The 249,963-nt window shown below is 32.6% G+C and overlaps 4 protein-coding genes and 1 long non-coding RNA gene across 25 annotated transcripts; 3 read left to right on the top strand and 2 right to left on the bottom strand.

The window, feature by feature from the left end:
• Nucleotides 1-22,941: 22,941 nt before the first annotated feature.
• LOC130451284 (host cell factor 2) lies at nucleotides 22,942-44,701 on the bottom strand. Its single transcript, XM_056790215.1, has 14 exons — nucleotides 44,283-44,701; nucleotides 43,485-43,633; nucleotides 41,691-42,395; nucleotides 41,495-41,632; nucleotides 41,020-41,221; nucleotides 40,479-40,634; nucleotides 40,199-40,423; nucleotides 39,447-39,688; nucleotides 39,103-39,307; nucleotides 38,740-39,040; nucleotides 38,017-38,674; nucleotides 37,777-37,935; nucleotides 37,473-37,665; nucleotides 22,942-36,403 (listed from the first exon to the last, which is right to left on the bottom strand). Exons 1-14 carry the CDS (start codon nucleotides 44,440-44,442, stop codon nucleotides 36,312-36,314), a joined length of 3,585 nt encoding a protein of 1,194 aa, XP_056646193.1. The 5' UTR covers nucleotides 44,443-44,701; the 3' UTR covers nucleotides 22,942-36,311.
• Nucleotides 44,702-44,948: 247 nt separating this feature from the next.
• On the top strand, nucleotides 44,949-206,408 carry LOC130451280 (plasma membrane calcium-transporting ATPase 2). 21 transcript variants are annotated; one of them, XM_056790211.1, is made up of 19 exons: nucleotides 44,949-45,388; nucleotides 74,376-74,421; nucleotides 78,749-78,882; nucleotides 145,304-145,475; nucleotides 146,041-146,235; nucleotides 149,593-149,876; nucleotides 151,660-151,870; nucleotides 156,744-157,144; nucleotides 157,207-157,449; nucleotides 157,590-158,276; nucleotides 158,378-158,572; nucleotides 158,633-158,839; nucleotides 158,918-159,116; nucleotides 159,181-159,392; nucleotides 159,476-159,627; nucleotides 159,798-159,933; nucleotides 180,704-180,772; nucleotides 187,622-187,636; nucleotides 201,377-206,408. In XM_056790211.1, the coding sequence occupies exons 4-19, from the start codon at nucleotides 145,319-145,321 to the stop codon at nucleotides 201,596-201,598; spliced, it is 3,585 nt and encodes a 1,194-aa protein (XP_056646189.1). In that variant the 5' UTR covers nucleotides 44,949-45,388; nucleotides 74,376-74,421; nucleotides 78,749-78,882; nucleotides 145,304-145,318; the 3' UTR covers nucleotides 201,599-206,408. The 21 variants fall into 21 exon arrangements, with proteins under 21 accessions (XP_056646189.1, XP_056646171.1, XP_056646182.1 ...); XM_056790193.1 differs by lacking the exons at nucleotides 180,704-180,772; nucleotides 187,622-187,636; nucleotides 201,377-206,408 and adding exons at nucleotides 156,428-156,463; nucleotides 172,465-174,719; XM_056790202.1 differs by lacking the exons at nucleotides 44,949-45,388; nucleotides 74,376-74,421; nucleotides 78,749-78,882; ... (1 more) ...; nucleotides 187,622-187,636; nucleotides 201,377-206,408 and adding exons at nucleotides 86,547-86,724; nucleotides 88,163-88,557; nucleotides 139,772-139,857; nucleotides 156,428-156,463; nucleotides 172,465-174,719.
• LOC130451283 (uncharacterized) lies at nucleotides 73,357-74,429 on the bottom strand. The gene is made up of 3 exons (XR_008910698.1): nucleotides 74,175-74,429; nucleotides 73,791-74,123; nucleotides 73,357-73,524 (listed from the first exon to the last, which is right to left on the bottom strand). It is a non-coding gene; the product is annotated as an uncharacterized LOC130451283 (long non-coding RNA).
• A 3,272-nt stretch (nucleotides 206,409-209,680) lies between the features above and the next one.
• Nucleotides 209,681-212,177, top strand: LOC130451452 (uncharacterized). The gene has a single exon (XM_056790469.1). It carries the CDS (start codon nucleotides 209,789-209,791, stop codon nucleotides 210,878-210,880), a length of 1,092 nt encoding a protein of 363 aa, XP_056646447.1. The 5' UTR covers nucleotides 209,681-209,788; the 3' UTR covers nucleotides 210,881-212,177.
• Nucleotides 212,178-214,726: 2,549 nt separating this feature from the next.
• On the top strand, nucleotides 214,727-249,487 carry LOC130450767 (plastin-2). The gene is made up of 5 exons (XM_056789389.1): nucleotides 214,727-215,037; nucleotides 243,117-243,547; nucleotides 243,707-244,383; nucleotides 244,439-244,974; nucleotides 247,593-249,487. Exons 1-5 carry the CDS (start codon nucleotides 214,978-214,980, stop codon nucleotides 247,761-247,763), a joined length of 1,875 nt encoding a protein of 624 aa, XP_056645367.1. The 5' UTR covers nucleotides 214,727-214,977; the 3' UTR covers nucleotides 247,764-249,487.
• The last annotated feature ends 476 nt before the right edge of the window (nucleotides 249,488-249,963 follow it).

Genomic DNA, 249,963 nt, shown 5'->3' with positions numbered 1-249,963 from the left:
CTTTATATGTTTATAATTTGTCGGTAAATGCGACAAATTAAAACTTGAAAGATTCTTTAACTGGGAATTATTTCTCCGGTATTTATGATTGTAGTTTAGTCCCAATTGGCCCTGTGAAACAAAACTTCCTGTCATTTATACTTTTTGGACCAAGACATCTTTTTATGAAATTTATATAAATGTTTCCGTTCTCGTAAATTCAGACTTGAATGTTTGGAAATAGAAAAAAACAATCAACTAACGGTTAAAATTCGTGTAGGCAAAAGGAACCGTACCGTGGATCACCACGTGAAAAAATATGCATCCACCAGGAGCTATGGTAATAGGAAACGTTCAGGGCGATCTCAAAAACCACAATCATGAAGATAAAGGAATTGCATTGATTGGTGTACGTTATGGACGACTCACGGGCCCAGAGATAGCTGCTTAGATCAACGAATTCACACATCTGACTTTGAGTACTTTTACAGTGAAAAGGAGGTGGGGAGAAACTGGTCTTTTTGGAAGGATTGCAAGAATAATCCTCTTTCAAGACGTCAAAATATGTTTAAGAGGTTGCATTGGGCTAAAGAACATAACAATTGCATGCATTATGGAGTGATGAGTTAAAGTTTGAGGTTGATGGGGAGGGAAAATTATCTAACGGATATTAGATCCATGTGTAATCCCAATTGTGAGAAACGGCGGAGGCTCGCTGATAATTTGGGGATGTTTTGGAGGAAGGCCGACTGGAAATTAGTGAAAATTTAAGTAATTTTTATAAAAAAAGAGGCTATAGAAAAATATTAAAGGAAAATGTAGTAGAAAATCAGTAGAGATCAGAAGATCAGTAGAAAATGTATCTTCCAAAGAGTATATGAAAGAATTGGAAAGGAAAAATGTACTGAAAGTAATTATTTGACCGAACTCAACCCACTAGAGTTGTGGGGCAAATTGGACAGGGAAGTCATGAAGCAGGCACCTACTATCACCTGAAAAACGAATAGAACCAAATAGACTACGATTATTCCTCGAAATTATCACAAAGAATGACAAAATTGTACACCGGAATAATAAAAGCAAAAAAGGGGGGTTACATGAATTAATCAAGAATTTAAATATGTAATGATTACAGACTGGAGTCTGGCTATTAAATAACGAAACTCGTTACGAAAAACCACCAACTTCGCACAGACTTTTGTCGTGTCGTGTAATTTCTCGTGTAAAATTTTTCTAACAGTTTTTTTATAGGCGTTTACAGCCTCGGCAATCATCCACATGCTCATTCCACGATCTGCACGCACAATTTGGTTGATTTTGGTCAATGTTTCCGGAGTTGAAACAGTCACAGAGCGAACCGGACGCTGGTCGTCTTCAGTGCTCTTTCGGCCCTCATCAGAGAAGTCTCGTTATTTAATAGCCAGATCTCGAATAGAGTGAGCAAAAGCCTTTGACCGGGAGTGTAGATATTAACCAGTAACAGTAACCCACTGTATGAGGACACTACATCAGTGTTTCAACAGAAAGTTGTTGGATAAATAATTGTGATTTAGAAAGGGGTCTGAGGCGGAGTAAAGAAATCAGTCTAGGTATCGTAATGAATTTAATTATAAAAAATTGAAACATCGTATCTTGCAAAGTTTTTAAATTAATTAACATAAATAAAATATGTAACAAAAATATATTAATTCTCAGAACTTATTAAAAAAATGAATTATTTGAAATAAATTATAGCTGTTCCCTTAGTAGCTGCTGTATGGTCTTATTGTTAACACATGTTTGAACTGAAAAAAAATCAAAAATGTCAAATATAACTTGAAACATAAATTAAACTCCCTAGATACATCTATAGGCGCTAATCTTAGTGTTGAGGGTAGTGGAGAAGTAGCCCAATAACTTAAACTTACTATAAAATATCAACTTCGTCGCATGAGTTAAGTCTCCGGAAACGGCGCAACTTCGCCGAGATTTCGGAGCTCGAGATCTGATCGCTCGCGGTCTCGAGACAAATTGGAATTCTCCACGATTCCAAAAGCCTCGCCTGGGTATGGAATAAAGAGCAAGTAGAAGGTTTTTGGTTTTTTCCAAAGTCAGGTATATTGGGGAGGATTAATGTAACTGTATGCTATTTGGATATTAAGATAGTTACTTGGAATTTCCTGGGTCAGTTATCGGTTTATTGTGGGAATTTTTTCGGAGATATGTTTACCTGTATGAAGTATTTTTAAATAACACATCTATTGATTTCTTTAACATGATATTCAACGGAAGCGAAGTTGCCAAATGTAAATTTCAGTTAATAATATATCAGGTAACATTAGTGCTTTTTGGAAACTACGATCTGTGGTCAGATAAATCCCCTACCAGCTGATTGGGCATCTTAAGCCATAACGATATTCACACCACATTTTCCGAACGTTTCGCTCAATTTTCAGTGGAAATTTCGAATTTAATAATTATCTACAATAGCTTTAGTCTTTTATCACATTTTTCGTTAGTTAATTCTTCCGTGATATTTATTTAGTTGTATAGTATATTCTAGATGTTTAATAATTGTTATTGAGCAGTTATCAGTTACCCCTCACAGGAATTTTGCACTAAAGTTTAATACTAATAAGCTAAAAGTATAAAAACTGCAATCCTTAGTAACCTCATGTATATTATAAGTAGACGATCATTAAAAGGAAATGAATAATTTCGAGAAGCCATAGACATATGAAAAAATCCGTCAGCTGTTCGCATTTACTCACCAGAGTAGAAAGGATCATAAAACATAGTCGTGTGACTAAGAAAATCGCATTATTCGTCAAAAATCAATTTCATTCATCAATGTAATCTCCTTCAAAAGCTATACAATCATTTCAACGCCGCTTTAACGTCTCGATGCCTTGTTTGTAGACGGATTTGCCTTTTCCTTCAAAATGGCTTCAGTTTTAGTAATCGCTTCCTTATTTGAGCTGAAATTCTTACCGGCAAGATCCTCAAATAGCCAGTAGTCACTGGAGGGCCAGATCTAGACTAAACAGTGGATGAGGAAGCAATTTGAAGTGTAATGCGTGGAACGGTGTTTTTTCCTTGATTTTTACCTTCAAACTCTATCGCCATTGATTACCTATACCTTTTGAAGATGGTCGATGAACAATATTCCGTGCAAATCTCAAAATACTGAAGCCATAACCTTCCCAATTGACTATTGTGCTTTTGGATGCTTTGAACATGATTCACTGAATGCAGTCCACTCAGATGATGATCGTTTTGATTCCGAAATGAAATGATGGATCCGAGTTTCATTCTTTGTCATATATAGACGATTTATTACGTGTAAACATGACCATACACTGCTCTGAATCATCAACGCGTTGTTGTTTTTGATCGACAAGTAAACCCACATTGAAAAAAGCTTTCTCAAGGTCAAATGTCCATGCATAATCGTAAACACACTGCCTTCTGATATCTTTACAGCCTCAGCTATCTTACGCAATTTCAATTTACGATTAGATATAACTAATTTGAGGACTTTTTTGATATTTTCTGGAGTAACCATCTCAATTGGACGATCAAAACGTTCACCATCATCGGTGTCTGTACGACCACGTTTTAATTCAGCAAATCAATAACAAATTGTTCTTTTCGATGGAGCGCCATCTGTGTGTCAGTCACATGACATAGTGAATGATATATTCCTACGACTAAATTACCTAACATGAAACCATAGACAAATGAAGTGTAATTTACCCACCATATACCAGAGCAGAAAGGACCTTATCATAAGGCTATGACCCAATCAGTTTCCGAACAACAATGACAGTGATCTGATTAGTTTCCGAACATTCAGATCATCATCTGGTTAACCTGATCAGTCTCCGAAAAGTCCTATTATTATTATTAACCATTAAAATGTTTCACGATACAGAGGAATGGATCTTAATTTATTAATAAACTTAATAATTACCTTCTGGAACTTTGAAACAAGGAATAAAATATTTGTATGATATTATTTTTTTGTATTCGTGCAAAAGTAACTCAATAACAAAATAGACACTCTCAATATGAAGCTAAAACTAATTGTTTTGATATGCTAAAATCAGAAAAAGAATGGAAGAAGCTACAGATTTCTTGCTAGAGTCTTTTGAAAGCGAGCGTTACACTTGAGCCAATAGATTTATAATATTGAATGTTTCATAATGTTTATGTTCATTTTGAAAGATTATACACAGAAAAATGAAAAGTTAGAATAAAGCTAAAACTATAAAGTAAAATTAGAGATGAGAAAACTATATCTAGGAAGTACAAAATCTATTGAAAACTAGTAATGTGATGAGTTTGTGTTATTGATGGTATTGGATGAGAATTATCTTGAACTTTTTAAAATAATAAGAGTAGAGAAAATTTACCATTAGAGCATCTAATCTGGTTGACTGATCCGATTCCGTTATCCCCTTTAACAAGGAGCCGGAAAATGAGCGCGGGCGAATGGGTGGTATCTATACGGGCACCAGACAGTAGAGCGTTTCTTATAAAACATCGATTTTCATGTCCACAATACACAATTTTGAATTTCATTTTATGGGGTTTTTCTCTTTTCTGCAAAAATAAAATTAGATATGATTAAAATAAAATTAATAATTATTCTCGATAGAGAAATTGTGAACTTCAGTTATTCTTACTTACTTTTCTTTTAACTCCCAGATACAAAGAATATTCAACATTATCACGATCGTCGGCTGAAGATGTTTCCCAAGATAGACAAGCTCCAAATTTAGTTAAAACAAAATCGTATACAACTGGTGCCGCGGGTAAACCAACTTTGCGTGATTTAACCAAAAGTTCCTAAAATTAAAATAAACAATATAATATATTCGCTATTCAATAGAACTGGAAAACTCACCTCACTCCATTCGCCCTGTCCGTTCAAGTTGGTTGCAGCTAATCTAAATTTGTATGAAGCGCCTTCTTCCAGCTCCATGGATGGGCAATTGATTAAATTGGATAACGTCAGATCCATATAGTAGTTCCTAGAAATATTTTTCGATACCTCATACTCATTATCAATAACGGTATCACTAGTACCTTCAACAAGACTTTGAGAGTCATTCAAAGGATTAGTTTCAGTCAAAGCATCTTTTTCACGTTGTTTCTTTGAACTAACAGAGAACTTTATGATTTCTTTGTGATTCTCTTTACCTTCAGAAGAATCGAATTCACATCCTACATATTCGCATTCCTTCATTTTGTCACCATCATTGTAAGAGTCTTGACTAGAATGTTGGTGGACGCTTGAATGATTATCAGTCAAAGTTATTCTTTCAGACATACTCAAACCAGGTGATGATTCAAGGATGCCCACTTCTCCATCAGATATTGATATATGTGAACCAATAGAACACTCCATGGCTTCTTCAATATTTTCTTTAGCTTCAGATGAATCAAATTTACACTCGGTTTTCTCACATCTTTCTATTTTTTTTCTACTATCATGAGAGTGTTCAATAGGATGTTGGGTATTATTAACAATGGTGTTATCATATTCATTAATTTTTTTAGTAAGCTCCTGAAATGGTGGTTTTAAAAGTATGTTTTGATGAATTATGATCCTTTTTGAGCTAAGAACCGGTGGACTAAAGTTAGTATTTCTGTCAAAGCTACTAATAGCTTCTTCAGCTTCACCCAAGGCAGATGATGATTCTATGTACTCCACTTCTTCATCAGAAATTGATATATGTGAATCAATAGAGACGTTGACTTCTCCAGAATTTTCTTTAGCATCAAATTTACACTCCGTTTTCTCAAATCTTTCTATTTTTTTGCTTCTATCATGAGAGTGTTCCATAGGATGTTGAGTATTATTAACAATGGTGTTATCATATTCATTAATTTCTTTAGTAAGCTCCTCAAATGGTGCTTTTAAAAGTATGTTTTGATTAATTATGATCTTCTTTGAGCTAAGAACCGGTGGGATAAAGTTAGTATTTCTGTCAAAGCTACTAATAGCTTCTTCACCCAAAGCAGATGATGATTCAATGAACTTCCCTTCTTTATCAGAAACTGATATATGTGAATCAATAGAACACTTGTCGTCTCCAGAATTTTCTTTAGCATCAGATAAATCAAATTTGCACTCGGTTTTCTCACAACTTTCCATTTTTTTGCCACTATCATGAGAGTGTTCAATAGGATGTTGGATATTATTAACAATGGTGTTATCATATTTATTAATTTCTTTAGTACGTTTCTCAATTGGTGCTTTTAAAAGAATGTTTTGATGAATTATGATCTTTTTTGAGCTAAGAGTCGGTGGGATAAGGTTAGTGTTTCTGTCCAAGCTACTAATAGCTTCTTCAGCTTCATCCAAAGCAGATGATGATTCTGTGAACTCCACTTCTTCATTAGAAATTGATATTTGTGAATCAATAGAGCACTTGTCTTGTCCAGAATTTTCTTTAGCATCAAATTTACACTCCGTTTTCTCAAATCTTTCTATTTTTTTGCTACTATCATGGGAGTGTTCAATAGCATGTTTTGTATTATCAACAATGGTCTTATCACATTCGTCAACTTCTTTAGTATGCTTCTCAAATGGTAATTTTATAATAATGTTTGGAAAAATTATGATTTTCTTTGAGTTGTGAGCCGGTAAGATGAGGTTAGTATTTCTGTCAAAGCTACTAATGGCTTCTTTAGAATTTTCTTTGACTTCAGGTAAATAAAATGTACTTTCTACATTTCCAGATTTCTTCATTTCATTACCATCATTGAAAGAGTCTTGAATAGAGTGTTGGTAGCTATTTGAATGTTTTTCAGTCAAAGTCATTTGTACAGGCATACACGAAGCAGGTGATGATTCAAGGATGTCCACTTCTTCATCAGATATTGATATATGTGAACCAATAGAACACTCCATGGCTTCTTCAATATTTTCTTTAACTTCAGATGAATCAAATTTACACTCCGTTTTCTCACATCTTTCTATTTTTTTTCTACTATCATGAGAATGTTCAATAGGTTGATGGTTATTATTTACAAGGTTGTCCACTTCATCATCAGATATTGATATATGTGAATCAATACAACACTCCATAGCTTCTTCAGTACTCTCTTTAGCTTCAGATGAATCAAATTTACATTCCAGATCATCACATATTTCTTTTTTCTTGCTATCATAGGAGTGTTCAATAGGATGTTGGGTATTATTAACAACGGTGTTATCATATTCATTAATTTCTTTAGTAAGCTCCTCAAATGGTGCTTTTAAAAGAATGTTTTGATGAATTATGATCTTCCCTGAGCTGTGAGCCGGTGGGATAAAGTTAGTATTTCTGTCAAAGCTATTAATAGCTTCTTCAGAATTAACATCTATGTTTCCCGTGTCCCAGTCCATTTTATCAGATTCTTCACAAGGATAATTACTGTCTTGGATAGTTTGTTGCTGCCAGTCATTATTATTATAATCATTTTCAGTGTCAACTATTTCTTCGTGGACATCCAAAGAGGGCATGTCATTACTTTCGTCAGAGTATTCGCATAACTCAGAGGGGGTGTGTACTGATGAGGCTGAATCTTCATCAAAGTTCTTCACACTTCCTCCAACATTTTGTTTCGCTCCAAATAAATCAAATGATGATTTAGATCGCAGGTGAAAGTCTACTTTTTTAAATTCTTGCATAGTTTGTTGTAGATTGGTTTTAGACTCAAACATTTCTTCAGAGTCACTCAAAACAGGAATACTATCGACAGAGCTTTCGCATAAATCTGATGGAGTATAAACTGAAGATTCTGAATCTACATTACAGCTCTCCATGATGTCTTCAGTATTTAGATCAACATCCATATGCTGTGTGTCCGATAAATCGGAGATAGATTCAACAGAGTCCATTTTTTAGGATGAATATAACCAATATCTAAAAGGACAGTAAGTGAAATCTTATAATTACTGTATCGATCTACTGACTTAGATCTTTCTTACGAAAAATCTTTAAGACTAAGTCTGTTGATGTTTACAATGTAATATTCAATATTCCCAAATGTACAGAATGTTCAATAGTCCAAACACATACTTTTCCCTGAAATCTGGTTACCTGGAAAAAGTGTTTCATGTGTAGAATAGATGCAATAAAATAAAACATTGGCAATAAATAATGGCAATAGTGATAAATAAATATAACAAACTTGACTTTCATTATTCAATAAATGATATCAACCATTTAATTTTTATTTTGACATGATGGATTTGGTTGATTACTTATTAGTGATGAGGATATTGATCTTATGAAATTACTTCAACACGAAATTATAATTCAAAAAATTTTTACCCCTAAACTTATATTTTGTTTTATAAATTAGTATATGTTTCTTCATAAAATAGCTAAGAAATAAATGTTTTGTTTTATAGTAACCACTACATCACAGATCCTCTATGAGTTACTAGGCTGGAGTGTAAAGGGTTAATACTCCTATATTACTAGTCCTCGTAAGTGGAAGTGTTGCCCACTAAGAGAGACACTTATTCAGACTTGGTCCTTTATACGCAAGCGTTGCAACTGTAGTAGGGAAGTAAGAAAGTGTAGTGGGAGAAGCTTATAACGCAATTATTGCAACTAAATTTTGATACGTACGCTCCATATCTTACCAGTAAAGCTCTACACCTCGAAAGATACGATTCGTTAGTTCGAATCACGAATTTTTTTTTTGTTTTTATAAATTATTTACATGTATGTATATAAATATTATTTTAAATCTTTAAAAATCATATTTTCAATTTTTATATTCAATAGATATTAAACATCTAAGAGAGATAGATATAATAGAATAATGTAATTAAATATTGTTTGGAAATAATAATTTATTATTTACATATATACATACTTAAAAATCACATAATTTTCATTATTAATACAAATTGGATTCGATACACCAATTGATGGAACTGCACCAGATCTTAAGATGCATCCGTTTTGAAATTCAAGCCGTCTGTCTATGTCTTTAAGATTAAAATGTAAATATAACTGATTATATCGCTGAATGATGAATTATACGCTTCAATTCACATCTTTCTTCTTCTTCTGTTGGATCTTTTGGGAAACCAATTTAAGTAATATTCAACATTGTATTATACATAATTTAAATTATACATAATATACAATTATAATCAAAATTACGAATTATTAAACTTACTTGTGTTATGAAATTCGTTTTGAAATTTTGTTTTGTTATGAAATTGATTTGTTTGTTGTACTTATGTTTTGTTCTGAAATTCGACATAATGCACAACACTACACTAATGGACACTTTTTGTTCAAATAGTAGATAAAAACAACGATTTAATCTAAATTTGCAAATCGGTTTCAATACACTCTCAATATAACAAATTTCACGTACAATAAAACACGACGATAGTTGTACAAACATATACTAAAAATTAACAGTTGTATAAACTGATGCTGTATACAATTGCACTTGTGAGCATGCTCCATACTCGGGCATGCGCATACAATTTCAAATCTAAATGAAGAGAGATGTATGAACATCGACACCGTTGGGTCGGCATCTTTTTCGAGACCACTGCTAGCAATATAGGAGTATTTAAAATATAAGAGTAGATTATGGAACGTTTTAAGAATCGACGTAATTACCTAGTACAAATGACGAACTTTAACATAAATCAGAAACTTGAAATTATGTAACAGTAAATTATAATCTTCGATAACTAACTTTTGAAAACTTTCAACCAAAGCTACGACTTAATGTATTTAGCATATTTTTCCCTGGTTTCAATATTAACTAACTAATCTAAAGAATTAAAGTCTCTACATTACCTTGAGTTCAGCTGGTGGTTTTAGAGAGACATTCACAACAATAAAAAACAATTTGGGAGCTAATCACTTGATTATGCACACTATGCCGAAATATGGCGATATAACATAGTTGGCGGTTACAAACTATAACGGACGCTCTTTATGACATATGACATTTGAATTCTAGAATCTAAGGTGCGTTCCACTATGAACTTCTAAGATTCTCTTACATCCGCGGTTTTGCAACTCCATTATCTTTCTAATCTAATCATAAATTCAATAGTTATGCAACGTTGCAAACATCGATAAAAACATTACATTCAGTGAATTTTAAAAGAAATCAGAATCTTGGCATTATGTGAGTAAATAATAAACTTCAATAACTATTCAACAACTTTCAACAATTTTACTTGTTGTAACGTCAACCAAACAACAATTTGTTGTATTTGATATGGTATTTTTACCTGGTTTCAATATTAATGAACTAATCTAACGAATTAAAGTCTTTACATTACCTTGAGTTCAACTGGAAGTACTAGAAAGAAAATTTGCGAGATATATCACTTCATTTAGTTCACTATTTCGGAAAAATAACGATAAATTGTCAATAGAACATTTCTACCATCTAAGTAGATATTACAAATAGCAAATTTGGATAGAAATCAGAACCCTAAGGTTATATTTCGATATAAATAGTAAACTTTAATAAATATGTAGAAAATTTTAATAATTTCACTCGTAATGTAGACCCAAGCTACTTCTTGTTGCTTTTGATATGATATTTTCACCTTGTGTGAAAATTAACTAACTAATATAATGAATTATGGTATTTAACTCACCTGGAGTTCAATTGAAGGCCTTAGAAAACACTTAGTGATGATGATGAACAATCTGACTCAGTACACTATTCCAAAGTAATTCGTTGGCGTCTTTCAAAGTATATGATCTTTGGAATATATGCGTTCCACCATGCACTTCCAAGACTCGCTCACGGCCTCAGTTTTTTGACATTTCATTGGCTTAACAACCTTACAATCATGATTAAACATTTCAAACATCGTTGCAAATAACGAGATTCAAGAGAAAGAATAAATTGGATTATCAAATAAAAAATAATTTTCACCGTCGCGGACGAAAGTTTTGTAGGCGTCAATAGAAATGTATCCAGAAGAGGTAGTTGTGAGATCTATGATATCCAGTATGACGTCAATTCCTGACACTATTACCACTAGTCATGATCACGTTTTTACATACAGGTCTTGAAATAAGGGGTAGCCACCAGGTAGGCGTTGTGATCGAGGGATGGAAGAAGCTTAACGGTGCCAAATTGTGTTAATCTAATAATGATAGTTATTTTTAATATTATTTCTATAAGTGATAAATTGATATGAATAAAATGTAAATATCCATCCCTTGACAGCAACGCCGCTCCATAGCTATTTCAAACACTCAAAACATGGACAAAAAGAGAACTACAATCTTGAAAAATAAATCTGATAATACGCAATTTAAAAAATATGAGATAGAAATAGTAAAAATCCTGGAATAAACCTGTATAGTTCCAAATATTTTTATGGACTATTAATGTATTTGTAAAACAATTTCTTTTTACAACACTATGGAGCGCCAATCATCGCTCCGCTTATAGAAAAAAAATAACACGGTATTATAAATCAGTTGACAAAGCTACTAAAGATGTTATACGTAGGACAATTTATAGTTTATATAAGGAGAACAGGGTTGCGACTTTAGAAGTAATACAGCAAAAGATAGCAGATTATCCAGAATACAATTATACCAGTTTAGAAACATTGCGTCAAGTTTTGTCAGCATGTAAACACAAAAAACTGAGACAGATAAAAGGCTACTGAAGTTTTAATAGACGAATGAGGTACAAAAAGGGCCCAGTTCACGTCTGGTACCCTGTGTAAACCAAACTCCATTACAGGCAGATACATTTTACTCGTCTATTTACATTTTATAATTTAATATTCAGTTGTAGCAAGTTAACGAGGTATAATAATGAATTTTTTCAAGTTCCATGTAGGACTGCAATTAAGTGCATCCAATTTATAATGATTCGATTGCATTTTTACCGAATACTTTCTCGCCTAAGATATACATATTTTTAAAAGTATTTATAAAAATAATAAATTCATAAAATGAGGTATCCACGCCTATGGTAGATCAAATAAAATTGTCGAAATAGTTTTTTTAATCTGCAATTGATATTGGAATAACTACATAACATGTACATGTATGGTAACATCAAAGCGCCGACCATTGCTCTGCGCATAAGCGTGATATTCAGGCCTGAATTACGTGCTAGGGTAAAAACCGAGCTTAATATTTTTTTTAGACCCTCGTTTCAGTTAACTAGTATCAAAGATATTATGGTCGAAGGTCCTGTTAGTGTCCGTACCCTTACGCTCGTTGCAGACACTACGGATTTGGACGTACGGAAAATATTCGAACGTCTTTTGTCCGTAACATGTTTACTTGCATACGTTACTTTTTCTTATCAAACGTCCAGTTACTTTTCCTTTGATCGTCGTGAAGTGAAGTGGAACGGATCGCAAACGCAAAATTACTGCAATGTGGCTATTACACCGCCGTCGAAAGGAACGTAAACATACTCCTGTTTACTAGGTTCATCCAATAAATGAAATGAGGTGCGCGAGGTTGGTGCATTCCATGATGTAAAGATTACAAGGTGTGCTCTTCCCGAGGGCTCATTTTCGACCCGTTCTGCGCATCTCTCAAGAGCCAATGATAATTCGCTCCCAAATTGGCGCGTCGTTTTGGGAGCGAATTCTCATTGGCCGCTTCCCAGCTGGTGCGCAATAGCACACCTTGTAGACTTTACATCATGGTGCATTGTACCTACAGAGCCGACGGATCGTGATAATTAAAAATTGTTTTGATAATATGAGTGAGATAGACAGTGAATTCCTTATTTCCTTAGTGGAAGTAAGACTATGATTACTCATAAGCTAACATTTCAACTGGTTGTATACAGTTTCTCATTTTTGTATTCTGTCTTTGAATAGAGTCCTTCAAGCGTTCATGTAGTTTGTCAAAAGATGATATAGACATGCGGAAATAATTGAAGAATTTATTATCATCTTTCCGTAACTCTTCAAACAGGGTATAGAATGCACCAACCTCTCATCTTATTTCATTTATTGGATGAACCCAGTAAACAGGAGTATGTTTACGTTCCTTTCGACGGCGGTGTAATAGCCACATTGCAATAATTTTGCGTTTGCGATCCGTTCCACTTCACTTCACGACGATCAAAGGAAAACTAACTGGACGTTCGATAAGAAAACGTAACGTGTGCAAGTAAACATGTCACGGACAAAAGTCGTTCCACAACGTGTCTACAACGAGCGTTAATTTTGGTTTTCTTTACGAAAAATTCGTTTTTAAAAAATATATTTATTCTAGCAATTACAAGTTTATTGTTAGAGATCTGAACAGAGAATGAATAATATTAAATGATATTACAAGAAAGAAAGATTTATCTGCATATGTTGTTAAATAACAATTTCTCAGAAAGTATAGTGTTTCTGCTGCGCTTTTAAGTTTCCTTGATAAGCGGCGTATGTAACTCCTCCCTCCTTAAGTCTCGAAAAGTATGGATTGACTTTTCGATTTTTGGGCCCTTTCCAGGTTTTCTTGACTTTTTTCTTTTGTGTGTTTTCGGCATACTAAAATTTTTGATTTGAATTTGAACAAAACACCTGCTATTAAAATAATGAATATTATCGCTAAAAGGCTTTCGATTATTGTTACATGACTCTGTGTATTGGAAGTTTCTTGGATCGGCTTCAATTTTCTTGACAATTCGTTGATTTGGAAAAGATCATCGAGATTGAGATTTGTTATGTTATATTTTTCGTAGTGTTTTGAAGTTGATAATTTGTTTGTTTCTAATTTTGGCAGGACAAATGGTTTACCGTAACTGATTTCGTCGTCATTGATGTATCGTTGATTATTGATCCATAGTTCACAGTTTTCTGGGATTTTGACAAGTGATGGTTCTTCTATTTCGAGGTATCGATCGGATTGACATTTTGAAAGTATTTTTTCTTGTTGAATCGGCATTATCAGGACTGCTTTTGTTGTAACTTGTTGAATGATTGTTTCTTCGATATTGACTTCTAGAATTTGGCAATCATCGAGAGTGTTCCCTTCAAGTAGACTAAGGGTGCAATTATCCCTTTGGACAAAATTTTGACGGCAATAGTAGATACCTTCGAGTGGTGGACATTCTTCTTTTTCTGATTGGGTTTCATTTTGCGTTCGTGCCAGGTAAGGGAATTTAGGAGTGTACATTTTATTATTTTGGATTATGGGAAAAAGGTGGTAAAATTCAAATGTTTCGGAGATGAGTATAGGTACGTGGATAGCAAAGACTAATTTCGAATCAATGATTGATACTTGAGTTCCAAGAAATTGGTAGTATGTTAAAATGTTAGAAAATTTAGGAATCTGTTTTTCCGAATATAGTTTTTCTAAATGTTGAATTATGTCCAGTATCTCGTAACTAGAAATTATAGACGTATGTACAGAATTAAGTTTCGAAAATACAACTGCGTTCTCAATATTATCTATAAACGTTATTGTTGACTGACAGTCTAAATTAATCTGATACAACATACCTTGAAACGTTAGATAACTTTCTAGTGTTTCAATTTTGTTATATACAGAGGCTGATAATAGTTGTAACCCATTATTAAAGTTTGCTTGATTTTTATTTAAAGTAGTAATTGACTTATTGTAATGATCAATGAGTTTCTTATAGAGAGAAATTTGAAGGTTAGTTTCATGGATAATGTTCTTTTGATTTTGTTGTAATAAAGTAATTGCGTTATCGTATTTTATCTCGTCATCTGAATCGAGGTTTCCAAATAGCCATTTGTTTATTTTACCAACGCCATTTAGCAAACCTCTTCGATTTCTGATATGAGGATTCAAATTTTCGAATTTTTTCTGTACAGTGTTGATCAAATACTCGGTTCTTATTAACATGTTCTGTGCTAAAGCGTGATAGGACATAGTGTTTGTAGTGGTTACAGTTGTAATACTATTTTTTATGTAATTGAAATGCGTAACTAGACTATCTATTTGCTTAATAAGTTGGCTTAAATCTAAATAATGTAAAAACGTATGTTTACTATATACTAATCTAGCGTTTCCTAATTGGATGGGAAGAAGGAAGTTTTGAATTTTCGTAACCTGTATGTCTTCTACACTACAGGTCGCTTGAAATACGCGAAGAATCAGGTAAAGCATCAGGATTCGCGTGCTCGTCGACATCCTGTAACAATTTCCGAACATTACTTCTTGGTTTTCGGACAATACTTTTATGATACGTACCTTTATCGGTTTTAAGCAGAATACCTTTATCTCTGATTATTTTAGTTTGTTTAAATTTAGGGAGTTTCTTATTTCTTAATTTAGTTTTTACGTAGGCGGTTTTTTGATTTGAATAGTCTAAAGGTTCGGACCTTTTTCTATTTAATTTCTCTATAACCTTTTGTTTAGTTTGTTCGTTTTGTTGTTTAATTTTTTCATATAAGCGTTTACTGGTTTCTTTGTGATTTTGAACGTATTGAGATATAACTAAATGATCATTCAGGTCAAACGGGTCAGGATTGTTTATATGTCCTTTTATAATTTCGAAAGGCGTGAATTTTGTTACTGTATGAACTGAATTGTTATAACTAAGAATCGCGTGTTTCATTATTTGATCCGGTGTCAAATTTTTATTATCTTCCTGTATACATCGATAATGTTCTAAAATACTTGAATGAAATCGTTCAACTGGCGAGTTGGAATTGCTATTTTTCGCTGTGGTATGATGCAATTCTATATGGTGAAGTTTGCAAAAGTCTTCTAAATCGAAATTCTTAAATTCAGAACCACTATCTGTTGTTATCTTTTGAGGTAGTCCATGGTGAGTTATGAAATTTAGTAAAGAGTCTACTGTGGAAAATCCTGTAACACTTACTATGGGGTAAGCTTGTCCGTAACGCGAAAAGGAATCAATTACTGTTAAATAAATTTTATTTGCAATTTTAAAAACATCCATATGTACATGCTCAAAAGGCTTAGACGCTGTGGGTGTTAGGCTAAATTTGACGACAGGGGGATTCCTATCATATTTATTTTTCAAGCATGTATCGCAATTATTGATAAAGTTTTCTACATCTTCGATCATTTTCGGCCAGTAGTATCTACAACTAAGAGATGTTTTAACTTCGTTTATGCCCCTATGACCTGATTTATATATATGATGATATTTAATTTTTTCTAATTGCTCTTCTTTTGTTTCAATATCTGTTACTGATTTGGTACACAGTGTAAATTTAAATGCAGAATTCTTAAACATATTCTGTGCAGTTACAATAAATATTCTCGATAAGGGTTCGTTCTGGAAATAAAGTGCATAATTTTTCCTGGGGTCAATATATTCTTTAATGAAGTTTATTATATTATTTTCGATGTCAATTACCGGTAATGTAACGTATAGACGAATATTTTCGAATACTTTCTCTCTTCTAACCTTAAAGGTATTTATTTGACCATTAGTAAAATATATTTGATTTTTATACATATTTAATGGTTTTTCGGTAATTGGAATTGATAGAATAGGATTTTCAACAGATGTATGTACTGTTTCAATGTCTTCGTTATTATTAGGATTTGGTTCTTCCGTTATAGGTAATATTGGTAAATTATTGTTTGCGAGATTTTCTATGTTTGAATCGTTTTGGTTAAATTTATTTAAATCTAATATATTTGTAAGATCTAAATTATCTAAATTCGGGAGAGTACTGGAATTAATTCTTTCAAATTCTTCATTCATTATTTCATCGATGTCACTTAAATTGACATCCATTGATGCAGTTTCTAATGCATTTATATCGGGATATCGAGATAATGCATCAGCTGCTTTGTTACTTTTACCTTTCAAATATTTTATATCGTACTCAAATTCCTCAAGTTTAAGGCGCCAGCGTACAAGACGTGAATTGGGCTCTTTTAATGACATGAGCCATTGCAATGGTTTATGATCTGAAAAAATTGTGAATTTTTGACCAAATAAATACGGTCGAAAATATTTACACGACCAGACTATCGAAAGTAACTCTTTCTCGATTGTAGAATAATTTATTTCTGCGGAATTAAGTGTTCTACTAGCATAACAAATAGGATGATTATTTTGAGATAGAATAGCACCTATGGCATATTTAGAAGCGTCAGTAGTTAATTCGAAAGGTTTACTGAAATCGGGATACGCAAGGACTGGTTCTGAAATTAAAATGTTTTTACAAGTATTGAAGCAATTAATAAATTCTTCGGTATGTTTAATTATGTGATCCTTCTTTAGACATATCGTCATCGGTTTCGTAATTTGAGCAAAGTTTTTTATAAACTTTCTATAGTAACCTACTAGTCCTAAAAAGGATTTAATATCTTTAGCGGTTTTTGGGATAGGGAAATTTTGAATTGCTTTGATTTTATTCGGATTAGGTTTTATCCCATGAGGAGTTACAACGTGACCTAGATACTCTACTTCCTTGCGAAGAAACTCGCACTTGTCTAGTTGTATCTTAAGCTCTGCGTGGCGTAGTTTTGAAAATACTAATTTCAGATTTTGTATGTGCTCCTGAAGGCTAGTACTGAATATGATAATGTCATCCATGTATACCATGCATATTTTGTTTTGGATGTCTTTAAGGACTTCATTTACAGCTCTTTGAAATGTAGAAGGGGCATTTTTAAGACCGAAAGGCATTCTAAGGTATTCGTAATGTCCTCCATCTACGTTGAAAGCCGTTTTTTCTATAGAACATTCGCTCATTTGTATTTGATGGAAGCCGCTTGCCAAGTCGAGGGTAGTAAAATACTGAGCTCGACCTAATTTATCCAATATATCGGATATATTGGGAAGCGGGTACCTGTCATCAATTGTCTTTTCATTAATTTTCCGGTAATCAACTACCAGTCTCCATTTTTGGGTATTTGATGCGTCCATTTTCTTTTTAACAATCCATATCGGGGAGCTCCAAGGGGAACAGGACGGTCTAATTATGTTTTTATCTAACATCTCTTGAATTTGTCTCCTAATTTCCTCTCTGTGGACGTAGGGATATCTGTAAGATTTAGTGTGAACCGGTACCTCGTCTTTGGTTCTTATAATATGTTTAACATTTGAAGTGAAAGTCAATTTGTCCCCTGGTTTTAAAAATAAATCAGAATATTCTTTACACAATGAAATAATTTTTTGTTTTTCTTCTTTATTCATGTGATTTGTACGAATTAATTCGGTAATATTGTCATTAGGTTTTATGAAATTATTTTCATCAAAATCATTAGCAAAGCTTTCAAATTTAAAGAGTTCATATTGTGAATTTTTAAATGGAGTAACTTGAATTGGTTCTCGTAATGTTATCGTTATCGAATTATTTGTGTGATTTTGAATTTCTATTGGTGCGAAACCGTTTCTCGCTGTAGATAAAATTTGTGGAATTATTATATTTTCTATTTTTCGAGCGTCTACAATAATATCCCCATTATCTATATTTACGGGTAATTTCTTTATCGTTTTTTCTCCGGGGTCTATTGAAAAAGAAAACTCAATATCGTTTACTTTTCTATACTTAAAAGGCAATCTTAGGTGAGGTCCTAATAGTTCTCGATTAGTTAGATCAATATTTATATTCATACCTATTAAATCTTTAATACCGAGAATTCCATCAAAATAATTGTGAAAATCATATAGTATAAAATCGATTTGATAGTTTTTATTTTTTAGTTCAGGAAATGCAGGAATAAGCGCTCGATACCTAACGTTTTTACTTCCAAGACTAGTAGATATAGTAGTATCAGAATGATAAATTGTATCTGGAAAGTATTTTTCGGCAATAGAAGGTCTTATTATTGATTTAGAGCTACCAGTATCGATTAGCAATTTAATTTTTGGATTTGCAATTTCTATATACGGTAGCGGATTAACTGGCAGTATATTTATTTCTATGTTTTCCCGTCTGATGGACGAGCTGCTTGAAAATTTTCATCGCGATTGGCTTCGTCGTTTTCGTCAAATTCTATTTCGTCATATTCATCATATTGATTATCGTGATTATAGTCTGAATTAGCATATTGATTTAAGTATAACTCTTCGGAAACGAAGTTTGGTTTAGCGTTTGGATTTGATCGGAAAAATCTATTATTATTATTATTATTAATAGGTTTTCGAGTACGTTCAGTAAAATTACGTGATGTCGTGGACATCGGTTCAGGTGTTGGTAATTGATTTTGTGGAATTTGGTTAGGTTTGAATACATTTTTGGGAGGGCCGAATACTTGTCGATTAGTAAAATATCTTTTATTTTGTGGTATGGATTGAATAGGTATCGGCTGATTTGGCCAACTTTCTCTATTTTGTACGAAATTTGGTTGGTAGTTTTGTCGATTGCTATAATAATTCGGGTAATTGTTAACAGGTCTGTTATTTGGTACAAAATTTTGATACGTATTAGGATTTTTATAAAAATTTGATTTGGATCTTTGAGAATTTTGGCTATTCGCATGCTGTATATTAATATTATTAGGTGTATTTTGTCGATTATTTTTATCGTTTAAAGAACCGTACAGTCTTTCAAAATTTTCGAATTCGGCCACATAGGCCATCGCGTCTTCTAAAGAATGTGGTTTTCGTAAATGCATATTATTTTTCAGAGTACCGTCGCACCCTGCAATAAACGTATTTAAAGCGGTTTTATCGTATTGATTTATTTGACAATTTCTTTCTTCGGCAGTTATATTAGGGTCATTGCTAATTCTTTGAATTACACTACTACGAATTAATTGAAGTCTACTTCCAAAATCAATAAGATGCTCGTTTTTTAATGGTTTGGCTCTAATCAACTCTTGCACAAGACAATTTAAATCCCTTCTATCAGCAAAACACTGTAATAAGGCCGTTTTTAATTTTGGCCAAGTATTTAATTCAACTCTGTTACCGACCATGAAGGCTGCTCTACCTTCTAATTTCTCTTGAATACATTCTATAATGTGTAAATTTAATTCTGCATCATTATAAATTCTATATGACTCTATTAAATGCTCACACCTTGTAATGAATTTATTCAAATATTCACTGTCACCGTTAAAAGGTTTAATATTTGATAATTTGGATTTGAAAAGATCCCAATTCATTGCAGGAGGAGCCATTTTGTTAGTACCAGTTTGTTCTACGTTATTTTCGACTAAAGAAATATTATTGAACAATTGAACTATGTTATCGAGATTACTAGAGTTTAATTCACTCATAAATTGATAATTTCTTTTTTATTAATTGTATACGTTTTTGAAAGTTTAAAACTCAATAATCAATACTATCTTTCCAAAATCCCAAAAAAAGGTAGGAAAGGCAAGAAGAGGACAATAAGGCACTTACGTTTCTGAAGAACAGGCTTTTAAAATCTTCTCCCTCGATGATTCCCTGTTGCCTCCAATGTTCACCACTAAAGGGCTATTGCACGATAATTGCTAGTCTAATATTGTTCGTTGGATTCGCACTTAAAACGTTGAAACGTTAAAGCCGTGAAGTCACTAAATTATTTCGCACGATCCGAAATTTTGTTACGCACTGTATGCCCGTAAACGTTTTAGTGATTTTTGATTTCGACGACTTGCGCGATCCTACTGACTGCGCCAATTTTGGTTTTCTTTACGAAAAATTCGTTTTTAAAAAATATATTTATTCTAGCAATTACAAGTTTATTGTTAGAGATCTGAACAGAGAATGAATAATATTAAATGATATTACAAGAAAGAAAGATTTATCTGCATATGTTGTTAAATAACAATTTCTCAGAAAGTATAGTGTTTCTGCTGCGCTTTTAAGTTTCCTTGATAAGCGGCGTATGTAACTCGTTAGCTTTTTTTAATATACCACGAATGTGTATCTGTAATAAATTTTATAACTTTTAACAATACTTTCTAGAGGATAACAGATCTGATAATAATTTAGATTTCCTTGTAATACCCATAATAGTGATATGAATACAATCATAAGTCTAAATAGAAATTATAGTCTTTAATCACCACTACCTGAATGTTGGATATTGTTGGAGATAATTTTGTTGATTCTAAGAATGGTTGATATACATTGCTTTTTACAAAGACCTATCGATGAAGGTTTCTCAAAAAATATAAAGGATAAAATTGAAATTTTGTATTTAGGAGTTACTTCGATATGTTAAGTTCAATCAAAGGATTGTCATTTTGACACCCTCAAGTTATTTACCTACAATAGATTCTGTGACACACCGGAGCGAATGGAAATGAAACAGCTGATAAGCGGGGGCAGACAAGCCCTTCATGGGACCCGAACCCTTCTGTGGTATCAGCTACAGAACAATGGTAAAAACAATGCAAAAGAAGGTCGATAGGAGCAAACCAATTGTTGGGAGAACATACGGTGGCTGGAACAGGCAAAGACTCTTCTAGGAAACTATAACCAGAGTAGATCTGCTGGAAGTATCAACCTATGTAAGAACAATCTACAGGAGTTCTATCGGGGCACTGTCGCCTCAACAAACACCTGAAGACGTTAGACCTATCAGACAACATATTTTTTTGCACAGAACACGAAACATTCCAGACTTTTTGAAAGGAGTGGGATTAATGGATCAGCAGTGAACACTGGGTTCTCCATTATCGCAGCAGGAAAGGGGGACACAATAGATCCTTTAGGTCGCAGTGTATACTAGACCTCAAATCTATATATATATATATATATATATATATATATATATATATATATATATATATAATTTCAATTCATTGATCTAACTCTATTTTGCTTTTATTTTGCAATTTCAGCAGTCTTTCTAACAATTTTGAAAAAATAATTGGTTCCATTCATTTTTCAAGATATCCCGAAGATGTGAAGGGAAGTTGGACACTGTTTCATGTCCAATTTGTCCTACAACAACTTTATCGGGTTGAGGACGGCCAAAAAATTATTTTCAGTATATGCTTCCCTTCCAATTCTTTAAAATACTCTGCGCTGCTTCCAGGAATGCTTGTTGTCACGATAGAAGATAAATTTTCTGCCGTTCAGAGGCTACATTTTCTTTTATTTTTTATAATTTTCAATTTTTACCAGGTTTCCAGTCGTGTTTGCTCCAAAACATCCCCAAACCAATACCAAGTCTCCACCGTGTTTTATAGTCGGGATTAAACATAGTTTTAACAACCCTTCTTCCTTTGACCTATGTATAAATACTCTGCTCTTAGACCTAAAAACCTCATTTTCACTCATCACTCCATAACTCTTTTCCACTTTTCATACGTCTAATTTCTATGTTCTTTCTCTTAATTTTATTTTGGCATCTTAAAAGAGGTTTGTTCCAATCTCCTTTTCACTGTAGAAGTACTCAAAGGCACATCCCTAGATTTATTGATCTACGCTGCTATTTCTGGGCCCCAGAGTCGTCGATCACGTACACTGATCAATACAATACGTTTATCTTTAGCGGTTGTGGTTTTTCGAGGTTGCCCTCAACGTTTTCTATCGCCAAAGCTTCTGGTGGATGAAAATTTTTTCACGTAGTACCCCATCGTATTTCGAGGATTTCCAATTCGGTTATTCTCACCTGAACTATGAAGACTTGTTATTAATTATAAAACTTTCAAGTCTGAATTTGCGAGAACGAAACCAATTTGTATACGAACTTCACAAAAAATGTCTTCGTCTGAAAAGTATAAGCCACACGTTCTTAGGTCTCACAGGGCTAATTGGGACTAAACTACAATCATAAACACCGAAGAAATTATTAACAATTAATGAATAATAAATCAGCCGATCGACCTTCGCCTGACAATATGAAAGAGAAATTTGTTAAAGTACATTATTTTGAAATTTAATGAATTGATTTTGGGGTGGACAAAATCTTTTGAACGGTAGTGTACGAGCGTTGCAGGTAGACAGGATTATCTCCATATTTATTTTGTTAGTATTTGTAACTAAAATGGTACAATATAAGAGTAATGTTGGCATCAGTCTCTTCTGAATTCGGTGGTTAAAACAGGTAGAAGGATGTTTGTAAAGGTGTGGAAAATTTTTAGGATTAATAAAAAACTATTTATACTTATGAGTTTATTGATAACATTACATAATGAATCAGGGCATAAATAAAAAAGATGAAAATATATCCAGCTGTAAAATTTTTATACTGCTTTCTTAGTGACAAAAGAAAAATTTATTCCAATAGAAATAAAAATTCATCATTTCATCATTATAGAAATAATTTAACGATATCAATTAAAATTACACATTTATATATACATTGTACAAGTTTTTTTAGTAATGTCTAAGTAAACTGTAACACGACCTAGATTTTCTCTTGATTTTTTTTTCAACTTGTAGGTCAATAAAATATTAAACAATCTCAACTAAAAACTAAACTGTAGAAAAATAGTACATTTAAAAAGAAACCTTGGTCACTCAAACACAAAAACAAAAAAGTTTCGCTATAATTGCAAATTTTTCACCAAAATAAGTGGGGCTAATGACCTGCCATACTTTTCCTGGTGGAAAAAATTAGTAGAAAAAACACAATAATTAGAGAGTAAACCAAAGTTACGTTTATAATACGAAGAATAAAGAAGCTAAAATGAAAATGATTTAACAACCTTGCCAGAATAGTAACAGACTAACCACCAAAAATTTTATTTTGGATACTGAGATATAATAAGATGGAGCAAGAGGCCACAATGTCACTGGAAATATGGGACTTTCAAATTCATAATTGTGGAATGGTGAATAGAATAGGGCAGAGTGGAATAATCTATAAAAGGCTTTCATCCTGCACCGAATGCATAATATAAATTTTGATTTTGATATATCCAGAAATTAGATCCAAGCATCGAAAATTAGTTGGTTATTTCCTTCAGATGTGTCAGGTTCTGACGATATTATTGTCTTATTACGGATTTTGTTGCCCTCTTTTATTTAGAGACACTCATCGGATTCCTTTAAATTGCTGAATTGGGGTTTGATATGTCTAGGTCTGTTATCGAGAGTGCGAATATTCGAGCAGTATACGCTGGTATGGCCCATATATTTTCCCCATCCCATCTCATACTCGCATTAGATTTGAGGATATAATCAGGATACACATGTAGTTTAGCTTGTCCAATGTTTGGAAAACGATGTTTATTGAGAAGAATTTGTGAATGCTTTTCAATCTGGTAGCTATGGATTTGGTACAACTACATAGTTCAAACCCAGTTTGGGGGCATTCCACTAAGCACTCATGATAATAACGTTCATGACCACCATCTTTCCCGTTCCACTTCCACACGAATGGCAAAATAGAAAAATGAAGCGAAAGCTTTAAGAGGTTATATTGTAATTTGTAAGTTATTGAATTTCTTAGTGAACTGCTTAACCGATTTATATTAAATAATGGCGACAGTAAAATATTTGGCGGTGCGTTACTAGAATGCCTCAAAAGTTCTTATAATATCCAATACCGCATCAAATAATTATACAGATTCTCATGGTTGCAATCTGCGTTGCTTAAATTTTGAAAATTTCGCTTATTCTTTCAACCCCCACTTCGACCCATCTCTTGACAAGGGTCGTCGTGAACGTTAGTCATGACCACAACGATCGTAGTCAGTCGCTTCGTGGAACGCCCAAAATAGTATTTCAGGCGCCGTGAATGCTCAATGGAATGCACGTGATCTATCTGGATAATATAAGTATCGGTAACGAGGGAGAATGACGTTCACTGGGTAATGGTGCTCACCTCTGTAACTCTTGACAAAATTCAACGTAGGAACACGAAACTGCGAGTGACGCGCGCGGGGGCCTCTAATAGACAGCGATTGCAAGCGGTCCGTGAAGTGCGTTTCTTTGTTTGCGGCCGAGCTGTTATAATTTTTGGTTACGTGGTGTTTGTAAGTTAAGAACTATGATTGTTATTTAGTTATTAGTTTTACTTTCTGACAGTAAATCTATCCAATTTTGTCATAATGAAATCAATTTTCAATAAGCGTGTATGGATTTTTTATTTTCAAATTATTTACGAAACGACGGCTCAGCTGAACGCCATTACCCCGTTATGACTCATTTTTGTATTGTTATAGATATGCCAAGAAATCGTCAAAGGACCACCGCTAAAGCAGCTTGGACCGAAGAAAACCTTCTGTCTGCTAAAACTGCGATTGAAGGACGTACGTCCAAAAAAAAAGCCTTAATACAATATAACATTTCATTTAATACCTTGAGACATCGACTAAAAAAATGAAAGCGAACAACCCAATACTAGGTCGTAAGCCAGTTTTCACCCAACAGCAAAAAATGAAATAGCTATAAGTTGAGTTGCTGGGTTTGCTTTACCACGGACTTAATGTCGCAGATCGGCGTTTAGCAGTATGCTCAGCTCAACAATATCAAAAACAATTTTGATCGAAGGAATTTACCCATTGAACCCGAATTTTTTACTGATCAACATTTTCTGGCAGCGTCACTAATAATAGAAAATCAAGACCGAAATGTCCAGAAATTTGAAGTTGCGCCGTCTGATGGTATGGACATAATTTCAGGACATACATCTCCTCTGGCAGGTCCATAAAATAAGGATAACGAAGAACTTGTTGATGATAAGCAAAAAACTACGGTATCCTTGGCTTCTATAGCAAAGACACCAACTTCTAAGCCAGGTCAAAGCTGCGACTTGTATGAAAGTTCTTTTAGAGGACAAAGATTATAAAAAACGGCGAAACTCAAGAAGACCGGTAAAGATGATAAATCAAAACCAAAGAAAGTTGACATAGAAAAGAAGAAACAAAAATCATACAAGAGAAAAATTTGACGAGAAAGTTCTTCAAAGAGTGGAGATGAAGAGCACCTTTGCGATGATAAAATGCATGTAGACGATGAAAATTATAAAAAATGTATTATTTGCGAGGAATTCGGAAAAAATAATGAGTTGTGGTATCGCTGCACCATCTGCGGACTGTAGGCTCAAACTATTTGTTCTGGGTGGGATTCGCCAAACGCATACAACTGTGATTCATGTGTTCAATAATAATTACATTCCATAGAAAACATGTTAGACCGTGATTACTCCTAACCCAAAGCGGCATTACACAAAGTTAGGGACGCTCAAACCTGTTTTTTTTAATGTTCCTCCACTACTAGTAGGTCAAAGATATAGGTTTTTGTTATTTTTGTTGATTACTCGATAGTTTAAGACTGTTACATTTCTTAATTTTGATTTTTAATATTTTTAAGTGAACATCATTTCTCCTCGTTAATCTACTTCACTTTTTTATCAAATGGATACAAAGTTTGGTATCAGGTTATTACATTGTGATAATCTTCGAGAAAACCATAAAATACCTGTCGAGTTTTAGCAATCATATTTCAATCCTAATAAATAATTATTAGAACGAAAACTGTACAACGAAATATTCTTGGAAGACAATTTTGGAAATGTCAAAATTTGAAATAGTGAATATTTTGGAAAAATAAAAAAATAGCTACCTGTTTTGAAAATAATAAGATTCATCAATTTTATTAACTATTTGTTTAACTTGCAATTGAGTGATAAATTAATAGAATTAGAAGATAATATAAATTTCGGCAGCTAATTTAGTAATACGAATTAATAAATTCACATAAATGATTGAATAGAAGTCAATTTTCAATAATCCTGCAAGTTTTTATTCGTCCAAGGTCTAATTTTTCTACATCTTTCATTTATTTGTTTCACCCTTAAAAAATTTAAAGTAACTACAACCATTTTATGGATTTTCGAGTTATTCTTTATAAATGATTCGCTAGATTTATGTAATAATTAACCAAAAATTTAATAAACAAATGAAATTTTTAAAATAATTAAAAATGAATTGTTTATTAATACATCTAGTGATGAATTTGTAAATATATCCAAAACATGATAATATACAACCAACAAGAAACCATCTTAACATAAATGGCAACAAAATTGGTAACAACTTTACAATTACACAAAGGTAAGTACAAAACTTTCATATAATTATTTGAAAATTCTAATGGTCATTTTCAAAATAGTAATAGGAATTGGAAATGTCAAGAAATGCTCTGTAGACATTAGGGTGGGTTAAAAAATTCAATTATTTTGTACTGATATAAAAAATTGGTTAGAAAAATTATCACCAAAATATGCCCTTAATTGTAAATTTCATAAAATGATCCTCCGCATCAGAAACAATTAATACATCATCATTAATCGATTATACAGAAAAATATTCTTGAAGAATTTTGTAGGAAATTTAATGTTCTACAAAAAAAATATCTTATATTTTTCCTTGTGTCTTAAAAACATAAAACAACATATTTTTCGTGATTTTTCTAATTTTTTCTTCCCAAACTGTTTGAGAAAAACTTATTTCAACTAATTTTAATATAGTCGGAAACGCTGTAAAGATTTTAATTTGTTATTTGAAATCAGTTTTCGACGCTTTCATTCGAAACGTGGTATATAACATAAGTTTGTATAAATAAATTTGTAAAAAGTAAAAATGAGAAAAATCTCGAAAAATATGTTTTTAATACATTTTTTGTAGGGCATTACAAAAGATTGTGAAAGTCATATATTATTTTAGGTTGAACTTCAACTGCAATTTAACCGAGTTGACTTAGCGAAAAACTATTTCAGACCTTTTTTGTAGGTCATTTAATTTCCTACAAAAATATCTATTTCTTTTTACTACACAATAATTCGTTGAAATACATTAATATTTAGAACAAAAATTGTGTAATTTAAATGGGAAACCAAAAATCACAATAAGACACTAATTATTGATATTAAATACTCAAACTATACCAGAATTTTTTTTTCGTCATCTCGAAAGATATTTTCGTAGTAGCTTAGAAAGTTTTTTTTAGCCCACCCTAATGTAGCCGAGAAAATCAAAGGATCAATTCGCCTGTACTCAATAAAATTTTTCTATGAACTCTAAATTTAAACATATATTTATTTATTGTCGAATTATTAAGAATTCTACAAGAATATTTTTCTGTACAATCAATTAATGACTAGTATAAACTTTTTTTACTTTAGTAAGACAAAAATAAAAAACTGCGATATGGAAAATATTCCTATTAAAATGAAGATCTCATACTTGGTGAATTTTTTGTAGTCTAGCAATTTTTTTCGTGTGACTTGTAAAAAAATATTTTTTAACTCAACCTAGTAAACATAAAATTCGTTTTAAACCGTTTTTAGATACATTATAAAATTTAGCGTATTCAAAGTTACAAGGTGGTCCAGAATTATGTACATAGGTAATATGAAAAAAATATTTTAATTACAAATTTAAATTTTGGGCACATGAAAAACTATGATAATTGATTTCATGTCACCACCTACCTATCTCATACTAATTCAGGGTAGATTTGGAGGATTTTGTCACATTTTCTATTATAGTAAAATACAAATACTTTCCAATTTAAATAAAGCAAAATCTGGGAATATAACAGAATGCTTTATTGCAAAATCTAAAGAAACAATTTTTAAGATAATTTCTAGAAATGTGATTAACAACCCTTTACAATACTCCAAATTTATACTAAAATGATCAAAATCGTTTGATTTGGAGAAAAAGTTTCAATTCACTTTTTTAGAACAACGTATACGTAAAGCATTATTTCTGATCTTACTATCAGTACATAATTCTGGAGTAGGATGGTTCGAAAAAAATATTTTGGGGTTTTAAAATCCCATTACTATTCAAAAGTTGCATTTTTTACGTAGAATTCGGTAAAAATAATCTAAATTATCATCTTTAGTTCGCGCATGTAGCTTAAAGTTTGAACAAAAAATTAAATTAAAAATTTAAATTGCTTCAAATTTATTTCTAAATTTTTGTTTGTCCAATGGTAATAAGAAAACATTCTGTAACATATGTTCTTCAAAATATTAATGCCAACAATTCCTAAATATGTTTTAAATGGTGTTATACGTAATATCGAGATTAAACTTGGCCCCCCAGTACAATGGTTCATTGGCTTTCTTCACTTCAATGAACTTCCTTCAAGACATGTGTTTGAAAGTGTAGATGGGCCAACAAGCTTCTCAGGAAAAATTGGCAAACTTTTGGTGGACTGTGAAAAACGTTCAGTTGCTGATTTTGAAATGATCACAGGTGAAGATATTACCGTATCCAAAATTAACTTAAGTAAGGACCAACAATACTTCTCGACCTTTATCAAGCAGTGAAAACAGGAGTGTCCTTCAGATGTCGCTGTTAAAGATTCTGGTCCCTTAGTTATTCTAGGTGATTGACTTGTGCAAATAGGACACTAAGGTTATAAATATCCGAATTGACACCTTCCGAGGTACTTAAGATACTTGTCACATAAATTTTGCTGCTTCAGATTATATTGAACTTTATTGACTAGTCTCAATGCAAACTTTCACTTCCTCTAGCATTGAACAATGTGTCAAATGAGAGTTTAGAACAACTAATTTGTAACAAAGTTTAGCCTGAGTTAGAGTTGATGAAATTTCCTTTGCCATACCCAAAGTGCGGTAAGAGCTGCACACAAATTTACTATCTTTTAATTAGAAGAAAAACATGTACAACAATCCGGTCACGATAAAAAAGGAATGAAGAACAACATTTTGACCATGCCAAGGTATTTCAAATGAAATTTTAGTTTATTTATAAAATTTAGTTGAAATATCAAATTATGGCTGATTTTGCACTATTTCAGGCCTAAGGATAATATAAAAAACATAAAACGCTTATTTTTCATCGAACACCCATTACATATCGTAGTTCTATTCCAATTGGACAGAAAAAAAGGTGTAGAAATATATTTTAAACAAATTTAATTTTTTTTTCAATTTCAATGTTCTTTTCTACTTAAAGCTACATGCGCGTACTAAAGATGATAATTACGTAACAAGCTGCAACTTTTGAATGGTAATGGAATTTATTCTGTATAACTAAATGAGCACATAAATAACTATTCTAAATCTAAAGTCTTCAAAACATTAAGATAAAAACAAATGAAAACTCTGGTAATTGGAGTTGGTAAACAAAACGGTATATTTTGAGCATTTAGGATAAAAATTCAATTATTTGATCTTTTTTTCCATTGGATTAATGAATTTAAAATTTTGGTAACAAATACAATCAATATTTTCAAAAAATTTGTTTCTTGGTCTAGTTTTATCCTTACTTAGACGTCGTAAGCACCTTAAATGTATTTATTACTGATTTCTACAAATATTACAAAATCTTTCATCAAACAATACGTCCATTTTTTTTTTCAATACACACAAACGACCACCACATATCATTTGTTCAAATTTAGTTAATTTTCTAACACAAAATATATTAAAATTGTATATTTTAGAATAACCGTGATAAAAATGATAAAAGGGCCAAAATATTTGAAACTTGTAGCCCGGTTTTGCAATACTAATTTACATTTAATAATTTTGTGTTTTACAAGAGTGTTGTACAGCTACTGCCAATCATTTTAATAAAAATTTGTGCACGTAAAAAAATTTTATTTTATTTTAATTGAAATATAAGTTAACTTTTAAAAATATATAAAACTTTTATATACAAAGCTTTTATTTGAACTCTACAACGTTGAGCCTAAAATGTTCAATTTGATATGGAGCTAAGAATTTTTCAACTGATAAATAAATTTTGACTGAGAGGAAAACGTACAAATATTGCCATGAATTTATATATTCATTACCATTATTCCACTAAATACCAAATGTGAAAATCAATTTCCACTTTCAATGAGGAAACGTTTATTTTTCAATTGTATCCATGAGTTTTGTTCACTATTTTCTCAATGGTGAAAACTAGTTACAGACACTATACAATATTATTTCATCATTATTGAATAGTTTCCGCTCTAAAAAATTAAATATTAAATATTTATTGTACAAACAACACAATAAAACAACTAATTCAATATAAGAACCAATTTTATTAAAATTTCCATTAGCTTTTTCATTAGTGGGAATTGACAGATACCATCTTTTTGAGCCTTTAAATGATATATAAGACGAAATGGCTATTAGACCAATACACAGTGTGGATACATACTGAACACATTACATTAACACTCACAATTACACGGTCTGACGCGCGTTTCGATAACCAAGTTATCGTCTTCAGAAACTGAAGGTAAACTAAAAACTAATTACTTGACTTACCTGATTTAAATTGAATTTTCCCACCAGCAAACCTCCCACGAAAATTAATTCCAGCGGGAAAACCTCTGGCGGAAATCTGCACATTTATACTACTAAACTATAGAGTGGGCTGTACAGAATTGACCCTTTATCCCTATCAGTAAAGTTATTATGTTTAAATTTACCTTCACTCTCAGAAGACGATTATCGAAACGCAATTGTAGTTGTAGTGTAAGCAGTGTGTTCAGTATGAATATCACCAACGATTCCAGAAATTCCAACTTGACAGTGTGGATACCACAGTGACATTATTTATAATTTAAACTTATAAACATTTCAAAAATTATTATAGCAAAATTATTCACCAATAAAAATATGTAAATGTTACACTTTAATAATTCATATTCAAATAGTTATTGAATTTCATCTTGAATATAAAGAAATTTCAGCTTATAATCAGTGAATAACATCCGTTTTATTTAGTGGAAAGCGTATTTTATTATCAGTTCATAACACGGAATCCATATTTTCGCCATAGTACTTTGAAATCAAGTAGAAATTCCAGTTATTTACACATATGTATGATTAAACGTAGTAAATTGGAATTTCTGGAACCGTCGGCGATATTGATACTAAGCACACTATAACTAAAATTACGCAATTACTCACAATTACACTGTCTGGTCCGTCCGCTGGGTATGAAAAGCTCGAAAGACCAGACAGTGTAATTGAGTGAATAGTGCCTTTAATATAAACATATAGATTCATCTGATGGCTAAAGACATTCAAAAAAACTAAACAATATTACCATGTGATAACCACACTATGTACCATCTATTATTCTTATTTTATCAAACATTTTTCTTAACAGATTAACTAGAATAGAAATAGCCGCAGATATGAACGAAATCAGTAAACTATCAAATTACATGAATCATAAAACGCCAACGATTCACTACTGACGCTTGCACTATATTGTAAAATATGAAAAAAATCTTCAATGGAATAAAATAACAGAAAGCTCCAGTATAATAAAAATATAGCGGGTACAAGATTATATTTAAGGGGTAACACCACTGTAAAATGTCAATATCTTTTTTTTAACTAAAATAGTAAATTATGTTAAAAATGACGCCCTCGAATAATTTTTCGAAAAAAAGATTTTTCTCTTAGTTATGAGAATCGGGCGCTAGGTATACTGCGCGATCGGGTGAACGCGGCGCGTCTATCGATTACCCGCCTCGGCTATCCCTTAGCGACTATTTCTACTAGTAAATAGTAGACACGGCTAACTATGAGTGGTACTAGTGAGATTATGAAGCGTCAGTTTGATGCTTGTCGTCCCGTTTTCAAACTTTAAGCGCGTTTTTCTCGAAATAAATTTTTTAACACTACCACCACAATCAGCCAATTTTGATCCAAAACTTCTAGTTCTACCAAACTATGTAGGATTTTAATAATAAATTGAAAACTTTCTGTTATATGACCGATTTTTCATTATTTTTTTTTTACGAAAAATTTTTTTTGAACTTCCGCCATTTTCTTAAATTTTGATAGTTTTTGAAACCACTACGTACTTCTCTTGCTTTGAATTCAAACATTAAGAAAAAACTACGACGAAAAGTTGGTTGTAGTGGAGCTTCTCTGAAAATTCCTCTTATGCTTATAGCTCTGTATTGACGCCATTTTGTTTTTGAACACTCTGTAAAAATTAATTTAATTACTTCAAAACATATATAATAAAGTCATCTAATTAGATTTTGTATCTGATATAAAGTTTTTTTGAAAAAAAATTCCAAAAATGATCATCAAAAATCAGGCTTACAGTCTTGTTGCCCCTTAAAAGTTTTACAAAAAAATGATTCACTCGCATTTCTTCAGATTGACTCCTACTTAACCAATTGTTAATGTCAATACCTAACGATCAGTAAAAAAATGGGGTACTATTGAATATTAAGTTCTAAATTTTCTTAACCCATTAGTGACCAACAGAAACTAAAGTTGCATGACAATTCAGAATTTTCTAAAAATAGAAAATTTTCAGTTTTAAGAAAAACGTTAAAAGGATGAAGGAAAAAATCAATAGATGGTTTAGTTGACAGTATCATGTGACTCATAGCGAAAGAATTTATTTTGGGTAACTTTTTTTTGTCAGTTACCTGCTTGATTTCATTATAGAAAAAGCAAAGTTTATTTCATCTAACAGAGCTATTATTCACATACTTACGATTCCTTTCTTTTACTATGGTCAAAAAATTATGTTCAAATTTTGAAGCAACTAAATTTGCTGCTTTTTTTCAGGAAAAACTGAAAAACTTTTTCGTATTTTGCTATATCTTTATTATATACAATCTGAATTGAATTTTACAACGAAAATGTGTGAAAAAAAATATATTTTCGAAATTGAGAATATAACTTTTATCAACTTAACAAAAAAGTCATGTGGGAATAGGGACATTACGTGAAAATAAAGTAAATTATAAAAAACTACCTCTACATGATATAAACATCAATTTTCTTTAGAAGAATGGGGTATATGTCAAATGATTTCCAACGGGAAATTGAATGTTCCAATGAAATAACAATAATGTCGTTTCAGTTTTGATAATTGTGTGTAGGGCCCCAAAATCCGCGAATGGGTATTCTAAAAGAATCTATATTCAAATGACTCTAGTTCATATAGGAGGAATCGTTTTGATCGACCAATTCATACCCACATATAGGTCATGAGCCACACCTAGCTTATACAGGGAGATTTCAGCTTGGTTTGGATTGGTTAGATCAATTAATAGTGAAAAATGAAATTAAATATAATGAAATGTTTCACTCCACCGGAAACGTTTTATTGGTACCAACAACTAAAAAAAATATAGATTTTTGACTTTAGGAGAAACACTTTCAGAAATATATTAAAAAAAATTTTAATTCAGACTGTAGATTTTTAAAAATAAATTTCAAGACTATTTGATATCATTATCTGATTTAAATCCTGAATTGTTTGGTAGTAATTACTCCTTAAATGATCATAAGCAACTTTGGATGCTTGGACGTAACTCCATTGATGATGATTTATTTATTCAATACCATTTTGAAACAATATCAATTAAAAAAGATTTTGAAAAAAGAGTGTTGGGCATTAATGGGTTAATATAAGCACAGTTGTCTAACGAAAAAATTACTGGAATTTCTGAAACATTGATGATTTTTTCTATTATTATACCAAGGATCACAATGACTGATCTTTCGAGCCTGGCATAGGTCGCTGTTTCGCGTCCAGCTCGAAGGATCAGATAATATAATTGTGAACGTTGATGTAGAATACGAAATTTCAGAGTAAGATTCAACTATATTGATACCAAATAAGTGATACATACTAACAGAAATCCATATATTGGAGAATACGTATTAAAGTTTAATAATAACTTTATTTTACAGGTTTCACTGCTGCATTAGAGCGCTCTGCATGTAAGTAAGAGTGAGCGGCTACTTGTTACTCTTTTTCACCTGCCGTCAGCAGAGAGCTCTCCTTAATTGAGGGACAGCACATCAATATCACGTTTCATACAAAGCTGTGCAAAAATTGTCGTGAATGTTTGAAAAAAATTTACGCAGACAATTCTCTGAAGGAACCAACCGTGAAAAAGTGGTTAAAAAGGTTGCGGGAAGGCCGAAAATAGATGAAAGGAGGCTCGCCTAGGACGCCCTTCGACATAGAGTTCTGGTAAAAATATTCTAATGCAAACTTGTATTCTTAAAGACCGTAAATTGACAGTTGGGATGATAGTTGACGAGCTGTTAATCCCCGAAACAATCGTTCACGAAATTCTGACAAAAAATTTGGAATGAAAAACTTGTGTGCGGAAATCGTACTCCAGAGCAGAAAGCAAAGATTGTTGAGAGACGTGTGACGACTGGTTTGAAGCAGAGAATGAGGGGATTTCCTCAACCGAGTCATCACTGGATACGAATCTTGGTTTTACGAGTTCGATGTGAAGCTCAAATCTCCAGAGAGCCAGAGAGTAAACGGAAATTTTTACGTTGAATTTGTGAGATGTTTTAGAGCGCGTGCGGATCAAGTTCGACTGAACTTGGCACAAGGGGACAGGTGAATCACGAAAATACGCCCGCTCACACGTCGCTCATTCAGTTTTTGAATCGTGACAGACCTCCCGCCTTATTCACCCGATTTAGCCCTTTGTGACTTTATATTTCCGAAATGCAAAATGGTGCTTAGGTTACGGCATTTGAAAGATCTGGAAGTCCTCAAGGCAGAAACGAAACCACAACTGAACAGCATCAAAACTGAAAAGACTTTCAACAATATAATAAACGGCGTTGGCAGAAGTACATCTTGTCTCAGAGAGAGTATTTTGAAGGATACCATATTGTAATATCTGTTTTATTAATATAAAGTTATTATTCAACTTCAATTTTCGAGCAAACATCGTATATACGATTTTCTACATATATCCGTTTATATGCTTACTATTCAAATTCTGTTGTACTGTTACTTCAATAAAATACATCCTAACCGGGGAGAGAGGCATGTAATATAAATGAAAAGTTAAAAAGTTTGAGACTGACAGTGAACATATAAAAATACCCTCAGAAGGTACAATAATACAACGTAATAGACTATACCGATTTGTAAGAATCGATTGCACTGTGATTAATAAAATAAATGAAGCACTCAATGTTATTTATAAATATATCAAAATTTCCACAAACAAAATATCGAAATTATCGATGATGCTTTGCAAGTTTTCCCCAAAACCTTTTCTGATATTTACCATTGTTATGACCATATCAAAATGATTTAGTGGATAAATATTTTTCAATGGAGTTGTAAAAATTATTTATTCATCATAAAGTGTCTGTATAAAGTTTGTATATTAAAAAAAATGAAATATTAAAACGATTCTATAGGTACGGATGAGGATTGAACAAGCAGATTAAATACATTTAAAAAAAATAACACAAGCTTGTAAAGTTGCCATAAATGGATTTGTAGAAATAGAAAATACTATACAAAATCATCTTAAAATAATAAACAATTTCTCGGAAATTACATTCAATAAAATTAAAAGCTTTGAATGAAATTAAACTTTTTTCTGGTGGAATGAATCGCTCAAAGTTGTAAAACACTCTTAAATGTTAATAGTAAATTTTACACCCAACTAGAGACTTTTTCGATTCCAACCTTAAACTTTCGTCAAGTTAATCAACAAATAAATTTTCCATTTGACTCAACACTAAGCATCATTTACGTATCACACTTGTCCCTATATTTTTACATTTCATCTTTATCATATTTAATTTTTTTAACACTTTGTTGCTGTGATTCGGGTAGACGTTTTGTGGCCTTGTTGGTTGATTGAGGATCTGAAACAATAGGATTATAAATATTTCACAAAAAAAATATTCAATAACTTTAAGTCCAATATTCATAAATATACAGTCACACATCCACTCTCATGGATCTAATATGCAGAAGCCAATCGCGACTGAAGAAAAACATGCAATTTTCCTCTATTAACTTTTCTTATGTCATTTTTCATAAAAAATTAAGGAAAGAGTTGCTAGTTACCCACACGTGTGGCGCAGAAAACTGGAAAGTACAACAGGGCAAGTCTGTGAGCTCACGCGTGTCGTGTCTTGAAGATTACAAACCTACGTGCTGTGCTGCATCACTTCACATATGCTATACGTGTCCCAATTTGCGCCTTGCCTTTAATTGGTTAACGATTCTATATTGATATTCATAGATTTCACATATTTTTAATGTTCGAGGTTTGGTGATATAAAACATTTTGTCCCATATTATGTATATTTATTTATTATCACCTTTAATATAAAACCCTTCTCTATTCTTACATCACTTCAAGCATATCTTCTATCGTTCTTGTTTCAATAAATTATACATTTTAGTTGCAGTGTCATGCGAAATTACACAATAATTAATTGCAAAACAAAAAACAGCCTCTATATAAGCGAAGGCCACGGCTACACTGGTTTGTCTACAGACACGTTAAGACATCTCACTCGAAAGAGTTAGCTTCAGGCTAAACAGCTGACGACCCTTAACCTTTGGCTTATGCGTACTTTTCTGTAGCAGCACTAGTCTAGTTACTTAATAGCTACACGTCGTATGATAGGGTATTTGGCTTTTCTTCAAATGCAGTACATTCATAGTTAACGATTTTAATTCAATTCAAACTCTGTTTTTAACCAAATACTAAATTTCGACAGTTATACAAAAGGAGTTTACTCGCTGGTGGCACAAAAACTGTATCTTTCATTCTCAACACAGGTTAAGAAATCTTAAAGTTAATTGTAGGTATGAATCGTTTTGCTTTTTTCTATGACGTATATGCTGTATATGTATATGATGTAAATACATTATGAATATCAGTATTTACAGGAAACAGTACAAACAATGAAATAAACTTACCTTGTAACCACCTAACCTGAGTGGCAGGTCCATATCCTTTGTCATTTTTAGCAGCAATACGAAAAATGATTGCAGCCTTGGTCGTTGTGTCCAAGTGGGCGGCAGATAGGGAAGTGTTACTCACAACACACTGATTGCTTGGCCCACAATACACCCTTACAAATGCTAATTGACCAGGAGGATTTCCCTTATCCTGTAAAATTATTTTAAAGCTTATTGAAATAAAATCAATTAACGTCACAGATGCCATGTTTTGAAAATAAATTTATTCAAAATGCAAATCATTCAGTTCACTAACTCTTACCTTTCCTCGCACAGCCAAATAGACAGAATATTCAAGAATTTCTCCTTGATTGGCACTTGGTGGTTCCCAAGAAAGATGAGCGCCATCTCCGGACTTGGCGATTTTGATTGCAGAGGGTGCCCCTGGGAAACCAGGTAGACATGTCTTAAACGCGGATACCTAAAATTAAATTAGACAATATATCTTCACGGCAACAGTATTGTGGATCATCTTGATGAAATTAAAAAAAAAAAAACTTGCCTCACTCCATTCGCCTCGACCAACGGAGTTGATTCCAGCCACTCTGAATTTGTAAGCAGTCCCTGGTTCCAAATTGATCGATGGATAGTTAAGAGTTTCAGGTAAATTGTCTAATGACAGATCAGCAGTATCATCGTTTAATAAAAAGTAACTTTGTACATCACAACTACTTCCTTTAATAAAACCAACAGTATACCAAGTGTCTTTAGCGGGATGCTCAGGGTCATTCACATTATTATTTTCAGTCTTTTTAATTTCTTTAGAATGATCCAAAGCAGCCGAAGCTAATGCAGCTAAAGGATCTTCACTTGGAGTATCTTCTTTTTTTAGCTCTTCAGGCGTTTCTTCGGGTTTTAAAATGTTTGATTCAGAAGTGGACTCTAATCCACTATCAGCTTCCATTTTTGATGATTCTGAATTTGTATCGTTGTTCTCCATGTTTTCTTCAGAACTGATATCAGGGTCTTCATTTTTTTCATCTGTTAAATCTGGTTTACCTTCCACATCACAGTCCATTTTTTCACGCTCCTCTGTTTCGGCTTGTTTCAGTGCTCCATTGACAGCAGCTTCTGTAGAATCAGCTTCTGCTGTAGTTGTGGAAGGTTTCATTTCATTATCTAATTCATCTTTACTACCACCATATAATCCTAACCGATACCTAAAACAACAATAAGTCAATTCTCTGTAATCCAAGCGTGTTTTCACTAAAAAGAAGCTACTCACCTAAATCCTTTAGGAGGTCTCTGTACTTTTGAACCACCTTTTAGACCAAGTTTTGGCATAATGAAACCACCTCCCAAAAGTCCTGCTGTGGTTTCCATTGGTGTTACAGAAATGGCATCTTGTGAATTACCTGTCTCATCCGATAAATCAATTGATGACTTATCAGTGCTTTCAGTTTCATTTCCATCTGTTGTTTTTATGGACCCAAGTTTTTCTGGCTCTGGATCTATAAGACCCGCCTCTGCTGCTAAAGCCGCTAAGGCAGCATCTGTTGTAGCTGGACCGTCAAATGACGTTGAGGCTATCACAGCAAGACATATTTAAAATGTTTATTCCTTCTAATAACCTGGTTAATATACTTACCAATGGTAGCAGTGGGTTGTTTGGGTCTTGATACAACCATCAATTTAGGTTGTTCTACACTATTTGATTGATTAATTGTTGAACTGATAGGTAATCGCACTATCTTGCTCACACCAGCTTGATTAGGTTGCACCAATGTCAAGGTTTTGTTACCACCAGTAGCCATTTGAACTGTGACTTGCTTGCCTCCAATCATTACCTGTTTCTATAAAAGGTACTGAATGTCAGAAAGAAAGGAAACTAATTAAAGTAGCAAGTATAATGTTTTTCATACAGAGTGTATATATCATGTGCAATTATACACTTGCGTGTCTTCATAAACATTATTTTATTTTTAAACTTACTGTATTTTTAGAAAGTGTAACTGTTTTTGGAGATCCTACAACTTGCATGGGCATAGAAATAGTTATAGGTTTTCCACCAATTTTAACACCCTGTAGGCTGGTTAGAGATGAAGCAGTAACAACTGGTTGAGCGTTAATAGAAGTAGTTTTTACATTACCTAAATTAACTGCTTGGGCGTTGGTAAACGTTTGTATATTTTTTAAACCAGCATTAGAGCTAACTACCAATACTTGCTGGTTACCTAGAAATATTTATTATAAGAAACACCAAATATATCATTTGCATATTTATATAACATATTAGCTGCTTTTATTTACATCGAAACTCAGATTATTCTCACTTGTGACGTAACTAAGTTCAATTGCATGTTCCTTTTTAGTGAGACTTAAGTAGTTTTTACAAGCAACCTGCACGAGCTTGAGACCGCGTGCTTTAGTGAGTTTTGTGAACTCAGATTAAAAGTGAGGTTAAAGACATTCCATTGTCAAATCTTGACATCAAAATAAGCAAATAAGTACAGAATACTAAATTATTGAAAACAATCATTGATGTAAATAATCTTATAATAGTATTATATTAGTAATGTCACTACTTTTGCTGCGAGTAGCATACGGTTGGATCCCCTATGTTAATGGTGAATTTTATGTGATTATTAACTCATATTTCGTGTCTCAGTTCACGTGAATGTAAATTGAAAGCAGCTATTATCAGATTCGATAAGAAAATGGCCGCCGCCAAAGTCAAACTTTACCTATTGTTGGAATTTGTCCTGCAGCTCCTTTTGAAAGAACCAATTTTCCAGTTGCTTTATTCATTTGCAGCATATTTGAAGGAATAGTTTTTAGAGTTGTGAGCACTTTGTTGGCTGGATTACTGGGAACAATTTTCACAATAGTGTTTTTAGGTTGCTGAGGTAAGACACTAGTTTTACCTTGTACAATATTACCCCCTTTTGGCAAAGTTGCCAATGTCATACCTATTAAAAAGTAGTTAACAAAACTGTACTTTTACAAATTTTTAAGAAATTTTACCTGTGCTAGTTTTAACCAAAGTGACAACTTGTTGCTGAACACCAGCTTTTTGTATAATATTTCCACCCTGTTTTACGATTAACTGTTTTCCAGCTACCTGCGGGCTTGTTTGACGAATTATAGTGCCAGCAGTACTTTGAATCTTGACTGGAGGTCCTATAAACAAATAACAAATCAGTTTCGGCGTTGATATTCCATAATTTTTAATTAAATCAAAAGCCTATTAGTGTAGCAGAAAATACTATTTCAATATTGTGAACTTCTTGATTAGATTTGATTTAAACTCACCCATCAATTGCTAACATACTATTCAATATCACTACATAAACAACCACATTTATACTGTCTTCAGATATCAAAGGTAACCAAGTAGGTTTGTTTCTCTAAAAATGATAACTTGGTTATCAGAAAGTTCATTAGACAGTATCATTGCCAGTGTTGGTGTAGTGGTAATAAACAGTAGGTTTACTATGAATTAGTCATATGTTATTACTCTACACTCATGTAGAAGGACCGTTTACAATAATTTTTGTATGCTCACCTTTTGCAAGTGGTGAAACATTTTTTGGTGAAAGTATTTGGTTGACTACTGGAGCTGTTTTCGCAATTGTGGGTGTAGGTGAATTGCTTGAAGACGTGTTCACTAGAGGCGAAATTGTTTGATTGGTACTTGCTAGAGAAGATGCTGGTGGAAGCTTTGGAGTAGAAGAGGCCTGAGGTGGAGGTAAATCATATTTTTGAATCTAGAAAAAAAAATATTTCACTTAACTAATCAAATATTACTTGTTACAGCATCTTTTATTCTATGATCTACAAACAAAACAAGTCTTATTTTAGCATATTGAATCATAGAAAAATCGTCAAATTGAAATTCTGAAAATGTAGAGATTACACAGCATTCTATATTGAATAGAAAAAAAAATGCATAATTAATAATATTTAGAATCTACAGTCTTGGTTTGAGGGGAAATATGAGTAAGCTATTAATCACAATAAAAAATATGAAATCAAATTACCTGTAAAATGTAATGCTGAACTGAGGGAGAGCCTGTCCAGTTAACTTCAAGACTATGGGTTCCTGCTTTAACCAATGCTACTCGAGTAGGTGCTGGAGGGACATCTACTTCGAGGTACCACAAATCTTTGCAGCATACCTAAATAAAAAACAATAATTGTAAAACAATGACTTCCTTCATTATGAGATCTTGTTACTTGATTTTTCCATGCTTTTCGGTATCCATCTCGGCCTGACCATATGTAGAGTCTAGTGCTAATCCCTACTGCACAATGACCTGCTCTGGCACATGGTAAGTTAGCTTCCGATTCGACTTGAATATCCAGTTCATCCCAATTCATTGTTTCTAAATTTAAACAAGCCATTGTGCTTGTACACTGCCATTCTTTTTCATTAGTAGCAGTTTTTACTTCATCTGCTACAAGTGGAACCCAGCCTCCAAAAACAAACATCCTGTGACCAATTAGAGTAGATGTGTGCAAAGATCTTGGAAGTGGAGTTATTCCAGATACTTGTGGCTTTACCCAAGTCATCGTTTCTGTATCTAGAATCCACAAGTCTCCTAATCTACATCCACTCATACCGCCATAAATAACTAAAAATGAACGTCCTTTCTTTTTATCAATATAAGCCACTCCAGTGTGAGATTCTCTAGGAGGAGGAGCTGGCCCATTTGTCTGAGGGATATCCCATTGCACAGGATTACTGCGAATATCTAATGTATAAAGATCATTCAAGTATCTGGGAACATTGTTTTTGGGGTCAGCACTGTCATTAGCCAAACCACCAAACAGGTACACTTTTGAATTTACTAAAGTAAAACTGTGCCCCAATCTTGGACAAGGAGGAGGTCCAAGTTTTGGTTGCTTTGGCTTCAATTTTTTCCATTCCCATTTGGAAGCCTATAATATAACATGGACTAATCAATAAATATTTATTATACACACATATTTGTAAAGTACTTCAACAAAAATTTAAAAGAATACTGCTAATATAATCATTTTTAGTCTTTAGCATCTATTTCAACCAATTATACCCAAACAAATTAATTTTTATGCATTTCTTAGTTAATTATGAGCTTCTTTAAGTATATTCGTACTTCACCTCAAAGATGTAAAATCTCCTATTTACCCTATTGGTCATAAATTATAAAATCGGTGCAAAATATGTTTGACAATATTTGGCCAATAAAAAAAGCATTTCAAAAAATTTTTCTCAGATGAAAGCTGTTATCACCTAGCCAGTAATTTTTTCAAAGTTGCCTTGGTTATTCCACCATTTGAAGATTCAACTGTTCAAGCTGATTGCATAACCATTCTATTGGGTTAAAATTAAGAAATGATGTGAATTAGCTGAAAAATAAATGCCAAACAGAACCTAAACAGCCTTGCAGTTTCTCTGACAAATTCATATGTCACCAAGGCTACCCCAAGTAGTCCCTTTTCCTGTTTATATGATGTCACAGTACATGCTTCACCCACCCCAAAAGTGGAAATTTAGACCTGCCGAATAGGCCTATCTATCTCATTGATTATCTGGCTCCTGTCGATAGCTACCCCTAGTATATTATCTTTTCAGCAATACACTGATGGTATACTCATGTGTTGAACAAGCATGAATTTTCTTCAGAATATGTTAAATCTCTGCTTCAAAACCAACTGGATCAAAAGATTTTACTTCCCACCCAATCGGATTGGTTTGATTGTTGGTTATTTTAGTATTATCACTAGTGAATATTTTTCATAATATTCCACATATTGTAGGTATCGATTACTTTACAGAATACATAAATTAGGTTGCTGATGAAAAATATGAGTTCCACTTGTTTTAGCTGTTAATGTTGGCAGTGGAGAGATAAAGTACATATGGCCAAATACTTTGATGTATTTTCAAATTCAATTCTTACAACATGAATTAATATATCATAATGAAGAAATTTCAGTCAAGTTCCTAAACTAAATCAACAAAAATTAATGATATATAAAAGTTACCTGCAATTCATACAGTTCATTACTATATTTTCCATATTCTACCATTCCTCCGAAAACCAAGAGCCTAGTTCCATCAACTACAAAACCATACGCAGCACATCCTGGGGGTACATCCCCTTTTGTCACAGGAACAAACCATTGATTTGTTGCTATAAATAAAAAAATCACTCAATGATTTTGTTGTTTTCAACCTTATTAAGGAAGTAAAATCGTGTACCTAATACATTCTTATGCTATTCATGGAGTAATAAAAACATGCTTGAAATGTAAGCATGTTATCAAAATTGATAGTACTAGACATTCTTTTTGTAGATAAGAAATATTTAATAAATAGCAAACAAATATTTGATTTCCAAAATATAAAAATAGAATTATTAACATTAAATAATGAGAAAATAATAAAAAGGTAAGGTTGGAATTTCAAACATATAAAATTTTACACAAGGAGATATTTATTATGACAAGAGAAGTAACATATAACATTGTTTTAATATTATATCAACTGATTATACATATCAGTGAAAAAATACGGGAAAATATTCCTGTTTTTTTTAACAACATATTCCTATGTGTACGCTTTCCGCCATATTGAATGCTGGGCTAAACAAACCAACAATGCCAGTGACATTTGTGTAGTTTACACTACTTTTTTTAATAAAATGTTATACTAGATATTTATTTTTGCCAATATAATTGATTAAATTCAATGCAATATTTTGGATTAGTTAGTTACACAAAAATAATAAAACAACCCGCGCCATATTTACTCCAGAGAAGCTTCAAACTTCATTCTATTACCTGTGTTATAAACATGAAGTTCATCAACTATTCCTTCATTACCGCCCCCGAAGACTACCATTAAGTCTTTAATTGCAACTGCACGATGTCCATGTCTTGGACGGGGCTGAGGTCCAGTAGGATTCGCCACCAATTTCCACTGTAACGCCTTACCCGCCATTACGTGATCACATTGCACTATACTTCAACATCTATAAAGGTAAGCCAATGGAATTTGATACAGTCAAATTCAGACTTTTTTCCAAATTTTTGGTAGAAAACTTAATATTAATGCACTGTTATCACTACCCATCAAATAAACTAAGTTTGTAAATGTTTTTAGACGAAAGTTTTGAAATCTCATAAAATAACTTCATCCGTCAAGCGGCAAAACGTTTCACAAATGATTTTATTCACAGTCGGCAAAAGCAATTTCAACTATCCATTTTACAGACTTCCCATCTGTTTATACTTGTGCAAAGCTTAGTCGAAATGAAAAAAACTAATACAGTTTCCATAGATTTATTGTACAAGATTCAAGTATTACGTAATAGATGGCAGCATACATACTAATTTGAATTTAGTATACAATTTTAAAATAGATTGTATTTTAGGAATGTGATTACAATTATTAGTACTTACATTACTTACATTAATATATGCGAAATATATTTATATATACAATAATAAAAAGTTTATCAAACGGGATATAATAATTTTGAAATTGCTATTGAGCTCATTTTGAATGCGTAATATCTCAGTTTCTGCAACATTCAGTGCACAATCACTGTAATTTAATGTTTTAGTAAACATTAAAAACCAATTGGAAAATTTTATGATAAGGGCACATTTTTCAGCTGTCATTAGGAAAACTTGTAAGGTGGTGCCTCTAGTGACGGAAAGCTTAAGTATTTGCTAGTGTTGAGCAACCAGAGAGGGTCGGTGTGTTGCGAGTTGCGAAGTGAGTTGAGTTTGTGTGCGTGTAGTGATTGGGTGCGTTATAGGGCGCCTAGCTACATTTATTTCGTTCGTGCGACCAATGTTAACCTGACCTCCACGACTATTCGACGGGATTGCGACGGGTTCTGGGGCGACCGCTATCGCAAACATATTGGACCAGCCACAAAGTGAGTATTGTTTCCATGTAGTGTAGAGTAGCAAATCCTATTTTGGCTCTTTTATGTTGATGTTCACTCTTGTCATGACGTCTTTGGAATTGGGTCAGGCTAAGCCATAGGTTGAAAAATCACTAATCTTGATCCTATCTATCTGTTCCTTCCATTTTATGAATATGCACTGTAATTAGGATTATAATAGAAAAATCCAGCCGTTTTAGTTAAATAGTTTCGATATTTTTTGCTTATAGATGGCCATGATGACGTCATGTTGTTTGTTAAGAGTAACTATAGTAAATAATAGTTAACAAATTTCTCCGACTTTATTGTCGTATATAGCACGTGTTTTTATTAGCCTTAATGTTGTCATTACTATCATCTATCTAACTATCTTGCCTCTTATTTGATAGTAAAATTGATAATCGATGTTGTCAGATTTCCTCAATTACCGTCTCAAATATCCTAGAAATAAAAAATGCTAATGCTCACAAATTGTTCGATATTGAATTTTGAATCATTTGCAACATCCTCCGCATAAATTATGATATTCAGTTTTTTGATAATTAAAAAAAAATTATAATATATTAAAGCCATTAAATTCGATAAAAACTATATTAGTATTCAGTTATCTAATTGAGATGGAAATAGTTTAATGATCATATATTTTTAATATAATGTTAGCTAAATTTTTAAATTGAGCAGCGTATTGGAAAATCGATCGCAAAAACAAACACTTAACGTAAGAAATAGTGGTTATTCGCGATTTTGGGGAATTTTATGAGTGTATGGCAACATAGGCCCCGCGATCGATAGTGGTATAACGTCAAAATGTCTCAGGTATAGCCCATGGCCCAGTTGATTTCACATTTGCACGAAGCTAGAGTGGAAGTAAAAATTCTGTCCGTAACTGTGACGTCATAAGCTTCCACGAGGTTCTTTATAAATAACATCTCATCGTACTTCAACTACGTTGGAATTTGTCTAGGCTATGTATGACATCACTGCAGTTGTTTCCACTAACATCATTGCTCATCACATCAATGTTACTAGCTACATAATTAAATGAAACAGTTTGATGGTTTTATTAGAGGTTCGCGTAAACTATTTGCATATTCGGCCACACAGATAGAAAACAGAAATGCTTTTTTATTTAATATTTTGACATTCCTAAACTCTATGTTATAACATAATATTTTGTTTATCTTTAATAAATCCTCCTTTATAAAAGCGATTAATTTTCTCACAATAAATGACCTTTTAATATTGAAAGAAATTGGATACTCACATACGATATTTTTGTTACGTAATAAGCAAAACTCTAATTAATCCTATTACGATAAACTTTTATTACCAGATATTCATTCAATTATCATAATTTATAAAATGGAATATTAGTGTGTCCTTACTGCGGACCTGCCAAATAAATTTATAAGGTTCAGAGGAAAGCAGTTGATCGAATTAGAGGCTTAATAAATGTTCATACATTGTAACAACAATGACAGGTTAATGTCAGGATTAGTGCGGTTACTTTGGAAGAACGGCGTAACATGTCAGACAACTCACCATATTATGAAAGGAGCTTTATTTGGAAAATCAATTAAGCAAAATCCGAGTTTTTTAACTCAGGATTAAGATTGTAAATCAGTTTATTAGATATGGGAATCGAGTCGTTTCAAAAAATCAACTTAATCATTTTTCTTGACACATATCAAAAACTTGACATTGACAACTTGGATATGTTAGTTGCGTTCGGTAATGTTAGTTGCGTTCGGTAATGTTGTTCACGGAACAGAACGAGCAGACAGCGATTTATATCACGTGATCATACGTTGTACAGATCGATCGTGGTAATAACCGAACAGTAAACGATTAACGAAAAAAACTTAACCTAAAATAAGTCAGTTGTTCAGAAAAGTAACTAGTAAAGTATGGAATTTGATGAAAGTACATAATTGAACATTTTAAATACTTATTACTGCTGTATAGAGAACCAATTCGTACCGAAGCTGGTTAACAATTCGTGACATCTAGAAGTGGTATTATACACAGTCAGTCCTTACTCAACAACCCCAAAATCCCAAACGCATTACCTAAAACACCCCTAAACCCCAAACACCACCTCAAACCCAGCTTCCTAGAACCCATCAACAACAACCCCGTACTTCCTCCTAACAACCCTCACTCCAAACTGTCAATTTGAGGAATCTTTCTCAAAAATACACTTCCCAGAGGGAGCTTTACAATCTCCTCAAGACGCAAGAGCTTTTGAGGTGACAAATGAGCTTCCTCAAGCAAATCCCAACGGTACCTCCCTCCTAAACATTCTTCCACGTTTCATCCCGAAATGTTGGCGAGGAAAATCTGTTACGCTGTTGGCGACGAGAAAATCGTCGTCATCCCCATAAATTCTTCTCAACGTGCAAACGATCCCCATCTAAACCCAGAAAAACCACATTTTCACTGGTCTGAAAGAATGTAAACCATTCCTACTCCGACCAGAAATATTTAGAAACCCTTCCGCCCTAAAATTCCCCGTTCTCAAATCCTGGAGGATCATTGCCAGGTCAACCAACAAACCAACATCAATGTTTCGGATAATAACAGATTCCGAAACAGCCTACAACCACACCCTTACACATAAAAGTCTGTGCGAAGTTGGTGCCAAAAAATTTGACTCCTGACCAAAAGTATTTGGCCAGTAAGAGCACGCCGTACTTACCAGATTTGGCACCGTGCGACTTTTTTGTTTTCGAAGATAAAATCTGCTTTAAAAGGGACCCAATTTGAGTCGATGGAAACGGTAAAACAGAGCTCCTAAAGGCCCTCACCAAAGAAGACTTCCAGCACTGCTTCAATTGATGAAAAAAACGTATGGAAAGGTGTGTGGCGAGGAAAGGGGAGTATATTGAAGGAGAGCGTTCGAATGTAGAATAATTTTTATAATAAAACCTTTTTTCGTAACCAATCTCGTTATTTAATACCCATATCTTGTATATGAGACCAAGACCTCATGGACCGCACTACGTACCACTTGACAAAACCCCTTTCAGATCAAAATTTAAAACTGAAAGTCAAATTAACGTGTCAGTTTTATGAAGTTTTATCTACTTCGGTTGTTTTTATTTTTATTCTATTATTAAAAATACTTGTATTGTTGATAACTTAGTTCCTTCCTATTTTGATCGATTAATGAATGTTTTCTAAGTTGAATTTCGATACGGCACTGTACAAAGTCATTTACAATTGTAGGGTCAATTACAAAACAAATAAATAATGTTATACAAAATGAATGATTGATAATATCACACTTATACATACATCAATGTGGCAATTCACCTGTTAAGTTGTTTTAGTTTTTTTTTCTATTTGTCTTTGAAGAAACAGGTCTAGCTGCCGTGGCCGGTACATTAACATATTGCATCGGGTTAAAAACACATTTTAAGAAACAATTATTCCATTGTATGATAATCAAATAATTGAAAACATTTTTAAAATTTTATCATCGGCAACTTCGTACCTCTTAAAACAATGACGTCAAAATTTGATAGTATTGTTTAGGTATAAGATGTTTTCACCAATCGGATCGTGTAGCTCTTGTTTGATAATCAGAAACAAATTATTTTATTCTCTGAAATTTAAACTATTATAAGGGTTATGACGCAAACAAGCATATTTCTAATTTTGATTATTAATTTTTATTAATCTTTTTTTATATTATTACAACAAAGCAAATTCTTTCAAATACGAGTATAGTTCTTCCAATATCAATTGCAGAAGACAGTTATGCGAGGATTAATCAATATTTCATAAATACGCACGGCATTCATACCAAATTAAGGAATGGAAAATAATGTTTACTCCCCATATAAAACTCGGTAAATATCTAACAAACCGTCAGTCCACGTGGACTCTGTTTACCAATGGAAACATCGAATCGTAAATATAAATGCATTCCTATGGGCCGATGCTATATGTACACAATTTTTTCGAAATATTCCTGCTAGACTTTAGCGTCGATTAATATTGGATGTCGTTTGACAAATCTCTTACCACTGCGTGATGGCTGCCCCTAACAAAACTTCCATAAGTAAATTAAACAAATTCGTAATGTTGAATTTCATTTAATATTTTGTCACCAGCTTAAACCAATTTAAAAATAACAAAGCTAAAGGCCGCTTGCAATACAACATGCAATGCAAGACGCAATATTTCTTGACAAAAAGCTAAAGTTCATAAAAAGCATAAAAAGTTCATCTGATTGTTTCATGCAAGATCTTCATATTATCGGTTTTGTGCCATTTTTATTGCGTGCAAGTTGCAATCTAGTTACTTTTGTCATAACAGATCAGCTGACTTTCGTAAAACTTGTACAAAATATTAGTAAAAATTTGTGGTTAGGAATGGGGTTGATAATAGTAAAAATTGCTGTTTGAATGGGCCATGTTCTAAAGGGAAACGAATTATAATTATTAATACCTGCTAAAAAAATTAAAAACTGTGCAGCTGATTTTCAAGAAGCTTTTACCTAACATTCCACCACAGTCAAAAATCGTAATGGACAACGCATCCTATCACTTGTGGCAATTCCTAAGATACCAAGTAGTAATTGATATGCTTTTTTATTTTGTTTTATTTGCAAAGAATTCATTTTCCTTTATGGTTTTTGCTTTAAAATTTAGTTTTGCTGAAAAAAAAACGAATGGGGTACAAAAAGGGGTCAATTCACGTCTCGTATCCTGTTTAAACCAAACTCCCTTACAGGGAGGTACATTTTACTCGTCTATTTACGTTTTATAATTTAATATTCAGTTATAGCAAGTTAACGAGGTTTATTAATGATTCGATTGCCTTTTAACAAATACTTTCTCGCATAAGAAATATATATTTTTTAAAGTATTTATAAAAATAATAAATTTATAAAATGAGGTTTCTACGCCTATGGTAGATCAAACAAAATTGTCAGCAAGGGTTTTTATATAAGTTTTTATAATCTGCAACTGATATTGGAAGAATTATACACAAATCTTACTCAATTGACTTAGTTTATTAGTATTTTTTTGAAAGTCTGTTGAACACATGAACAGCAGCAAGCAGCGCAGCTCAAGGACATTTCGGAAACTATGATTAGGTTAATCGGGTCGTAGTTTGACAGATCGAATGGTAAATGCGATCAGCTAAAGGGTTCTTTTATTTGTTTATGTTTTTTTGAACCATATTCAATCAATTATACAACTGAATAAATATCATGGGAAAATTAACGCACAAATAAATATTAAAAATCATGTTTAAAATTTCAAATTTCCACTGAAAATTGAACGTGACGTGATACCTTAATCCGGATTATCATTTTCGAAAAGTCTTACAAGCAATGTACTTAAAATCACGTTACCCACATCTGACAGCAAAAGAAACAACAAGCGTTTCGTGTTCAATAAAGAAAGTGAACATTAGAAACGACATTATTTATGAGACACCTTATAACATCTATAAGAGCAATGAGCTAATAAGCAGCACATGCTTTGTGACGCGTGCTATGTTCCTTTAGTTAAATGGAAACAGTCATTGGAATGGAAAATGCAGAAACAGGAAAAAATTGAGAAAACTGACAAACGAAGCAAGGACCAACAAACTGTAACAAAAAGAGGGAGTAATCCATCCCAATAAAGTACAAAGTGCTAACCATAATCCAAGAAATTGAACGGCATAAAGATGATGATGGTGCGCCCATTTTTAATTTTGGAAACATAGCTGTTGATCATCCAGAAAGAAAACTACAGTTTTGACAGAATTCTAAATTACCAAAACCAGAAAAGCCACATCAAATTCATCTAAGTCGAATAAATAATAAGATAATAAGGAAAGAAAGAGTTATAGCTTTTTATTGGCTGGGACACTAAATCAGCACTATCATTAAACCTTTTAAAACAGTCATGTCAAAGATACGGCCCGCGGGACGCTTCTGGTCCATGGGCCGTATCAATAAAGCCCATGATCGCAATGTGTCACAGAAAGAAGAATTATGTTTTTTAGAGCTTTTAGACTTCATTCGATTAAATAGTCGTACTCTCAAGCGTGCGGATGTTTATAATTTCAAGAGCAGGGCGTGCCTAGACAAGCGAAAGAAAAAGACAGTATCGCCATCTCTTAGCATCAAGCGGAATTATCCTACTATTTTTGTCGAGAACAATAAAATCTTCCACGCGCTTTGAGTCTAGACTAGACAACAAAGTTCAGGCTGTGGGAAATCTGGTAAAAAATCAAAATTTTGACCATTTCCCTCATTTAAAATTATTTGGCACCGTGAATTCAACGATCGTTTTGAAGACTTTCACAAAATGAATAAAATGGAATACCCAATTTTCAACAATCCATTCAATTTTGTAGCTTCACAGGCACCCGTTCATTTGCAAATGGAGTCGATAGATCTTAAATCGGCCAGTATTTTGAAAGAAAAATTTAATGAGAATAACGCTCTTACATTTTATACACAATATTCCAAGAGTTTGGATAATTACCCGGAATTTAAAAAGCAGGCAGTATGTATTCTCTGCATATTGGTAGCACCTATTTATGTGAGATGTTTTTCGTTAATAAGAACAAACATCGCACAAGACTTACAAATAACCATCTCCAAACAATTATTAAAATATGATACTAGACATCAATGAGCTTGTCAAAAACAAGAGAAATCATGTATCTGGATCCTCGAGCTCAACATAATTACCTATACCATCTATTATAACTTTGATATGATTTTTAACAACCGTATATTATATACTATATAATTTAATAAACAATAATTCAATTCATTTTGTTTTATTTTCAATGTGGCCCACCCACGAATTCAAAATTTAATATATGAGTTTGACAACTCTGGTCTACAAGAATACTTAACAATAACAAAGCGGTAAAGCTTCGTAAGCCTTTCCACAGTCTTTCTTAGATTTAAAATAAGCTTTGAGGAGACTGATTCGATGAAGAATGACTTTAAGGACACCGATTCGATGAAGAATGAAAGTGAAGCGACGAATAAACGAAAAATGACTTCTAGGACTGTTTCAGAGGGGATTACTTTGAAGAATGTCACTCACCGGATGATAAAGAATATCATTGATGCGAAAATATGGAAGTAGGATTAATACTTTCGTGACAAACCTCGTATAATACATAATCATTTTGAGAAATCTGTAGTTAATTTTTACACCCAAGGGGGTGTCAAGTTATAGTGAAAAATGAGGTAACTGTTTAATTTTCTGGTAGTAAAAGTTTGAATAAAATCGTGACGCAATATCTCATGTACTTCAAACAATTATTCAGATAGTCTTGCCTCAATTACATTAATTATTTAATTGTTTATCACTCGCAAATAACATATTTAAATTATGAACGACTGTTTCAATCACAATGAAATTTGTTTATTTTGTTATTAAAACAATTATAAATTATACTATAAATTTAGTCTAAAAATATTGTACGATCCAGTCAAGGTAATTTAATCACAAAAAATGAGATAAATTAATCCCATATTTTACTACCAATAAAATGTGTATATATTATACTACGTGAATTTATGAAATTGTTTAAAATTAGTTCAAGTTAATTCATAATTCTGTTTAAATATTGTTACTAGATACGTTTTTATCTACCATATTTGTATTAACATGATTCCAGATATTTGAGTGAGAAGTTTTTAAAAAGTAAACATTCATTTTCCTAATAACGACAGCTCATAGTTCGTAGGTGTGGGTGGCCATGAAGCCGTTGAGCAGATAGGCCCGTCGTGCCCCACTTGACGTTACCAAAGCCTTTTGATAAGCCGATCAGGCGCTTTGCTTTGAACCCTTTGATGTCGTTAGGCAGGTTGTAGGGATTACCCAGGTGATTAAACCGCGCCGTGTGAGTGCAGGGCAATCACATATAACGTGGTCTGCAGTTTCGTTCTCCTCCATGCACCAGCGACACTCCGGATCATCCGTGATGCCCATGGTGTGAAGGTGACGTCTGAGAAGGTAGTGTCCGGTTAGAAGTCCGATCACTAGTCTGATTTCGCGTCTATTTAGCTGGAGCAGTAGTGGGCCTTCGCTTGTCTTATGCCTGGCGTCTCCATCCATCTCTGCCGAGCCCGCCTTGTGAGAAGGCTGTTGAGAGACGTGATGACAGCGCATTTGGCCATAACAAGGATGGGTTCTGGGCCCATTTGTGGGTTCGCCGATTGCAGTCTATCGAGTGAGTCAGCTTCGTCGTTGCCTTTGTTGCCCGAGTGACCGGGCACCCAAACGAGCTGGATTTTGCGGCTATCACTCACCAGACTCTCTTACACTCCAGCACTAGGCTAGAGCATACCTGTTATAGCTTGTATGGCAGCTCTGCTGTCTGAGCAGATCGAGATTACTGTGTTCTTGTGGCGTCGATTGTGTATTGCGCGTCCGCAATCAATCACAGCGAATACCTCGACTTGGAAGACGGTAGCGTGTTCCCCAAGCAAAAAAGATTCGCTTATGTTGGGGTGTCCCCCACAGAAACCTGCACCGGCCAAGCCATTTCCTCCTGGAACCGTCTGTGTACCAGGTGGCTCAATTGTTCTATACAGCGGTCTTGGAGTCACCATTCCACTGCTTGCGATAAGTGTTCTGATAACGATAAAATAATTTTTTCCATATTACTTATGGAGAATTTTGCCCGTTAGTTCATATTATACAAGGGTCTTGCCATTCCATCATAACCAAAACTAACAATTTATTGTTACTCACCAACATAAAAAGAGAAAAACTTACGAGCACGGTTTTTCGAAACTTTGGAACTTAAAACTCAAAAAAATCTCGATACCATGGGGAAGTCGAAAAAAACTGCCGTAACAAAAAATATACAGCAAAAAATTCTCTATAGATTAGTCTTCAAGCAATTTTTCCTAACCTCAAAATTTTCACCGTAAAATGGGTTTATGTACTAAAAAAATTTTTTGAATTATGGATAATTCGAAAGATATGAGGATTTCGAACAAACTTCATTGTTTTCATAAATATTTTGTATTATCATCATAATTTTTACGTTAACTCCTATTTCGATTACTATCTTCTATATTTTCTCTTTTGGTACTCTATCGAAGCCATGTACAATTTCTTCTTTTCTTGTTTTGCTTTTTCATCATCGCCATCATTTTCATCGCCGTACTAATTAATGTTATTCCTTCTCTTATTCACTCCATATTTTTGATCATTTCTGGAGTTACTTTGTCATATTCTGGTGCTTTTACATTCTTTGGTTCTGGTACATCTTCTATTTCTTCTCAACTAATTTTATTACTGATTCTTCCGTTATATCAATTTGTACAGTTCTTTCTTTGTGTTCTGACTCATCATCAGTTTCTGGTAAAATTCTTTCCACCTTTGTATGTAATTCTTTTTTAATTTTTCTCTAATTTCTCTATTTTTAACAAAATCTGTGTCATATTGTTTTTATGTTTCATGTTTTTTATTGTTTTGTAGAAGAGTTTTTGATTTGCCATTCTTTATTCTTTGATGTTTTTATTAGTTCTTTTTTCTTTGTGTATATTATATTGTTTCTCTGTTCTATTTGATATGTAATTTTCTTATGCTATTTGATATTAAATCATCTTTTATTTTGGTCTTATTTATCTGGTAACTTTATATGGTTTGTTAACATTAAACAGAATAAATCGAAATGTTTGGATTGTTTTTCTAATTAAATTTTATTATACAGGTTTATTTACAAACATTTTGAAATCAGATTACTAGATTAACCTATTCCTGTTCCACGTTCATTTTATATTTCGATCTCTTTATCAATTGTAGAAATGCTTTTAAAATGAAAATAAATCTCATTCGATTTCATTTAAGAAAGCTGCTTCAAATAAACTTCCAACTTATGTTTGAATACGATAGCTAAGCTTTTGATTGCGGATGTACTTATAACTACTTGAAATAATCAAATACAAATTCACGAATATTCTAGCCAATACATTTCGAAATTATGACCTAACTCACTACCACAAATATTTGAATTAAATACCTTCACTCGCAATACTTTATACTCTGATATTTTTGAATGAAATAGGTATTTACATCGATGTCATTATATTTTAATTATTATTTTTCATTAATAATATAATGTAACTCTCCTTTGGATTAACAGTAAGAAGGTTATTATTGTTAGTATATCCCACCACTTAATTCCATTCGTTAGCCGAGCGGGCTGAAGCGTCAACCTCCTGATTCACCAGTCGTGGGCTCAAATCCCGTTCACGTTGTAAAAAAAATTTGTCGGCAATTTTTTTTAGAAATTATCACTGCAAATTTACATCGAAACAAAATTTACAACTGTAATTTGCTGGAGATTTACTATACCACCTGCATCAGTATTACATCAGAATTTAACACCTCAATTATTTTCCACAGAATTTTACATCGGCACACCCTTCGATGGGGATTGACAATACTAATGACTAGAATTTGATTTTTGATAATAAATTAAACTAAAAAATGGGAAATAGATATAGTTGGAACAAAATAAAAAAACGCTTTTAAAACACATCAAATTGAAAACTTGAAAATAATTTTTAAAATAAGTTTATAACAATGATGAATAACTTGAAAAAAATTTTTCAACTGTCTACTAATATTAATATTTCATTTATAAATTAGACTATACACAATTCCTAGAAAAGGCCAAAAACAAAAATGTTCACCTGGTATTTATCGACTAGGATTTTTAGCTACCTACTACATGACTCAATAAGTCGTGTGACTAACTAAGAAAAACACATTTTTTTTTGACAAAAATCGATTTTATTCAACTAGGAGATTACTTTCAATCGTTGAAACGCTTCTCTAACTTCTCGATGCCGTGCTTGTTTAAGGATTGCTTCTTCATTTGAGATGACTTTCTTACCGACGAGATCACAAATAGCCAGTAGTCACTGGGAACCAAATCTAGACTATACGGTGGATGAGGAAGCAATTCAACCACCCACGGTTGCCATGAATCGCTGCATTGTCTTGGTGAAATAGTGGTTTTTTCTTCGATATATGAGGCCGTTTTTCATTGATTTTTGCGTTGAAACGATCCAACAACTCTATGTAGTATTGAGTGTATTTCCGTTTTGGAGATATTCGATGAAAAATATTCCACGCGCATCTCAAAATGCCATAACCTTCCCAACCGACTGTTGTGCCTTTGGACGCTTCGAACATAGTTCACCGGCAGCAGTCCACTCAGATGATGATCGTTTTGATTCCGGAGTGAAGTGATGGATCCATGTTCCATCCATTGTCACATATCGACGAAAAAAAACCGGATTTATTACGTGTTAATATGGCCAAACACTGATCTGAATCATCAACACATTGTTGATTTTGTGAATAAACGCGGCACCCACTTTGAAAAAAGCTTTCTTGTGGTGAAATGTTCATGCATAATTGTAAACACACTGCTTTCTGATATCTTTACGACCTCAAGAATCTCACACAATTTCAATTTACGATTAAATATAACCAAGTTGTGGACTTTTTGATGTTTTCTGGAGTAACCAGAACGTTCACCATCATCGGTGTTTAAATTCAACAAACCAATAACAAATGGTTATTTTCGATGGGGCAAAGTCCGGATTACACTTTTCATCATCACGAAGCAATTATAAATTAAAACACGAAATTGTTTTGAAAATAACAAAAGTGGCTTTACTTAAAAGGCTGTCATGTTTTTCTGACTAATCGAAATGTCATCAAATTTGAGATATAGTCTTTTGAAAGTTGGTACTTCATAAACGTCAAATGGATTTGACAATGACACCATCTGTGTGTCAGTCACACGACTCGCTCTCAGTGCTATAATTATATAGATTATACTTGGGTGCTTATACAATTCTGACAGTTCTCTGTACATTCGTTCTTCTTTAATTCCACCCTAAATGTTTTTAAACATTTTACGTTCTCTTATTTCTAGTTTATTTTGATCTTTTTTGTTCATTGTCCACATGCGTAGGTAATTACGAGCTCATTATTATTTGTAGACTTATTTTTGTAAATATTTCAGTCGTTTCAGTCAATGTTATGTCTGCTAATCAAATCAAAAATTTTATTCGACAAAATGGAATTTTTTTACGTAATAAGTGAAATGATATAATACTTAATAAAATGAAAGCCAACTTTTGACGTCATTCTTTGGTTCAACATGGATTCTGCCAAGTTTCCCTCACAATGACTGATTTATTTTTAGAAAAATTCGGATACCATTTTCATCAAGTAGGTTAAATGAAGTGGAATAACTGACAGTTGTTATGGCGTCTTTTTATACCATCCAGGAACGGACTGAAAATTTTTTCAAACTTCTCTATTTATAATACGGAATAATAGTTAGACCCTGTTGGTTTTAATCGCGTTTTGTAAATTAATCTCCCGTAAAGATTTTGTTTGGAATGCACCGCCGCTAATAAAGATTTGCGAAGCTTGGTTTAAGATAATCCGTATTAATGGAAAATAAAAAAACTGCAATCGTTTCTTAAACTTATTTATGTCTTTTAATATAATCTAAAATATGAATTTGAATATTGAAGTGACAAGACAAAAAATAACAAGGAAATTTTAGACAAAATAAAAATAAGCAACATTTTTTCAAAGAAATAAAGTTTAATAAAATTTGTACATCTATATTTCTGTCCAAATACAAAACCAGTAATGTGGAACAATATCTCCAATGACAGTAGATGTAACATTATCCATTAAAATTTTTTCCCAGGATAAATGCATGTCGATCACAAAAAAATCTACATCTTTTGTAAACTCTTGTGCTGTATCTATTTTTTTATCCATGCCTCGAGACAGCTCATCATCAATTTTGATTTTGTTGTTTTTGATGCTATTTTTTTAAATTAAGGCTTAATTTAGTGTCACTATTCCAGGAGAGTACTTCGCGACAGCTCAAAAACACTTCTGATTTTGTTATTTTTACCTGGTAAACTTACTTGATACACCCCTTTGATTTAAGGCCCGATCTTGTCGCTGTGGATCTTGTCGGTTTTTCGGGTGCGAGTCAAAGGAGGCGAGTGGACGAGGCGAGGCAATCAACCACACTCTCGAGCTCCCTAACTTTTCTATTGACTGCTGCATGGTAGAAGCGCATAGTGTTCTATCATTGTAAAGTGGAGTAACGATTAGTGCATCACTATTTTGGAATAGAACCAGAATCATTTGCGATACAATTATATCCACCACGTTATCCGTTTTGATAATTTTTTTAGATATGTGATATAAAAGCAAGACATTATGATATCGGTAGACAAATAAAGCAAATAACGCAGTCACTCTAGTCATGTCCATTTTGTAGTAGACGTAGCACCGAACTGCACTAAAGCTGTAATCCTTTCCGGTAAATTATACAGGCCAGAAAGTTGCGAATTTAAAAAAATAATGATAATAAAACTAAATATAATCCACATACAATTTTTTATTTTATTTGAAATATACATATGGGAAATTCATTTCTTAAAATGAACATCATTCAGGTGTGCACCATCGCGCTGCAAACATTCCTTGAACCTAGATCTCAAATTGGTGAAAACTCGCTGGCACATTACGTGGGAAATAGCTGCTATTTCTTCTCGGATGATGGTCTTCAACTGATTAAGCGTGGCTGGGTTATTGGAATAGACTCTACTTTTCAGGTATCCCCACGTGATGTTAGGTCCGAACTTCTAAGTGGCCATGCAATGTCTCCTCGGCGAGATATCAGTTTCCCAGCAAACATCTGGTTTTCGACCGCCAAAGAGGCAATAGAAGTATGACATGTCGGGCCATCTTGTTGAAATCAAGTCGTACGATTATAGGCTTCAAATTGTTGCAGTTGCGGAAAGAAACAATTCCTTAACATGGCTATGTATCGTTCAGAATTTACAGTGATAGATTGCCTCTATTGATTTTGAAAGAAATAAGGTTCAATAATTTCGTGCGCTGATATGGCCGCCCAAAAAGTTACTTTCGGCGAATGTAGAGACTTTTGATGTTTTGCACGTGGGTTCTCTGCAGCCCAGTAACGGCAATTCTGTCTATTGACATGACAAGTGAAAATAGGCTTCGTCGGAGAACAGAATATTGTTGATTATTCCAACAAAAGCACGTCTTAAAAATAAATCATTTGGCTGTAATTTTTGCACAAGTTGAATTTTATACGGGTGTAATTTCAGATCTTTCGACAAAATGCGATGCCAAGATGTTCTGAATACCACAAGTTCGGCTGATCGCTTGCGGGTCGATAGACCAGGATTACGTTGAAATGAAATTCTAACTAGTTGAATTATGTCTTCTGTTCTTGTTGATCATGGGCGTCCCATAGACTTCTGATTGAAAATAGAACCATTAGCTTCGAACTTTCTGACCCACGATCGATTCACATTGTCCCTCGGAACACTGTTTATGTCATGTAATCCAAACTCACGTCGAAACAAACGCCGAACAATAGCGCACGAATCGCCATTTTTGTAATAATGTTTAATGCAGAATGAACGTTGCGCCCCGGTGAAGTGACTAAATTTCCGAGAACCGAGCTACTCATTTCCACCACCCGCGTAGCTCCCTCTCATAACGTTCAAACACAAGAGAGTTTGTAAAATCGTACGCCTTTCTGGCCCACCCTGTATATGTTTTGATAACTTACACAATTTCAAAGATATTTCCTATATATGTCATAACAAGCTAACAAGATTGGAGGGTCAATACCATGCATTCAACTATAACCTAGGGATATAAAATTTTCTATAGACGTTTACCAACCCACCCAAAAGAAAATCAATAATCCCGTTTTAGGGTTAGCTCAACCGCTTATCATGCGGAAGGGCACATCAGGGACGGTCCTAACATAAATACATTGTATTCTTAGTTTATTTATTCCTCCCGTGTTCAACGTTGGGTTATTTCAATAAAAAAAATGTTATTCAACGTATTCTCATTAATATTTTTTACTTGTTACACTAAGCAAAGTTGAAGAATGTTTCGTCTTGTTTTTGTAAACTTTTTGATTCTTTCATAAACCAATATTTCATGGTTTAATATTCATAAGAAATGTACGACATCCGAAGGAAAAACTTGAACGGCAAACGCAAGAAAAACAAAATTCATGCATAGATTATGAGATCAAAATAGAAATAGATATCTCAAGTAGCCAAAAATTAATCTCAAAAGTTTTAAAATTACTGATAATTGAGAAGATCATAAATAAAGAAAATATAAAAACTAAAAAATATGAGTTATCTTACAACGCGGCAATACAGCTCCATGTGGATCCTGGTTTCCTGACAATGGACCTCCATAGCATTTTTTCCCTCTACTCCTCCTATTTTTCTCATAACTTGTCTTTCGAATCTTCCTAATCGTTCTTTGTCGTACTCTGTCAACGTGTAGATTTGTATTTTGACAGTATGGTTTAGAAGCTCTGGCACCACACACTCCGCCATTGTTGACATTTAGGCGTCAGTCGGCGTTATGCTGCAGCCACGTAAATATATCCTCTATTATTGATGGTCCCGCCAAGTGTGATTCTTTTTCTACAGACTGAATGCCATAGTGCTGCAGGAATAAATCGGAGAATGAGTCGTGTGTATGGGGAAAACTTCATGAGTGATGGTGTTGTTCGTGAATGGTGAGAAAATTTAAAGATGGCCGTAATGATGATGAAAGGAGCCAAGGACGCAAATATGTCGTTTCATATGATCTGGTGCAACAAGTTGATAGAATGGATTCACCATTACTGCTTTGTCTACAGAATTTCCAGAAGTTTCAATGTCTGTCTTGTACTCTACTTGAATTCATTGGTGGTAACTTTCTTTGACGACGGTATTGTAAAGCTTCTCCACAGATATGACAAATGTCTCAATCTCTTCGGTGATTTGTCGAAAAGTAAGCGTAAGTGTACCAATCTTTGGTAATAAAATTATTGTTTTATATGAACTTGTTTTTTATTTATTGCCTATCGGAGATTGAAGAAAAACGGCCCTCGTATAAGGATTTTTAGAAATACAATTTTAGTGAAACTAGTTCTAAGATGGTGTCAAATAAATAATAGTCGCATAGCAATAAATCGGGTCTATAAGAAGTATGTGATTCCCAACCCAATTCGTTTAACGTAAGCCGAGCTGTACGTGGTCTGGCGTTGTCTTGCAGCAATATCGCAATCCGGGCATCGTTTTTATCTGTAGACAGGTTTTACCTTGTTTTTTAGGAGGTTATTATAATACTGCGCGTTTACAGTGCGAAAATCAACTGCAATCACCCCCTCCTTCGTCTACTCCATAGACACGCGTTCAATCTCCGGAATATAGAGCTGGTTCAAGAGACAACGCCCAGCGTATGAATTTTTGCTCAAAATTCAGAAGCTCATGAATTGTTCGGTCAATAGTACCTACACTGATGTCCAATTCTTCAGTCACATCGCGTACAGTATTGTGTGACTTTTGCGGAAAGCAGCACACAATTTATACACTTAAGTCTTGAAGAGGTCCTCATCCACGAATTGCTCTTAGTAATTTTCGGTATCCACATTTAGTGATATGTACGTGGACGTACTAACTGCCGTGAAGGAAATTTACTATTTGCGTCGAATAAGATTTCCAAGAAAAACCAAACTTATTTTTGTGTTTTCAGTACTATCTAATGTTTGGATAGACGTGTTACTTCTGAATTTATATTTTCATAGCTTTATTTGGCAAATAAAAAGGAATGGGAAGTATTGTGAATCGATGAAAAACATTTTTCTTCCTGTAGTTTTCCAAGTTTATTCGTCCCTGACATTATACTATATTGCCTGCTTTTATTGTCCATTATAATACATTTTCTTATACTGAACATTATAACTTTTATTTTTATCTTATACTGAAGTCATAAGTCATAATATAATGATTAATGGTGATTAATTTATCATTTATTCTGTCGATTGTTGTTCTCAATCAAATGCTGAAAATTACGAGGATGGCCCCAGAAGAATCTGACCTGACCTAGAGATGGCGGTAGTTGCTTAGACATATTACGATACCAATCAACATATGTTCAAAGTTTGAACTACTCTGGGTGAAACTGCTCCTTCGTTATCAACAATAAAATATTGGGTAGCAGAGTTCAAACGAGGCCGTACGACCTGCGAAAACCAGCATTGTAGGTCGTAGAAATGTTGAATAAAATCCAAAGAACCGTACTGAATGATCATCAACTGATAGTGCGTGAGCTAGCAGACATAGTAGGCATTTCAAAAAGTGCGGTACATCGCATATTAACTGAAAATTTGGATATGAGAAAGCTGTGCGCAAGATGGGTGCCGCGTTTGTTCATAATGTAACAACAACGTCGTGAAGATGTTTCCATCGAGTGTTTGACAATGTTTCACAAAAAGCCGAATTTTTGCGACGTGTCATAACCATTGTTCAAACGTGTGTCTATCACTTTACACCCGAAACAAAATAACAATCAAAACAATGGACTGAAAAGAAAGAACCGGCTACAAAGAAGACAAAGATCGTACCATCCACAGGCAGGGTCATGGCGTCTGTTTTTTTGGGATGGACGTGGGATAATTTTCATTGGCTATCTTGAAAAATGGGAAACTATCAATGGCGAGCATTAAAAGAACTTATTGCAACGTTTGAGCGAAGAAATCAAGAAGAACGGCCGCATTTAGCTGTGAAGAAAGTGTTTTTTCATCAAGACCATGCAACAGCTCACATATCCGTTATTGCAATGACCAAAATTATTTAATTAAAGTTTGAATTGCTAACCTATTCGCCAGATTTACCCCCCTCGGATTATTTTCTGCTCTCAGACTTGAAAAAACGACTCGGTATCGTAAGATTTTCCAACAATGGAAAGGTGATGTCAGCAATTAATGGCTATTGTGAGGAGTTTGATGATTCTTATTATAAAAAGGGTATGGAACTTATTGAACAACCGTGGGAAAAGTGTATGGGGCTAAAAGGAGGTAACGTTGAAATTTTTTCCAAAATGTTTGTGTTTTTATTTGTTGGACCAGATACTTCTGGGATAATCCTCGAATAATGTAATTGAAACCTTATTTTCATCCAGCTTCTTATAATTGAGAATTTTTTCAAAAATGAAGAGTCTTGGAAACCATGGAATAGTCCTGGAAGCTTTTGTACAAAAACCTCTAAGAACCCAGCTCAAAATCTAATTGTACTTGATACTAGTAAATATTCATTTTCCTTTGCAAATAGCTAGATGCATCATTTTGTTTTTGTCGCCTGACCTGTCTCCACAAAACGTCATTAAGTATATACCATTAATCAGGATTAAAGAAAACAGTCATATCTCCAGAATATTAATATATTAATGCCCTTCCCTGCGATTAGGTAATGAAAATTGAAGGAGTGGCTAATAAGAAAAAAGTTCAAGAATTGCACCTTTGACGGTTTTAATCTTGTAACAACTCTGCTATCTGTCATTTCATTAATATAATTGACCTATGTGTTCGTGAAAATACTTTTATCGTGTCTTCTATAGATTAATTACTACTGATTCGGAACTTTCTTAGCAATATTAGTTATTGCGTTTTAAAGTGATTTAGTATTAAATTCTCGTTTTTTTTTTTTTCATTTACATAAGTTTAAAATTATTTTGGCTTCTCAGCCACTCTGCACCTATACCCAAAAGATATTTTGTACAAGACTCTTCATTTAATTGATCTGCTTTCAAAATATGTATACTCTTCTCAAAAGAGGCTATTTTTCTGTGGTTTTTATGACCTACTAGGTATTTAAGCGTTTTAATTAACTGGACAAGACGTTCGCAGAATAGATGCTCTGTTGTTTCCATGGCTTACTGGCAGAATCTACAATTGTCATCCTCTGTCATGCTTATCGTCTAAAGCTGGTATTTGACTGGGCAGTGTCCTGTCAGAAGACCAACAACCAGTTTCTTGTCATCACGAGAATTTTTCTGCTGAAATGGTTATGAATCTTTTAGATTGTCTTAGGCCTGAAGTGTTTCTCCAGTAGGACTTTATCTGATTATTCAGCTATCTCTTCAGTTATTTATGTGGTATCTCATGAGGCCACAGTATGGTTCTGATCCTAATTATGGAGTTATGGCCCTTTTTTGACAACCCTGTATGCTTCCTCATTGCCTAGTATACCCTGGTAGCCTGGAGCCACATTAGGGTTACTTTATTTCTACTAGCAAGCTCCCACGATAGTTTAGACATGTACTTAAAGCCGCTTGGCTATTTAAGAGAATGTGAATGTGCTTTCTAGAGAGGTTTCTATCAAAACACTCCACAGCACATTTATTGATTCCTAGCAATTCTGCCTCAAAAATGGTGAGGGATTTCCTTAATGGTATGGAGAGCTTGCATTTGGTGCATGAATTGCCAATCCAGCTCCTTCCACTGGCTTCATATCATCTGGGTACCAGAAAGAGCTAGCTTACGGAATATCTTTATTGACCCATGACTGGCGGTCATCAATTACCACTTAGAATGGGATATCTTTGTCCATAATGCTGTACATTTGATCCATCGGTTTGTCACCGCTTTCTAGCTTTATCAGTTCAACTTTACTGTCTGGATTAACCTTTTGGCGTCGCTAAATGCCTCTTTCTTCACTATAAGGTGAAAGGGAGGCAGGTTTAGCAGCGCCTCTAATGTTGTAGTGAGTCAAGTTATCATTGCTCCTGTTATACCCAGATTAGCCTTTGAATCTTATTCAGTCAGTTTTTTGTGAGCTGTTGTTTGTTCAGTTTTCGACCACCAAACAAGCGCTGTGTATGTGATCATAGATTTAATGACTGTTTCGTATTGCTAATATACCATTTTAGGCTTAAGTCTCTACGTCTTGCCAAAAAGCTTGTGACAAGTCCATATAGCCGCAGTTGCTTTTAAGATTACCTTGTCTAAATGATTGTACTAAACTGTTTTATTCTGGATGACTCCTAGATATTTTACATTAGGGTTAGGCTTATCTTTTCTTTCCTTGAGTGTTGCTCTTCATCATCTAAGGTTTTAAATTTGGTTAGGTTCGTTTGCATCCTTGCAGAGATTATGCCTTCATGCTTGTCCCTTACTATTACTACGAGATCATTCGCGTAGCCCAGAACTGTGAATCCAACGCTGCTAATTCTAGTGAGAGTTTTACCAACTACCAATGACCACAGTAAGGGTGATAGGACTCTGCCTTGCGGCAGCCCTTCACTGTAGATATGTTTTAATTATATCGCCATTTTTCGATAACTGCTTATCTAAAAAAAATATGTCATGGCACTATTGTAAAGAGAATTAAACAATAATCTAACAAAAAATAAATTGAGATTATATAATGATATTATTAAAAAAGGCAATTTATTGGATTTGGAAAAAAGTTGACTCCGATACTGAGCACCTCCTCACTCCCCCTTGTTTTTATTAAAATATTTGCATTAAAGCTTGCTAGGCGTTTGATTAATTTCAGAGATTCCAACATTAGTCCAATAAAATGATGATTCAAATTACCATCCGAAAGGCAGGCATATATTTTCCAATATAAGTTGACTTCAGCATATATTTGAAGGATGAAAAAAGAGAAAAGAGAAAAATAATTAAAAAATACCTTAACAGTTGATTTCATCTGTAAATATCTCAAAAAACAAGAAATGTAGGGTTTCAAATATTCATAGTTTATAGTTGGGTGAGTTGGCGGTCAGGGACTGTGAAAACTAATCAGGTACCTTGACTTAAATTAACTTCACTAGGCACCTTGACTCGAATTCACGTCACTAGGCACTTGGACTTGAATTAACGTCACCAGGTAATCTAGCCCCAGTGATTACTTGGTCTTTGCAGACATCAAAAGAATGCTTCAAGAAAAGAGATTTAACTCCAATGACGTGGTGGTTGCTGAATTGCTACGTACTTTCAAAGGCGAATATGTTAACCTGCAACCGTCCAGCGAAACCACAATTTGGAAAAACTAGTATGTTACATCACTGAAATGCTTGGAATATTAGTAGAAGTAGTCATATTTTACAAATACTCTAATTTAGATATGTCCAGATTTTTGCTTTATAACTTCCTCCCGGGATCAGCATCCTGCGTTTTAAAATTTAAAACAAAAAGTTTTATCACTCCCTTGAATATGGTGGAATTACGGTCCTGTAACTATCGTCAAATCTTTTATCCCAAAGGATATTGATTACATTCAACACGCTTAAATTGTTTTCGAGTCACAATGTTTCTAATTAATATAGTTACCTTTATTGAGCACTAAAAATAGAGTGTAGTCACAGCAACGAGAATGGGAATCGAGTAAAAACTATGTTATTAGTTGGAAAAATCTGGCCACATATCGTTTTGAAGTTAATTTTGTTTAACTTCTACATTTAAACAAGCCATTTTTCAAAAATAAATTTTAGCGAGAGAATTTGACCCAGACTTATGAGCCAAAACAAGCAAATTACTTTTTAAGGCTTGAATGGACCTATGGTGTTCACAGAAACGAATTTTTTAGTTTCGAGAAGTATTTGAACGATGTCTTTCGTTTCTTGTTTAGCACAATCATCTTGGGATGTGACGGCGCATTATCATGTTGATAAATTCCTGGATTATCTGTCCACAAAGACGCTTCAAAACGGCCAAGTAGTACTCCTTACTGGCCATTTGACCTCTGGAACGAATTCATGCGACACCCGATTTGGGGGTGGTTTTTATGGCTTAGGATCATTTTTAGAGCGCAATTTGCTGGAGTTTTGGACAGTTTGGGATTCATGAAACGACGTGTCGTAACCATTAATGATGCATTTGATAACCCTACGGCTCTCAGCTACGTTGTTAAGATCCATCGCAAATTGAACCCAGCCCACTAGCAGCATACACGAGGCCTCAACCCAGCCCAAGTATACCTAACTCAACCAAATGCCCATTAGTGTAGAAGATGAGTTGATAGTTTATTTCAAAGTGTCTACCCACAACTCACGAAACTATGTTGAAAAAACAATGAAATGGGTTCATTATGCATCACTTTACTAGAGTAAACTTTCCAAAACACATTTTCAGCGATTCCTCAAACTTTACACGAACATTAAAAAAGGTTGTACCAATTTATGAAAAAAATGACCGATTCAATTTACGCGCGCAATTTAAATGCATTATAATCTCAACAAAGTTAGTCGAGAATGTGGTCTACCATTGAAGCGCCCAATGACTGTATGTGGAAAGTGAAAGACTAGAAAGAGTCGAGAGGTATGACTAACTGGGTATAAGTGTTGACTGCTCCGTGGATTATTGTTTAGAAATAAGAAGCCGCAACCTTAACTTGCAGCTAAGAACTCTGATGCTCAGGTGCTATGTATTCCCAGTCCTACTGTATGGTGTAGAAGCTTCGACCCGCATAGTGCGAAAACTAAAAGCTCTCGAGATGTGGGACGTAGGATGCTGAGAATATGGACATATGGAGACGGCTACATCATGAAAGGTCCAAAATAAAAGATCCTGCAGCTCATAATAGTAGGAGAAATATCTTTTGGAAGGAAAAGAACATATTGGCTTAGGTTTAACGTCAGATCATGTGACCTATTTAGGGCTGCAGCTTTCAAAGTCGAAATAGATATGATGATCACAAAAGGAGAAAGGCCGCGAATGAATTAAGAGGGGTTAAGAAATTTCAATCTGATATATGGATAGTAAATAGAAAACTGCCTGCTTGATAACTTCCAAGAAATTGGTAATTTGGAAAACAATTTAAATGCAAAATCCCTAAACTAACACAGGTGTAGAAAGTGATTTATTACCTATATAACCTAACAATGCAGTTGATGCAAACACTAGTTATGAAATTATAGTATATTCTATAACAAGGTTAGATAGAAAAAAAATTAATACCAGTGGAAACTTTGCATTATTAACCAATACCTGTTGGATTCAACGGTAGGCAAGGTTTTGTATTATACGAAAATTTCTGTGAACGTTATTCTGAAATATTGTTTTTTATTATTAGAGGTTTTCGAAACGCATTCCTGTACAAATAACAGTAAGTTAAACGTTCGACCAATTAGGATCGTAAGCAAATTAATAAACGAATCAATTGGTATATTTCGCAATCAGTACTGGATTTAACGCGGCGTTCGCATGTTTACCCTTAAATTGCAATTCGTTTTGGATGTTTTTTTTTCAACTGCTAATTTAGAGCTGGTAATGGACTTATCCGACGTGGATTAAGCGCAGGAAACAAACTCTGGATCAATACCATCGTTCTATTTAGAGAGCGCTTATTTTTTCACATCCATACTTTGAAAAAGATTACATGAGGTTTGTTCTACTTATAACGGGAATGAAACTTGTTAACTCAAACTTGTTGAAACTCAAAAATGTTTATTCATTTCTCTCTTACTTAATATTACCTTTATTATAGCTTGTTTCCTAAGGTTTCTTTGGAACCTATTTGAATACTAGTTTTCACAAATCCCAATTATCCGCATTCAACAGAACTACATTTAAAACTCATTTCCCGCCCAAACCTTGCACAGGAAATTGTCCTATATCAAGGTCTTCTTCATCTAGTGATAGATGGATTAGTCCATGAGACAAAATCATCCTGGTCTTCCTTAAGAAAGTATATTGATTTCCAGTGACGAAATGATTAAACCTTTACCATAATGCTATGTAATAAAGAAAATTGCGTAAAAAATACATCACAAAAGTTCAAAAGAAATGTCGATAAGTACTGTACAGAGAGCTGTCAAACCACCACAGAAGCTGACGCTTAGGGCTTGTACTAAATACTGTAATACTTCATTTTTATAGACAATTGAAGAAGGTCAATGAGTTCTGGGATAACCTTATGGTCTCCAACAAGACATTGATATGAATAAAATGCAATGGAACGTTACTAGCAGACTGATACGAACTCTTGGTTTCGTTTTGATCACATGAGGATATAAGAAAAATCAATTCTTGTTTTTTGAAAGGAAACTCAAGAGCATTTGGATGCTTTGTATGGTGACCTACATCGAAAGCGACTGTCAAAAATTATTTAACGAGTTTCAACGTGATCGCAGGTTAGTTTTTATGAGCCTCCGAAAACTGCACATTGTCGTATTGGCAGATTGCCGAAAGCTGAGACAGAAGGCAACCGTGAAATCACTCCAGAAAAGGGGGGTGTGCGAAGAAGTTTCTTCGTTAGGTCGACAGAACATGGATCCACTGGTACACATTAAAGCCAAGAAATAGTAAAAAATAGTCGACTTCATTCGGCGAATGTGGGAGAAAGAAGGCGAATATTGTGCGATCGGTCGGAATGGTAATGGTTGCATAGAAAAAGTCAAAACGGGTCATAGGAAAACAACATTATCGCCGTCACCATGGCTAAATTGGGCTACGAACTACTGTCCCATTCACCGTAGTCTCAAAATTTGGACTCGTGCAGTTTGTTTTTGTTTCTAAACTTTGGAAAGATGCACGCCGTGAAGAAATTTGAGTCCAATGATTTCCTCCTAAAATGCAGGGCCTTGAGAAAAAGTATTTTTAAGGCATGTCAAAGAATTTGAAGCTTCGTTGGACTAAGAGGAGACTATATTAAAAACAAATCAACACTTCCAAAATTTCGATTTTTTCTTTGTAAGCTAAGAACCGGGTGAGCAACTAAGAATGGCCATCAGCTAAATAATTTCCAAGTGTTTCTCTGGGCATCTTTTGACATAAGTTTTATTCCATGAAGCTGTAGTATTTTTTGTTTGATAACGAATACATAATTGATGACGGGCATCAATTTTTCTGTACTTTCTATCAAGCAATAATTGCATAAAAACATCAAATATTTTTTTAAATTGTTTTTCAATGTACGCCTATGAAAAAATCGATTTTGTTTTATTCAGAATTATTTATAGCCACATATTTTTCGACAAAATTTGAATTTCATAACGCTAAAGTTTCGTGAAAAATCGAAATAAGATGTCAGATAACCCACCCACTCTCAATCTGTTATTTGATAGTATGTAAGATGTAAATTTCTTATCCGGTACAAAATTCATACAGAAAACATATATTATTAATAATAAAAGAACAAAAATACGGGGTGTATGTTTCCCATCCTTAATATATTGATAACTTTTGCGGTTCAAACCCCTAAAGGCGTAACACTTTGGTTGACGATGGGTTTCCCTGATTTTTTCGAACAATTCTGGCAAACAAATGCTAGTATACTATCCAGATTTTACGGTTCTACGTTGCTTTAATGGAATGGTGATGACATGTCCAGTTATTCCAAAAAAACAGGGAACTATTTGCTTCGAAGTTCTTCGTGTGCAAACAAATTTTGTTGACAGTCGATTGTTGTTTTCGAGTTCATATGCATCGATTCATGATTCGACGCCCCATATAAGCATTGACTCCAAAAGAAGTACACAATGAAATAAAATTAATAAACCCGAAAACATCACCGGGCTCCGACTGCCACAAAAAGGGGTAGTCATTCTAACATACATTTACAATGCAATTCCGAGACTCGGATACTGGCCAAAATCATATAAAGCTGTACAAATCATATTGATTAGTAAACCAGGCAAAGACCCAAGCAACGTGTCATCTTACCGTCCAATAAGCTTTCTATCTACAATGTCCAAACTCCTTGAAAAATTACTCCTACATACAATAACGTACCTTCACAGGAATGGATTCCCTGTCATCAATTTGGATTCCGACATGGTCCTGGGACTCGAATGACAACACGTTCTGTGTATGTTCACCATTAAAAATGTCAAACTTCATGATGGCAATGTCAGATTTGACATTCTCACATCAGTAATACCATATCTCAAAACTTAGTAGCAACCCTCGTATAAACGTTTAAAATGTTGGAGGAAAATGCAAAAGAGAGTGGAATGAGCATTAATGAAGAGAGAGCCAAATTTATTGCAAAAAAATTTGTCTAAAAACATTTAGAATGAGTCATGAAATGAATATCAAGTACAGAATTCAGACACCAGAATAAAACGACAATAAAACTTTTTCATAACAAACGGAGCGGAAACAGCGAATTTAGTTGAAAAAAAAAAGAAAAATAATTCCAAGTATTCGAAAGAACAATTATACACATGATATATGGCTGAAAGAAAATAAATGGACCGTAATTGACATCACAAAATTGACCATTTATTATATAGAGAAAACAGCAAGTTCTTACAAGGAAGATGTAGAATTTTCATCAGCTTCAGGTTCAGCTATGTAGGTGTAAAACAGAAAAAACATGGATTTACTAAGTAAAAATCTGAATAATTAATTATTGAGTTCTACAATACTTCGTTTTAATACTTTTTCCTGATGTCTACACTTTGTATAATGACATGAGAGACCAAAAATAATCAGACTTCATATTTGTATCGCAGAACGTATATAGCTCTCTTGCATGAGTGTAAGTCCTGATGTTTTATCCTCAAAGTGCACAAATATTTGAAGAAAACAATTTTTTATTCAGTTTTGTTGCTAACAATTCTTAGGCTTGTTTTTGAACAATATCTTACAAGATCATCTGAGTCAAATTCGTATAAAGCATTTTGGCTCATATGACATCCATTCAAAATCAGCATCATTTTGTGATGAGCATCGATTAAAACGAACAGGTCCGATTTCACAGTCTATATCAATGGGCGAGTTCGTTACATTCTTTCATCCTTGAGCTCTTGAAGAAGCTGCGTTCCATGCTGACGAAATTAATGCCTTTTGAGTACTATTTTATAGTCTCAGTGAAATTCCTGATTATTCTCCTATGAATGGTGCAGAACTATTTTCTATTTTTATGCGATAACTCTTATATTGCAAGTTATCGCATAAAAATTATAACAAATACAATATATCTCTTCTTTGGTACTTTTCCATACTACAATATCGTTCTTTCTATCAAAATACACTTTCTGAAATGCTTTTTCAGGCGAAAACCCGTTTCTTTCAAATTTTTCCATAGTGTGCTTCGACTCAATTCAGGGTTAGGTTAGGTTCGAAAGTAGAACGCATGTTTTTTCCTTTGAAGTATTTTTTACAAATGATTTTCAATTTGAAGTTTTGGTTGCCCTGGAGCTTTACTAGCTGTTTGAAACCTAAACAATACAATATTCTGTAACTGCAAAAGTGGCTGTGGCTCAAGATGTGATGCAGGAAAGCGGGTTACAGTGCTTGCGGCCAGTGTAATGGACAATCTCGTCTCAATGCTATACCATGTCAGATCGATATTAATAATGATAGAATCTTTGACACAATAATCATGAATGACTTGGAAACACATGTTGAAAAAGAAGAAGAGACGATGATGAAGAAGAAGTGAATTGAAATTAGAAATTGTTTTCGAAATTTTTATTAATTTTGACAATAATAAATCTATAAAGCTTAATATTACGAGTTTTTGATCGAGACTATCGGTTGATCTCAGATAATTCTCTGACGGCGGGCTCTACGTCCTCTAACTCGAAAACAGGTCAAAGTATAAGAAAATGTTGAATACAGAAGTTATAGAGAATTGAGTTCTCTACAATATTGATAAGGAATACAAATAGCGTAAAACTCATAAAAGACGAGATATTTGCAAAAAATGTAAAAAGAATCGATTCTTCTGACATTTGAATCTCGACTTTCCAACTTGCGATCATCCAATTACTCAGTGAATTTTGAGAATAGTTTTAGAATGCCAAAATAAAAGTTTCTACGTGATAATATACTGGGTATGTCGATTTTCCTAGATATTCACCTAAATTGGCCTAAGATGACTGGACTAGTGTTTCTCGCGGCCTCTTTTGATATAATTCTTGCCCCCTGAAGCTGTAGTGCTTATTGTTTGATAACGAATACATAATTGATGACGGGCATCAATTGTTATGTACACTTCTATCAAGTAATAATTGCATAAATCATCAAAATTTTTTCAGAATTATTTATAGCCACATATTTTTCGAAAGTGATTCTTGGAATTAAAATTAAATAAAATTTCTTAGTTTTATTGGCATACGTACTTACTGGAAAAAATCTTGTGATACGGCAATGTAATCTTCAATACATAGGTCTTTTGACCATTCCAAACCTTCTTCTATTGTTCTATACAGCTTATAGTTAGATGAGACCCTAAATCGCACCTGGTTCAATTTTTTGCTGATAAGGACCAGATATTTTATGAGCGCCGAATCATGAAGCTGAAAGAAAGATGGAAAAAGGCCATTGAGCAAAATGGAAAATATGTAATTGATTGAAAACTATTTTTTATTAAAAAAAACTATTTTATTTTATACTAAAAAAATTTAGCATTTAAATTGATAGTTGGTATTAACAACAACAATGGGAGCATTATAATTAATGAATTAAAATTGTCTTAAATCAATCAAGTTTGTCACTGCTGTACATTTTTTCACTATTTAGTACAACTTATCTTTTGTTATGAAATAAAAAAAGTAGTACGTACATGTATAGAAGAGTATATGTACCAAGATGTAGAGAGATTTCACTTAACTGTTAAATTCAAATTAAAAGGATAATATGTTCTTGTAGAAAGAATAATGTTGATCTAGTATAACTCTTGAACACTTTCAACTCTATGAAACCGATTTTCAAATCATCTATAACATCTTCGACATCCAAAGTTTAAAATTTCTTTTCTTTTCTAATGTTGTAATACCCATATCAAGCAGCAAACTGTTTTTGTTGCCTTATCATAAACTTCCTTCATGTTTTCTTTGGCTGCTTCAGCAGCTCTAAGTGAAGCTAAAAGAGCTTGTGCAAATTGATTTAGGAAATTCTAAAAAATATTGATTACACATCTTTTTTATTAGAGGAATGATAAACTTACAAACATTTGAAACTAGCCATGAATTAGTAAATAGGTTCCATTACTATGCCTTACATAAAAATAGATTATAGATAATTGCGGAACAGTCTTCCTATTTTTGTGTGTAAGTCTTATATTGGGTTGATTAGATTGAAAAAATGTAAAAAATCGAGTTTTCTATGTTAAAATGTTCGTTTTTAATAATTATCTTTTTTGTTTCAGTTTTAAAATGCTATATCCCTAACTTCTATGGAGCATCAGTTTATCGGTAAGTTGCTAAAAATAAGTAAATGTTAAATTTAAATGCAAACTAATGGTAGATTTGTTTACATTCAAGCATACACTACTGATGTGTTTAAAACTTTCTCAATGTTTTAATTACAATACTTACTGAACCACTTTAATGATTATACAGAACTTTTATTAAATGGCAACACTGTCATTTCGAAGGCGTTTTTTATAGGATTGTGAAGTACATAACTGCATACTATATAAAATTAATCCTTATCGATCACAAGTAAAACAAATTGGAAAATGTCACGTTTTGATACTTGTATACATATATCATCACTTCATGAAATATTAGCAATATTGATAAAAAAGTTTGTTATTAGCAAAATTAGTTTAGAGAAATGTTTCAGTTTGATTTATTTAACTGTGATATCCTGTATCGCAAAGTACTCTAAGTGAAATAGAAAAATTTATTGAAAAGAAACATGATATCTATTTCAAATACTAATCGAAACACTGACGTTAGTTAAGGTATCAAAATTAATGTCATACTATCTGTTCAAGTACTCGAACAATAACCTTCAACTAATATCGTACGAGTAGTTTGTATTATATCGTTTTGAGTAGAGCAAATTTTGTTGATTTGAAAAAGTTGATTGAAAGGAATTTCGTGTGTTCATAAAGCTTTGCTTTTTGGCAAAAAATACTATTGAAGCTTTGACTTTGCTTCAGAAAAATCATCCGTGTGGAAGTTTAAACGAGACGAAATAAGTACCGAGATACACGTAGTGGATGTCCCTAAAGAGGCCGTCACCGACGAAAACATCAAATAGGCACTTAAAATAATTTGTGATAACAGTATAGTGAAGCTGATTGATATAGTTTAGGTACTAAATATAGCAAAGGAACAGCTGGGACATAGATTTTACGAAAAGTCTATTTAAAGTGGATACCGCGCGAACTCAAAATCGAAATAACAAAGAATTGATGGTTCTGAGCTGTTCAATTAAATGTTTACGTTGATAAATGACAATAGATGCCAGATGGTCCTTAAAATAATATATGATAACAGTAAAGTGAAGCTGAATAATATAGTTGAGGTACTAAATATAGCAAATGAACGGTTTCGACATATCGTGAATGAATAATTGGGTTCACGAAAGGTCTGTTTAAAGTAAAACAACGAATTGATGGTTCTGGACAATGTTTTGAACTGTTCAACTATAATTTTTGCTTCAAGCAGCTCAAAGTTCAGAGTTCAAAGCATGGAACCACATAAAAGTCTGTATCAGTATATTGAGATGCGCATGGTATAACATCTTAAATCCTTATGTGAGTGATAAGGAACCTCGGTACCTTTTCAAATTTAAAGAAAAGTATGTTTTGCGCTCTGTACGTAGCTGTGATGTGCAAAAAACTCTTAACAGTAAACGATTTTCAATGTGTTGTGAAAACAAAAACATATTTTCACCCAATAGAATGACAAGGCAGTTGTGTTTTGTATGACAATGAAAAAAATATTTATAATTTCGTACAAAAATTAAATAAAATGTTTTATTTTTAAAAAAATTACAAGTTCGTTGCTTATACAGAATTATCACAACTACCAAAGCAGATGTTGCATGCTGGACGAGCTCATTACAAACTGGATTTCTACAGTGTGCTCAAGCTTTTCTTTGCTTGCGATTGGGTTCCCCATATATAGTAACTTCCAACGACTGCGACACCTTTAGAAACCCGTCTAGTCTTACTCATAGATATTGTATAACCAGAAGAAATCGAAAGTCTTTTTTTATCTTTACCGCACAGTTGTAGATTTCAAAAACTTGATGATGGGACAGCTGCAATGTCAATGATTTGTAAAAAAATACGAAAATGCCACCGATCATTTTGCTCGTACAATACAAACAAACGTATACAATCAAGTGTCAATATCAAGCATGATGCATTGAATGGATTCAATGTTTCTTGCACGCGGATAACCATGTCTTCCAACACCCGCAGAACTGTTCATCTTCGCAGAGCTGATTCCGAATCAGTTTAGGGACCGATCGCATGCGCACTTTCAAAATTTTCGTTCGCGGAAGGGAGAAGTCATCGTCGGAGACAGAATCTGGATTGTTTACATTACATATAAACTTTATGAAGGTACCTGGGCACCTCGTCATACCGATAAAGGTGTTCTGTTTGTCACTTACATAAGGGTTAAAAAGGAAAAATGAATAATCAGTGACTATTACGTAGAGTTACTGGAGCGTTTGAAGGTCAAAATCGCGGTTGAACAAAGTAAAAAGAAAGTTTCATAAATCAATAAAAACATGGCAAAATTTCATGAATTGGGCATCGAATTGCTTTGGCATCCACCGTATTCTTCATATCCGATTCCCAGCGACTTTTCTGAGACTTCGAGAGGAAGCTCGCTGTACGGAAATTTTGCACCGATTGAGGAATTATCGACATTAGCCTATTTTGAGGCTACAGGCAAATCGAACTATAAAAATGTTATGACTGCTATAGTCGTTGTATCGCCGTTGAAAACAACTCTATTGAAAAATAAATTCACTTTCTATTTATATAAAAAAAGATTTTTTTATACTAGTCCACGAACTTTTCAGCCAAGGTTATATACAAGAAATAACTGCCGACTTTAGGACTTTTCGGAAAGTATGATCGGGTTAACCCATTGATAGGTTACTGAGGTTTGAGGATTTTATAACTTTCGGTATATCAGCTCATTAGTATCAAAGTTTAGTGCAAAATCCGTGTGATGGGGTAGATCTTAGATAGGTGCTCAATAACAATTATCAAACATGTAGAATACATTATACAATTACATAAATATCACGGAAGAATTAACGCACAAAAAATAACAAAAAGTTTTTGTAGGTCACGTATTAAATTTGAAATTTCCTCCTAAAATTGAAGGCGACGTTCGGAAACTGATCTGAATATCATTTTGGGTTAGGATCCGCAATAAGATGATAGGTGGATCTACCTGAACCCGGGTTATAGTTTCCAAAAAGTCCTTTTGATTATTTTTATTTCATAAATACGTTACGTTACATCTAGAAAAATCCAGACGACTTTAAAAATTATATTCCATAAATATTGTAACTTATTAATTTGTGAATAAAGTTTTTTAAAAATAAAATTTCGAGAATAAAATTTATAATTCGGTTAGCAGGCCGGTAACTCGGGCGATAGTATATCAAATTTTATTTGCATGAGCTGTATTTGATATTGTTGTATGAAATTCTTTTTTTCCGCTATTTCTTACGTACATCTTATTAAATACACTGAATGGCAAAAAATGTACCGTTCCGTAAAATTTCGATTGTGAACAAAGACCCAAGCCTAAGAACAATTGAGTAAAGGAAGGTTTTTCAAAACGCGAAATTTATCTAGAATGCTTTGAACAAATAAAATTTTTTGACATAAATCTTTGTCTTCAAAAATGATTCAAATAATTGGTGTTGATGATCACAAAGTTAAGAAACTATTTTGTGAAGATACGTAATCCGGTTCGTGAGTTCTTGGCCTCGTGCGCGCGTCAGAGACAAGTCTCAATAAGCTTCACACAGAGTGCCAATTTCCTGCTTTCATCCATTAAATTATAGTAGAATTCGAACGACCACTCAGTTAAGTTGTTTTGAAAAATGCCTCAAATTGAATTGCTTTATTATAAAATTTTATTACTAAAGAACGATTATTACCAACACAAATCAAAAACAGAATGGAAGCTGTTTGCCTTGTACCTATCATTTTCAATCATTAAAAATTGGTCTAAATTATTTCGCTGACGACAAGAATCATGAGAAAATGACCGGCGCCTAAAAACAGCAGCACAGACCGGCAGTTGTTATGAGCGATTTTTAGAGGTTTCATGGAGTGGTATTAGAAAGGATAGCACCCAGCCAAAAAAGCAAAGGTCACGAAGAGTACCGAAAAAAAATGATTTTAGTACTGCGATGGTACCCTTTTGATTGATTTTGACCATATTACTCTGACTTACTAAAGGCAGTTGCGTCAAAAAATTATCGAAAAAATGCGCGGCACGCCACCCATTTAGGAAACAATTTTGTTCAGAAAATCAGGTAAATTATGATGAAAATATGATGATTTCACGATGATGCCTTTTTAGTCATTCAGTTTATTATTATGGACAGATAATTTTGGCATGATTCAATCGTCATCAGCTTAACTATATTAGTGTGTAGTTTCTATATTACTAGCCTTTAGTAAGGATAAATTTTCATTACCACCAATTTGTGGCCCCGAAATTGATTCTAGCCCCTCTCACTTCCAGTATAATTTATTAGTATTCTTTTTTATTTAGTATATTAGTCGCTTATTTCTACTTTCAGCATGTTCCGCCTTTATAGAAGCTTTCATCTTAGGTGGCTTAAACAAAAGTGGGTTCGGTGAGGATCCTTGTTGTCCACAAGTTTTATATGGAAATTTGTCTTTATTCCTTTGTTAAGAAACTGCTCGCGAACAGGTAAGTGAATCCTTGATAAGGTTGTGGTTTGTTACTAAAATATCTATCAGGATAAACGTTCAAGTCAATACATTTAAACGTGTTTTATGCCTGATCCAAGCTATTCTAAAAAACAGTGCTATTTCATCAGTAACAACAAAAAAAATTTTTTTTGCGAAAGATTAATATACATTCGTAAGCAAAAATATCGACTCAAGCGATCGCAAGTAACTGGCAAAAACACTGAACTGAAATTTAATTTTTTATAGTAAAATCTTCAAGCTAATGGCATTAGCTTGAAGATTGCTATGTTATGATCACTGGTGTTCAACAAGAGTTCAGAGAAACGCGAGGAGTAGCTGAACAGTTAGAAGAAGACTAAAGGCAACTAACCATGAGCCAAAAAGGCCAGCTACTGGCACCAAATTAACCCCAGCCCACCTAATATTTGCCAGAGAACACGTTAATTGAACTGACATACAATATTCTCTTCTCAGACGAAAGCAAAGTGTGTCTGCATGGTAGCGATAGAAGAGAACGAGTCTACAGAAGATCAGGATAAAGATCCTCGCAGTGTTGCATAAAAGAAAACGTGACTTTTGAAGGAGGTTCTTGAATGATTTTGGCGGGCATTTCAATTGAAGCTAAACCGAGTTGGTTGGAGGGATTATCCAAACTTTATCCTAATGCAGGGTTGGGTCCGTTCACATAACAGTTCCGTACAGCTGTATTTTCAGAATGGCGAAATTGCCGGATGGATGGATGGATTGGCCACCGCATTGCCTGGATTCAAATCCTATCGAGCATTTGTGGGATGAACGGAAGAGAAAAGCTCGGACTAGAAATCTTGCATGAAATCGGATCTCAAAACAGCGATCGCTGAAAAATCGAGTAAAGAAACATTCCATTCATGAACAAGAGATTGGAAACTGTTATTAGAGCCAAATAATGAAATAATGTTTAATTTCATATAAATTATTTTGATGCGTTTATATATTAATAACATAGATAACTATCATTAAGACTAATCGCTTGGGGATGCTAAAATCGGAAAAAGACTTTTGGCCACGAACGAGCGATTCATGTCGATTTTTTTGCTCACGATTGTATATTATTCAACAATTGAAATTCCTTCAAAACAGGACTAACTGATTGAAATAATAGTCAATAAATTGAAAAAAACACAAGTGGCATAAAAAATTATTCGAAAGGCATCCATTTCAGCTACATATTAAGACAAACAATGACAAGTTTCAACTCGTTTCGGATTCTGCATCTGCTTATACTGAAATCGTGTTTTACACATAGATTTTCATTTCAAGCCAAAAAAGCTCATAAAATGTTAGTTGCGTTAGGTTAGGTGTATAGCAAAAAAGTGGTAAAACTTCTTAAAGTGGTATAACAGTTTTAAAACTGTCATTTGAAGGCAAAGAAGGTTCGGGACATCCTGGACCTGGAAAATAGAAGGAAAGTGGACAAAACTGACGATGAAAAACTTGTACGGATCAGTGCTAAGCATTCAAACAAAACTAGTGAGTGCCAAATCTGTTTGTAGACTTTTGACTGACGAACAAAGTCTCCGGAACAAAAAATTTTATTATGGTTATTTTCTTCATGCTGACAGTACCTGCGAGGTACTGGTCACTTTTGATTAGATAGTTTTTGCCGCTAAGAGACTTCCTGTCTGTCCATGTTCACCCCATTCACCAGATTAAGCACCAAGCGACTTCTAGATCTTCCCGAATATAAATAATGTACCTAAGGAGAAGGTTTTACATTGAGAGGATCACGATAGAGTAACCATTCTGAAAGAAGGTTTTCAGAAATGTTTCCAGTAATTCGAAGGAACGTTGGCAGAAAAAAAATTTCAAAAGCAAATTATAGATACCGTTACCCAACTAAAAACTACAATAATATTTTTAAACCGATTTTTTCGCGTCCGTAAAGTAATAAATGATGAAGCGTTGCATGATTAATGTAATTATTTAATTGTTGTCCATTGCTTTTAATTAATCTACACATAATTACTCTGAAATGTTATTATCACTATGTTTCCAATTTATTATGAAATATAATAACAAAATGTTTTTCATTCAAAAGACATCTAGCGAATGGAAACATTTAATACAGGGTGAGTCATACTTCTACTATAGTAAAAGATATCAATTTCACAAATCACCTTAAAAATTAATAAGGTAGAGGAGTTGACACTTCGCCTCATATATACTACTACTACATATGGTGAGAGTATGTAAAGTTTCTCATGACTCACCCTGCATAGTGTGAATGTAATTTTATTTGGGAGACTGTTCGCAAATTATCGATGGTTATTCCCGCGAGGGACTGTTAACAAAAAAACTATTAACAAAATATAAATGACTAAGTCAAGTGGAGTATTTTTTTCGAGGTAGTGAAATGCACTTTAACCCTTTTGCCTTTTGTGCTGCTTCTGGAAAAGCCAAATTCCTATTGATGGAAAAATTCCGTTCTTACACTAAAAACAAAGACATTTCTCAAGATTGGATATTTTTCTTAAACAAAGTTTTAACAAGTAGATAGATTTTCTTGATAGAGTTGCTCTGCATGTTGTCGTCGTAAAAGTGTAACAAATAACATCAAAAGCATAGCAGAAAATTTACGAGGGTTGCACTTAATTTTTCATATAGACAAATAAAAACAAATATTTATAATTGAATATGACTTTATTACTTTTCAAAATATTCTCCATTAAGATCAATACACAATACACCATTTTTTATGGTGTAGAAAAACGTTCACTTCATAATTTATTTCTGATCTGCGGGAATAAGAAGAAATCATTGGGTATCAAACCGCGGATGACCCATCAATTCGATGTTTTGACTGTTAAAAAACGTTTTTGTTTGATCTGATGTGTGAGAGATTCCATAGTCGTGGTGGAGAATGATTCGTCTTTTGCTATCGGTTTTCCTGATGTTTTTGAACACTACTGGCAAACAAATGCTGGAATGCCATTCAGAATTGACTGTTTTACATGACGACATGTCCAGTTATTCTTAAAAAGCAGACGATAATTTGCCTCAAAGTGCTTCCTGCACGAACAACTTTGGTTTACAGGTCCATACAGTCGATTGTTGTTTAGTTTTATGTTGATATACTAATATCCATGATAACCTGTCACGATCTTATATGCGTCTTTTGAACATTTCTTTCCACCAATCTACACGAGCTTATTTTTGAACTATTGTCGAATTATACGGTATCCAACGCGAACATATTTCAACTTTCAATGTCAACTTCATGATCGCAATATTAAGATTTGACATATTCAGTGATGCAATATCTCAAAACCTCGTATATAAATTAAAATTTCCACTTGGTATTTTCTTTGTGATCTACTGCTCAATTTCGTTCGGATGAGATGAATATGAATAACCGATTACGAATCCCGATTTGTTTTTGTGAAAAAGCAGTTTACAATTTTTTGATTTCATATTTTATTTTTCTTTTAAAATCAAATTAGATTAAAGAATAATCGTAATCTGCTGTAACTGAAGGGAAGTGCTTGAAATTACAAACTATTCCGATGACGACATATTCTAAAAAAGGTTGTCACATCATGTCACAACATTATACCATGAAACATAATTATAGCAATTTATGTAGAGCTATAATTAGAACTAAATTTCATGAATTATAATTTTAAAAAGTAGCAAAATTTTTCAATTAACAATATGATCCCGCTGAAAACACTATAATTTTGTAGTTTAAAAATTGAACCTTATTTTTTAACAAGTTAATCTATTTCTAAAGTAACTTTCAACTCATTCGGACGTACCAATTAGTTATAATTTGACAAATGTCGTATTTGAAAAGTCACTTTCCAGAAGATCAAACTAACCCCTCAAAACAGAACGTGCGTTCAAAAAATCTTTATGCTCGCGTTGGAGGCAAGTCTTTCAAAAAGTTTTAAGCTGCTGTTTCGATCCATGTCCATGTTTTTGCCTAAACAAGGATTAACACCTGCACAAATCAAGAACAGTTTGTTCATGGTAACTAATGTCATCATTTTCAATAATTAAAAATTGGTTGTTTAACTTGAGACGAGGTCCTGTGACGGTGACTACTTCAGAAAACATTAAATCCGTGACCGTCGTCTAAAAACAAAAGAAATTACAGCAAAATTGGCATTTTCAGTGTTCTAAGGATCCAATAGTAGCATCACTATAACCGATTCCTTTGAATTCGATTCGAGTATTTTTTTCGGGAAAGTCTTTTGTTGAACTCTGCTCGTTGTTGCTAGGAGCAGAGTTATGAGAGGGGTCGAAAGACTATCGTCTAAATCATTGTAATCCGTCTTAACAAGCGATCCTATTTTTCCGAGAAGCATCAAAAAAGTTATGACTAAAATATTTTGGGACTACTACGAGGTATCCTTTTGATTCCCTTTAAGGAATCCAATACATCTGTGAACGCGGCATATTACTCTGACTTACTGACAGTTACGTCAAAAAATTATCTAAAAATAACGAGGCAAAGTCAGCCAAGGTGTACGCTTGCTTCATGACAATGCTCCAATCCACACTGCCCTTTTCTAGACCCGCCTGTTTATTTTTTGTTCGCAAAGCTGGCAAAGTTAAAGGAGAAGATATTTAACAGCAACAATGAAATTAAATAGCCGTGTGGAAGTGTGTGGAAATAAATGATCTTTCTTTCCATGTTAGGCTAAGAACTCATGGACCGTACCATTTACATGGGTGTTTAGAGTTCACCTATCAAGGAAAAATGGTTCCGCTGATTTCCATTAAAGGGTTTGCGGTAAAATTTAGATATTGCAGTTATACCATCACATGCAGAGTGCAGGGGTTGTGGGAGTTTTCGCACAATGCTAAGTGGATAATCTTCAACTTACAAGGTCTCTATCTTTTGAATTTTTTAAGAGTGTGATTCCAAATCATTAGACAGTATTTTTTTAAGCCGTCCTATATTTTTAGGATATCTCACAGTCTTCCTATGATATGTAGCCTTCACATTTATTAACCCGATATCTGATTAACTTTGCCGAAAGTTATGACGAGGAGGTGATAATAGATATAGATGACGAAACCGATTGATTTCAAAAAGTGGCTACTTTGATTTTCAATGTATGGGAAAGCTCTTAATCCTACTACTTCACGTTTAATATCTGACAACTAAATGAGAAAAACATTTCAGGACATCTCTTATATACAAATTATTTTGGTTTCTTTCATTAATAACTGTGTTTAAAATTGTTTACTCATATGTTGATCATATGATAAACGTATTGTCGTTTGATAAAACATTTCCGCACAGACGCGTGTTATATTTTTATTTTAAATCAGCCAAAAGCAAACTTTTAATGTAAAAACTCCTACTCGTCAGATTTATAATTTTCTGGTCAATCACAAAATGAACTCTCTACTTAAATTCTAAAGAATAAAGTGAATATATGGAAATATTTATCATAGTGAAAACTGATTCATGTAACAGCCATTAAACTCAAAACCGCTAGTTTTTTACTTAATTAAGCTCTAAAATGTTTACGAAATATTCCAAAAATGAATATGAAGTCCCCCAAGCTTCCCTTGTATATTAGCGCTAGCTACGGAGGAACGAATCCTTCAGGAGTATAGGGAAATAAATGAAAAATCAGATAATTTCTCCAAATAAAAATAGACTCGAATCTCGTGAAGGAAAATCCGGACTTTTCGAGCTCCAGGAAGAAAACCTAGACGCCTAGCGACGAGCTCCATCACAATATATAAGGAAAATGAGCTATGATATTTTGAGAAGGTATAATAAAGTGAAGTAAAAACGATCAAACTTATATATGCCATAGAGAAAAGAAATTAAACTTATCTGAGGTAAGTCAAGATGTTTTACAGCAATCAATAGTGATCCAATTTGGTGGAGAGGTTGCCTTTGATGGTAGCGCAGCTAAGGAAAAAACGAGCCATGTACCTAATTCCGAAAATGATGAAATGTTTGGATAGGTTTTGGTGCAGCTGTTGATGGTTGGATTTGACTTTTGTATTCCAACCTGGCAACCACAGTGCAGAGGAAACAATAAAATGAGAAAACGAAAATATGGATGAAAATAATTGAAAAAAAACGTGTCATGTACATAGTTCCAAAACTGCTAAAATTTTCGCCCATGAGTGTGTTCTTGATTAAAGGAGATAATCACTAAAAGAATTTCCACGGACAAAGTTTTCTTTGTCTCCTAGCCCCTTCAAAGTTAGAACAATTTTACTAAATATCTCCGGAAATATTGATTTTATAGAAAAAAGTTTAGAGTAAAAACTGAAACCCATAAAAAACTCTACAAAAAGGTTAATTACATTTTGTGCGTAAACCTTATCATTTAGCTATTATGACCTAAAATATCTAAGTAGGAGTCAAATTGACTTTTTTTCGAGAAAGCAACTAGCTAACGCTCGCACATACTTGGAGAAGATTAATTAGGTTAGGTTAGTCAATTTAACTAAAAATTTTACACCGAGATAGTTTGGAGTATAACAGTATATATAAAAAAGTATATAACTACTTTGTACAACTTTTTATGGGCTTCATTTTTTGTTTCAAACTTTTTCTCTGAAATCAATTTTCGGAGATAATTAGTGAAATTGGTACAACTTTGAAGGAGGCTGGGAGGGCAAACGATGCTTTATCGCTAATAATCCTCTTAGTTATTATCTTCTCTAATCAAGCACAAGCTTTGCCAAATATTGAGCCAGATCGGTAGGTGGAACAGAGCTGAATAAAAAGGAACTTATGCTCTAACACCTATAGGAACTAACCGGCCGATTGGCATGTTACTTGTTGATTGAAGATGAATTTAACTTGATAAAGGGTTGTCCAACCAAAATGCACCATGTTAATTGTAAATGAAACATAAAGTTTTCAGAGAATTATCTTGATATTGTTTATAATGATCTATGATAATTATGTGTGAAACAAAATATCGGCCAATTGCTTGCCACGGCTTCGGTGGCATACCTCTATCCGATGGTCCATATTTTCAATGACTCTGAGACATAATTGAGGTTCAATGTCGTTAATGTGTCGAATTATCTCATCCTTTGGCTCTTGAATTGTTTTTGGCTTATTGACGTACACCTTTTCATTCAAATATCGGTGCGACCATCCAAAAGAAAAATAGTTGAGGCAATCCACTACATGTGGCACAAGCAAGAACAGAATGAGAAAACATTTTTAACGCACAATCGCTCGTGGCACTCGTAAACAAAACTGCATTAACACAAATTATAGATTTCAACCTGATGACAAAACTTATACTAAAGCTTTTTTAGTAGCAGACTCACAAACCGAAATTAGTTCACACTGAAAAGGTGAAGTTATGAGACATAAATTTATTGACTGTATCTTTTTATCACACCTCGTAAATTACTTGTTTTTCGTCTTTTGGCTATACCCATTATATCTAATTTTTCTTAAGATTGTTCAGTTGAAAATATTGTCTATGGTTATTGAATATTTCAACATATCGAAAAATTGAATTGGTCAATTTTTTTATTTGTTTTCAACCTTGTATCGATTTGGAAACCGTTATAAAATATGCGGTATCCTTTGCGACGAATTCGAGTGGGAGTGTCCAGTCTAGACTGCAGAGGAGTCCGATAGACCGACAAGTTTTCAACTTTTGACTTGGCACTGGCATTGCTAGTAGTGGATGTCGTCTAGGCGATATCGACGTTACTTCCAAGTAATATTTGGCAAATCATTTGGTTTGAATTCGTCGGTAATTAAACAACGGGCATTATTCCTCTTCTATCGTGCAAAAGAGATCTGAATATTTTGCCGCTGGAACGGTCTTCGGTAGTTAAGTGATTATACTGATCGGTGCGAGGATTTACTTTACTGTTATAGTACGGTCAAATTCCTGTAATTTGCACAGATTATCATTATTTGCGTGTGTAATACATCTATCAATACTTTTATCACCTTTGATTCAATTGTCAGGTTTTTAAAACTAGTATATCAAATTTATTATTGAAGCTTGTTTGATATGAACGTCAATAATAGAGTCTAAATATATAATTTAATTAATGGATCATAGGAAATAATAGGCGTATAAATATAAGCAATCAGTATAATGTAAGAATAGGTATGTCAATTACTTTTGTTTCATAGGTAGGCGATTTAATAAAAGCTACAAAAACTGTTCTTAAACATAAATATACAAAGACAAAGTTGCCAAAAATTCTCTTTGTACTAGATGTGATGTGTTTGTTATTATATTATTACAATTTAAGTGACTAAAACTCTAAATCTGGATCGGCATGCTCCTGGGAAATCTAATGAGCTTCTTTTATATTAACCAACTTCTAGCTTCTTATTTTCATTGCAGATTTTTTGAGTTTTAGATGCGAAACGTTTTTTTGGGATTTTTCCAACTCCTAGAAATTATTTTTTCTGGTAAATATAAAAAAAAATAGAGGGAAATATTCAGTATAGAAAAAAATTGCTTGTAGGAGGGTTACCTTTCAGGTGTTTACAATCAAAAAATAAGTGGCGTTAATATGTTGTGGCACCACTGTATTTGTGAACGTTGATTTTTGTTATTGCAATTTAGAAATTGACTGATTAAGGTGTCGACAGTGAAGTTTGTGCATTCGCTGGATGATTTTTCATGATTTTACTCAACAACAATGCAACATTTGGTAATGAAGCATCATCAAAAAAGACTGTTTACCATTGGTTTGCAGAATTTCTTCTTCTTGATCTTGCGTCCGTCAGTGGTGAATGTCGATAAGGTCGGCCAAAATCGGTCATAATTTTTAAGATATCGCAGACTGTAATACAATCGATTTTGCATTAACGTAAACAAAAAACGTCCATTATTCTTTACAACAAGAATTCTAGCTCTCAAACTTAAATCTAAAACTAAATATTTAAGAAATTAATGTCTCATTGCCCATATTTACCCGTTTATCCCATAAGGATTTTTTCTTGTCGAACAAAAGATGCGCGGACAGCTTTAGAATGGAAAATGTTTCCAAAATTGGTTTGAGGGTATAGCCACAAAGGGCGAATATTTCGAAAAGCAATAAAACAATTTATGTTGAATTTCTTCATATTCTTTTTCACTTTTTGTAAAAATTTAGAAGGCAAATCTAGTATAAAATCATTCAAGATATCATAAGACACAGCAAAATCTTTGATGATAATTGATTTTTTTCATATCATTCAAAGTAACATATGATCGCAGCATTTTTTGTTTGAAATACCTTCTTAAACGTTATTACGTTAAAGTAAAATTTCTTATCATTAATTTTAGATCTATATTTTGATCAAGGTTGTCATTTTGAGCTATCATCATCACCGAATCAATATTTCACAAAAAAATTGGCAACAACTGAGATCTTCATCAAAATATTTAATTAAAATTTTTGTGCAAAGTATTGGAATAAATCGACCGTACTATTGATTGTGTAGACGGTGCCTTTGCAACGTTTTTTCCGATTCGAGTCCCAGATATATACAAAATTAACTGAAGCTCGGTCACGTTGCCAGTGTTAGTCGTCCAGTTGGTGTATAGGTTACGTCATTTTACTTTCCGTCTTTATCTCATCTAGTATGTGTAATATGTTGATGTGATGTGTGACAAGTGGAATGCCCACAGATCGACAACTCGCCGACGGAATTATATGTTTGTGACATTGACACTTAGAGGTATGATTCTTACCAGACCTATACAAAAATACTAGGCGAGCCGCGAATTTTTTTATCTATTTTAAACTACTCAGAAAATTATATTTATAAAAATTCTCCTGGCTGAAGTTGAAAATGCGAAATAATTTGAATATTTAATATTGAATGTTTCAAAATACTTTCAACATATATCATAGTTCTTATAGAAACGAATACGTTGGTTATTCAATATAGTTTGTTGTTCTTTTAGAGAAAAAAAAAGTAAGTGACGAATAATCTTTTAAATCAACTTATAATGAAGGATTTCTGAGAAAAGCTATAAGCTTTACGTAATATTTTATTTATTATAAAATTGCAAACTAAAATACTCAACAACTGAGCACGTTTGTAAGTTTTGTTATAACTATTTATACGTCTCTCGGTAAATATTTCTACTGTTATCTAGTGTATTGGAATTATACAAGCCTAAAATAATTTATCTACTTTCATATGATTAAGGATATCTCATAGCGGAAAGGATAACACGCTCATGAAAAATTATTTTTATGGAAAAACCTCATTCAAATTAAATGATGAACTGATATAGTTCTTCCAATATCGATTGCAGAAGACAGTTATGCGAGGAACAATCAATATTTCATAAATACGCACGGCACTCATACCAAATTAAAAAATAGAAAATAATGTTTATAAAATTCGGTAAACTTCTAACAAATCGTCAGTCCACGTGGACTACTCATCTCCACTGTTCACTAATGAAAAAATCGAATCGTAAACATAAATGCATTTCTATTGGCCGAAGCTGTCGGAAAGCCTATGTACACAATTTCTTTGAAGAGGGCTGCTGTTGATCAATCAACATTTAAAGAAAAACTGAAATCAGTTGACAAAGCTACTTAAGATTTTATACGTAGGACAGTTTATATAAGAAGAGCAGGGTTGCGACTTTAGAAGTAATACAGCAAAAGATAGCAGATTATCCAGAATACAATTATACCAGTTTAGAAACATTGCGTCAAGTTTTGTCAGCATGTAAACACAAAAAACTGAGACAAGATTATTTGTGTCAGATAAAAGGCTACTGAAGTTTTAATAGACGAATGAGGTACAAAAAGGGCTCAGTTCACGTCTGGTATCCTATGTAAACCAAACTCCATTACAGGCAGATACATTTTACTCGTCTATTTACGTTTTATAATTTAATATTCAGTTGTAGCAAGTTAACGAGGTATAATAATGATATTTTTCCAAGTTCCAAGTAGGACTACAATTAAGGGCATCTGTCCAAATAAGATTTACATATTTTTAAAAGTATTTATCAAAATAATAAATTTATATCATATGGTAGATCAAACAAAATTGTCGGCAAGGGTTTTTAAACTCTGCAATTGATATTGAAAGAGCTATAACTCCGTACTTTACTAAAGAATTTGGCTGTGTCCATCATCATGGAAAATGCGCTCAATTAAAGTCTGTACACCCCCAAAATAAAAATAAATTCAACGAAATGGAGCGGGCTGATCGGTGGATGAAAGTTTCAGATATTATGTTAACCATTAGCATATAAATTTTGAAGGTTTACTTGTGAATGAGTAGTATTTCCGTACAATGAGTGTTCTGTATGCTTGACGATCTACTTAACAGTGTTCACTCTCTGTATGGATGAAATATGTATCCACCATAAGGTTTTAAAGACCTATTAGCCGTTAAAAAGGTGAGTTGGTGTGAATCGGCGCAACAGAAGTCCAAGATGAGTGTGTAGAATCATTGAGGTCATGGGAATCATTAGTCCGGGCAAAATCTGAATCAACCTTGCACAATGATTATTAGTTGCCACTTGGTACATGAGTTCCTGGGACCTTAAGACACATTCTTAGAGTTACTGCCACCGGATCCATCAATCCGTTCTCGAGTTTTTCGCGGTTGCCTACATCCCTGGCGATACGATGATTCGGGTGGATTCAAACATGGAAATCATGTGCAGCACCTCCTATTTTTCACGCTAACTACACATCGTTTACCAGGAAAGTCAAAAAGAGGCGTGGTTGGCATGTCTAGAAGCAATAGACGGTTTTTTGGCCATAGGTTAGGGAGATTTGGAACGTGGAATGCTTGCTTTTTAAAATCTTTATGACCGAACCTCCGACATCAACTCCGCCAGTGAGTCCTCTTTACAAGGAAAGGAAGACCGCTGGAGGCTCTCTCACCATCTAGACAAGCATTAGAGCAGGCTAGAGGACAAGTTTGGGAACACTGCCTCATCGCGATGCGAGTAATCCCGAACACATCCGCCTGGGGCTGGAAGCAAGCCGATTCATGCGGTAGTTCTGTGTTTTGGGAACCAGTTTGGACAACGAGCTCAACTATTTAATAATCATTTGCGATCCTAGTAAAATATGGATGTAAACAGAAGTGAAGTGGTCAGTGCATCTGCTACAAAACAAAGTTGCCTTGTGGAAAACTAAACTAAGACTAAATATTGAACCGAAGACTACCCATTGCAATTTTTTTCTGACTGATGTTATATTGCTAGATTTTGTTCAGTGAAATAGTTTGCTAAATACAAGGTTGCTATTCAAGATGCTAGTCTTTCTTGTTTCTGTAGGCCTCTTTTAACAAACAAACACTGTTTCTCTTTAAACCTACGAGTAAAAAAAAGTCGATTCTGTGGACTAGGTAGTCCACACACAAGTGTACTAGGTAGTGCGTTAGCAAGGTAGGCAATCACGCACAACTAGAGAACGGATCAGCATCATCGGCAAACCTCAGATTGTGTTTCAAGGTCCTCATGTACCAAGTGACATCTAATGATCATTAAGTGCAAGATTAAATCCCGTAACCTTTGGACAACATCATTTTTTGGCATATACCACATCGACTACATTATAAAAGGGGAATATTAAGCCTGATGTGATCGATTTAAAGGGCATTAATACAAGAAAAAACATTTTTTACCAGGACAGTGTAAGGTTGTAGTTTATAAATAAATAAATCCATAAATTATGTTCTGGATTTAGCCCCTATCGACTTTTTCTTGCTTCCAAATCTGATGATATGGCTCGGAGGAAAGTTAGTTGACTCTAACGATGCAATCATCTCAAAAACAAATATTTGTTTGGATTTTTTCGAGAAATCTTATTTTCTGGAAGTGCTTAAAAAATTGGAGAAGTCTTGGATACCTTTTATCTAAAAATTTGATTCATTCAAATCCATCACGACGTTTATATCATAATTTTTCCCGTTTCATTCATTTTCCATTCTAATCGTGATGGTATGTTGAATTTTAATGAATGATTTTATCTGCTACATTTTTGGATCAGATAAGGCTGCTTCCCTTCTAACATATTAACATTTTATGAATTTTTTTGGTTGCGTGGATACTTTGTGGTTTCTCCCAACTCAATATTTATCGTTAGTAATTTTGCCTGCTGCGGTCACGTCAGACCTTCTGTCTTCAGTAAAATTTATCTCTTAGTACCATAACTTTAAAAAAATTAGTCTCTACTTCATATATACGTATTTCGGTCCATGAATTCTTAGACGAACATAAAAAGAAAAGTCATAAATTGAAAAAAAAAACTGATTATTTTTCATCACATGTTGACCATGGTTTATATGACACTATAAAAATATGATTCATCTGAAGAGTCAAAATTGTTTAATTTCATCGTCGCAGCTAAATATTTTGCGTCTTAAGTCGACCTTCACCTTTGCGAAAAAGAAAATAGTTCAGCAGAGCCAAATCAGGACTAGAAGGTTGGTTTTCAATTTCTGTGAAGCCACATTCGTGTACAGTATTCTAGGAAAGCGAATCAGTCTGGATCATTGTCATGTAACAAGTTTTAGGCTGAGTTTGCCACGCCTTAAAAAGTCAAAGTAATATGCCGCGTTCACGGTTGTATTTATTCCTTAATGTCAATCAAAAGGATACTCTCGTAATCCTAAACATTGCAGCCATCACTTTGTTTGTGCTTTTCGTGACTTTCTTTTTTTTTGGGCACAGGCTCTCCATTCTGATACCACTCCATAGAATCTGTTTTTGAATGTTGGATCATTGCAAAAGACCATGGTTTCATCACCATTTACAATTGATCGAATTACACTCTCTTGGTCCTCGCGGCAAATCTCTTCAAATCGCTCTCAACATTCTACTTGAAGCTGCTTTTTGCACTAATTGTTGCCATATTTAAAGGCTCATGTGGGATCCGGACAATTTCTTCCATTAATTTAATATTTCTGGAGTATCATCATCAGAGGACCTCTCGCACTTGGGTCATCTTCTTATGAATCTCATTTATAGCAAAACAACTTAGATCAATTTTAGTTTGTTGAAAATGATGGAGACAAGTCACCGTAAACCACCTCCATTATGTTCATGATTTGTGTTGATAATCCTTCGTTAACTTGACTGAGTGATCGTTCGAGCTCTACTATAACAAAATGGATCGGAGCAGCAAGTTGCAACTTTGAAGCTTATTGAGATTTGTCACTGATGCGTGCATAAAGATGTTTGGAAACGCAGTCTTTATACAATATAAGGCCAAGAACTCATCGACCGCACTACGTATATAGAAATTGTTCAGAATTATCAAATGAAGAATGCTACCGATACTAGCAGACAGGCAAGATTGATAAAATAAATGCTGGACTATTCAGCGTCCTTATTTTAGTTTCCAAGTTGATTTTTGACATTCAAACTTCTCTGGTGAGGAAACAAATTGTGGGGTTCATCTATGTCTTGTTATACTTGTTGGTTCACAATCAATTGCAGATTGATGTTCTATTTAAGCACATATCAGTTTTTTTCTTACTAAATTGTAGTGTAATAAATTGGGATCTGGTATCAAGTAATAATTTAATTTATAAATATGTAATAAACTACTTGAAGCTTTATTGAAAAAATGCCAAAGGATTAAACATAGTCAAAACAAGACGTAAATAAATGAGGTTATGTTATCAATCAAAACAATATTAGTTAAAAAAACTAGATAAACTGATCGAGTATTTATATATCGAAAATATAAATAAATTCACATAAATCATTTCGAAGACTTCTCAAATTTAAATCTTTTATAATTATATTGCAAATATTTATCACGATTTTTTTTAATAAATACAGTGAACAATTTATTCACGATCCTTGAATTGTGGGAAAATGTATGTACCTCCATAAAATTATTTGAAAATCAAGGTCTATTCACTCTTGAATAACGACAGTGCGTCAAACAAGAGTCTCTAATTTTGTTTCCTAGTAATCGAAGAAAATGTATTGAGATTCTTCCACAAGGTATTGCAGGATGGGATTACAAGTTTATCTCAAATAAAACGTGAATAAGGGTGGATTTAGTATATGTCAACTACATATTCAAGTAGCCCCTGGTTTATATTCACAATTCAAGTTTCCTTCAATCAAGAAGGTTGGTTGTTGCATTATATCAATCCTTTTAATTCCCGTAATTCCTTTCCATTTTAATATCGAAGATTTCTATATCCATTTTTCATTTTATGATGTTAAACAATCATGTGAAATCGTCTCACCCGATAAGTGTGCGTCGTTGCATTTACCTTTCCTTGATCAATATAATTTCCGTTCTAAAAACTTCGCTTGAAGTTATTCTTTGTTATTGTGGCTACCGGAGATATCACAGCAACAAGATGACCTAATTTATTGGAACAAAAATTCTTTTAATAGACTCGACCAAAGGTAACGCTTTATTAATTGCAAAATTTCGCATCAAAAACTACTGACCTTGTATAAATTTTCTCATTCAACCCCATACTTTTTGCTTACTGTGTCGATTTATAGTTTTCCTTCATTTTTTTTTTTGGTTTTTGTATTGATTTTTTTTGTTCTTCATCCTCATCCAGTATACACGACACAAAATGGAAGTTGTATGGATATTATCGAACAACTTCCTTTAACTAACTGAAACGAAGGTCATAAAATTTTACGTCCTACTCTTTTGAGTGCTCTATTTCGTGCAACTACTTGAAATAAGGACGTTGCGCTGCCCCATCACGTAGTTGGTATTGGCATGTACTTTTTACTTATACATAAATTCCTATTGACACTTTTTTTATTGATTTGGTGAACGTTTTATTTGATTCTATTAAATTTTAATCTAGCTATAGTGTTCAAGAGCTTGCGAATCTATTTATGAACCAGACAATTGTCTTTCAACTACAGAAACGATCCTTGAAATATGGGACAGCTGGCAACCCTGACTATGACACACTGCTCCGTTTACTAATAAAGTGCACAGTTGCCAAATTAATTGTCTCGAAATATTTCGTTAATAAGTAGACAGATTTATTACAATACGAATTATATAAGTTTATGCGGGGTGATCATAGATGAATTTTTTTCATGTTCTGATGATGATATCTACTTCAAAAAACTTTGATAGGTATAATGAAATAAACAGTGTCACGCCAAATTATCTATGTAAATAAGTACATATAAATGGAAATTGATTACACTGAAAAAACTTAATAATCACTCTTTACCTCAGCCAAAATATGTGGCAAAAAATTATGATTTGTATATGGAAAAATACTTATAGTAAAATCATGAAAATTTCGACGTTTGGGTTTTCGCATACGATCTTTTTAACTAAAATATTTCCAAAGATGGCTGATTCAAGTTCTACCGGATGTCGACTGAACTTTGTTATTTAAATGGAACACCCTGTATATTAATACATTTTTGAACTCTACGTAAAATTTTACTATATTTTTGTCTAAAAACTTTTTTCGAAAAATGCTTACTTTTTGATTAATTTTTTTGTAAAAAATTTGACCCTTGCAGACCCTTATTAATTTTTTTTACCAGAATACCCTTGAAGATATGAATATGGTTTCTGTTCGGTTGCTTTTATCAAGGTCAGACATATTTGAATCTATGCTGAAAAATTTTCATTTCATACAGGGTATGTATAAAAAGTGTTCAAAGTATAACTTCATAAATATCAAATTTCTTTATTTTTTTAAATAGAACCATCCGGTTTTTTCTATTTTAATGCATTCAGGGGTGAAAAATAAAGCAAATTCATGTATACTTTCAAGTGTAATTTATTACAAAGTTTACTAAAAGTATACACAAAAAATTAAAACAAACAAAAAAATACAATATTAATTTAAAACCTCAAATATCTCGGTAACTACTTAAAGTTGGAATAGGATCAATAAGTACAATTTCATTTGATTTTTTTTACAGACCTTGACAAGATAGAAAAAATATTTTTTTTATTTCTTAGTGCTTGTATCAACGAGTCAAAATAAAATTTAGACCACATCTACATCTCTAAAAATTTACAGAAAACGTTTAATATTTGCATAATGGTAAGGTTTAGTTATAGAGTATACATGAATTTGCCTAATTTTTTACCCCTGATTGCATTAAAATAGGAAAAAACCGGGTGATTCTATTTAAAAAAATAAAGAAATTTGATATTTATGAACTTGAAATTTGAACACTTTTCATACACACCCTGTATAAAATGAAAAATTTGTGAACATAGATTCAAATACGTCTGTCCTTATTAAAAATTACTGAACAAAAAGCATTTTCATATTTTCAAGGGTATCCTCGTAAAAAAAATAATTTATAAGGGTTTGCAACGGTCAAATTTTTTACAAAAAAATTAATAACTCAAAAAGTATGCATTTTTCGAAAAAAGTTTTTAGACAAAAGTATGTTTAAATTTTACGTAATTTTCAAAAATGTGTTAATATACAGGGTGTTTCATTTAAAATAACAAATTTTCATGATTCTACTATAAGTATTTTGCTATATACAGATAGTTTTAACTCGTCGTGGGACACCCTATATAAATATTTCAAAAATCATAAAATGTAAACATTTATACTACATATATTGAAAAAGTTCACTATAAATCTCAAAAAAATCAAAATCAATGAAAATAGCAGTACTGTTAAGAAAATGATTAATACCACTGGATAAAACTAAACTCCTTAGTAACGCAGGTTTTATGTGGTTTTCCTGTAACCTGGTAAACTCATTTATCAGCCAAATAGCCACCGACATAGAATAATGCAGCCGCAGCTGTGCCCGCCTCTCTATTTACTTGTTCTAATTATTTCAACGGGCTATTTTCCCTTCTTACCTCAATCAACAAATGTAAATATTCCACACAGAAAATCCTGATGATAAATAAGATGATTTAAACCAAAACATTTGAATGAAATAAATAGGCAAAATAAAAAAAAATCAAAATTTGTTATACATAATTATTTAAAAAAAGAAACAAAATATTCGTAATACAAATGTGACCCCCATTCGATTCCATTAGTTGTTTATTCTTTATATCGCGTCTTACGAGGGTTGTACCAAATGTAATGTTCCCATATTTTTCACAAATAGAAACCATTGTTTATAGTTGTAAATTTTTATATCGCTGTCTATTTTTCAACATAGCCTTCAATTTTTTCAATACACTTTGAAGGCGGTGCTCCAGCTTTTGTATTACGAAGTCGAAGATTTCTGCTCGGACATTAATGCTTTCGAAGCTTTTACCACGTAAGTGTTCATTTAGCTTAAGGAAGAGATGATTATCGCTATCCGGATGTACGGGGGATAAGATATAACAGTCCACCCAAATTTCCTCAAAAGCTTCTTTGTGGAATTAGGACACTGCGTACTGACTTTCCTTTCTAATTTGTCCCACAACAACTTAATCGGGTATGAAGTCGAACAAATAATTACTTTCAGTACATCCTTCCTTTCCAATTTTTCCAAATACTCTTGCACAGCTTCGAATTATACTTGGGATCGTTGTCATCCTAGAACATATTTTTTTTGCCGATCAGGTGCTGGCCAGAACGTGTCACATTTACCTTTAACCTTCTTTCTTCAAAATCCCTTCAATTGTATCAGTCGCACTTAGTCCAAATATATTTAATATAAGTTCTTCCTTTGCCCTGTGCACAAACACTCTCCTCTTAGACCTAAAAACCTAAACATATATACAACACGTAAAATTAAACTTAGTCGCTCGTGTCTAACATGTAGGAGCAGCGTAGCTCCGTTAGAAACTTCGATCCAAACCGTTCTTGTAAGTAAGGAATAGAAAGGGGTGTCATGAAACAATGTAGAAGGCAGAGGGATGTAGTTATGTTGGTATATTCTAAAACGTGCTACCAGGTATATCGGAAATAATTAAGTTAATTGCATGCTGCTAGGACACGAAGAAAGTTTTAAAAAAAGGTGACTTGGAATTTCTAAAAGAAGGTAACTTGGAATTCCCAGGGTTAAGGATCGAAGGATTATTGTTTTATCGAGGAAGTGGTTCGGGGAACCAGATTTTGTGGCTCTTTGTAAGGCTTGAGAGAGATATTTCCAAAATTAGACATCAGACATTAGAGGGCCCAAAAATAACCGGAATTTTTTCAAAGAATATGTAGTTCTAAATTTTTATAATATATAATAACATTCCTTTCACAATAATCTCCAGCGCATTCACTGCTTGAAGAAAACAGTGGACTAAATCTAATTTACGAAATAGGCAGTACATCGTCTATTTTTAGACATATGCCTTTTCCGAAATTGCAAATTCCATCGTAACTGCTGCTAAATTCACTTTAAATTCTGTCAAAACTGAGACAGGAGTTTTTAATCGGTATTTTGTATATTCAGATTGTACACTCTATAACATCATTAACATAAGTTATTTTGGGTTTACGGCTCCTCTAGACCGGTTTATATAATCGAGTTCCAATGTTCGAATCGGTCGCAGTTTGTTGCTTCAACTTTACATGTTATTTTTATGAAGTTCTGTTTTATGTAATAATTATGAATTTTTTTAAACGGTGACTAGATTTAGAAGTTGAACAAGGCAAAACATTGAAGGATATTACTTTTCAGTATAATTACAAAAAATTATTTAGTATAAAAATACGTCGAGCTTTTTGGCCTGATCTTTATGCTTAGTGAATTGTATTAATTCTTCACAGAGCTAAAGCCAAAGTGCGGAAACTAGAAATGTTAGTGCATTATTACTACACTGGAAAAATCAAATCTTCAAATCTTGTAAATGACTTTTCCGGATGACTGAAATAGTAGTAATTACGAGGATAGTCCCAGAAGTACCTGGCCCAACAAAGAAAACACGAAAATTTTGGAAAAAAATATATTTATTTTTCAACGTAACCTCCTTTTAGCTCCATACACGTTTCCCAACTATGTTCAATAAGGTTTGATACCTTTTTATAATGCTCAAGCTTCTCAAAATAGCCATTAAATGCCATCACCTCTTTATTTTTGGGAAATCTTAGACCACCGAGCTATTTTTTCAAGTCTGAAACAGAAAATAATCCGAAGGGGTTAAATCTGGCGAATAGGGTGCATAAGATAGTAGTTCAAAATTTAATTAATTGATTTTGTCCATTGCAATAACGGACGTGTGAGCTGCTGCATTGTCTTGATGAAACAACACTTTCTTTTTAGCTAAATGCGACCGTTTGTGCTTGACATCTTCGCTTAAACGTTGCAATAAATTGGAATAATACTCACCGTTGATAGTTTCTCCTTTTTCAAGATAGTAAATGAAAATTATCCCAAAAAACCGACTCCATAACCTTGCCTGCAGATGGAACGGTCTTTGCTCTCTTTGGAGCCGGTTCACTTTTCATCCATGGTTATGAAACGGCGGAAGAAATGCTTTTATTTCTGTGAAACATTGCCAAACACTTAATGGAAACTTCTTCACGACACTGTTTTTATTCCATTGTGAGCAAACGCGGCACCCATTTTGGATACAGCTTTCTATTGTCAAACTTTTCAGTTAATATGCGATGTACCACATTGCTTACTAAGTCTGCGTTGCTGGTCTTCTCAGATCCTACGGCCTTGTTTAAACTCTGCTACCCAATATTTTACTGTTGATAACGAAGAAACAGTCTCTTCCAGAGTAGAATCTAGTTCAGCTTTTATACTGGTTGCGCTAAATAAAAGTATTGCATCACATAACGATGACCAATTTTTTCCATGTTTATAATTTCACTGAAAACTTTCACTATGTCTGCCAAACAAATATTAAACAACGTGGCGTCTTCAAACTTTAAACATGTAATGTATAGATTGTATACTTTTTAATACTGTGGTACTTTTCAAACAACTACCGCCATCTCTAGGTCAGGCAGGTACTTCTGGGTCTTACCGTTCGAGTATGCATTTTCAACAGATTTTCATTTAACAAACAGTTGTGGTATTGAAACGGTTCTGTTAGAACCAACGTTAGAATTAGTAAATTAATAATATAAAAATGAAACTAATATGAGCACGGTTTGAGGGAAGATGTATCTTCCAACGTTGTCAATTGAAAGATTTGTTTCAGTACTCATATAAAAAAAATGTTTTCGTTGCTCTGGAAATAGTGTACATACAGAAAATGTAAAATTTTAATCTTAATTGAAAAATATATTTTAACTGAAAAACAATGAAAGAAACAAAGAAAAAGTTACGTCAACATTATTCTGAGAGTGTTCCGTCTTATTGGAAATATTTGTAAGTGGCTCTCCACTTTTAAAAGGGACCATATGATGATTCCGAATGTTCTGGACTTTCATTTACTGTAAATGTTCCAGAAATGGTTAATGAAATCCGAGTCCTTGTACTTAGCGAAAAAGTACACGAGCTGGCTAATAAAGTAAATGCTAGGGTTGTCTGAAATAATGTTTCCTTTAAATCTGTACACTCAATCCCTCGATGCGTATATATTAAAACAATTGTTGTATAATTCCAAACGATAAAGTATTAGATTTAGAAATTACCTGTAATGATTGTGACATGAAGTGAGTTGGACAAACTATGTTAGGTTTAAAGAGCACTTTAATGCATTTGAAATGTGAACGGACAGAAAAATCAGGTATTGCCGGTCGCGCTGTCAGGTCATAATCATGAAATAAAAAATATAAATAATATAGAATTGTTGAAGAATGTGCATATTGTTTACCGTCCACTCTCTAATTTATTAGTTAGTAAATTAATGTGAAATGGATTGATTGAAAATTAGTAGGGAAATTTGGTAGATCATATTAATAAGTTTTAGTTTACCTTCAGTCCCTGAAGACGATAACTTGGTTATGTAAACGCGCGTCAGACAATGTAATTGTGAGTGTTGGTGTAACGGTAGTTTAAACAGTGTCCTTCAGTATGAATGTCACCAGAATTTCATAAATTTCAGTTTTTTCAATTATATTATCTATTATACAAATGTTACTAATTTTTTTCCCTGCTGAAATCCATCTTTTTCAAGACAATAAGAGTTTGGTATAGCTTATGCCAAATGACATAGAAAAGAGGTATCCGCAGAGCATGATAACATATTGTCTACAGCTGTGCATTTTGCATTGACATGAACACAAGTACCAACACAACACTAACTTCTGTGGAGTAAGTTCAGGAACTCTCGGTTCTGGCAACTTTCCGCTAATTTGGTACATTCTGCAATAATTGTTGGAACCTTAAGATTCCTGTGAAGTACATAGCTGGGAATTTACCTTGGATTATTAGCCAGCGGTCGCAGTACTTTGGATTGAAAATGCTGTATATTTAAGAAGTTAGTGCTTGATGAACCCCATAGTTGTATTCCATACCTTGTTAGTTGAAAATAATTGGGATGAACGGCCTATCAGCCAAGTTGTTACCTCTTTTGCCTTATGTGTTTACTCCAGGTTATGCGCTGATATTTCACATCTTTTTGGGTTATGGACATTTGTTCATCGTAACGAAGTATCTCTCTAAAGGGCGAATGACAAATGACAGACTTGCTCTGATGCGCCAGGTCTTCATCCATTTATCGATTTCATCGAAGTGGCTAGATTAATAAGGTCTGTTTTAAAGTAGATATAGAATTGGTCCCAGCACGCTGCCTTGTGTACCCCAGATTTTATAGGAACCAAATGTGTATGATTCCCTATATTTCACTTAAAAGTGTCTTTCTATGGGGTAAGAATTTAACAAAGGGGTGAGGTAAGTTTAATTCGTGTGTACAACAGTCCTTATTGTCAAACCTTGTCACAGACATTGGTAACATCAACGAAAGCAGCAAAGCAATATCTTTTATGTTTGAAATCACACCGTATTTTTCTAATAAGTCTATGTACATGTTCTATGGTAGCGTGTTGGTTTCGAAAGCCAAACTGATGGCTAGGGATAAGGTTTCTTGCATCTTGTATTGGCTTTAGTCTTGGAAGGACTTTAGATAGAATAGGCAGGAGTTGATAGGTCTGTATGGTTTGGTTACCTCCTATTCAGAACCCTACCTGTAATCAGGTCAGAACCAGGTGCTTTATAAGATTAATTGCTGATGTTTGATGGCATCTTTTACTTCACTGGCTTAAATTTTCTTATGTTCGAATGAAAAATATATATATCTAACTAATAATTATACAAATCTAAGTATAAATCTTTGCCAAACAATTTTCAAAAAGGAATTTAGCAAGGTTTCAACGAACTGAAATTAATAACAATTCCTAGAACATTTACAAAACATTTTTTATAGAACAAGAATGTTTTGTAAACATATTATAAATGTCCACGGGACATTTATAGAGGTGAAGTGGGCACAATTTATAACACTAGTTCGTTAATGACACTGTATTGACTGCAGCAGCTATTGCTAGATTAATTCATTTATACAATGCCCTAAAAACTATTTATAGAACTGATTTGACTTTAAATATAGTCTGACCGATTTAATAATAATTATTCACTAAAAAATAAGTTCAAAACGTAACGAAATTATCGAAGTGCTATGAATCATAGTTGAGGTGAATCAAATCACATCACACCACGTGCAACTTTATGTGTTAACCACCGAAGACTAGGAATGCGTGATTCGATCGCACAGATAATATAGGAGGGTGCATCGAGCGCAATCTCTACTTAGATTAAAATGTTTATTATCGTAAATAAAAGGAGAAAAATTATAAAAGAGTTAACAACAAAGTAACAAAGAGTTACCTAACCTAACTTTAAATTAAAAAGTTTTATTGTGGACAAATCAAAATACGTATTTTTTCAATTATTTTGAACCTTATACCAAAAGTGCACTAATTCTTAGAACAAATAATTTTTTCTATCAATTTTTGTTCAATATTTTATATAATATTGAACATTTGCTCATTTCGGAAAATCTTAGTTGTTGCTGATGGTTTTTCGTTTTGTCTTAAGGATAATAATTATTAAAAAGTTCGTACGTTTGCCCATCTCTGGGACTCACAGACAGCAGATCAAATTTTCTTGTGCCCTCGTCGAACGATCCTTCGGATTCGACACAAATAGTGCGCGCTAGATGCACGAAATGTTTTCTAAATGTGCCTGTGCGCTCGATTCACGCACTCCACCAAAACTAGAAGAGACTGCAATGTCGCGAGATATGAGATTGTCAAATTTATATAAGCGGAATAGATAGAAACATCTACGTTTTTCGTTAAAAGTTATCATATATTTTTCTACTTCATGGACAGAACCCTGTCATCAATGAGTTTCTTGGTTTTCTCTAGTTTTAGAACATGTGTAATGAGAAAAAAAGTAACATCATTTATTTGATCTCAACTTTAAACTGATTTCAAAAACAGTTGATCTTCTTTGTGGTAGAAATCTCCTTGCGTTGTATCAAACGTGCTCTATTGGATTCAGGTCAAGCTAAACCAAGCCATTGTAACCTAAAGATATTGCTGCGTAATGGTTGCAATATGTGGCTTAGTATTATCATGTATAAGCATAAATTTCTCCAAATATTACATCACGCAATAAGTCGAGTGACTGACAGTCATTGTCATATCCACATGACGTTTATGAAGTACGATTAGTCAGAAAAAAGTGACAGCCATTTAAGTGAGGCTACTTTTGTTATTTTCAAAACAATGGATTCAAAACAATTTCGTGTTCTGATTTATCATTGCTTCTTGATAAAAAAAAACACTGTACAAGCTCAATAATGGCTTCAGAAGTGTTATTCGGACTCTGTTCCATGGAATAGAATAATTTGTTAATATCTTGATGAATTGGTCGTACAGACACCGATTATGGTGAACGTTCTGGTCGTCCAATTGAGGTAGTTACTCCAGAAAACATCAACAAACTCCACAAATTATATCTAATCGTAAATTGAAGTTGCGTGACATATTTGACCATGATAAAACTTGTTTGGTGGGGGTGGTGCACCGTTTAGTCACAGTCGATCAAAAACAACAACGTGTTGCTGATTCAAAGCTGTGTTTGGCCATATTTACACGTAATGAATCAGATTTTTTGCATCCATATGGATGAAACATAGATCACTTCACTCTAGAATCACAACCATCATATTATGAGTGGACTGCAGCCGGTGAACCACGTCTGAAGCGTTCAAAGACACAATAGTCAGCTGAGAAGGTTACGGCTTCAGTATTTTGGGATTTCCATGGAATATTGTTCATCGACTATCTTCAAAAAGGAAAAACAAGCAATAGCGAATACTACATAGGGTTGTTGGCAAGCGCGGATCTAGGGGGGGTCATGACCCCTCCCCCTAAACCCTGATTAATTAACTTGGTTTTTTGTTTCTTATAAAAGGGCGTAAGTATGACTATGTAAAAGTACGAATTATTTTACACCGTTGATAAAAGGACCCCAAATATTTCGAATATCAAAACAATACCTAATAAAACAAAAATAAAATGGTTATGAAATTCAAAACTAAGAAGTAGAAGAATCTGACATAAAATAATTAATATGAATGTCAAAAACAACGTAATTAATTTATATTTCGTGGGTAAAAGGCTTAAAACGTCATGTTTTTGGAGGAGGACTCGTCCTAATACTAATGACCTCCCCTTTGTCAAGACGCTGGATCAGCCCTTGGTTGTTGGATCGTGATGAAAAAAAAACCACTGTTTCACAAAGACAATTCATCGCAAGGCGATGGTAACGATAGTTAAATTGAACGACTTACACTTGAAATTGTTTCTCCTTCTGCCGTATAGTCCAGATCTGGTCCCCAGTGACTACTGGCTATTCGCTGATCTCAAAAACAAACTCGCCGGTAAGAAATTCAGCTTTAACGAAGAAGCAATTGTTGAAACTGAAGTTTATTTTGATGCAAAAGACAAATCCTTGTACAAGCACGGCATAGAGAAGTTAGAGAAGCGTTAGAATGATTGTATTGATGAATAAAAGCGATTTTTGGCAATTATTTCAACATGTTCAAGATCATTCTTCACTTTATAGGTTATCTGGTTAATAATGATCCTCCAGGGGGCAATTAACTTGCTTCAAGTCTTCTCTTTATCTTTTTTTGATCTATACCAAAATTACAAAAAACTTTTGACTCTCTGATATTCAACCATTCAGATAGCTCAACTTGAGTGCACTATTCTTGCTGTTGATGGTTCATTTTAAAGGAAAACCCGTAATAAACTTGAAAAATTCCTTTGAAGATATAGCAAAACGTATTTAAACCAACCTAGTATGAAAGTTTCAATTTAGTTTTTGCGTTTTTGCAGTTTTATAAACGATTCTCAAAATTATGTGTTAATTTTGGTGCGCCGTATATTTTGAACGATTTCATTTCACATCAAAGGATACTATGAAAACATGGTATTTAGTAGTAGAAAACCTACAAATACCTTTAATACTTTCTTAATTGATGGTATTGATATACGAGATATTTTTTTCATTTTCTCGTTTCGAGACGGTATTTTCGATTTGGTAACATTTATGTCGTGCGTTTGATGTGAGTTGATTATTAAAATCAAATTCAATAAGTGCCAATTGGCGACTGGAGGTCGTGCTATAATACGAAGGGAGAGAAGCAACAGAATAACACAATGAATATGGGAAAGGGAAAATCGATTTTTATTATCCACTTACTTATGTTGTAGGGATAGAAATAAAATTCCTTCACATCACCATAATTCTCCGAGCTTTCTGACGCCATCAAACTAAACGTCACATTTTTCATATACGCACTAAACATCGACTTGAAGCTTTTAATTTAAAATAAATATTCCATAAACTATGGAGTGAATTATAAATCCAATATTCACTATAAATGCATTGAAACAAGTATATATTGATTTTTAAAAAGTTGAGCTCATTTCACATTATGTCAAAGAGCAAAAACAACAAATATCATTGAATAACCATCGTATTTTCCTGATTTATCTTAGTTTCTTCCTAAATCACCATTTCTGGGTGTCTGTTTTAAGAAAACAAAAGATAATTTGAGCGACTCGTGTAATAGTTCAAAATTAGCTGCCGTGGTAGCTTTTTTTCAAAAATTGAAATGTTTTTGTGAAAGTTAAGGTCTCACTGAAAGAATTTTAGAAGGCTTAAGGTCATTACTACAATTTTTTCTTATTTATTTAAACTATTTCTAACGGTGGAGTGAATTTATACATATTATCTCTTACTCACTTATTTTATTCACACTCTTAACTTGTCAGAATAATTAACTATTCACTATATATTATATTATTGACCGGTTACTTTTCACGGTCACTATAATATTGATACTGACTCCTCGCTGCTAAATAAGCACGTAATTTTTTTGAATAATTCTAGAAAGTAAGCAAAGGCCTTCCTACAAATTGGTTCTAAAAAACACAATATAAACAAATCACCGCTGAGATAAAAAAATCGTCGCACTCGCCAAATTTTAGACTCTTCCATCATAACCGAACAGGACCTGCTTCACGCCTCTTGTCGTGGACGAGTTCGTAACATTGCAATAAATGCTGCTCTTGGAAAGTAATAGGAGTTGATTTTTATCAGAATTACACGCTAATAAAATTAGATTTGTGTTTGCTGGCTAGTTCTTTCCCAACATTGCTCTATTGATAAGACGTGGAATTGTCACGGGGAGATATAAAGGAGGACTTGAACAATTTTTTTCTTATCACTTACGAATTTCGTTTAATTTACGTTATTTATGGCACTTTATACTGATCAAGTTATAAAATTTCCCGTATATTTTAACATTTATTTATTTCCATAGTTTGATAAACTTTTTACTCAACGTTACTAATTAAGCCATAACTCGAATAAAGTTTCACAAGAATATTGTGCGAACAAAGACACCCTTCTAACAATGAAACTCTTCCACGTATTTCATTATAATATTTCGGTGGTTACGAACTTAATCGAACTTTGGTGTCGGTCCAGCTTTGAGCATTAATTAAAAACTGGAATGTAGGTGGCAGCCAATAAAGCAACGTAATCCGATTCAATAAAAACACCTGAAAAGAGGTGAAGGTGCCCCCATACATCATCGAAGGGCTCTGAAATGACATTTTTGTGACTGTTTCTCTCTATATTTTCCCATATAGGAGGACTTCTACCTAAATTTTCAAATTAAAAAATGAAAAATTAGGTATGGCTTTGTTGTTTTGCACGCGTTTGAACCTAATATTTATAATTCTTCCCATTCTGATCGAGGTACCCCCAAAACATGTGATTTGAAGGCATCAACCGCTTTTTCAGGTGTGGAAAAACACTGAATACGAACCTTAAAGACTGAAGTAATCAGAAATAAAATGATTCACTAGTCCCTCGTAGATAAAATGTAACCCCAGTTGTCTCGAAATATGGATTCTCCTTGTGAAGATAGATGTGTTCTATCTTGTTGAAAAATGGACAGAAAACTTCAAATCTGAGCTATTCCAACACTGCTGGAAATTATGTTCACTACAGACTTCTTCATCTCATGCATTGACCACTTGACTCAACAGGCCTTATAGGCACAAGTTTCTACTACTTCCTCCCATTTATTTTTATTCATGGTTACTTCACGCCAGTTTTCTATTCCTATTCTTTCTAGATTTTCTTTTCCGTGGCCGCTCTCTTTTCCTTTCCTTTACTTCACCCCTTCCCCACAACTATCTTTGTCCATTCTGGCTGTATGTCCCATCCAACGGAGTATTTTTGCTCTGACCACATATCACATCTCAGCTTGACCATCATACAGTGCTTTAATATCTGGGTTCGTCCTTCTCCTCCACTCATTTTGCTTTTGGTCTAATCCGAAAATCCTTCATAGTACTTTCCTCTACCATATGTTTATTTTGTTGTCTTCTTTTGTGTTTATGATCCATTACTCTGTCATACAGAACCGTTGTTTGTAAATCCGTAATTTGAGGCTCTTGAAATATGTTTTGATCTTCTCGCTAGTTTTTTGTCGATTTCCCTGGTTTCAACTCCTTCGTTTCTCACTGTCACTTCCAGGTATTCGAACTTCTGGATTTTATCAAATCTATACTTGCTCTGTCGTCACTTTTAATTGGTCGAAGTTAATCATATCTCTTTACATCTTCATATATTTGGTCTTTTGTTCATTTATGTGCAGTCTATATTCTTTTGCTTTCTTTTTATAGAAACATTTTTTTAGATCCTTTTTCGTCCTACTTATAGAATATGGTAAAAAGTAAAAGCATTAAAACAAATAATGAATTTACTAATAAAAGTGTGAACTGTAAATTATGAAAGAATTTTGATGGAACAACAACATAACTAATCAATAATTGACAATTAGGGCTGAAAATTCATTCTAAGTCCTTCAATACGAAATTCACGAAATTCAAGTATTTCAAATAATTTTTTATTGTTTCTGGTAAACTGTAATATTTCAGATTTAGCAGTTGTGTCATTATTCACTTAAAACAGCGATATAATATTAAGTCCAAGTCTACCTTAGACCCATTTCGCACCAAGCCAGTCTAGTCCCGCTTAGTATGAAACCAGATTTACACATTCTCTTTGTTTTAATGGAAAGTTAATATTTCCAAGTTAAAAGCGTCCGACTTGACTGGACGCGAATGGACTAGAATGGCTTGGTGCGAAATGGGCCTAGCGATTATGGTAGCACGTCAAAACTGTAAGGATGTGGAAAATAATTACAAAATTTTTAAGTTTTTGGGTACTTTAAAGGTTATGTTGTAGCACTACACTTCTTTCTTCTGTTTTACAAATGTCAAATTAATTTGTAGGCTAGTGTAATTTGGAATTGTATTACTCGAGTTCGTTTTACCTACGCGAAACTATTAATAACCAACTTTAAGTTTATAACCTGCAAATATAACGATAAATTAGTGACCTACAGAATAACAACTAGTTATTTTTTTATATGTATATTTTGAGTCATTGTGAACAACTGCATGCAATGCATACCTGCTTGCTAACGTGTTGATCATTCAAGCTGCTAATTTCAGAAAGTGTTGCTATTTAAGTGTGTGCATTACGTAATGTCATTATAAACAGAACCGTATTTGAAAAGCTATTTAGGATTGCTACAAAAATAAAATCTTGAAATTTTATTATTCTCTTTTGAAGGATGTTTCGGCGCTTCACTTTCGAGTTAATCCTTTTTCGTTTAATAGTAAAAAGTTTGACTGAGTAGAATGTTCGACAACCAATTCAAACTTGATAATTCGTGTGATGATTTAGATCCAGATCGTCCGGGACATAATTCCTTGGACCAGGATCAAAAAATCATTTCGTTAAATTTCACAAATGTTTGAATGTAATTATATATGTATTTACACAGAAAATATAATTTACCTGAGCATTTTCTGTTGTTTTGAATGCTAACTAATTAAATAAATGTTTTTTTCAAAAGAAGGTGTTATAAAAGATATACTAAAACCCTCGATTTTCACCTCGCGCATTTGAAAATTATTAGTGAAATAATTTTGTCTGTAATTAAGCTTACAACCAGTCATTTAGGCATTCTGCCAACTAAATTATAAATTTTCTTTCGTAGTGGTGAATTCTGACGTATTACTTGAACGAATTTTGGCATATGGTGTAAATAAACTAGGTAACCACCACGGTAATGATTGGCATAATTTAATGTTTGAAGTTGTTATTCAAACACCTGCTTTTGTTCTGAAACTTTCGCCCACTTGTTACAGGGTAGTAGCAAAACTAAATACCGAACATGTTTTGTAAGGTTTTGTCGATTTAAATTCATCTCATAATGGGAATTCTGCTATCAACCTTTCCATATCCCAATTTATTTCTTTTATAGTTACTCTTAGGAAACTATGATCCTGAGTCAGATAAATCATCTAACAGCTTATTGAAGATCCAAGAGAGATATTTTATATGAAAATTGAAAACCTAAAAAAACTTGTTACTATTAATTTTTCTGTTAGAAAACCAAGTTCTTTTTTTCCAGAACTCTTTATAGCTTTGCGTGCTTCAGAGTATTGGGATTTTAGTTTTCACTCTCCTTTCATTCATTTTTACCAATCATGTCGATTCTTTACTACTTCATTCATCTGCTATATTGTTTTCCCTTCCTATGCTACTTGTTGTAGCCAAGTTTCATTTCCGTCTTTTCTTATATCTTTGTTCTTATGTCACTTTTGTTATCAAGCTTTTTGGTGTTTCTTTCTTTCTGTGATCTAAATTCTGAACATTTGATCATCGTAATTTCCAAAAAACCTGAAAATTTAGTATTTGGTTATTTTTCCCTATCTTAACTTCTTGATTCTATCTTATAAGGGGTTAATTATCCAGATAGTAATCGGATAAGAAGGGCATTATCCAAATACGGACAGTGTGTTGTATTGGTCCATCCATTCGCCCTTTTGACTTTTCCTTTTTCGATATTGAAGAATTGAATAGGCAATCTGTGTATTTTTGAAAGCAATGTTTGTTTTGACATTTGAATATTTTAGATCGTATTAAGCGGGCATAGTAATTAACAATTTGGCACACCTGTCCTCTATCGTCCCACCACATCATCAGTTATTTATTCTTTATGTTGTGTTTAATTATGAATGAAAGTTCATCTCAACTTTCTTTACTTATAGTCCTTCTAAAAGTTTTATTTTACCTTAGAACAACCATTAAGGTCGAGTAGGATTAAAGAAAGGTTATTTCTGATTCGAAAGGTATAAAGACCCGGTAAATTGAGTGTCGCTGTAAGATCTTTCAAATGCATAATGTGCGAATAATAAACAATGGAGATAACGCGTATTCGCGAACTCCATACCCCGGAGGAAAGGTGGTGAAAGAGCTGATGTGATGGTTGTGGTATTATTTATGAATTTGAGTAGATTCGCGCATTTAAAAGTGATTTTGTGACGAATGTTACTGCTTGTGGGGAGGATTAACGATGAATAAATGTTTGAATTACTAATGAAAAGAGCCTCACTTGTCACTAATGGCCAGAATTGCAAAACTCGGTTAAAAAAATAAAAGGGCCGGATAAATGAATAAATCCTACTCTCCAAATCCATTAGTAAATTCCATGAACACATTTTATTCAATTACAGTTGTTATTTCATCACAGTTTTCCCATAATTCCAATTCGTATACAAATTTGTCGGAACAGACCTTTCTTTTTAATCAAAATGTTGTAACGTTCATTTTATTAGAATGGGAAATTTTTTATTTTATTGAGATGAAGAATTTGTCGCTAATTATATGCCGGCGACGACCTTTATAGTTGAGAATTTTGGCTACCTTCTATAGTCTATTTTTATGAATAAGAGAGTAATAAAATTATGAAGCATTCGTAGCTTATATCTAGAATATTTTGTCAAGTTGTACCACGAGTATTTTCATATGAAACAACATTCGTATAAATATAATGAATATATCGGATGTACACTTATATAAAAAATGTTGTTCAATTTTTCCACAAGGTGTGAAGTTGTGTCATAGTGGTTATAGAGGTATAAGGGTTCAAACTTTGATTTTAAAACAACCTCACGTCCATAAAGAATAAGTTTAATATAAAAACTAAGCAGTATAAGTTTAGCTTTTTCTTACAAATACAAATCAGAATCGGAATCAGAAGATAAACTATTATTTCCAATGAGTGGATTTATCATTAAATCAGTAATATTGTCAAACTTCCACATTTTCTCTTCATATAATCGTATTAACTGCCTTTTTCTTTTCCATTTTCAAAGGTTTTTTCTTCTTGAAACTTCTCTAAACCCGTCAGTCCACGATTTTCTGCAATTTCCAGACTGTGCATGTGGTTATTGATCTTGAACTTCTGTATGATATAGACTCACACTTCTCCAAAGAAATGAGTCCCGATAAATTGAAGTTCTGCGCGTCTGCAGGCAAACTCGATGTACATGACTCACGCCGCCTGTTGGGTAGTTTTTGCAAAAACTGCACTAGGCGGGATTATGTTATACAGTTCGGCAACCTTTCTTCCATGCTCTAAGAGCTGTTGAACTGCTCTCTTCTGTATTGAGTCGAGAATCCTCAGTGTATGGGAGCCGAGCTCCAAATGTACGAGCAATACTCTAAACATGGAGGAATCTGGGACTTGTAGAGGATTAGAATTTGGTGCGGAGTTTATAGCTTTTCGTCTTAAAGAGGGGGGTTCGAGTTTTTGTGAAGCTGCCTAAGCTAATTCGGCTACTTGACTATGTCAGGACATATTGCTTCCAACCTCATCACCCAACCGAAGAATTTGTGATGATGGTGATATTTTATGTCCAGACCGAACCAAATCCTGAACTGTAGTGCCAGCCTCTTTTGAAAAAATAACAGCCTGGGTCTTTGCTGCATTAAATTCAATAGATAAATTGCCGTTCTGGGCATCTGCAGGTGAACTTCAACTCCAACTGTCAAGTTGGAATTTTTGGAACCGTTGGTGATATTCATACTGAACACACTGTTTAAACTACCACTACACCAACACTCACAATTACATAATAGTTAAATAACACCACATACAGAAGAACTCATGGATCGTACGTTTTTTTGCAATGTAGCAACTAATTATAGAAAAATAATTTTTTGCCATGAAAACAGATTTTTAATCTGATTTTCATGTTATAGGTGATCTATTGATAAACATAGTTAGTCTTAGACTTTAGAAAAAAAAGTAGAATTATTGTTGAGGTGCACAACATTATTACATAGAGTTACCATTAACTACGTCTTAAAAAAATATATTTTTCACGGATAATCTATTTTAGATAAGATAACAAATTTTTAAAAAGTTACTATCTAAATTTGAACGAGCTGCTAAATTTCTATTTTTTACAAATTGAGTCACTCCATAACAGTGGAAAATCTTCATAATAATCCACCGACTATGGCCTTGTCGTCGTCATACAGTTTTATTGCTTACTATTTCTTTATACGTTAAAATCATCAGGTGCTAGATCAAAATCTAATGCAACTTCCCTTGATGATTATTTTTAACTGCTGTCCCAAGTTTGACAGTACTGCTTGGGGTTTATTCTCACATTTCCTTTCGAAAAAATCAATCCAACGCATTCTTTGCCTGCCCCAAAAAGACAGCTGTCATATCGGATCTAACATCCGTTCTTCCTTTCACCTGCGCACAAACCCAAAAACCCCTCATCATTCCATGAAACTTTCTCCCACTCTTCATGCGACCAATTTTTATGTTCTTTAGCTTACTACAACCTCTTAATTTTATTTTGACGTCTTAAAAAAGCCAAAAGGGTAGCTGTCTCAATCTGCTTTCATCCCTAGATTAATTGATCTGAGCTGCTATCTCTGGACCCATGAGTCGTCGATCACGTTTACTGATCGATACAATAAATACATCAGCGGTCGTGGTTTTTCGAGATCGCCCTGAACGTTTTCTATCGTCAAAGCACCTGGTGGATGGATATTTTTTCACGTTGTAGTCCAAATATACGTCTAGGTATTTTTAATTCGGTGGAAATGCTTCAGTTACTGTTGACTAGACTATGAAGATTTGCGATTAATACACCGAAAGTTACTTGGTTTTATCCATTTTAAAACTTGTAAGTTTAAATTTGCGAGAACAAAAACAATTCGTTTACGAACTTCACAAAAAGATGTCTGGGTCCAAAAAGTATAAATGACACCGCGTTCTTGCGTCTCACAGGGCTAACTGGGACTAAACTACAATCATAAACATCAAAGAAATAATTCATAGTTTTGAATAATAAACATATCAGCAGTTTGTAAGACACCGTTTCGACCTTCGCTTGACAATATCAAAGAGAAATTTAATGAATGGAATATGGGATGGGCAAAAACTTTTGAACGGTTCACAGGAATATTCTTGAATAATCTTCATGTTTTTATTTTAAATGGAAACGCCCTTGTAAAAGTAGTATTAAAAAGAAGATCCAATTTAAAGACAACAGACTATTAGGCTGGCTAAATGTATAAGAAATTTTTTATCAGTGTGAAGCCCATCAAAAGGTGCGAGAACTATGGTAAGGTTTTCATCATTTTGATATTTATGCACTATTTTTCCCACTACTGCCTAAAAATTTTTTTCTAACCTAATCCAGCCTCAAAACGAGTATGATTTATGACGCTTATTAGCAGGTGTCAAAAATCATATTAAGCGCGACTTTCAAATTTACCTTAATTTTAAACAAAAATTTTGGTGTTGTGCACAAAAATGAAATTTGTTCATTATTGACTAGTGGTTAATAATGAAAAAATTATTAACGTGTGGCTATAACACACTGAGAACATGGCTTCCATGACTAGTAGTGGAGAAACAAAGATTATAAATATGATAAATTTTGCGATAGGAATAAAAATGTTGAAATACGAATAATTCAGAACCAAACAAATTATCTCAGTGTATACAAACAAAAATTATGAGAATTATACTAGAACCTTGAAATACCTACCTTTTATATAAAGAAAAAATAAGAATGTGGTGAAAAAATTGAGGTTAACGTGTCGATGGACTTGGAGGAGCTCTTGAATAAATGATAATCAAACAACTGTTAGTAATTGATGAATGTACCTACATACCAGTTTGCCATTTGAATAATGAATAATAATAGATTTATAGAAATGAATCGTTCTATAATTATTAGTTTTTTGTACAACAATTTTATATGCAATTAAAAAAATTTCATTAATGGAACTTCTTTAAAATGAAGAATTATTTTACGAAATGGTTAACAAAGTTCGATTATAACACTAGAAGATAAAATCAGGGATCAAAGTATTGAGAAATATTCCTTTACAAACTCGGAAAATGCATAGAATATCGGATTTTTCAAGGTGTCAGCCACAAATCAGATAAAAGCAAATCTACTGAGTACCGTAGATGTTGCAACAGTTCGCACTGATAACTGATTTTTACGATGATTTTCAACCCCAGTTTGTCAATACTGACCTAACCTAATTTTTACACTATTGAATCAACTAATACTCTTGTCAAAAACTTTCTTTCAAACGGCCCATTTCTTCAAAACATTCCCTCGACTAGATATAGCCTCGGTCTTCGGAAAACTCCCGAAAAATTACTTAGTATTCCTTGATAATTTTCCTATCGCCATAAATGAAACTCGTTCTTGAACCCCATTCCATTTCCTCGTTGCTGCAGGTTTCTTACGGTTTTCCTGTAATGGTTGACGACAGGATATAATACAGCAGCAGCAGTACCCTCACATACAGCGATTTTTGAATTTTTTTTATCCTATTTCATATAAAAACGTCCCTATATCACCTAAAAAATTATCTCAACGGATCTCTATTTCGTTTATTGTTGTACTAGTATTGAAGTATTCCATTAGCGAAAAAACTGATACAATTACATCCTTGTCCAATTTCTGACGCCGAAGTATCATCGAATTCTCACCACTCATTATATTATTGTTTTGATTCGTACTTATGGTGGTAGCCACAGATCATTTTGTAACCCAAAACTACAGCTGAAAGATTTCTCATAGTACCTATGACATGCTGAGGGAATGTATCAATTCTCTTCCAGTTAATTTAAGACCTTGGTTAATCATATCCCATACTTCAATCGTTTGCGTCTAAAATATTGTCAAATAGTCAATGGATAACCAAATAGGCATTTGCTTTATTGAAATAGTGAATTCAACTTTTTGATTACTTATTTTTAATAGCTTCCTACCATATCGTAATTATTGAGAAAAAAATTGATATGGACAACTTAATACGCCCTATAAAACTAGCTATCAAAATGACTTTCGGTTGCCATTTTACAAAACGATGTAACCATATTGCTAAATTGGGACACCTTGTATTCATTATTATTGTACAGGGGTGTATATGTACATGTGATACTGGAAAACCCAGTGATTACAACTGATCCATTGATCCACTCCTTTTAAAAAGTCTAGAATGTTGGATGACTTTGATTTCCAGAAATCTTCGTCTTCTATTTCAAGCGCTCTCAGATGTAGAGCTCGGGAGTTCACACTTCGAGAGAATGTGGATAGAGATATCGTCCTCTGTGCAACGAAATCTGCACGCCACATTATCTTCTAGGTCTAGAGTCTTCCGGTGTTTGTTGAGGCGACAGTGCCCCGATAGAACTCCTGTTAGTATTCGTAGATTGTTCTCTCTTAGGTTTCTATATTCAGCAGATCTATTCAGGTTATAGTTTCTCAGAAAAGTCTTTGCCTTTCTCAACCCCTGTAGGTTGTCCCAATAATTGGTTTTACATCTATCTACCTTCTTTTCCAGTGTTCTGTAGCTGATACCACAGAAGGGTCCGTTATTCTCTTATTCTCTTGAAGAGTACGATTGCATTACTTTCTTTTCTTTCTATAAACAAACAAAAGTTCAAAGCAACAGGAAAAATATGAAATTCAAGTTTAATCGTTTTAATTGTGAAGCTTTGACGCTTGGAGATCGTTGGAGCTCCGGTGTAGGGTATTGCGGGAAGTAGTAGAAGACAAATATACGAGGTGTCCTAAAAGGGTATCGGGTATTTGTTTTCGCGCCACATTCGAAACGGAGCGAAGAAAGGGAGCGGGGAGGGGTTCGTGGCTTCGGCCATTTTGTGGAGTTTTAGTCACGATGGAACAGTACTCGGGGACGCATCGCGCATTTTGCGTACGAGCGTATTATAGTAATTCTTCAACGCCTATATCGTGCGGAATATCGTACACACCACGCGCCAAGTGACGATAGCATTAGGAAATGGATCAGGATGTTCGAGATACAGGTACGACAGTTAAAATTCAAAACTCTGATCGCCCTCGTTCAGTTCGCGATGAAGAAATAATTGAAGAAGTTGAGGCGTCAGTTCGTCGAAATCCATCTTTATCCATCCGAAAGCGATTTGATTTTAAAGGAAGATTTGCATTTAAAAGCCTATAAAATTCAATTGGTTCAAGAATTGGAGGATACGGACCATGCTAATCGACTGAATTTTGCGAACGAAATGATACAGCGATTAAAAAACTTTGAAAACATACTGTTCAGCGAAGAAGCAAATTTTCACCTGAATGGTCATGTTAATAAGCAGAATTTTCGGTACTGGGCAGTCGAGAATCCGAGATGAAAGCATGAACGACCCCTGCACAGCCAAAGGTCGTTGTTTGGGCCGCTATGTCTGCTAAAGGTATTATTGGTCCTTATTTTAATGAAGATCAACGAGGCCGAACACTCAATGTGAATAGTGACCGTTACTGCGATATGTTGCGAAATTTTTTGGTCCTAGATTGCAGGAGTTTGCAGGTTTCAACTCAAGAACGTGGTTCCAGCAAGATGGACTTGCCATACCTCGAATAACACGATAGAAGCTGTGAATGAATTATTCCCTAATAAAGTCATTTCGCAAAAGGGTAACATCAACTGACCTGAAGCCCCGACCTTAGCCCGCTTGACTATTTTGTATGGGGATACCTTAAAAGTAAAGCTTATCAAAATAATCCAACGAACCTAACCCAATTGAAGGAAAACATCAGGTCAGAAATGGCAGCAATATCAAGAGCTTTGTGTCGACGTGTTATCGCCAATCTTCGATCCCGTTTAGAAGAGTGCCAGCAACGTAATGGTTATCATTTGGATAACATCATCTTTTCCAAATAATTTTCTAATTCATATGGTAACAAAAAACAATAAAAGTTTTTATTGCTTATAAATATTTTTGGTTACTTGAACTTACAAATACCCGATACCCTTTCTAGACACCTTGTAGTAACAGCGCTGTTTATGAAACTTCCACGACGCATCCATGGTCCAACTTTCGCATCCGTACAAAAGAACAGGGAAGATGTAACAGCGAAGCATTCTGGTCCGGAGTTCCAGGCTGAGGTTGCGGTTTGCCAGAAGTGTCCTCATGTTGTTCAAAGTTTTCCGCGCTTGCTCAATTCTTGATCTTATTTTGAGTTTTGGGTCGCATTGCAGGTTGAAGAGCGTGCCCAGGTATTTTAGAGATGACACTAGTTCAATGATCTCTCTCCAGAGTCTTAGGGTTTCGTTTCTTTGTATTTTTGAGAATACGTCATGGATGTATTCATGGTTAGATAAAGGACAATTACCAGAACAAAAAGAGGTCGGTTCGAGTGAAAAGTCTTGATGTGTTTCTGGCGGAATTATGAAGGTCAATGTCGACGTATATAGTGGACAGCTGATGTGGATGTATGAGATTTTATTGGAAATATATCCAGGTTTAGTTAATTGGAAATGGGCTCTCTTGCAACAAGACTGTGTTCTTCAACATAGTGCAAAAGTTAGGCGGAATAAGAACGAAGAACTTGAACTCCTACGACATCCATCTGGACTTTGCACCGTTAGATAACTATTTATTCAAATCCATGGCGAAAGGAGATGTTGAAAATGCACTATGAATATTTTTGGCATCTTAGGCCAAAAAAATGGATTCACCAAGGTCTCAAACTTTGGGTCAAAAACCATAGAATACTTCGAATATCAAAGGCTCTATTTTTGTATGATTACTTACTAAGAAAAGTAAACATTAGAAATCAAAATTTATGGGACACCTTCTATTTTTTTTATCAACATATCTGGATCTTTTTAAAAAAATAAATATTGAATTTATCCGAAATTACAAACTTTTTTATACGAGGTAGTCCCAGCTCACACATCCGTTACTGCAATGACCAAAATGAAAGAATTGAAGTTTGAATTGTAACCTCATGCACTCTGTTCGCCAGATTTAGCCCCCTCGGATTATTTACTGTTGTAAAAATGACTCGGTAGTCGAAGATTTTCCAACAATGAAGAAGTGCTGTCGGCAGTTAATGGCTATTTTGAGAAGCTTGACGATTCTTATTATAAAAAGGGTATCAGACTGAATATCTCTGGGTGTATGGTGCCAAAAACGACATTACTTTGAAAAATATATATATTTTATTCCAAAGTTTTTGTTCTTTTCTATGGTGCCAGGTACTTTTGGGACCATCCTCGTATCATAGGTAGAAATAACAAGGACTGGTAGATTTTTCAAGGTAGAAAATTATATCAGGGTGTGTACATAGATATTCTGTTAGGAAATATAATACTGAAGTGTGATCTGTTTAGTTATGTTTACATTGTAAATTACAGTTATAGATACAGCTTCTGATAAAATATTGTAAAACATTATCTTATTATCTCGTACAATTCTCCTTGAATAAAATAATCTAAAATTGGATATGAGATTTTCAAGAAATGAACAACAATTATGTAATCATCGATTGGAAGGAATATCTAAATTTAGTTATTCTCCATTGAATATCCATTCATCGATTCGTTTCACAAATTTATTCATTCCACCAAATATCATTATAATAAGAAATGTAGATAATTGAAACTGTCACATTTCCGGAGGCTTTTTGCTGATAGAGAACCTTGATTTATTTTTTTAATAACTTATGTTAATACTGTACTTAGCCATTTGTCACGTGATACTGGTCAAATTAACGTAACTTTAGAAGAAAGTATTTGGGGGTTGTTTAAATGGAGTGCAAAATCGAACATTTTCGGCATATTTTACTTCTTTATTTTCGTAAAGGAAAGAAAGCTGTTTCGGCTCACAAAGAAATATGTGAAGTTTATGTGCTGATTACTTAACAGAGCGCACGTGTCAAAATTGGTATAAAAAATTCCATTCTGGAAAATTTTCCCTCAAAGATGAGTAGCGTTCTGGAGTTGATAATGACCAAATCAAAGTTATAATTGAAGAGGATCGTGATATAACTGTTGCGAAGATGCTACATGTATCGCACACAACAATTGAAAAACAAATAAAATGTCTTTGAGTAGCTAGGAAGCTTGATATTTGGGTACCTCACGAATTGAAAGAAATTCATTTAACACAAAGAATCTATATTTGCGATATGCACCGTAAACGAAATGAAAACGACCCTTTCTTGAAAATAATTATCACTAATGATAAAAAATAGGTCCTGTACAGTAACATAATTCGAAAACGATCATGGAGCAAGCACGATGAACCAGCACAAACCACGTCGAAAGTTGAAAAATAACAAAAAAAGCTCGTGGTGTCAGTTTGCTAGTTTTTGAGCTGCTTCCAAGGATCCAAACGATCAATTCTGATGTTACTGTCAACAATTAATGTAACTGGATGAAGCTATCAAAAAAAATGGTCAGAATTTTCAAACCGGAAAGGTTTAGTGTTCCACCATGATAATGACAACTCACCACTGAGGAGAAGTATGGGAAAAAGATGGAGTGATAATCTTACCATCAATTGAGGCAATAGGCATGCTGCGAAGAATAAACTGGCAATCTGCCTAATATGGAGTAGGAAGAAGAAGAAGAAGACCATGATAATGCAAGGCCTCATATATTTGGGAATCTATTGAAGCTTGAATTTTGTAGAATGAGGAAATTTCACAAATGACGATGACCTTCAACCGCACCAGGTTCAGTTTTTTGCAGAAAAGGACCAGAAATTTTATGAGCCCGTGAATCATGAAAGAAAGATGGAAAAAGGTCATTGAGGAAAATGGGAAATATATAATTGATTAAAAACTATTCTTTGTTAAAAAAAGTGTTTTATCTTATACTACAAAACCGAAATTACGTTATCGACAACCCATAATAATACAATCCTTGAAATAAGGTTGTTTCTACATACATTTTTTTTAAATTGTATATGAAACGCCCTATTACCTATGCATACTCTGGAGTAAAACAAAGAATGTATAGAAAAAATTTAATGAAAAGTCAAGCAATAAAAGACCTTTTATTAGTGAAATCAATAGATAACTTGATTGATTCAAATACTTGTTCGCTATTATACACGATCTTAGTGCTAATTTGAAAAAGGATAATTATACTACCCTTCACGCCATGGAATAACCAATTAATCATAACTTTCTATGGGCCATTTTCATTTTAAAAGATTTTGCTTTTCTTCAATTTTGAATTTGGTACAATCTTTTGGTGGAATAATTTTGTAGCATTCAATATGACGAATTCTTGTAGTACAACTAAAGATTGCATGACATCAGCAACCGTTGATTAATGCTAATTTTTCTACGAACTGTGTATTAAGCAGTACCATAAAATAGTTGATTCATAATGATGCTTGTTTTCTATTTCATTGAAATATCTCGATGTAAATGATTCAGGTTAAATTTCTTCATATTCTAATAAAGTACAAAATATTTCTTAGCCACACAACTTTCAATTAACGGATAAATATTTTTCATCCTAATTGGTTTGGATCCTAATTAATCATTATATATTAATAATTGGATATGGCTTTACTGTTTTCAAAAGATTCTTGATTGAGATCAATACATTTGCATGCGTTTGAACCAATTCCCGAAGCATATTTTCAAATTCGATTGAAGTACCTCCAAAACATGTGATTTGAACGCATTAACCGCTTCTTCATGTGGAGAAAAACGTTGACCTCGCAATTTATTTTTAATTGCGGAAATAGGAAGTAATCATTAGGTGCCAAACAAGGATTGTGTGGTGGATGACTCATCAATTTGATGTTTTGATTGTTCGAAAACGTTTTTGATTGAACTGATGTGTGAGAGATCGAATTGTCGTATTCGTCATCTGCGTTTGTTTTCCATCATTGTTTGGATAACTTTTGGAGAATAAATGCTAGTGTACTATTCAGAATTGACAGTTCTACGTTGCTGTATTGGAACCGTGGTGACATTCCGAAAAAACCGACGACCATTTGCTTCGAAGTGATTCGTGTGTGAACAACTTTTGTTGGATCTGGCTCGTCTTCAAAGACTAATACAGTCGTTTGTTAATTAGTTTGGGGTTCTTATGTCTAGATCCATGATTCGTCGCCTGTCATGATCTTATAGACGTCTTTTGAAGCACCGCTATTGACAAATTACCACTACCACTACACCAACACTCACAATTGCACTCTCTGGTTTTACCTCCACTTTCTGGTGATAACTTGGTTATATAAACGCGCGTCAGACAGTGTAATTGTGAGTGTAGGTGTAGGGGTGGGTAGTATAAAAAGTATGTTCAGTCTGAATTTCACCAATGGTTCCAGCAATTCTAGCTTACATCCATTCTATAGAGTATTTCTGATCAATTATTGCTCCAAATCGTCAATTTTTTCTTCACCACCTTGTAATACAGATTGTGTAGAGAGGGTATGGCTAATATACGTTCTCCGTAACTGCTGCCCTTGTATCCCCTATCCGATCCAAGTGCATTATTTCAATTAAACTTCGCGGTCCAAACATAAACCCCTTTATGTTAAATTCTGGCTCTTCTTCACATAAACGTGAGCCCGCATATTGCTTCACAGTGACACCACACGTATGTGGCTGTTCAGCTTACCGTGTGTCCATCAAATTTGATACTTTATGCCCTTTATTCAGTTTTTAAGGAAAGGCTCTGTGTCTATCATAAGTAATAATTTATAAAGTTTTTAAATATTTTAGGAAATTACACAGAAAATCTAATTTACATAAATATCTATTATAAAAATATCTTTATGTCATTCATTATGTCATAAATAGATAATATAAATATAAATAAATATAATCCCAAATGCAAACAATAATGATTTTGGTAATTGATCGATATACTATCATGGTTTCCAATTCCTCTCGTCCCACAGAACACAGAGCCATGCATAGTAAGATAATAATAATAAGAGGAAAAAATCGACTCGGCGACATGTATGTTTCTTAAGTAAAATCGTAAATTTGATAGTATTAGCTTCAAAATGATATAACACATTGTAATGTTTCTTGCTATTACAGTCCTACAATGATCGGTAACTACCCTTTTTATGTTTTTTTTTACAATAGTGGTAATTAGAGGTTACTGACCCTTATAAAATGTTATCTACACCACTATCAATTAGCAATCAAACGTCAACCGAACACATCTCTGTTAACAACAAATAAAAATTTTACTTGAAAATGGACTCAGCAAGTGATAACGCTGCGAGAAGGGCAGAATCAGCAAAGAAGTGGCCAGTGCGCTGAACATGAGTCAGTCTGTTGTTTCCAGAGTCTTATAACTTTCATCGAAGACGCGATTCCGGAAGAAAAAATCCAACAAGAGCTCATGGAAAAGCAAGAAGTGGGTTTAAGTGGCTGGTCAAAAGAAGACTAAAGGCAGCTAATATTGGGCGCAAAAGATCCCAAATCAACCCCAATCCATTGAGCAGCACGTCTACGATTTGCCAGAGAACAGAAAAATCAAAATATCAAGAACCAGGTATGGGGAATGTTTGATAAAAAAGTGTGTTGGTAATACTTTTCGATACTCACATAAAATACAGGGTGATTCATTTGAAAAAACCGAAAAAAAATATCAACGAAATGAATAATTTTCTAGAATTTTTTACTACTATTCGAATGCTTTGGCAGATGTTCATTATTGAATAATTTCTCGTACATTGTACAGGGTATTGAACTTTTTATTGATTTTTATGAGGAATTGGTTATAACTTTTCAAATACCCCGTAGAACACATCACAATCTTATATTATTGTAATAGAACAGTCAAGCTGATTCCAAATACCTATGCAATGAAATATAGGATGTTCTATTTAATAAAATATAATTTTGATATGGCGCAATACTTTGGAACACCCTTGGAAATAATTTTAAAATGTGAAGATGGCTATAATCCCTCAAATTTTCAAATTGATATCTCAAAGGACAAAGGAGGTACTGACCAATCACCCTGTATTATTTTTGGATGTAGTAATTTTGTTTTAAGGGTAGTAAAATTATCAAAATCTGAAAAATATAAAAATGTTGGTTTTTATGTCTTAAAATAGTTTATTGTGTACGTGTAAGTTGATAGTCTGGGAGCCAGGTGAAAATTCGCTTATTATATCCTTTCGAAAGGTGAAATGCATCAGAGAGTTATGTAATAAAGCCTAATGAACGTCATCTGCGGCTCGGTGGGTGGGATAAGAGGCAGTAGACACCTACGACAAAAAAAGAAATTCAGTCATTTCCTTCCAGCCGAAAATTTGTTTGCTAACTGTTAATATACTGCTGTGATAAATAAAAAAATCAGTTAGCAGTAAGTCGAGGTAAACTTGGTCAGCTGATTCAGCAGATGTTTCCGTTTAACTCCTACGTAATAATTTCCAAAGTATCAACTGACGGTTTTTCCACCGAGATGATATAGCCAGCTGACCGTTTTTCTGATACATTCTACTAATTATCTCTTGAGAGGAACTTTCTGTTGCTGGCTCCCGGACTATAACTAGGATGAGTAATTAAATAAAAAAAATCTAAAGGAAAACGGTTCCTGTAGAATAGAGTGTTTATTACATAATTCATTCAGAATGAGTTGTATAAGCAAACTGTGGTTATTTTTATCAAGGAGAACATTTTATTTGTGAAAAAATAAATGAGTTGTACCTACTCAAATATCTAGGTAAGTATATGAATGTAAGATAATTAAACAAGGTCAGCGTTATTATCTTAATAGCTTGAGCATATATATCTGGAAATTAAAACTCCATAAACGATTTAAATTATTTTTATTAAATTCGAAATAACTACTATCAAGAAAAGATAAAATAAAGTTGAATATTTTAATTTGAATTATGCGACTGATATGATTAACTGTCTTCCAAAAGGGTTCCACGGAAGTTGTATTTCTAGATCTAAAAATGAAATTCTAATTTATTGATACCTAAATAGAATGAGTATTTCAAAAATTACATTCTCTGGATCATTGAGTAACTACTAAAATGTTATTTATTAAAAAAATTCTCCGTCTTTTTCCCATAATATATTCCTTCCTCGACAACTTTCCATATCCTGGCTTTATATTATCACTCCACCTCTTTCGTGGTCGTCTTCTAGTCCGTGTTATAATTGAAGATTTATCTTTCGCTATTTTTACCAGTCTATCAATTGTCATTCGACTTCTACGAGGATGGTCCCAGAAGTACCTGTCCCAACAAAGAAAAATTCTGGAAAAAACTTTTTTTTAACGTAATCTCCTTTTAGCTTCATAAACTTTTCGTAGCGATGTTCAATAATCGATTCTCTTTTTATAAGAAGAATAGTCAAAATCATCAAAATAGTCATCAACCACCGACATCGTCTCTTCATTGTTGGAAAATCTTTGTCCACAAAGCTATTTTTTCTAGTCTAGGAACAGAAAATAACCCGAGGGGGCTAAATCTGGCGAATAGGGAGCATGAGGTAACAATTAAAACCTTAATTTTGGCCATTGCCATAACGGATGTGTGAATTAGTGCATTGTCTTTAGCCAAATGCGGCCGTTCTACTACTACTACTAGTCGTTCATACTTTCTCATTTTTCAAGATAGTTAATGAAAATTTTTCCCCACGTATCCCAAAGAATCGACCCCATGACCTTGCCAGCAGATGGAACGGTCTTTGCCTTCTTTGGAGCCGGTTCACCTTTCATCCATGGTTATGAAACGACGCAAAAATTTTAATATTAATAACGTACAAGCAGTCTCACCCACAGTAGAATCTAGTTCAGCTTTTATATTGGTTGAGCTAAGGCTTTCCAAATAAAAGTATCATATCACATAATGACGAACAATTTTTTCCATTTTCACAAATTCACTGAAGATGTTCACTATTGATGGCTGCCAAACAAATACTAAACAACGTAGAGTCTTCAAACTTGAAGCATATGCGTATTTTTCAAGCAACTACTGTCATCTCTAGGCAAGGCCAGTTACTTGACCAAGTCAATGAAAATTATCCCAAAAAACCGACACAATGTATTGTCTGCGGGTTAGGTTAGGTTACTATGAGCAGAGATCCCAAACAGATTCCATTTGAAAGGAGAGCCCGTGCTAAAGCACGAATAGCACAAAAGTAGTGATAGCTACAATATTTTGGGACTGTAAGGAATCAAATACAACCGTGAAAGTGGCCTTTTACTCTTATTTACTTAGTCAGTTGAGTCAAAAAGTAGCCGCTTAGATAAATGGATTTTTGCATTTGGTGTACCGTCTTCTTCATACATGAGTCCTAGAAGTTTGCCGCCGCACCGCGTTGATAGCTTAGAACCTCTTCTTGCAACTCTTCGCCGGTTGTGATATGAGTTTCTCTAACTCTCTAATCACTATGGGAGACGTTATTCCATCCAAATCTGTACGTCCGTCTTTGAATTTTCTGCACACACTCAAACACTTTTCCCAATACACCTCATACAGTTGGGGATTAATGTCCACCAGAGGAACACACAAAAAGCGAATCATGGAGTGTAATTTGCACCTGGTGTGATCAAATTGTAGCTCCATCTACCAAGATAAGAATTAACGTTGTAGGCAGGAACTAGAAGAAGGATACACGCCAGTTTCGCTAAATACCTCTTAATAACGTTCCCAGCGTCCTCAGCTCCTTGGGAATTTCATTTTATGGACAACACTCATAATTTCCTATTTTTTCTTCTCATTTTTTAGTATAATCAAATTCTGTTGCAATTAATCGATTTTATTTGCTATGATTATTAAATCTAACCATTAGCTACACTTGGGATTAACTTATCATTAAAATTAACACATTTTAAAGTGAAAAAATATCCTCTTCCATTACATTGTATAATCTGTTTCTTAATTGTATAGTACCTTAAAATCGGTAATATTGAAAGTAGAATATAGAAAAACATGAGAAAGATAATGAGTTGATCTTAATTAACACAATTAGAGAAAAATAATGTAAACAGTTTGATTTCCATGAAAAGTTTTGTCGTTCGCGGTCTGAGTTGGAAAACTTCTCCAAATTTTGATAGTTATTTATTAACTCTGGTTAATTTTAATAGATCGTATATTCGATAAAGTAGAATCAGTTTAATCAGTTTAAATAGAATCAGATATTAACAATAGAAATTAATTTTCTTATACTTGATAATTATTTTTTAGTATTCAGCATGAAAAATATTTAATGCTTTTACCAGAAGTTAGATGAATCATAGGGAATTCGGACGTCGAGCTGTAAATATCATTTTCATTGTAACTGTGCAAGGGATATGTCGATATACAACGATAAATATCACGTCTATTGATTTGTTCAAAGGATTCATTAATTATTCATGGATAAATATAATAATGTCATTAAGTAGTTCTACATTTCATACAGCCTATTAATTAATAGAAACTAGAAAAGTTATAAACTTAATTACCCTTTCTAATCTATACGGTTATTTGGAACTTTTCTGGCAAACAAAAACTGGTGTACCATTTAGAAATAACCGTTCTACGTTGCTCTAATGGAACCGTGGCGATATGTCTAATTATTTCGAAAAAACAGGCGACCATTTGCTTCGAAGTGCTTCATGCGTGAGCAGCTTTTTTGGGTTTTGCTCGTCTTGAAAGACCCATAGATTGTTCTTTATTTTCGGTTTCATATGCATAGATCCATGATTCATCGACTGAATTTTTTCATCCACCAATTTCTTTCCACCAATCGACGCGAGCTCTTTTTTCAGCGATTGTCAAATTATGCGGTATCCAATGCGAACAAATCAATTTGACAGCAATATTGAATGTATGCGAGTGGAACTACTGCCCAAGTACGCCTCAATTTCATGGTTTGTCACATGACGATCTTGCAATATCAATTTACGCACATCTTCGATGTTTTCTGGTACAACAGCAAATTTTTAACGACCTTTACGAAATTCATGCATTTGAGCTTCTAAAAGGCCTTCAAATAAGATATCCTCTATCATAGATGGATAAGATATTTTCTAACAATGTAATACAATAAATAACTACGCAACGGAAACAATAAGAACAAAACAACAATACAAACCAAGAAAAATCTAGAAACAATTAAGAAAAATAATATAATATATATAACATACAAACAAGGAAAGACAAGGGGATTTGCTAAGCTAGCACATAACAGAATATGGATAGAAATTTCGTCCTCTACGTCTGAACGTTGCATCTTCTTCTAAACCTAGTGTCTTGTGTTCACAACGATAAATATCACGTCTATTGATTATTATATAAGTAGAAAATCCAAATTTATATATCTAGAAACTTGATGACCTTTCTTAATCTACGAGGATTACGATTTTTTGCATTTTTTTATTATGAGACTGCTTAGAAAATGCTTAAAACTTTTATTTTATTTGGTACTATAGTACATTTCTTGTATTCTGGACACTATGAAAATCTACTAATTAAATAAATGCGAGTGCTAGACTAGCTAGACTTCAATATTGTGCCCAAACTCCTGTTTTTGAAATCGATTTAAGGGAGGTAGATTTGTTTTTATGGAGCGAAGACCAATTACAAAAAAATTCTAAGCTTTTCCTATAATGGAAAAATTGAATAACACCCACCGTCAATCGATTCAAAAGGTAATTTTATTCTAGGAAACAAGTTTTCTGCAAATATTTCCACAAAAATGAACAGATTTGTTTCTATACACAAAAATCAATACATACTCTAAATAAAATTTAAGGGAAACATTTTCTGGAACAAAATATTGGAAGTATGATAAATTGGGTGTTTTTCCTTAAAGTGATTTGTTTGATTTTCAAATAATCCAGTCAAAAAATCATTCATAACTAGATTTTATCAAATTGAACTGAAAAATTGAGAATCTTCCAGGTGGAAGAATTTGTTAAGGGTTAACATGAAAGGAGACGACGATTGCATACAATTTCTTGCAAGGTAAATTGTTATAACAAATCTCGGACATTATGAGTCATTATGCAAACCTCTAGCAATAGCATCATACCTACCACCAACCAAAACTCACCCTTTTGTCTTTTGTGTTAATTCCAAAGTAACAGCACATTAAAAATCAAGAATTCCTGTGCATGCTTGTGATTGAGATATACTGCATCTTGCATTGGATAAGGAATAATACATACGATGTCTGGCTATTAAATAACGAGACTCGTTTCGAAAACGTGTTTTATTATAAAAATTATTCTACATTATAATGCTCCCCTTCAATATCGAAGTAGTGCTAGAAGTCTTCTTTGGTGAGTGCCTTTAGGAGCTTTGCCGTTTTATGCTTTACCGCTTCCATCGACTCAAATCGGGTCTCTTTCAAAGCAGATTTTTTTCTAACCTATCTAGGAAATCTGAGCAGATCCGTTGATGCAAGAGCTTTTGGTCAGGACAAAAATTAATATTAAGGGTGAACCCCTTATCGGAAGGAAAAGACGAACTAGCAGCAGAGTTCTAGTTACAGCATCTCAACGCAGACGTTCAGATCCGTTCTTAAATTGTAGTTCCCTTCTATGTGTGGTAACTGAAGAATACATCATTGGTAGAAGTGACAGGTCACCCACGTCTGATCACAGATGTAACACAAGAATAGGACCACTTGAAAATTCTAAAACTTTATGCAGATTTGAGCGATGAGAAGAACCAGAAGCTACTTTTATTTGTGTGTTCACCTGTGTCCATGGTTTCCCTCTTTTAAAAGAGAGGTTCTATTCAATGAAGACCCCTATTTATAACTTTTCAACTTTCAGTGCTTATAACTGATCTATTAATTACACTCCTTTCAAAAATTTAACGATATGGAATGACTTTAACTGTCAAAAATCTTTATCTTGTATATTATAGACTCCCAGGTGTAATGCTCTGAAGTTTCGAGAGAATATGGAAAGAGATTTTGTCCCCTACATCTTTATTTTGCATTCTCTACTAAACCTCTTCTGGTGTCGAGGTCCAAATGTGCGAGCAATACTCCAAAGATAGACAAATCTGGTGCAGAGTATATATCTTTTCGGTCTTAAAGAGGGCTCCAAAGTTTGGTGAAGCTGCCTTAGCTAATTGGGCCACGTGACTATGGCAAAACATATTGCTCCCTGTCTTAACACCCAACAAGCGATGGTGATATTTTATGTCCAGACAGGGTCAAATCCTGAGCCGCAGTGGCAGACTCCTTCCAGTGCCTGTTTCATTATAATGAAGGTTGGCAATCATCTTCAGTAACCAATCTCGAAGGTTTTTCAACCACGAAAATCTTTTTCTACCCAGACTCCCTTTGCAAAAACAGCAGCCTGGATCTTTGCTGGATCAAATTCAATCGAATTGCTTTTATCTCACTTCAGAATGTTTTAAAAATTGGTGATGTGTGATTATTATTTTCTATACTAGAACTGTGGTTCTTCTTGAGAATGTATGTACTATTAATATTTGTGTCTGTGGTTTTTCTCTTCTTTACACTTTTGAGCACACTCCAAGGCAATTTTCTAAAGTTGTAGACTTGTACGCTACTACCCCCACTTGCAACTGCGAGCCTTTGGGGATGCTAATATCGACGCTCTTCAGAGGGGATATAATTCAATATTCGTCGAGGCATTAGACAGGAATGTTGTTGTTTTCTCCTTAAAAGAACAGCAGAATATATTTTCGAAATTATTTCAGAGGTAAATAGTAGGGATCTAGGGACTAACTTTAATATATTTTCCGAACTCTCGAATACTTATGTATTATTCATCGTCTGGGACTGAAATAATGGTCAAATAAAATATTAAAAAATATAATTAACAAATTATTGTAAGTAAAAATTTCGTAAATCATTTTAATACATTTATACATCTTTCTTATATTATATTTAACCATTATTTCAGTCTCAGACGATGAATACATAAGTATTCGAAAGCTCGGAAAATATATTAAAGTTAGTTCATTTTGGCGTTTCATTACCACGTTCCCAATAGTAAAATAAGAAACTATAAGAAATATAGGAAATAAGAATATATATATATATATATATATATATATATATATATATATATATATATATATATTTGGTTGAGTTTTAGTAATTACGAATTGAAGATGGCTAAAACTCGTGACATCAAGGTTGGAAAACAGATATAAATTTGATATGCTCGAGGGAGCCAAGTGTAAATAATTTAGGTAATTTTGTTTGAAATAAGTATTTAAAAGTAAGACTGTTATTGCAGTACTTATCGCGTTAAGTATTATTTAATTACCTATATGTATATAAAATCTCGTAATCTCGTTCGTGATAAGTACTTAACATGTTTTAGAAAAATATGTAATTACAATTGACGTAAGATAGATTTGTATCTGCAGAGAGCAACTAACGTCTTGTGATAAGAAATAACGTCAACACCATCAATGATAAAACCCAAATCATAGCTGCAGCAAGTTCAGTTGTTCACACTGTAAGTGAACTCGCTCGCTCACTGACTGTTTACTGTTATCGACCGGACGCCGGTAACTAGCAAGACGTGCGGCCAGCAGGCGCGACTGCAGCAGGCTCTCAATTCTCGGTTCTCGCTCTCCTCTCCTGTGTTGATTTCGTTCGGTTCGGAGTAGTTCCCGTTTATCGTAGACTGTGCTTTTTATTCTGCTTACACATTTTTTTTTTTATTTCACTGAACCGAAAAGGTAGGTACCTATATTAACTTGTTTATATTCAATAGTTGCGTACATTATTATATTTCAAATATTACATAAACATACAAATAAACCATAGATTATTAAAAAAATAATATAAATAATTTAATGAGTTATCAAAAGATAAAATTTAATACATTACACCATTTATATCCATTTAATATGTTTTATCGGAATTAAATTCGACTTAATCAATATTTTTATATATAGTTTACTTGTTAATATTTTTTCCAAACAAATTCTCTGCATTACATTGTTACAAATATCTATTTTTGGAATTGCTATTGCTCTCATAAGGGTATAGACATAATTATATACAACAATTTAAAATTCAGAAGGCAGTTCACCTCAACCTCAAATTCATTACTCAAGTTTCTTAACGATATTATAAAGAACTAGTTGGAAATTTACAAAAACACATTTTATATTTGAAATTGTTAAACATGTGTAGAATGAAGTTAATTAAAAACTAATTTGTATTTCTTTTGTTTGTTTTTTCTTTTAACTCGATTTAGTTTGATTGAATTTACTTATCAAAGAATTGGTAGACGAAACCAAAAATGAAAGTTTGTTCAAAGATAAAAGATCATCGATGTGATAAATTAATTAATTTTTAATTGAAATAAGTTCCGAAGTACAAAAAATCAAAAGGTTATTTTGAATGGTAAGCTTTTTTAAAACACGTAAAGTGTGCCACGAGATAATCCATATTTTAGAATCAGTTTAACCATTCGATTGCAATGATCACTAATCTAAAAACCTTAACAAATAATCAAGATTTTTAGAAAGTACTTACTCTAACCTAGTAATATTGCTTTAAATTTAAATTAATTGAAACTTCCATTTTTAATATTGAAAAATTTCATTTTTGATGTTGTAATTTCTTAAAATTAGTTTAGTTTTACAAAACAGCGTCCAGTTGTTTACAAAAAAAGAACTATGTGAGTGATAATTAACAAATTTTGGGAAAAAACCTACAAAAATTATGAATTTTCATTTATTTCTTTTCTAACAAACAATAGTAACTACCAGTTTTTTAACAGTGACTGTTCAAGTACAGGTAAAAGTAAAAAAGAAACTTTCGTTTATCTTTTTTATATAAATTTTTTTATGAAGAACACAGTATTTGATTATAAAAGCTAAATCGACTGATGGTGCTTTTGTGGACTTGAAATGTAGTAATTTAAATTTTAGCAATTTGTTTATACTACTACAGTATATTTCTGGATATTTTTCTCTTTAAGGAAGTCTTCCACTATTTCCCTCCGCCGTTTTTTTGGTTTACCTCTTTTCTCTTACCCTCTGGTATCTTCCAAACAACTCGTTTGTCTGCCATTGTCTTTATAAACGCGCTGATCTTTGACCAATTGAAAAGTGTTTTCTTCTTAGTATTTTTCTCTCCTAGATTTCCTGTTACTGTTGTATTCGTCATTACCAGGGCGTATGTCAGGGTGTGTCACAAAATGGATTATAAATTTGAACTTTCATAGATCTGGATATCGATGTTTTAAGACTGCCTGTACAGCTGTCACTTTTGGCTGTTCTTTTGATATATTTTGGAAAAATAGTGGACACAATAAGTTGAAGTCCAATAGCCTCTATTTGAGTCTTCTTGTCGGTGTCGTAGAACTGGATGACATCATCCAAGAAATAGAATTTGATATATACAATTTCCGATGTAAAAATAACAATTTTTATAGATGTGTCCACTACGGATTTATATAGAGTGAATAGTATTCATTGAAATTATCTGTATATGACATTTATGATTTATTATATTTGTCATTTTCCATATTATGATGAAATTCGCTATAAATACACATAAAATAAATAAATGACTAATCATGAGTAGGTTTACGCGAAGCATTCTAATCTTTCCTGGAGCCATTGATAATCACTATAATTTTCATTTACATGGTTTTTATTAAAATTCGTTTTACATAAAGTGTCTCAAATTATATTTAAAAGAAAAACAAAAACAGTAACCTTGTCAAATTCATAAAGTTACGTCATAATTTCAACTATTCATAGCTAGTTTATCTGAGAAACAGATTCTCATTATTTTTTATAGAGAAAACGGTTTGCAAGATTTTTATGATTTTTGATGTGTTGGAGGGTTTAAACGTCCGGGTTCAAAACAAACGTCTCTTATTTTTGAAATACAATAGGTGAATGTAATATTATATCGTTTTAAAGTTTTGTTCGAAATAGATCCTCTCGAAGACTGATGGTTATTAAATGTAAATCGAATCAATATAAATATTATGAAGTCAAAATGTTTTAAAATATCAATCTTTTATACTTTTAATTAGAATTAATTTGTTTGAAATATAGAAACTGACTCACATTAACTTTCTTCAACACATAAATTCAGTGTATTATGATGATATTTACATTGTTGTCAGAACGTACGTTTTTCCGGAAAAAATATCATTGTTATCATTCAAATTATACATCGTATGTTTTTTCGAAATCAACAATAAATATCTATATATTGAATATATTTAGTTATTTGGATTATCTAACATCATAATTAAATAATTTAGTTCAATTTAATAAGCGCTGCAGTAGAAGATATTTTCAAATCATTTAACTGTAACCTACAATAACTGAAAAAAAATAATTACATTCCAATAAGAAGAAAATCAAGAAATTTATAAATTATAAAATAAACCGTATGCTCATAACGTAGCTTGTTTATTTGAGTACAAGCCATGTTTTTAAAACATTCCAATACATTTTGTACCATCCCTGAATGGTTTGGAACACTAATTTATCATATTCCCATAAAAACGAAAGATCTAGCAACGATGTAAACATCAATATAATATCTTGCTATATATACCCCAGGAACCAAGCTTGTTATCCCAATGAACTCGGAACCTTCCATTTTCCAGGTGGAAACATAAGCTTTCAAAGCATTCAAAGATATTCATCCTATCAGATAACAGAGCAGTCTTGCTCACTCTTGTAACATTGAGCCAAAGTTGGGCGAAAAAAGGTGGGGCAATTCCTTCTATAGAGCCACAACTTTTTATAGGTTTTCCTAAAAGCCATCAAGTGGGAAAACGAGAAGAAATCAGAATCATCGAAAATATTTCTTTTCTATTCCACCAATTGGTCTGAAAAGGTCTTTTCATTGAAAAAAGGTGAGTTAAGGAGAGTTACTGGTATGCTTTCTGGACACTATCAGGTAAACTACCATTCTGACAGCTCTTGTCGCTCTTGTAAGGGACCAAAAGACACACCTCATTTGTGAGTTCGAAACAATACATGAACAAAGACCTCGGTACTTACATTTAATCTTTTTAAAGCCAAAAGTAATCCACATAGCCCCAAGATAGGTAGTTCACTTTGCAAAGACGTTGCTACCTGACTGGTGAACAGTCCGGGGTATACAATAGACGAATAGGTCAAAGTGTCTATCACTATCTAACATAATATCTTTTATGTTTCTTGGTAATGAATAAAAAAGATTTTCATTCAAATCTATTATAGAAGAAAATAACATTTATTTATAAGTTCAGTAGAAATATTAAATATTTCTTTGTAATATATTTAAAGAGCACAGAGAAGTATTTATCGATATTATTCACATTTAAATCAATCAAATAATACAATATTGTGTCAAAAAAATGTTTCTTCATATTATTTCTTTTTTCACGATATTATTTTCAAATATACTTTCAATATCATAAATGTATAATCATAAACCCGTATATCTCGTTGTGGATATCGGGTTTGTGGGTCTTGCACAAATTTCTACCAATCTTGCTTATTCCTATCCTTTTTCATATCCTCTATACATGTTATTCTTACTTCTCTTAAGTTTTCAGTTATCGTCTTTGTGTATCCTCGTTACCTTTTCTCCATTTTTCTAACTTTCCAAATCCTGTTTCCGTTCCATTGCTCTCCATTCTCTAAAAGTATCCAAACCATCTAAGCTGTTGTTTTTCAATTATAAGTTCAAATCTTCTCGCATTGTTTCGTTTCTTATTCGCTCTTTTCTTATGAGACCTCTGATTCTTAGTGAGTACTCCATTTTTGCCGCTTAAATTTTGGTTTTGGGTGAGTTTGTAAGTACATGTGTAAGAACTGGTCGAAGTATTGATTCATATACGTTTGTTTCGATGTTTTTCATTATTTCTTCACTTCCCAGCAATTTTCTGTTTAGCGCTGATTCATTTGCCTTGCCTTGTACGATCACGTCTAAATATTGTCACTTGTTCTAACTATATTTGATATATTTCAATATTTACAATTAATGATTGAATCAAAATTAATCCTACTTTTTAATAAAATATGAAATTTTCATTAGTATTATTTTCTGATAAACACTATTTTATTTTCTATTCTCTTCATAATTCAACATCCCCAAATTCTGACACTCTCAAAGAATATTAACTAAATATTAGCTTTGTTTTGATCTGCGTGATATACAAGTAAATCATTTCATTTGTATCAATATTGAGAAATTGAGTTTTCCTTCAAAAAAGAAATAATTCACTTTTACGAACTTTTGACAACAACTATAGCAATGTTTAGCTATTGTTCAACATAGTTACTACTAGAATTAAGATACTTTTTTATCCCTCTGCCACTTGTGAACGGAACCAGCGTTTGATAGACCTCTTCGTTGTTGCCAAAACTCTCAACGGAGATCAGGAATTTCTTGAGGAGCAAGAAAATCTCTACGGGCAAGATCAGGGCTGTAGGGTGGATTATCAAACAACTCGCAGCGAAATTCCCTCAAAACAACCAGTCGTATCTGGACGAGCTTTGTCATGGTGGAGTGCACACTTGCAGTAAGCATTCCACACTTCTTGTTTTGGAAGACACGTCGTTTCACGCGATGCTTTGGGCACAAAAAAACTCTATCGCCGATCGAATCTTGAACCAGGAAGGAAAAGTTTTCCTTTAATACCACTTCTACCATGTTTTGATTATGTAATTGATATGTTAGAGATCTGTTACGTAATTACAAAGAAGAAAACTTACTTTTTGAATGTACCTCGTACCTTAATAATTCAACATTCACCTCGAGAAAACGAAATTTCCATTCAATTTTCATGAAAAGTGAAAAAAACAGCATATTATTTTCATAATTTTACCATTTTTCAAAGAGATATTTTCACAGAACTAGATAAAAATGTCCTTCTGAATCGATTGGTGACCTTTTTAATGGCACAACTCGTTTAATTTCGGAGTTTCGATTGATTTTCAGTTACTCCAATTTTTATATACAAAAAATAGAGGTTTCTTGGAAACAGATTTGAAAATTGTAATATTGGAAAAATATTTGAAAGGTTATTTTCTATAACTGTAATTTACCTATTTGAAAAGAAGACTCCTAATACCAAAAGAAACGTAAATATCGATTGCCTTTTCTGTTATAAGTATAGAAGTATTTAGAGTACAAACATATTGCTTCTGGGAATCAAAACTGAGATATATACTGGTTGTAAATTATAGATATGTATATAATTAATAAAGGCGATCAACAAATTAGAAGAAGCAAGCAATTACGGACTGGAAATAAATGCAGAAAAAACAAAATCTATGAAAATAATGATATAGAATGATATAATGATGATAATAGAATGAACAAAAATAAAAATGTATAAAACCCTAATAAGACCAGTAATCACGTATGCGATGGAAACAACAGTAATCAACAAAAGGGAAGAAGAAGAACTCATAAGAACCGAAAGAAAGATAATGAGAACCATAACAGGTTCAAATACAATACAGGAGGGAGAAAGGAGAGCAAAGAAAAACGAAGAAATAAAAAAAGAGCTGGAGAAGGAAAAAATATTGTGAGATACATAAAAGCACAAAGACTCAACTGGGATGAGCATATAATGAGAAAAAAACCAAACTGAAATGATCAAAAGAATAACTCAATGGATCCCATTGTGGCCAAGGAGAAGGGGCAGGCCGATTAACGAAATAGGAGAAGACATAAGAGCACTTGATATAAAGAACTGGAGGACAATAAAGCCAGAACCGAAAGGCATGAAAAATAATAACAAAAGCAGCCAAAACAAACGATAAACTATAAAGAAAACAAAAATTAGAAAACGAGGAATAATCCACCTCAAAAAAAGATTTTAAAGCGCCATAATCCAAAGGATTGAAAGGCTTAACGGTGATAATATACATGATTTTGTAATTTTTATCTTTATGTATCTTCTCAAAACACTAAAATGGCTAAAGAATTTCTAGAAGTAATAGGTGTTTAATAGCCTGTACTGGACCTTAATTTCATTGAAAACCTATGAGGGCCAGCTCCAAAGTAGGATAAGGGATCGTCCAGATAATCCAGGAATATGAAATAAGTATCGGCAAAAAGGGAAAACAATCTAAAGGAAAATGTTTACTCACAAGAGCCTGAAGAACAGACTTCAATAAAATGAATTAGCTATAATTAAGTTAAAATATATGAATATGTTGCAAAAATATATATTATTTAAATAACAATCTTGAAATATAGTTATCACTGAGAGACATTTGCAAACCGATGTTCATGGTATATTTTTACATGTGATTATGCGAGGGCAACGTAAAAATTTTCCTAAACGCACTATGATAACATAAGAACTTGGTTTAAGCTGATTGGTGTCCATAGTTTCTAAGATGTAGTCTTCGAATTCGAATCACATGTATTAGAATCTACCCGAAAATTCGGTAATTTTTGTCAGGCGCTTAAAAACTTCATTTTTTACGAAATTTCAAACTGCAGCTTAATTATCCATTCAAGCGAAAAAAGTGATTAATACAATTTTAACTACAAAAGGTCGTTAAAGTATAAGCTGGGTAAAAATTAATTAACATCAGTAATGACGCCACAACCCCAATCGCCGTAAAGATATTTTGTCAAACAATCATAAATTTAGAAAAAAAATATGATTATTTGTTTTATGAGTTCGTGATGTTGTAGGTTGAATTCGGTTATACACGGTAGATATATCAAGCGGACCATCTTATTACTTTATGACCATCAAATAGGAATGTAAAGCACCGTATACCGAAAATTAATTTTCGAAATGATCTAATCACATCGTAATTAGCTATGAGGTGAATTAATTGTTATAGCTGCAATTACTTACGCTGCATCTGTTTCAACTAGTATGTCTCATACACTCTGCTACTATAGCTATAGTGAGAACACGTGGTGTCTCTCATAAAACATATATTTCTAAAAAAATGTCAAAGACGCTCACAAAATGTTAAAATCTGTTTGTGGCTATAACAAGACAAAAATTCAATATTCTCTCATTACGTCAATTATGTAATAAAAGTTTTCGGAAAAAACTTGTAGTGCAATTTCGAAACCTAATTCTCTATACGGATACCTCCAAAGCTGAATCCGGTGTGGGTTGCGCAGTCACTTCAAATCACGAACTCATAAGTTCTTTCCGTTTACCTTCGACGTGTAGTGTTTTCACTGGTGAATTATACAGTATCTTTCAAGCTTTCAAATTTATCTCTCCTCCCAATAAACATATCGCCATATGTACTTTCATCCATACAGTTTATTACAACCATATTCACCGACCATCCAATAGTCCAAAACATTCACGACATCTACCAAACTCTTATTGCTCTTGATATAACACATCTGGCTTCCATCGCACACTGGCATCGCTGGAAACGAATCTACAGATCGTCATGCAAAAAAGCCACAAAGAATCATCCTGAAATCCCAGTTCAGCTGGCCAATGATCTGAAGACTAACTTCAAACACTACATTGATAATGATAATTTAGACAAAGCTTCGGATAAAACAAATAATTTCAGAAAATTAAAAATTTAAGGTTATGCAAAATCATCGAAGTGAAACTGTCAACTGTCAATATTGAAGTTGCTAGAATCACTCCAGAGCGCCCCGAAAGTGTTTGGCAGTCACTTTGGAACACTCAAAACGTAACTTTCGGTATGTAAATGAATACAGAACGAACAACTTTAAGAAGGGTCGTCGTCAAAAAAAATAATTTTCGTCATTATGGCAACTAAAAATTATAAATCCTGCTTCGAAACACAATTCTGTTGACGGTTTGGATAGAAATATGATTAATAATTTAATAAATGATCATATTTTGAATCATATCCTGAATACATTGAAATTCGATTAAAACAAAAAATTAACAGTTTCTAATTGAAAAACTGGATTACATATTTTTATAATCCACTCACAATTTCCATCTTTGAGTCAGTTGCTTAGCTTTATAAAGTGAGAGTTGGTACGTGTAGAACATACATTAAAGTCAGTGGCGTAACTAGAAATGGCTTCGTCCATGACCTATTTGAACGAGATACCCTCAGACTTCACCAAATTATTTTGATCACTTTCACACACACACACACTTTGATTACAAATTTAAAAATATACACTGGTGAGCAAAAGAATCGACTCAAGTTGCACGCTAACATACAGTCACATTCTCCTTTCGTCTGAGAAGAGAACGCAACCCCATTGCTCCAGAGTCCAATTAACATGTTCTTTGGCAAATCATAGATGAGCTCCTCGGTGAGCTGGGAGCCAGTAGCTGGCTTTTTTAGCTGCATTAAGTCTTCTTCTCACTGTCAAACTACTCAAAGCCATTCCTCGTGTTTTTCCGAGCTCTGGAAACAACGTACTGATAGGGTAACCGCTTGAACAAATTTATCACTTGTTATGTCTATTTCAGGTGAAGTTCTCGTTTGTTGTTAACGTAGATGTGGCGTTTGATGGCTAGTCGATAGGGGTGGGCCAGATAGATAACATTATATAAAGGTCAGTTACCCCTAATTAGCACTATTGTAAACAAGCATAAAAAGGGTGGTTACCGATCATAAATAACATATTGTTTGACTGTGAAATCAAGAAACATACTTAATATTTAATATCATTTCACTAAATACAATTTCGTGTTAAATTTTTTGTTGTTTTTGTTTTGCTCGCGAGTGTATATATTTGTCTGAAGTGAACCCTCTTTAGTTCGATTGCGAAGCCGTTTCAATAAAGTTCAAAGCCCGCTACCGTTAGATTAACGGAATAACAAAAATTAATAGCTATGAGTAAGCGTTTTCCCTTCATACAATACGTGTAAAAGCATGTTTGGTTGGATAGATCTATTGGAACGAAAGAAAAGGGCCGTTACTCCACGCTACGCTTCTAGTTACAAATTAAAGGCTAGAAATTCGTGTGCATTTGCACTCTAGTAGCCAAGAAAGCTCTAGGTTTACAAATCTTAATTAACGTGACTTGAACAAGTATCAGGTAATAAAGAAGTATATTGAAAACCACTAGATATCTCGGGTTAAAAGGAGATTCAATGATAAAAATTCACTAAATTCATGTTGCATTTTTTCAAACATGAGACTAGGACGATTAAGTCCATGCATTCGTAATAAATATAACTGAATATTTCCACTACATTGTACATAAATTCTACTATTTGTTTCGTGTACGTGGAATTTATGTTTCGTTTAAATTATCGATTTCGTTAACGTATATTTTCGTTTCAGAAGCGTAGCAACGAAAACCCAAAAAGCTTTTTTAAATCCCTTCACGTTTATCATCGTCTGACAATTCTTGAATCTTACTTTGTATAGATGGAATTTATTATATAAAATTATCAATATGAAATGTTCCCTGGATCTATTACCCAAGTGTAAACATGACACAAACATCTAAATATTTGTTTTCACTTAATCCAGCTCCTCTACACCCCGACTTGAATAAATCTTTTATGGTATCAGTTTGGTTAAACTTTTATACCAACATCTTGTTATTAGATTTCCTGTTAGGACAGCACAAGGGGAAACTTATTTGGTTTCATTTAAATTAATCTGTTTGACGTTCCAGGTGTGAAGTTAATAACGGAAACCTTCGGATAAACTGTGGGTTTAACCTGAAGAAGTCTTGGATGCTTGCTATAACTTCTTTGAGACTACAGTCTTGAATAATCAATCCATCCTCTAACTCAAATCTAGTTGTCAGATTGTCATAGACAAACCTTAACATAAATAACTTTTAATGTAGGTTAGTTACTGTGTCATAAGTATTTGTAGCTTTAAAAGATATTATGAAGGATATTAAACATTTCCTGTTTACTTCCACGCGTGTCACGATATCCTAATATAATTTAAATCTCAATTTGTTCTTGCTCGGATAAACGAAAAATTTTAACTTTCGATAAATACCAACTTAAACCATTTATTGAAATGCTACTTGGAAATCATGGCAATTAGTTTTAACAAATAATACAATAAATTCAATCCTTGGTATTCGTATTAACAAATATTGATATTTACAGAATTTTCAGTGGAAATTATACTTTTTTAATTTTTGTATGACGTGACCTTTCTCCATGCAATCGAGCAAGAATTACTGCTTTACATGATGGAGAGCACACTGCTGTTAGATGTAGGAAATCTGGGCCATTCCTAGATCATCTGTTGTGCGAATAATTGACAACTATCAAGAAAGGATCGTTATTTGGTGTGATAAGTCTATAAACACTAAACACACCAGCTTCATCTCCAAGTGATCACTTTCAGGGTACATTTCACCGTGTTGTATAAAAATCTACAGTTCGAAGACGACTCCATGATCTAGATTTACGAGCTGTGAGGAATATTTCCCCGAGAAGGGTAACGTAATGTTCGAAAATTTAAATTGAACGATTATCGATACTATATGTTGAGTTGATTGACGACAGAATATCTATAATTTGTTCGAACCATTCTTTATTATTTATGTCTTCATGGTAGTCGTCGGAAAAAGTAGATTTGAAAGTCAATAAACCACCTTTAACAAAACCGTTTAAACTACCGATGTTTACTATTATCTGCGCTCCTTTTTTGATAACAAATTTAAATGATTGCTAAATTATTTATAAAAACCCATCTTCGACTTTTACTGTTTCATTTTGCCGAACTTCCATGTTTCATTCATATTACAATATCATTTTTTTTTATTAAAGTAGACTTTCTGGAATGCTTTTTCCAGCAAAAACCTATTTTTGCTTAAAGGTTACCATGATGTGCTTCGATTCAGTTCAGGGTAATCCTTATCATCTCGAATCGTGGCAAGATTTTTGCCTGCTGTCAGAAATTCTTTTCTAAAGAAGACCTCATGTACTTTCAAATGAATTTCTATTTGAAATTTTGGTTTTTTCTCTTCTTTAATAACGATGTAAATCGTAGATTTCTTAACACCAAGTATACTACTAACTAATTCCACTGTGTCTTCAGTACTTTCGCATAAATTTGTCTGTAAAAACAATTAAATATTGATTTTTTTCTCATTAGCTGTTAAAAGACTGATTTTGTGGCATTTACGTGACTTTTCCAAATTTTCCATTATCACGCTAGAATTCACAATAGACTGCACACTGCATGTTGCAGATAAATTTAACTAATAAGAACACACAATTTGGAGTCTCTTACTAAATGGAAAAACCTACAATCGTATTTAGGTGAAATTTGGAAGAGATTCTTGCAATGGAAATACAACAAAATTTCTAATTTTCATTGACGACGCTTATTGAAAAAAATCTTATGATACAGCTATGTGATCTTCAATACACGGGGTTTTTGGCCTATCCAACCCTTCATCTATTGTTCTGTATAGCTTATGGACCAATAAAAGATCGAAAACTTGTATTAGCTCAGGTACATTTAAGAAACAATTACATTAGAAATTATTACTCTTTCCTGCTTAAGAATAATTTATAGGAAACACGTTTAAACTTATACGACTCTGTGTATTTTTCATAAAACTGATTCTTAACGCGTTCCGGACTGATAAACAGATGTAATTAAAGATTTCATGTTGAATTGCAATCAGTTTATAATTAACAATATGAAACAATACCTTGTTAGACTGTATATCCTTTTCCGTATAGGCGTAACATGTTTCCATCACCACCGTTGCAAAACTATTTTGTAAGACACATAGAGTCCTATTCTGGTCAATTAGAATGATAAACAATACATGGTTCTGATCTGTTTCTAATTAAATCATTATATTGTTGATACTTTTCGTAATTTTCAGCTCGGCTTCTTAAATTATGTGATGTTTGAATAGTTTGATATAGATTGTTAATAACTATTAAATATGCATAGATTAGACGTCCCATAGGGGAAAGTTCCAAGGGCACAAGCTTGTAAGCCAGGCTTGGCCCAGTCTTGGTAAAACTTTGGAGTGATAACGATGGGCCAAGCTTGGTCGCCAAGACTGGGCCATACTTAAATGACAGAGCTGGGCCAAACTTAAATGCAAGGGCTGGGCCAACCTTAACTGCCAGGACTGGGCCAAGCTTAACTGCCAGGACCGGGCGCCAAGGTTAAATACCAAGACTTATTTATTACATAACTTTTTCTTCTTTATCTTTATTTCATTTCTTTATTTATTTTTTATTCAATATGATTTTTGTTATTTTAAAAATAAGCAAACATTAATTTCTATACTTAATCTTACTCTTACTGTAATTAATAACATAATAATATCAGTTAATTAGTTACAAAAAAATATTCACTAACTCTACCACTTGAATTATGATTATTAAACGCTTGTAGATTGCACAAGTATGTACCACTATCGTTAATCTCACTCACAGAGCTGATGTTCACACTTAAATTATTTAAGCTTTGCCCTTTTACAATTGAGTTAGTTTTTTTCTCTATTCAATGCACGTTCAAAGACTTTGAACTCGCATCAGATACGCATCAGACATGGTTACTTTTTGTAGTAATAAATAATAAAAAATGTGATAAGAAACACACACACTGAATAAACTGGAGATCGGGTTGATCAGACCCATAATAAAAAAAGTATGGCTGCCAAGGCTGGGTCAACCAACCTTGGCCCGAGCCTGGGTTGACAATAAATGGCCAAGGCTGGGATACCCGGCCTTGGCCCGAGCTTAGGTAATCATTGGTATGGCCGAAGCGGAGTTGAGTAGCTTGGCCCACGCGTGGGCCAATACAGGTACGCCGAAGCTAACCTTCCCAGGATTTGTCCAGGCTTGGCCCCTTTGTCAACTCCGGGGCTTCCTGTATGTGGTTATGTATCTAAAAAAATCGGTATAGTACCACGACACTTTGAAATTTGAAATGGGGTTGAGGAAAAAATACTTTCCATAAAGTTAATTCGTTTTGGTGCGCATTGAGTGTATGTGCTCTTTCATAAATCAATTTTCTACAAACTTTATAAAAGTATTTCTCCAACCATTTTGTGGTTAATTTTCTTATCGCCGTTAAAAATTGTAAAACATGGAATAACGATTCGAACCAGTTTCAGTTAAATTAAGAAAAATGGGAGACTAATTTTATGACCTTTCCCCTTTAATCACCACAAATGTTTTTAAATGTCGACCTTGAAAAGGATTTGATATGATAACTAAATTTGAAATATCCACAATTTTCTTTCATTCCAACGTCCTTTCCTTCATAATCTACTAATTTTCTTAATAAAATGGAAAATGGTTATCGGGGATATTGAAAGAACGGCATATTTAAATTCTATTATTACACAGTAATTTTAAAAGTATTTGAGTCGCAGTAATTTTCTCATTTTCTCGTTTATTGGTGCCATCCAGTTCTGCCCTCTTCTTTGTTAGGCAGTGTCAGAATACACTGTAAATTGACTGCAATTTGGTCTCATTGAATTGTATCCATACTCTTAATTAAGAGTTTATAAACACCTTAAACGCTATTTAATTGAATTACGTTATTTATATAAGGAAGGTTACTGTCAATTTATATAATTTAAATTTATTTCACGTTTCAAAACAGTTTAAATTTTATAAATTATTGAAAGTTATATGCTATATCGAAAATGTTATCGAATAAATATTGTATATTTACTTTATACAGATAAGGGAACTTCAAATCTTAATGATACGATAGTATGTAAATAATTACAAATAAAAACATTTTATTGTTTAAATTTCACGAATATTTCTTATTCGATTCGGTTTCTGGTTATCAATATACTTAATTTACATTCATTTTAATTCTTCTCCTACCAAGTTATTTATTTTAACACCTTAACAGTACTATTAACGTATAAATTATATGGTTACGTAATCGCTGATTCATGCCGTTGCCGTAAGTTTAGACACAACTCCACATTTCTATGTTACTTGAATTCTAACCTACAAATAAACTTCAGCTTGTCGTTTTTGTGTCTAACTGTTTACATATTTTCAATGGTTTTTAATTTGTTATAGATCTTGAAGTGGAATATGGCTACGATAGACGGCCGTCCCGCACAATATGGAATTACCTTGAAACAACTACGTGACCTTATGGAACATAGGGGCCCAGACGGAATAGCAAAAATACAAGAATTAGGTGGGACTCAAGAAGTATGTAAAAAATTGTACACATCGCCCAGTGAAGGTAAGTGTATAAGACAAAAAGTGAGTGTTGGGTTTTTAATATTTACATTCCAGCTTTTTATTTGAGAAATTCAACCTATTAAAATGAATTCGCATTTTCTTCAAAAAAAATTATATTATTAGGTTATCATTGTTAAATAATTGAAATATGTATGCTTTCAAGTAGTATAAGCTCCACGGACAATAAAATATTTCTATTATAACTATATATAGAATAATAATCAACATTGTTAGTCATTTTGCATTTAAATAATTAGAAAAGTTTTTTTATTACCAAACAATACAACAGGCAATGTGTCATGTAAACGATTTTAAACATATTCTTATGAAATTGTGGAACCTGCTGAAAAATTAAGATTATTACTATTATTATTTAAACAAATTGGTATAACAATCAAATATATTTGTTGGAAATAATAGGAACATTTACAAAAACAGTATATATTACATACAATATAAACATTATGACAAATAAGATACATTTTTCTAATTTTGCTCCAAAGTCAATTATGTAAAAATAAAAATATATAATGACAATTATGTTTTTTAATATCATTGTGTTTTAGGACTTAGTGGATCACAAGTAGACCTTGAACATAGAAGAGAAACATTTGGATCAAATTCAATTCCTCCAAAGCCCCCAAAAACATTTTTACAATTAGTATGGGAAGCTTTACAGGATATTACACTTATTATTCTAGAAGTAGCAGCCATAGTGTCTTTATTGCTTTCATTTTATCAACCCCCTCTAGAAGATTCACGTAAGTCGAAACTAATTTGTTTCAACTGTTGAAAAGTAACAAAATACAGTAGGATCTTGCTGATCTGGTCGTGTGACAATTCAGCATTGTCAATAACTCAGTTACTAGACAGTGCAGTCTAACCATGTCATCTGTGGGTGCCCTGCACTCATATGAGCGAGGTTTAAACACTTGGACAAGCCTCACAACTTGCCTAACAACATCAAAGGGTTCAAGCCAAAGCACCTGATAGGATTCTCAAAGAATATCAGCTGTTAGTAACGTCAAGTGGGGCACGACTGGTGTAACTGAAGGCCTGTGTGCTTAACGGCCCATTGGCTTTCCACAATTAACTATGAAGTATCAATTATTTAACATATAAAAGATTGTTACAACACAGTACTATGATGTGTCAAGATATGAAGAGAAAAATTTTTTCACCAGATTATAACAAGATCATAAATTGGAAAATTGCTATAATGACACTGTTAAGAAGTTATCTAGTGCTACAATTACTTTAGAAAATTTATCAAAACATTTAAATATCCAGTGAAGGCATTAAAGTTCACAATAGATCAAATATGTAAAGCTGATGAAAGTACAGTATTCACAAATTGAAATTGCTAGATGTTGAAAAAACCAAAAGAATTTAAACACAGACAATTTCATGTGTTTTGTAAGAATCAAAACTGGGGTATACTAAGGGCCATTTCATAAAGATTTTAGCCTGTTGAAAGACAATTGTGAAAACAAACAATTTACCTTATACATGGCACCTGGATACACTAGTAAGATAGTTGTTGTCAAAAGCTGTTAAAATAAGGGCTAAATTTCTGCTTCCAAATGTTACAAATTTTTTTATTAAAGCATTTACCAGAGATTGAGAAGATATGGAAACAATGAAGAAGTTAAATCTTAACTGCATTACTTTTATGCTTGGAATTCTATATATTTCATTGTAAGAATGAAGCTGTGGAGAGAATTGTGTGCCCGAAAACATAAAATACATAGTATCCTGAAAATGACATACCATTAATGTGAATTATGCAAATATTTATAGAAAGTAACATAAATCTAAATAATGAGTATGTAAATGATTACAAGGATACATATATAATCAAATTCCCTTCTACCTTTTAGGGTGTAAGGCCAGAAAAATTTACATTTACAATATTTAATAATTTTGTTTAATTTTCGTCCATTTCTTCATATTTATAGCAACCTTCTTTGCTTCATTCTATGCCAGCTTTTTGTCTTCAAAACTTTTCTTATCACTTCGTCCCATGTTTCTTTTAGTCTTTCTCTGACTTTTTTTTGTTGTCGTTTGGCTTGCCAATTTTTATTACTTGTCTTGAATTGCCCATTCTCTGTAAATGTCCCAACAGCTCAACTACTACTTTCAATGAATTCCATCACTGGTATTACTTGAAACTCTTCTCTAATACTATTTCCTAATTCTTTTCATTCCTTTAATTCTTCGTGAATATTTCATCTCTGTTGATGGTATTTTACTTTTTTGTTGCTGATTTAGCACCCATGATTCGCAAACATAAATTAGTATGGGCTTAAAGATAGTTAAAAATACTTCCAGTTCGGTTTTTCTTGACACTTCTTTCTTATAACCTCCGTTGTATATTGTCAATACTTTTGTTTCCATTCTTTCCAATTCAAAATTTAAATAAAGATGATCAGCTCTTATTTTCTGCACCATCAGTAAAGTTTGATAAAGCCATGGCCAGTTTAAATAGATTAATTCATAAATTAATAACAAAACTTTTTTATGAAAATATTTAATTATATCAAATATAAAATAAATTTCATGAATTTATGTACTGTTAAAATAAGACAGAAATTTTCCTTGGTTATTAATTGTATCCACATGACTTGGTATATGTCATACAAATAATTTAGTTGCCAAATACACTTTTGAAACTATTAAAAAGATATAATTTCAAAAATTCATTGGGATTTTCCATCGGGCCCTTAGTTGCAATTGTTGATACCAGATTAGTGAGATTCTATTGTATTTTTAATAAATATAAAGCCAAACTTGTTTAACTGGATTGTTTCATTTTCACCTAAATAATTAGTTTTTGTGTTGTAAAAAATAGAATGTAATTTGGCAGATGATAATTTTCACAAGACACATCATAATTCAAGGTCATTGTCATGTCTCATAATGTTTTATAGGTCTGACTGTATGGAATATTCTAGTCGAATAGCTCATTGAGAAAAACATTGTTATGTGATAATTTCCTTTTAAATTTTTAATGTACTCCTTATTTTCCTTAAATTGATGGTTTGTAGTTGATAAATATACAAAGATGTTTATCCTCCAATAAAAATTGGTACAAAAATATACATACTAAATGAAAATTATTCCAATTACTGAGTTTCAAAGTTAAATTGATATAATATATCAGGGCAGGGCAAAAGCTGGCCGTTTTCTTACTTCATTCAGCCCGTTGAGAAATCTCACATGTTTTTTTTTAATCTCTAATGTTTGTTTTTCGCAAATATAATAATAAATAGCAAAAGTTAATTTTATGGAAGTATTCTAAGTCTATTGATTTTATTTAAAAATTACGTACATATTATACAGGGCACATATTATTCGCATGTAAGTAAGCAAGATAATTTATTATTACTGTCAAATTTCTTAGCCCTGCTTAGAAGTATTTGCCCACTTCTGTAATACATTAACATAGACTCTCTGATTTTTATGAAAGTAATGATTGTATAATTTGTATCAAGATTATTTAGCCTCGTGTATAGACTCTGTGTGGTTAACTGATCAATGGAGCAGATACTCGTACACAGCACTTTTGAAAATCATTTGAAATTAAAAAATTTGAGAATTGAAACTTAGTTATGATTATCGGTTCTATTTGTTGAACCACAAACACAGTGAATGTTGTGGAAAAGCTTATGAACTAATTGAACTAAAATAATTTCCAAACAATTAGTTTTTATTATTAATTAACAAAGGAATATAAATTAAATTAGATAATATAGTACATTTATACACTAAGAAAGTATGTGAAAAATATTTGTTTATCTATTTCTGCTATTTACCATTGAATTAATTGCTTAATTATCACATACAGATCACCTATTGAACTATAATAGCTATGTAATTAAATTTAGCAGCATTAATGAAAAAAGAATTTCAATTAAACGATAAGAACTTGTCACTTGTCTTTCATTTTAAACCGTATTTTCAGAGAGCTAGATCCATGAAGAAAATAATACTCATTAATGTTATGTACTAAGTCGTTTCTCAATTTTATGATCTTCCAAATACAAAAATTTTTCATCGCATGAATTATCTCAATCAATTGTTGCAGATTTTATTTTAAAATTTGATTTACTTTTCAGCATTTAACGATGATGAAACAAGTCATGGGTGGATAGAAGGTTTAGCAATTTTAATTTCAGTTATAGTAGTAGTATTTGTAACAGCCTTTAATGATTACACTAAAGAAAGACAATTCCGAGGGTTACAAAATCGAATAGAAGGAGAACACAAATTTGCAGTAATTAGACAAGGAGAAGTTAAACAAATCTCTGTCAGTGATATAGTTGTAGGTGATATTTGCCAAATTAAATATGGAGATCTTTTACCCGCTGATGGAGTTCTTATACAATCAAATGATTTGAAAGTAAGTAGTTTTAGAGTGTTAGTCCAGGTTACCAAGGTTTTCAACTCCGGTTTCCATGAACCTACAGCGATTTTAATGAAATTTTGACAGCATGTAGTGAATATATCAAAAAGCGAAATCTATGCCGATGTGTGCTTTTGCCCTAGGAGTGAGTTCCAGCCCAACTAGGGGGTGAACATTTTTATGTTGAAAATAACCGCGGAAATTGATAGAAGACATTTTTCCTTCAAAGATGAGTAACGTTCTGGTCGGCCAATAGAAGTTGATGATGACCAAATCAAAGTCATAATTGAAGAGGATCATCATATAATTGGTCGAGAGGTTGTGAAGAGGCTACGTCTATCGCAGACAACAATTGAAAAACACTTAAAATGTCTTGGGTTAGTTGAGAAGCTTCATATTTGGGTACCTCACGGATTGAAAGAAATTTATTTAATACAAAGAATCAACATTTGCGATAAACGAAATGAAACTGACCCTGACAGAATTCTATGAATGGTCAAACTTTCACAAATGACAATGACCTTCAGACGCACCTGGTTCAGTTTTTTGCAGAAAAGGACCAGAGATTTTTATGAGCGCGGAATCATGAAGCTGAAAGAAAGATGGAAAAAAGTCATTGAGCAAAATATATGATTGATTAAAACTATTCTTTGTAAAAAAAAGTGTTTTATCTTATACTACAAAATCGAAATTACTTTGTCGCCAACCCAATATATTGAAGCATAAGAGTAATAATAGATTTTGAAGATAAGGGTAAGTCAAGCTCAGTTCCAAATTTTCATGCAAATCGATGCAGCTTTATGGAAATCGGAGGTATTACCTCATTTTTACCGTGGTAGCTTGGATTATATTGAAATTTCACTTCTTTATTATAAAGACCAAAGTATGTCGAAACGTCAAACTTTTACGTCTTATTTTTAACTGATTTTCCTAAAAAATATATATAAATTCAAGACAAATTATCAGTAAAAACATATAAAAAGGTCTAAGAAATAAAAAGTTAAAGAAAATTTCATTATGTAGACAAACAAATACGTTTCGGTATAGTTGTAGTAACTTATTTCTCAATAGATTTATTTTGAAAATTTTGAAAATAAATGCTATTGATCTATGTCAATTTTTTCTGTACATTTTTCCATTTTTTGGCACTGAAAGTGTGGTAACCAAATTTTATTAAAAATATTAAATATTGATATTGATTTACCTAACAAATTCTTAATATCCTTATCGATTCAAATTTTTTTTCGAACCATTTTGAATAAATTATTTATCGTTTGTGTTTTATATTTCACTATTATTGATACTTTAATATTTTTCTAAAGTTGTTTAATATAAAATTATGATTAAAATAATCCACAATAAAGACAATTCCCAAAATAATATTTTGTTCAGTTACTTACAATAAATACAAATATTAACTTAGTGATAGTGTATTAATTCATTACTTATAAATTTCATTGGATTAGGCGTTATCGTACTATACACTGAATGAGAAATATCTAGAAAATAAACGCGATATATTTGATTTTTGTGACAAAAATAGGATATCTTTTCACATTTTCACATATTCCTTGTATACATTTTATGTTGATTGAATCATTCAAAAATGGTTGATACACATATATTTGTTGTAATACTAGATGTAATAATAATAAAAATTATGATTTATTATTTTATTAGGAATATAAAATTCAGCTTCAAAATAGATACCATTTTGAGTTTTCATTATAAATATTTTTTTAAGCCATGAAAATTATTTTTGGCCGTTTGTAACTTCTAGGTAGACGAATCCTCCTTAACAGGAGAATCTGATCATGTCAAGAAAGGGGAATCGTTCGACCCGATGGTATTGTCCGGTACCCATGTCATGGAAGGATCTGGTAAGATGTTGGTTACTGCAGTTGGTGTTAATTCGCAGGCTGGTATCATCTTCACGTTACTGGGAGCTGCTGTTGATCAACAAGAAGCTGAAATAAAGAAAATGAAAAAGGGTAAGAAATATTTCATCCAGTTAGCATGTATATTTGGGTTCATAATTCCCCTCCTTTTTATTTGAGAACTTGGGATTTTCTTGAGAACCCGTAAGTCACATTTCACAATTATTTTTTTTATTTACAAAAAAAAGTGAGATTGACCGAAACTATTGACTGTAAATGTGAATAGGATATAATAGGATCTCTTTCATAAGAGACAATTGAGCTCGCAAGAAGCAACAGCAGTTTTCATTGATACTGTTGGAGAGATTGTTGGAAAACATACGAAGAAAACAAAATTCAAACGTGAGCAGATAAAAAGAAAATGCTGGATGACGGATGGGTTAGTAAAACCAATTAAAACAGAAAAGAACCGGATGAATGCCTTGGCCGGAGCAGGACACTTCAAAACCAATTTATCTTGCTTGGGCGCATTCCAGCTGAAGTATTTGTGGTGATGGAATCTGGATGGGCGATACTTAATCAACGACATAAAAACACAGCAAAATCGCCAATGGTCTCAGAACCCATTCTTGGTGTAAACTATTACATCTCTGAGTATGCTAGATTGACAAACTCTGAAAAGATGGATGGGAATACCTGACATGGGATAAACTAAGGCAGATATACATGGACCTCTGTTCCTAATCAACTGCTCCACCTAAACAGGTGCGATTCGATTTGTCACTGGTTTCCTAACTGGACACGATCATTTTAGACGCCATCTATGCAGTTGTTTTGTGACCTAGCTGGTTCCACCGTCGAGTGATTTTTACTCTAATGTCTTACTAATACATTCTTGTATTTTCAATGTGACTGTTGTGAAGTTTTTTATAAATCATTATCATTATCTTTTGGTTTTGTAACTGTTTTACTTAAGGGAGGAACCTGCTTTAGATACTTCAAAAAATCGATTTTTTGAGGATTTTTTTAGGAAAGAAAGACATATCCGATTGGAACGAAACGAAAAGTGAGCTAATCTTAATTTTATTAATATTTTTTGGTTCGGCTAGAAGAGAATTTAATCTAGAATATAATCCATTTTGTCTAGTTTCGATAGTACGTTTAGTTTTTTGCCTATTAAGAAAAATCATAAAAATAAAATCGAAAATCGCGCATCAAAGTATTCGTATAGAAAAAATCGTTTTTTTCTTGAACTAACTCCATTAATATGCTAATTAATCAGGCCCATAGATTTGCCCTTCAGACGCTTCAAAAACCTGGTTTTCGCCTAGAGTCTGTCTGTTTTCACTACGGCTAGTATTAGCTTCTCAATCGTTCGATGACGAAACATTATGAAATTGTTTACTTTCTTATAGCTCTGCATGATTTAAGATGTTCAGAAACAAGTGAAAACTGAAATAAATGCTAAATGTAGCTTTGTTCAAGCTGACGCATATATACCGTTATAATACATACTTTTATCCCTACCATAGACCTTCTACGAACAGTTAATAGTCTCGAAGGATTGTTAGTCCCTTTGGATTATGATAAGTACAATAGATCGAGGGTCGGAGCGCTTTAGGAAGACATTATGCAAAAAATCGATTTTTTGTAGCGTTTAAAGCAGGTTCCCCCCGTTGAATTCAATATGGAAACAGTCAAAAATAAGTTTCGGTCCATCTAAAAAATTTTAATGCCAGTCCCTGTTGATATTTAGTTTTTGTCTACACAATTAATTACTGAAGAATATCCTCAAGTAGTAAAAGAGATAGACTATGCTTATATACTTGCATAAAAATTTTAGGTGTATTATCATTGTTAGTTGCACATCCCTTTTTGAGTGTACCTATATAACGATACAAAAATACACTTACATCTTAGACTTAATACTTACACTATTAGAGGCATTTTCACTAGCATTTGATATGTGAAATTAAATAATTTCTTAACAAGATGGAAGTTGGGATTGTGCATATAATAAAAATGTCTCACTGTGTGATATCAAATCTTAACATAATAAACGCTAGTCAAGATTTTATCAGGTATTTTCAACTCTTATTTTACATAATCGGTTTGAGTAGTTAAAAATTCACTTTAACGTAGAAATTTTAGATACTCAAAAGTACACATAAATAATATAAAATAAGAAAAATTAACGCTTAATTTGTTACTTGGTTAAAACTCGTTTAATGAAAGAAATTTACTGGCCTAATTTTGTTGTAATACTTTAAATATAACCCCCGTAGAGTGTACTGCAATTATTATATTCTGGAACCTAAAAGGCGGGATGATATCATAGAAGACCAGGTCAAGGTCGTGTGCATCTAAATGATGCAAATCAGGATCGATTTTTGTAACTCAAGCGCTACTACGAAGAATTCTATCTATTTCACAACTGTACAAGAAGAAGACGACTTTGAGAGTTAGTTTGAAGCCTAGTGTCTCTGCAATTAGTCCTCCATTAACCCCATCATGACTACAATTTTCTAGAGATCATTAGGACTGGGAAAACCCCGAAAGGTCAAATGTTATGTTATGTTTGGTCTATTTGGCATTTATCGAATTGTCTCATTATACAGTTGATGTACTGGAACCACATTTAGTACCTTTTGATCTATATTCAATTACATATCACAATAATGATCCAAAATTACCACAAGCTGTTGTCTACAAATGCTGAACAATTTTTTGATAATAAACTATTTCTTTTTCTCTCTTGAGGTCGAAGCAATGGTATGGCCAGCTAACAACCCTAACCTCAATCCCCCTAGAGTGATGTAATGAATAGTCAATTATGCTCTTTCTTGAATCTGCCTCACAGTTTAATTGAAATATGAAATTGTCCCCCCCCCTTCTAGGTTCTTTTATGAATTTTATTTGTGAAGTTTTAATTCCACCTCCATATACTAATTACTTTAATTCTTTGGAATATTTTCAAAGATTAAAAAATTGGAATTATACCGTAATTTAGCTAGGAGAGTGTATTATCCTTTCACCTGATAAAACTTTGACCACAACTAAAATTCCCCGTCTATTTTTGTTATTTTTTGAACCGTTTTTGTGACCACGTTATATTTTTGACCCCTCGTTATGTTTTGTCTTTTATGGGGTTTAAATCAAATACACCTTGAAATATAAAAGATCAAAATTTAAATAACTAAAATAAATTGGTGTCCTTTAAAACTGTAATGATTGTAAATGAAAACACTGAAATATTTTAAAATTCTACAGAGTATTTGATTTGCCAAAATAATGTAAAATTACCAAAAATGATTTTAGATAAGATAGGAAGACCACGAATTAGGTGGAAGGGACAAGAATAGAGCTATTAGAAAAGAAGATATATCTAAATAACTGTCATTTTATACTGTAAAATATATGATGAAATGTTCCTACATATTTTTTTTTCATGAAATATTTTTTTTAATCTGAAAAAATCACTAATGGGATTGACAATGTTCAAGTGAATCTTGTTATTATCTTTTATTTTCTAAAAGACTAACAGAACCTCTTTGATTTTTGGTAATTTTGGCCATTTCGTTATTATCAAAACTTAAATGTTCATTATTTAGAACATGAATTTTTAGTAGACTAAATTTCAGTTCCATTATTTCAGTCTTTAATGTATTTCTTATTACGGTTTTTATAGAAATCACTTGTTTTAAATTACTTTTCTCAACTTATTTACTAGATACTGAAAATATTTTTGTTTTTAGGATATTTTTATATACATTTTTCAGTGTTTTCCTATACATAATATATAACCAGGATTATAAAACATCTAGATCTTATGTTTAACACAAAAAAATTGTTTTTTTCTCAAATTTTGCATAAATGCTTTTTTCTTCAGTTTCTTTAGGTCCTTTAAACAATTATAATTCTGTTTATATAATATCAATTTTACACATATAATTGAAACAATTTTGGCTGACTGCCATCTTAACAATTTATGGCGTTGATATAATTTTTTTTAATTACTGAAATTTTCAGGGGGCGTATGTTTTAGTTACATTTTCCATTACTTTGTTTGCCCAGATCAAGATCAATTTTTTTTTATATTTTTCTTGCTTTGTTCAATGTGGTGCTTGCACTCATATTAAAAATATTGATATTTTTTTAATTAAGAATATTTTGTTAATACACAAACAACTTTGAGAAGGAAATTTTGTCAATTAGGAAAATTACATCAAAAATACTATTACTGAAGGCACTGTTTACCAAGCAATTGTCTTCAGAGACTGAAGGTAAACCTGTGTAATTGTGAGTGTTGATGTAGTGGTAGTGTAAACAGTAAGATTCCATCTTAAAAATACTAGTAAAACTTAACCATCCACGTAGGCTGGAGATTTTGATTAATAAATTTGTCTATTTCTTTGGAAAGTTTTACTAAATCTTGTAGAAAACACATGTTGATTGAAATTTAAATGAAACCTAAAGCAATTATAGAAATTCTATTACTTTTTTATGTATTTGGAATAGATTCGTTAAAATGAATGATTTTTAAGGGCAAACAGGGTATATTATTTATTTTTCCGTCATAAATTGCACTCTTGTCTATATGTACCCATGTCAGGACTTTGGGAGTGTTTTTGAGATTGCTAATGTTCTCCTTTTGCATGTGTTTTTGTACAGAAGCTAAAAAGCAGCGGAAGAAGAAAAGCTTGACAGGTGAATAGTTTTTTATTTTTATACCATTTTTAAGTAAACCTTAAATCTAAAATAAAAGCTTAAAAATATGATTATAAAAATATTATTGAAGCATGTATGATTAATTGTTTTGAGATGACATGTTGATTGTTGCACAGAGATTCGTAGTTACTCCATGTCATGTTTTTTGTTTTAATAAAATTTTATAATGAAATACGTGATAATTTTAACAAACAATTAAAAAGAATCTCTGCAATCATAGTCTTTTAGATAATATTTTTTACGACTACTTTTTGTGAAGGTGATGAAGAAAATGTAACTGGAAATAGCCACATGAACTCCCCAGCTCCAGTCGCTACAGAAAATAAACATGATACTGCTCAAGACGGTAAAGAAAATCATGTTCAACCCGAAAAATCAGCTGGAGAGAGAAACAAAAAGGAGAAATCTGTGCTACAAGCTAAACTGACTAAGCTCGCCATACAAATTGGTTATGCTGGTTCCACTATAGCGGTCCTTACCGTTGTCATACTGATCATCCAATTCTGTATCAAGACTTTCGTTATTGATAACCAAACTTGGAAAAACTCCTATGCCAATTATCTTGTACGCCATCTGATTATTGGTGTCACCGTACTTGTTGTAGCTGTTCCTGAGGGATTACCACTTGCAGTTACCCTGTCTCTTGCTTATAGTGTAAAGGTGAGACACTTTGCAACTAGTTTAATATTCAACTGTATCTGATTTACAATATTTCTTCACAGAAAATGATGAAGGACAACAATTTGGTGAGACATTTGGATGCTTGTGAGACGATGGGTAATGCTACAGCCATATGTTCTGATAAAACTGGTACTTTGACAACTAACAGGATGACAGTTGTTCAATCCTACATATGTGAACAGCTTTGTAAGACAATGCCCAAATTTTCTGATATACCTGCACATGTCGGAAATGTAATCATTCAGGCTATTGCCATCAACTGTGGCTATACATCAAGAATTATGGTAAGTCATTAAAAAATGTATATCAGATCAGTGTTTTCAAATATTCATCCCTTCTCATTCATTGCAATATCAAATTTTTTTTTCACGTAGATATTACCAATTCTGGACTTCTATATTAATATTTTAATTGTTTCTCCTAGCCTCCAGAAGAGGGCAGCGATCTACCGAGACAAGTGGGCAACAAAACGGAATGTGCATTGTTAGGATTTGTTGTAGGACTTCAGAAGAATTACCAAACGATCAGAGATGACTATCCAGAGGAAACGTTTACTCGAGTGTACACCTTTAATTCAGACAGAAAATCCATGAGTACAGTGATACCTCGTCAAGGTGGAGGTTATCGATTATTTACCAAAGGTGCTTCAGAAATTATATTACAAAAGTGTGCCTTTATTTACGGCCACGACGGCCGTCTTGAGAAATTTACCAGAGACATGCAAGACAGGTTGTTGAAACAAGTGATAGAGCCTATGGCTTGTGACGGACTTAGGACTATATGTCTCGCTTTCAGAGATTTTGTTCCTGGTAAAGCAGAAATAAATCAGGTACATATTGAGAACGAACCCAATTGGGATGATGAATCAAATATTGTCAATAACTTGACTTGCTTGTGTGTCGTTGGTATTGAAGATCCTGTTAGAACTGAAGTACCAGATGCCATCAAGAAATGTCAGAAAGCTGGTATCACTGTCAGAATGGTTACTGGTGACAATGTTAACACCGCTAGATCAATAGCTACTAAATGTGGTATTGTTAAACCTAATGAGGACTTTCTCATTTTGGAAGGCAAAGAATTTAACAGGAGAATTAGGGACAGCGCGGGAGAAGTAAGTACAAATTATATTACCTCCCTCTGCTAATTAATGAATATCATTGTTCTATTTTTCATAGGGTTTTGTCATTTTAATATACGTATTTTTTATTTTAGGTTCAGCAGCACCTTATCGACAAAGTTTGGCCTAAATTACGTGTTCTTGCTAGATCATCACCCACTGATAAGTTTATCCTGGTCAAGGGTATTATAGACAGTAAATTGAATGATAATAGAGAAGTAGTAGCAGTAACTGGGGATGGTACAAATGATGGACCTGCTTTGAAAAAAGCAGATGTTGGATTTGCTATGGTGAGCGATGTTCTTTATAAAACTAGAATATTTGATTCAATTAATCACTTTTTGTTTTAGGGTATCGCTGGTACGGATGTAGCAAAAGAGGCTTCAGATATTATATTGACAGATGACAACTTCAGTAGTATTGTGAAGGCTGTTATGTGGGGTAGAAATGTTTATGACAGTATAGCTAAATTTTTACAATTCCAACTTACTGTTAACGTCGTTGCTGTTATTGTTGCATTTATCGGTGCTTGTGCTGTCCAAGACAGTCCTCTAAAGGTAATATACAATATAAAATATCAATACTTCAGAGTTTTAAAACAATTTATTGTTATATAACATTATTTGATATTTCAGGCAGTGCAAATGTTATGGGTAAACTTGATTATGGACACCTTGGCTTCCTTGGCATTGGCTACTGAAATGCCTACTGGAGATTTATTACTTAGGAAACCCTATGGTAGAACCAAACCATTGATTTCAAGAACGATGATGAAGAATATCCTAGGACAAGCTGTATATCAATTAGTTGTTATTTTTTCTTTACTTTTTGTAGGTAAGGACAAATATAATTTCTATTAGCTCAGTATAGTTGATTGATATCTGATCTTCTATTTCAGGTGATAAATTTTTGGATATAGAATCAGGAAGAGGTGTGGAAATTGGACATCCGCCAACTCAACATTTTACTGTCATCTTTAATTCTTTCGTCATGATGACCTTGTTCAACGAGTTCAATGCTAGGAAAATCCACGGACAAAGAAATGTTTTTGAAGGAATCTTCACTAATCCTATCTTCTACAGTATCTGGATAGGAACATGTCTAGCACAGGTAATAACTTTCGATTAGATAAATTTCTTCTATTGTTTACGTGTTTTTATTGAACTTTGTTGTATAATATATATGTTTTTCAGGTTGGAATTATCCAATTGGGTGGTGTAGCATTTTCAACTACTAGTCTAGATAGAGATCAATGGCTTTGGTGTCTCTTCTTTGGTGTAGGAACTCTAATATGGGGTCAGCTAGTGACTACTGTACCAACCAGTAAAATTCCAAAGATTTTATCGTAAGAGTTTTGATATTTTATTTGTAAATAGATTTAAGTTTTTGTATTGCTTGCAAAAACTATGATAAAAAGAGGTAGGCAAGGCATTATGGTATAAAAAGGTTGCCTAGCTAGATTTATATTTTGATTAGAGATTAATGGAACCCTATCAAATATTTTATTGTTTTTAGTTGGGGTCGAGGACACCCTGAAGAATATACTGAAACAATCCAAATTGGCGAAGAGAAATACGACCTTGATTCTGACAAGAAACCTCGAGCGGGTCAAATATTGTGGATAAGAGGTCTGACAAGATTGCAAACGCAGGTAAGTAAAAACAGGCACAACTTGTGGAAATTTGTGACATGATATTACACAAACACATATTCTTTTGCACTAGTAGGTAGAGGATGCACAGAGGCAGAGCTATTTTTATATAGACAACATGCCAAAATGCTAGACAACCTCTATCCTACAAGAGTGCATAATCTGATACAAAGGTTTTAGTTATATAATGTGTGATTGATAGTTTTATAAACAGAGCTCAGTTAATTTATCAAATTTGTTCGGCGTTATCAATTACAAGCCGTTTATTGTCCTAATTCCTTGATAATAGTCAATATTGATTAGTGTATTTCTATGATGGATATAATATACACAATGTTTAGTACTACATTAATAACACTTACAATTATACTGTCTGGTCCTTCGAGCCGGATATGAAACCATTGAAGGCAAGAAGTGTAATTGTCTAATTGGGAGTGTTGTAACAGTCGTAGTAGTAAACTGTATGCTCCATATGAATATCAATAAAATTTCCAACTCATTATGTTGGAGGTATAGCATTGATATTTCATAAATTTACATGTGTCATGGCAATTGACTATTTCATAAAGGAATTATAATGCTAAATTGGCTTTGATTGAATTTGATTGAAAGACTACGTCAGTTAAGGACCTCCCATCTCTCGTCCTTTTCCTTTTTACCAAATGTTATAGTCATAATTTGACTAGCATGGTGCTGCTTTTGACAATTGACAATGTGTGTGCAAAATTAATCACTGAGCATGGGTGAATAATCGAAAATGTGTACTTAGTTATTCTTATATTAATAATGAGTGATTCAGTTTTTAATCTTAAGTCATATTATTCCATTTTATTTTATGAATGTTTGTTATTGAATATTGGAAAATATAACAAAGACTTTCAGGACTAAATAATTGTATATCCGTTTACGCTCTTGATACGGTTAAAGTCTAATTTTTGGCGAATTTTCATTTGGATTCCTGTCATATGGTCTTTTATTTGTATCCATTCTCATTATTAGTTTCAGTATAGATTAAAGACTCTTTATGTACACACCGATCATATATTTTTGTGGAACCTGGAATTTTTTTGTATAAACAACAATTCTTTTATAATTAATTTGATATTTTACATATACTAAATTTGAATTTTGCCTAATAATTACGCAGAACTAAACGGCAAAGATGCACCGAATTATTAAAGTGAGACCTGAAAAAGGCCATTTGATGGTAATATAAAATGGGTTTGAATCTTATAGCAGAAAAGAAGTGGGTTAAAATTACGTTATAACTTTATTTAAAAATAGAATTTAAAACATTGATGTACTTATTACTCATTATAAAAGCTTATAAACTAATATTACACTATTTAAAATAAATATCAGTAAAAAAATCTTCAGTTCATAATTAGAATTGGTAATCAAAAAGTTAAAATTAAATTTTTTTACCAAAATGAATATTTTCCTATGAACCGAAACCCTAATGGGACAATCACATTATTTGGAATGGGTTCTAACAGTGCATTGTGATAAGAGGTATTATCTAATACTAATACGCATTTTTTGAAGTATTGGGAATAATTTTTTCTCCCAATCATAGACAAAATTTGTCTCTCGTTTTATTTTTACCATCGCCCAATGCTTTTGGTACCATATTTGAACTACGAATTTAGATTCTTTCACTATATTTAATTGGCCGTACCTCTTTTTTGTATTTTCTCAACTCTTTCAAATACTGAATTGTTTTTGCCTTTATGTCGTATTTCTTCAGGTTTTTCCCTCTGAATCCAATTCTTTTTACCAATCTTCTAAACGAATCTATTTGGCCAGTAACATTTATCACAGTTTCTTGATTTATTTATTTTAAAATTCTTTTCATTTCTGTTATTTATCGCTGTTATGTATCTTCATATTATTTCTTTCGCAAATTCATCAACGGATCCTTTTGAGGTTTGTTGAGGGTTTTTCGGGTCGATTTAAAGCGTTCACCGGGGGATTTTCTATTACCTTCACCGAGGGGACAGAAAAGACACACAAGATTTAAAGAATTAATGAACAAACATTTGAAAGTGAATATGGAAATAAAAAACAATACTTTTTCATTATATTTCTTATTCAAATTTACAAATTCGTATATGTAATTATTAAACCATTCAATAAAGTAACAAGTGAAATGTTGGTTAAAATTAGATTTTCTGCACTTATCGAAAACTAATTCATACATACCTTACTGTCAAGTAAATTAATCCACAACATATACAAATTATTTTCTACAAAATTCTAAATTAAAGTGACAATCGTAACAATTACTAAATAAATTGAATATCTACTATAATTAGAAAAAATTAAATGAAAAGAAATGAAAATCAGAGCACTATTAAAATAATCTGAGTCAGAATCCGAATCAATGAGAGCGCGTTTGAAATTAAAGTGCCTAAAATTGTTAAGATGGCAGTAGGATCTTATTTCAAACGTAAAATTATGTTCTACGTTAGTATGACTCATAGCTCTCCAATCAATTTCCACTATTTCTAATAAAAAAATCTATTGTGCAGTCTCATTATTCTGCAGCTTTTTTTATAATTTTGTTAAAGTTGTAACCAATAGATTCATGATTATACAGTAATCCCTCTATAACCCCGTATAACGCGTTGCATATAAATTATCCATGATCAATTGCTTTTTGGAAGAAACTGTTTCCAATTGCTTTAAATAATTGAAAATTTTTTTGGCTTTTGGTTTTTATTAAACAACTATTTATAGGAATATTATTTTGATTGCAATCTTGTATCCAAATCATCGAACATCTTTTACACGTGAATATTTATTTACAGCACTTCTAATTTTACTATCATTTTGTAAAATTGTTCGTATTGTAATGTATCTTCAGACTAACCGATGATGATTGACCATATTCTTTGTATTAAAGCATTAAAACTACTTTGGAATAAACTATTCATTGAACAATAAAATAATTAGTTGAACTTGGTTTCAACCGTACTCGACAAATGCCAGAGTATTGAAAGGCCCCGTATTAGTTTACAGACCGCTATAAATAATTATATGTATGGTCGTTAGAGTCACATCTTATAAAATAAAGTACGTAATTTGATACGTTAATGGAACACTAGAGTCAATTAACTATGATGTGGGTCCCCATTAGGATCGTGTACCATAACTCCTAATGAATATAATATCCTTATTAGGTAGCTAAATTTGTGATTCTTCACAGTCACATTAATATAAGAAAAAAATTTGGTAATCCGAGACGATACGTTAATGGAGGGTAAAATAAGGGACACTTAACTAGATGATTAGCAGATCCTAATGGATCCCATCAGGAAGTGTCAATTTACACACAAGAGATTGTATCTCTGTCTGGGTTACTCACTTGGCTTCAGATCCTTTGCTTTGTAGAGAAATAAATTTTCTTTTCAACTTGTCATGGCTTAAAACTAAATATTTTATTTAAAATAAATTTTTTACACCTTGTAATACAGAATCTTTGTAAAATAATTTTATAACAACACAATTTACACACGTGCAAAACTAATTATGAACTGTACAAATTATTTCATCATAAAGTACAGTACAAGAATATAATGTTGCACATCCCCGCGTTATATGGGGGAATTCCCGGGAATTATCTCACCACTCCTGATGGGAACCATTAGGATCTGTTAATCATCTAGTTAAGTGATACAAAGTGTCCCTTATTTACCATCCATTAACGTATCGTCTCGGATTACCTAAATTTTGTTTTATATCAATGTGACTGTGAAGAATCATAAATTTACATATTTAACTATTTTTAACTGTATTATTTAAGATTTATTGTAAACTGACGGGGAAAACCAATGTTTTACTTAAGCGATTTCCTATGTCCCTTAGACACTCGATTTTCGATTAACTTATCAAATTACTTAGTTTTGTATTGATGTGGCTCGTAAGTTATTACTTAAGGGGGATTACTGTGTTTTGAAAAAAATATGATACTTTTCAATAGAAAGTTAAGGTTGTAATATTAAACAGGATGTGAGTTACAAAATATTATGACCATATAAACAAAAAAATTAGAATTGGAGATATCAGTGTGGAGTTCCCTACTTGGTATGTAATGTGGTGACCCAATCCCCTTTGATCGAGTGTGTATAGGGAGTTTTTAATATATTGTTTCAATGAAGAATACTGAATCTGATACCCGAGTTCAGTTTAGTATTTTTTTTAAATTGCTTTGCGTAATTTGTATCAATTTTTAATTTTATGTATAGAAATTTTTATCATAGTTATTATCGCTTTTACAACTTCGTGGAAATACTTTGAATATCTATAATTTTTGTTATATTTATGTTATACAGTATGGATTGTACCAGTAATAATGGGCTTGTGTGTGGCAGTACATGTGATATAAATGTTGCTTCATTTATTCTTTTAACTCGTTTATAAAAAAGTATATACATCTTGAGTGGATGTAGAAAAGTGGCCCCATTGTACAAATATTTTTTAATAATTTTTATGTTATTACTTGGGAATACAAAGCTTCTGTCAGGAACAGAGGTTAATGATAAAAAATTTAGAAATAAAAATAGCTACTGTGAGTGATAAAATCATGATGAGGTCAAATCATAATCTTAAAAACACATAAATGTTTTTTATTAAGTGGGTATTCTGGTCTAGAAGCCTAAATTTTAGGCATTTTTGAAACTGACGTAAAAAAAATCGAATACACCATTAAATTGGTATAACAAGCATAATTTTCTGGTTTAATTGTGATTGAGTGAGTTGTACATTTGGAATAATAGAAAAATACATGTTTGCTTGTAATGGGGCTCACTTGAAATCAACCTTTTTTGTGATTTGTTTTTGTTTTGATTGGTGTGTGCAAAGAAATTTAAGTGTCTTTTTTTCTTCTTTTTCTTCTCTACAAATAGCTAAGTACATAATTTCAAGGATTATTTTTACATGTCCAAAATACTACAAAATATGAAAATTAGAGGTTGTGAGATATTGACTAATAGAATATTGAAATAATTGTACCCTGTAGTTTTCGTGGTACAATTCTTTGAAAAGACTATTTTTTTTTAATTATTAAAAACTGAGAAAGTGACTCTTCTCAGTTTTCATTAGTGCATAATTTTGATTTGAGAATCAATGTTTTGATTCTGTATAAAGTTTAAGATTAGTAATTCAAAATATGAAGAATACAAATCATTATTTATGCACATGAAGTGGTTTACTTTATAATCATGGTTAATTTGTAATTATTTTTATTAAACCCAATTTTCATATATTTTATTAGCACTATCAAACAACTATCAGATTTATTCACAACCAATTCAAATCACAGGGATTATGGTGTACACAATTTTTGAAAAATGTATATACTTAAGTAGTATACTAAATACTTTCCACATTTATCTCTAGAATTGAATATGTTATTTTTCTTACCACATGTTGATTGGTACCAGGAGGAATCGGCGCATGAGTAGCGAAAACTATTCCACCGCAATCATTTTATGCGACCCTCTTGAAATTCCTCTTTGGATAATATAAATACATGTTACCATGGGGCAACCCCGTGCCATATCGTTTAAACCGAAATAGGGTACTTGCATGGTTTGAGAAAAAAATAGTTTTGTATAGTTTGTATACAACTTTATTTATATATTTTTTTAATTTATTGATCAACACTTATAGAGAAAAGAATTATTGAAAATTCAAAAATTTTGTAGGTAGTTTAAACATTTTAAGTAAGATAGCTATATTGAGTGACGTCATAGGTATAAAATAAACACTGAACATATTATACAAAGTAAATACTTCTTTAAAAATGCATGTACACTATTGTTTGAACAATTGCAAGGAATTCTTATTCTCCAATCAGAAAATTTTCAATATTCTTGCTACAAATTAAAAAAGTCCAATGGCTTTTTAAGCTTCGAATTTCAGTTGTTTTGATCCATGACAAATGTATTCAAAACAATGGAATACAAATAATGTTTATATGTTCAGTGTTTATTCTATACCTATGACGTCACGCGATATGGTGGCCTAACTGAAATGTTCAAACTACCTACAAAATTTTTGAATTTTCAATAATTCCTTTAACTATAAGTGTTGATCAATAAATTAATATATTATTATAATATATTATTATATATATACCATGCAAGTACCCTAATTCGGTTAACATTATGGCACAGGGTTACCCATGCACCCATGCAACATGCGTTTATATTATCAGTAGGGCGATTTGAAGAGGATATAAAAAAATTGAGGTGGAATAGTTTTTGGTACTTAGCAACGATTTCTCCTGGACTATAAGAATAATTCTCAAAACTCTATATTAACTTTTGATTATCGATCTATAACTTTTAAGTTATAGTTTTGGTTATAGCATCAGAGATATGGAATTACATAACCAAGAAACTATTATCAAACAAATTGTTCAGTATACTATTTATATGACGTATATCCCCTTTTCGTTTAAAGGGTATATTCTTATTTCTTTTACGTTATTAATACATTTTTTAAATATCTGTGTACTGAAAATTTTAATTCACAATTATTCAAATTAATTGGGACGTTTGTGTGAATATCCTTCCTATTCTGACTTTTGTTATTGAAAAAATCAAAAGTATGCCAACATTAGATTTTGAATTTACAGTAGTAATTTGATGTAAGAAATGATAGATAGCACCATTTATTTTAGAAAATCACTATACGAACAAACAGTTATTACTTAGTAGTAGATCACTGCTTTCATAAAGTCACTTAGCGTTTCAATTTGAAAAGTCAGAGTTATTCACCCTGAAAACTGTTGAGCTTTTTTAGTGTCAGTGTTTTTTGTAGCATACTTATACAAGACTGATCAAAGTGAGATACTGTAAATTGGAATATATGTAGAAGTTGACAAGAAATATAAATTTTTCTTTAAACTTCTTTTTTTTTCTAACTATAACAGTTCATGTTATAGAAACTATTTGACTCTGTATATTCTAATATATACAAGTTTTTGACTAAGTTTAATTTCACAACCTAACCTTGAATAAATGACGATGATAAATTTCCAAATATTAAACAATAAAAAAAGGAAGTTTAAATATTTTTTATTCTTCTTAACAATTGCTCTATATATCACCCAATATGCAGTATTCTATTTTGACACACCTTGTATTGTCGACTAGACTACATATTTGCCTTTTCTTTTAAAAAAACTAATATCAATTTTGTGTGTTTTTAATTGGTAGTTTTTTTACAAAAGCCGCATTTTTTATTACTAATTGGTCAGCAGTGGATAAACACCTATCCTGTTGCCAGTTTATTTTGTTTTTATGGAGAAAGTCACTTTTATATTTCTGTGATGGCTAAATGAACATTTGATGTAAATTATTGGATATTTTCGTTAGTAGTTGTTATAAATATAGTGGTGACTTGAATCCATATAAAAAGAGTTGGTGATATTTTAAATAGTGCTTGTGTTCTTTTTTAATTAGTGTAACCTAACCTTTACTAACCTTTTCTAACTCCCAGCATGCTGATAACTTATTAAAATTGATAATATTTTGTAATAATTTTATCACAGAAGTGTTTAGAAGCAGCGTCGTTGCGTTTGCTTGTATTTTTCGACTACACGTAACCAACACGTAGGTAGTAGATATAGTGAATCCTTAAAATAGGTTTTATCGTAATTGCATGTTTCGCAGAGCAGTTGCCACTGGAAGATCTGTAAGAAAGGCGTCCGTCTTTAGTCGGCTGTGTTGTAAAAGGTTGCACTCACCCCGCGATTCCAATCGATACATTTTCACTACTAGTAAACCACCCGGAAAGAATTTTTATGTCTTCTGTTTGATGTGCTAGTATATATCACTCCACCTCTTTTATTTTTTTCCAGTTATTCACATCACACAGTATTTTGCGCTGGTTTACATTTATATTTAATCAGTATTTTATATGTAGCCAGCGGAACCGATGAAAGAAACTGAGGTATAGGGCTCCAGAGGGCGCGTCTAGCTACAATAAACAAGTATGTAGTTTCCTTAGGCGAATTAGATGCGATGATATCTTGTATGTTATTTGCACTTGGTGTAGATGTCTTGGAGCAATCCCCTGGATGTCTTGTTGCCCCCTGTACCTCGTGTTTAGACGGTAGTGATTTTAGGTCATTAGATTTTAACCATTTCAATACTTATTTTACTCTACAACACAGCCACTATAGATGGGATCCATCTGACTTACAGTAGTAACTTAACAAAAAGTATTCAAAACAATGCCAGTCGTCAGAGTAAAAACACTGTAGATCATCCCTTTAAACTTCTAAAAGGGTATAGATATTTATCGTTGGGCACGACAAATAAAACTTTTTCACTATATAACAAATTTGCATATTTTCATTTTACTGTTTTTTTGGATCAATAGATTTGATTGTGATGGATGAAGGAAATAATTACAACTACAATCACTGAAGCATATTATATATATATATATATATATATATATATATATATATATATATATATATATATACAAAGTGTCTCAAAAGAAAGTTCACCTTAATATTGCCTGTTGCGTGAAAACATCTATTTTCTTGAGAGCGGACCGTACGTTGTGCGTGCGTCAGTTTTATAAAATCGGCGACTATTCATAATGTCCATCACTTAAATGATGCGCCGCACGCTCTATTTATTGGAAATGGGTCGAGGAGTTTGAAGAGACCGGATAAACATTAGATAAACCAAAATCCGGGTGTCCAAGGTCTTCTAGAACGGACAGTGTTACTCAGTTTGTTCGTGACGAGTCTGTTGCTTTAAAATTGGAGGCTGTGCCCTTACAAGACTCAGTTGGTGCAAGAATTGAAGCCTCAGTATGCTGTGCAGAAGCTCGACTTAGTAAACAGGATGATTGAGCGCTTCACAACGTCTACCAACATCTTATTTTTGAATAAAGCTCATTTTCATCTTAATATACGCGTCAACAAGCGAAATGAATGCTACTGGAGTGCAACCAATTTAAAACACCAACATCAGAAACCCCGTGATCGTATCGATCGAGTACGTCAAATTTTTCGTGGAAAATTGATGTCCGAGAGAAGTGACTTAAGTTGGCCTCCTCACCTATGAACTATTTTCTGTAGGGTTATGTAAAATCTAAGGTTTACGCCAAAGAATCGACTTCACTGGTATAATTAAAAGAAAATATCCGTCAGCAAATGGCAGCAATCACTGGGAATACCTGCCGAGCAGTCATAGGCAATTTTAGTGCTCGATTGAATAAATGCTTCGAGCACAATTGTTTACATATGGTGGATGTTATCGAAGAAACAAATTCTTAAGCAATTTATTTTAATATGGAACAAACATTTTTTTCACTTTAAATAATTTTTTTAATGTGAGTTTTCTTTTGAAACACCTTCTATGTACTTGCCAGAAACATTTCGATGGTACCTGAGGCAATTTTTTTGTGTAATTGACAATTGTGTTAAAACAAAATTTTGTAAATTTTCAATCTTGTATGATTGTAAACTATTCCATACTATATATTTAGTATACTTTTTCAAGTCATAGTATACTTTATAGCAGTCATGTATTTGAAATGTTAATTTTTATTTGCTTTGTCATTCTGCGTCATCATTTTTTTGTATCCGAATTGACTATCCATTATTTCCATTGAAAAGTTTATGGTTCGGTTACCAATATGTAAATATCTTAGTATTTTAGGGGTGTTAGTCTACTATGTTTTTACTTACTTTTAAATAATTAATTACATTAATATTTTGATCAATCTTATACTTATGTTTAGAATGCTTTAAAGCTCTATTTGTATACTTTTTGTAATACTTGTAGAAGTGTGAAAGATCTGGAGAAAGTAAGCCGCTTGGTTAAGGTTTAAAAAAAGAGAAAATTATCCGCTTTATATGCTTGGTTTGCTAGGAGACTGTGTGTTTGAAACGAGTTTAATGAGGCACGGTTTTCCACTATCACATATAGTTTATACTGTTATTTTTAAATGTCTGCAATATATTTTTCAGAATCTCACTTTTTCTAAATTCTCCTTCCATTTATATTAAAAAAAAAACGTTTTCTAACACAAATTGTCAACAATGAGTTTAAATTTATATAATTCCGTAATTAAAATCGCAGTCTTAAGTTATGTTTGAGTAAAGTAGCCCCAAATGAATAAATAATAGTTGAAGTAGTTTCCTGGTTTAGTAAAACTTTAGTTTTTGTGAAAATATATTGCATGATTTAAATATGACAGCATGAACCTTACACTAAAATACTATGCCTGTCTTTTTCTCTTCTCTTTCTCTATCTACATCTTTATCTAAATTTGCTTTCACGAAATCTTTCCTGATGACGTATCTATTCGGTTCGCGAACATTTTCTTCATCTACTAATAACCTTATTAAATTATCACCAGCGTTTATAAAAATGAAATTAATCTGAGATAACATGCAGATATACTATACAATAATTTATATAATACAAAATTAATGGATGACATTAGGGATTGGTGTGCGTCTGCTGTTGTAGTAGGCCATTTTAGGACGAGATTTAGTGGAAAAGCTCTAATAAAAATGAAAGTGCGTGAGAAAGTATTGTGGTTATGACTGTAATAGGTTAAGTTCAGTGACACCTACACACATGATACCCTATCGACCATCCCTATTGTTTAAAAAAATTTAGTGTTGAAATAAATTTCTAAAAAGGAAAAATTTTCTGCCTGTTATACTAATATTATTATTGATTTTTTAGTGTTTTATGAGTTAAATGTGTTGGCAGATTTATCATAATCTATCACATCAATTCTTAGACGTCAAACGTGGGTTATTAATGTATTGGGTGTCACACTATTTGTGGACTTTCGTATCCAACACAATGATACACTTAAGCACACATTACACTACATTACGATTGGGAGCTGTGACGAATTATCTACGAGTACTTTCTAGGATATACATGTATCAATTATTTTCAATTAGAATGAAAGTTCTTGTAGATAATGTATGTCTTTTGTGGGTTGTGACGTACATGAATGGGTGTTTGAGAGTTAACGATTAAGCCAAAGTTTGCGGAGCTTTGCTAAAATAATTTGCGAAGTTAGCTAACAGCTTAAAAAGCATATTAAATAGTGATAAAAACTTTTAAATTTTATAATTTTCTCCTTTTTATATAACTCAAAACGTTCTTCTTTTGAATGTATACAGAGTTATAAAAATGATATGAAGTTATATGTTCAATTATTTTATAACCATTTCTATAAAATAGTTATTAGAGGTTCATCATATTCCAAAACGTCTCTTGATTTTTTTGGATTAAGAAAATATAAAATCAAGTTGATGATTTTTCAACTAAAAGGAATAAAGAAAAAAAGAAAACTATGGAAATTGAGGAAAAAATCAAATATTATTGATAAAGAATACTAGGTAATCTACCTTGTTATTATTTCTCTAGTACTACTACTTTCATCAGCTGGATTAAATATACCAAATAACTCCATGCCTAAAGAATCCAGTTTTACTGCTAAAATTGTTGGTACTATCCATTTTTTCACTTGTTGTAGCTTCATAGTATTCGGTGGACAGTCATGAACCATTAGACCATTCAGACACCTTGGTTTAAACCTTTCAACACCACTGAACAAACTGTGAAATGTAGTTTAAACTCGCACGTGTGCCTGCTGGACACTCATTGATGGCGTTGTCTGTAGTTTCTTTCTCCCCAAGTATCATCAGCATCCCGGATGCCTATAGTAATGAAATGACACCTTGGAGGTTATTGTTTGGTAAAAAGACCATTCACCAGTCATATTTCACGCTTATAAATGTGGAGACAGACAAAAGGCCCTTTTATGTGTTCGTTTTATACCAGGTACTTCCATCGATCTCCGTAGAATACTTAATGGGTTCTGGATCAATTGGTGGTTTTGCTGATCCCAGTTTGGCGAGCGAATCGGCCTCGGTATTGTTGCCCGAGTGACTGGAAACAAAAATGACCTGGCGGACCTTGCAGGCATCACTCACCAGTTCATGTACGATTTTTTTACTCAAGTTTAGTGTTGTTGCACTACAGAAAGACATACATTGGATTGGAAGAGCAACTTGATTGACTGCAAAGGAATACAGCTTGTTTCACATGCTTCACATTATTTCTGCCAGGTGGTCTTTAAAAGATTTTTTTACACGTGCCTCTACTCTTAGTTGCTTACTGTATATAAAAAATAGGAAGTTGTTGCAACAATTAGAGCACAAACATTATTGAACACTTGTACATGTAATTTTTAGAATGTTTGTGTTTGTAGAATGTGAGTAATTCACCGTCGTCGTATCTTTAAAATGAAATTTCAACGATAATTAAGGTGAAAATTTTAAAGTTTGATATAATATAGGTCAAATGAAAATCGTCTATTCGTGAGGCTCTGTTTGGTTTGGGTTGTTCGTTTAGTGTATTCGAAATTGAGTTGCGAAGGTGGGAATTGGTGTGTTGTGTTAGCATGACGCGTGTGTACGCATGCATTACCCAGGCTGACGAGTACCCTGCTTCCCTGTGTTTGCAGCTGAGAGTAATAAGAGCTTTCAAGTCCACACTGGAAGATCTGGAGGAACGACGTTCCATACATAGTTTACACAGCTTACACAGTTTACGCAGTTCGCGGAGCCACACCGGCGGCCCTTGGCCACCGCGCCCTCTATCAGACATCACATACATTGATGAGGATCCCGCTACCAAACTGTCACCGCAACAAGCCAGCAAGACAAGCGAACGCGATGATCAACGGCTACATTCTCCCAATACCTTAAGAATACCTTCCCACCATCAGCATTATACTCACCATTCTCCTAGTTCCCCTGTTGCTGCTGCAGCCGCATTAAACAATTCGGACTTGCCTAAGCCCGTGCATGAAACTCGTATATAGTGTTGTCAGTCCTGGCCGCAGAGGTCACGGTCACATTTCCAACGCCGCAAAATGGTCACTATTTCGCATAATCGATTGCAATACACTTTGCAATCAAATCTTACTTTATAATTAACTTTTTAAATATTATTTACTAGTTTAAGTCTTTACCTATTATTTCGGGTATACATACACATACTTTCCCCGTTTATTTGTATTTGTTATTTAAATTCTAAGTAATTACTTTACTGCTCTAGATGTTATACATAGTTTATATTTTCCGATATTTAATGCAATAAATTTTATGTTTAAATAATTTTATTTAATTGAATTTATTTATATAAGAAGCAGCAGAACGATAACTTTCTCTGTTTAATTGATTAATACTTTTAAATAAAAGCGTTTTCTTGTATCTTTTTGTCTTTTAACTGATTAACAGTTTTTTTTTTGTTCTATTTTTATTAACATCTGTGCAAGCATTTTTTAAAATACGACCAAAGCGGTACTGCGCTTTTTTTTTCTCTGCCGCCTGGACGACGCTGCTACCAGTAGACGTGAAGTGCCAGATGTAGCAAAAAAAATCCTCAACAACATCCTATCACCAATCCCTTATCCCTAACAATAGCTTAGCACTAAGTAGTCTAAACTTTACTCGATCCCAAATTTGTATTTATGTACATACTATTTGGTTGCTTACTGTAGTCTGCCGTATGTATAGCATTTTACTCTTAGAACTAGGGATAAAAGTTAGTGATATTGAAAGAAATTTTTGTTATTATTTTTTACCGCATGCGCACTAACTAAGAGTCAATTGTATTCTGTGTCGATTGCCAACGACATGTAGCCGCATTTAAGGTTCCATACATTTTATGTAACATACAAATAAATCCTCATATAGAGGATGTTCTAAATTTTTTTGGCTCTTTCAAATCTAAAATCATGCCAAATATACAGTGAATCTGAATCTTCCATTTCATAATATTTTCATGTGATGGTATAGGCATGAATTTGCCTTAAAAATCTATAATCGATTTAAAAAAATAGTAGTAATAGTATAATTTTTTTGATACAATAGTCAATTTTGAATGAAATTATTTGAATTGAAGTACTGAGAAAGCGAACTGTAATTTTTTTTTGCGTGGAAAAATATTAGATGTGGAAGATTTTTGATGATGTATATTTGAGATTATACGAAAATAAAATGCAATACATACAAATATAATTGTTGAATTGTTTGTAATATGAATATTGTGCTGTGCTCTCGCGCTGCGTTTACGTCTGTGGATTAGCAGGCCACATTTACTTAATTTTTGCTCGATATTATTATCCTTAGTTTGGTTATTTATGCATATACATTTTATATTTACATATAATTATTCACTTTATATCAATGCATTTATATTTTTTGAGAAAATAAAAATTAATGAAATGATGACGATTCAAATAAAGCCGAAGCAATTGATTTTTATTTTTATATGCTCACATTGAACGCTACGGCTTTTGTTAAAAAATCGTCAATAATTTCATGCTCTGTTTTTACAATTCGGCATTGAGACCTAGTTAAATACACGTTTCGAGCAATCGTGTCTGTTTTATACACTGAAACAGGATATTATAGTTCATCCAATTCAACTCTATTCATTCTATCGCCAAACAACTAACTTTACCATAATTTTTATAATTAATAAATGAGATTAAATATAAATGATGGAATGAACTTTGGGTAGATTGATGAAATTTAATAGCAAAACATTCTTACGTGTCAGCAACATTCTGTAGCTTTCACGTATGGAATAAACAACACAACAACAACAAAGGCATATTATTCTAATAAAGCCGGTTTTTAGTTATGACGTAGTTTATTTTCAATTTGACATTTATTACAAATAATGGTAATTCAGAAATATCCGATGAAGGTACAGAATACAAATAAAGTGGCAGCTTTGTAAAAATATCTTTACTTGGGACACAACTTGTATAAACATTTGGTAGCTTTGAATCTATGTTTTGTAGTATTTGTTGAATATGAATATATATATATATATATATATATATATATATATATATATATATATCCGATCTTCGCAATTCATGTAACAATTTCGAAAAATTAAATTAAAATATTTATGTAGTCAAACACCAAAGTGGACTAACTTTAATATATTTTCCGAGCTTTCGAATACTTATGTATTCATCGTCTAGGACTGAAAGTATGGTCAAATACAATATAAGAAATATACAAATGTATAACAATAATAAAATTTAAAATCGTAGGATTCAAAATTGAATATTCAAAGTGACGTTGATAGAAATATTGATTCTGGTTACTATAGTAATTTTTATTAAGTAATTGGTAAAATTATGAATAACATGGAATTTTTATATTCTAACCGATAAATATTCAGTTACATTCATGACGACCTAGCCTATTGAAATTTAATGTTATCCATAAATTAACCAATCAGTATTGAACATCATTCACTACAACTTATCCTTATCTAACCTATAAAAATTCAACATCTTTCATAATCTAACCAATTAAAAATTAAAAAAAAGTCCTATAGTAACCAGAATCAATATTCCTATCAACGTCACTTTGAATATTCAATTTTGAATCCTATGATTTTAAAAATTTTTACAAGAATTAATACAATTCAAAACCACCGAAAATCTTAATTAATTATTGTAAGTAAAATTTTATTATTGTTATACATTTATACATATTTCTTATGTTATATTAGACCATAATTTCAGTTCCTGACGATGAATAAATAAGTATTCGAAAGCTCGCAAAATATATTAGAGTTAGTTCAGTTTGGCGTTTCATTGCCACGTTCCCAATAAAAAACCGCTAATATATAAATATGTTCGGATTATGGAGAAAAGACGTAGGTTCACGGGTTGAATCGCGTTGGAATTTCGAAAATTCTCGACTCCCACTTTGGAGCCATTATCAAGAGAAGGGTGTAGATAGGGTTCAGTAGTAAGAAGTGATCCGATTCCGTGATCTCAATCTGCCTACTCCACGCAACGAATAACGTCAGCTAAAGACCAGCAGTGAGTCTGATACTGTCAACAGTGATGTTTCCTCGGTGAAATTCAAAGGAGTAGGTAGATTGAGGCCTTGGAATCAACCGATAAAAAGGGGTGATTCGTAGCTTGGAGTAGGCAGATTGAGACCACGGAATCGGATCACTTCTTCCCTATCCCTACCCCCACTCTTCTCTTGATAATGGCTCCAAAGTGGGAGTCGAAACGTCGAGAATTTTCTAAATTCCAACGCGGTTCAACCCGTGAACCTAGTTCTTTTCTTCATATATAAATATGTATTTACAATTTGTTACATCAATTATGAAGTTACGATACAGTTATGTGCTACATATTCACCGTTTTATACACCTGAGTATTAATATACCAGTGTTTGATCATTATTATGAGAGACTGCAGACAAAAGTCCATATATATATACACACACACACAAGATTATACAACAGTTTCAAACTACATCACTGGAAATACCATCAACAGGATACCGGGAACTTTTATCTGGAAACACTGCTTAAAGGTATTCGCACTGTCTGTAGCCTCTCCAACTGGAGTGTGCAATCAGTACGTTGCTTTCATTCAAAATGAAATGAAATAATTGCAATTTATGTCACTATTGCCAATTTATATAATTTTATCGTTAGTACTAAGGTGACCATACTTCCCGGATTGTCCGAGACAGTCCCGGATTTCCACCTTGCGTTCCGGATTTTTCTAGAAACAATATTTGTCCCGGATTGTCCCTAATTTTTCGAAAGGTTCTTATTTTCAATATTTATTTTAAATATATTTCAACTAGAATTATTTTTACAAAAAAAACTGATTCTCATTATATCCTAAAAGAGTATTTTTTATGTATAATTTTTATAAAGAAATCGTATTCAACCCCCCCCTTGCTATGGATTTGAAATAAAAACATATGGTCACCTTACTAATAATAAAAGCCAATTAGGTATTTCAAGATCATTTGAGTAGTTATAAATTCAAAATAATACATAACCTATTTTCAATTACTAATTACTTATTATAACATAATAAGACATTTTTCTACCAAAGATAAACCTGGCAACAACGCGTCAAGTTTACTTTATTAAGGGTGCATTCCACTAATCTTTTGGGCGTTCCACATAGCGAGTACGATCGTTGTGGTCATGACCAACGTTGACGACGACCCTTGTCAAGGGTCATGTATGTAACGCATAACCAAATATTTTACTATCGCGCAGAAGATATTTTGAATTTACTTTGTTGTAAATCAGTTGAGCATTCCACTAAAAAATTCAATAACTTACAAATTATAACATAACCTCTTAAAGCTTTTGCTTTGGCATTCGTTAACATTTATCTTAACGCTCAAAACGCCTCGTAATCCATTCCACTTGGGTTTACGATTATAAAGTAGGCCCTAGACTATCAAGCGGCTTGAACAAATTGATTGTATCAAGCGTGATTGATAGTTTAGAAACCCGTTTGAAGCTTGAAGCAAGCATTGACGGTGATTGCTAAAAAGTTTGAATTACTCAAGCGTATGGTCAACACCACCGTCTCTTTTTCTTTTTGTGCAGCAACCAATTTTAACAATTCCATATTCCTCCATTTCTCAGCTTCGACTGACCGAGTTTTGATCAAAAGATTGAAGTGTTGATTGGAGTAAGCTTGAAGTGCCCATCAATCGGAGCCTCAAGCATTTGATCAATCCGCTTGATAGTGTAGGGCCTCCTTAACGCTTCGACGCACGTGCTTAGTGGAATCCACCCTAAGTTTTGTTCGCGAGTCCGATTGAAGGAATCTTCCACAAGAAATGGGATGGCCCATTTTCATTAACCTCTCACAATCCAATTTTGTGACGTAACAAATTACAGGAAGCGTGTAACCATTCTATGAAAACTTGGTGACATTGACAATCTTTTGAGATGATATATTGGCCCACTTTAAGTTTTTGAGTCCGTTTCTCTTCTCTTGTACTTATAATTTTGGTATTCAAATTTTCTTCACCTTATAAAGTGAGGTTCATACGAAAGAAACCACATTACGAGGATGGTACCAGAAGTACGTGAACCAACAAACAAAAAACACAATGCTCAATAAGTTCGATACCCTTTTTATAATAAGAATCGTCAAGGTCCTCAAAATAGCCGTTAACTGCTGTCATCACGTCTTCATTATTGGGAAATCTTTCACCGCCAAGCCATTTTTCAAGTCTGGGAACACAAAATAATCCGAGGGAGTTAAATTTGGCATTAAGAAGCAATTCAAACATTAATTCATAAACACATAACTATGACTAATTTTTTCCATATTTACAAATTTACAACAAACAAATACTAAATAACATGACGTCTTCAAACCTGAGACTTATGCTGTATAGATTGTATACTTTCCAATACTGTGGTTTTTTCAAACAACTACCAACTACCATCTCTAGGTCAGGCCAAATATTTCTGGGACCATCCTCGTATTTATTATTATATTATTTATTTACATTTAATTATAAAGTGAAGTAATGTCGTGTAATAGATTTGGTTAAGTAAACCGTCCTATTCATTTAGAAAGAGTTCTTTGATAGGAAGTTGTTCCTCTGTTAGAATTTTTCCTTAGCGATTGACAATCTAAGAAAACAGCTGATCTACGTCAAAATGACGACCGTGGGGTAAACAATAGTTCCGATAGTACTTTTTTTGTTTCTTCATGGTGTTAAGAAGGCTCCTTAGAGATACTTTTTAGATCTATTTCAATGAAACTAATGCAGTTGAAACTGCGTATTTTTAAATTTCTTTTTGTCGGTATTCCAGTAACCTTTCAACTAATTTTTGAAATTTGGAGCACTTATATTTATTTCGTGCTTAAATTACGGGAGTTTTTCAGACATTAATTTCCACTGTTGCGTTCAAATCTATCAAAAATTAGTATTTTTAAGATTGCAAGGTGATAACCCAGTGCCAGCTGAAATGTACAAGGACAAACTTGAACCCTTAGGTGAAGTTAACCCCTTTTCATTAAATAAAAAGAGATTTAGTGAGAATCCTGCTCATTTCCCACATACTTGCATTTCGGACTATATTTACTGTACATCTACACTATACACAATACTGCATAGACGAAACAAAAGCCACCACCTTACCGGGAGGAAATTTTGCACTTCTTTAAATAGCAATCTTTAAGAAGCCATTTTCCAATAATACCGGAAATATAAAGATCTAAATAACTTCAGGAACTTATAGCAAAAACATTTGTTTACCCCACGGTGGCCATTTCCAAATGGATATCAGCTGATTTTGACAATTCGTTAGATTGCTCAATTAAATTTTGTTGATTTCATACAGAAACGTCACCTAATTCTAGTTTCCTTTTGGCAATGAAAATATTTAAGGTGCAACTTCATATTGACGCTCGACGCTGGCTTAGAGCATCACGTGGTACGGATTTTGACTGAAGCATCATTTAAAATTGGTGTAACGTCAAAACTAAACATTGTTGAGCTTTTTAAATCGGGTATTGTAACAAATAGCCTTAACCCATGTCATCAGTGTTCTGAAAAGTGTAAAGAACTTCGAGGTAAATATATTAATAGAATTTTATCAATAACTTTAACGATACAATATATAATCATTCTACAAATTAAGCAATTATTAAATAAAATATCTATTAAGATGGTGCATTAAGATGGCGCTCCAGTCGAAATTATACCATTTGTCCATCTAAGCCAGCGTCGAAAGTCAATATGAAATTGCACCTTAACTTTTTTATCAATCATCTATGTAAAATTATTAAAGATACGGATCGTAACGTAAGACATGAGTAGAGTAGCTACACACTTCTGGAATTATAGGCTGGTAGAGCTTTCCCGTCAATTTCGGAAAAAAATAGATATAAGATCATAAGCTGTTTCTAAAGTTTGCACAACTGTTCACTGTAAGAAAGTATATAAACAATGCAGTCTAGTAAACAACCTATATGGTTATGAAAAGATAAATTCTAGTAAAAAAATGTACAAGATTCAAAACACATTCAAAAATTCCAAAATGTAATAAGACGAAAAGTTTGAAATCATTTAACCTCAAACTATTCAAGTTTTTTTTACTTAATTGTGCATTTACAACGATATGATCATGAGATATCGATTAGTTTGTTTTGTTTTCAACCCAGACGTTTAAAAATTCCGATGTGACGTCACTACTCATGCATTACATACAGTTACTCCTCACAAACACCTGTAAACGCGCTGTTGTCACTTCTTGGAGAAAGCCGTGTGGTTAGGAAACTTTTCCAAAAAATCGCTAACGAAACATTTCTTTGTATAGAAATTTGTAAAATGTACACAGTAAAAAATAGTGGGTTTTAAATATTTGAATTCAATTAATCACATAGTACATTTTTCTTCTAAATATTATTGCCTAAATACAAATAATTTTTTTACTCTGATTTATGAAAATAGATTATTTTTATGTAATGACATCCACTGATTTTGAATTGCACAAATATATTTCTATCATTAATTCATATTGGCGTTGGTTAAAAATATTAAATCCAAATTAAATATTTTGATACCAATCTCATGATCAATGGATCATATTTATTATTATGTAAATTATTCAAAAAATGAGCAATTCAGTGGAACTATTATTTTTTATCAAAATTGGCAATATTGACAGGTACGTACGTACCGTGAGCGACGTTAAATGATTCGCACTATATGTAAGTATACAACCGGATGTACAAAAAAATCCTTTGTTGTTGCTTTGTCACTCTTCTCAGGTTATTTAGTAGAATCTATCTCTGTGCACTATTTCTATTGTATGTGTCTGTCCACTGTCTTTCGAACCACTCTTTAACGTGCAGTTTATTACTCTTGAAGGTGATAGGTGGTGAATTACAAGAACGTTTGATTCCAGTTCCATACAGCAAGAGCTCGACTGACCAAGCTGTAAGCCGCTTTTCTACCTTTCTGTCCGCTATGTACTCATATTTGCTGTTGATCGCTCTTTGTTCGTTTGTGTTTGGCAGCGCTTTTCTGCTTCCAGTAAGGCATAAAGGATCCACCAAGATCTGGGATCTTGGTTTTTCCTGCCGGTTTTGAAGCAGACTTTTACTTTTTTTGTTTTGATTTTCTTTTTTTTTTTTTGTTTTTTTCCGTTTCAACTTGGCTGACTACGATTATGATACTATTAAGAGTTAAGTCTAATAGAGGCTTGTTTTAATGTAGTTTGTCTTTGCGTTTTTTTTTGTTTTGGATTTTTTGATTATTTTTTTAAATGGGTGTTTTAACGAATTGACCAAGGAGATTATTAGTAGTAAGCTGTGAGTTTAATGATTTTGATTTGGCATGTTGCATGTTTTTGTTTCTTTTTAAATGATTTTCACAGATGCATAAGATCGCTCCAAACGACTGCTCGGCCGAATAATGTCGATTCGATTTTTATAATATTAAAAATGTTCAAGAGCAGGTGTTGATATTTTGAACCATACTCACAAATTTCATGTTATTATTTCTCATTTATGTATTTAAAATTTTATATTTTCACTTTTTTATTGAATCAAAGGGTGATAAATTTGTGGTAACCTGAGTGTATATAAATTTTCAAATATTTTAAATAAACAAATACTTAACGACTACATTGACATTTTTTGTCCAAAATGCTTTTCTAAACTCCAGGGTCTTTTTGCATATAGCGATGGCATTGTTGGTGAAATTAATCGTAGTGGCTTTTTTTCAACTAAAAATCCATACCGAATTATCAACAAGCGTGTGTATATTTATATGTCGATCACACAGCTTTATATGTGTAGATGACTACCAATTGCTAGTCATTTTGTATTCAGCTATATGTATGAATATGTGTGAAAAATATAGTGTGCAAGAGATTCGAAAGAAAATATCAGTACATTTACACTTTCATATATATTAAAAACAAAAAAATAATACCCACATGTTGGAATATTTTATATATTCTTATCTCTATTCGAACCTTAACATCAGATGGATTCCTCATCTAGTATCATTCTGCATTTTCTCTAACCACAACGTCTCTTTTTATTGTTTTTAAAATCTAAAAAATACATAACATCTACATGCAATCTCACAAGCAATACATTCTGCTCCATAACTCCATGGTGGCAGACTACTTAGTTTGAATTTAGCTTGAGTTTTCATAGTATGGCAAGGAACACACCGTCTGTGTGAACGTCCGCTCCTTGTTGGGAAGAGTAGAAATACATTGAGAGGAAAGGGTGAGGCCACACAATTTCCTGCCGGATAAAAAAGTGTTGTATTGTATTAAATGGAAGTGAACACACGACTCGGACGATCATCCAGCACTTGCCAACACCTTATTTTTTTGCATTTGAATAACGATTTCAAATGATCATATAAGTGAAGTGGTCGAGGTAACCATCTCCTACGATAGAACGCAGTTTCTCATGTTGTTATCTCCTTGAATGTGTGCGTTATCTTCTCTGGAAGTTTGTCACATAACGCCACATCCATTCGAAAAAGGCAACGTCGAAGCGCACTCTCTATCTCCAAACTGGGATCGGCGAACCCACCAATGGGCCCAGAATTGACCAAATTGACCAAAAACGCTGCCATCGCGCATCTCAACGGTCTACTAGCTAGGCGGGCTCGGCAGAAATGGATGGAGACGCCTGGCATGAAACAATCAAAGGCACACATAGATGGACCTTGTGCGTCTTACACCAAACAAATGCTCCAACTAAAAAGGCACGGAATCCGGCTAGCGACCGGACTTCTAACTGGACACTGTAATCTAAGACGCCATCTCCATACGATAGAAAAATAAAGAAAGAATAGATATTTTCTTAAATATTGACAATTCTATATTTGCAAAAAGACTCACTCAAAATTAGCACAATCCAGACGTGTCCACAGATGTGTTCAATACTCCAAATTTCTACCGGATCCGGATAAAAACCGGACCGTATATCCTCGGCCTAATAAATTTTCACAGATTGCCGCTGGATTTTTACAAAATAATAACAAAAATACTTCGATTTTTTTTTCAATCCACAGTTCGGCAGTATTTTATTTTGCCAAAAATTTTTAACTTAACCTTTGTTTTATACAGAAAGCAGACATTTTCTTTCATCGTAGTGTAAGAGTCGGATGAAAAAATATTAAAGAAAACGTCCGAAATAGTACGGTTAATATTAACAATAAATATTTAATCATCGGGTTTATCTACCAATGCTGCTAAGTGTTAACAAAACCCTATTAGAATTAAAAAGAGGTTAATGGACATAAAAGTTTGGTTAGATTTTTAAAAAGTTGGATAAAATCCTAGTATTTGGCGACTGAAAATATTATATTTTAACTTCTATCTCTATTAGAAGAAGAGGAATATAGTATAAGTCGTCGACAAGAAATGCAGCTGTGGATGAGGCTAAATAATTCATTTTAAAATCAGTTAGTTAGCATCAATACAATTATTAGTAACTTTCGTTTGCATATTATGGCGAAAATTTAATCTATGAACTTGCAATGTAAAATCATTAACGATTAGAGTCATTCTACTCTCATCTGATTCTGTGGAAAGCACAAACATTTTATATTTGACACCTTTTTTTAGATATTTACGAAATATTTCTTTTTTGATAGATTTTAATTATCATTGACCCCCTAAATGAACAATTTTACATTTTTTATGCTAAAATTAACTTTCATTATCTCCTTTTTTGTATAATCCTTCATTATTAGCACTCATTGTTGTTTCTGTTTTAAAACTCATCTGGTTGATTATACACTAACCTTTTGTACTAATTTTCCTCATAGACACTCTTGTTACGTATAATATTTATTAACAAATTACTTTTATGTTACAATATTTTCCTTATCAACCAAAATATATGAACTTAAACTTTCATGGAAGTAATTTTGATAGGTTTCTAAAATAATTAGATATTCGTTCTAATCAGGGTTTTAATTTTTCATTTTAATAAATATTGAGAAAATGCAGTAGGATACTCAAAAAATCCTTACCGGATGTTGAGGTCAATGCACACTAAATGACCCAAAAATACAATATTCATTTGATTGAAAAGTGCGTTCGTAAAAGTATAAAAAAATTTAAAAATTAATCATTTTAATATTGAGCACATAAAACACTATCCCCGTTGCTTCGTTGCCCTTTTAACCTAAAATAAAGCCCTGTCGAGACGTCTTAAAAGTGAAGTATTTTTGGGTCACTGTATATACATATAATTATATATTGATAAAGTGTACTTGAAATTATATTTACCTAAATTTTTTTTCTAAATATCTTTACAATGTGTCAATTTGAAAAAAATCCAATATGTTACTCAAGAGAGATGGATAGATGTCAACAAATTCTCAAAACAATTGTAACAGTAATACGGGTTATAATAATTCTACAGTATGATTAAAAATATTTTATAGTACAGCATATAAATTTGAATATTCATTCCGTTACAAAAGTCTGCCATTCAAAATCAAAACTATAATATTACTACCTTCGCTCCAGTGTATCAACTACCATGCATATTTAACCTTGAAAGAATACGATGGGGGGTGTGTTAGTTCCAAAATCGCATCTAGTTAATGAGAAATATCGATTACTGAAGTTCCTCCGAGTGACACTAGATTGAAGGTTGCTAGTTGGCAGATTCATCAAAAAGTTATAAAAAGTATTGGGATATTCCAAATTCTCATTCTTCAAAGCTTTATCCACGTTTTGAAAATGACATTCTCTCTATCATCAATCTAAATATTATCATCAATGTAAACATAAATGAGATATTAGTTTCTTTTTCCGATTTATTTCTCAAGAAGCATTCAGATCAAGTTTATGCATATTGAGAGAATACAAACTACTCTGATGTGACTTGCCAACACGTGATAATGCACGTGATGTATAAAACAACACAGTATAGATAAAGTTTGTAGATTTTAATAGTTTTTTATTCACATCTAAATTTCATGTTTTATTATTTTTAATTTTAATATCACAAAACTTTTGAGTCCCCCCTCTGTTTCTTGTCACGCATTGTCACTTTTCAGTGATACCCTCCCCTCACATTAACATATGTCGTAATATATGGATGACCCCTAAGAACATTTTTTTGTGAACATTTTACAACAGTGTAATGATACTGGGGAATAACTTTTGAACTTCAAGGCTATGACAATTTTCTGGAAAATTTAAAACTGGTACATGTTGTTACATTGGTTAGGTTACGTTTTTATGTTTTATGGTATCTCTCCAATTCTCGGTGCTTATATAGTACAGGCATATTAGGCGATTTTGAGCCAAGACCTCAAATTAAATTGAGCGGTTTTGATTTTCTACATTCTGGGAGGTTTTTGGGTTATTGAATAAGTCTAGCAATTCTTAACAAAATTGCGGGCACGTTGAAACGCGAATAACTCGAAATCTATGAGGAACTAGAAACAAAGTGCTGGAGCAAAAAATGTACAGCATGAAATTCTCTACAGATTGGTTCGTAAGCATTTTTCCTAATCTCAAAATTTTCACCTTAAAATGGGTTTGTGTACTCATAAACATTTTTAATTACGAATAACTCGAAAACTATGAGGATTTCGAAAAAAACTGCCGTAACAAAAAATATAGACTACAAAATTCTCTACAAAAAAGTGTTTCAGGTATTTGTTCCTAACCTCAAAATTTTCACCTTAAAATGGGTTTATACACTCAAAAATATTTTGATTTGCGAATAACTCGAAAAAAGTGCTGGAACAAAAAATGTACTGCACGAAATTCTCCACAGATTGGATGTTATGCATTTTTTGCTAACCTCAAAATTTTCACTTTAAAAAGGGTTCGTGTACTCAAAAACATTTTGAATTGCGGATAACTCGAAAACTATGAGGATTTCGACACAAAATCCGTGACAAAAAATCTGAAGCACAACATTTTATACAAAAAAGGTTTCAACTTTTTCCTAACCTAAAAATGTCCATTATTAAATGGGTTTGAACGCTAAAAAATATTTTGAATCGCAAATAACTCGAAAACTACGTAGAGTTCGAAAAAAGTGCCGGAACCAAATCTTTAGAGCACAAAATGAGTACCCACATCATGATGCATTTCTGTTTTTAGAAAACAAAGTAGTTTTCCCAGATGTAGAGCCGTTTCCATGTGCGCCTGGAATGTAAAATGGCATCAATTCGCACTTTATTCAGAAATAGTAGCTTCAACGAAAAAAAAACTAGAGACCATTTTTGTAGAAAATTTTGTGTTCTAAATTTTTTCTTCGGGTAGTTTTTTTCGAATATCTCTTAGTTTTTGAGTTATTCGCATTTCAAAATATTTTTTTGAGTTATAAGTTCCAAAATTTCGAAAACCCGTACCCGTAATTTTGTTAGAGTTACTAGGCTTATTCAGTAACCGGGAAATTTCTGGGAAATCAGAAGCGCCCAATTCAATTTTTCGCGTTTAATCCTATTTGAAAATACTTATCAGCTCCAAAAAGGAGGAAGAATTTTTGGGCGGAGTGCTATCAGTTCTTATCTGTCATTTTAAGGGATCATATTAATTCGAATGGATTAAAAACACAGTAATACATAGGTAATCTTAAAACATGACCATTCTTCTTGATCATTTCCTCTACAGGCAATTATTTTTGTTTCTACATCCTTCACGAATCACTTCTTTGTATAAAGCTCTTTAAAATTTAGATCTTGTTCAATTAGAAACTCCTGTATGTCTGTTGGAAGAATATTTAGTTGAGATTTTACGAATTTGTCTTGAATGATACGAGGCGTTATCTAATCCAATTACATTGTTTGCATGTAGTTCTTTGAACTAAGACTCGAGAAAAGTCACTCCAATATTCTGGTGGATATTAACATATTAACATGCTTCGAACCGAATGCGTTTACGTCTGAAATGAGGAGCTTTCGTTTAATATTTCCAATTATCATTTGTCCAGGCTTTACACTATCGTGGCTGTCAATATTCGTCTTCCTTCATTACGATACTCCTGATTTTTGTTATATATTCGTTTCTTCACTTCATCAAACAACTTCTTTTCATTACTGTTTGTCTTTTATTTACTAAAAACCATGTTTTTTTGAAACAAATTTCCTAGTGTTCATAGCGATATGTTTCCTTTTTGAATTTTGCAAGAATACCTTTAAGATTTGGCATTATGTTTGATGCGAACATACTCTAGATTGTTTCGCATATTGGAGTTTGATTTTTAAAAAATCTTCTTCGTCTCTTTGTCACATCTTGCTTTGCAATTTTGTAGAGTGTAGTCTGAGAAGTATTTGTTTTCTGGATACTATTTCTTTTGGAGTATAAAGTGGGTTAAAAACAGTTAATATCACTTTTTGAGCATTTGGTGATAGATGTTGCCGGCTCTTTTCAATTGTTTGGCCTCTCTCTGTGTTAGTTTGTAGTAGGTACTGACGTTAGAAGTCGACATACACATTTATTAGATTCGCATGTAAATGTTTTCATTATATACGATATTTCGTATTTGGAATGTAGTTTACCCAAAAGTTTGGATGACGCAAAAGTAAAAAAATATGTTATTCATACAAAATATATTCCTGGTTGAAGCTGTTCATTAATTTTGAGAATTTCTTGCTATGTCTGAACACTATTGATTTTTTTTAAGTTGTAACACTGTTTTTCTTCCTAATGATTTATTAACGAAAAGTTATTTTATTCTAGTTGCTAGGTTGTGTTAAAATTGATCTATATTTTTTATGTGTATTTTATAATATTTACAAAGTTTGTTGTGTTTACTAATACCCACATATACATACACACAGGTGGGGCAAAATCACGTAAGCAAAATAACGAATTCTGGTAAACTGTATGTATTTAAATATTGTTATTCGTGTGTGTTTTAAGTGGTGCTCAGATAATTTTGAATTGTGTTGATTTGTGAAAATTTTGCAAGTTCAATGTTTTAATCCTGATCACTCGGTATGACAAAATATGACTGCTTGCTAAAACTAGATCATGATTCCTGCTTTAACATCATTCGAAAGCTTAATTTTTCTGAGGGTGGGTTCTTTTCTTGAATTAATTAGCAACATCTTAATGGAGATAATTATCAAAATTCCTGAATCAGCTTGACAACGACATTTCATCCCCAGATGGCACACAAGTGGGGAAACTAAGGAGTAATGTTATGGATTTTCAAGTTGATCACTTTGATATTTTCTTTATTCTGATGTTTCGAAGATTAATCATGAAAAAAATTAACCTACTTCGAGAAGAATTGAAGTTTTATAGGAATTCTGGTCTAAACCAGACAGGCACCGATATCCAAGCAGAAAATAAACACATATTTCCTCTACAATAATGTTGGTATTGTCTGTCTGGACATTCATGCCAAGTCTTTTGGGTGTATACAACTATAAGAGCAACTTTAACAATAAAATTAAATTATGGACATCCTTCATTACAACAAATCTTTTCAATTGCGCAGTATTTCAGTGAACTATGATTACTGTAAGAAGATGGCATATATTTAAAAATACGTTCTTTAGCTTGTATACGCCTTATATTTTTCAAATTATTGAGAACAGTGGTGGCATACTGGGAAAATTAAAAAGTCAAAACATTTAACACCTTTCAGATAAATATCACTCTATGCAACAATACGGTACATTTCGTCTAAAACGAGGAGGACTTTATTAGGATTCTTTTTGAATTTCAAATTTGTTCATTAAGCCACAAACATTCTCGAAAATTTGTATAATTGTTTCGGACAAATTTATTACTATTTGTTGAGAACAACTTGAAGCAACCAGCTTCATAGACTGCAAAAAACTATAGATACTTATTAGATTGGCCAAAAAAAAACGGTTTTGAAAGGTACTCAGGAATTTTTATTCATGATAACAAAAAATAATTATTGTGAAAGAGTCCTTTATACTCATATTGTTACCTGTCGCTATGACAGGTTTTTCAAAACAATGCAATACTTACAAATAATTATACTAATACATAATTTTCAAAAAGCTCTTTGTAATTTGTTTTAATTAAATAATTTCTAAGCAATCGTATCTTGAACTGTTATTTTTTCTTTAACTTTATGCGACTATCATTAAAAACAATATTTAAGTAAATGAAATACATACTTTTGAAGAAAATTCTATTTATAACAAGAAAGGGTTCTTATTATTTTCTATTAAATTCACTGATTTGGAAGTTATTCGACATCATTGAATTCAGAAATAATCAATGGCTTTTTTAGGATTAGCCTCAATTTTTCCACTTGATCGGAAAATTTAACAAAGATTGGGAACACATTTATGGTTTAGGGTCACTATTCTTTTATACAAAATCAATAATTTATTGATCATGAAATTCATTTTAGTTGTATCCAACTAATAATAAAGAAAATGTTAGAAACAGAAAAAAATAAAGGTAGGATGAAATTTATTGGGAAAGGAAGAGAATATAACAAAAAAGAAATATTAGTTTACGGGCGATTTTAGGTCGGTAGAGTGGTAGAGGGGCAATTTTGTAATACTACAAGTACTATGGGAAAAGTTATACAGCAAATTGTTGGCAATAAAAAATTCTACAACTTGCAACTTTGCATTCATACTTTTTCTGCATGACCTCAAAATTTATGTTTTATCTTTAAAAAAATTTTTTTTATGAAATTTCCCGAAAATTTACACTTTTGTTTGAAATTGAGATTATGAATAATCATTATTTGTTTTGACTACTTACGCTTAATCATTATTCGAAATTAAATGAATAATTAATTAATTTGTAAATTACTTACGTTCATTTTAGCTCCATAAAAGGTAAGTAGTTTTTTAACTAAAAATAATCAGGCAATTTGAAACAAAATTAAAAAAAGAATTTGCTGCAGTGGCGTAAAGAATAAGGGGATAAAAGTGGCAACTAACCCTGACATCGCGTTAAATTTTTCCAAAGTTTGTTTATGTCAAAATATTACTTCATTAAGGAGCATATTGGTCACCTAATTTAAAAAAAATTTAAAGGCGTTCTTGATTTATAGCACATTTTTTATTTAAAATTTTGAACACCCTATATCTCAGCAACTAGGCCCCGTAAGGGTTCGTACTGCTATATCGAAATTAATCATTTATTGAGATCTCTCTGTGGTAGATCGTTGTCGGTCGAATATAGAAACACCCTGTATATGGTGATTTGTGTTAGCGACCTTCTGAATATAGTCTTAAGTTTCATTTTTCTTTTAAATGAATGCATTTAATGAAAAATCTCCTTCAAAAGTATGTATTTTATTTATTCAAATATTATGAAGGATAGGTATATCCAAAAACAAATTTCCCTTAAAAAAACGGCTTATTTGAAAATTTCCAAAAACTTTTTTGTGGGGATTCTAATTTCTTTTTATAATATGTACTGGCGAAATTATTTGTAATTGTGATATTGTGAATTTTTTTTGTTAACATGAACAAAATTTTCAACGTACCAATCAAAAAATAAAATAACTTTTTTTAGCCCATTCTAATACATATATATGTAAAGCTTTGATACGCCTCAATCAATTCGATTTCATGGCATGATGGCTCTACACAAATACATTTTGCTCTGGCAGCAAAACTGCCAAACTCAAATGTCTCCTTTCACGTGTACGTATGCGCCCACAGCTAGTTGTGTGGCATGTATATATGGATATAAAAATTAATGCATGTTTGTTACAAATCTCTAGCCCGACTACCGGTTCTCTTCTACTATCGTGCCAGTTTTCTTTATCTTAAAATAACTTCTGATCTATATATATATATATATATATATATATATATATATATATATATATATATATATATATATATATATAGTTGAAAGTAATAAGAGCCACCCGCGGCTTGAGCTTAAACTAATTACTATTCTTATATAACTCATATACGAGTGTTGTGTGTTATTTTCTAGAAATTTTGTAGGACGCATGTGACATTCTCGCGAAATTCGAGTCAGAATTCGCTTGTGCTTATTGTAGACAATTGGCATTTTAAGAAAACGATACTAAAATATTTTATGTTAGTTTAGACAAAATTGCATAAAATCCGGCAAAATGTTTGATATTTCTACGAGGATTTTCTAAATAACATGCGAAAAAATCATCATCTACGTATCAAGTACAAAATTATACAGTATGATTTAAAATTCTATATGAGGAAAATAATAATCTATTATTGTGGCCACACAATTTCTTTTAAACGTACATGCATAGTAGTATTGTGGGCCGTTAAGCACATAGGCATTCTGATAGGCCTGTCTTGCCATCAAATGTACATTAATAGGGATTTATAGGGAAAAAATCGGAAAATTTATGTCATTTGGAATAAAAGATTACAAACGACAGGATTTTTTTCATGGAATTTAGAAACATCCTGTGTTTATTCTAAAATCAAGAACAATACAAAATAATTGATGAATATTGTACTTAGTATTAGTTTCAAGTTTAATCGTTTTTGTAGCACATACAGTATAAAAAACATGCTGATAAAAACTAGCAGGTGATAATTAGCGGGTAAATAAATGCCAGAAAAACAACGTTTAGTACAAGATTTTTCTTCAACAAATGTTTTTCTAAGTTGATTGATTGATTGGTAGGCTGTTGGAACTGTTTACTACAACTATACTTACACTCACTTATACCTGGTCCTTCGAGCCGGATTCGAGGCTCGCAAGACCAGACATTGTTATTGTGCTTATATTGGTATCAAGAATATCACCAATGGTTCTTGAAATTTCAACTTGTTTGACATTTATTTAAAAAAAAATTAACTTCGAAGCTCTAGTAGAATATCTAACAAATTTGTTACAATTTAAAATTGTTCTTGATTTTTTTCTCAAATATCTAAAATTTTCGTTTAATCTCTCTAAACCACGGTTGTATGGAAAAACATCAGTCAAATATGAAGTTATTTTAAGATCTCTAATCTAATCGTTCTATGTTAAAATAAAATAACAAAATACAGGGTGATTTTCAACAATAGATAAGATTATAACACGTGGAGAAAATTTAGTAGACTTTTTAAATATTTTAGAAAGTATAATCATTCAATAAGTGCGATTTAGATAAATTATCATTTGTATAAATAGTGATTTTAATAAAATCGACGTTATTTGTGACATATCTGACAGGTACGCACACGCACAAGGCGCTATTACCAAAGTGCTTCGCTTTTATTAAAGTAACTGTCGTCTTTTGATAAAGAAAGTCATTTGCCTTATTAAAATCAGCTTTATGGTTATTCTTTTCTATAATCGATATTATTTTTTTAAAAAAATCGTGTCCAATAACCCTATATTTAACTAGCATAACTAAAGACAAAATTTCAGGTTAGAAATCGCCATTGATCCGATATATCTCTACTAGTTTATTAATTATAGTTGAATTTATAGACTCAAAGCAGTCCCTTACTAAAAATCAATTCTTTGCGGTTTTTTGATTATTTCATCATTAAAAAAGTTGTAAAAGTATTTCATTCTCTTAATAATAGTAATTTTGAGTCCCTATTCCAGATGAGCTTCCTTGAAAGATCAATATACACAAAAAAAAATAGAAAAAAGCTAGATATTCAGAACGTCAAATGGAATTTCATAAATTTTACTCACGTTTATAAGTTGGAGTATTAATCATGGCGATTATTTATTTTTTGTATGCAGAACAATAGGTGGCTCTGTGGTAGCTGGTAGTAGTCCTGTCGCTCACAACATTTCACACTGTTATATTGATCTCTCCGACAAGATTAAAGAAACACTATGTGGTAGATACTAAACAATACGAGGAGGCATATTAGAGCATGCGACGACAGTAGCAGGGGCCTACTTTGAGGTTCTTGAGTCCCAAGTTTGTTATGTGTACTGTATTATTCTTTTGCATAGTAAAAGCCTCATTATCCTGTATACTAGTGATTCCCAATGTGGTCTAAGTGAACCGCCGGTGGACTCGACAGGGATCTACGTAACTTCGTTATGGTTTGACGAGTTGTGAAAATATGGCAGAAGTGTATCAGCAGGGGGTCTATTGAAACCAGTAGTATTTTGAAAATTTTTGGAAACTTTTGCTGCATACTACAGTAATAAATAAGTGTATTAAAATATTTATTCTCCACACATGTAGTTGAAACTTCGTCTTTTCGTCTGTATATCTCACATTTTTTAATCCGACTGGTGTCTTCAAGAGAAATATAGATTGAAAGGATATTTCTCAACCATCGTATATATTTTTTTATATTTGAACGTGAAAATATAATCAATTATGTCAAGTGTTACGAAACGACCAGAAGACATTTAACAAAAACTTTAGTAGTGAACACTCTGTTCGTACCACCACTCACAATTACACTGTCTGCCGCGCGTTTCGATAACCAAGTTATCGTCTTCAGAGAGTGTTTACTGTTTACCTTCAGTTTCTGAAGACGATAACTTTGTTATCGAAACGTGCGGCAGACAGTTTAATTGTGAGTGGTGGTGTAAACAGTGTGTTCAGTATGAATATTACCAACGGTTCCAGAAATTCCAACTTAATAAAAACTTGAGTACATTTCATTATACAATGAATGGCTAAAGTATGTAATAAAATGATTATTACGGAAATTATGGAATTTTCGATTTCTACTTGGAAATAACCATATTCTAATTCAGATACATATCAATTTATATTATAAAAAAGCAGCCATGCTTACCACCGGTAACGTAATGGATATTCTGAAAATCGTCCTGTAATTTTCGCAAAATCTTTTCCAAAATCAATTTATTCTATAATTTATAACTTTTCACTTTAGCCCAGATTAAAATTTTATCTCCATTCTGATTATACTTTCAAAAATATTCTTACGGTCTAATGTATATGTAATTCCAGAGGTTTTGGGAATGAAGAAATGCATACTAATCTCCTTGTTTGAAAAAATGTTTCTTTATTCCAAAAATAGTGAATTAAAATAAATATTTCCAACAGATATTCATTACACCATAAGCACCTAGCACCAACAACATCTTCCACATAGTAGCGAAACTATTGTATTCTATTTTCTACACTCTTCTAGGTTATAACCAAATGAATTTTTATTTTAAACCATACAGGTGGCTTCTATTTTATCATAGATCGTGTTATATAGCATGTAATAAGAAAAAGAATGCCAAGCATGCATGAGTTTACCCCAAATTTTAGATTATATTGAATTTCTTCAAAGATTTCGTACTAATCTTCAGTGTATTGTATATATACCACCTGTTCAAGTATCCTAAGAATTTATTACTAAATGTTATACTGCATTCTTTTCGAAGATCAAAGCAGTTATGTAATAACAGACAAAAATGAAATTTTGATTCAATATATTCTTTTCTTCACTTTGCTTCCTTGTTTGATTGAGAGTAAGATACTAAAATACAAACTCTTACTCTGATTAAAAAGTTTATTTCAGACAAAATAATTAATTACGAGGTATGTTCAAAAAGTAAGATCCGTTTGATTATAGAAAAAAACGTGACGGCACCCTGGCTATTAAAAATAAAAATGATTGCACATTCGAATGATTCCCTTCAATATACTCCCCTCCCCTCGCCACACACCTTTCCATACGTTTTTTCCATTGATCGAAGCACTGCTGGAAGTCTTATTTGGTGAGGGCCTTTAGGAGCTCTGCCGTTTTTTGCTTTACCGCTTCCATCGATTCAAATCGGGTCCCTTTGAAAGCAGATCTTTTTCTAACCTTTCAAGGAAATCTGAGCAGACGCAAGTGCTTTTGGACAGGAGTCAGATTTTTTGGCACAAACTTCGCACAGAATTTTATCATGCGTAAAATTTTTCTAACCGTTTCTTTATCGGCGTTTACAGCCTCGGCAATCATCCGGATGCTCATTCGATGATCTGCATGCACAATTTGGTTGATTTTGGTCACTGTTTACGAAATTGAAACAGTCACAGGGCGACACGGGCACTGGTCATCTTCAGTGCTCTCTCGGCCCTCACTAAAGCGCTTACACCACTCGCGCACGAGGTAAAGAATTGTTCCCATAGACCTCTTGCAACAATTTATAGCACCCAGTCGGAGTTTTTTCCAATTTAACGAGATTGATAGGTTGATCCTGAGAAAAAAACACGTTCGTTTCAAACCGCTACTGCACAAATGGCGACGGAAACGTGTTTTGGGACGTGCATAGACAAGATATCAAGATACCCAACGCACCACTCGTTTTTTACCCCACCTGTCTAGGGCGCCTTCTAGGCGTGCAGTCTCGTTATTTAATAGCCAGACCTCGTATGACAGCACACTGATCAAATTTCTGTTAGTATAGTTATTTCAACATCTTAAATAAAACAATCTGGATCTAAATGTCCTTGAAAAAAGGTATTTCTAGTTTAAAATAAGTACAATTAAGAAAATGAAAAAGTTAATGTAAAATTAAGTGACAGAATACTTATAGTTGTTGAAGACTATTATTAATTGGTATTTAACATCCCTATATATTCTTCATTTCATATTTGTTATTTTTATGTTCAATCAATATTGGGGTTGTGTCGTTTTTTCCTTTCAACGCGTCGTTTCTTCCTTTCAACCAATGACAAAATTATTGTCATAATATGATAATGAGGGCATACCCAATAGTTTCGTATGATGGCTGTTGTTGCTTGATGGCCATAGCAGTCACAATTCACTTGAATATGCAAAAGAAAATGGTATTATTTTATCTTGCTTTTCCGCGAGTTCCGCGTATAAGGTGTGATGTGGAAGATTTGTGACCTATTACCAGGTAACTGGTAAATTTTCAAAGGCATATCTCAAATCGGCAATTCCGTCAAATGCTATTAATGCTTCTCGAATAATTGGCGTTTGCTCGTTGAGCACAAATATTTTTGAGGAGTTGATGTTTGCTTCTTCACTCAAAATTGAGAGTGAGATTGAGAGAAAATACGGTTTTATGGAGAACAAATATTGAAGAAGACAATACAAGATGTAAATTTATTGAAAGTTGTTCAAAATTGTCTCCATTTCCTAAAAATAAGGCACTATCCACATAACTGGAAGCAAATAAAAAAAATTTGACAAGGTGAAAGGGAAGGAATCTAAAAAAATTGAGGAAAGAAAACGTTTATTAAGAAAAGCTAAGGGGAAACTATAAATCCTAAAAGAAAAAGAAGGTAATTCGTCAAAAGAAGACCGTACACTTTTGGGATGATGATATTCTAACGCAGATTTCTTTACTGACTGACTGACGTTATCCAATGAATCGTCCAAAATAATTTTCACTCTAATATCAAAGCTGTTCCAATTGAGGTCTCGCAGAATGTGGTGGAGTGAGACCCAGAAGTAAAAACTATTGTGAACTTTATCTATGAATTTCGTTAATTGATACGTTCTTAAAGAATATATTGTTTTATGGAGCAATATGAAACCCATTCAATACTTTTTATATGGAAATATAATTGATGCCTTAAGAATCTAAGTTATATGCTACCGAATTATTAATATTGCTGAGATGTGCCCTCTTGTGACTATATGTTCCTATGATTTAGATGAAATGGATTTATGACTTCGATTTTCCTCATTGGTCTAAAATATCTCTCGTTTCTTAAAAAATCAAGCTGACTGAATGAGCTAAAGAAAACGAATTTTGAAAATATCCACCAAGAATTGGAATATTTGGAGGTTGTCGTCTATGTGTTCAACCATGTGGTAATATGTTCTGCGAGCTCATCATCATCATGTTAACCATGGCAAGGCAAGATTTTAGCTGCAGAAAGAGATGGAAGTCACTAATAGTGAAGTACGGGTACGGAGGATGATCAAACACGTTCTTGCCAAATTCCTGTAGTGCTACGTTCTCATTGTGAAGTCGGGTATGGGAAAAACAACACCTTTTGACAGTAATACTTGATAATACTTGTTTTTACTGCAACGCAATTTCTTATTGGTCTCGCAGTTAACACGTCCATAGTTTGTCTGATCTCATTGTAAAAAATCAATGAGCAAAATGCTCTCTAACGTTTTTCATTAACAACTTCATGAATTAGTGATAAAAAAATTTGCGGCAATTTCATAGCAACAGCACTAGTTGTAAACATGCGGTTTTGCTCAAAATTCTCTGTATTGGGTGAACCTGTTCATCAGTAACTAAAGATGGGCGTTTGTATCGACCTTCATCTTGCAGCCTTTTTTCATTGGACTCATTGGACTACGAAAAAAAATTTTTATAATAAACAACAATATCGTGTAATGAAGTTTCTCCATCTCTGGCGGTCGAAACTGCTGTTAGTTCAAATATTCCTTACTCGTTAAGTCGTGATTTCGTTGCGACACGCCACGATGTCCGGCAGTGACGTGACATCTATATCTGAATATTGAAATTAATTTGGTAAAAAAGATCCGAGAATGGATTGATTCTCTTAGAACATGAGGATAATATAAGGTTATTACTGTCCATACTAGAGAAAACCAATGAATTGTATAAATCCGGGAGCCAAGAAGGATATTATAAAATACTAATCAAAACCTTGTCCTTGTTTTCAAGGTCAAATTAACATGGGAATTCGCGTACTTGTATATATAAGTATGTATAATAGATTTGAAGTCTGGTATACACTGCGACCCAAAGAATTTATTGTGTGTATTGTTCTTGTTGCGATACTGGAGAACCCAGTGTTTATAGTTGATCCATTGATCCTCTCGTTTTAAAAGGTCTAGAATGTTGGATGACTTTGATTTCCAGAAATCTTCGCCTTCAATTTCAAGCGCTCTCAGATGTAGGGCTCTGGAGTTCACACTTCGAGAGAATGTGGATAGAGGTTTCGTCCTCTGTGCAACGAAATCTGCACGTCGCATCATCTGCTAGGTCTAGCGTCTTCCGGTATTTGTTGAGGCTACAGTGCCCCGATAGAACTCCTGTTAATATTTTTAATTGTTTTAATAAGTTTCCCAGAAGAATCTTTGCCTGTCTCAGCTCCTGTAGGTTGATCTATTAATAATTCGTCATAATAATATGCGGAAATTTTGTGGACATTTTCTACACTACTCTCAGTATATCAATGCGCGCTCATCAGTGAGAAATGAATCACGCGCCTCGACTCGTATTTGGGCAGTCGAAACGCGTCCGTCGACGACTGGACGTAGCGTCTCCGAGACGAGCCGCGTCAACTTCCATTAAAAAGCATTGTACAAATACTCGACGGCGGGCCGCGACCGCTGGACGTCGGAACAATAGAACAAAGTTAGTTTTCAGTAAAAAACAATCAAAACATTAGGTTTGTTCCAACGTGGTAGTCGGAACCGTAACAAGGATGGTTTTTTGATGTGTTGGAACGAACCTGTTATAAAATTTAATATCTTTATATAAAATTCATAATTAAATTATATTTTGGTTTAAATAGAATTTTAATTCCTTGATTATTTTTTGTTTTAATTTTTTGATTATTCCGTTTAATAATAGGGCGTATTTGAAGAAAAGAATGTTTGAACAAATCATTTTATATGCTGTTATTTTTTATCATTTTTAATTAAAACAGGATAAATTACGATACAGATAAGATGTAAATTCAAAGTTAAAAGAATACAGTGATGCAATTTGTAAAAAATCTTAGGTATGAAATATAAAATAGATATTTTGTACATATTCTTCTGTAAATAAGCTGCAACTATCTGTTGTTATCAGTTTTAGAGTAAAAAGTTATATAGTTGAAAAAACGTAGATTGAAATATAAAATTTTGAATGTGCATATTGTTATGAAAACAGTAGACATTGTAATTTGTAGATAACTAATGGGTGTCGCAATCAATTTCTCCAAAATTTGTTAACGAAATTGAAAACACTGCACATCTTATCAGGCGTCTTCTTTTGAAATATGTATTAATCTATTAAATAATCCATCTATTTTGGTGCCTTTAGTTTGAAATGCAATTTTATTGCCCTCTGGTTCTGAAAAAAATTTTCGGAGATATTATTTCATATTAAGCAAGATTTAAACTTTCAGAGCAGCATTTAAGTATAAGCTTGCTTTGTGTTTACAAAATTTCATCATTGGCACTGATAAGTGATATTTATTTATCTGAAAAATATCTTGCTCATAATCCGGAAGCGGACAATATTAGAAGCCCTGTAATCGCGGAATTACTTTACTCGGTATGCATGTGTTCATTAATAGTTTAGGTTTTGTTTGTGGAAAAACTCCTAGTGAGCTGAATTTTTTATACCTCTTTATTATAGCGTGTTAGATTTGAAAAATCGACATTAATATCGTGCCGAAAGGCTACGAAAATCAGTTTTTCACAAATATCTCACGATCTATTGCTTGTAGGTCAATAGAGGTCATTATAAAAATTGTTTGACCGGAATTATCTACAAAAATGTTACAATTTTGCTGTAAAATTACCCGTTTTCGGAATAGAGCGTTGAGAAAGACTATATGACAATGCATTCCTTTCCTTGCCTCTTTCGAGGTAGGCAGGTTTTTTTGAAAGGGTTCCCCCGTAGGCATAATCCACGACATTTTTATTTAAGAGTACATAATTTGTTATTTGAATAATACAACATATAAATAAATCGATATCTATTTTATTGATAATTAATGTAGACAAAACGTCCTATATTTAAATCTCGATATCTTCATCATTTTCGTCATTGGTTGACTTTGCGTTTAAGCGTGACTGGCCACGACAATATCCACAAACTGTTGAACATCTTAATCTTGCATCCACATTTGCCGCAACAATCTTATGTACAATTACAAAAGATTTTCCTCGGTATATCATCGGGTGCTGGTGGTAAGAAAGTTGTTATTGTTTGCAGTATATCCCAACCCCATTATTCTGGATCAATTTCTCTTCCTAACTAGGTGTATATTTGATAATAAACCCCATTAATATGCTGTTGATCTGTTCAGGGAAAATGCTTTTTGTCGTATACGCGAATCGGGTGCACGCATTTAGCGATGGACTTGATAATTAGAAAAGATTACGCACAAAACGACAGACACCAAACGTGTTCTATTCGAGTTGCTATGGAGGGAGATGGCTTTATATGCACCAATTACAAGGAAGTATCCTTGTAGGCTACGCAGTGGGCATCCATATAAAACAAACCCATTTGATATTCGAAACTTCCTAGATAGCATCGCTCTAAACTCATTTATTCTGTTTTCTTCCATTTACTTCAACGGGTTTGATTTTCATGGATGTGGACATCGATATACCTCCATCGCGATCCACTTGTTCTATTGGTACCTTGAAGTTTATCTGGAAAACGCTCCTGTAGAGACGCAATTTCCTATCATTTAAACTTCTATTGAACCCAGTTAGTCTGCTTTGAGAAAAACACGTAATCGAAGGCGACCTAAACTCCATCTACCTTCAGGAAAACCTTATATGAATCAATCAGTCAATATCGGCTCAGTTAAGGGAAGTTTTATTTTAGGGATGACTATTTTCCTCTGCAGAGCGGGTTTTGAGATTATAATCGAATCGTCTATCTGGTGTGAAATTAGGATTTAAATGTAAAAAAGAAGTAGCTTGCTGAAATTAAGCGTAGGCAGAAGCATTGGCTGTATTATCCCCTATTGGGAGTCGTCGAGGAAGGCTAGGAAAGTTTCGAGAAGTTGTTGGTATACCGTTACCAACAGCTTAAGAGGGGGATAGGAAAGTTTCCTTATGGTTCAAGAGGAAAGCGGATGTCTATTAGTCGAGGAAGTGAATAGGTTGTTCTATATAAAAGAAATATTGGAATTGCAGGTCGTTTAGAAGGATCGTAATGGGATTTATGTCTATATTATTCATATTTCTATGTTGTTCATATTTCATAATGAAAGGATTACATGCAGAACGGCAGAGAAAAACCTTTGCAGTCTATTAGGAACTAAAAAAAGGATTGTAGCTCTTGGAACTATGATTTCATGATTATTTTATGCAAAGGAGAAAATATCGTTAGAGGATTGATTCAGTATTAGAAATATGGTACGAGATAAAAAAAAACATTTATTTAGAAATAGAATAATTAGATTTACTGTTAATTTTGATTGCTGTGAATCTCTTTTATCTGTACGCTTACGTAAAATAAATAAATAAAAAATAATAAAATAAATAAAATAAATAAATTTTTTAACAAGATTCGTGATGGTTGTAAAATATTTCCACTTTTTTTAAATTGACACTCGCGTAAAAATATTCCAGTTGCGTGATTATAGGGCTGCCAATAATGTCGGTTCCACATGTTATTAACAATGAAAATATTTCTTTCGAAATAGACAAACGTTTCAAAAGAGGCCATAATTAATTTCGTTAAAAATTTAAAATGAGAAAATATGTAATAAAACACCCAGTATATGAAGTATAATAATAATAATAATGATAATAATAATGTTTATATTGAATAATTGGATTCATTTGGTTAAATTTAATATGAATGTATGGAGTAGCATGTTATATGGTTCGATTGAGTGCACACAGAGAACCGGTGTTGGAGCTAGAAGAAAGTATAGCACTGTTTAGTATTGAATGTGCTATCAGCTCGTCACATCCTGGGAATGTCCTATTTTTAATTCTCTTTGTTTTGGTGTTTCTTGTTAATTTCAGATCCGAGTAGTTAATGCTTTCCGACAGGGCCTAGATGCTCGATATGGAGAACACAGCAATACTTCCTTAGCTGAGGTACTTCGCAAACAGACGACTCTATCTAAGAGGTTGTCTCAAACTTCTTCCATTGAATACGCCGATAACATCCCCGACGAATTGACGATACCAGAAATAGACGTGGAGCGATTATCGTCCCACAGCCACACGGAAACAGCCGTTTAGCTCCCCATCCCCGTCCTATTGCTCCTTCATTTACTATTAATACTGTTAATATTACAGCAGTGCGTTCTATGCGATGGCAGCAGCGGTCCTGCTCTACTGCTGGTTTTCCTCTCGCCTTCCCCAAACCTAATCCTCGAAATTCCTATTGATTTTATCCATATATCCGCCACAGTCGCAATTCGATTTATTAGAAGATACAGAAACTTTAATCTGTGTGGTTATTATAATAAGACCGTGGTAAAGTACCTACTTATAAACGTTACGTAGAGCAGCCTCGGGTAGAGATTAAATATGTAGGTAATGTAGTCAATGCGATATTAGTACTACTTACTGTTGTTAACGCTCGGGATCGCAGCTGTCACTAAATCTCCGATATTTGTTGATATACTTGTTGATCGGTGGTTTATACTTCGTTTATTATATTTATCGTTTTTTGTTATACGCTTGGAACTATTGGATATAAAAATATATATATAAATATTATATTGATAACCAGGATAAGCAGGATACGACGCGCTGTCGATATGGACTACAAGATTAGCAATAAATGAGTGTTCCACAGTTCACTCATAGATTAAATTTAGGTGCCTATATTTGTGAGACCTTTCATTCCAGAAAAGTCTCACTACTGACGAGAATACGCGAACGTTCAATGCAATTGGGCAGTAGCGAGCATTCCCTTTCGCCTTCTTTATCTCTGGTAACCATTGGGTATATTCGCTTGTTCTCGTCTCGACCTATACATATAAACATATTATATGAAATTATTATATGTGACCTGCCGTCCCCCCAGCCGCTTCCTTCCATCGGGGACGACGGCTCGCCTAATTTTTAACACTAGATCCAAAATCAGATGTTATTTGCCAAATATTTGAGGAGGAACGGTATGCGAGAAGTTTATTTTCATTTATAATTTATTATTAAATTAAATTTATATATCAGGACAAATACTGCTTCTCCTCATCTACATCATGTTATTACCTAGGTCTAATATAAAATAAAACCGTAGATAGATGAAAGTTAGGGCAACACAAAAAAATTGTACATCATGTGTTTTCATTTAAAACATTTCATCCTCTTTTTTTTAACACGAAATATGTTTATAGCTAGCTTAAGTGATAACAATTTGACCATTTTGACGTTATCTCTCGACGATTGGATTGAAATTTGTTATTTATATATTAAAAAATATATTTATATGCATGTCGAGGGCCAGAGTGAGGATGAATCGTTTTAAACTTATACATAGCATGTTGTACCAATACATAGAATGATGTATTATAATAATATTGTAGAAATAATGTGGTAATACATTACCAAATCACAAACATTGTAACGAACTTGTATTTGTATTATCACATTAGGTGCTAAGTGCTAGTGCTGCACTGTGCATTTGTTTTGTACTTACCTACGTATTTCATCTTAAAAGCTGTAAAATACTATTAATATTATTAAATAGTATATAATAAGCTGTGATAATGGCGTGCCAGACCAACAGGTTGCGTCCAAATCTTCATGGTTGCGGCGATGGTACTTAGGAACCCCAAACACATCATTTATTTTCGGGGTCATTCCATATTCAGTCAACTTTCAATTCCTAATCCAATATATAATTCAATAAATACTATGGTGGTGCCACAAGTATCCGACTCAACAAAGATATCATAATCTCCTATACAATTTGTTGAATAAGCTCTACTGCCTTTTTTGTCATAAGAACTGTATTGCTTCTCAAAATAGCCGACATCACTTGGAAAGTCTTTTACCACTGAGCCATTTTAACCGTTGCCAATTTATGAACTGGTGTAGTGTCTAGATGAAACAGCACTTTCTCCTGATACAAATGTGGTCATTTTGCTTGATTTCTTTGCTAATCTGTTACCGTTGATAATTTTTCCTCTTCAATAAAATCATGGAAAATAATTCTACACACAATTAGATAGCATGTAGATGAAACGATATTCGCCCTATCTGGAACTAGTTCTGACTGATTGTTCTATTTTTGGTTAGGTGTGAATTAATGGGCCCCTGTCGGTAGTTATGGAACACCACAAAAAATATGCTTTATTTATTTAGCTAAACACTAGATTGAAATAACTGTTTCTCGTGTCATTTTTTTATAATATGCGATGTCCTTGTTTGAAATTACATCCTATATCAGGCACGTTCACTCAACAATCTTCCAATGCCGATTTTCTACACCATTTCTGGTTCGGTCACATTTGATCGTACCAGCTCGTATAGTTTTATTTGTACTCAGCTACCCAATATTTCACTGTTGTAAACGAAGGAGCAGAGTCCCCTCTAATAGAAATCAGTTAAATTGTTATAAGCTTGGGTCAATACCTTTCAAATAAAAATTTGTTCCACATAACGATGACCAATAATCAATAACTGAAAAAATATAACAAACGAAGTTGTGTCTTGAAATATATAGATTGTATATTTTCTAATCCAGTGTTGTACCGGTTCTCAAGGTCACTCCGGGTACTTACGGAACCACAAATGATAAATCTGTAAAATGTAAAAGTTGAATACCATTTTTTCATTAAGTTATTTGCTGACAAAGAGGGGGTCAATATATGCGTCTAGAGTTTGTTTGTACAGTTTTATTAAAATGTTATTTATCACTTATATCGTTTGAAATTTTGTCAGAGTATTGGTTAAGGTAATGGATCTCTATTTTGAAATCATTCCTATTTGTGTCGTCTGTAATTCTAGTAATTTTTCCATTTAACATTTTTTTTTTCATTCACTATAAGACGCAGTATTGACAGGATGCTTATTTCCTTTTCTTTCGATATTTAATGTAACCTCTGTATTTTTATTGATCGATTATTGGTGGCATCGTTAGTAACTCCATCTATTTATACATATGTTTAAAGGTGAATGTTCTGGTGGTATTGCTAGCGCGTCCAAATCTGTCTTCTGATTTTTACGCGAGGTAATGTTAAGCAGTATTTTTGTATGTGTCTTGGAAGTGGCCTGTTTTTCTGGCCCATTCACGCACACATTTTTACCCACTACTCCGTATCGGATTTTCGAATTGACGGAACTTGTCATCAAAGAAAAATACTTGGAAATAAGTAACTGAATTGTTCTAAATTCAAACGAAAATGCGTTAAATGATAGTGAGGTTCTGGTGTATTCTTCTTAAAATAAGGATAGTCTTCATAAAAACTAGTTGACACAAAAACAAAAGCAAGAGACTGTTTTTGCGCAACTATATATCTTTTAGATCGATAGAAATCGTTTCTTGCGGTCCTTAAATTAATATAGCTTCGATTGCACTTTCTTTGGTACATGTGATAAACATAGTGTTGATTTCATCAGTGTTCAGTTCTCATTAATAAATTAGAATTTCTGTGTGTCTAATTCTAGAAGTAAATAATCTAGAAGTCAACAAAAATTTCCTTAATTTTAGAAAAATTTGTCTGTAAAAACGCTAGAGATAGTTGTCTTTTAAATCTTACATTGTTACAATCTACCTCATTTCGACTTGAACTATTTGTCGAAAATGAAAAATGTATATAGCAGTTATAAGCATTTTGAAATGTTTCAAACTATATTGAAAATATCTATATTTCACGCATCACAGTTTGTTGCACTCATTTAGAACAATTCTAGTAGTAAAATATAAAATAATCTACGTTGCGAAAAGCACACATTCGCATTAGATTGAATATAACATAGATTCTTATGATGACAACCCGTTCCCGCAAAACATTCGGTCTGCTATAGTGACCACTCAATATCGACTGTGGTCGCCGAAGTATATGTGTTAACACCACTGCACCCAAGTCCAAATAATTTTCAATTTACTCCGTAAATGATTTATTTTTATTTATTATTCACTTCCTCAACTTGATATCTTTCTATATACATGATATTTATTTCAACGAATTCGTTCAATATAATTTATTCACTATTACAATATTAGTTATTGTTTATAATTTTTTCGAAATCCAGAAAATTCGTTTGGACAGTTTGTTGTGAAACACATCTGCTTCAAAAAATTCTACTAATTGTACAATTCATCTATTTATCTGTGGTTCATCTTACCCTACATATTTTCATTTCAAGTGTAGTTAATGAACGTTCTATTTTATTTTCCAACTTGGTGGACTTACCATTTTTTCATAATGGGGTGTTATTAAACAAATATATATAAAACTGTATATATATAGTATATACATATATATATATATATATATATATATATATATATATATATATATATAATGTATAAAGAGAACTTTAGTGTCGATTTGAAGTGGCATTTGGTCGGTACTACGTCACAATTTAAAATTAAGTAAAAACAGAAAAACTCCTATTTACTTATGCCAAACTTATGACATGGCATTTCAGTTTAATGTTGTTATTTGTAATGGTACAATATTATATCGTTAATTTGTTATAGTTGTTATTTTATATAATAAAGAGAGTCGCCTTTCACGCTCTAGTGTTATTGGCCCACCAGCGGGAGGGTGGAATGGAATATGGTTGATCCGTGACCATTCTAATCTAACTTTTATTGTATGTCTGATGTGCTTTTATTTATATAATAAAGGTATTTTGAGCTTTAAATTTTAAGAGAGGTGAATAACATACCATTGTTAAGGTGTTTTTGTTCCATTCTGTCATTTATTTTTGTGAAAGGCTTTTTTTATCACATTTTTAGTTACCAAATATTTTTCGATTTCATGTAAATGTTACCTACTTCTTTAACTTTGTAATATAATTTAAGAAAATTATAAATGCTACGAATATTTTCATATTAAACATGAATTTTAAAATATAATCACGCATATATAATTAATTTGTGTTTTATTTACCATTCCTTTATCTTAAAAATACAAAAATAAACTATAGTCTATTTTTATGAATGATAGAGTATTAAAATAATAGAGCGTTCTTAATATATAGGTGTATCACTCCGTTTAGTAGACAGTTAAAATATTTTTCCACCTATTATTCTACTATGAAATAATATTTTTATATAAATATAATGAATACATCGTGTGTACACTTATATATTAAACTAATTAAAATTTTCATAACTTCCAATAAGCTGAAGGTAAAAAAGTGCAATTTTTTCTAAAATGTTCTATTTTTCCACAAGGTATGTTACTACTGGTTATGCAGGGTGTCCCATGACGAGTTAAAATTATCTGTATTTGGCAAAATACTTTTAGTAAAATAATAAAAATTTCTACGTTTCAATTTTCGGATGCGATCTTTTAACAAAAATATTTTCAAAAATGGCCGTAACTTTGTTATTTTAAATGCAACACCCAGTATATTAATAGATTTTTAAAATCTACGTAAAATTTTAGTATACTTTTATGTAAAAACTCTTTTCGAAAAATGCATACTTTTTGAGTTATTCATTTTTTTGTAAAAAATTTGACCGTTGCAGATCCTTATAAATTATTTTTTTACATGGATACCCTTAAAGATATGAAAATGGTTTCTATTCGGTTGCTTTTAGCAAGGTCAGACGTGTTTGAATCTATGTTGAAAAATTTTTCATTTCATACAGTGTGTATATAAAAAGTGTTCAAACTTTAACTTCATAAATATCAAATTTCTTTATTTTTTTTTAATAGAACCACCTGGTTTTTTGTATTTTAATGCATTCAGGGGTGAAAAATAAGGCAAATATATACTTTCCAGCCTCCAACAACATTACTTCTTTTAAAAGACTTATTTTTTCCTGAAACTTCTTTTATCTGTGCCCACACCAGTTCAATCATATTTATTTCGCAATGATATGGTGAATCTAACCACCGTCATTCCACAATTTTCTGCAATGTCACCAATTTCCTATTTTTTTATTTTCTCTTTATGAAGGAAGGTTTTTTAGAAGTCTCTAGAAATAACTCTCATTATCCATTACTATTAAACATTTCTCAGGAAGACGATCTATCATTCGTTCGAATCATTCACTCGTACGAGTAGATTCAAAAGTCACTAAACCACCTTAAACAAAACCTTTTTAGTTGGCGATGTGTACTATTATCAATCAGCGCTCCTTTTCTGTTGGCGGACTCAATCCAATAGATAAATTATTCAAAAAAGCATGTATTCGACATATAAAAGTTTCATTTTGCCCAAAATTTATTTGGTGTATGATAATAATTGATCCATGGTTCATGTCTCATCTAAATAAAATATATTTCTTCTTTCTCATTTCTTCTATAGTCTACATACTACAATATTCTTTCCCTCTATTAAAATAGGAGCCAAAATCGTTTTTCTTTAACTGTTTCCATAGTGTGCGTCGACTCAGTACAGAGTAACCCATATCATCTCGAACAGTGACCTACTATTGAAAATTCTTTTCTAAAGAAGAACGCCTTGCTCAGTTTTGTATTAAAAATTATTTTATTACTCTTTCATTAATAAAAATATGCATTAAACCCAAATTTGAAAAGTTGAATACATCACAAAACAAACCTTCAGCATACTTTAAGTAAACAATAAAACTCATGTCTCGTACCTTAACAACTCTTTTTCTTTATGACCTCCGCTGAAATGTGTGTAGTAAAAAACTCTAAGCATATTATATATAATTTTTCCTATTCCATATTCAATTTCAACGTAACTTGTATCAATATCATACAGGTTGAAAGCTGATGAAATTTCATTTTATTGGACTGCAACATATATACACACACAAAACATATTATTTCTTTATCCTACTCTCTTATCGCCTTTTATTGCTTCCCATTCGCAGTTGTTAACAAGGAGGAAAACATTTTCTTCATATGGGGAGTATAGACAACTCCTTAAACTTTAAAAGCCAAAAAAACACTATACTATACTCCATATTCATCTAATGTCTACGTTTTCTGGTATATTTAAAAGAATTATTAACTATTAACAAAAAGTAAACCTATCCTGAGAAATAATGATAATAGAATAATATTAAATTAAGTAGAGTGAAGTTAACGAAAACTAAGATTGGAATTGAAATAAAAATAAGATCAACTTTTCTGTAAGGGTACTTCTCGAACTAAGTTAAAAAATTATACATAATTTTAGTCAATAAATAAAAGATGTAAACGAGAATTTAGTTTCACTTGATGCTTAAAGATATTAAAAGTAAAAGATTGTCAAACAATAAATATAAAAATTGATATTATCCTACATCGTTAGTTAACATCAGTATATTCTATGAAAAATGCAACTAAGCTATCCACTACTAGATGGCGCAGCAGATACGTAACGCTCTATTTCATGTGATAAATATGTATACATTCAATCAAAGATCTGAAAATGTGCTGGGGATTATATATAAAAAATATAAATATTATGATGCATAGCGTTATTGGTTTTTATTTGGGAAAAAGCCGGCAGAAATCACAAAGTTTCCAATTGGTTATATTGCACCACATTACCGATGCCGTTAAATATAGGAATATGCTCATACAATGTTGCCGAATTTAAAAATTATGGAATTATCTATTATTATATTCAAATAAGCATACACAAAAATAATTTCGATGAAACGTTCGAGTTCCGAGATTTCTACACACAATCGTTTTAATTTGGTTCATGAGAATAACTGTGAAAATTTGTTTTCAATTTAATCTCTAGTACACAATAATACAATAATTTATTCAAATACGCACAAATAAAACAATTTTGCTAAAACGTAGGACTTCCAGATTTCTACACACAATTAATTCAATTTAAATAATAAAAATAACTGTTAAGAGGTTAGTTAATTTTATAATTTGATTGATTCGAATTGAAAAATTTATTCACAGATTCTTAGTAGTTATAATATAATTATGTTATATTTTGGTAGCTAACAAATATTCCCAGTAAAAATTTTATCCAATGATTGAGTTCCTAGAGTAATTAATTCAAGAATCGATTTAGATAAAATTGATGATATGGCAACGATAATAATCTATTCCTGTTTTTAGTTGGTAAGATATTATTTGAAAGTGTACAGTCTAAGTACCAATTATATGTTTTATCTATAGTTGCTTTTAGCTAGAATGTTAGTATATTTATTCCATGGAACTCAAATGAAAGCCAATAACATTGCAAGGGCAGTAGCACGTGACAATAAATGACCAATGAAAAAGATAGTGAGAAGCTTTACATTTGATATTTGTTATGGTTTATTCGGTTTAAGGTTATTGTGTTTGTTAAAAATAAATAAAATTAATTGTAATGGGAGGTTGTCGGTGCTCTTACAAAAATTGTCAAAATACTACGAAAACAACAGAAAATGTTCACTTTTTCCATTATCCAGTTAAACACATTGAGCGTTGTAAGTTATGGATAGAAAAAGCAAACAAACCACATTTTCTTGATTTAGAAGAAGACCAACTTCGAAACAAAGTTATATGTGAATATCATTTTGAAGATAAATGGTTTCCGAATAGTCAAAAGAAACGCTTATTATTGGGAGCAGTACCAACGTTAGATGTAGGATGTGAAAAAGAACAGCAACAACCTGACATGTATGTATCCACGGGTATGCAAGATATTCAATTATTACCCGCTAGTTCAGATGGGTCACTTTTTATATTAGATACAGATTCCATTTTTAGCAGATCTAATAAAATTGATTCTTTTGTGTACAAAAATGGAATGATAATTCCTTCTCAGTCACATCAAAGTATTAAAAGAGAAGAAAAACCAAAAAGTCCCGTATCCAAAGCATCAACCAGTAAAAGTGCAAGCTCTAAACAACAACAATTCTTAAACAATAATTTTGAAAGGAGTGAATCTCCAGAGTCAAATGTACAAATCAAAAATGAATCCACTGAAAATGAACCGCAACTTAGAAGAATGCCTCATAAAAATGTTTTAGAGGATATTGAAATTACTAGCGATGAAGATAACTTATCAAATTCTTCACTAAAAAAGAACACTTCATTACAAAAACTCACTAGTGTAAAAACGTCTGGCATCAACAAAGCTGCATCAGAGAAAGCCAATTTGGCTAAAAATTATTTAAGAAAAATCAAACAGCACAGTAGAGATATTGCATGTATAAAGAAAATGTTACGACAAAAATCTTTGGCAGATACTAAACCAGATACAAATACTATATTGAACTGTCTTAAAGAACAGTTACCACCAACATTTTTCACAGTTTTAAGCTTAACTTTAAGTAACAAATTTGACTTAACTGAGGCAGATATTGATTTCTTCACCACAATTCATAAAATGTCACCAGCCGTTTATCAGCTCTTAGTAGATAAATATAAGTGGAGTTTACCAAGTGTAGATGTAGTTGAAACACCAATGGAGTAGGTATTACTAACAACAAAAGTTCCATTTCTAGAGATCATTTGATATTCTTGTAAACTTTCAAAGAAAATTAAAACTAGTTTTGAAAATATATTTGACCTCAAAATCATTAACCAACTAGAAAATAGACAAAAAGAATCTATTATTAGTCATTTACTTTTATTTTCAATGAAATATTTGATGTGTTATATAAATCATAATTTATTTAAATGTTAATACAGTGAAAAGTTGTTTAAATAGGTAGGTTAAAGGAATTAGGTACAAGAGGAATCGGAATCCTTGTCTGAAAGCTGAAAATCTACAGAGAAGAATTATAAAAGTTCCCACTTGTATCAAAATTTCATGTTATTTGTGATCTAAAAAATTAGTTCAAAAATGATAAATTAAGATATAAAGTCACGATTATATAAAAAATCTGTATCAAATCTCTTCTATAGATGTTTATTACGTATCAACTGCCTATTTTCACTGTATTATTATTAACATGGGCTTAAAAAATGTATAAATATTTCTATTTTTATACTCCTGTTTTTTTTGTTACATATTCTGTTTTGGAAAGACATATCTTTTAATTTTTTATAAGATCTAAAAAGATAATAAGTCACACAAGAAGGGAATAAAACTAAAAGAATATTTTGTGACTCTAGAAGGCGTATCAGTCTAGTTTAAATACTTTTTGGCAAAAATAGTTCAATATTTTAGAACTATGGAATGAATATGTTCATTTCACTTCAGAATAATATTATATTTATTTTATTATTATTGAGTATATATAAGTGAACAAATCGCACCTCCTCGTAAATAGTGTCATAAGTAAAAAAAATAATCGAGTAATAAGCTTTAAAAATTAACTTTATTTTTCATCTGTCAGATGATAACTCAAAAACTGATAGTTACCTTGATAATAACTCTTTAAATAACATTATTTGAGATAAAATTTTTTAGCACCAATGGTACAATAAAAGAGATTTTCTAATTTTTTGACTTATGACGACAATATTTGAGCAGAGGTGCAAAATATAAATTTAATTAATTTTCCAAATTATAACTTGTGTTCTAATACCACAAAAGTCAACAATAATATATTTTCAGGAAATACTGTATATACTTAATAAAGATTGTTTCTGATTAGAACTATGGTTCTGATTCTCCGGTAAATACCATCAAAATGTTACTTATGTGGTGAAATAACTTGAATGACAATGTGTGGTCATTTGATTTCAAGATTTATTGTTTCAATTGAATAACTATTTTATTGAATATTGTATAATGTATCTTTTATTAAAATAAACAAAGATAAATCGTATTTTATTTATAAGATACTAAAGGGCAAGAGAAAAAGAGATAGACCAAAAAAACGATGGAGGGAAGTACTGGAAGAAAACCTTAGAGAGAAAAACATCCATAACTAGAGAGAAAAAGCAAGGAAACGAAAAAAGTGGAGAGATTTGAAATAAAAGGCTACCATAATCTTTTTAAGAAAGCAAAACTAATTATCAACAACAGAATGTTGTAATGTACGTCTTAATAAATTCGTGAATCCGCGAAAAATTTAGTTGAAATATCTTGCGGTAGTGATTTTTCTGTAAGACACTACTAAGAGTCAATTATCATCACTAAATATCAAATTGAAGTTTTAATTGTCTTTATTTTAGGTCTCTTTTCATTAATATTCGGATATGGACTGAATTAGGTCGAAACTTCAATTTTTACATGTTATTTTAAACTGATTTTTATTGAGAAGTGACCTAAAATCAAGACATATCATCACGGAAAACATAAAATATCTAAGAAGTAAAAAATTACATTAAAATTTTTGGCATGGATAAAATTATGCCTACCTACCAGAAGTCATATTTTGATAAATACCAAAGTAAATGGAAACCTCAATTTTACATGTTATTTCAAACGAATTTTCATATAAAAGACACAAATTATCAGAAAAAAACATATTAAAAGATCTAAGACGTAAAAAGTTGAAGAAAACTATATTGGCATGGATAAAATGATGCCTACCTACTAGAAGTCATATTTTGACAAAGACCGAAGTAGATCCACACTTCAATTTTTACATGTTACCTATTTTAAACTAATTTTTATAGAAATAAGACAAATCATCATCAAAAACATATAACAAGGTCTAAGAAATGAAACGTTAAAGAAAATGAAAGTTTTATTGGAATACTTATTGCATATTTCAGAATATTCCCAGAAGAATTTAGACTTTTAGGTATAATTTAATTATACTTCACGGTTCATGTAGCACAAATTAATAAATATTCAATTATTAATGACAAATAGTATAAGCAAATTTTCTGGTTTAACTTATCATCATAATTGCGCGACGTTTTGTCAGTTTATTTCAAGTACTTTCTGGAAATCTCTCTTTAAATGGAGTTTCGTGCTAAAAATATCAGACGATGTTTACGAATCAAATATTAGCAAAATAGTGCATTCAGAAGTGGTAGAGATATAGCAGATTTATTTCGTTCTAGTTGGCCAACTTTTCTCCAATATAATAACACTAAGTACCTATGTGTGGACTGAAAATCATTAGTCCGAGATAAGTAACCTCTGAAACATGATCATACATTCATAAAACACGTAAAAAGCTGATGTGATAAAAAAGAAACCTGGACATTCACAAACATTAAGAAAACCGACTTTGCTAGGAAGCCTATTTGCGATCCGTTACGTTGGTTCTGTGTAGTAGATAATATAAATTTTATCCAAACAAATTAGTTGTGGTACTACAATCCACGTGACTTATTGCTCCAAATAATCCATGTGATGCCTGAAGACATTTTTACTTTCTCGAGTGATAAAATAAAGAACAATCGTCAAACTATATCTAACATACCGGTCCATATATTTGCAGAAAATCAACGGAACAAGAAGTGATTCACGCAGTGTATTAACAATAATAGAGGCCATATTATGTCCGAAGTCGTAGTTAAAACTATGTAGATATTGAATTTAAATGTTAAGCTCGATGTTACTCGCAAAATAAAATGTACAACTGCATTACTGTTTTGTTTATTGACTTTTCCGACCCTGTATAAATCTATTCCTATTTAATATAATCGTATCTCAAAATTATGCGTTTCTATGCTAGACGCTAACAGTTAGGTACAAATAATATAAATCTAAAAAACAGCACAAGTTTGTTCTCTATTTTTGGTCGTTCTTATTTTAGCCTTCCAGTTTCTAAATATGGCGAAAATTATATGCAATAAACTATTCTTAATAGACAGATTTAGACTAGGTAAATATACTTTTTAATCGTAATAATACGAGGAGGTGTTAATATGTTGAGAACCTGGAAACTATTATAGATAAAAAGCGGCAACAACTCGTGCTTTTTTTACAAGAATGAAGAAAAAGAATAGGTGTATAATTTAATTTTATTTATTTAGAAAAGAGAAAAATGTCTAATAAATAAACGGTTCAAAAGAGAAGAATTGATTCATTTATTACGAAATTTTATTTCTGTACAAAACTTGCATTTAAACGAGAGTGCTACTATAACCGTAAGGGACCCTGTAAATTGGTCACGGTGGTTACCTCATTACATATTTGCAATTTTTTATACTTTACGAATCGCCCAAGCAATTAAGTTTTACTTTCTTTGAATGTAAAATGTATCGATTTATTTGTGGGTGAATCATATGCTGAAGAATCATTTATTCCTCGAGAATAGTCACGAAATTGTATTGGTACGTAGGTATTTTCGAACCACTAAAAATAGTTGATCAATTCGGTAATCTACATGATAATTGCATTTGACCCTTCAACGCTGTTGATTATTGCATTGATTCGGTGTATTATTGGGTAATTCCAAACAACTTGTTTTATCTTTGCTATGGGACGATAAGCAAGTAGGGGGACTGCCGGGAGTAGTCATTTATATTTAGATTGTTCCGCCTAAAGTGTAGTAGTGGCAACATTGCGCTGTCAGAGTGTCACGTCTGTAACTGTCCTTCATACACCACTCGAAGCGGCCGCTTATGTTGATGGTGCCTTTTGCACCAAGTGTAAGAGAGTAATATTAAGTTTTTGTGATTTTTCGCATTTTTTGTTTTAAGAAGTCTTAGTGTGCTATGGCTACTAACGGAATAACACTAGAAGAAAGGGAAGAAATCAAAGAAAGGTTTAATGAGGCGAGTTTTTAATATTGTTTTGTTTTATTTTTCTTGTTCAATATAACCTAACCTTTAAGTATAAAGGGCCAGCTTTCGATTTTTTGACATATTCACTAAAACAACGCCCATATATTTAAATATTCAAGAACATACTGTATAGATTCAAGTACTTGAAGTACATTTTAGTCTTTGTACTCCTACTTATATACGTTAATGTTATTTTCATAACAAAAAGTTTTACTAATAATAAATTTTTGTTTCTGTAAATACTTAATTAGAATTTTGAATTAAACATGTGTTTTTATTTAAATTATTGATATTCAAAACGCTCTCAATATCTGGTAAAGAAATATAAATATTTCACGCGGCGTGAGTCATTCAAAAAAGTTGCTCATATACTTATGTTTAACCTCGTTGCTATCATTGTGTACTTCAGAATAATATACATATACATCATTTACGTATGTAAGGAATAAAATTGCAAGGTTTCATTTTAATTGAAGGAATTTTAATGCTCAGCATTTGAAAACTGTTGTAAGAATATTGTAACACGATAAATAGGTAGGTAGAATATGCTGGCGAAACAGATCGTCCATACCAGAACGTAGGACGCTAAGATGTTTATTATTTGTATTGAAACACCTACACAAAACAGTTTTTGCAAGTATAATTCTATTCATATTAGGAATTATAATTAAATAATACTACGTCTTATAACAAATATTTGGGAAATTACAAAAAATGTGAGCACAGTTATGCGAATATATTTTAAATATTTAATTTTTAAATGTAACAGTAGTGTTACCCTGGGAAGATAATAGTACATTTTCGTATCGAATTTTATAAATAATATATTTGCTTTTAAACGTCTACAATAATCATATTACGTATAACAATAGTGATCTGATGGAGTAGAAATGATTGATTGATAAGATTTTATTCATTTGGGTATAAAACATGTCAGAATACTTATTATGTACAACATGTAAGTGTTATTCATACAAAACTGCAGATATGCCAGTTATCAGTCTGATATTACTTTTTATCGAACTTTTTCACATATTATCTAATGATTATTGATGACTTCATACGAGGAGAAAATCGGGAGATATGTAATTGAACACAATTTATCTTTATTAAAAAAATTATTGAAGTGTTCAATATTCTGTCACATCCTCTGATAAATTTTTATACATTTTTCCCAATAGACACTAATAATTTTTAAAATTATTCATAAAATTCCCAGTCATTAGATACAACGAAAATATGTTATTGTTGATTCGACCTTGAATACTGGATGGGAAAAGGTGAATCCGTATATGGCCTTTTAGATTACTAGATTTAAATCGTTTAGAATTTTTCTTTTGTGAGTTATTGTGAGAAAAGGTTTCACTTCGGACTTGTTGAGATACCGGGAGATGTAGTATCAAACTTCTGTGTAAATGTTTAAAAAACACCTAATATAAATTAATGTTTCCCTTCATAATACTTAATAATACAGTGGTATTAAATAGATGAAGATATATTTATTTACAGTATCCTTTTGTATATAAATATATTTGATTACGTTAAGAATGGAAATTATTATCTTTATTTTATTCGAGAGAATTTTTGTATACATATAAACGCCATATTTTCAAGTTCGTTGTGATCTAATCCAAACAAGACATGTCAGACTTCCTTTAATTCAGAATAACGAGATTACACGGAAATTGATAATACGAAATGATAAAACATCCTCAGTACAAAATGAAAACCGTGGAACTAGTTTTATTTATATACACACAAACGGCGTGAAAAATTTTTTTTGTAGATTAAATATGTTACCACATATTTTGGATGAAATATCATATTATGTATACTAATGACTCTTTGTAACAAAAATTTGAATATTTTATTCAAAACTTATTCTAATATTGTCATATTCATTGCACTTTCGTTGAAGTCACTCATAGAAACGGTGTTGAATCCCGTTGCTATTTTTCACTTGGCTAACTTCAAGTCAGTCATTAGTCATTTTATATAAACAATATCCTGTGTTTAGTATTTGAAACATAAAGGTAAAAAAACAAGTTTAAAAGAAACGCAGTCTATGGTAAAATTGAATGCAAAAAAATTTCGCTGACATACGGATTAACGTAATCAGGGACGTAGTTGATGAGAGATTTGGGAAGGCTAAACATATTTCTATAGGCCAATTAAAAATTGCGTAATCCACAACATATAAACAACATATAAAAATAATATGATCGATTTTGATATTTATATTGTAAAGTCGCATTGAACAAGCCCGACAGGCAATCTTGAGGTTTCGAAGAGTGCTACGTTTGGTCGGTGCTTCTGGAAGGCTGGACATTGAAGACGACTGCGATTAACAAGTTGGAGGCTTTCGAGATGTGGCTGAACCGCAGAATCCTTAAGGTGCCTTGGACGGATAGATTGAAAAACTAAGAAATTGTGAGACGCATCGGCAAACAACGTGAATTATTTGAATTAATTAAGAAGAGGAAAACGGCGACTTAGGGCACATTATGCGAAACAACAAATATCAATTTTAGCACCTACTGATCGAAGGTAAAATTGAAAGAAAGAGAGGGATCGGAAGAAAGAAAATACACCCCGCAAGAAATAGAGAAGCGATGGAAAATGTTACCGCTAACATCCATTAGTGGATATGCATTGAAAGAAGAAGAAGATTGTAAAGAACAAATGTAGTAATAATGAAACTAAAGTCTGTGATTGTTTTATATTTAAATTTCTGATTCACAGATGTAACCCACTTTGGTTTTATTATGTCGACGCTGCTTTCTGACTTCCCTGTTCAATTTGTTCCGCAACAACTCAATCGGGTTGAGGTCGAGTCACTGTAACGGCCAAATCATTACTTTCAGTACGTTCTTTCTTTCCAATTATTTCGTTATGCTTGAAGGTAAAGAGCCCACTGCAACCTCTCAATTTTATTTTGACGTTTGAAAAGAGATTCCTGGATTAATTGATTTTATTGTTTTACTGATCAATACAATACGTTTATCTTCTGTGGTTGTTTGAGACCGCCCTGAAAGTTTTCTATCGTCAAAGCTCCTGGTGAATGCATATTTTTTCACTTTGTAGTCCACGGTACGTCGATGTATTTTTAATGGTACGCTTCCTTTGGCTAGACTTGCGATTAATGTTTCAACCGATAGTTTTTTGGTTTTATCCATTTTAAAACTCACAAGTCTGAATTTGCGATAACGAAAACAATTCGTAAACGAACTTTACAAAAAAAGATGTCTCGGTCCAAAAAGTATGAATCACATCACGTTCTCACGTCTCACAGGGCCTCACCGAAAAATAGTGAACAAATCGGCAGTTACTTGCATGTTATAACTTGTCACATTAACCTACAAAATGTAAACAAATAACGGACACATTTAGTCTTGGACACCATTTCGATTTTCGCTTGATAATATGGAGAAAGAGAAATTTGTTAAGGTGTATTATTTTAAAATTTAAATAGTAGATAACTGACCTATTTCTGGCCAAACCTATGGCAACCAAATGGCTCTATAAGATTAGGTTAGGTCACTCTATGTTGTGACGTTTGTCATCACGCTCATTCCCAAGAAGGGGTAAATGTTGAAGTGCGTCTACTTACATGAATCTACTGTTAACATGGGGTATAGTGACAGTAACAGTGAATAAAAGCTATGGGCAATCTTTGAGTACTCTAAAACTCTGTGTTAAAAGATTGTCAGCTTGAAGGCATACTTGAACAGTAGTTTATGACTGGCTATCACTTTTTTCATTGATACATCGCAGTCATTGAAAATACTCTTTGCACATAAACATCCTATATTTTTTGATTAACAGAATTTGTGTGTTATTTTTGTACATTCTTTATATATCTACGAGGATATATTGAAAAATTCTTAGCGTACTATAGAACCAAACAAAATTTTAATGTCAAAATAATTTATTACTCAACATATTCACCTCTTAATTGGATATATTTATTACAGCGAACCTGCAACGTCTCTAGACCTTTCAAAATAAGTTTTTTCTTGCTCTGCAAACCAGACCCCCACAGCTTTTATTACCTCCTCGTTAGAAGAAAATTTACGACCTTTTAAACTTTTTTTCAGTTGAGGAAAGAAATGATAGTCGGACGGAGCCAAATCTGGTGAATAAGGGGGGTGTTCTAGTAACTCAAACCCTAAATCACGAATTTTTTGCATAATAACATGAGATTTGTATGCAAGGGCGTTGTCCTGCAAAAACAAAACACCTTTGGATAGTTTTCCGCGTCTTTTCTCTTCAATTTTTTCCCGTAGAGTGGTCAGTAATGTCGAATAGTAATCTCCAGTTATTGTTCTACCATTATCCAAAAAATCAATCATTATTACTCCATGACAATCCCAAAAAACTGAAGCAAAAACTTTTCCAGCAGATTTTTGGACACGAAACTTCTTAGGTCTTGGAGAACCATCGATTGTTCTGGATCTTAGAAATGTACCCAAGTCTCATCCATAGTAACAATTCGGTTTAAGAAATCAACATCGTTCTCAAATCGAGCATAGATCGAACGCGATGCTTCTACCCTTGCACGCTTTTGGTCAACATTCAAACATTTGGGGATCCATTTTGCAGCAATTTTTCTCATGTCCAAATTAACGTGAACTATATGATGAACGCGTTCGTATGAAATATTCAGGGCTTCAGATCAGATCCGTTTTAGCCCAATTCGACGGTTTGATAAAATAATGTCATGAACTGCATCGATATTTTCGGGGACTGACACAGAAACTGGCCTTCCCGATCGGTCATCATCTTCAATGGAAAATTTACCTCTTTTGAAGTTTGCAGTCCAATTTTTCACGGTCTCACACGAAGGACATTGATCACCAAGGATATTAAGCATATCTTCGTAAATCTGCTTATCTCTTAACCCTTTTAAATACAGGTATTTGATGATGGCTCAATACTCCAATTTTTCGATTTTCACAATTTAGGAGGACATCTTTTCTGTTTTAATTTATTGCGTAACTCTGGTTTACTTATTTGAAGTCAAACTTTACACTGACACTTCTAATAAGTAATTGTTCGTTGCTATGGTAACGCAATATTTTGTTTATGCATGGAACTGGTCTAGGCTAACTAGATATCAATACATCCTCGTAAGGGAGCTGCACTGAACTTTTGTTTCTGTATATTATTCTCGATGATATTAAGTGGAAACAACGGAAAATACAGGCTTCAAGCAGGATGTCGACTAGACCGAAATTTCTAATAGTTCCACAAAGATTGATTCAACCAAATTTCGTGGAAACAACGTTCTCACGCATTTTTTGATTAATTTTTATTGATCAACTTTTATGGTTGTCATAAATTTCCGAACGTCTTTGCTACCACTATCAGTGATTTCTTTGTGGTTTTTCAAAAAAATATTAAGTAACAATTTAGATTTTTGGATTAAACTAACTATGATTGTTGGTCTAATTTTATCGATAATTTCAAGTATATTTATCGATAAAACGTATACTACAGTACATTCTAATGTGTCAGTAAAAAAGTAATTTTGTTTTACAATGTTTATCTCAATATAATTACAAGGCTTTGAAGAAACCATAAATACATTACGTTTATCTTTTTTTTATTATTTATTATCAGTGACGTATTTGTAATTGTTATTGCTGGCCCTATGGAAGCCAATTTTTTTCAAATCGATATCCGATAGATATATAACAAACAGAATAAAGGATAAAAACACTAGAATCTAAGAAGAAGATCTACCAAGTCTCCAGTCGCCCTTTTACCAAAACATCTTATACGTCAAATTTTTATGTTCTTTAACTCAACTTCTCAATTTTATTTTGACATCTTGAAAGAGGTTTTTTTACTGCCACCCTTCTAAAAAGTCCAGCTTCTCTCAATCTCCTTTTCCCTGCAGAAGTACTCAAAGGCAAATCCTAGATTCATTGATCTGAGCTGCTATCTCTGTGTCCGTCAGTAATCGATAACGTTTATTGATTAATACAATACGTTTATCTTCAGATTTTGTGTTTTTTCGAGGCCGCCCTGAACATTTTCTATCGCCAAAGCTCCTGGTGGATGCATAATTTTTGCATATTTGCAAAAATAATATTTAGCTTCAACAAAGAATAATTATAAAAAAAGTAGGTTGCTATTGCCACATTTTGTTCAATGTCTAGCGGTAACTACTGTCTGAAAATAATTATGTGAAAAGCACAAACATTCTGTTTGTTGTTCGGTTCATCTAAATCAAATTTTTTGCCGTTCGATTTGTTGTTAAAAATACAAATTAATCTTATCACAAAATATTCTTTCTGGCATGCTAAAAAACCACGCATTTAGTACGTGGATGGACGATGAACGATAATCCTGCCGAAACAAACATGATAAGTCTTCAAACTTCAATTTTCATGCTTGTAGTAACCAATTTTTCATTTTATTTAAAAAAATTTGCACTTTTGAACAGCAGTGTGCTGTTTGTTTTCAATTATGAAATTTTTAAACATAAAAAAATGTTGATAAAGTTATTTTTAAGATATTGTTTTTTAAAATTCTATCTTCTATATTTTAAACTGTGGATAACGATAATGACGAAATAGCTGTTATCGCTTATACAAAAAAGGTGAATGTATTCGGTATCAATCGACAAGTTTATATTAGCATTTTGTTTATTTTTAAATGGAATAAGTTAATAATTACCTGCAGGTGTATACTCGGAAAGTTTTACAATAATTTCCTACGCTACCTTGTAGTAGCTTCAAAAATTTCATAATCAAAACCGGTTGAAGTTTTATTAATTAACAAAAAACTTTGTAAAATCAATCAATAAATTACCATTAACAATTATAAACTATACTAGAGCCACCAAAAAATATGTAGATGAAAAAAATATTTTCCTAAAAAGTACAAACATCAGCTACATTTAAAGATTAGAGATATTTTTGCTTACTACTTATGATTTTCGTAAATATCTGCTAGTATTCCTATCCTCAATTTAGAATTTTCCTTCAAGAAATCCAGATGAGAGTCCAGTATATTTATTTTTTAGGACATATTACATCCCAAAGTTTTACATGACATTATAAGTTCATTTTTTAATTTTCCGATTTGTGATTTCCTAGAAAATGTTGGGCAACGTTTACAAAACATTTCCAGGTGGGTTTTTCCTGATCATTAGAGTTGTGGGTTTTCCGGAAAATTTTCCAAGCAACTAAATTAATATGGTATTGTAAAACTAAACTCTAGTTCATTAGAGACTGCAAGTAAATGAAATTGGAGCTTTTTATCAACTATGGAATGGATATGATACCCTTTCACAAACAAAAACAAACAAACAAAAACACACACAAAAAAAATGAAAATTAAATACTTATCAAAGCATAGAAATCGTGGTTTATAAATTTTTAATCATGTATAAAGCTGAAAAGATAAAATGTAATAATTCTATAATAATTGTTATGCATACATAATATCTCAGTGATTAATTAAATACAATATTGGAGCATATTTTATTTATTAAATTGATCAATGAATTTTTAAAATGAAAACAAAAGTATGTTCTAAAATAACGCATATTTCTCTTGAAAAAAAAATGAATCTTTTTTTATTAATGATTTTATTAAAAAGCTGAATTACTACAAAAGTGTATTTAAAATCGAAACAAATGACCAAAATTTATACGTAAGAATTTGTGGGGGAAAAAAATCAAACATATTATAATTATGATCATATTTTTTCTGCAAACATTTTTCTAACTGTGAAAGCACCAATATTCTATGATGTTGATGTCCTAACTTTCTAGGTCACTCTCAGAATTGGAAAGCACAAAGTGACTTAAATCATAATCGCTGCTACAACTAGGTGAAAAATCTGAATCCATGTTTTCGTTTAACAGATCATGATCATAATTAGAATTTAAAAACATGACATTGTCATTGCTTAACAAATGAAGATTTTGTGAAACCGATACTAGTTTCGCAGTGCGTTCATCTATCAATCTATTTCTCTTTTTTGTTTTAATGTTGCTAAATGCCTTCCAATTGCGTTCACATGAAGCGGCAGTTGGGGGAATATTCAAAATTCTGACTGCAACCCTAGATAGTTCTCTTGTGCTGCAATAACCTTTCCACCAAGTTGTTGGAGATATTTTACAGGCAGCTTTCCAAATAATGTCTTTACTCCAGAGCTTTTGTTTTGCTGTAACTTCATTGATACCAAGAGTGTTTTTAGCAACTTCAATTATGTTTCAATAGCTGTCATTAAATCATCTTCTGACAAATTTTGTCCACAATATAGTGGATCCAAAAGATTTGCAGCTAAGTGCACTGGGTGAAAACAGAAATTGTATCTGTCAGTCAAAAATGATTTCCAAGTGCTTTTTTGTTATGATACGAAATGTGGTGACTTAAATTAAACAATAGGACAAATTTTAAGTAAAACAGAATCAAATATTTAATTCATGTGGATTACAAAGTTAGAATTATAACCTAGTTTTTGTTTAAATGGTACAGAAATTGACAAATAAAAGAATGAAAAGTTCATACAGGTCCTATAAAAAAATTTCTAAAAAATTGCTTTTTTGAAATTTTCCGGAAAACATAATCGAAAATCCCCGCATCACTAGTAGTGCGACTCAATTTGAGCGAATCTTCAAACTACAAAAGAGAGCTCACACTAAACAGCAGGGCTCACTGCCGGGACTTCTTCAAAAGATTAAAAATATTGACTCCTCCTTCCTTATTTATCTTTAAATCTGTTTGCCTAATTCGTATGTACGCTTCTTCAATTTCAGAAAAATCGTTGCACGGCTATCCACTTAGGAACGCACGACCTTTACCTACCTACTCCACGTTTAGAATTAGCTAAGGGCTCAATACTTTACAATGCAAAAAACTATTCAATCATTTGCCGATTGAAATCAAATCTATGACATATGTCTTCTACTGCATAAACGACTTTTATTATAATACTAATATTTAATTAGGGGTTAATGTTGTTATTGATTTTTAATACAAATTATATAATTTATATTACAAATAAAAATTTTCACATGTCCTTTTTCTAAGGTAATTTCGTTATTCATTGTAGTTTTCTAGTGTATACTTCTTATTCAGATTTTGTTTCATTTGTGTCTTTATTTAGTTATTTATATGTTTATTTCTCAGTTTTTTACAAGCTGTTTACAAATTGTAAAATATTTTTACAATAAAGCATTTCTCTATCTAAAAAGTATAAGGAGACAGGAGAACGTGAATTCCAGTGGTTGAATCTAGATTCCAAAAGTTCAGTCTGTTTTTTAGACATATTCAAATCACGTACTAAATCGTTAGAATCACTTTAGGTTAATACGTACAGTTATTTTGGAGCTGGCGGTTCATAATTTGGGTCTCTATCTTCAGATACTGTATCACGCTGACTTGAGCAAGTTTCGTAGTTGAATCCTGACTTTCTGATCGATTTGGAGGCTTTTACACATGCAGTTCGGCACTATGTAGGATATATGTTGGCAAAAGACAAGTTTGGGTAGAGGATACTGTGTTTCGACTTAGTTGTAATGCCTTTCGTTTGAGTCAAACAAAAATAACTTTGAGTACAAAAATTATATACTATTAATAATGGTACTGCTTTGTGTGTTTTCCGGCAAATATTGCCATTGACATTTGACGTCTTTTGAAAATATTATCGGTACATTCTAAAATTTAATATCGAAGAACATAACCTATATTTTCTTATTAACTACGTAGTTTTCATTTTGTTGTGTATGCAATTAACTATAATTTTTACTAATTATCTAATTGCAACATGTATTTTTGAAATAAATACTTTTAATTGGATTATATAAGTTGGGCACACATTCACAACTCAGGGCTGTCCAACTTCAAGGGCGGTTTTGAGAACTGCTTTGTAAAATACTTTATTAGTGAGTTTTAACTGACATGGTACACAAAGTATATATTTTTGTGTATTTTTATTTAAATAAATAATCAAAAATTAGTGGGAATTTTGAGGTTCTTTGTTTCCACTAAATGAAATAACTCGATAATAATTTCACATCAACATTTTGACTTAATATATTTCATTTTGGAAAAGTTTTGTAAAGATATACGCTTTTCAGAATTAAGCTTAGTGTAAACTTAAATATTTATTGAAAGTAAACTTCTTCTGCAATTTATTTTATGTAATATACGAGATTTGTTAAAAAAATATTGAACCTAAATTCCTGTGTCCGTGTTATTATCATTCGGTGAATAACATCCTGTAATAAAATTTTGTGGTTAACTAACCATATTTAGAATCAGCTAGGAAGTTGAAAAGGTGAAAATACTGTACCTAATTTTGTTGTGATGGTACTAACGACCAAATATTATCGTTTTTCGCTTTAAATATTCTCTGATTGCAGAAGAAATTTCGTGCTCTAGACGTGATTTGATTATATGGTATTTGTTGATAAAGAATTCCAAGATTTCGTCTCTCTTTAGACAACCGAGTTCTTATCTGAGACAGATCTATGATTCATTAAATGTAATTCATGTAACTTTTGTGTTTCAAAATCCTATTTGCAGCTTGTTCCTATGATACAAATGACTAACTATCTCTAGTTATATGGAAGTAAACCCCATAATACAATCGATTAAACGTTATCACAGTTTCTGAGATAATAATAAAAAAGACAATAATTGATTTATATGACTTCATCAAGAAATAATAATTGGAAAAGTGAATAATGAGAAGTTTTCTCTGTAATAATGATTCGAAAACTATATGGAGAATGATCCTTGAAACATGTGATGAAATACGAAATCCTGTTCCAAAACTAAAACTGGAAAGAACAAATAAAATCGTTTCAGGCGATACCCCAACAATCGTAAGTCATTGGCAAAAAAACTAATCCTGAAATTTTATTTTTATTAGTAATATCTTGAAGCTAATTGACACTTTTAGGTTATGTACCCACCACTATCAGTTAGCCACCGACACACATCTTCGTTAACAACAAGAATTATACCTGCAAATGGACACAACAAGTGATGAAGTTGTTTAAGCAATCACCTTATTTCGTCAAGGGACGATTCATAGTCAGCACATCTTTGAGAAATCGGACCCAACAAGAGCTCAGGGAAACGCGTGGCTGGGCAATTGGAAAAAGGCTAACGACAGCTGAACTTGAGTCACAAAGTTACTGGCCCCAAATTAGCACCAGCCCACCGAGCAGCCTATCTACGATTTGTCTGAGAATACTTTTATTTGGACTGATTGGCTAGCGCGTAGGACTGGCATGGGATGAAGTTCGGGCTAGAAATCCTGCACTAGCCCCCAAAACCGCCCTCAATAACTCAATAACATAGATCACTCATGAAGCTAAGACCGATGGCTTTAACATGCTAAAATCAGAAAAATAATGGAAGCTACAGATTTTTTACTAGACTTTTGACCACGAGCGTGCGAGTTTAGTCGATTTTTTTGCTCACGAGTGTATAAGATGTGATAAAATTTTATTTACTGTAAAATCCGTACCACATGACGTGATGTAAGATTTATGTATGGATTTAGCGTTAAATTTTAAAATCTAGAGCTAGAACTCGGTTCTGATTAATTGTACGGATTTCTGGCAAATATCTACTCTTTAATAATACTCAATATTACTTACTATAAAACGGTAAGCTGATGATGATAAAAAAAGGTAAATCATACTACTTACCAATATAATGCTTTAATGACATCATTTTTGATAAAAGTAATGAAATAAAATCCATGACTTTGGATAATTTCTAACCATTATTACATTCACATTTTGTAAATGAAATTCCAGTAGCACATTTTCGACTTTGAAATTTTTCAAAATATTTCGTACTTGCTTAGGCCGGCTCTGATAGTTTAGTAAAGAATGAGGCGTGTCCTTAGCTCGAGGCGATTAATGATTTTACCAAAATATTGAATGTTGACCATGTTCCACTATTACTACAGCTACGGTCAAAATAATAACCTACTTTATATGGAGGTATTAAAACGTGAGGACAGAAGATCGTTGGAATGTGAATACATCAGATTTGTCATTTTCTAAAAACGTTTTAGGCATAATCACGGATATATGAATTTATAGTTAGAAAACTAATATCCAACGTATTTTTATATATTTATACGAGAGCGATTTGATAAAATGTGAAAAAAATTCTTCAACGTATCCTACTTTTAACATAAGGACGTAGGGACAAAACCGATCGAATTGTTTTTATTTGTTGTGTACCATGTGTGTGCTGATTCAGAGATGTAGAGACATGAATGCTGATGTATTTGCATGCTTTATTGCCTATAAAAAAGCTTTCGACTGTCTCTCGCATAAAAAAAAATTATCAACATCCTAAAATCACCCGGGATCGACGCACAAGATCTGAATATCATAACCGGAGTTTCATAACCAGATGGCTCGGCCAGACTTTTAAAGAAATTTTCAGAGCTACTATTTCTCGTGCGACAATAGCCATTTGGATCGCCAACCTCCGTAGGGAGACGGCGTCGTAAGAAGAAGAAGTACCATGTAAATTATAGGGTGATCAAAAACTTTTGACTGGTAGTGTGAATTTTTCTTCACCTTCTAGTCTAGGCTTGAATTTTAATTATAACTTACAAATTTTCATTGTCACATTTTTTATCAATTAATACCAAAAATGTTGAAATCCTGATGGATATATGATAAGGAAGGTGGATTAACTTAATCTGCAAATTATTACTAAGTAATAACATTTACGTCACAAATCATTAGGTATTAAATCGGGGAATTATGATGGGCAGACGATAAGTATTGATATGCTAAGTAATCAATTTTATTATATGTATTATTTTCAACTACACAGGATACTACAAAAGTATTTAAACAAATCATTAATTGGATTTTTTTACTGGAACGCTCTATATTTGAGCATATGCTCGAACTTTGCATGGGAAATTAGTTTTCATGTGCCTGAGTTATGTCGTTCTTTAGAGAATCCATTTTTTGCGGTAAAATTAGCTTAGAAGGGAACTCAACAAAAGTGATTTAGAATACCCTTAACTAGAAATTGTAATATTTGTTTTTCTCTCAAATTCAAATGGAATGAGCTGTTTATTTTCTATGCATTTAATAGTACTTTTAGCTCTATCATAGTACCTGTACCTATCTCTTGACGCTCTGGAGTTGTCAATACCAAAAATAATATATTTTTCTCCTTAATAATGTTGTGTAAAGTGCCTGGTGTCTTTTAAATTGTAGGATTCAAGACGATGGAGTATTATACATAGTATTTTTCACGTGCCTCCATTAAAATAAATCCATAAAAGTCAGATCTGGTGATCTAGGTGGCCAACTGCATGGATCTCCTTTGGAAAATTTTCTACCTACATAATTTATTACCGCTAATTTGAAATTGCGATAACATTTTTGCTCTGATATTTGAGGGAATCTTAAAAATTATCATCCATTGAAAAAATATGAACTTATTTCGTGGTTATTTATAATCCCCCCAAACATATTCACTTCACGTTCCATTGAATCGGCTGTCTAAATTATGGAAAAAATGCCTGTTTTCAGTGTCATAATAAAAATTAAAAATAAAAATTATGACTATTCTCGACACCATTTCTGTGGAAAGTGGATTTATCTTCTTTCTCTACGACTTGATCAAGACTATAAACAAAAGCTTATTCTATGGTAAAAATCATCGCCGTAAAAATATTGATACAGCTAAATTTGATACGGTTGGTATTTGTGCTTCTTATCCTTCTGAAGTTAACAGAGACAGACAGTTTACAATTTTTCCAAAAATTTACGATTCCGCCACGCTGTAGCCGGACGGCTTCCAGTACCTAGCTACCACAAACATATCTCTTCAGTACAAAATTGTGGGTTGCAGGTGTCAAATGTGTCCGTGGTTTTGAGTGAATTCGGTCTCAATAACGGATTTTACCTTTAACACGTGCTCGGTCCTACAGACTGACGTTAGCTTTGTATAAAGACAGTCAAAAATTGAGGAATATGCCAGCAGGAAGTAATGAAGACGAACAGGAAGGACTCCAGTATCTTTGGGATGAAGCTAAATCAGATGAAATTGAAAAAGCTTATGACAGTGACAGCAGTCTTGAAGAAGATAATGTCGAAATTCAAGATGAGAATTCTGATACAGAACAAGACATATCTGACAGGGAGATAATGCATTTGTATTGAGAAGATATCGTGAGCCTTGCTTCATATTAAAACATGGTACCAAATGAAGAAACATTTAGGAAAATGTTCAAACATCAGAACTCGTGCATTATAACTCAGCTGCTAGGAGTAAAAGGAGAAGTTAAATAGAAGACAATAGCAGCTGAAATATGGTCTTTAGTTATTACAGATGGCGTGATAGAAAATATGGTAGCACATACAAATATGGAGATTGAAAGGAAGTACTACTCATAAACGAACAGAACGGCAAGACCAACGGACAAAGATGAAATAAGAGCTCTGCTTGGTTGGCTAGTAAAATGAAAAGCAATCATCACAACATTCTCGATCTCTTTCGAACAGAAGGCATGAGATGCAAGGAAAGGGTGTGGAGGATAACACAATGGATACCTTTATGGTAAAGGGGTTGATTAAGAAATACCTGGAAAAATCTCAGAAATAGTAGACTGGAAAGCAAAATACAGGTAAAGAAAAGAATAGAGAAAGCTAACAAACGTAGTCAAGACCAACAAAAAGAACAAGAGATTTGTATGCACTTGAAGATATTGGCATAATGTTGATGATGATAAAGAAACGTGAATTAGAATACTTCGGCATGTGATGCACAACTGTAAAGTACGATCTTCTTCACTTGGTAATGCAAGGCAAAATAATGAGTAGGAGTTTCACAATATCGTGGTTAAAAAGTTTGGAAAATCAACAACTCAGATATTCAACGTTGCAGTAAATAAAGTAATGATAGTCAACTAACAAAAACGAAAAAGAAGTCTGTGGTAATTTTCCTTCGCGGATGGTCCTATTGAGGATATTTTTGAGCATATATCCTCGACGCCAGAAGGATGGGTTTCATGACATTTGCCTATGGTTGAAATCATGTCATGTCTTTTAAAATATTACTACTCCAAAATAAAGAAAATTGGAATTATCTAACTAAACTAAACAATACTTTAACTAAAATGAAGCGCTCACGTAGAATTAAAAAGTGATCATATACAGGGGATATTCCATTTAGAAAATTGATTTGGACATTCTGTATAATTGGAAATACCAGTAGTCGTAATTGTTGTTCATACGGCTATAAAAATTTTTTAATACAACTAAATGTTCTTGATTTTAGGTCTCTTCTGTTTTAAAATTAGTTTTTTTTTATAGTTTTTAAAAGAAAGAGAAAATTTGACGTTTCGACTTTTCCTAAAGTCTTCATCAAAGTATAATATTGACACTGACAATTTGCTTATTTATATTGATATATAGATCACCTTCATTATGAATATCAAAATAAGAATAAAATCAAAATAGAAAATGTTCTAATAAGAAAAATTAATTTTTCCTTAGTCCTTACATCTCAAATATACAGCAGTACTTAATCAATCAAATTATTTGTAGTTTTATTAGAATTTACAAAATAGAGATACAAATTTTACTTAAATTATGAAGATGATCTATAAATACGCAAATTGTCATGTCAATATCATATTTTGATAAAGACTTAAAGAAAAGTCGAAACGTCAAATTTTATCTTTCTTCCAAAAATTATTCAAAAAACTAATTTTAAAACAGAATAGACCTAAAATCAAGAACATTTAATTGTATTAATATATCAAAAGGTCTGAGAAATAAGAAATTTAAAAATTTTTTTCGAAAATTGTTATCATTTCTGCACTAGAAACCATATAAATATGAAAATTCTATATGCACTTTTTCAAAACATTACGAAATAATGGGAAATGTTTCAATACTTGTTTATTTTATGATTAATCCGTTGTTTATATTTGAATATTCAACCGTTAGGTGAGTCAAAGCTCCGATCTGGTAATGTTTATAGATTTAGTTCTTTGATTATTTTCAAATAATAACCAGTGAATGCACCTCGCGAGAATTTCTCACCCTATGGGTTAATAACCCATTGAATATTATTCTTCTTACTGTATGGTAATCAGTTCGAAACTTTCCCGCACACAGAATTTCACTTATAAAAATACCGTGAGTCAGTTATTAGTCATGGGAGTAATATACATAAATAAGAAAAATTCGTGCAAATGCTTTTGATTTATTACACTAGTTTACAAAATTTTAATTTTCGCTAAAAGGATTCTACCGTTTTTAACGACTTCCTATTGTTAAATAACAAGTTGTTTAAATTGTATGGATAAATCAGTATAATTATATTTTTCCCCAGATTATATGAAAAATTCCATTCCGAAACAACGCAATGTCAAAATTATTTTGAAATTTCTTCAGCTCCTATATTATTTTGCAATATACTCGAATATTATGAAAAAGCACGTATGGCAACTTCGCGATCGTGAAAAGTATTAAGAAAATTGCACGTACAATTTTCCTCAGATTATACGTAAAATTCTGTTTATCAACATCCCAATGTCAATATTATTTTGAAATTTGAAATTTTAGGAAGAAGTACCTTCGGAAAATTCGTGATCTGTGTAAAAAAATCTATGAATTTTCCAATGAATGGAAAATAAGAAAAATGCAAATGGAATTTTCATGTAGATTATTGAAGCTTTTCAAAAATTGCTTTGCAAATTGAAAATTGAAAATTTTTACTCACAACTCGTTATAGTCATAAGAGATGAAATGGTTTGGAGTTTTTGTGGGATCGAACGTTGATTTAAATTTTTTTCCCCAACTTTGTTATAGAGAATATATAGAATTCAAAGGATATGTATCCAGATTTTTATTTGTCACATTACATCTAATAAATAAAGCGACTGTAAATTATAACTTGATTGCTTTAAATCCATCTCGCACGCGTTTATCAAACAATGCTTCAGACTCGTATGTATAATTTATTTTCTAGAATATAATTTATTATACGTGCTTTTCAGATAAAAGTATCCACCTTTAATAACTTTTGTAATACTGGTATTTAGAAAAAATCCAAAAACACGTCAATTTATGTTGGAAGGGGCAAGCATTATGGCTTATTTAAACTTACTGGAAAAGCCACCCCCTCACCCCTAGCAGCATCCCCTTTATTTTTTAAATTACTTTTCATATTTTTTATGTAAAATTTGGATACTCCTCTTTGAGCTGATTTCAAAAATGTATAATACTTGTAGGTTAAAGTGGTTAGTTTATGAGATAAACAATTTTTCTTTTAAGAGCACAAATTTTACTTATTATTTACTTTCACCTTATTTGCCTGTACTAAAATGGGTTGTACAACAGTTTAAACTCTTTAATCTTTTTAACTGTGCTATTTATTCTACTTAAAAAATCCAAACAACAAAAAACTCTACTTTTTATTAAAGTTTGACATTGTCAACTAGAATTTGTAGTCACTATTGATAGTGTAATTTGATACATTATTTATTTTGTTTCTCTGAAATGGTTTACTCTTTGCAAGAAAGTATTGAAATTGTAGGTTTATACTACCAAAATAATAATTGTGCAAGAGCTGCTGCTAGAATATTTAACGAATTACATGACGGAAGATATGCAACTCATAAGTATGTAATTCAACTGATGGAGAAATTTACCACAACAGGGTCTGTTTGCAATAAAGTGCATAAGCGAGAGGGACTCGTAAATAACGAAGCAATCCAAGTGGCAATTTTAGGGCAAGTCAGCTTAGAGGCTCAACAACCTCAATCGTTGTCAACAATAAGTAGAGCGATCGGTGTTTCATCTTCTACAGTTTTCCGAGTTCTACATAAATTCAAGTACCACCCATACAAAGTTAAGTTGGTGCACGAGTTGAATGAAGATGATTTTGATCGTCGTCTAGAGTTTTGCGAATCAATGACGCAAATTATCAATAACAATCCACAATTGTTAAACAATATTTGCTTTTCTGATGAATGCTCATGGTCATTAAATGGCTTAGTAAGTAGGCATAATTGTAGATATTGGGCTGAAAGTGATCCACATATTATGCGTGAATTCCATACACAACATCCCCAAAAGTTAAACGTTTGGTGTGGTATCCTAGGTGACCACATTGTCGGACCTTTCTTCATCAACGGAAATTTAAATGGTGAATCATATCTTGAGTTACTCAGGGAAGGAGTTGACCCACGTATTACAACAATAATAGAAAATGATGATAACCTTTCCGAAGATTTACTGGTATTTCAACAAGACGGAGCTCCCCCACACTATGCTATGCCTGTCCGACAATTTTTAAACGAAACATTCCCCGCTCGTTGGATAGGTAGAAGGGGGCAGATGATGGAGTGGCCACCTAGGTCACCGGATTTAACACCCCTAGACTTCTTTTTATGGGGGTATTTAAAAACAAAAGTTTATGCTACCCAACCAGAATCTCTGGATGATTTACGAGAGAGGATAGAAAATGAATGTCGACAATTAAATCCAGCCGTATTAAGCAATGTCAGAGAGGCATTTCAAAATAGATTATACCATTGTATGGAAGTGAATGGTACTCATTTTGAACACTTATTGTAACTTCATAATAAATAGCACAGTTAAAAAGATTAAAGAGTTTGAACTGTTGTACAACCCATTTTAGTACAGGCAAATAAGGTGAAAGTAAATAATAAGTAAAATTTGTGTTCTTAAAAGAAAAATTGTTTATCTCATAAACTAACCACTTTAACCTACAAGTATTATACATTTTTGAAATCAGCTCAAAGAGGAGTATCCAAATTTTACCTAAAAAATATGAAAAGTAATTTAAAAAAATAAAGGGCATGCTGCTAGGGGTGAGGGGGTGGCTTTTCCAGTAAGTTTAAATAAGCCATAATGCTTGCCCCTTCCAACATAAATTGACGTGTTTTTGGATTTTTTCTAAATACCAGTATTACAAAAGTTATTAAAGGTGGATACTTTTATCTGAAAAGCACTGTATATATCTCAACAAATTAAAAAAAAACAAAAGGGACAGGTGACATCCATTTTTCTAGTTTAACTATAAAAAAATGAATGACCTCAGTGTCGAACCAAACAATCCAGCCCAAACTTCTCTTGTAAAAGTACAAACTATCCTTTTCGTCCATCTTCGGAATATTGCTCGCACATTTGGAGCTCGACCCCCAAGCATACCATGAGGATACTCGACTCAATACGGACGGAAGCAATTCGACTTATGGACGATCCAGAGTTGACCAGAAACATTTGGAGCTCGACCCCCTGAGGATGCTCGACTCAATACCAAAGAGAGCAATTCGACACACAGTTTAAAATTTTTCACCCTCTTGCTTTTTACATAAAAAAATATAGTTCCAAGGAACAAGATAAATAAATAAAATGTAGACAGTAATTTTATTAGAACGAATTACCGACCTGTTGAAGTGAATAACTCGTGATCAGATTAAAAACAAAATAACCTTCGATGGTTGAAACCTTTGAGAGACGGGTGATTCAAGTTACCAGCGAATCAATAGGTTGAGTTTCTTTAAACCGGTTGCCAACGCGTTGCCGACTGGTCGGCAACCAGTTGTCCCGTTTGTAGTTCCCAATTCAAATACAAAGGTTGTTACTCATTGCAAACTGGTTAGTGATTTGCGTCAGATATGAGTTTCTTTTCTACAAAAATTTTCTCAAAACCCTTAATAAGGCGGCCCCTAGACCCTACAATAACATTGTACAATAAGATTGAAAGGCGCTTAGAATCGAAACCATCAATTAAATTGCACAATATTGTTTTTGTGTTTAGTCGAAGAGTAATGTTGACCCCGTGTGCACTGTGCGTGAAGCAACATGTCCGAACAAGATTTAGCTGCTGCTTTAGTTGTGTTGCTTGTGGCTAAACGAAAACGTAAACGAACACGTCGGTGGTCGAAAGATTGGTACAAGAAAAGGTAGAAATACACTAGAAATATTTTAATAGATTTAATGATATCTGAGGGAGCAGACTTCAAAAATTTTGTACGACTGAACTTGAAACAGCTTCAAAATCTACTAGAATTGGTCATACCATTAATTGAGAGAAAAATACAATGATGAGGGAGGCAATACCCCTTTTTAACAGTTTTTGAATAACATTACGGTATCTAGCGACTGGAAATACTCTGGAACATTTTATAGTGCTAAGACGAAACAGACTAAAAAATATTGGGCAATACTGACCCTACACAATGCAATGGAAAGATATGGTGCAATGAAAATTAAACTCATTCAAACTATTATTCAATCATTGTGCAATCTTCAATATTATCCCTAAACTGTGAAAAATATTGCACAATTCATAGTATTGTGCAATAAAATTGATTGTCTAGGGGCCGCTTAATATTGTACAAATTTTAAAAAGTTGGATTCGGATCCTCCGTTTCTTGTTAAATTACCCCCAGTTTAAACTGACGTTTGAGTAAACTAGAAGAGTTCGACTTACAAAATTATGATAAATTAAATAAATAAGTAAATAAATAAATAAGAATAAGGTGGATTATTGTTTCTAAGCGATATACATATACGCTATCATTTAATTCACTATACACGTTTGAATTAAATATCTTGCCTTGGATTTATAAATTGATATAAAATATACCGAAATTGATTAACAGAGTTACTATTTTAGGACATGAGTGTACATAATAAATCAAAAAAAACCTGCTGTATTGCGTGGACATGCACCACACCAATTTAGACAAGTACTTGAACTTGTCAAATTTGAATTGCTATCAGAACCAAGTATCCTGTAATCTGAAGTTTTGAAATGCGATGAAGACTAGATTACATTCAACATTATCCATTCACCTTGAACTGATATATTAATATGAATGATTAAACAAGGCGGGTTTGATTTATTTATATGGAATACATACATCAGAAAGTTTCCCAAAAAGTGTTTTTCGAAATATTCGACCTTTACAGCTATACATCTTTACATACGCTCAAATCAGGCCTGGAAAATGTTTTCCCCCTTTAAAGCTGAAAACATGGTTTTGAAATTCTTCAATAACTTCTGAGGTGTCCGAGCATCTTTTGTTTGACACTCGAGAACAAGAAAAAGTTATTACTTGTACTACTACTATACAGAATAATGCAATTCGACTTATAGGCGAACCAAAGTTGACCAGGAACATTTGGAGCTCGAACTTCAAGCATACCCTGAGAATACTCGACTGAATACAAAAGAGAGCAATTCGACACAAGCATCTCCACACACTTGAAATTGAAATTCTTCAATAACTTCTTGAGGTGTCCGAGCATCTTTTGTTTGACACTAGGGAACAAGTTAGATGATAAATCGGGTGTATTTGGACAATGAGACATGAATTCGAAGTTTTCTCTCTCAAATATTTAGTTGTTTGACGTGCTTTAAGTTAGCTGGAATGCGGAATTCATCTGCAACTTTCTCACACCAAAATGTATTGTATTGCATTCTAGAGTGCGTCTACTTCAACAGTCATGTTTTCTTCGATTTCTACTTCCTCTTCCTTTTGCTGGATGTTCATAAATTGTTCAAATGTGACTGAGTCATTGATCTCTTCATTAAAATCACAGGAATCTTCTTCCATTGTACTCAACTGGACATTTGAACAAGATTGATCTTGGCAATTGGTACACGGTGAAGAACACACGCCTTTTTACAGCCACATTTGGCAATACAACCTTTTTTGCAATTGCAAAAAATAGTGTTGAGGAGTTTTTCTGGAGCATTTCCAACTGCAGTCTTCTGGGTTCAGTTGATTGCCTAGCCATGTTTGAACTTGATAGTATATTCGATATAAATGTTGAATAGCAGATGCAAATGTTGGAGAAAGACATGATAGTTGTACTTGTTTCGCGTATTTTTTACAAAAGTTCAGCTCCATAAACCTCAAGAAGAAAGGGAATTCCTTCCGTAATCATTGTTTGAGGTGTAGAATCAATTTCTGTAAATACTTTAGCGCAGTCAGTCAAATCTTTTTTTTTTTTTCGAATAATGCTAATACTGACGTTTTGCCTCTTCTGTACATTGATGACAAAGTGTGGCAGCCGATTATCGCATGTAAAAATAGAATATAGTTTTGGAATTTGGGATAAGCAGATAAACTTTTTTAAGAATATATTTCTGTTCTCTATTGAGCCCTTTCAGAAAATAACAAATTTTGACCTTTGCCCCAAATAAATTTTGTAGGATCGATGTGGATTTTTATGGAACTTTATTTGTAATGATAAACCCCAACTCTCTACTAATATTTGGCTTTCCGGGAATTTTTGTTAATTGTCCACTATTTTTATGTCTAAATTGACCGGACTATAATTTCCCTTGCCATAGTATTTCTACTTCGAATGTCTCCTATTACATTTTCTTAACTGTTGCGTCGTTTATGTTGTTTTCTTTTATACCTCGACATAGTACTATACTTTATTTTTATTAGAATAAAGTCTAATCCTTTTTCTATGTCTCTAAAAATATTTTTCTCGTTTCAATAGACTTTTTGAGTTATTTTTTGGAATATATGTGATTTGTAAGAATCTGAATCCATTTTTATAATTGCGGTTTCATTTATTTTTCATATATTAATGCAAATAACAATTTTTTTCCAATCCAATATAATCTTAACTTTCACTTCAACATACCTAATTTCTAAAAAATGCAAAAGTAATAATAATAACCCGTTATTTTAAAAAATATTTGTAACTATTAGAATTGACTCACAACAAAAAACTTTCTACGCAGATAAGTGATGATTGACAAATGGAATATGGTAAATATTCACGTAGTATTGCAGGTGTTGGCTATCGTGAATATACGCATAATTATGTTATAGTATTTTTATGTGAAATATCGAACATGAGTCAATATTCATTTTTTGTGTCCTTGAATATCACAAGTGTACCATTGTTTCCAGAATTGTTGTTAATACTATAAAAATGTCAAAAATTTAAGGATTATTCAGACAATGACATCTTATGTCATGGCATCTAATACCATGACGTGAAAACCACAACAATGCACTGTATGAATAGTTGAATGTCATGGTGTTGTGACGCATATCAAAAATTTTTCATATACGACGTCGTGACACCGGCGATATCGCAGCAGAGATATTAAAAAAATGTTTAGATATATGAATAAAACATGCTAAATTTCTCCAAAATGAGTCCATTTGAATTTGCAGAAGATTGCAAAAAGATCCTGGATCAGTTGCATCAAAAAATTATAGAAAAAAGCGCAGCAAAATAAGCAGAGTGCTTTACTTTCTAAGACTGCTGTACACGAATTTACCCTCACAGAGGTTGAACGCCTAACATATAACCTTGATCTGACCCCGTCCGACTATTTTTTGTCGGCAAAGTTGAAGGTTGAATTGAGGGGTAAAAATTATTTTATCGCATTTTTCCGGTACAAATTAAAACTAAGCTAACCATATACGATTTTTCTATAGAAAAAATCATATCAAATAACTGCGACCCGATTAATTCAATCCCTTTCCGAAAAACAGTAATCGTGATCCTGATTACTTTCCGAACGTTCAGATCATATTCGGGTTAACTCGATCATAGTTTCCGAAAAGTCCTCTAGTGTCATATGTCAAATGTCAAAGCTGTTACTGCATTTGATGCAATGACATGAATGTCACAATCAGAACAAGCCTTCTCGTATAGGTAGGAACACTTAATCATATATGAAAAATGTAATGGAGGCTCTTGAAGAAGCTACGTGAAAAAAATTGAGATTGCTAGATGTTGACAAAAAGATTACGTAGAGATGCATATTTTTAATTGAATGATCTTATTTAGATATTCAAATTGAAATATACTTAGAAATAATAATAGTCCGGTCAATTTAGACATTCGAAGTTACATAAATTTCCCACAAAGCTGAAAATCAGTAAAGTTGCTTAAAATATAATTAAAAATAGAATTTGGAAATTCCCATCATTGCCGTGTATTGAAAAAGCTTTAAATGTCAGAAAAATGAGTTTTTCGCGATTTTCAGCAAAACTGTAAGTTTTATCATAAAAATACCTTAGACAAAAATTGTAGATCATAAAATTATCTATCTAAAAACTTATTGATACTTTTTTCTCTACGAGCCACCGTTTCTGAGATATAGTGACGATTCAAAAAGTTGTAATCGTCACAATATGCAAACGTTTCTACGCCATCTATGAGGTAGTGTACGCGCATTTTTTTAACGAGGTTTCCCCAGGTTTATTTCACAGTTCTGTTTTAATTAAGTTTAATTTGAAACTATTACAAAATAATGGAAATTAGCAGAGATTGAATAGATAAAAGCAATTTAAATTAAAAAATGTTGTGATATTTAATCGTCCAAGTCGTAATTTTCAAATTCTTGTTCTTCTTCATTCTGACTGCATGTAATTTGGGTCAATAGCGATGTATTGCATGTTGCCTGGTTGGAATCAAACGGATCCTTCACTGTTGGTGATTTAATATTACACCACGACCGGCCTTGAATAGGTGTACATGCCAGAGAACAAAACAGTCCGACTTTTTTGCATCCATTTTTGCAGTTACAAAGAATTGTATTCAGCAGTTTTTCCGGCGCAGATTGTTTGAACGGGTTCTAATGTATTGTTGACTAATTTCCAAACCCAGTCTGTAGATTCTAGCTGATTAACCAAACCACACTTGAACTTGGTAATATACTCGAAAAAGATGTTGATGAGCAGCAACTGAGTTTGAAGGAAGTCAAGCCAATTGAACTTGTTTTTCACTTTTAGCATTTTTAACATGCATATCGATACTTATCTAACTAGGTAGTTTTTTTAGGAGCTCCGTACATAGAAAGAAGAAGGCCAATAACGTTGGTAATAACTTCTTGTTAAATTGAGTTAAATTATTGTTTTTAAAAACTTCAGCACATTGAACTAAATCATATTTTTCAAACATTTTGAAAACTGATATTTTACCCCTCGTGTAAAATGCAGATTTCGTGTCACAGCCAGTTATTGCGTGTATTACTATGTTACAATGACAGGTTTCATTTTACCTGATATTCTTATGTATATTTTATATTTTAAGTAAGTTACAATGGCCAATAGAAAAATTACATATATTAGAGATGTGTATACGTGGCATACTCTGCATATTATGACGATTAGAACTTTTCCAACTTTTTGAATCGTTATATCTCAGAAACGGTGGCTAGTAGGGAAAAAAGGATTCATACGTTTTTTGTAGATAATTTTATGATCTACAATTTTTGTCTGAGATATTTTTATGATAAAACTTACAGTTTTGCTAAAAATCGCGAAAAAGTTTTTTCCATGCACGAGAATGATTGGGACTTTCAAATTTTAATTATATCTAAACAACTTTACTGATTTTCAGCTTGGTGGAAATATATGTAGCTTCACTCTTATTTTTTGGTCTAATTTGACCGTACTAATACATATACTTGGAGTTTGGATTTTTTAATATTACAGAGAAACGAACGAATTTTGATTGTATATTAAATTTATTTAAAGTAGTTGTTTCGATTGAATGATTATAATAATAATCATTGTAATTCCATGAATACGTATCACTGTATTTTCCGTAATTATTTGATTGTTATTTAAAGTAAGTAAAATATTTAAATTCAATCTGTCATTCATAAATCATTTAATTTCATAAGAAGAGCCCAAGTTAACTGAAATATCAATAAAACAATAATCAAGTATTTAGAGAAATCATTAATTACTTATTTTTTTCCATAATTAAACTCCTTCTGGGTCTTTACATTAGATTCAAACAAGATCGTAAATTTGGTGGAACCTCTCCATATATTTAGTGTAGTATGTCCTTTGTTAAGAAATCTCTTGAAAGATATAAAATTAAACCATAACCGAACAGGTCCGAACTTTGCTTTCGCTTTGAATAAATAACACGAAATAAAATATTTTTATAGACTAGATTACAAGTTGGAAGTTAATATTTTTTTTTTCATTAAATGTAAATATAGAATATCAACTTATTTGACAGAATTTACCTAATTATGAAAATGAATGAAGCCAGTACTATGCGTTCAACGTACGGCTGAACATTGGAAGGAAGGCTGGATGCAGTGTTGCAACTCCACGATGCGTCCAACTTTTGCGTCATTATTCACTTTCCAACTTTGGCTGAACATTGATCGAAGGCTGTAACCTTCTAAAGAAATGAAAACATGCCAAAAAGTAACAGCATACAACAGATTAAACTAGATGACACTAGCAACTTTTGTTTTTCATACAAAACACCGTGTGGTACCGGCTTAGAAAAGTTTGGTTTCTTTAAATGATATTGGAATGATAAAGGAAGCAATTCGAAGTGTGAATCGTTCAATTTAGCCATCGTTGCCATCGACTTGTGAATCGGTGCATTGTCTTGGTGAAACAGTGGTTTTTTATTCGATATATGAGGCCGTTTTTCATTGATTTTTACATTGAAACGATCCAACAACTCTATGTAGTATTCGCTATTGATTGTCTTTCCCTTTTGGAGATATTCGATGAACAATATTACATGCGCATCCCGAAATACTGAAGCCATAACGTTCCCAAATGACTGTTGTACCTTTGGACGCTTTGGATGTGGTTCAATAGCTGCATTCCACTCAAATGACGATCGTTTTGAGTGAAGGGATGGATCCATTTTTCATCCATTGTCACATATCAACGCAAATAATCTCATTTATTACGTGTAAACATGCTCAAACACTGCTCTGAATCAATACGTTGGTGTTTTTGATCGACTGTGAGTAAACGCAGCACCTACTTTGAAAAAGCTTGGGTCTCGTGGTCAAATGTTCATGCAGAATTGTAAACACACTGCCTTCTGATATCTTTACGGTCTCAGTTATGTTATGCAATTTCAATTTACGATTAGATATTACCAATTTTGGGAATTTTTTGATGTTTTCTGAAGTAACCACCTCAATTGGACGACCAAAACGTTCACCATCATCGATGTCTGTACGACCACGTTTAAATTCAGCAAACCAATAACAAATGGTTATTTTCGATGGAGCAGAATCCGGATAGCACTTTTGAAGCCATTGCTGAGGTTGTACAGTATTTTTTGTCATCAATAAGCAATGATAAATTAACACAAGGAATTGTTTTAAATCCATTGTTTTGAAAATAACAAAAGTAGCCTCTCTGTCATTTTTTCTATCGAAATTAATTAAATTTTACACATAATCTTCTGAATGTTGATACGTCATACGGATTTGACAATGGCAGCGCCATCTGTGTGTCAATCACACAACTAATTGAGTAATGTAATATGTAAATCGTAGATTTCTCAACACCAAGCGTACTACTAACTAATTCTAGTATGTCATCACCACTTTCACGTAAATGTTTGTGAATGATTCAAAACAATTAGATATTAATGTTTTATTTGTTAAGGGATCAATTTTTCGGCATTTACACGGCCAAATTTCCCTCAATCACACTAGAATACACAACAGATTTTAAACTGTACCTTTGACCTCCTGACTAAATGGAAAAACCTACAACCGTATTTTCAACGAAATTTGTTGAGAGGTTATTCTTCTATTAAAAACAAAATTTTATTGGAACCTATAGATCAAAATCTTATGATACCGGTATATAATCTTTAATACATAGGGCTTTTGACTACTCCAAACCTTTCTATCGTTCTATACAGTGAACGAACAATAAAAACTTGTATTAACTCAGTTATCATACATAAAAATAGACTTAGTAGATAGATAGATACCTACCTTGAATTATTCATGTGAGTTGCGTTATTTGTAAATATATTTTAAAGTAATTAGTTTTTGACGAAGAATCTCCTGTTTTTCCTAGACAGAAAATTGCGTTTGGAACCCATCAATCTTCACATCTACCATAAATTAAATAATTTCTATCAAATATTTGCGGGTCTCTGTGAATCCGATGTTGCCATCACTTCCAATAAATGTGGTTACAGGAAAATCTGTTAGTTTTTTTCCTAGTATCAATGTTTTACTCGGCGTTGTTTCTCGTGAACGTTTTCAATATATTTTTATCTTTTGTAGATCGATAAAAATGGAGATGGACACATAGATTTGAAGGAGCTCAGAGAAGCATTGGAAATGTGTGGTCTTAAAATCGCTGGTTACCAATCTCGCCTTATTGAAGAAGAATACAAAAATTCCAACAAATCAAAAATAAACGGTAGATTGACATTCGAAGAATTCGAAAAACTTATCTGTGATCTAAAGGCTAATGAAGTAGCTAATACATTCCGTACTGCTGTTTCTAAACGTGAAAACTTACAACATCTTGGTGGGACATCTGAGGCTTCAAATGAAGGCACAACACATTCTGTTAGAGTTGAAGAACAACTGGCGTTTTCTGATTGGATTAATTCTAATTTGCAACATGATCCCGATTTGAAAAAACTATTGCCAATTGACTCCGAAGGAAAATATCTGTATGAGAAAGTAAAAGATGGAATTTTATTGTGGTAAGTTGCATCTTATCCGTTATCATGTTAGATTCATTATACACCATTTTTCTTTTATTTTGAGTTATTTGCAAGTTGTAAGTTGAGCCACGGAACTAAAATATTATTCATTAAATGTTTACCGGTATATTATATATGAAACTTAATTTTTTTTTTTAGTAAAGTAATCAATCATTCATGCCCAGATACCATTGACGAAAGAGCAATAAATAAAGAAAAATTAACACTATACAGGAAACTAGAAAACCTTACACTCGCCTTATCTTCTGCTTCCGCGATTGGTTGTAATGTTATCAACATAGATGCGCACAATTTATCAAAAGGAACGCCTCACTTAGTTCTTGGTCTTCTTTGGCAAATAATCAGAATAGGTTTATTCAACCAAATCACTTTAGAGCACTGCCCCGGTTTGACAACTCTTCTATCAGAAGATGAAAAAATAGATGATCTGATGAAGCTGTCACCAGAAGCAATCTTACTTCGATGGGTGAACTACCATCTAGAAAGAGCTGGAACTCATCGACGTGTTACCAATTTCCAAAGCGACATTGTCGATTCTGAAGTCTACACTCACCTTCTTAAACAGATCGCACCTGTAGACGCTGATGTTACTACTGAAGCTCTCTATGAAAAAGATTTGATTAGTAGAGCTGAAATTATGTTGCAGCAAGCTGCTAAATTGAAATGCAGAGCTTTTGTTACTCCACAGGATGTCGTCAATGGAGTCTACAAGTTAAATTTGGCCTTTGTAGCTAATTTATTCAATAACCATCCAGCTCTCCATCAAAATGGTACAGATGAGTTTGAAACTATTGAAGAAACCAGAGAGGAGAGAAGTGAGTATACAATAAATCTAATAATTTTATAATTATTTAACGTGTTTGTTTTCAGCTTACAGAAACTGGATTAACTCCATGGGAGTCTCGCCTCATGTTAATTGGCTCTACTCTGATCTCGCTGACGGTTTAGTTGTTTTCCAACTTTATGATATAATTAAACCAGGAACTGTGAAATGGAACAGAGTTCACCGTAAATTTACCAACGAAAGAAAAAAATTCATGGAAAAATTAGAAAACTGCAATTACGCTGTTGAACTCGGCAAAGAAATAAAATTCTCTCTGGTTGGAATCGGTGGACAAGATATCAATGAAGGCAACGTTACTTTAACCCTCGCACTTATCTGGCAATTAATGAGAGCTTACACTTTGTCAATTCTTGCACAACTAGCAGATTCTGGTAGTCCGATTGTCGAAAAAGAAATTGTCAGTTGGGTTAACAGTAAACTCGCTAATGGCGGTAAAAAGTCTTCCATCCGTAGTTTTCAAGACCCTTCCATATCTGATGGAAAAGTTGTTATCGACCTTATTGATGCTATTAAACCTGGTGCTATTAATTACGATCTTGTTAAACAAGGATCAACTGAAGAGGTATTATATTCATTCTCTATAGATAATACATAATGTGACACAATCTATTATTATTTCGATTTGAACATTCAATTTGTTTTTTTTTTGTTCTATTCATTCACTTTTTCTATGGTAATTTATTAATTATATCAAATCAATCATGTTTCACTTTTAATCACCAATTTTCGACTAATTTTGGTAAAAAATAATCACTAGTTCTCTCTATAATATGATGAATTATTTATCACACTTTCAAAGTAAAATCCAAATACGAGGGTTGCTACTTGAGTTTTGAGATATAGCAACACTGATGTGAATATGTCAAATCTGACATTTTAATGGTGAACGTACTTAGAAAGTGTTGTCATTCGAGTGCTATTTGAATTGTTTACATATACTTGAAACATTCCTCTTTCGACGTCGATGTGCCGATTAACTTTTAGTGATGAAACACTATCTCAAGCCACGATGAATTTCGTGAAGGTCGTCCAAAATTGGCTGTTGTGCCAAGAAACATCGATGCTGTGCGTAAACTGTACATTCAATATTGTATGAATATTTGGCTGTGAAAAAGATTTGTCCGCTTTGGATACCGCATAATTTGTCAAATCACTCGTGTCGTGCTTCAAAAGACGTCTATAAGACCAAGACGAGCCAAATAATAACTGGACATGCCTCTACCGTTTCATTAGAGCAACGGTCAATTCTGAATGACCAATCGCAGAAGACGAATCATTCCCCACTACGACAATGCGAGCTCCCATACATCAGTTCATACAAAAACGAACTGTCAAAACATCAAATGGCATAATGTGAATTCAAAAAAATACTTAGTTGACTATAATCATCAGAATAGTGTCATAATCTGAAACGTTCATTTAATTCTCAGCAGTTGATGAATTCTTGAAGTGTGTCAAAATTTAGTATCATGCAAATGAATAATTTCTTATAAACTTAAAAATTCAATTGGAAGATATTTTGTAGTATTTCAGTTTCACTTCGTGCAAAAAAGCACTGGTTTGAATTCGAGTATTTGAGAAAACCTTATGATTCTGTACCTGAATCATTCACTTCTATAATTAACTGGGTTTTGTAGAGTACTCAAAATATTTATTTAGTAAATGAATACACTTTGAAGCGCCGAAACAAACAGTGACATTTGACATGACATATTGGAGACGCCATTGTAAAAGCACCATTCCACCACGAAGGATAGATACAAGATGTCCGAACAATATTGATGTACATCAATAACATACCCAGATTATAGTTCTCTTTCCTGTGACTGGTTTAGCAAGTGTTCAGGATATGTCAACTGTTTCCAACTATTGTTCATTTCTAATTTTCAATTTTATATAGAAAATAATGCCGCGCGCATTAGAAAAACCAGTTTGACAACACAACTACTTCGTATTGATTAATTATTTAAAAGAGTACTCCTGGAAAAATAGCGGGCTCTTGGGATAAAAAATCTGCTCCCTCAAATTGAAGCCATTTTTTCAACAATATTTTTGGACTCCTTGTAGCTATACTTGTGTGTTACACAAAGATTTTTCGGAAACTATGATAGGGTTGACTCGAATGCTTGAAAACTAACCGGGATCATGATAATCGTTGTTCGGAAACTGATTGAGTTAATGGAATCTTTGCCATATGATATTATCCTTTCTACCCTGATAGACCAGTGGGTTGTTTCATTTATCTATAGTTTTCCGAACTTCAAAGGTTAGTCATTCCCCTTAGATGACTGTATTATCAATTATCATGAACAGCGTATTTGATAGCTTACCGGGGTTTACGGTTTTTCTACTTTCCGGGAAAAAATCAAAAACCATGTAGTTGAGATGAAGCGACTGAAATAATGCTTCATGATTTCGTAAATCTTGATGAGACACAACACCAAGAAGCTGCATCAGTAACTTTTCTTAACACTAGTTCAAATTATCCACAATCATTTTTATCTAATTCTGTTTCTGAATATTCTGATATTATTTAAGACCCCAGTCGACAATCTCATCAGTTTTTTCATCTCTATCGTCAATAGACAACCGGAGCGTGACGTCATATTGTTATAGATTATAGATCCAAAGTTTGTGGGGTAGGGTGAATTCTTAAAAAAATTTAAAAATTGTTTAGTTTATTGTTGTGTTTTGTAGCAGAAGATATTTTTCCACAAACACTAAATATATATAAGATTGTCAACGCAGTTAAAACTTTGTTTGGATCCCTGACCTGCCTTTACAATGGCGGTGTGTGACGTCAACACTTGTCTAGTTGTTTGAATATGAAAATTCCACCAAAAATTGCCGATGCAAGCTTATTCATGGAGTTGACCGTAATGCATAAAGGATTGACCTATATCCTTCTGGATTTTCGTTTATTTTTTTTTGTTTTTCTATAATTTTTTTTTTACAAACAAAACGACAACAACGCGATGCGTATACATACTTCTTTGATACTCAGCACTGATCACCGGTCTTTTCTGAAACGGGCCTAAAATATGATTACTTTCCGTTTCTTCGTATTGATGCCACATTTCATTTGTAAGTGAAATTGAACACTTTTCTTGGTTAATCCCCAAATCTCAATATTATTTTATTTTTGTGTATGATTTTTTAAATAAAAATATTTTTTTACAGGAAAAACTGGCTAATGCAAAATATGCAATTTCCATGTCGCGTAAAGCAGGAGCTAGAGTCTATGCTCTTCCAGAAGACATTACAGAAGTTAAACCCAAGATGGTGATGACAGTATTCGCTTGCCTTATGGCTCTCGATTATATACCCAATATGGATAGTGCCAGGCAGTAAATACTTAAAAATTTACATTTATTTCAGACTTCATCTTCTGCTCGGTATTTTATATAGAAAACAAAGGTTACCATTCTATTTTTTCACACAATTTTGTATATTTCTAATTTTATTACTTTATTTATATTTATTACGAAAAATTCAATTGACTCAAATCAGGAGTTTTCAAAAATAATTTTTACATGAAACGCCATGTAATAAGCGAATAATACAGGTTAACACTAGTATTTACTACTGATCAAAGATAATTGTCATATACACTGTTACGGCCGGTTTCATAATACATCTAAAGGAATTTTATACAATAAATTTATTATAACAAGGAACGTCGAAAAAATAAAAATGGTGTATCAATCATTTAAACCTTTAATAATTAGGTACGATTAAAAATGATAAAAATAATTATTGAATGGAATAATTGTACTGAAAAATTGGCAAATACAAAACACTCACTTCTCCTTTTAATTTTGTTTCTTTTTCTTTTCATATTGGAAAAGGACAGAATATTGTCAACCTACTTTCAAGGTTTTAAAAGAGCTTTTACTTGAGAGACTGTTTCAAATCTACATGGGACCACTTTAATTTAACAAGTTAAAGGGTCCTTTAATCTAAAGAAATCTTTAGTTTAAGTGCCAGTTGGGGTGGTATTATGAAACCGGTCGTTAGAGTGTATATAACGTATTTCGTGACAGTTACTCCACTTTTTTGACACTTGTGTATACTACTTTATATAACTATTAGGGTACAGCAAAATTTTGAATTTTATTATGGCTTCTTTATATAAAAATATATAGTGAGTCTTACATGTTGTCCTAAATAAGAATCAAAACTTCTTCTAGAGTTTGTAGAGGTGTAATGTTGATGTAACATTTTTTTTAAAACTGGTATACTTACACATACAACAAAAATGAAGTTGTAACTTCCTATTTTAAGTCAGTTTGTGCTCAAATATGAATTACCATATCGAGGGTCATTGCTTTCAATGCACCTTCTTTCATTTGTGTTGTTAATAATGTTTATTAACATTCCTGTTCCAAGCAGAAGGTGAAACGCTATACTCAAATCGTGTTTATTTAATTTTATTTTACTAATATACAATTATGTTCTTTTACTCAAATTAGAGTCGAGGTCCTAAGGCTTTATATTATCAAATTTATTTATTTCTATAATAGATTTATATACACTTCTTTACATTTATATATATTTTTTAAGAATGTCTTTGAAACCTTGACTGGAGCAACGCGTACATTCCAATTTTAAATTTCCCGCCCGGTTGTGTTATCAAAATCATTTTGTTAAAATTAGATCGAAATTTTTTATATATAAAAATATAATTTAACCAGTTTAGTATAAAATACTAAATTATTTTTTCTTTCTGAGGGTTTTGTGCAATAGGTATTTTGGTTAATATTTTCCTTTTGTACGAATTCTCTAGTAGTGTATCGAAATCATTCCATTAATTTCACATTTACATCTATTTAGTACTGTTTCAGTTGAGTAATCTTCGATTAATTCCATGTTTTGCATTTCTGGCTCTGCGCGATACCAAACTAAGTGCCATTTACACCTAAGTGAACACTCTAAGTGTAGTTCCAATGAAACATAGTATTATATAAGCATTTATACTTTCTGTAAGTTTATACATTTTCAGTAAACTGGTCATTTGCTTTAATAAATGGAATAGGTAGTCAACTGTGTTTTAATTCATCCCTCACCACCTATTTATTGAATAGTAGGTAATGAACATGCGTTTACATCCCCAAGATCAACAATTACACCAGATATGAAAAACTAAAGGCTAGAAAGTCAAATTCTATTCCTGATAGCTATCAAATATATCACCATTAATTTACAGACACCAATAAAAGTCAGAATGCATGCAGATGATCTAGTTATGTACATAAAAAGCAAGAATCTGACAACAATGAAATAAATTTTACAATCACACGTAAATATACTTGAAAAATGGTCCAGAGTCGGGCTTTCGCTTATCTGCAGTGAAAACCAAATGCATAGAGAAATGCTTTATTGTCAAAAAATTGTTAAAATTTGTAGACAAAAGTTTGTAAAAACTAATGTTCTCTAGAAGAGAAGTAGACCAAAAACCACTACTCAAACTAAATGGTATTCCTCTCGACAATGAATCAAAAATCACATATTTGGGAATGATATTCGACTTGTAATTAAATTGAAACGAACA

This window comes from Diorhabda sublineata, chromosome X (genome assembly GCF_026230105.1).
Source record: "Diorhabda sublineata isolate icDioSubl1.1 chromosome X, icDioSubl1.1, whole genome shotgun sequence".
In the NCBI taxonomy this organism is placed as follows: Eukaryota; Metazoa; Arthropoda; class Insecta; order Coleoptera; family Chrysomelidae; genus Diorhabda; species Diorhabda sublineata.
The sequence above is the reverse complement of the archived record's forward strand: the minus strand, read 5'-3'. Positions and strand labels throughout refer to the sequence as shown.

Coding starts and splice junctions, on each gene's coding strand:
- LOC130451452 (XM_056790469.1), top strand. CDS start 209,789: ATGGGAGGTTGTCGGTGCTCTTACAAAAATTGTCAAAATACTACGAAA.
- LOC130451284 (XM_056790215.1), bottom strand. CDS start 44,442: ATGGCGGGTAAGGCGTTACAGTGGAAATTGGTGGCGAATCCTACTGGA. Junction 39,689..40,198: donor AGGACAAATTCCAACAATAG/GTAAAGTTTGAC, acceptor AAATATTTCTAG/GTAACCAGCAAGTATTGGTA. Junction 37,666..37,776: donor ATTTGGCTGTGCGAGGAAAG/GTAAGAGTTAGT, acceptor ATAATTTTACAG/GATAAGGGAAATCCTCCTGG.
- LOC130451280 (XM_056790192.1), top strand. Junction 157,145..157,206: donor CTCTTGCTTATAGTGTAAAG/GTGAGACACTTT, acceptor ATTTCTTCACAG/AAAATGATGAAGGACAACAA. Junction 159,393..159,475: donor TAGGAACATGTCTAGCACAG/GTAATAACTTTC, acceptor TATGTTTTTCAG/GTTGGAATTATCCAATTGGG.
- LOC130450767 (XM_056789389.1), top strand. CDS start 214,978: ATGGCTACTAACGGAATAACACTAGAAGAAAGGGAAGAAATCAAAGAA. Junction 244,384..244,438: donor AGAAACCAGAGAGGAGAGAA/GTGAGTATACAA, acceptor GTTTGTTTTCAG/CTTACAGAAACTGGATTAAC. Junction 244,975..247,592: donor AACAAGGATCAACTGAAGAG/GTATTATATTCA, acceptor ATTTTTTTACAG/GAAAAACTGGCTAATGCAAA.